General features: G+C 40.6%; 6 protein-coding genes, 1 long non-coding RNA gene and 1 other non-coding gene across 17 annotated transcripts; 4 read left to right on the top strand and 4 right to left on the bottom strand.

Annotated features, from left to right (window-relative positions):
- The first annotated feature begins 1842 nt into the window (after positions 1 to 1842).
- RXYLT1 (ribitol xylosyltransferase 1) lies at positions 1843 to 13250 on the top strand. Of its 2 annotated transcripts, XM_071549974.1 has the most exons (6): positions 1843 to 2005; positions 2493 to 2672; positions 3653 to 3755; positions 9012 to 9326; positions 10873 to 11043; positions 12107 to 13250. In XM_071549974.1, the coding sequence occupies exons 1-6, from the start codon at positions 1861 to 1863 to the stop codon at positions 12522 to 12524; spliced, it is 1332 nt and encodes a 443-aa protein (XP_071406075.1). In that variant the 5' UTR covers positions 1843 to 1860; the 3' UTR covers positions 12525 to 13250. The 2 variants fall into 2 exon arrangements, with proteins under 2 accessions (XP_071406075.1, XP_071406076.1); XM_071549975.1 differs by lacking the exons at positions 1843 to 2005; positions 2493 to 2672; positions 3653 to 3755 and adding an exon at positions 7280 to 7440 and having other exon boundaries at positions 12107 to 13247.
- A 34424-nt stretch (positions 13251 to 47674) lies between these two features.
- SRGAP1 (SLIT-ROBO Rho GTPase activating protein 1) lies at positions 47675 to 184012 on the top strand. 4 transcript variants are annotated; one of them, XM_071552311.1, is made up of 22 exons: positions 47675 to 48312; positions 116005 to 116200; positions 118705 to 118867; positions 124932 to 124994; positions 134500 to 134682; positions 135060 to 135188; positions 142262 to 142483; positions 143267 to 143368; positions 144842 to 145039; positions 145159 to 145243; positions 149454 to 149481; positions 152337 to 152370; positions 155462 to 155522; positions 155683 to 155760; positions 157178 to 157312; positions 166808 to 166913; positions 170269 to 170493; positions 171621 to 171700; positions 177843 to 178023; positions 178582 to 178716; positions 178842 to 179187; positions 180926 to 184012. In XM_071552311.1, exons 1-22 carry the CDS (start codon positions 48246 to 48248, stop codon positions 181301 to 181303), a joined length of 3195 nt encoding a protein of 1064 aa, XP_071408412.1. In that variant the 5' UTR covers positions 47675 to 48245; the 3' UTR covers positions 181304 to 184012. The 4 variants fall into 4 exon arrangements, with proteins under 4 accessions (XP_071408412.1, XP_071408410.1, XP_071408413.1 ...); XM_071552309.1 differs by lacking the exon at positions 152337 to 152370 and adding an exon at positions 151714 to 151816; XM_071552312.1 differs by lacking the exons at positions 152337 to 152370; positions 166808 to 166913; positions 170269 to 170493; ... (3 more) ...; positions 178842 to 179187; positions 180926 to 184012 and adding exons at positions 151714 to 151816; positions 158443 to 158561.
- LOC139670501 (uncharacterized) lies at positions 107004 to 117060 on the bottom strand. The gene is made up of 3 exons (XR_011697488.1): positions 117003 to 117060; positions 115977 to 116144; positions 107004 to 107236 (listed from the first exon to the last, which is right to left on the bottom strand). It is a non-coding gene; the product is annotated as an uncharacterized lncRNA (long non-coding RNA).
- A 21136-nt stretch (positions 184013 to 205148) lies between the features above and the next one.
- On the bottom strand, positions 205149 to 217050 carry KICS2 (KICSTOR subunit 2). Of its 2 annotated transcripts, XM_071552308.1 has the most exons (4): positions 216737 to 217050; positions 214695 to 214768; positions 214480 to 214616; positions 205149 to 209488 (listed from the first exon to the last, which is right to left on the bottom strand). In XM_071552308.1, exons 1-4 carry the CDS (start codon positions 216969 to 216971, stop codon positions 208672 to 208674), a joined length of 1263 nt encoding a protein of 420 aa, XP_071408409.1. In that variant the 5' UTR covers positions 216972 to 217050; the 3' UTR covers positions 205149 to 208671. The 2 variants fall into 2 exon arrangements, with proteins under 2 accessions (XP_071408409.1, XP_071408408.1); XM_071552307.1 differs by having other exon boundaries at positions 214480 to 214768.
- Positions 217051 to 218508: 1458 nt separating this feature from the next.
- Positions 218509 to 222095, bottom strand: RPL18A (ribosomal protein L18a). Its single transcript, XM_071552306.1, has 5 exons — positions 221986 to 222095; positions 221417 to 221596; positions 220682 to 220811; positions 219071 to 219180; positions 218509 to 218651 (listed from the first exon to the last, which is right to left on the bottom strand). Exons 1-5 carry the CDS (start codon positions 222001 to 222003, stop codon positions 218559 to 218561), a joined length of 531 nt encoding a protein of 176 aa, XP_071408407.1. The 5' UTR covers positions 222004 to 222095; the 3' UTR covers positions 218509 to 218558.
- On the bottom strand, positions 219968 to 220099 carry LOC139670773 (small nucleolar RNA SNORA68). Its single transcript, XR_011697548.1, has one exon. It is a non-coding gene; the product is annotated as a small nucleolar RNA SNORA68 (small nucleolar RNA).
- A 1062-nt stretch (positions 222096 to 223157) lies between the features above and the next one.
- On the top strand, positions 223158 to 250603 carry XPOT (exportin for tRNA). Of its 4 annotated transcripts, XM_071552302.1 has the most exons (26): positions 223171 to 223342; positions 225618 to 225719; positions 226682 to 226815; positions 228609 to 228691; positions 229814 to 229870; positions 231917 to 231986; positions 233063 to 233281; positions 233856 to 234040; positions 234385 to 234553; positions 235847 to 236083; positions 236544 to 236582; positions 238586 to 238648; positions 239626 to 239750; positions 240579 to 240723; positions 240873 to 240992; positions 241168 to 241262; positions 242023 to 242092; positions 242394 to 242632; positions 243131 to 243416; positions 244912 to 245101; positions 246165 to 246281; positions 246369 to 246484; positions 247060 to 247107; positions 248855 to 248926; positions 249441 to 249497; positions 249979 to 250603. In XM_071552302.1, the coding sequence occupies exons 3-26, from the start codon at positions 226756 to 226758 to the stop codon at positions 250003 to 250005; spliced, it is 2889 nt and encodes a 962-aa protein (XP_071408403.1). In that variant the 5' UTR covers positions 223171 to 223342; positions 225618 to 225719; positions 226682 to 226755; the 3' UTR covers positions 250006 to 250603. The 4 variants fall into 4 exon arrangements, with proteins under 4 accessions (XP_071408405.1, XP_071408403.1, XP_071408404.1 ...); XM_071552303.1 differs by lacking the exon at positions 225618 to 225719 and having other exon boundaries at positions 223171 to 223338; XM_071552301.1 differs by lacking the exon at positions 225618 to 225719 and having other exon boundaries at positions 223172 to 223342.
- A 5373-nt stretch (positions 250604 to 255976) lies between these two features.
- TBK1 (TANK binding kinase 1) lies at positions 255977 to 285909 on the top strand. 2 transcript variants are annotated; one of them, XM_071552299.1, is made up of 21 exons: positions 255977 to 256023; positions 259973 to 260093; positions 262208 to 262348; positions 263120 to 263249; positions 264375 to 264556; positions 265350 to 265510; positions 267386 to 267496; positions 269248 to 269427; positions 270749 to 270945; positions 272132 to 272190; positions 273352 to 273443; positions 273874 to 273975; positions 276580 to 276658; positions 277541 to 277662; positions 277790 to 277866; positions 278210 to 278249; positions 280533 to 280634; positions 280724 to 280820; positions 281845 to 281951; positions 282267 to 282338; positions 283103 to 285909. In XM_071552299.1, the coding sequence occupies exons 2-21, from the start codon at positions 260007 to 260009 to the stop codon at positions 283134 to 283136; spliced, it is 2172 nt and encodes a 723-aa protein (XP_071408400.1). In that variant the 5' UTR covers positions 255977 to 256023; positions 259973 to 260006; the 3' UTR covers positions 283137 to 285909. The 2 variants fall into 2 exon arrangements, with proteins under 2 accessions (XP_071408400.1, XP_071408401.1); XM_071552300.1 differs by lacking the exon at positions 255977 to 256023 and adding an exon at positions 256120 to 256407.
- Positions 285910 to 288358: the final 2449 nt, after the last annotated feature.

Raw genomic sequence — 288358 nt, 5'->3', positions numbered from 1 at the left:
TGCCAACTACTACAGTTGTTCTAAGACTTTAGTTGATATTGCCTGTGTACCTCACTTTGGCTGCTATACCTTCCCTCTCTGCTATAAGTAAGACTACAGTATCATCACTATTGTGAAAGACCTGCTGAGCAATGATCACTATTCCAAATCACATTCACTTTCCCATTTCTTATTGACATTCACACATTCCAATGCAGACTTTCAAGACACTATTTTTGAAATGGTCTATAATGCAAACTCTTCTCAGATTAATCCCTGTTGACTTTCCAAGTCCCTTCTGTCATTTTTATAAGAAATTTACTGCATCTGTGTGGGGAGAAGAGAGAACTTTCTAATTATCCTCCAGAGCAGTGAAGCTGTGGAATAGGAAACCTGTGTTCCCAAATGACTTACCATTTTACATTCTTCTTTGCCCTTTGTAATTAATTATTGTTATCCTCTTTCCCCATGGTTCTATGTTTATCATACTTTCATTATATTCTGTTTTAAAGTATTTTTACAAAGGTTTTGTATGAATTTGAGCAACTCAGCACACAGATCCAGTTACTGATACAGTCTAGAAAAGAGATTCAAAGCTGAAATTTTCTTTTAAATCAACTACTGTAGACATCATATCACTTGTCTTCCCAAAGTCTGTGACTGTACCACTTCACTGTGCATTCACACAGATGCACTAAGCTAGAAAGGCAAGAGAGAAGCTTGGTCTTCATTTTGAAAGCATTTATGTGGTGCACTTTTTCCATAAAATTATAAATCACCATAACCAAAGCAAAGACGCCATGATGCCTAACAGGAACAAGAGTATTGACCTGCAATTCTGCAACAGATTACTGGTAATATTTACAAGAGTTATATGCATTACATGCAGGTACTTTATGGGTAGAGTTTCAATATATAAAGAGAGCTTAAAAGAAAGACAGTGAGAAGCTTTTTACCAGGGCCAGTAACATGACACAGGGCAATGGTTTCAAACTGGAACACAATGGACATGAGGGAATTTTCTGTGATGAAGGTGATAAGACACTGGAACAGGTTGTCCAGAGAAATTGTAGATGTCCCATTCTTAGAAGTGACTGAGGCCAGTTGAGATGGGGCTTTGAGCAACATGGACTGCTAGAAGGTGTCACTACCCAGAGGAGAGGGGCTGGAACTAGATGATCTAGAAGGTCCCTTCCAACCCCAACCATTCTGTGATTCTGTGATTGCTGCCACTGTGGGTCATCCAGGCTAGACTTCTAATTCAATGAGTGTGTAAGTAATTAAATTAAGAATTTGTCAATATAATGACCATAAGTCTATTTCAGAAGGTTTCCTGAGGCAAGTAGTTACATTTTAGTTGAGAACAAGCAGAGGTCCATTGAATGAATTTGAGGTCAGGGCCAGAACACCAAACTTTAGTGCTTAGGGTGAAAAACTGATCAAGAAAAAACCCTCAGATCCAGAGCAGGCTGCAGGGCTGTGCAGTGCATTGTAATCTATATTGCTCTAGACTCTCGCATTCAAGCAGGTGAAGGTGTGCTTTTGGCTACCATTATGCTCGTGGTGTTTGCCAACAGGCTGGCAGAGGCTTTGCAGAGGCTCTAACACCTAGCCCTGGGAAGAACTCGTGGATAGCCTAAAAAGCTTCAGCTTTCTCTTCCCACGCAACACGACTGGGTCTGATCGGCCTTCAGCTCTCCCCATTACATAATACTCCTGTGACCCTACTGTGCTGCTCACCTACCCATGTACAACCCGGTTCCCCACCACCACCACATGGCTGTGCCGGGGCAGCTCCTGCCCCGCGGGCTCCGGGCCCAGCCCCGGTCTGCCGGCGGAGGCTCCTCCCGCCGCCGCCTCCCTGCGGCCCGGCCGGGCGGGATGCGGGGCGCTCGCAGGCGGCTCTGCTCCGCCCTCCTCCTCGCCTACGTGCTCTTCTCGCTCTACGCGGCCTACACCGTGTTCCTGCGGCCGCGTCGCTCGGCCGCCCCCCGCCCGCCCCACCGGGACCGCCGCGGCCCGCCAGGTGAGCGCGGAGGTGCCGCCCCGAACCCCCGGCCCTGCCCTGCCCTGCCCGGCCCTGCCTGGCCTGGCCTGGCTGCGCCCGCCGGCGCCGCTGCAGGGCCCGGGGCGGAGGGTTTGGTGCGGGGCCGGGGCGGCTCCGGAGAGACGGCCGGGGCCGCACAGCCCCTCGCGGGGCCTGTCCAGGCTGCGGCCATTGCCCAGCGCCCCGGGAGGCGGCGGCGCGGCGGGCAGGGGGCAGCCGGTGGCGGGGCGGGGGGAGGCGGTGGCGGGGCGGGGCAGGCGGCGGCGGGGCGGGGGGAAGCGGTGGCGGGGCGGGGCAGGCGGCGGCGGGGCGGGGGGAAGCGGTGGCGGGGCGGGGGCACGCGGTGGCGGTGCCGGGCCCGGTCGGGGAGGGCTGTCAGGTGATGCTTGATATTATGAATGCCAGAAAATTCTTCAGTTTTCCTAAGCTCGTGAATCTGATCGTTTTATGTAAATTACGCTTTTAGGCTTCCCAGATCATGTTGCCTTGGGAAAGGAGGAATGGAATCCGTGGGAAGGGGACGAGAAAAACGAGCTGGCTGCTTCTCAGCAGAGATACGAAGCTAATCTTAAGATGATAAAATATGCGAAATCTCATCTAGGACAGACCAGTCTTAGAGTACAGATTTGGGGGAAAGCAGCAATTGGTAAGCAGATGTAACCAATGTCTGTTAATCATGTAACCTTTCCGAAATAGCACTTTTCTCTGCTTTTTAATGACTACAGTTCATGGATATGATTCAATAGTATGTATATCTGTGGTAGCTGTTCCTCAAATTTATACCAAAATAAGTGTAGTGAGACTTCAATTTTTTTGTATCAGTTCCTTTCAAGACTGTCCTTTGCATCCGGCAAAGAAAATGTCTCAAATAGCAGAGAAGCACAGTTACTTTTTAAATCCAGTCTAGTTTACAGTACAACACAAGTACAGGCCTCTTATTTGGCTAAATCAGTCTGTTTATTTTTGCCACATTTACACTTGCAATAAAGCATCACACAGAAATAAACCATTTTCTGTACTGCAGTACCACTGTCAGTGATGAACTTGGAAATTCTTCTGTTTTAGAAGACCCTGAGTTTCCTTTCAGCATAAACTGGGAGCCAGGGTCTTCTCAAGATCTTTAACTACTGCTGAAGACATAAATTTTTCGTATTTTAGTTTTTTGAACATGCCAAGTTTCCAGCTTCAGATAAACTTGCATATAGCATTGTAGAATGTATTGGTAAATTGCCTGATGGCACATTCCATCACAAAGTAATTAGTGTGTTTCACAAAAGCTTAAGAGAAGTATGCTTGTCCTTAAAATGCTGATGGAATATTTTCTCATTTTTAAGTGATATGTGTAAGAGAAGTAGTAGTGTGGTATATCTTTGGCTGCTAGTATTTTGTCAGTCTGAGAACCTTTTAAAATGCCCCAATATGGGAAAATTTAATCTGAACTAATTCAAAGTCATACAGAAATTGAGAAGCACTGTCCCCATTATATAAGAAGCTCTGACACTTCTTTCCCATGTTCTTATGTTGCAATGCTTTTTTGTTTCCCAGAAATTATTTTATTTGCTAGGAGTGTAGAGTAGGTAAATTCAGTGCATTCATACTGTCTCCATCATGTCTTCATTTATGTAGGTCTTTACCTTTGGCAGCATATTTTTGGAGGGCACCTTGAGCCAGCTGATGGGACTGCACAGTGGAGAGAAGGAAGCCAAAAAACAGGAAAAACGTATTTCAGGTGTTGTTCATGATGTTGATTTCAATTGTGTAAACTTTAACAAATAATGCATTTTAAAGTTAAAGTATGTCATAAGATGCACAGCTACATTGTTTTGCCTGTCTCAGAGTTGCAGTTATTTTAGTATCAGTTGGAAATATTTTATTTTTTTCATGTTTTGGTAACTGTGGAACATATACACAACTTCTCAGTCATTCAGTCATACTGTTTATTCATGGAAACACACACTTGATAAACCCAGCTAATTCTGGCCCATACAAGTCACTGTTAAAACCCAGAAAACTAGGGAGCAATTACATCTGTTTTTTGAAGGTTTGTGTTATTTGGAAAAAATATGGAAAGACTTAGAAATGCTGAGAATAAGGACAGCCAGGAGACCTCCGTGGCAGTGGGGGGCATACAATCCTCAGGAAGGTCTTAAGAGCAGGGATTTGAGGGCTCCTAGTTGACAAAAACAAGCATGGACTTGTGACGCACGGAGCTGTCTCCTGCTATTTGGTTTCTAGTGTATGCTGAAAAGGGACTTGGGTCATTTGGTCATAAATAGGATTGCATCCAAACCTTAATTTGTTTCTGGTTATAAGAAAAACAATCTGTGAGGACCAGCATCTGGTTAGCTACTTGATTTGCAAAACAAAATTTTGTATGTAAAGAGAGATTACACCTAAAGCACTGTTTGCTTTAGAAATGGTGCATGATCTGTGATCATGCATGTTCTAAGGCTGTAGTCAAATGTTTTATATTACACAGTGAAGGATACAGAACTTTTCTTAGAAGTCTTATTTAATACCATTTTAAGGCTTTCTTTAAAGATAGAGGGAAGCTGAAGGATTTTTTTATCTGTTTGGCCTGTTAGCCAGCATGCAGCAGTAGGTCTCCTGCAACGTTAAGTCACTGTCACTAAGATCCAACTGTTAAAAAAGTTCTTAGTATGTAAATTACACACTTAAGTGAGTGTAACTGCTGAGAAATGTGTTGTTTCAGAAGGGTGCTTTTTCCTTGCACAATAAGATGTGGTTCTCGTTGATATCAAGGTATTGTTTGACATAAATATGTGGTTGTGAATTGAAAGGGATTTTTAAGTGATCATGAAAGTTTTTTACCATTTTGAATTTTTTATCAATGTATCTAACAGTGAACCTGGTACAGGCCATAGAATATTTACAGTAATGCCTACATCACATTCATAAGAGATTAAAACTCTTTTCTAGAAAGACACATGGGTTTGATTTATGCATAGCAGTTATTAAAGAGTCTGTTGTACATCTAAGGAAATTGATGAAATTATGTACTCTTTAAAAAAAATAGCTGTATTCCTTGTCTGGAAATAAAAGATGATCCAACAAGATTTGAGAATCAACTATGAACGATGCTACTGCATCTTGGTCATCTCCTTGACAGAGCAGTAGAACTTTCCATTCACAGTTTTAGAGAAAGAATACAATGTTTTCTTTGAATAGGGACCAGTGCCTGTAGTGTTCTCTTGGTGGGAAGAGACTTTGTTGTTCCCATTTCAGAAGCTACAGAAATCCAAGGCATTCTACCAGGCAGATTATCTCCTTGGTATTCACCAGAAATTGGAATTTCTTTCAAGCCCTTGCTTTTCATGTTAATAACATGGAAATAATTTGCTGCACTTAATGAATCTGTCACTTGGCTAATTATTGTTACTTTTTTTCTGGTGTGCCTGTTTCAAAGGGTTAATACCTTCACATGGTTCCTTAGGGTACGCATCTCTCGAAGAAAGACTTCTCTACTTGCATTCATCTTTTTGTTATGTTCACATGAAGCAGGGATAATCAAGTCCTTATTTTAATTTCAACTTGGATCTTATAAAAATACAAGGCTTAAGTTTGGCACCAACATAACAAAGGTTAACTTTTGAAAGGCTGGTAGGAACATGTGCAAAGTATAGAAAATATGCAAATATAACTGTTAGCTTAACAACTAGGATTCTGAAATGGAAAGATTTTGTATTTTTGTTGTGCAGAAGAATCAGTGTGTGATTTTGGCTGCTCATTGGTCATAAGATTTTCTAGAATTGTTGAATTTACTGCCTGACTGAGGTAAATTATCTCCATTTGATTACTAGATGAGGCTAGAGGGAACTAGCTGAGGTGACATATTTGCAGAATGTGTGTTGCTCTGCAGTTTTCTGTGGTAAGTCTAATGATTGTTAAAAAATAGAGCTCTCATGAATGTTTTTAAAGCATATCAAAACTAAAGTCACAAAAATGCTGAAATATCACTTGCATATAGTTGCATGAATAAGCCCATTTTATATATTTATGATGGAAATAAAGATATTTAATATAGATTTTACTGACTTCAAGTGTTCACCAAAGAAGCTGCTAAAGAATATTGAAGGTGTCAGCTTCCCCATGAAATGCAGGGATGTTTATTTGAAAACATGAGTGGAGAAGGAACTGCATAGCTGTGGATTTTAGTGACATGTTGGCACATTGATAAAGAGACAGAAGAGCAGGATTTAGCACTTTTTTTGGCCTGAAGCGATTCACATCCTTCTCTGCTGTCCTCTCAGAAGACATTGTAGAACAGGGAGTGCCAAACTACTTACCTCCTACTATTAATAAGAGCATACTGAAATTTCTGTTCTGCTGAGTAACACCCTCTCTATTTTATAAACATTCTGTGCTGTCTTGTCTCAGGCCATGCTAACCCCAGGTATTCAGCAATGAAGCCCCATTCTCCCAGCCTCTGTACACAAATTGCAACCATCTTGATTCATGCCAGCATAAAAGCATATTGGTCAGCAAAGGTTTTTATCTGTCAAAGGATTTCACCAGGGATAGCTTGTGGCAATTTAATTTTAATAAAAACATTCAGTGAAGCTTTTTGAAAATCCAACTGCAATATGTCTACAGGATCCTCTTTATCTGTGTTCTTATTGACACAGTCATAGATCTTCATCAGATCAGTAAAACAGAATAATTCATTTCCTCAGTGCTTACCCATGTATGTCATCAGTGATCTTACCTTTTGATAAGATCCAGTGATTTTACTATTAACTACAGACTCCTCCAGAGAGGGAAAAGTCACACTGGTGTCATCTGGGGGTCCTCTCAAGTTGTTTCTGTACATAGAAGTTGTTTCTGTTGATGGGTGGACCCCTTATAAAGCATAGTGTCTCTCTCTTAGTAATGACAGCTGCACCCCTTTGCCAGCAGTTCTGCAATTTCGTGTTCCTTCAAAACTCTGAAGTGCCATCCAGGTCCAGATCCTCCATTTCATACAATATTTGCAGTGTTTAAACTTGTATTTCTTTCTGAAGAGAATGTGTTAACATGCAGGAGTCTTAATTTTCTGTTAAGTCATATGGGTTTGAAGTGTCTGTGTTGTTTACTTTTTGGATTAAAGCACACAGCATGCCTGGGCTTCTTACACAGTGTTCTTGAACAGTCTTCAAACTCCTTGAAAACTTCTTGTGATTTGGACTGCTCCTTTCAAAGTTCTTTTTTTGATTTTCTCATTTTTTTATAATTCCTTTGTTGCCTATGCCGTAGGTATTTGGTATGATCTCTCCTGCTGCAAGTGTTAGTCTTAATCATATTCCTGCTACAGAATTGCTGGGTGACTAACAAGGACTTTGGAGAAAGCAAGTCATGTATTTAGTCCAAAAAATATCATCTCCCCATACCATCTTTGATCTGCCTTCATGTGAGTGGTTAGTACTGTTAGTCCGACTTCCTTCATTTTGCCGCTTCTGTAATCTCTGTTTTCCAGTCCCGATTGTGTTCTGACTGGGAGTTAATGGTACGACCCCAGTACTGTGTTTTTATTATTAAAGTATGGGATTTATGAAACTTCTATATTTCTTTTTTTCCCACTGTAATTTTATGCATTTAAACTTCATATTTTCCTACACACAGGTCATTGCTTCTTGACTTGTACATTGTGTTATTCCCATAAAGTTGATAGCCTCAAAGTGCTGTGTCATAGATAAAACCCTTTCCCCCAGGTCACTTTTTGCAAGGGGATTGCTGAACCATCTACATATCCTAGTCACTGTTTTAGGCATTCCAAAGCTCAAGGTATTCTCTCTTAGGAATCCCAGTGATTCTGTTCTCATAGTCTGTTAGACTTTGGATTTAAATCTTTGTGTGACTTATATTTAATGTACTAGAAGTCTTGATTCCAAGTCATGAGTCTCATGAATCTTGGCTCCAAAATATGCCACTCCCACCAAGCCAGCAGCATGTTGGCTTAACTCAGGTTTAAAATATGCTTAAGGTCAGTCTGCTTCAGGTAACCCCACTGGAGTAGCTTTTACAGCTATTGGTGTGAATTGTTTTTCCTCACTCAGCACTTCATGAGTTAAAACACATGCTCATTATAAATTAAGTTTTGCTTGTAGCTGAAAAAACAGTAGTGCAGCAGACATAGAAAACTTTGAGACTTAATTGACTCTTGAAAAAAAAGAGAAATTAGTATTTTCTCCCCTCCACTCTTTCCCAAGCAGTGTAACCACTATTCCTTTGCCTTTTGTCAATAACATGTTAACACATCAGTGAACTGAGGAGCAGGAGCTGGCAAACTCTGGTTTCTTTCATTGAAGTTCATAAATGGCTTTTGTCAGATACTTGTAAATTATTACAGATGTAATGATTTTGCAACATGACTGAAATTTCTCTGTTAAATACATTGTGCAAGATCTAGAAATGCCATTTTCTGCCTAAAATGTTTGTGCTTAGTAGCACGTAAAACCAACCCAGGTTTACATTTAGATAGATACTTCTTGTGTTACTGATTCTGCTCTGTAGTAACTTAACCAAAATTACTGAGAAAATTAGTGTGCCAGAGCAGCTCACTGTCCCTCTTGGCAATACCTGGTTCAGTATACCCACCAGGTTTCTTGGGGGCTTTTCTCTCATTCTAATACAGCATTCATTGGTTATTACTGGGAAGAAGAAAACATTTGACCTTTAGTGAACATCAAAGTGCACCCCTTTTTAAAAGGTGATTGATTTACATTTGTTTTTGAGTGTGGTACTAGTTCTGATTTATTGACACCTTATTTAAGTCTAAATCTCATTTATCCCAAATAAAGATGAAGGCAGCCTTACTCTAAGGAGTAGATACTACCATCAGGAGTGGTTACAGTTTGCTGTATATTGCGTCTACTTTATTGATGAAAAATAGTTTTAGGAGTACAGACGGTGTAGTAAGAATGTTTAGAGGATTAAGGTCAACAATTTGCCTTACAGATGTTTGCTGTTTGCATTTTGTTTTTCTCAGCTTCCTCACGGGCCCGTCCGTAGTTCCCGGCTCCTTCCCGGTGGAAGCGGAGCACGTCGTGCTGGTGTTGAACGGGAGGGAAGAGGCGAAGGTCGCGTTCGCCACCCAGTGGCTGCGCTACACACAAACGCTGGTTCAGACCCGCAAAATCCAGCACGTGGCGGTCGTGCTGCTGGGAAGCGAGCAGTGCAACAACGGGTGGATTCAGCCATACCTGAGAAGAAACGGAGGTTTTGTAAATCTGCTCTTCGTTACCTATGACTATGCATTTGTAAATGAAGAAGATGTTTTCCAGTGGCCTTTGGGAGTAGCCACGTAAGTGCTGCAGGCAATTGTTATGCATGAGGTATAGAAAATATGACTCAGTGTTACTTATGGTGCCCAAAGGAATTATAGTAAGTAAATCATGGAATGCAATCCTATTTATTATTTCATAAATTTAACATTGGAACATTTGGAAATTGCATTTAGAAATAAAAATGGTAATAGGAAAAGAGTGCTATTGTTTAGGGAGCTTGAAAAGTTTTCTGTTTATTTTTTCTTTAGTAGATTTGCTCTTGAGATTTATCATAACTGCAGATGTAATACCTGCTAGTGACATGGGAATTTAAAAGATATTTATGTAATTAAGCTTCAGGTACTGCTTGTTCAGGAAAGGAAAGATCATACTGGTGGCACTTTTTTAACCCCTCTTATGGCTCTCAAAAGGCAATAGTGTGCTTCCCATTTTCAGTTATTATACTCCAGTATCACAGCAGTGTAACATGGCTTAACTGTTTGCTTACAAAAACATTTTTGTTATACTTGACTGCTCAGACTACTTATGTGGAGTAAATCAAGGTTCAGTTCAGTTAGATGCACTTTTACTTCTTATTAAGAGAGAGTTAATAGTGGCTTAGCTACTTATCGTGGTAATATAAACTGAAAGGAGTACAGGATTATTTTCATATCTTGTGTTGAATTTCAGTTCAATTTCCTGTATTGATCCTGTTGGCTCGATATGGAAAACTCTATGGAGTTCTTTAGAGACAGCTTGAACTCGCTCACAGTGTCTCTGAAATACGATTAATTTGGATTCCTGATGGTGTCGGAGAATCATTGGCATTGGAGGTTCCTAAGCAAAAAGAAGTTGAGTTTTGAGATGCAGAGATTAGAGTGAGAGTTAACAGAAAGCAACAACATTTACAACAATAAACTAGGGTGTAAAGCTGGGTAGAGAAAGATAAATTTGGTATCAAAACAGGGGGTTACAACCCTTGCACACTGAGTGTAAAAATGTGGTTAAAGGTGGGAAAATGTGCCAGATATTCAAAGTGAAGAGAGAAGATGTAGAATACTGCAAAAATACTTGTCATGAAGGAAAAAGTGGTTCTCAGAAAGTAAGTGAATAAACGTTCATCACAAAGAAGAATTAGGAAAGGACTGTTCCATCAAATAATGTATTACAAGCTGTTTAGTAGCCAAAAGATTAGATTATTGAAGTCCACTCAGATCAAAGTGAGATTTTGCTTTGAGAGGTTGAGTCAAAACTGGTGGTTGCATTAAGAACAGTTGCTTTGGAAAAGCATGTTACTCAAGGAAATTTTTTAACATGCACACATATTATTTCTGATGTTGAAAAAGATAAAAATATTTTAGAAAGTCTCTGAAGAGAGTGATGGGGCAAAGAGAATAAAGACCTACTTCTAGGACAGGACTTGAGGTGTTTTACTTGTGGGTCTGTGTGTGTTTATAGATGAGGACTGGCAACAAATAGGTGCTTTTGGTCTTAAAATCTGATGCAGTAAAGATGAAAAGGTGCAAAATGTTTTTCCTTTGACATAAAACATACAGTTGTCTAATTTATGCATTGTTTTTACAGCTACAGAAATTTTCCAGTTGTAGAACCCAGCTGGTCAATGCTACATGATCCAAGATCATATCTATGCAATTTCTTAGGAACAGTTTATAAGAACTCTTCTAGAGAAACTCTGATGAAAATTCTGAAGCAGGATGGGCTTGACAAACTTTGCTGGATTGCAGCCAGAGAACAGTAAGACTTTAATTTACTTCATGAAAGTATTCAGACTTTTTGCCTGGTTCATTATTACTAATCTTTTCTTGAGTGTTAAAAATAGTACAAATAAAAGTAATCTGTCATAATTAAATCAGAGAACATTGCTGAGACTCTTTGTGTAGGTCTTCATAACATAATAGCCTTTTTGTTGCAATATTTTACATAGAGCATATTTTTAAATGCCTAGAAAAATCTACATATATATACAACCATCAAAGATTTTTTTCTTGAATACATTTGATTTTGGTAGAAGAAGAAATATTTGTCTTGCATTTTGTGTGGTTTAGTGTCTTAAGTAGAACAAAGAAGATAGACATATTTTGTTGTCTTCCATGTAAGAGAGTGGATTTAATCTGTACAGCACGGTTGTTTTTCATTTGAAGTAGGTGGAACAGATCTTCTGACTAACAAGAGTAGGGCTCTGATTGTATTGCTTAATTTTGAAAAGCAACACTTGCAAAATGTTTGATAGCCAGCACAGGAGTGCTTAGGAAGACCTCAGCTACCCTGATGAAGAATCTCAGGTGGATTGTATCTGTAACATAAACTCTTACCTCACAGACATTTTGGGGCAATTCAGCAGACAGATTCAGTTTAAACAGGTTCCTTTACGTCCTAACTTTTGAAGAGCAAACCTCTACTGATTTAAAGAGTTGAGGCCAAGCAAAGTCATTTAAAAGTCCATTGAGTGTCTCCCTGTTCATCTATTTCTGAACTGTGCTGTGAAGTAAATTGACATATGCATCATCCAAGTCAGACAGATGATTTAAAATGGCATTTCAGTTTGTTTCTTACACTTCTAAGTATTAATAATTTCCTAAAAGGACCACATCTAACATGGTTACAACCTATTTTTAACAATGACATTTTCAATAAATTCTTTTGAAGACTCTTTTAAGAGCAGTTAAGACTAAAAGCCCATTGATTACATTGACAGCATTTTCATCTTTAACAGATAATTGAAATCAAAGCATATGACTTACTTCTCACTGCAGTGCCTGTGGAAAAATAGTAATATTTTCACCCTTTACTTTCCTAGGTGGCAGCCTCAAGAAACAAATGAAAGTTTCAAAAACTATCAAGATGCCTTGCTGCACAGTGATTTGACATTGTGCCCAGTGGGAATAAATACAGAATGTTACAGAATTTATGAAGCTTGTTCCTATGGATCTCTGCCTGTTATAGAAGATGTAATGACACCGGGTGATTGCGGAAATTCATCAATGTACCACAGTGCTCCATTACAATTATTAAAAACCATGGGAGCTCCATTTATCTTTATTAAAAACTGGAATGAGCTTCCTGCTGTTCTAGAGAAAGAAAAAAAAATGAGCTTACAAGAAAAGATTCAAAGGAGAAAAAAGCTTTTAGAATGGTATCAAAACTTCAAAGTATGGATGAGACAGAAATTCATTAATACTTTGGAAAATTCATTTTTGCCCAGTGATAAAGGATAAATTGTTCCTTTTGAAAATCTAGAATAGTTTGCCAGGTTAATTTCCATTAACCTTCCGAGGCAAATTTTACAGAAAAGTAATCTCAGAGGGAGGATGCATTCCTTTTAAAGTCAGCAGAATTGCTTTAGCTGGGCCAAGAGCTTGTTTTGTCCCTCCATCCTTAATGATTTTCAGAGAGGTTGTCAACTTGGTAGGATGGTACTCTGCAAGGATGCCAACAATTTTATTACTATTTCCACAATTTCCATGTTGCTATGTGACCTGAGAGAATTCTCTTTGGAGAGTATCTTCAAGCATGTGAACTTTTTAAAATCCAACATAAAAACTGATATCAGTTGTGTAGGAAGAAAAGAAGAGAATGAAAGCTGTATGGCACAAGGTAAGGTAATTTGTTCTGTAGACTGAAGGAGGAAAGTATTACAGCAAAATTGGCAGGTTGAACAAATGCTGGTAAGTGCTTGTTTTGAAAATGGGAACTGTTTACTTGATTGATCTTTCATTTCCAAGTGGCTATAAAGCTAATTAAAGACACTGGAATAAAAGTGTATATTTCAAGATAAAAATAGAGAACTCTTTCTTACATATATTTCATAGCAATATATTTCCCCTTTAAGTTCAGATTTCAGAATGGCTTTCTTTCATTTCTGTTCAGTCTTGGGGCATATCTTTCTGCTCTTCTGCTTCAGGAACATTCATTACCTGCAGTTACAGCAGTACATTCTGAACACCAGACCCTAAACATGAACCTGCTTGTAGTTTATCTGATTTCTCAAGATCTGCTGAAACTTGTCAACTCCAAAAGAAGTGTAATATTGCACCTTTATGAAACTACATGTACCACAAACAGTTTCAGTGTTTTTCTTAAACATAGCCAAAGGGATCCATTACTATTCTTGCCCATCAGAAATGAGTCTGTGCTGTTACCTGTGTGTTTGTCTGAGCAGTATGTCCGCATACACACCACTGGCACATCAAAGGAGGTGTAATGGATAGTTTTCCATCCTACAGCAGTGTGACATACGGGTTTGTTCTCACACAGAATTCAAAGGCCAGTGCACCTCTACAGCTAAGTACTACTCGTTTGTCTAACGTCTAGTTCTGCAATAGGCAGTTAAATGCCTCACTGACACCCGACCCCGTCAGATCCCGGAAGCTCAGCAGGGTCAGCCCCAGTTAGTGCTTGGATAGGAGACCTCCTGGGAATGCCGGGGGCTGTGAGTTCTAGTCCTGAGGACTTCACTGGCACTATCCAAGCTCGTTTGGCCATGGCAGATGAATCTCAGGAGTTAAAGGGTGGGGCCAGTTCTGCACACGCTGTGCCTCACCTAAAACATGCACTGCGCAGGCTGGAAGGGCACACCCACGTGGGGAGAGCCCTTCCCAAATCCTTGTTCGCGAAGCCAAGCCGTGATGATGATGAGTTTTGGAACATGTGTCATAAGAGCACTTTTTTGGTTTTGTTTCAGTTTTCTTGCATCCTTTCTGTTTAACACATACACACACAAAAATCAAAACCCCAAACATGAAAACACTGGGTTTTTGTTTACCAACAGTGGGTCATACAGTGGCTGCTCTATGTCAGGAATAAGGTATGTTTCAGAACACCTGCATTTTTAGGAGATTGCATTTTCCATATTCTTAGAAGATGCTCTCAGAAGACAAATAGTCTAAATCCAAATAATCTGAATGGTATGTTTAATGTGAATGTCCTGTGATAAAATGCACCCATTTTATCCGAAGCATCGTGTAGCTGCAATACCATTCAGTGGAGACTGCAAGTACAGCTGTCACAGCTCAGCTGCTATTCATGCATTAATTTCTAAGTAAATGTGAAAGTTTTTCCAAACTCGTGGGAATTGTATCTTAAGGGAGGCCAAGACAAGAATCAAAGTTTTCACAGAATTTCACATTGCAGTCGCTTGCCTACTTTGGGAGTTCAAAGGGAAGTAATTGGCACTTTATCTGTTTATGCAGTTCTTGCCTCTTTAAATTCACCACCTTCAATGCAACAGGAGCACCAGAAGTTTTTTGGGTTCTATTGCTGACGCTACTGGAGCAAAGAGAGCAAAACATCTTGAAGCCAAGAGAGGGTTCCTAATACATTAGCCATGTTGCTAGTATTTTGTTTGCTTATTCCACTGTCCAATTTGTGGGAGAGATTGTAGTTTTCCAGTTTTTACTCCCTGATACTTATTCATTTGGGAAAACTGCCTACTTCATGCTCTGTTTGGATCCAGAGATGAGCAAGTCAGCAAAAGGAACCCTGGCAAAGAAAGGGTGAGACTGAGGGAGGAAAGACAGGAGTGCAAGAAATCAGAGAGCATGTCTTATCAGTGATAAAGGAAACTGAAAAGAAGGGAAGTGGTTAAGCCACTGGCAAAAAAAGATGGCACAACACGTTCATGTAGGAGTAAAGAGTATCTACTGTCAGAAGACAGTCAGTTCAGTTGTTCAGTACTGAGAGGAGAATGTATGCTTTTGCAGTTAGCCCCCTCTGGTTTGAGACTTGGATGGTGAAGCACAGCTTTCCAAAGCACAAAGCGATGCCTATCATAACCATGTCTCTTGGTCAGGGACTTCTACAAGAACCGAGCCTGCCTGAAGTCACGAATGCCAATTGTAGCATCAAATGTTACACAGATGCTAATTACGCAGTGTTTAGTGTCATGTGGAGTATGTCACTCTACCAGTTTTATTAGTCAAAGTATTTCCTGTTGATGAAGACTTTACAAATTAAGCTGGATTGCCTCGCTATAAGAAGAAACAGATCAAGCTTGCCCCAACTTAGTGTAACTCTCCTACATTATTCTGAACCTATCAAGAGTGGCTGTAAACATTTGGTGTAAACAGTTTAAAAAATCAGCTTCTAGAGAGCAATGTGTTTCCAAAGAAACTTAACCAGTCTTCATAACTGTTTGTAATCCTGTAGATAAGGAACTGGCTTGAAAAGGGATCCAGCTGCCATTTGCTTACCATTCTTGGATATTTAAATTGGGATTGTGTATTTCAGTAGTTAGGTTTTCTGGTATTTTTAGATACCATCTTTCTATGACCAAAACTTATACAAGGAGTGATTCAACTAAGAGTTTTCTTGATGCCTTTCTCACAGCAGTTATTAAGTATGAATTAGGATTACTGTGTGCTGGAATCACCAGTTTCTCTCTTGGTTTACTGCCCTCACCAAAACACTTGCAAAACCACAGAAATAAAATCCTGTTACTTCTTGGCAAACCCTGCATGTTAGTAATAACCACTAAGAGATGGGAAAACTCAGGAGCATGTTCCATGCTAGTGAGTTCTAAAATATTTCCAGGAATTCTTCCTACTGTGATCAGAAAAATGGAGGATGATGGAACAAGGTTATGACTATTTTGGAGTGGTCATAAAGACTGATGTTGGGAGAGGCAAAAATACTTCAAATGCAGTTCCAGCAGTGCAATAAGAAACTGGTTTTTTGCTCTCTGAATCCACAAAGTTAAATAGTTTGTATAATAAGCCCTTCTGGGATCACTCCAAAGTGATACTATAAAACCATGCTGTGCAGCAAAAGTGACAGTGCTTCTAAACTCCTCTCATTCCAGCAGCTTATGCATTACAAAGAATTACATGTATTTCTTACTCCTAATCAGTCTATAAATCATTGACTAATAATTCTCTGATAAAGAACTAACTGCAAAACGTTGTGTTACTGATTGATATTTAAACTCTTTGGGTGGCTCAAATTTCAGGATTTCTTCAGTGTTTCCTGAACAATAAAAACTAGTAAATGGTTATCAATATATCTCACAAATATAAATTTATTTCAAATCTTTCCTACTGATCTGAGAATGGAGGACTGCTGTTATTTTTTTATAATGTAAAAGCTGAAAAGGCACTAGATGTAAAATCCGAGGGTCAAGAAGAACACTAAAGAGAAAAAGGTTAATGCCCACATACATTTTGGTTTTATTTAATGCAAAGGATTTAAGAGAAAATCCATTTTAGAACTGGAACTACATGGCAATAAAATGGCAAAGCAAAGAGTTTCAAAACAGGGTATGTAATGTTGTTCCCCTAGGGTCTGGTGGCTCAGCTTGGCTAGTATTTTAAGTGTCTCTGATTCAAGGTCCCATAAAAAGGCCTTGGCCATCAAAGGAAACTGCTACACATGTGGAGCATCAAGAACCTGTTAAGATTGCTGTAGTTCAGTACCCAAAGGCCAATGCATGGTGTTGAGAAGCTGGCCAAACAACAAAGTATTTGTACTGTACCATCCCTTGCTTCCTAATTGTGTTGAATGCCCTTTTGAATGCTATTCACATTTTCTTCTCTGAACACCCCTGGGACCTGAGTGCAACTAAGTGAGTGCTGCTATCATAGAATGCCAGATATCTCTGATCTATATTCCCACAACACAGCTGTGTTTTGTCAAGAACACCATGAAATAGCATGGTTGGTTCTCTTAGCCAGTGTTACACCAGCTTAATCACACAAGGATAGCTTTGGGTAACTATCCTGAAATTGCTTCCTATATTCAGCACAGTCCCATCTGACAGTGCAAAATTTCTGGATTTCACATGACATCATTCGCTACCATGGTCTTCAGGCATATCTAATTTGTAGCTTGGGCTGCATTTTTAAAACAAACAGAGCTGAAGTACTATACACAGTTTCCATTAAATACACGTTTTCAGAAGATATGAAACGCAAAATGAATGCATCAAGCAGACGTGACTCATTCACCAAGATCCAGATGAAGACACAACCTATTGAAAGACAGGAAGTTGTGCAGGTGGCCACAAAAAAAGAAAAATAGATCTCTGAATTACTGAAATTAGCCTGATTCTTTTAGATGAAGTTATTCAAACAGCATCAATCTGTTAGTCATATTTTGAAGTTTGCTGTATTAAAGGTGGTTTTTTTCAGGCCCCAAAATGCAGTTTCTGCATAAGTGATTTCTTTCTTTTCATGTTTTCCCCTCTGCAATGGAGTTCTTTTCTGAATAATAAAGGTAGCCCATGGCCATGAGTAGAGATCCACTTCAATGTTTTCATGGGAGATGCTGAAACATCTTCCTCTGTGGCTGCATATTTAATACGTTTTACTATTTGTGACAACCTTTGTCAGCAATGGTACTATATCTTAATGCACAAACTACTCTGGGATGTGGCATACCCAGGTTCAGGCCTTTGGTCCAGCTGGGACACTGCCACTGCCCACCTGCCATCTCAGAAACACAACCACAGGGAACTTGAGTGTTGAATCTCTTTGCTCCGGCTTTTGACAGAGAGCAGGGAAGGGTGAGGGAGGGGAATGATAGGCTCCTGAGGTATAGTCATTCTCTCTGAATATGGAAAAGGAGAGTTAAAGGACAGCTCTGTCTCCCACAAAGGGAAGTGGAGTGTACTGATTAATTGTTGTAGGAATTTAAAGGGTGCTTTACACTTCCTCAAATGCTAGCATAGCTTTAAGACAACCAGTGATGTGTGTTCTCTGGTATGCAGTCTTTAATTGCATATCCCTTATTTGCTGGAGGGTTCAATTTATTAATTTAATAGTGTTTTATCCATCTCTGTCAATGCAACCCTTTGGTGGCGATTGTGGAGTATCATGATGGTTTTACAGTGAAAACTAAACAGTCTTACTAATGCTGAAATTAAAGCCTATTCCAGGTGATGCGTACACAAGCAGGGATCTGCACATTATGCCATGTTGTACCAATTTTTCTTCCTTCTCCTGTCTAATCAGACTCTGATTGATTCTTCTCCTGGATCTTTTTTCTTTGCTGACCCTCTTTTCACGTTGTTATTTTCAGATTATAGCAAATTACTTTCTGTCAGGTAGGGAGATAATTTCCTTGCCCCCATGGAGAATTTCCACTGGGTACCCAATCTCAGTATAGATGTAATTAGGCTTTTGCTGAATTTCTACTATAGCAAAACTCGTGCAGTTCCCAGCATGCTGCCAAAACATCTCTAGGATGTAGGATATTATGTCATCTGAGTGCTTGTTTCTTAAACATTTGGTCTGTTGTTTAATATTTTTGATTATCTGTATTAAGAGTTTGATGAAAAGGATTATGTATGTAGGAGAGAATAGAGGACTAACTTCAAACATCATTTTGCTTTCCATTTTGCAGCCAGGAATGCTCCCCATTCCCTGAATGAAACTTCCCATGCAATTACAGATACGTGGTCACAGCTTATGGTGTTTTGACACTGAAGTCTTAGACATTGGCTCATGACTTTTGGAATCTGAATTCAGTTCCACTCAACCTAAGCTACCAAGGGTGAAATCCACCAGAGGATATTCACATCCAGTGTAAAGCCTAGATCAGTTCTGCTTAGATTCACTGTCCAAAGGACCAGTCATTTCAACTACAGCTAGACAGCCCGTGGTGCTTGGCCTGCTGGTGAGCTGTGAAACACCACAAGGTTGTCCTTAAAACTGTTGCTTTTTTTGTTTCTCAATTGCAAATACACATTCCTCACAGGCAGATAAACAAGAAGTTCCCCTGCTGTCAGTGTTTGTGGTGAAACAAGATTGCTTCCTTTGATATTGCTTTTCAGTGAAGAATTTACAAACATGTCATAGAACTTTACAACAAAATTATCTATCTGCAAAGTATTTTACTATTATTTCCTTCATCATCCAAGAGCAGCATGATGTAATGTGGAGGACAGGCTCTTCCTCTGCCTCACACCTGATGTGTGCTCCTTTGGTTTAAAACCTACTGGTTATTCCAGAGCTCCCAGCTCTCACCAATGGAAACTCTCTTCATGTGCCTCCATATGCCCTGAGTCCCCTGGTCTGGTCAGGGCTGAACAACTACATGCTTTTCTCCAGCCAAATGTCACTCGTCACACTATGCATTCTCAAGTTAATTTTGCTCAAGGGTCCATTACACATGCCACAGCATGCCTAATATACACCTCTTAAATTGGATTCTGCAAAAAGGAAAGGCAATCACTTTGGTTCAAAAAGCAGCAGCTCTTCAAAGGAGGGGATTGGGATTATGCCTGTTCTTTCATGTCACTGTTCAGGCATGAAAGCACTTTCCCAAGACATTTAAGAATTGGGCTCACTTCCCTTCACCTCTGAAAACTTGAACCCACATGTTCCAGCTCCCAGAATGAAAAATGCACCAAATGTCAGCCTACTCTGGAGTTGGCCTTTCTCCATTTAAAGTCATTCCACTCTTCAGAAAAACTTCCAGTACTCACTGGAATAGAAAATATTCATATATTGGTTACGGTATCCACCTAGTGGGCAGGCATCCTGAGTTCCCATCTCTGATCCAGATAGGATATTAGATAACACCAGTTTCCCATCACTGGTTGCACACCCTGTACCTTGTATGGCAACTCAGTTCCACAGAGACACATCACTCGGTACTGGGGACTCTGCTGCAGAAATCATACACCTAAACTGAACCCCCAATACTGAGTGTGACACCACTGCAATGTCCTGGCCAAACCCAGCCCAGCACACCTCTGTGCCTCTGCACCAGTGTGAGTGAGGGACCCTACACCTATACAGCATAAACCAGGACAGGTTTATAAGCTTAGATCTGAACGCTGTAATGCTACATCATTTCGTGCATCCAAATGTGGCATGTGCACAAGCCTGTCTGCTTCACAAGGAACAGCACAAGGAACTGGCTCTCATTCTTGCAAAATGCCCACAATGGCAATGTAAATGGGGAGTCAACTTATAGAATGTTAATAAAAATTGGCTTATAAATATTTTAGAAAGAAACAAAGCAGCAGGAGGACTGTATCTAAATAGCAACTTATAAACATCTGGGTTTAGCCCTTGCCCCCCAACCCCCTCTGCCAGTTTTGTAGAAAATCTCCCCCACTTCCCATGGATGCAACTGCTGGGAAGCTGTACTTATCTGCTGGTGTTTGGTCCCTAGCAGAATTATTGTGTTGTACAAATCTGTACCTGCAATCCTTGTGTTTGACAACTATACATTTTGAAACTTGGGGAGTTTGAGTACGACATTCTATCACTATCCTAGCAATTTCTACATTTGGTTAGTATTTTCTGATTGTGATTTTATATAGGGTTTACAAATGCCTGTAAAATAAACAGAGCTGACAACTGGATATAGTATTTTTCTATTTAACACTTAAATCAAGCACTTCAACTTGCTTCTGGGTCTATAATCAACAAACATTTCTACTGTATATAGCAAGTACCAATCTCTCCCTTTTCCTCTGTTGACTTTAATTAGAGTATTCCAGTTATTGACTGAATCTCCTTCACACAACATTAAATTGTTTTATCAAAGAAACACAGCTTTTCCCTATTGAATTGACAACATACCAGTAACACCCTGTCCCTCCAACAGCTTGATTGCTCTGATCTTTTATTAGAGGTGGCTTTTCTCCTTTGGGCCTTTAACTAATTTTAGTTCCTCAGACTGCAAAGTCATACTGCAAGACTACTCATGATTATGGCTGTCTGCTACCTTCTGCTACAAATAGAGGTAGCAGATAATACTGAAGAGCGACATGATTTTATTATGATACAAAGTCTTGGAACGACCACTTTGATATACCTAATCTCGGTATGAGAAGTAAAAGTCTTTCAAAAACTTTGTTAATGATTTGTCAGCTGCTTGATGTAGCAAGTATAACGTAATGTTCACATGAAGCGTGTGTTAGAAGTCTGACTTAAAATTGTTCAGGAGACAGAAAAAAGACATGCTCTCACTGTATATTTTATGAGCTTGCAGCAATACTTGAAAAAGAAACATTTAAGTTGGTAAGAAATAAATACTACTGTGGCAAAATAAATATGAAGTTTTCACCCTCATGTTTTCTAATCACCAATAATCAAATATCAGTCTGAGTTTTGGTGACCCTGTTGACAGTGTTTTGTAGCTTGCATTTCACATGGATGGGATTAGAGGGCAAGATGAAGGAACAAACAGAAGGACAGAAACCTGAGCCTGCAGCAACATGGGGACAGTAGTAGCAAGCTCTGCTTCGAATATCTTCAAACACTGCCCAAGACAGTAGCTTCACTTCCAGTCTAAGAAATTTGGCAGTATGGTATTTTTACTACCCCAATTAAGTGTGTATCCTAGAGACCACTATTTCAATAGTAACTGGTGAAGTGACTCGATTAAATGGTGTAAATGCACTCTTGTTGGAGACAAAAGACTGCCACAATTTGAGTAGATTTTACTTGGGTTTATCCCAGACATGCTTGACCTCCTGTGTTGGCCTGTCTGAAAGGTAGGTACATAGGCTCTGAAGGGGGAGGCAAGCACTCATCGGCACTCCCTGATACCTCTGCATAAAGAGAACCACAGACATGGACAGTGTTTGTGGGTTGACCACGGCCAGCAGCTAAGCACCCACACAACCTCAGGAGGACCAGGGAGAGAAAAGAAGGAGTGACAGCAAGAGCACTCATAGGTTGAGATGAGAACAGCTTAAAAAGTGAAGGAAAGAGAAAGAAAAACAAGTAATCCAACAGCATTCATTCACTGCCGCCTACAAGCCAACCAATGCCAAGGCAGTCTCAGAGCAACAGCTGCTTTGGAAGAGAAATGCCCCATTTTTCAGCACTGAGCATGGCATCATCTCACAGGAAATACCCTTATGGCTAGTTTGGGTCAGATATAGGACCAGATTTCTTACCCATTTCCATCTTACTCACTGCAGGGGAGGGGGCAGAGTGAGAGACAGCATCAGCACTGTGCAAACACTTCCCAGTAACACACATTGGTTGTGTCAGCTCTGTTTTACTTGCAAACCCAAACCACAGCACCACAGGGGCCACTGTGTGAAACATTAACTTACCCCAGCCAGAGTCAGTATGACATCTTCTGCTGTCTACCTCCCCTGAGCATTCTCCTTTCCTCAAATGGTCACTGGTGGCTTTTCATGGCTGACTGCTATTCATATAATATCAGGTGGAGGAAGTCAAAGACCTTTTGCTTCAATGCAGTTATCATATGAATTTCACCTCTGCCAGATGTGATTTCCAAGAAACTTTGGAGAGAAGCCATACTGGAATCATTCCAAAAGTGTCTCTCTTCATTGCACTAGCAAAAGACTAGTTTTGCTAAGTCATCCCTTGGTGTTCACTAAAAACTGAGTCCACTCAGGCTGCAGTGAACAAAATGGTATTTATAAAAGGCCAGTGATCCAGAACAGACACTACTCATCTATCGTAATAGCCCATGTGCCAATGCTTTTGACTCGTCTTCTCAAGAAGTGCTTCTGCACCACAGGTCCAGTAGTAAGTCTGTAACAGTTTAAATATCCCTGGCAACCACAAGAAGGACAAACAACATTTGAAACAGCAAAGCAAAAGTTAGAGATTTCACAGCATGAGATCTTTGTGGACTTTGTGGATTTAAATTAATCAGTCCAGATTATCAGTAGGTACATTGAACAAATGGACAGTTTGTCACAAAGGCAGCACTGCAGACACCACATCCTTGTATGTCCTTCACAGCAAGTATCTGAGGGAGCAGTGTGAACTCAAAGAAGATACCAACTGTGCTCCTACATCCATTCCATGTTTATCATCCAAGTTTGTTGTTCCTATTGTACTTATGGCTGGTAATTCTGGTTCATGCTTCTTCTGATAAAAGCTGAATCAGGAATAAGGAAAAAATTCTCAGAGGTTTCTTGTTCAAAGTCACATTTAATTTCTATAATTAAAGGTAAATGAACTCTTGCTTACCTTTTTCTCCCCCACAGACTTTTTACAGAAAGAACTGCTTTGCTTGAGAAACTGAATAAAAACAAACTGCAGAGAGCAAAGCTTTTCTTTAAGCAATTAAAAAAGCAATAATGCAATACTTAATTAAAGTAAGTTTGAGACAACTGTGTGGTTTAATGGTCTGGTAGAACCCTCTTTATTCGAAGAAGAGCTACATTTGTCAGGAAAGGAACAATGAGGTAAATATATCTAGTTTATCTCATGGAACTACTATTATCTCCTGAAAATAGCAGAGTTCACCATTTTAGGAAGTGCATTTAGGGCTGGCTTTCCCAGTCCCCTTTTTGTGCCCCTGAGAAATGTATATGGGGACTTTTATACAAGAAGACATGGAGCTGGCATCACCTGCTTGGTAGCATCTATTCTCCTTCATCACCTCATCCTATTAAGTTAGCCATGCCAGATAATAAATCACAGCACTGTAGAAGGGTATTGCAAAGAGCACTTGGCAATTCTGAACTACTATTCTGTGTAGTTACAGACCTGTTTCTCAAACCCTCTTTGCTCAGCTCTCTCCAGCTCCTAATCCCCCAGGGCATGCATGAAGAGCTGCTTACACAGCTAGGTGTCCTCTGTCTTCACACTGGTAACATACTCTCTATCTCAGGTCCATGATCTTTCCTCAACAGCCACTTGCCTGTGAATTGGAATGGAAAGGGACATGCAGAAAAGCACTTGTATCCTGCTTTGGAGATGTTCTTCTGCTATGCCCAGAGCAGCTATGACTAGCCAGAGCAATATTATGCTCCATTAAGATCATGCACAGGCATGTGGCGACTGCAGCAACACCTTGGGTATCTAAAGGGTATTTTGTCCTAAAAGAGGATTGAATTTGTCTCTTTCTCAAAGCAGCAGGTGCCTGGAACCATTTAGTTAGGTTTGTAATTTTCCTCTGAAGATTGCATTTACTAATGTTTAACTCCTGGGAACCTAATGAGACACATGTCTATGGTATCAACGGCACTCCACAAAACATTGGGAGATACATTCTCTGCCTTCATTTTTTTAAGGAACAGAAACATATGGCAACCCTGCCAATCGAGTCAGATAGATAAGGAGTTTATTGCTGGAACCACTCTAGTTCAAAAAGAGTATTTTCAGAACTGTTTTATGAATAAGATCTATAAAGCTCATGAAATACACATCAGGAGGATTTTTTTACTATCCTTGTCTTTTTGGGAATCCCCATAACTGCTAGAATATTGGACTACAGGTTTTTCCATGTTGTATGAGTAGAAAAGACGTATATTCAGTGGTTACAGAAAAAAAGACTGGTATCGTTGAGGAATATTGTAATTAAGTTGCTCTGTGTTTCTTTTTACCCCCAAATTTGCAAATAGAGCATTTCCATGATGACTATGTAAGAAAATGGTGTGTAGCTAGACCAGTTTTCATACAACACCTTTTCACCAGAGGGAAATAGCACTTTATGTTATGGTGCTTTTCAAAGGAAATTTTATCTTTTTCTGGAAATGCCCTCTCCATGCATATTTTGGTGTAAACTGCATTTATCTAATACTTATTTACATAATAAATTCAAGCTGGTTATTTCAGCTAATAAATAGCTGAATAAATAGCTGAAGGCTCTCACAGATATTGACTCATCTGTATAGTGGAATAAAAAGAACTGAGCAGACCAAGTATAGCAGATCTCATGGGTGTCTCAATAAAGCCTGAGATTAACCTTCTTACCTGAAAACCAAGCAGTTAGATTAAGTCAAACAACAGACAACAGTAAAGGTAGAGACTGGTTGTCCTGTTGACCAGGCACACTCATGAGGTGGGACATAACCAGCCATGGTGAGAGGGGAGCAGAGGATCTGCCTTGCCAGATGCATACAGGATCCCCAGCATGGATAGTGGAGCTGGGTACCCTGTGTGGGACTTGACTGAGGGCAGCTGCCAGTCAAGTAGGAGAGCTCTCCTGGGGTACGTGTTTTGCTACAAAGAGCAAAACAGATCATCCCATATGGGATGAGCAGATAGCAGGAGTGTGCTGAGGGGTTTCCAGGGCTGGCTGAGGAAGGACTGAATGCATTTTGAGGTGAGAAAGTGAGGCTGCACTGGTGGCTATGTGCCATAACCCCTCTGCATGGCCCATGCTCTCAGAGGGGCATGGAAAGCAGAGGAATACTGAGACCACTTTGAAGCTTCCTCTGTGCCTCTGCAGTGAGAAGATTAAATTCTTTCATAGTCAGTCCCTGTGGGGTGGAAATTGTTGGTGCAAGCCAGTGCCAGGGACGCTACTGAGTGCTCTGCCCCAGTTCCCATTGCTCCTGGCAAAAAGGTAAAAATGAGCACCCATTTCACCTGAACTCAGGATGATAAGAACAAGAACTGATCTACATACCAAAGAACATAAAGGAGAAAGAAATTGCAAGAGGATTTAAAGCTGTTCCTTTAATAACATAAATTTTGGCTCCTTGGTGTTTTTCAGACCTGTAGGATGATTCAAATGATTAAACTATTAAAACAACCTCTCACAGCCTGATGAAGAAATACAGTGAAGGTAAAAAGGAAAATTGAGTAGGTCTCTGTGTCAAACATAGAATCACAGGATATGCTGAGTTGGAAGGTACCCATGAGGACCATCAGTCCAACTCTTAGCCTTGCACAGGACATCCCCAAGAGTCACACGATGTGCCTGAGAGCATGTCACCATTTCTCTTGAAGTCACAAACAGATCGAAAATAAATTGCTGTGGTTACACTGGATTGGTGTTCTGTGAAGGCAGAAGGAGCCTTGCATGTCGGCATTTGCCACAGACCATCATATCACTTTGGTAAGCACAACCGCTAGCACATAAACAGCTGTAACATGCAGGGAGAAAAACCAGCATTACTGTGAGGTATTTCAGTGTGAGTAATTTAAACAAAAGACTCATAAAACCAGAATTTGAAATTCTTCAGTGTAGTAAATGATTATTTGCTAACTAGCAAAATATTGCATCCAGTATCAGGGGATTCTAGTCTTGTAAAAACTTCATCTTGCAAAGGAGAGGAGAAAAGACTGTACAACAAAAAAGAGTAGTTGTTTAGGTTACACTGACAGTGTTTTGGCCATAAACAGATTGTTTGCTGTGGAGCAGAATCCCAGACAGCTCAGCAGACTTTGGTGATTGCCCTCCAGACTCTGTCTGGATTTCGGGGGGTTTCAGCACTGCAAATATTTAAACCAAGAATGGACCTTTTTCTGAAAACCATATTCTCTTTCAGTCTGAATTACTATACCTGAAGCAGCCATTCCTGAAATCTCATGCTCTGTAAAAAGCAGCAGATCACCCTTGGAGATCCACAGTGACTTCTAAGTAACTCAGACAATAACTATGAGCATTAATGTAGGCAAGTGTCATAATTTAGGGGTGATGCCATGTGCCCAAGCATTTTATATTCTCGGTGGAAACGCTATAAACTAAACTTTAGAAATGCAGTTTAATTGTAATGTTTGACATTCTTTATACACATTTTCCTTTAATAGGAGACAGTTTACATTTGGGTGTATATGCTATATTTTACTTAGACAGAGATCAGCAGTCTTTTCTAATACCCAGAGGATGTGAAGTAGTGTGGCAAATATAATGAGAATTGCTTTCATATATGACTAAAGAAGGGAATTATCCAGGAGTCAATACTCTATTGACAAGTAATCCCCAGGGTACCACGAGCCAGCATGTTTACAAAAGTAAAGGAGGAACTGGCATGGTGTCAAGCTGCTCTAGAATCTGTCACATGCTTTTCATTGTCTTCTTTTGATGGCTTTAATTTTCTTAGTCCTGGTCAAGACAGAATGTCAGGTCCCCAGGCATCAACCAAATATTTAAAAACTATGCACTTCGTTAAAAAAAAATCAAACAACTGTAGTCTGACATTGTAGGTTCAGCATTGTGAGGATGAACTAGTTATCATTCTGGTTTAGCACTGAGGCACTTAGATTTTATAGAATAAAATTAAAGCAACAACATGTGAGCTTTACTGTTACAGATGAATACTAAAAGGAGCTTGAAAGATTGGTAGAGCTTGTGATTTTATTCTGGCAGCTAGCAGAATCCTTTGTCTATCAATCAACCAGATCAGCTAGTTAGAACTATAAATGGTCTGTTATTTGTCTGTACCTTTTGAACTTCTCTTTCAGAAGATGCTGTTACACTACTCAGTGCCATCAGAAATACTGCCTCAACTCTTGTAAAAACAACATATTCTGTATTTCTCATCAGTTGTACTTCCTGATGCATTTTTATTTTAATCCAGTAACAGGAACAAATTAAAGTAAAATTTTCTAGAAAACACCCAATTTGAGCCATTTTGAAATAAGAAGGACCATGTTGATAATGGTAGAGAAAAAGTGATATTTAAGCAAGCACCGAAGTGTACTCCTACTCAATTCTTGCTCAGCAGGGTCACTTAAATGACATTCATGGGAGGAAAAGTCAAGTCACTCTAAAGTGGATGAGAAAAAATTATGTCCTTTCTGAGAGAAACACCCTTCAGAAGCATTTCTTGTATCTTAGCAATAGTATATTTAACAATGCACTGTTTTTTGAATTTATTTTATTTTTAATTTATTTTTATTTTCAGTCTTTTTTCTCTGCTGGTTACTTACTGAACTTAAGAGATAACAGCAAGCTGTGCATAGGCAGCTGGAGGGAAAGGATGCTTCCCTTAGCATCTCTGGCCCAGCCGCAGTGCTCACAGTGCATTGCTCTCAGCCACTGAGGAACCACTGCAGTACCTTGATGTTATATCTCTAGAGAAAAAAGCTGGCTGAAAAGCCAGCTTATCATTACTATTTTTCAGCTGTATGGGGTGATTTAAAAAAAATTATCTGATATAAACTGAGAAATTTAGTAGGTTTCCTCATGTGTGTTCTTTAGAGATTAATACTCTAACCCCACTGTAAATTATAACAGGATATGTGTAACCTACCAGTGACACATCTCAATGCTTAAAAGTCTTTGGACTCCAGCCTTGGGCCAAGAACCAAGTATGTTTTTTCTAGATCATCCTGTTCACTCCCTCACAACTTAGTGCTTGAAGGCCCAAATCTGCCCACACTGAAGAAGGCAAAGCTCCAGCCTTAATTGGTGTTTGCAGAAGTTTAAGCCTTTTTGTTTCACAAACACAACATTATATTAAGCATAGGGAAGGGTCTTACAGGTGTTTGTGAAGAAGGTTGAGATGGTGGAGAGAGACCCAGATCTGATGGCAGTTTGTGGTTCTGCCAGAGGGTCTCCATAACATACACATACCAAGTACAGCTACAGTGTTAATTCAAGCCCAGGCTGGCTTGCTGTAGCTGTTCAGTTGTGTCTGCTCTCTCTCAGCTTCTGTTTTCAAGACAGCTAAATTTGCATTTATACTATAGATGTTGTTTCTCAGCACAACTTTCCACATGGCAGGTGGTTTTCTAGTAAGATGACATTTTGTTCTAGTGAGATGACATTTTGTTCCTAATTAACATACGCAGTTTTTGCTCAGGCTAGGTGATCAAACAAAGTCCTGCCAAGAAGAAAGGAAAAAAAGAATTCACAGCTTGAACACTGGGGCCAGCTTTCCTAACCATTTCAGACAATCAGTTCTGAAGCTGATGTAAAATGTACCCTCCCTTCCTCTTCCTCTTATATCTGTTAGAATATGATTATATTGCCTTCCTCAACGTCATGGATGAGGCTGAGGCAATAGGAGAGCAATCTGCTCTGGGAGATCTAAAAGAAGAGAAAGCTGTCCTTCCTCTTCCTCCTCAATGAATTTTCACTCTTGTATAATGAAAATGAATTCTGAGTTGCTGTGTATCATCAGAGATTTTATAAGTCCATCCATGGAAAGGACATCGTGAAAGAGAATAACCTTTCCAAGTGCATGATCCCTTTTAGATGATGGAAACCAGAAGACAGTAAGTGGCAATAGATGTCAGCTAAATCAGTGGGGCTCTAGAAGACCCCTGGAAACAAGATCCACATAATTTAGAAGCTGGGAAAGGAGAATTAGTGGAACATTTTGTTTACTAAATCCTGGCTTCCAACTTTGACTTTTAGATGACCACTGTGTGGTTGAGAGAGCTCCTGCTTAGCACTACACCCATGCAGACCAGTACAGGCTGCTCATCATGAGCAATAGGGTAATTTTCTTGCCAGAAGCTCAAGTTCCAGAAATCAAGCTAAAAATGACTATATACAGACATGTGTTATGGTATATTTTGAAACTGAAGTGTAAATTAAACTGTGTGTGGAGACAAAGCCATTATTCACATGTGAGTGTGCAACGGGACTGATTCAGCCTCTCTCTAAGCTTGTCATGAAGGAAAAGCCAAACATCAGCACAGTATGAAGGTATCCTCACGCAGCATGAATGCAGCCAGCCCCAGCTGTGCCAGGTGCAGTACAGACTAGTAAATCATTTGACCCACATTCAGTTTTGAGTACAGCAAAGATGTTACAGACAGGCTGAGAGGCCATCAGTGTAGGCAGAAAGCAGAGTGACAGCTTGGTGTCCTCCTGAGGCGAAAGCTGAAGACATGACTTCTGTGTCTCTGATCACTGTTCCTAAATGGAGCATGGCAGAACATGTCTCTCCTCACCAGGCCTTGGCAAGGACCACCACTGAGCGAGCTTCAGATGCGGTGGTAAGGACCAGTAAGGACCATAGACACAAAATACCTCCATTGCTGCTGTCGTAGTTAGAGCGTCCAGGACCAGAATATTACTGTGTGGGTGTAACCAAAACTGTGTATTCTACACCCTCTACATAATTTCTAACAAACCGTGTCTTGGTTTGAGATAAGCAACTGCCAACCCCCCCAAGCACAGAGAGAAAAGCCTCCCTCCTAACACCAGGGAAAGGGAGGAAAAGAGAGGGGAAAGAAAAAAACACTTCAAACCACGTTTATACTAAAATTACATATATTTTTACAGAAAGGAAGAGACAATTAGAAGAGAGTACAAATATACACTCACACAAGTCTGCAACACCAAGTTCCCCACTTCTTAACGAACACACAAATTCTACTGTCTTAACCACACATTACTTAAGAAGAAGCTTATTCCCCAGGGAGACAAACCCAAGCAGAAAGGAGAGACCCAGAACAATACATTTTACTTTCCTGAGGTATCCTGTGAGCCAGTGGTGGGCCTGGTCCTCTCCATCCCCCCTGGGACAGCATCGTGCGTCCCCCCAAGAGGAGGGCTGAGAAGCGACTGTCTTAACCACTCCCACACTGGTTCCTACTTCCCTGGAGATGATGTCATAATGTGGTATGGAATACAAAATTACTGGCTAGAAGAAGTCAGCTGTTAGCTCAGCCCAGCTCAAGTCAGCTGACAGCTTTGGCCTAGTCCAAACTTCAGAGCCCATATTTAGGCCCACCTAGGTGAACCCATAACAAACCGTTAATAAAGAATCATTTGAAGCAGCTGCCCAGGGCACACCTGACCCCTCGAGCTACAAGCTCGGTGTTAGAGATCCTGTGAGACAGGGTCTTCACACTAATGATTCAGGTGTGATAACTCCCCTCTGGGGAGGCATCAGCACCTTCACACCCAGTCTGAGGGGTCGTTTCTGCTAATAGGTCATCAAGGATTCCAGGAATACCCCATGACTCACAGGGTAAATCACTCATTGTGGAACTCCCGGCCCTGGGGGAGGTACTCGGCATTCCCACCTGAACCAGAGGGCATATAACCTTGTGGTTTCGGGTCTTCTGGTACCACTCAGTGGATCCAGAGGAGGACCAGAACCTCAACAGGACTGCAACTGCCACTCTTGACCAGACTACAACCATCATCCTCACCAACAGGTTTTCCTTCCCTTTTACTTTGGACTGAGGGGGACCACTTGGGGCTCAGCACAAGGTCTAACAAACACCATTCTGTTTGTGCCCCAGGGTGCTTGGTTATACATCTGGGCTTTGTGGGTTTCTCTTTGTATTATTGCATTTATTGTAATACTTTTATTAAATTGTAACTCTGATTTTTAATCTCTTTTGAGTTGGGTCCTGCCAGTGTACCTTTAAACCAGCACAGTTTCTTATGCTCAATACTTGTTTCTTCCTCTGAACTGTTTCTCAAATGTGGAGTTTGCTTTAGTCACCGCTTAGTGCCATCATTCCTCAGTAAAGAGGGATGGCCATGTGCTCCCTGCCCTGCCCTCTGATGAGCAAAGCCTGTCACTGTGCCCCAAGGCTTGTAATTCCTAGCCAGACACTCGGAGGATGGTTTGCATACATTTGCACTGTCATCTGAACTCAAAGCATCAACCTACAACCAGCCAAAACACCCTGCTCCCTACCATGCTCTGCTTCACTCTGTGCTGAGGCAGGAATGGCAGCATTGCAGTGATGGATACACCTTGGTGCAGTCAGCAGGAAACCTCATTTGCCCCTAGAAACTGGAACATACTTTCTTCTCCCCCAGCGGACCATGGTCCTTTTTAATACCCAGTGAATGAAGAGGACAGGGTAGGTGTATGGTGGGTCAGATATGGACCAGAAAGGGTCAGAAGAGGGATTGAACCAACTTTACAGACCTGCTGACTTTGGCTTATCACATATCAGGAGACGTCCAATGGCAGGTGTGTGCCCATGGAGGCACAAATACCCATCGAAAGGGAAAATACACAGATGGGAGGGCAGCATAGGAGAAAAGTGAAATGGATTGTTGGGATGAAGGGGAATTACTAGTCATCTAACATTAGAGCCTCTCCTCAAAGGGATTTTTCTTTAATTTCTCCTACTAGAAAAGGAAGATATTAAAATATGAAAAGATGCTGAGATAAAGCACATACATAACTGTGTGCTCAATTTAAAAAATCTACACCAATACCCTAATCAACTTTTAGCTAAGGCACAGCAGTCTCTTCTTCTTACCTGGTACTGTGAGGGAAATTATCTTATTTGTCCTTGCAGAATGATTCATCTACAAAAAAGGAGATTATTGGGTGTTTGCCATAATTAATGGCACCCACATAGAGTGAGACTTTTGCCCCCTCTGGGAGCTAAAGCTTAACTTGCAGAAGGATCCTTTTGAACACAGTGGCACTAAACTTACTGGTGGCTGAGTACAAAGCATTTTCATATTGCTTTGAAGCCATTTATAAGGATCTTGCTGTAAGATAGAATAACGTTACCTTTCTCTCCTATGTGCTCCTTCATTACAAGTTCCCCAAGGATCATGGAGAAGCAAGGAAAATAATGAATATTAATTTCAAAAAGTTCAGTTAACACTTGTGCATGAAGATTTTCAGTGGGTTTATGCGAAAGCACATTAGAGACTTTGCTGTGTGTCTGTACGTAAAGCCCAGAATATCAACAACTCAGTCATGGCTCTCTCTTTCTCTAAATTGTGATGCAAGACCTTCTTCCTCATCTACTTCATCTTTTTATCATCAGACAGCTTTCATCTTGAGAAGATTACAGGGTACAGTGGACTAAATACGGCATGCAATAATCCTTCAAAACATTGTCATAGGATTGAGTAAAACTGCCTCTATTTTTAAACCTTGAGAAGTTCCTTCTTTAAAGCATATGTGTTGTCTTTTTCATTAAAGTTAGTAGCCATGCTGAATCATGTTTTTTGTTTTTTCATATATTATGCAGAATAGATTTTTTAAAATGTGACTTCCCATTTGACACCTCACTTGCCTGGGTTCAGCCCAAGAGCCTGAGCAGCACAACCTTTACTCTTTGCTTTCTTCTCAAAGTCAACTCTAGTTTACTCTTCTTGAGGACTAAAAAAAAAAGGAGCAAAATTAGAGGATCTGATATTTTTAACTTTTTTTTTATTACTTTCATTAATAAAGGACTTTCAATTTTCATCATCTAAGCCACTTTTCATGGCACTGCAAAATTTCAGACAGAGCAGCATTTTGACCTGGGCTTCCATGACATGCCTACTCCCACCACCACCACCCCCTTCCTTATCAGTGAGGTGGTTGTGCAGGCAATGGAGCTTCCTGATGTTTCCAGATGGAATCTGGACATTTGGCATCCAGTCCTTTGGTTGTCCAGCTCCAAAGCATGCAGGAGCCCTGTCCCTGGGAATGATTGAGGGAATGGTAGGATCTGTAAATATGGGGTGTTTATGTGACAGGTCATGGTACAGGAAGGAATCCAGAGGGGTAGAAAGATTAACTCTGGCTTGGTGATGGGCTAGTTTCTTGGGAGCACAGTGCAACAGGAAGTTTTAAATGCAATGTTACATTTGGAAAAGTCCTAGAAGTGCAGCAAAGTGAGGATGGAACACTCTCCCTCACTGAGGCAGAATGCTAGTGCAAAGAATGGTAGAAATCCTGCTTATGGGCACCTCAACAGGCTAGTGTTTTGGGAAAGAAGGGAGATGGATTAGAGTTATGAGAGCTACCTCCTGCCTTCTCTCCCTGGTCACCCCAGAAGCCACCTCCAGCAAGGAAGAGCAGTGCTGGAAAGACAGGAAGCTATGTCTCACGTCTCATTTGTCTTGCTCACCAGGAATTCATCTTTGGAAACAAGAATTAATAAGGTTTACTACTTCATCTGGTATAAAATGAATGAAAAGATACTTTCTGACTGGCATGTAAGAGTTGGACTTTGAAAAGATTTGAACAATTGTGAAGAGCAATGTGTAAGTGGTAGTGTTGTGGCAGGACACTGCGACTCAGAATGAGATGAGGTCTCAGGTAACTGAACTGAAGCTAAATGGAACAAGGACCCTAACCCAGCAAAGCCACCTCACACAGGCACTGCAGTTCCCATGCTCTGTTCTGGCAGTGAGGTTTGACTGGGATGTTGTGATTACCATTTAATATCTGATTTAATATGTTAGTGCATGAGCTACTGACAGCATAGCTGAAGAGGGAAATATGCTTTTCCCAGCAAAGAGAATAGAGAACATTGACAAGTAGAGAACTGCTTTCAGCAGAGCGTAATTTTCTCTTCATCTTTGAGCCTCCTTTCTGTAAAGGGCATTAGCTTCATACTCCCTTGGCAAAAGTCAACCACAACAAACATCCCCAGTTTGAGTTGTGCAAGATAGGAACTCTGAAACGTTCATTTTCAGAAAAGTTACTTCACACTCACATTATAATTTCAGTTGCCATGTTTAAAAAAGTTAATGGGATTTCTGGCAGTGAAAGAAGCATCTCAGATAAAATGCTTTCTAGACATTAGACACAGACTTATTGTAGTCCTTTCTAAAAAGGCATATCAAACCTTTTCTTCCCAGTTCAAGATAAGTTGTAGCTACACCTTCAGAGAGTTTTTGGGTTGACTCAAGATAGCTTAAGTTAACATAGAAACTGATAAAAAGAGAAGTGACAGAGGGTTTTCTCACTACCTCTGTTTTTTAAAAAGAGCTAATGGAAAACAAGCTGGTGGAAATTCTGTTTGCCTGATGTGTGAGTAAGGTATTACTGGGGTTTTTTCATCATAGTAAACAAAGAGCAAATAGGACTATGTGCCTAAGCTTGTAAATCTTCATGACAGCTTTGCATACTGAAATGATTCATGTAATGAAATAATGCTGAAAGTTTAGAAATGAAATGCATCTTCTCTTGTCATCCAGATAGTCACCAAGATACAGAATCCTACAGCATCTTGAAGTCAGTAAAATTATAATAAATGAGTTTTGCACCCCAAACATCTCAAGGCCAGTACATTCTCTGACTCAGCAGCACACAAGTCCTCTCTTGAATCCAGCCCAAGGAAGTAGTAGTTTAAATCCATCAAACAGAAAATCGGACCTGAGAAGAAAAGGAAAATTTTAACTGCATGGATAAATGTCAATATGCTGTGGGGCCTTTGGGGAAGGTGCAGCTGCAGTTGCTGCTGTTCTTGAGGAGTCAGCAAAAGCTACAGCTCTTGCAAAGTGAACCTGATTTAACTTTTCCCCAGTGGCTCCCAGCACTGAGTCATACTGTTCAGTATGTCCAGCTGTGGTACAAAACCTGTTCATTACATCACCTCCAGCTCAACTATGCAAGTAAAATGGATCTGACACACATTTTTAACTTGCAATGATTGTTTTTGCCAACTTTTCCTAATTAGTGCAGATTCTCACTGTGCCCTATTTTCAGGAACTGAGAAGTTCAGTCAGGCCGGGATGATAAGAGCCTGTATTTTTACTTCTACAAAATAATAAAAGGCTCATCAAGTTTCCCTTCAGCTACTGCTGCAAAACCCCAAAAGTTACAGGTACAGGATACTTATTTTCAAGGTTAAACCTTCAAAGTCCTCAGCACTGCAGACATTTCTAATCAGATAATCTCTTTTCTACTTTGTCTCCACATTATATCTATATAGAGAAGATACGGCTCCCTCACCTCAATTTCTCATCAGACTTGCTGCAGAGTAAGGCTTGCTCTCATTTTCTTTCTCTTGTGGTCCTGACAGTTTCTTCTTCAGTGAATCTTATTATTGTGTCTGAGCAGCCAGACAAGTTTAACAGGTGCAGCAGAGACTACTTCCCTAGATACAATTGCCTACAATCTGGTGTTTCTAGTTATTTTCTTGGGCAGTAAGAGATGTGGCTGTGAATCATCCAGGTTATGGCAGGTATGCTTTCTAAGGGAGTATTCCCACTCCCATGATGGAGAGCTGAGGAGGGATTCTAGGTTTACTTCCATGCCTATGTTTTCTGGCTCACACAAGGCAGCTTCCACACAGCACAGAGGATTTTCTGGGCAGTTGCTTCTCCCCATACACTACGAAAGGAAAGTGAACAGCTAAGACTATATTTGGCATTAGGCACTGAGGTGCTTGAGTTGTAGGGACTAAAATCTTACACTGGGCCAATTTGATGTACAGGAAAGACAACTTGTGAAGTGTGCTGATAATCTTGTATCTCTCCTTCACAGTTCTCTTTATGAAAAGAGATATGAAGCCCTCCCTAACACAATTTCAAACCAAAGCAAGAACTTCTCCAACAACAACAAAAATATCTCTTGTGCTAGATGGTTTTATCTTGCTCTGTCCTGACTATCAGCTGTGGGTTCCTCAGCTCAGGGTGACTGCTGGGGATCTAACCATAAGGCCTTGGATTTAAGAACCGACTTTTTGCTCTACTCTACAGGCTGAATTTGCCAACTTCTCAGTCATGTCAGAGTCATGGGCTTGGGTTTTGAGATTGATTTTTTTTCTCTGTACATACTTTCAAGTTAGCTGAGAGGGTTTGGGAGGAAGAGAGAGGAAGAGACAGATAGTAATGGGGTCTTCTGATCAGATTCCCTTCACTATATGCTTCACACAATCAGAATGGTTGAAGTTGTAAGGGACCTCGGGAAGTCTTCTGCTCAAGCAGGGCCACCTACAGCTGCTCAGAACCATGTCCAAACATCTGGGGATGGAGACTCCACAACCTCCCTGGGCAACCTGTGCCTGTGCTGAGTTTAATAAAGTGTATGTTCATATTTATGCTAAGTTCAGTGCATTTCTTACATTTTATAAAATTAGGAGAGGATTCCATGCACATAGAAGAAAAAAACCCAAAAAGTGTAATATGAAATTACAGTTCAATATTCTAAGTATGCAGTAATAGCGTCTCACAAAATCTGGTCTTTGTTCTCATGTAACCATACAGTGACAAAGCTGAGTATGATATGAGGAAGTACTCTTAATGCCATCCTCTCTTAGATGATCTCCCAGGGCTATTTTCTTAGAAAGAATGATCTACTACTCAGTTATTACTTGAAGGTTTCATAGTAGACAATTATGTGTAAAAACACCCAAGGAGCACTATCTCAAGAGGGACTTGGGCCCATATAAAAATAAATTAATTTTAAAAAAGGGTTTTGATAAAATATAGAAATAAGGTAGAACTGAATATCTATGTCCAAGCATTCAATTCAAAGAACACTGCAGTAGCTGGTTAGTAATGCTGAAGGCATGTTGCCTCACTAGAAACTTGCCCATGCAACTTGAAATTTTTTGTTTGGTGTAGCACAATTTTCCCATGCATCTGGGATATCTTGCCTATGAGCAATTAAGCATCTCTTCAAGCCTCTTAAGAGGTCCAGTCGAAATGGCTGTCTCAGTGTTTACTTAAGGCTCTCAAATAAGCAGGACTTCACAGAACAGAGATGTGAAATTGTGACACCTTTTCTATGGCCCACGTTCTGGTTAGAGTATTCACCTCTATAACAGAAGAGCTATTCCTAATTCACTCCATCAAAATGGGTTTGAACAGAGAGGTGAGTCCCATGTTGCAGGGTGTCACAGTGTGCTTCAGAGAATTGTTGAGTTCTTTCCTGCTGCAGCTTGATCTGCAACGATTGATGATATTGCACAGTTTTTTCTCTAGGTATGTTTTACACAGAGACTAGTGCACTGAAGACTGTGGATTAGATCGTGCATGAGCTCCATTATTTTGCAGACTGCTTTACTAATGTGTTCCACTCTCAGTCTTTTTAAGATATAGTGCAGGAGTTACAGTCTACAGAGACCTGGAAATATAATTTATATGGGATCTAATTTTTATGTGTACTAAGCTTAGCTAAATCTAGCTGAAGGATGTTGTAAACTGCTGATATGTGCCAAGATAGTCTGCATATTAGTGGCTTTCCTTACACAAGGTAAAGTCCAAGCCTTAGGACAACAAAACAGCTCCAATTTCTTTTCTCTGTGAGCAGAGGGATGTAAGCATATACTGATAGAAAAAAAAAAGAAGGAAAGATGCTTTATAAAATCTATAAATCCCGAGATATTCAGGAAAAAAGAAAACAGCTTCTGCATAATTATCCTTGAACTGCAATACTGTAATGTGTATTTAGAAACAACATCAGAAGCACAGAATGCTTGACTGAGGCAAGACATATTGATGATTGGGAAAAAGAGCTTTATTTTTTAATAAATGTCTTTTTAAAAACAATCAGGCAGAGCTAGTGTTCTTAATTCTGTGGTCATACAGTATCATAGGGTCATAATTAAAAACAGTTACTTTGCCAAGCTGAGAGACAAGTAGTTGCCAGGCAACATATTATATATCTTGAGAACATATAACACTGCACATGATTTATGAAGTGCTGCTGTTGTGCCTCCAGATGCTGATACCATTGTATTTAATGTAGATTCTCACAGGCTCAGCCACCACCTATCTATAACCATCATGCTGAATCTATTCCTTGATTTCCAAACACCATCCATTAGCTACAAGCCCATTTGTAAACCTACAGCTTGAATCACTACTGAACATAGTAATGTGAACAGAGGTTGATTGGAAAGGTGTAGTAATAAACTGCATTAAATTCTTTTCATTACTCTTAGTATCAAATTATCAATCTAAAAATTATTAATATAGGTGGTGGGTTTTACTGCATTTGTGAAAATGAAAATATTTATAAAATGCACAAGACATCAATTCCCCATAAGCCAGAGAGATTCATGTGATGTAAAAATCACACAAAAAAATGACACCCAGAATTAGAATATTGGGAATCTCCTGTCAAGGTTCAAATATACCAGTAATCTATGTTATGAAAGCAAATCTACATTGAGTCACATACGTTCAAATGAATGGCATGTCATTTGTGTTGGATTTGTTGCCATTAATTGATGTTGGAGAATGATACCTGCAGGATGTTAATATAGGCAACATTCCTTATCCTAGTACATCTCAGACACTGTGGTTTCATAGGCCCTGCCACCCTACTCCATGCAAACAACTGTATTTACATGTCAGTCAATAGGAAATAATTTGTTTGAGTCTACATGAAAATCTAGTCCATGTACATTAGTTTTCTCAGATTTTATAGACATCTTAGCTTCAGATGTTATTACATTATAAGGAGAGAAGACAGAACCAGATGCTGCATCCGGAGGGAAAAAATAAAATAATTTTTTTAAGTGGTTTGAATATTTTCTTTTCGAGGTTTGAAAGCTTTGGGCTGGTGTCAGTAATGGCAGTAGTCTACTGGCCGCCTCTTCCCGCTGGAGGGAGCTGTGACATCTGAAATACTTCGACAGCCTTGGCAGGAAACTGCCCCGGAGGCCCTCAGGAAGGATTTTCGACACATCTTTGTCTTATGCACTTTTGAAAACTATAAATCATCTTCAACTAATATTGTCTTTGGTTAAAATGAATTTTTGAAGCAGTCAGTGTTGACAGGACAGACTATAAGAATAATTATTCGTTTGGAGACAAACACCTGTGTGTAGTTTATGATATTTGCACACCCAATTATTGTGACATTGGGCTGCTGAACAGAAATAACAAAGGAAGGTATGACTAAGAAATATCAATCACATGCCTGCCAAAAATTAAAGGAAAAATTGCTCTTGAACTCCTTATTGATTTTCTTCTGTGTGGGATGCATCTTCTTGGACACTGGAAGAAAAGCTTAAAAGCTTTACTTTGCAGCCACAGTTGTAAGGCTAATACCTTGTATTTCACCGTTGAACTACTGCATGTCTCCTGTTGATGAGCCAGCAGCCCAGGTGTGCAGAGCAGGTCTGCTGCAACCTGAGGATATGACAGAAACCTGGATTTAACAATGGATACAGATACCCACAGCTTTGTCTGCCACCCAGCCCCCAGCAGCTTCATGCTTCTGCAGCGGGGACTTGGGCATTGCCTGAGGAATCATTGGCACCTCAAGATTCACCCGGAGAGGCAGACTCCACCAAGGAGTGCCTTCCCTGTACAGAGTCACACTAGTACCAAACCTTTAAAGGAACAGCTTTCATGTTCATCCTTATTTTTTAAAATCCAGTGGCAGGAGAAGGACATTGGGATGCCTTTTAATACAGGGGGACAGCAGCCCGAGGAGCAAGCCTGTATTCATTCTTTCTGCAGCCTGAAACCATTCCAGCTGACACAACCTAGCTCACCCCAGAGTGCTCTAGGACCATGCTAAAGGATGGGATTTTGAGTGAAGTTATTAAGCAAAATGTAGAAACACTGAGCCTCCCCAGGACCAGCCTGGGGCCTGTATCCCTTCCTACCTCTATTTGCCCAGGGATCACCACCTTTAGCTGTTTAACACCCCTTCTGCTAAGTCTAGTTTGTCTTTTTGCAACTGTGAAGGTAAAAATAGCAGAGAGAAAAAAAGAACTCAGGAAAGCAGCATCGTGTTGCTATCAGTAATAAAAACATGAGATGCTGCAGAAATAGCCTTTCTTTTTCCATTCTTGCTCTTCTCCACATACTCCTTTCTCTCTGGCCAGGGATCAGCCAGAGGATAGACCAAGGGACTGAATTAGAGAAATAGCAGTGTGCTGCATAGACCATTAATAGCCAGGCACTTTTTTATCTGGATAGGCTGCAGCTGTTCCCACCCCTCTGGCCACATTAACAAATAAGCAAACTATCTGGATGCTTCTGAGAAAAAGAACAAGGCTGACATTTGAAGTGTCACTACTGGGCTTCAAAATTAATGCCTTTTTGAGATAAATGAGGGCGATTTGCAACCTCTAAACTACTGGCACAGACTGAAAGCAGCCCAGAAAGTTGAGATTCCTGGATGGGAAATTGGGATGGCCCCTGAATGCCATATAAGGATAGCAAGACCAGGAGTTGTGTTCCACTATCTAAGTCCTAAGGGTAAAATCCAGCAGCCTTATTCATAGAAGCTCTCCAATTAAAATCAGATAACAGCAGCACAATGAAGAACATAGGACTGATTTTTAAAATGTGATGTTCTTAATTATCTGATGCTGCTTCAAGCGATTTCTTCTCCTTTTAAACTCAACCCAACTTCTAATGCTCGCCATTCAAAGCCATTAGCATGAGAAGGTCAGGAGTAATGAAGTAGCAGAAGTATTTTATCTTTAGATGAGGAAGGATGGAACAAACACAAATAATGCAAGTGGAAAATCTGAAACCAAAAGCTGTTTATCAGAGCTGCAATTATCTGCTCATCAAACACTTTAAATACCACTAACATAACCCCTTAGGCTCATTTGGAAAAGTTCTCTCAAAACACACTGGTGTTCCCTCACCAAGCTTGGAAAGAAAACCCAAACCAAAACCAATCTTAGTGCTTCTCTGGACAACACAATTCTTAAATTTAAGAATTAAGATAAAGATCCAGAATCATGCTAGTGCATGTAAACTGGCAGGTATAAGACACACGCCATTGCCTAAATGTAGGTGAGTGAAGTTTACAAATTAGGCATTCAGCATATTATGTTCAGAAGTAGAATACCAGAGTCTAAAGGCTACCAACAAAACAAAAGTAGTCCTGCAGAGAACACAAATCCTGCAGTGAGGATGCAATTACTTTTATATTTCTCCTTCAAAATGGCAAGACTGCCTTGGTCTCTGCTCATTAAATAAGAAAGTTATTACTCAGAGTTCATTCTGCTTTGTAATTACTAACAGGGAAGTGAATAGCAACACCATATAAAAAAAGGATAATATTCTTAGCAATAGTAGAGGGCATAAATTAGCCTCATCACTTTTTTTTTAAGTTATGTCATTAGTCCTACTAACACTGCTAAAAATGAACAAGTTAACAAGGAAACAGTAAAATGCACTTCACAACTGTAAAGCCAAAGGATTAAATATTGACATACTAATTAATGCTTTAAGTCCCATTAACTTCTTCAAACAAAATTGTAATGAAATGTATGTGGGGAGGTTTGGGTTTGGTGCTTTTCTTTTTGCTTTAGAAGAAACACAATGCTTGTTCATGGCCCAGAATCTCTCAGTCCTCCAGGGCTGAAATCTTACCTTATTGAGCCAGAAAGATCTCTTAATTTCAAGTCAGTGATTTCACTTGGAAGATTCTTTTTTTTCTGTGATGAGAACAATTCACTGGATTCACATGTCTTTCATGTTGAGAGAGCTATTGTATGCATTTGAGCTCTGATATTATCTCAGTTGGTTAGAGCATGGTGCTAATAACACCACAGTTGTGAGTTCAATTTCTATAGGGGCCAGTCACTTAAGAGATGCACTTTGATGATCCTTGTGGATCCAACTCAGAATATTCTGTGAACATGGCAAATTGGCTGTATATACATATGCATTTGCGCTCATACATAGAAAATTTACCTAGTGGTTGTTTTCCTGAATCCTCCTTTAGATCACAGGCTGACAGGATTACTTTCCTACGTGACTGCAATTATTAAATGAACAAATGCAGTCTGCATACCCTTAGCCATGCATTTTATTAAGAAGCAAAGGACTATAAATATTCCTAATAGACTGTTGTTAACATTCAGCATATTACATTCAGGTTTTCTGAAGAGGATATCGTTCCTGTCTTATATGATCCCTGGTTATGATAGTAAGGAAAATGGGAACAAAACCCATTCTAAATGAAGTGTCTAAAATTTCAGATGCCCATTTCTCTTGATTGACTTTTGAAAGAGGTTAAATTACTCAGATGAATCACAGAATCACAGGATGGGTAAGATTGGAAGAGACCACTGGAAGGAATCTAATCCAACCTCCATGTTCAAGCAGTGTTCCCTAGAACATGTTACCGAGAATTGTGTCCAGACAGCTTTTGAATATCTCCAGAGAAGGAGACTGCACAACTTCTCTGGGCAACCTGTTCGATGGCTCAGTCACCCTCATAGTATAGATGTTCTTCCTCATCCTCGGGTGGAACTTTCTGTGCATCAGTTTCTGCCTGTTAACTTGTCCTATTTCTGGGCACCACCAAGAAGAGTCTGGGTCCATCCTCTTGGCATCCTCCCTTTAGATACTTATATACATTGAGAGGTCTCCCCTCAGTCATGTCTCCTTGAGGCTGAACAGGTCCAACTCTCTCAGCCTGCCATTGTAAGGGAGATGCTTCAGTACCCTAATCATCTTTTCAGCCCTCCACTGGACTCACTCCATGTCTCTCTTTTACTGAGGAGCCTTCATTTGGATTGGGCATGTGACTTCAGTTGCCTACATTAAGGTGTGTGAAGCTCACAAAACGGGCACTCAGATAATTATGTCCAAAAGAAACTCAGCTCAATAGACCAAAAAAGTAACCTGATGGGGTACACAGTAAATCCTAGGGCTTGAAAACGGTCATGGACCCTGGTATAGCATGAATTTAAAGCATGTTATCAATTCTGCATACTCCACCTGTAGACACTGTGAAATAAGAATGCCTTCTCTTCCTTTACTCTGCTTCTGGAAGAAATTGTGTCCACATGCCCTAACAATCAATACATCTGTGCCAGTGGTCAGAGTACTGTTCCTGGAAATGAAAGGTGAGCGATGGCTTAGGCTCACAGAGAAACTCAGATGAGGGAAACATCTCTCCTGAACTACTGAAGTTTGTGCAGTTTGCAATCCTCATTTCATTACTGTGAAGGTCCATCTGAATGCTTTAGAGCCACTCACTTTCAGGTCAGCCAGGGTAAAGTCCCAGCTCTTCTGCAGTCTGTGACAAACCCCATAAGCCCAGATTTCATCTCCATGTTTCAGGAGTTTATAAGCATGGAGCAGCATTAAGTGCTGCACTGGTTGGGGGTAGGGGAGAGAAAAAAAACCTTGTTGGGTTTACATCTTAGATAAGCCACTGTATTTGCTAAAATAATCTCATTCCAAAGCAAATAGATTCGACTCTACAGTAATGTGCATCTTATCAGTGACAAACATTTGAACAAGCTCTTTGAATGATGCCTCTTACTGATTTTTCAATAACAATTAAATGTTTCATTGTTTCAATTAAAGCTTGGTCTTTCACTTAAAGACTTACTACCCAATTTTAAAGTGACTGACTGCAATTATGTAGCAAGATGAATTATTTTTGTCTTTTTTCAGGCTATAGAAAATTAGCGTAGGATTTTACTGCTCAAGGGGGTTGATGTGTTTCATTATATGCTTACAGAAAACAGCTCAGTGATATTCCAGCAACCAGTTATTGGACTGTTTTTATTAGCCACACAAGAAAGCAAATCCTGCACAGCTCATCAGGCTGTGTAAATGAAATGCAATAGTGAAGTTCTCAAGCAAGCAGAATGCCCACATTATTCCCTTTTTGCACTAAGTGCACGAAGTATTGCAGGAACTGCTCTCTGTATAAATACATCTCTGTTCTACCATACATAATTCAGGTTTTCCGATTCCCCAATGGAGCAGATCATCTAACTCCATACACTGAGGCACGATCCACAAACCCTGCAGCAGTACTGTACCGCAGCAGTACTGTACTACACTGCATTATTGATACAACTCTGTCTCCTGCAAGAACACATGTGCTCTCAATCAGCTTTACCCTAACGCTATTTAAATGTCTATAGCATCCTCCCTGCCAAGACCTGGATATGCTCTACAAGAAATGAGATAGAGTTCACAGAATGACACTGGATAAACATGACTTCTCAAGCATCATCCACGGGTGCACAGGAGTTCACATAACAAGACTGTTCCACAGCTCTAGCACTCACTGCTCTCGAAATTGATGGGAACTCTGTGGGGATCTCTTTGGGAACAGGCATTTTTTGCAATAACCTCCTGTGTCCTGTAAGTCACCTCTAATGTGGCATTGCCAAGCCCAGGCAGGGTTTGTTCCCATGCAATCACCATACTCACAATGGGATTGCAGGCTGTGTAAATCAGCACAGAATTGAGTCCGGAGACTTGAGCTGCCATGAACTTCTTAAAAGAAGATTACACCCATGTAATAATGCACAATCCTTTGCCAATCCCTAAAGAAGGATGGGAGGGGGCAAGGGGGAGTGGGGGGAGGACAAGAACAGGGGGCCAGAATCAGATTTCTCAGCCAGCTCAATCCTGGTTGTCCTAGAGTCCAATCCTAACTCAGGGATCCAGAATCTGTGCAGCTCTGAGCCTTGCACATGCAAGCCTCTTGCATCACTGGCCCATCCTTGCTCGATGGTCCTACCATGGACACACAGACCTGAACCAAACAGCAGAATTTAGGGAGATCAATCTCCAGAGCCAAAAGACGGTTTCTGCATCTTCACCGGCAATTGCCTTTGCAGATTAACAGAACTGCTACACCCACAGCCTCTGATTTGGATCTGTGGAGCCACACTCATCCTCTGGCTACAGGACCTTGTGCAGAGGGAAGGGATAGTGTAGACATTGGTGTTCAGTCTCCCTCTGCACCCTTCTCCTGGGCAGTCTTTCCCAGCATAGGCTCAGTGGCAAGAGAGGGCTGTGTCCTTCAGCCCAAAGGAGAGGAGGAGGAAGGTCCACACTTCCAGCCACATCTTGAGCATGGTTTGCCTGCCCAGGTCCTAAGGAAGGGAGAAAGGGACTGGTCTGGCCTCAAATGACAGCCTGCACAATCTCATGAAGGGCACAAGAGAATATGACCACTGTTCCCTGTCCTCATTGTTTGTAAAATGCTGTGCTCTGAAAGATCAGGTAAGACTTACAGCTAACCTCCAGCTAGTGCCCTCTGTCCCCAGGGAACATGTCCCACTGTCTTGCAAATAAGCCAGTTCCCAGCCAGATGGACTGGAACAGCCAAGAGGCAAGATGTTGGCATCAATGATTGAGACAAAAATCAGAGTGCTTGGGACTACAGAGATGACTGCTCTTTTGAGGCTGGGCTTTTTTATTCAAGGGATGTAATTTGACCATCCAACTTGGAGTTAAATTGGTTTCAGACAATAACCTCCTGTATTAAGATTGGTTAAGGTGATCTGAATTGGGATCAGCACTGGAAGAAGATTTTGCTGGGAGGGCAAGAGAAAGAAATGTAATAAAACTACAGAGAACAACACATGAAGAGGGAAAGTGGAACAGAATCCCACTACCCTGATTCTGTAGCAGGGAGAGCATGGTACCTAATGAAACTGAAAGATGAACCACAAAGGGTAGAGGTACAATTACTGTTGAAATGCAGCGGTGGAAGTGAGTGACCAAGACAATTGTTTATTACAATTAAATATAAGCACAAGCAGAAATGTCTGCACGAGTACAGTTAACTGTGCCATTGCCCTCCGAGCACCAGGTCCCCATAGCACTCAAACTCAAATCCAGCCAAATTACTGGGTAGCCAGCTTGAACTTTCCCAGTAGCAGAGGATCCCACTATTCACTCTTATGTGTCTTGAGGAGTCAGGTTCTGGCAGTGCCAGGACTAGCTGTCCAAGATAGAATCTCTGGGTACTTTCACCTCACAAGTCACACAGAATCTACCTTTAGAAAGTCCTTGTGAATAGTGTGCAACTTTGCTTAATCATTTCTGGACATACCAGTGCAGCCCTCTGTGCCTCAGAAAATCCCCTGCCTGCCTTTAATGTCCTCAGAGCTGATCTCCCTGCAGCCCAAAGTCTGCAGCTGTGGCCCTGAGGCTTGATTTTTTGGCTTTGACCTATGAATGACAGCCACATTCTTTGCCTATCACAAGCCAGCAGTGTCCATCACTCTGACTTTTCAATGTTTATTTTAGAAAACTCTTCTCTGGCAAAGGCTTGTGTAACCTGAGTTCTCTCTGATCCCTTTTGCATGTGATATCCAAGGGCCAGGGCCCTTGGAGAAGTGTGGCTACCAGCCTTGTGAACCACTGTGCTTGACTCCTGGCAGGCACGGCCTCAGCTGCACCTGCAGAGCTGGCAGCCAGCTCTCATCCTCTGCAGCTTCCAAGGGCTGAGCTAGTTTGCAGCTCTGCAGGCAGAGAAGGAGGCTATCCCTATCTGTTCTACTGCTGGAGGCACTCAGGATCTGTCTGACCCTGGCGTGCCTGGGTCACCTATGTCTTTTGGCCACTCCCCCCATTTTCAGCTATTCCTGCTCTTTCGGACCACCTTCTTCCTTTTTCACAGCCCCAGCTTCGTTGGGAGGGCTGCACACCATCGCTTGCTGAGCTGGAATGTGTCTTTCTAATGCCCCATCAGACAGAGCCAGCCCCGATGCGAGCAATGCACAACAGCTCACGGGAGCAGCATTTTGGGTGGCCTCCCACCTTGCTTTGCTCGTTTCCCCCAGGAGCTCTGGGGAGTGCTCCACATAGACATGCTGGCACTCCTGCTCTGCAGAGCAAGCAGCATGCGAAGGGCAGCTCCAGGCGGGCAAGGACGGTGGAAACAGGACTTGCTGTGCCGAGGGAACAGCTCTTCCCCTCGGTGCTTGCTATGCCCTGGTCCCGCTGCAGCCGCGGTCCCGCCCGCCCAGCACAGCCTCCGGCGGCACTGGGGAAGCACATGGGGCCCCAAAGGACACACGTCCCCTCCGGCTTCCCCCCTCCCCAAACGGCTTGGCGCTGAGAGCAGCGCGGGACTTCAACTTTCCACGCCGGGTCAGGGGCCTTCTGTCACCGCACAGCGGCCTTACAGCCCCGTCCCGAGGGGACCCGGCAAACATATGCTCAATGCGGGCAGTGGGGCGGGGATCTCCCTCCTGCCGCCCCGCCGCAGCCCGAACCCCCGGTCCCGCCGGGCGCTGTGCCCGCGGTCCAGCCCCCCCTCGGCTGCTGCCAGCCGACGGGAGGCGCGGCAGGGCGGGCGGACAGGCCAGCGGGTAGCGGAGGCGGGCGGGCAGGCAGGAAGGGAGGAGACAGCGGCGGGAGGGCGGGGAGAAGTTTATTCCCGGAGACACCTCTCCAGGGCGCGGCGGGGGAGTCGCCCCGAGCCGGCGGCTGCTGGGTGCGCGGGGCTGGGACATGCGCCGCTGCTCTGTCGTCCGGGGTTAGTCACGGCGGGGCGCCGACCCGAACTCCCACCCAACCCAGGGCGGCGGCGGCAGTAACAACTAGTGCTTCTGGAGTGCAGACCGAGCACGGTCGCCTCTCACCCACCGACCTCTCCGTGCTTTCCCCTCTCCTGGGCGCAAGGAGAGCTAACAATGGTGGGGCGCAGCCGCCGCGCCCCCGCCCTCGCCTAGTGGCGGCGGTGCCCCGCGGCAGCTGCTCCGCGCCCCGCCCTGCGGCAGCTCCGGGCCGCGCTCCGCGTTCTGCCGGCGGCGGTGCCGGGAGGCGATGGTGCCCGCGCCGGGGCTAGTCTGATCGCCGCTCCCCGCCTCGCCGCTCCGGTGCCGGCGGCGCTCCCACGGGGCCAGCGCCCGCCGCCGCCCCGGCAGCCTCACACAACTTGAGAGCCTCTCCAGAAAAACAGGAGTAATTAGAGATAATAATATTTTAAAACAAGGGGAAGAAGCAGAAGAAACGAGTGGATAATGTCAACCCCGAGCAGATTCAAAAAGGACAAAGAGATTATAGCGGAGTATGAAAGTCAAGTGAAAGGTAAGAAAGGGGCGGCGGCGGGACAGCCCCGCGGGGTTGGCGGTCCTGCTGGCCGAGCCCCCTCCGCGGCCGCCGGCCGGTCCCAGCTGCCCGAACTTGGTGGCGGCGGGAAGCGGGGAGGGGGCGGCGGGAAGCGGGGAGGGGGCGGCGGCGCTGCCCCCGTGCTCCGAGCGGCGCCGGGGGGTGCGAGGGGCTGGTGGGGCCGGGCAGCGGACGAGCCGCTGCCTCCCGGCCCCAGCCGAGCACCTTCCCTTCCTCCACCACTTGGGTAACACGGGGTGGGGGAAGGGGGGGGGGGAAGGGGGGAGGACAATTAAAAGAAAAGGCATGGCAATTACTGAAGCGAGAGACAATAGTAAGCCATAGCCCTTTCTCGAGGCACATGGCTGGTGTCTCCCACCCTCCCTTCAGGCCTGTGGTTTCTGTGCTGAGAAGATGGCTAATAGAGAATTATCCTTGATTACTGAATGAGCCCATTCAGCCATCCCAGGAAGTATTTCAGCCTCGCATCTCCCGGCTGTATCGCATCCAACTATTGTGCCAAGGACAGCGCCGGTCGATCCTGGCTTCTGCCACCGGCGCTTCCAGACCCTCGAGTTTCCTCGCCTGGCGTTTTCCCTCTGCCGGTGCCTTGGGTGAAACAGACGGGAAGTAAGGACATAGACAGTGGGGTGTGGGTCTCTGGGTTCGTGTCCTTTTCTTCTGGGTGCTCTCGGGGAAAATATTGCACAATACACAAATTGCAGTAAATCCAAGGATGGATGCAAACCTGAAACGCAGTATTTAAAAAGCTACGCTACACTTGAACTCTCTTAATTAAAATGATGCGAGTGTGCTCTTCACATAGGGTGTTCCCTCCTTGATGGTGCCCACGGTCTGCGATGGGCAGAGGTAGGTGTGCCCTCATGCAGGTCCATGGGCTTGAGGAACAGCCTCCCTGCCCCATGCAGTCAGGGGCTGGGGACCTTCTAAATGAGGCATCTGAAACAGGATGGAAGGGACCACTCCTTAGCTATTCAGAGATTTACTGACTGTAATTACACAATATTTTTTCCTATTACTTGATTCTGCAACATCAAGTTTTCAAGACAATTCTTGGAGTTCTGTTGGGGTTTTTCCCTCATAAAAGGAAAGTAGTTTTTGAGGTTTTTTTTCTTTCTAAGCTTAACTTTTTATGAAAAATGCTTATCACTAATGAAAGACTTTTTGGGTCCAGGAAAGAATCTAGGCTTAAAATAAGAGACCTGCCAGACAGGTGGGCAGTGAGGAGTCTTCTCTGAGCTTGGTAGGTAGGCCATGCTTCAGGTGTGTCTGTCTGACATGGGCAGGACACCTCTCGCAAAGCTGGTGGATTCACTGCCATTGAGCCCTTGGAGGATTGATGCTTTTGCCTCTCTGTGGAGGTGGTGCAGATTTGTCTTGATCACTGAGCAGAAAAAATGTTCAAGATCTTAAGCTCATTGCAAAGTGTGCGGGCTGTTCTTTGCTTTCCCCCCTAACCTGATTGTTCCAGGCTCAGCTTTTATTTTCTGCAGCCAGTTACTACATAAATCATTCTTCTCTTTTGAATAATGAAGAAAAAATACCATGCCCTTCAGCTACATAGATCGTTTCAAAAGACACCAAAGATTAAGGTATAAAGTACCTTTGATAACTTCGCTCTCCTTTGATGTCATAGTCCGCCATCATAATTGCAGAGGGAGGTGGCATTTGTAAATGTAGCTTAGTAGAAACTTTAACTTGCTTTGCTCCTTTGTGGTGGTCTGGTGTGTGTTCAGTCTGGTCCCAACGTCTCACCTGAATTGTTGATTAGCAGTTGTTTGAAAAAGTACGCTGGGCTAGCAATTGTAACCAGAGATGATTTTTCTTTAACAAGCATTGCAACAATTGTACTTCAGGTGGCACAACCTGGAGACATTTCTGTTTGACACCAGCTCAGTGATAGTATAAAAAAGTAGTGATACAACTGTTGAAACTCTTTTTGATATTGAGGGGTTCAAGGGCTGAGGAGTCAGCCCTAAGTAGCCAACAAGGTAACTTTAAGGGAATGTAAATGCAGGCAAGTCAGATCCATGTGTACTGCTTGGAATTTCATCTATTAGGATAGGAGAAAGGGTGTGGCCAAACAGCTTTTGCTGCTGCTGATTTCTGGTGCTTACGGTGGCTAGCTGATTTCTCACTGCTGATGTGTTTAGTTGCCTGAAGGATGTGGACAACTGGGCAGCAAACTGGCCATTTGAGGTCCTCTGGACAGGCGTGCACAAAGGAGTGTAACACCAGATATATCCCTTACCTTGTAGTGAGAGTGCACTGAGCCCAGCTTGCTGAACATTGGCGTTAGTGATTCAGAAACCGTGACTCTGATGTGTGCATTTCTAAATCCTGTCCTAAGATGTCTGAATATTGATACTGGAGGAAGAGGGGCCTGTAACATGCAGGGCCTGTAGAGCATGTATAAGGTGCCATATTTGAAAATGAGGATTTAACATTGCCATTCTTCACATGGCTTTTTTCTGCTCTTAACTCCTCAAATCATCATGGCTAGTCTTCAGGAACCAAGATTTGGGAAGGGCTCTCCCCACGTGGGTGTGCCCTTCAAGCCTGCTCAGTGGATTTTTTAGGTGAGGCACAGAGTGCGTGGAAGTGGCCCCGCCCTTTGACTCCTCAGGTTCATCTGCCACGGCTCAGCGAGCTTGGACAGTGCCAGTGAAGTCCTCAGGACTAGAACTTACAGCCCCCGGTATTCCCAGGAGGTCTCCCATCCATGTACTAACTGGGCCTAACCCTGCTAGGCTTCGGAGATCTGGGATCAGGCGTCAGGATGGCATTTAACTGCCTTAACTCCTCTGGGTGTTGTAAACTGACATCTTCTCATTGGGTTTTTAGCAGTATCACTAGATTGGCCCTTGCTTTAGTGGAGATCATACAGGAACAGTAGAAAACGTGCAAATGTTACCTGTTTGTCAAGATGAAGTGGAGGAGATACTTCTGACCTGCTGGACAGAACTTTTAATTACATATTTTTTTGCCACATCCCTATTCTTAAGTCTAACTCCTGTCAAGAACTATCCCAGTTGTAGCAGTAAGGTAATTGTGTTCACGTCCTTGCCTATCTTATAGAAAGGAGAATATTTCTTAAGGATGTCCTAATACTGAACTTAGATCTATCTAACTGAATACCTATACCCATTGTTTAGGGGGAATATTATGATGGCATAGGTACCTTTGTACATACATTTGACATAAAGGTGCCTAGGAAGTAAAATAATTAATAAAATATCCCATATCATCCAGAGATATCAGTTCTATCTGTTTTTATCTGAAGGATGTGATAATTTTATTGGTCCTCTAAAGGCGTAGGGGATACAGGTACAGCTAGAAAGTGGACAAATACTTTTCAGATGAGCAGCAAACTGGTGGTATAGTTACAAGCTAAGTATTAACTTTCTGCTATATGGCCCTACTTAGATGAATACACAGCATTCCTTAACTCAAAGCTCAGTTGACTACAGTAGTCTATTATCTTACCTTTTGTATACTGAGGACCAGCTGCTCCTTCATACTGCTGATAATGTCAAGTAGTGTCTGTTGATAAGGTTATGAGCAGTTGTTGATAAGGTTACTGAGCAGTCCACAGCGGTGAAGAAATACTAGAATATCCTCTGATGCCTGTGTGAGCGTTTTGAGTACGGTAAAGGGTGTGCTAGTGAAATCTTGAATACCTGGCTCCCTTCAGAAATTTATCCCTCTGAGGAAGAAATCTGTTGTAGTAGTGGAGGATTGGGGATATACTGCTCCATAACTTTCTGATCGCTCAAGTGTTAAACTGGTATGTTTATCTTCTTAAGACTTGAAACTGGCCTTCCACGTAGTGGAGAAATGTTCCTTGAATAGGTAAACATTGTACTGACTAATTATCTGGGCTTGTCTGTTCAGTGAGATCCTCTGTATGGTTTGAACTGTTGAGAATCTTTGGAATTTAACAGTCTTTTGGCCTTCTTATGCAAATGCACCTCCAACTGAAATGGGCTGAGGGAAGAGCTACTTAGACGCTTCCTTTTTTCTTGTCTGTGTTTTTCAGTTGGAAATGACTGAGTGGAAATAAAAGCCCAAAAGCGGGTTGTGAAGGAAGATGCTTCCCTAAGATCATTATTTTTGTGGTCTTCTTCAGAACAAAATACTCCTGTTTTTCCACCAGAAACAACTTGATAGCAATCTGTATTACATTGCCTAATTAATTTTTATGGAAAATGAAAATTCCTAATTGCAAACAGAATTTCAACTTCACCTTAAAACAATAGTAGAAGCTTCTCTGAGAAAATGATGAGTTCTGAAGGACAAATTGGGTTGTCAAGTTAGTAAACTGATACCTATTTTGAAACAAATCTTTGTAATGAAACATTTGGTACCCTGGATGATGCCAGAATTCTTGAGGTTTATTTAAAAAAAATCTGATGAATAGATGCCAGTTTCCAAAGTTCAAGTTTATCATGTGGTTTAGCAAAAATTTTTCTAGTCCAAGAACTTGACCACACACAGAACTTTGTCTGATACAGAAAAGATATTGTTTTCTGTTTTTCAATTGGAGTTACATGTTGTGTACTGAAGGACAGTTCTTTGCCTTTTTCTGCCACCATTTTCTCCTTGCTCTCTTATCCTTCCTTTCTGAGTACAAACTTGCCTTCTCCAGGTGAAAGTTCATGAGTTTGTAGTTGACTATGTAGCTGAAAGGGGTATCTGCAAGATTAGATAGTTCAATCATAAACCAAACGGCAGGATTTTTTTCGGCTGGTTTTGGTGTTTGGGTTTTGTTTGTTTTTCTTTAACCAACACATTCAGTACTCTTACTCTTCTTACAGCTTTCTTGGAATGAAAACTAAGGAACTTGGTTTAGTACAATACTGTGCACCAAATTATTTGGAGCATGAGGGAGCCCTACAAAAAGCCTGTTTCCCAAAGGTCATACTTGAAGAACTTCAGAGATTTTGGTTTCTTAATCTTCCTATATAATTAAAGAAAAAAAAGCATTGTTTTGTGTATTTTTGAAGATACAGCCAAGAGTCATGGAAGTACACTTTCTTTATCCTCATTTGACCACGCTGCAGCTGTTGTGTCCCTGCACTAAGTGAAGCTACATGTATTATTTTACTTGAATTTAAAGATTAATAAAGTCTTCATTGCTATAGCACACGTGAAAAGGTAAGCAGTGAATGGATTGTCTGACCAGTGTTTCTTTCTGGCTGTATGGCAACCACAGTGCATACTTAATGTGTATGTTTCGTGTATATTGCACATTTTTGTTAGTCTCAAAGTTTTAATTTGCCTCTGACTCTGAAGCAGTTTGGAAACTTTTTATGATCACTTCTCTGGGGCTTTTTTTTCCCTTTCCAAATGTACTTTCTGTGCAGTTTTGCTGTTGCAGAGCAATCCTCTAAATCATGCCAAGGTTCATTGAATTTCCTGTCATTATCTTTTATTGGTCACTTTTTTATGAACTGAAGTTCTAGTCGCTAATAAAATTAAACTTACAGCTTTGAAATGGTGCAGTAAGGCCTGATGGGATCCGAGTTTCTTCCCATTCTCTGCCTCAGACTTCACTTGGGTTAAGTTTTGCCTTTTGTGAAAACTGGTCTCCTTGTCAGTCAGAGGTGATGGATGGTAGTGCTGGAAAAAAGTGGGTCAGTGCTGTTGAGACTGGATAAGAAATCCCCTGCTGACCATTACACAGCCTGTTAGAAATCACTGAGCAAGACTTGACAGTGCAGCTCGTTTAATCTCTGTTTTGGACGGGGATGAACGTGAGGGAGAGCACAAATGGAGCCAGGCAGGTGTCAGTGGAAGATCCTGTGGTGCTTGTTCTTCCCTTTACCCTTTTTTTTCAAGCCTTTGCTACATCTACCTGTCATGCTATCCCGCGTCTAACATTTCTAGTCTCCCTAGTGGAAATCGCTGCTACCTTAGCTTATATTAATCCCTATTAGAGTCTAATCTACTCTTACTGCTCGGCTTTCAGAGAGTAAAATAGGCTTTGGAATGTGGAGGTTGGTTTTTGTGTGTGAGCGATTAGGCTAAATGTGTACCAGGGCTTCCTGTGCCCTGGGTGCTGCCCCCTCTGCTTCCTGCAGGTTTGAGTCTCATGGCAGCATTTCCTCTGTGACTGGCTCCTCCCACCTGGCCACGTACTGTCCCGACCCTTTCCAGGGATCTGCCCTGTGCTTTCTGCTCTGAGCTGTCTGGGCTGATGCAAACAAGTGCTCACCATCTCTGAGGCAAGTCTGGCTGACCTTGCTTTGTGCTGGTCAGTCTGGGAGCTGTGAGTCACGAGTGGCCTGTTGTGCCTGAAATTAGTTTGTCTTTTGCGTCCCCACTTTTTGTTCCTCAGGCACCATGCCACACACACGGAGGTTCAAGAGACTGGAGGGGTCTGTGTGTCTGTACATACGTACACATGTGGAAGAAGAGCAGCAGCTGAAAACTGGGGTCAGTGTTTGAATGGCAATGACTGGCATCACTGCTTGTGCACCACTAACAGAGATGAGGCTGGTGGGCTGTGCAGTGCCACATACATGGGATGAAGCACGGAGGGCCATAGCTGAGAGCGTGGGACCATCTCTTGGGTAAAGGCAGAGCTGTCTGCACAGGAAGATGCTGCGTGTCTTTTACATTACCAAGGCTATATCTGGCTCCAAAACCAAAGGAGTTGGTTATCGCTGTTTTTCCTTTGTTTCCAAGACTTAAACAACTGCAGGCTGTTGTGGCAGTCTGTGTGGTGGCTTGGTCCTGTGGGAGTGCTCTAAGACAAACAATTCACTTTGATCTGTTGTAATGGAGCCATAATCCTGAGGCTCCACTTCCTCTGAAATCTACTGTTTTCTGCAGCTTGTGGAGTTATCTTTTAGTAGACATTGAAGTGTGTCACAAGCCAGTTACAGCCACCTGGTAGGCTAAAGGTAGTGTATTACATTTTGCCTGTGCTCTACCTGCTAATCTATCTTGTCCAGGCAAAGCACTCCTATTCTCAAGCCATTTTCTGTTAAGGATTAAGGAAAACCTCTTCAGGAACTCCTCCCCTCCCCTCTGTTCATGTCACTATTTCTCAGGCATGTATCTTGTATGAATTTCAAGATGCAGTATTCAGTCTTGCATCATACAACTTACTGGACCTGGATTTTTCCTGGAGCTGACTGATAAATCTTTAGATTGAGATGCAGTCTCATTATGTAAAATGAAGAGTGTTTTGACAATAACCCCAAGCAAATCTAATGTTCTGTTTCTAAAAACCAGCTTGTATATTGGCATGGCCATGACTTCATATTACTCTCTGCTAGTCAGCGAATGCAAACGTTATCATGAACAGTTTGTCTTCTCTAGAAGGATTGAATGCTAGTTTCAGTTCATTGTTGGCACAATAAAATAATCCTGGCTTTAGGTGCATGTTAATGAGGCAGGTATTGCAGGTGTAGGAAGGGAAAAACCGTTAAATGCTGTCAGAAAATGTTGTGGACAAAGTGTGTTTTATGATCAGAGTCTGTAATAATCATATCTGTGAAATGAGTTAAAGATGACCTGTGTCTTTTACTTCAGACTCTATCCAGTGCAGGACAGTGCAGTTGATCTGATTCTAATGAAGTCCCTCCTAAGGTGTGTGGGTTCTTTATCTGCAGTTACCATGAACATAGCTGGGGGGTTGATTTTAATTAGTGGTGAGAAGGGGGGGAAAAACCCTTTTCTCTGTTTTTCTAGAGAGGATTTCAGTAGAACTTGCTTAGAAATGTTATCGTGGATTCATCAGTTAGAATACTCCTGTTAACTTTATCTATTATTGACCAATAGAAAACCTGTTTGAGTTTCTCTTGCAACCTCCTTCTTCCCATTACAGATGTGGAACTGCCAACAAGCAGGCAGTCAGAAGCAGATGCAGCTGGCTTACAGGATGATGACTTCCAGGAAGTAATGATTGTAACCCTTTACATAATTAGCTGTTGTGGGAAACGTAACTGACAACTCCAGATTCATGTAAACTATCCAGACTCCTTAACTTACTCACTGCTTACTCACCTGAATTATGCTGCATGTAGGTTCTACTAGCAGTTTGTTGGTGCTGTCTTGTGTGGAGGCTTCACAATGCTGCTTGTTTCTTTCAGGGTGAAAGGAGTGGAGTGCAGCACACCTTTGGCTTTTGTCTGTGTTTAAATAAGGAGACATGCTGATCCCCTTTCACTTTCCAGTGTATATTCTTTCATATGGTAAAAGAAACCAGTCTCTGCTCTTCTAGGCAGTTCCAGAGTATCTGCTTTCTGAAAATCAGAGGAATTTGCTCATGTTTACAAACTACAGAGTACAGCAGAAGTCTAATAGGATTCAGTGATAGCTCTTGTATGGCTCTGTTCTTTCAACAACCTGTCTTCTTTCAAGCCTTTGCTGTTCTCTGCTTTTGCCCTCTGATTCTTTTTTTAAGAGAGGAGAGGATAAACAATCTAAAGTGTGAGGTCAGAGGCAAGATAAAGTAAGTGTTCATTCAGTACCAAAATCAGCATGCATCTGAACTGAAACTTTCTAACTCAGCAATTAAGTTACTGTTTTACACAATTATAGAGAAATTGAAGTTATTACCAGTCACCTAATAGAAATTTTTATGTTATAGAACAAGATTATGTGCTAGTCTACTTGTTCTACTAAAAAAATACCCCACACTTAAGCTTTCATCATACTCTTCAATACAGGCCTCTGTACCAAAACAGGCTGTGACTGAGTTGCTAGGCATAGTTACTCTTACTCATTTGACAGTATTTATGAAGGCGTTCAAAAGGTATACTAAAGAGAAAAAAGTTCTTACATTTATTATAGGATACTTAACACACCAAGGTTGTTGCAAGTGTTTAGACGGCACAACAACCTCTACCTCTTGCAAATCACTAATTTGATGATGAGTAGAAGTAACAGTGTATAAACTCTTGTTCATAGGTGCGTTGTGTATATGGCAAATTGCTGTCTGCATTCTTGGCATTAATAATACTAGTTCTATGAGGAACCAGCTGTGTAACAGAATGCTGGCTTTTAAAGTGTGTGTTATGTTGCAAATGGATGACTGGGATGTGTAGGAACTTGATTTAAGAACTTGATGACTATGCTGTTTTTGCTGCCCAACACACTCTTTGAGGTTAAGACCAATGTAATAGGATTGTGTGCATTATGTACCTTTTTTAAAGGCTGCCTTCATGTATTTGTGCTTTCCTAATTTCCAAGTAACAGTGCATAAAATTAGTGAGATTCTTAATGTCATGACAGAAAATAGAACCTAAGTGTTAATCTCCTCAGATACCTTTGCATTGAAGTCACAACCACGTGCAGAGTGGGGGAAGGTTACCTTGTGCAGAAGAGTTGAGGGAGCCCAGTGAAGGTTCTAGGTCCCGGCATACTACTAGGGGCTTCTCTCCTCCCAGGGTGGCATGGAGGAGCCTGGTGGCTGTGAGTGCTACTGTGCATGCCCCTGGCATCGCTTCTTCCCTGGCGGCCTGCAACGAGCAGTCTATGGGCATCTGCAGCTGAGCTCATCGGATTATCGTCGACTGTATTGTAATCCTTTAATTGCCAGCCACTTCTGTTGACATGATATTGTAGTTGTGGGTCAAATCCCCTGCTTCTTAAGCAGTATTCCCACTGCTATCTTTAACTTTACCTGTGGGATGCTGAAATACACTACACCTCGTGAACCGGATCATGTGACCTTGATGAGAGAAAAAGCAGCCAGAAACATGCTGTTTCTTGTAGCTAATTGGAATCTAGACTGATAGCTATCAACAAACTTGTTTAAGCTAGAATGTATAAATTGGGAATATGGAATAAAATGGACAATGTTACTTGTCCAAGTTTTTTTGGATCTGAGAGGTTATGGGGTGTGATAGTTGGGGGGTTTACTGTTTTTCTTCCAGCCTTCCTGTGAGACTTTTTCCTGCTTCACGTGTCTTCTGCTAAGGTTTTAATGCATTATCATCATAATCATTGTGAATAAAGTCACTTGAGGAAGGTATGATATCTGGCCTTTTGCAGATGTCTCTGGTACTTTAGGTAAAGAAAAATATGAAAATGGTAATGGAAAAACTGTGGAGAAAAAAAAATAGTCTGTATTTGAGCAGGACTCGTGCTGCTTCTACCTGCTAACATAGCAGAACAAGGGAAGGTAAATAGTGAATATGTGTGGCTTTGGCTGACTGTACGAACATACAGCAAATTGGAGTGCATTTTCCTTATGAAACTGCTTATATGTCTAAAAATACCTGGTGAAATATATGTATATTGCACTGGGCTGCAATGAGGCATGCAGTACTGAGAGGCTGGTGGAAGAGCAAAGATAACTCTTAACTACCAATGACCAAGTAGCTAATGTGAATAAAATTTGCTTTGCAGCTTTTGCCTGTCTTTCAGAACACAGAATGTTTTGAGTTGGAGGGGACCTTAAATAATCATCTAGTTCCAATCCCAGCCATGAGCAGTGACATCTTCCACTACACAAGGTTGCTTAAAGCCCTATCCAACATGGCCTGGAACACTTCCAAGGATGGGGCATTCACAACTTTTCTGGGCAACCTGTTCCTGTGCTTCAGCATCCTCAGAGTGAAGAATTTCTTCCTTATGTCTACTCTAAACCTATTCTCTTTCAGTTTGGAGCCATTACCCCTTCTCCTGTGATGGCATACTTTTGTAAAAATTCCCTCTCAAGCTCTCCAGTAGTCTGTCTTCAGGTACTGGAAGTCTTCTCTGAGGTCTCCCTGGAGCTTTCTCCAGGCTGAACAGCCCCAACTCTCAGCCTGTCTTCATAGGAGAGGTGCTCCAACCCTGTGATCATCTTTGTGGCTGTGCTTTGGACTTGCTCTAGCAGGTCCACATGCCCACATTCTTCTTATGTTGGGGGCCCCAGAGCTGTGATGCAGCATTCCTGGTGGAGTCTCACCAGAGTGGAGTAGAGGGGCAGAATCCCCTCCCTCGACCTTCTGACCACACTGCTTTTGATACAGACCAGAATGTGGTTGGCTTTTGTGCTGCAAACATGCGTTGCTGGGCCATGTTGAGCTTCTTGTTAAGCAATACCACCAAGTACTTCTCAGGGTTGCCCTCAATATGTTCTCTGCCCAGCCTGTATTTGTGCTTGGAATTATCCTGACCCACATACAGGACCTTATATTTAGCCGTGTTGAACTTCATGAGTTTTGCACAGGCCCATCTCTTCAAGCCTGTCCAGGCCCCTCGGGATGCCATCCATTCCAGCCTGTGGTTACACAGCTTGGTGTCATTTGCAATCTCACTGAGGGCGCACTCAATCCTACTGTCTATGTCGCAAACAAGATGTAAGAAAGCTGTGGTCCCAATACTGACCCCTGAGGAATACCACTTGTCACTGGTTTCCATTTGGATGTCAAGCTGTTGACCACAACTCTTTGAGTGAGACCATCCAGCCAATTACTTATCCACCAAGTAGTCCATCTGTCAAATCCATATGTCTCTAGTTTGTCACGTAAGACAGTGTCAAATGCTTTGCACATGTCAAGGTAGGTGACATCAATTGCTCTACCCTTTTCCACTAGTGCTGTGTAACCCCATCAGAGAAGACCACCAAATTTCTCAGGCACAGTTGACCCTTATTAAAGTTGTGTTGGCTGTCACCAATCACAGTATTTTCTGTGCTTTAGCATAGATTCTTGGAGGATCTACTCTATGGTTTTGCCATGCACCAAGGTGAGACTCACATCTCTGGGATGTGAGCTTATTGAACTCTGTCAGGCTTGGTGCTGTGACCACTTCCTTGAGGAGCCTGTTCCAGAACCCAGCTACCCTCTGGGTGAAGAAACATTTTCTAATATCCAGCCTAAACCTCCCCTGACACAACTTCAGGCTGTTCCCTTGGGTCCTGTCCCTGGTCACCACAAAGAAGACATAAGTGCCTGCCCCTCCTCTTTCCCTCACAAGGAAATTGCAGACTGCAGTGAGGTCTCCCCTCAGTCTCCTTTTCTCCAGGCTGAACAGACCAAGGGACCTCAGCTGCTGTCATACGGCTTCCCCTCAAGGCCCTTCACCATCCTTGTGGCCCTCCTTTGGACACTCTCTAAGAGCTTAATGTCTTTCTTACATTGTGGTGCCCAAAACTGCACACCATATCCAAGGTGAGGGTGCCTCAGTGCAGAGCAGAGCGGGACAATCCCCTCCCTGGACCAGCTGGCGATGCTTTGCCTGATGCCCCCCAGGCCATGGCTGGTCCTTCTGGCTGCCAGGGCACTGCTGACTGATATTCAACTTGCCATGGACCAGGACCCCCAGACACCTTTCCATGGCACTGCTTTCCAGGATCTGATTCCCCAGTCTTAATGTACATCCAGAATTGCCCCATCCCAGGTGCAGAATCCGGCACTTCCCCTTGATGAACTTCATATGGTTGGTGATTGTCCACTGCTCTGGTTTGTCCAGGTCTCTCTGCAAGGCCTCCCTGCCTTGGAGAGAGTCAACATCTCCCAGTTTTGTGTCATCTGCAAACTTGCTCAGTATCCTTTCCAGTCCTGCATCCAAGTAATTTATGAAGATGTTGAAGAGCACAAGGCCCAGGATGAAGGCCTGTGGAACCCCACCAGTGACAGGTCACCAGTCTGATGTTTTCCCATTCACTGTTACCCTCTGTGCTTACCCTGTGAGCCAATTGCTCACCCACCACATGATGCAGCTGGACATTTTGCAAGAAGGATCTTGCAAGAGACAGTACTGAAAGCTTTACTGAAATCCAAAAAGGTTACATCAGCTGGCTTCCCTTGATCAGCTAGGTAGGTTACCTTGGCATAAAAGGAAATCAGATTAGATAAGCGGACTTTGCTCTAATGAAACTGTACTGGCTGTGACCAACAACTGTGGTGTCTTTCAGGTGTTTTTCAATACCTCCCAGAAAATCTCTATAACCTTACCAGGTACTGAAACTGAAGTGATACTGACGTGTGTGGTTTCCAGGGTCCTTCTTCTTGCCCTTCCTGAAACTTGGGGCAGCATTTGCCAGCTTCCAGTCAGCTGGGACCTCTCCAGATTCCCAAGACCACTCAAAAATCATCAAGAGAGGTTTTGCAATAACATCAGCTAGTTCTTTGAGGATTCTGTGATGAACCCTATCAGGCCCCGTAGATTTGTAGGGATTTGCACAGTTTGAGGTTGACTAGGAGCTGATCATTCTCACAGTCATGGTCCTCCAGCTCAGGCCAACGAGACCCCCTTAGTTTGTCATCTATGTTGAAGACAGAGGCAAAGAAAATGTTAAGCACCTCTGCCTTGTCTCTGTCCCTGTTTGTGAGGTGACCATCTCAGGCTACAGCAGGTCAGTGATATTTCTGTATTGCCTATTGCCATTAATATATTTGAAAAAATTCTTTTTTTGTCCCTGACATTTCTGGCCAGCTTCAACTCCAGCTGAGCTTTGGCCACATAGATTTTCTCCCTACAGTGGCAAGCAGCATCTCTGAATTCTTCCCATGTTCTTAACCTTTCTTCCACTGGGCATACACCTTCTTTTTTTGCCTTCTTTCCAAGAGAAGATCCCTGCTCAGCCACGGCCAGCTTTCTGCCACGCCTGCGTGACTTCTGACTCTTGGGAATTGCCTGCTCCTGTGCCCATAGGAGGGATGTTTGTAAAGTGACCAGCACTGATGGACCCCAGCACCTAGAAAAAACATTTTTCTTGACCAAAAAATACCCTATTTTTCATATCAAAAAGGCAAAAGCAATAAAAATAAGAGCCAAAGTGTAATCCCCCCAGTATGTATACCACGCTGACTAGCAAAGTAGTTGGTTACAGGTGAGAGGAGATGGGTTGTTGTACAGTTGGCTCAAGGAGATTGCAAGCACAAGATTTGCTAGTGGCCTGCCAGACAGTTCAGTATAGCTCTGTGTTGTTCCCTTGTGGTTCCAAATTGGACTGTACACCAGAGAGGTCTCTGCTTATGTTTAGGAGGACAGACTTTCAGGCTGCAATAGCACTTTTCAGTCTTCTATGAGGCCTCAAAGAGCCTAGGGTGGAAAATACCCCATGGGATTAAATGCATAAAAGAACTCTAGCTACTGTTTTTGCCATACAGATGCCACATTCATTTCCCCTTTGGCTGCTGCCTCACTTCGGAGGTGTCTGTGGATATGTGTATGCGACTGCATATACTGGCCTACATGTTTATTCTGCAGTATAATTTGAAACACAACAGCTCTAACATCGTTCCCTTATTTGTAGACCAGAAACTGCCTTGCCTTCAACTGGCAGAGACAAAAGTGCCAGCCTCATCCATGCTGATGTCATCTGAGTTGCCACCAGAGCAGACCTAAAAATGTTAGCTTCTTCTGCTGAACTATGTGACAATTTGTATGAAATTGTGACATCAGGAGTGAATCTGATAAGTGCATCCTTCCTAGTGATCGGGGTATTTGCATGAGGAGTTTGGTTTCACATCTTGTACACCTTTATCTTACTCAAAATTGAGTCTTGAATACAGCTCACTAACCTTGCAAATGATTGGTCTGAGAACTAAGGAACTGAGAATTCTGGTACATGGTTCCCTGATTTCTTGATTGTTGAAGCTCTCCTGCTTTTCCCTAGACTTAATGAATATTTAATTATTTACAGAGTGATTATGAATCCATTGCCTGGTAGTTAAAGCAGTCACCTGAGAGACAGAGGTCTTGCTATGTATTCCAGCCAGAGTATGTTCCTGGTCTACTTTTTTTAAAGAAATGGAGAAGGAGGACTGTAGAATTGAAATATTTGTGTGACCATTCAAAATTAAGAATACTGTATTAATCTGGAGGGGATGTATTCAGAGGATACCTTATTTATTCATCGCATGGGGTATACAGTATACAGAAAAACCCTAACTGTTTCCTTAATGATTTTTATTCTCAGCGCCCTATGAGCATTCATGGCCGTGTTTGGCAGATTGTCTCTAGTTTTGCAGATGATCTATGAACAAAATGTTTGCTCAGAGTTGTTTGAAAGGTTCACAAATGAATGTCTGTTTGCTTGAACCTTTGCTTCAATGGCTCTTCCTGCAACACTCCCTCCGTACAGCATAGTCAGTCCTCTATCCCATGGCAATTCTGGTCCCCAGGTGCCTGAGCTGCAGATTCAGAAATAGCTTATTCTGCAAATATTCCTGACTCATTTCATATCTGTAAAGCACAGCGTTTGTTTGGGGTCTTTTTGAGGGCAGAAAAATTGCCACAACTGATGTTTAAGGAGGAAGCAAGGGCAGTGGGTCTGCAAATATATTACTGAGGCAAGTCTGCAGTTGTTAGTCAAATAACAGTGAATGTTTTGGGAGTTAGTAACTAGAGGTGAATGTTTACAATGCATTAATACAATTGTAAGGAGGAAAAACGAAGAACATTTTACCAGTCATGGCAGTTGATCAGGTTAGTTCCTTCGCTGAACTGTTTTGTAGGGCAGCAGACAGTGCTTCAAGAAGCCAAGGTAGTTGTTATTGATTTAGGGCTTTACTTGAGTGCATTAACGTGCCTGTTCTTTACTTGTACTGCTGCAGCTGTATGTGGTAAAGTCAGGTTGTTTGAACAGCTGTATGCAAAGCACTATAGCTGAGAATCAGGCTAGAAGATGGAAATGATGGAAATGTCCAAATTCTTTTCAACTTAATTTAAAAGGGGATTTAAGACAGGTGTGCTTCTGAACTTGTGCACTGGCATGTTTTCCCAGGCAATTTGTTCTTAGTTCTGTTCTACACCACACTCAGTTATCCAATGATTTATCTGACTGTTCATTTGATGATTTTTTTAAAAAATTGTAATCAACTGTTAGATTAAATGAATAGCTGACTCATCCTGAATCAGAAGCAGTTCCTACTGGGTAAGAGTATGCTTATAAGCTTCAGAAATACCATAAATAAGGAGATAGCATACATGTGAAGATTTAATAGAAATTTCAGTTCTCCAAGTATGTATTTATATGTAAACTGTTGGTTTTTCAGTTGTAATATCTGGCTTGCAGAGCACGTGCTGTTTACATTATATGGCTTTGGTTTTGCTTAGCATTGCTTATGTTAGGATATTTGGAAGTTAATTTAAATATTTTTTTTATTATGTCCTGCAAGTACTTTTCTTCTTAGTTTGTAAGATACCAGTAGTATGTGATATCATGGGATTAGTTATGATCACTGAAACCTCCACCTTGCCTGTAGGTCTGTTTGCAAGATACTCTGAAGAAGAGCTTTTTAGGTTACAACTTGAATTATTTTATTGTGCAATGGAAATTCAGACCTGTTACTAGGATCATATGAGCCATATTCCTATTACAGTGTGTTTATAACCTTGGAATTACCCCTCTGAATCTTATCTCAAGAGTCTGTGATTTAGGGAAATACATACCTCTTCTGTAGTTCTTGAACAAACAGACCTGACTTAGTGAAAAAAACATTTTTGGTCTCTTCTGAGTCAGGCTCTGCTCAAAGAGACATCATAATTTCAGGTGACTGAATGGACTGACAAGAGTTTGCTTAAGCTGGCTGAGGGTAGCTGTACTTCCATCAAAAAACTAATACCAAGTTCCTTGTAATTTGATGCAGACTTCACAACATTAACAAGTGTTGATGAAACTAGTGTTTTTCTTTGTGAATTTTATTTTTCCCGGGATGGCTAATATTTTTGCCAGCATCTGGTATTTAGGTGGTTTCCCAAGTGCTGAGGTGGGCCTTGCTGAAGGAGGGCCCCATATGGCTGAGGTGGAGCCGGAGCCAGTAAGTTCTGAGGAAGCTTCGCAGTTGTATATAGACATGTAACCAATGTTCTCTAATGAGCCTGGGCTACAGAAAAAGCTTAAGACACACTGCAGTAAAATTTCAGTCAATTAAAGCATTAGGTTTGGAATGCATTCAGTGCTCTGAATAGTCACTCACTAACACAGGACTGGAGGGATGAATGAAGCGGTACTGCTTTTACAAGCAGAATAGTAGCTGCTGTGTGTCCTGTTATGCACAGGCTTGTTTACTTCACACACATGAATTCATTGACCTCACCAGAGCTTTTAACCTTCCTAGGGCTACTAATCTCCATCATGTCTGCAGGATTGGGCTTATTTTTGGCATGGGAATATGTAAAAACAAATGAATCAAACTATGAGTCATCAGTTTTTACAGTAGAACATTTAGACCTAGTCCCACGGTCAATGTGCCTGCCTGATACTTTCCTGAGAGCTTATAGGATCTGACCCATGCTTTGGGAATCCTGACTTCTTAAGTGTAGGAGAGACTATTCTGAAACAAAGGAAATGCAATGCAGAATATGCTGGAGCAAAGCAAGAACTGTCACTTGACTCAGATGAAACTCACAAGATAAAATGAGTGTGGGTTGTGGACAGGATTATGCAGACATTATGGAATGTTTCAGTAGTACTCAATATGCCTTGTGAAAACTGTAGTGGTGATGTTTTCAGTTTAGTGACTGTTACTTCCTTTTTTGCATATAACTTAACTAAAGCATTCTCCAATAAAATAAACTCACTTTTAAAATTTATTGGAGGAACTGAATTATGAGGTAATGGAGAGATGTGAATGTCACTTTCATGTCTGGGCTATAAAATGCAAAAGCACAAATGTAGTAACCACAAGACCCTTTTGGATGTTTTAATCTTTTAAACCTTTGAATGTTGGTGTGCTTGAAAGGGCTTCTAAATCCATTGGTTAGTCTGCTCTGTCTCGTATTGTGTTCAAAATCGTAGCAGATAAAGGAGGAGTGATCCGAAAGCTTAATGCAGTCAGAGCGTCACGACCTGTTATGTAAAGCAACATTTGGCAGGGCCTTCCCAGCTGCTGTAAATGAATGTTAACAGCATTTTATCATCTGCTTTCACTGCCTTTATTACATAATCTGAATATTTATGACCCTATTAATATGTTTAGCTGTGAAATGGCAATATTGATGGAATGTAGGTTCCATAGATTATTGAACAATAAGAATGATTTTTGCCTCCTGAATAAAAGTTGTGTTAATATTAAAAAGCTTTGAATTTGTATTTCAAGCAAGTTTGCTGATCTGCTTTACAGGTGTATTATTTATTCCCTAAGTTGTTTATTTCCCTGAACATTGTCATAGGAAAAGTGTTTTGGTGACAGGATCATGTTGCTGAACATCTGTGTCTCTGTGTGTGTAAAATACATAGCACTAACCAAAAAGAGACAATGTTTTTTACTTGTAATGCAAGGCCTTGAATCCATAGTGATGATATGCTTTAGCCTTGACCAAACATAGCCAACCTAGAGCACGTTCAGGCTATCGGAGTCACCTCTATCCAGACACTTGCTCCAGGTAGGATTCTGGGGCAAGCTGTGGGCGAAGTTCTTATTCCAGTGATTTTTGTGTTTTTGTTTTGGGGGCTTGTTTTGTTGTTTTGTTTTTTTTTGTAACAAAACTATTATTCTCTCTGCCGCAGTCCCTCACAAACCTGCATGTCTTCCTTCTGTTGTGACTACCTATGCTGTTGTCTTGTGATCTGAATTGCATATCTGGGATATGTGTGCACCACATGATATGGTTGGGGACTGGTTGCAGATGCTGTCCCACTACTGAATGCACACTTACCTGTATCATGATCTAACTTGAAATTATGCATAGGAAGGTAATATGCTTCGTCAGGAGATGAATGAGGAGCTGTAAGCCTTGGAGCCTCTTAGATTATATTATGTCCCCAAACAGAGCTGCACACCACCATTTCAGTAGTCATCTGCAAACGTCTAATAAAAAGATGTGCTGAGTGGGTTGATACTGTTGTGTTCAGTGGCTCTCACCAATGGAATTTATGAATAATGTTGATACTGTTGTTCTTTATCATCCTGCAGGCTAAACAGCTCCCTTAGCTGCAGGCTCATGTTTGCAGGTTGCCTACGAAAAGCAAAGCTGGGAAAGTAAGTTTTGCCTTTCTTTTGAGTGGGATGAACTTATTGGTCACTTTTGTCTCTGAGTGAAAAATCTATAGTCTGAAAGCTGCTGTCCAAAATGTCTTGGTTCTGATTGCCAGGGCTAGAGTTTGAGATATGCAGCTGTTTGTGGAGGTCCCTTTTGCTTCCAGACGGCTCATGGGTGGTAGTGCAAATCCTGTGGTATGTTCTGACACTGGCCTGTGTCTAATTCTGAGTAACTCAGCCTTGTAATGGTCTATACTTCCACCCTCTCCACAGTTCAAACCTCGCAAGCTTGTACAGGAGGCAGCAGCACATGACTGTAAGTGTACAAAATCTTAGAACTACAAAGATCAGTAGGTATGGAGTGTTAGTGAGGAAGAAAGTTTAGATTAACGTATTTTTAGTAGTATTTTGTCCCCAAGCAAGGTTGTTACAGTTACTGCAGAACTCCAAATGTACTGGCTCTCTTCCCTTGTGGGGATTAGCGATTTAAATATGTATTGTTCTTCTGTGCAATAGCATTGAGCAGTCAAGTAAGGTACATAATAGAACAAGGAAAACTTTAATTAGGACAGGAGTTTAAATTGCATTCTTTTTTCCTTTGTGTAAGAGAAACTTGTATTAAATCAGATAAATGAAACAATGGATGGGATAAAGGAGGTTAGGAAGAAGCACGTCTGTTTACAAAGTTAAATGCTGAGTTTCCAAAAATCCCAGTAGTTTTTACTCGGGAAGCTCTTAAAATAAGATTTGCCTTCTCCCCATCTTGGAGCATCTGAGTTAAGATATTTTAAGATGTTTTTCAACTCACTCAGTGGTTTGGCTTGGGGTTTTCTTATTCACTTCTAATTTTTCATACAGGAAATATCTTTATTGCAATGTAAAATTATTAGGAGTGTTTACACTCTAAAATATTTTGGGGTTAGGTTAGTACATGCATTGTATTTGCATTCTTCACTTACTCATCTTTATACTTAGTTTGTGTGATCTAAATACAATGCAGTATTTCCTGTAAACTGAAGAATGACAATAAATCTTATCTGGTATGTTCTGGGGTGTACATTGCTCTGTGTGGTTGAGGTCTTGAATTCAATAACCTTCTGTACAGCCTCAGCAAGTTGCCAGTGTGCAATAAATTATAAAACTGGCACCTTTAAGGACTAATATATAATAGCTTCAAGGGATTCTTAATTTGTCTGTGAAATTACCTTTGGCAAAAAACCCCGAGCTGTGGTCTCTGCTTCCCAACAGATACGGATAAGAGGAAGCCTAGCAAATTTGAAACTGGTTTTCTTTTGCACTGGCTTATCTAATGTTTACTGGCTTATTATATGCAATCTTACATGAGTTTTTTAAAGGAACACCGCAGCAAGATGGTTGTGCTGAAGCTTGTGCCATCTGTCCTATGCCTGTCCTCTTCAGTTTAAAGACCAAATCCAACAATGACAGAAGACTGCAGTTGTCTGGGAAATGATTGATTCTACTCCTTGTTTGGGTAGAAGAGGTCTCAGATGTGGCTTGAGATATGGACTATCTCTTTGGGTATTCTACAGCCTTCTGCTCTTTCCTATCAAGACAGCACATTCCAGAGTAAAATCCATGTCCCTTTAAAGGACCTAACCAAACTTGCTATAAATTCAGAAGAAAACAGCTATTGACTTCATTGGACTTCTGGCCAGGCTTTTGGAAAGAAAGGGCATAGCCCTTTATGTTAAATAACTGATGGGATCTTCATTGTTCAAAACTTTATTTTGTGGACTGTTCTAGAAAGAAAACATTCTAGTTATTCTGAGTGAGCAGTAAACTCCATTTAAGTGCCAAACACACTGCATCTTAGTTTCAGAGGTGTAAAGGATGCTTCATAATAGCACTGTACTTGAAACTTATTTAAATCTCCTGCTCTGACCCATATCTTGCATTGCCTGTACTGCATCCCATATGAGCGATGTATTTGCTGAATAAAGCTATTGTCCTCCTTCCCCTTGGAATAACCTCAGCTGGCATGTGGGATTCTTTACCAGGAAGGAGAGGCAGGGACATTGTGTTGCATTTATAGAATATGCTGCTAAATTGCTCTTCCTGTTGCCTGACTTGATCATGGCTGGTTCTTGTTTGTCACAAGGATCGTGTTTCATCAAACATCTCTGCATTTTCTCTTTCCTTTGTCACCATGTTCACTGCTCCACTGAACAGTGGCCTCCCATTTCTCCCTCATCTTCCTTTTGTTCATACACTTGCAGAAGGCCTTCTTTTTGTCCTTCATGTTTCTAGCCAGATTCAACACCAGGCAGGTATTTGGCTTTCCTGACTTCCTCCTTGCATGCTTGGATAGCGTCTTTGTATTTTTCCTGGATCACCTGTCCCTGTTGCCTCCTCTCATATGCCTCCTAACGTTTGAGTTTGACAAGAGCTCCTTGTTTATCTATTTAGGCCTCCTGCCGCTTCTGCTTGAATTCTGCTCATCAGGGCAGACCATTCTTGAACTTGGAGGAGATGATCCTTGAAAACTAAGCAGCTTGCCCTTCCAGCTGCTTGTACCAGCACCACAGCATCAGTCCAGCACTGACTCTCCAGCTGTTCCTGCCAGGTTTTCTGGGCATGGGGGAGGCAAACCACATGAAAGGATGGCCATCTTGTCTCTGTCCTGTGGCCATGTGTGTTTTTTCCAGGTGGGGGAGACTGGGCTGCCACCTCAAACTGGTCTGGGTTGGTGGGTCTTGGAAAGTTTCTTCTCATCAGTTGGTTTAACCCAGTTTTATCAGAATTGTTATCAGCGCTTTTTCTTGGTAAAGAGATATTTTTTCACTTGCATCTGGACATAGTTGGCCTCTCACTCTATTGGAGAAACCAGGGGTATTGAATCCAAGGAAGGACACTTCTCTGTGAGGTCTCAGCCCCTCCAGATTGTCCCAAAGCTAGCCACTGACCCTGAAGACTGCTAGGGATGGGGCTGCCACAACTTCTCTGGTCAACCTGTTCCTGCACCTCACTACCCTCACAGTGTAAAGAATTTCTTCCTTGTATCTACTCTAAACCTTCAGCCTGAAGCCATTGCCCCTTGTCCTGTCACTACAGGCCCTTGTAACAAGTCTCTCTCCATTTTGCTTGTAGCCTCCCTTCAGGTAGTGGAAAGTTGCAATTAGGTCGTCCCAAAGCTTTTTCTTCGTGAGGATGAACAATCCCAAAAATCTTAGCCTTCCTTCATAAGAGAGGTGCTCCATCCCTCTAATCAACTTGGTGGCCATCGCTCCAACAGGTCGATGTCCTTCCTATGCTGGGGACCCCAGAGCTGGATGCAGCACTCCAGGTGGGATCTCACCAGAGTGGAGTAGAGGCACAGAATCCCCTTCCTCGACCTGCTGGCCATGCTGCTTTTCGTGCAGCCCAGGATACAACTGGCTTTCTGGTCTGCAAGTGCACTTTGTCAGTCCATGTCCAGCCTCTCATTCACCAGCACCCACAAGTTATTTTCGGCAGGACTGCTCTTGATCTGTTCATCCCCCAGCCTGTATGGATATCAGGGGTTGCCCTGACCCAGGTGGGTCTTGTGACTGCTCTTCAAGTAATATGTGTAGATTAGGAGATTTTGCTTGTTTGCTTGTTTTTCCCCTGCTCCAATATAAATCAATTTCTCACCTTGATCCAAACAGGACAGATCACACGGTGAGGATGTACTGGTAGTAAATGTGTGCTTATGATGGATGGATTTATGGAGATAATTAACAAAATCTCATATAATTTAGATTATATAATTAAATCAAGCAGGAAAATACTACTATATATTAAAGCTGTATACTGCACTGATACTAAAGATTTTGTGAGTTAACCTTTTTGTTTAAGCATTAATATTCCTCTCTAAACTTTTTAAACCAGCCTCACACTGAGTAATTTTAGAATAAGAACTTCAGGGTGCATTTAGTGTAAGAATGTCCCTAGGTCAGTGACATGTGCTGACTGTAGTTCTTGGCAAGAATTTTCTCTGTGAACAACCAAAAAAAGAAAAACGTGCATCTTCCATCTTAATTGAACCCTTGAAATTCATGCCTACAAACCAAATGAAAATGGAAACTAGACGTCTTGTCAGCAAATTGCAAGCTATCAGTCACAGCTACGGATGAAAGCTAACACGACCTACATCTGTCGTGTTGCTACAATGGTGCTGGCATTACAGTTCCATTGTTTGGGTTTAGGGTCAAGCCTGTTGAGACCTCTTTTTATTCAGCTTTGAATGTATCCATTTTCATTAAGTTTTTCAAAGCCATATGAAAGACTCAGCAGGACTAGATGTGGCAATGCCGAACTTAAGTTAGTCTTGCTGCTATCGAACTGTCTCATAGTCACAGATGGTCACTGCGATTGTCCACACCAATCTACCACCGGAGCTGCTACTGAAAGGGCACAAAACTGATGGTACAAAGGGACGCCTTTTTTCCTGCCAGTAAATGAAGCTAGTGTTGCTCTGAGCTGGCATTGTTAGAGGTTTTGTGCAGGAGAAGAATGGTTGTTGACGCACCAATTTCCATGCTGAAAAATGCTACTCTTATGCCTAAACTTAGAGATCTTGGCTGAATGACTAATATCAGACTGGCATTTTGCAAACTATTTTTATTGATTATTTGTATGATGGCTGTACTGGGAGGTCTGATACTGACAGCAATAAATGCCAGCTTGTTAAGATGCTAAAGAAGACACACTTCTGTTTCGTAATTCCATTAGACAAAAATCTCTTCAACTGTACACTATTAAAAACATTAGAGGCCTTAATTGCCACATTTCTGTGTTTAATCCTCAAATGTTAAGTGTCCTTACATAGATTAAATCAGCTTGGATAGTTGTTGCTCTGAGTTATGTAACTTGGTTAACTAAATGGTTTGGGGTTTATGCTATAAAAATGTAAAGTTCTAGAGCTGGTAAGTGAATCTTCCAAGTCTTTCTCATTGGCAATGTGAATGTGCTTTTCCTTTTGTTTGTCTTTAAACAAAACTGTGTTTTCCATTTTCCTATTGCCATTTTCTAAGTATCATTTTCTTCCTTTTCTGGTGCAATAGGGCAAAAGCCTTTGCACAAATGACCCATCTGCTTGTTAACAGCCTGGAAAAAGTTCTGGTGAGATTAAAATAGTTCTTCCCTGAAAGACTAATGAAAAGCAGTAAAGCTGATTCCTATTTTATGGTATCCTTTTACCACTGGCAAAGGAACCCTTAAAATTCCAGGGACCACAGTGATGAAATGGATGCTTGTTCCTGAATGGGAAATATCAAGCCTCTGTGGAGACCAATTGAATGATTCACCCCATAACGTTTAGAAATTGTACTTTAATTATTAGGGTGCAGGGGTTTGGAGTGTGTTTGTTTGTTTGTTTGTGGGTTTTTCCCACATTCCACATTCCACTGAAGCTGCCCATTGATTAGCCTCCTGTGCTGCAGTGGAGTTTTTCAGCCCCTCAAGGCCCTCTGTATGTCTGAGTGGCCTGTTGCCCCAGGAATTTCATAGCTCTCTGAGTACATGAATGTTTGTTTTGTTCCTTCCTCTAGCCTGGAAGTCTGTTGCTACGTGAAATGTCTTAGCCAGACAGGTATAAGTTACAGAGGAGTGTATTTCTGCATGTGAGAGGTAATGAACCTGGTAATGTACTTCAGTTTGCAGTCAGTAGAATGAAACACTTCTGTGCTGAAGATGGAACTGGAAACGAGGAATAATTTTCCCGTAAGATGAAAATCACCTGCATAGGAATTGATTTGATGGTTTCAGAAGGAAACTTCCAACTTTAGAATGAGATGTTTTGCCAGGAAAGGGATGAATACTGGTGATTTTCAGGTTTTGTAAGAACTGAAAGGAATTTAACACTGACCCTAAGCCAAGTCACTTGTGTAACTAGTCCTTTTTAATGACTTTGGTCAATGTGTCCTTGAATCTCTGATCATGCTTTCTGCTGTCTTGCTTGCTCTCAGCTCTGGTATTATTTTCCCATTTCTGCCTTACAGTATACTGCATGCAAATAATTCTGTAAACAAACATGATGTAAATTATTAGAATTGCTCAATAGTGACTTCCTGGAAGCTGCCCTGTTTGAGGGGCCATTTCTAGCCTTGTGGTTTCCTTTCTCATAGCTAGTGTATTTAGTATGATGCCGGTGTAGCTTATGCTGTCTTTTTTTTTCAGGCAGAAGCTTTTTCCTGTTGTTTCTTCCATAACAGGTAGAATAAGCAGTAAATGTGCTTGAGCCAAGCAGTACAGATTTCACAGGTTGAAAGCCTTGTGCAGAAACAGTCAGCCTCTGCAGGCCTTGGGCTGTGGAGCATTGAGGATGGGAGCAGGGAGTGCGGTGTGTGACACTGGGGTGATGTGATCCCAGAACCTGGCCCTTTCAAAGCCAGGTGGAACCTGCTGTAGCTGCTTCAGCAGCCTCTGTGCCAGGCAGTCCTGGCCCTGCCTGCAACTGCCTGCAACTGCCTGGTATGTGAAAGGGCTTTTCTGACTCCAGTTGGTTCTGTGTTCTGGGACCCTACCAACTACAGATAAACAACCCACCAGTGAACTGGTCAGGTTTAATTACTATTTTGAGTAATACTGAAAAAGAACTATTTGGGATTTTCCATAGTTGCTGTCAGAACAGAAATAGCACTTCAGCCTCCCTTTTCAGCTTCAGTTTAACTTCATATCCATAAAGAAATCAATGATTTGCCCTGTCAAATGCACCGGAGTCAAGCAGAGGATCTTAACAACATATCTGTGAGTTGCACCAACAGAAGTACTTACTGCATTTCATTTCAAGATGTTGTTTTCTGGCTTTGCACACACAGTCAGATTTCTAAGAATAAAGGAAAAACTGCTGAGGGAGAAGTTCCTGCTACGTATGGACCTGTTGGACCTTCTTTAACTGGTTTCTAATACAGCTTTAAGTTAGATGGAACAGCAAATCCAAATAAAGTGTTAAAATATATAAGGGGTCAGGTATGGTTTGGGTCGTGGTATTTTCTTTCTAGCCTTACATTGAAATTTAAGGAAAATCTATCCTATTAGTTATCTCATGGGTGTTAAGGTGTTAAATAAATTGTACTGGCTGCATAAATTCTATTGAGGTTTACAGTAACAGCAGTATCTTGAAAAAAAAGAACAGAGAGTCTAAAGGTTTGAATGCCTGAAGAGAGAACTCTTCCTCCTTTGTGAGGAGTTACTTCTCTGCTCTTCAGGGAAAAGCCCATGTGTTGGCAAAATTAGCCACATCGTCCCAGTGTTATAGGACTATTCTACCAATTAGCTTCTTAAATGCTCAAAGAGGCTATGTTTGCACTTCCTTACTGTTCTAGTGTTTTTATTAAAATATTACTTTCTTATCCTTTGCCATTTCTTTTAGAAGTTACTTGCAAAATCAAGTTTGTAATTCAACACGCAGCAGACTCTATAGTAACTTTTTTTGTAGATTGTAAAATGGCTTCTGTATGTTCACAAACTCAAGAATAGCATAGAATTTTTTACCTTATCTGATGACATAGCTGAAAGCACCTGCATCACCTTTAGAGAGGTATCACATTCTACAACAGATTTAAAATGTTTGGAAAGTGTTCATTCTGCTGATTATTACCATTGTCATTTCCTTCAAGACACAAATTTCCAATAACCTATCCTGCATTATGACTTTTCTTCAGGAGAAAAGGAGAGATTGTACCTCAGGTGATTGTATTCACCCAGACCATTTTCATACTGTCTAGGAGCCTGAGGAATGTTTTAGCATTCCAGCCTAGCAGGAACATACAAGATCCTAGATTTCACCAGCTTGGGGCTGGTTTTCAGTGGGAGGACATTTGGGATTTTGTGAACTACTTCTAAGGGGATCTGCAGTCCAAAAATTAGGAAGACAAACCTGTTGAGAACCGGTTTTGTATTTGCTGTTTTTATGTACCTCTTCTGAAAAATCCTTGTGGAGTTGCTCAGTTCAAAATGGGACTGAAATGTGGTGTGGCCAGGGTCCTGCATATTGCTGTATGACTCAGCCTACAATGTATTTTAACTGCTAGGACTATTTGTCACTGCTCTGTGATGCTTTCCTTCTTTTATGTTCATTGCTTTTGCATGCTGTGTCTCAAAAGGTGGCTGTTGCTACGCTTTTGCCTGAGGAATGCTGGCAGAGTCTCACCTCTGAGCTCTTCCATTTAGATGCTGAATCAAAGAGTCTACAGTGGGAGACCAAGCATGTTGTCTCTGCGTCTCCTCTGCCAAGAGCACTCAGTTGATGTGGTGGTTGGGCCATGCCTCTTCCGTCTCTCTGGACATGGCAGGGTTAAGTGTCTTAGTTTTAAATGTCTTGAGGTGTCTGCTGTTGGTTACCACTAGTTAGATAGTTCTGTTTGACAAACTGTGACTACTTTTAAACCTACTTTCCTTCCATCCCTTGACTTCCTTTCAAAAATATGCAAAAAATAAATGCAAATACTTCAGGTACTGTTGTTGTTATCAATGCAAACCTCTCAAGGCGTTCTCTTGAGGGAAATTAGCAGCACCTTATTCATCAGTGTACTTGACAGTAGTTTTGCTAGCATGGGGGAAAACTGTGTTTTATGAGTGGTTTATATCAGGAAAAATTGGAATTTGCTTTCATTCTTTAGGCATATAATTCCTGAATAAATTGCTTATTAAGTAATTAATTACAGCTGGAGCTTTAAATAAAACTGAGGAATTGCAGAGAGTAATAAACTTACAGTAATGCCTTGAAAGCAATACATTCCACTTTGAAAGTGGTAAATTGCAACGGCAGCTGGAAGCGAACCCCACGTTTCCCAAAGAGGTGGCCAAACCTCTGTGCTTTAATTTTGTCAGCCTTGCTGTGTGGTGCTGTTTGGAAGTAGCTGGAGGTTTGATTTTTTTTAATTTATTTTTTTTAAATGAGGTTTAACCTTAAAGTTGCTCAGTAGATTCTTTAAAAATATTCTTTTTGAAAATGTGTGATATAAAAATCTAAAAATGAAAAAGCACAAAGGAACTTCTAACTGCTTGAGCTGCATATGCTTAAAGTTTATGAAAAGAGGTATTCAGGGACAGGGTGCAGTGTTGTGTCTCGCATCCTCAACGCAGCTGCTTAGTAGTGATAAGGAAGCAATGCTCTATTCATGCTGACCTTGTTTCCAAAGAAACCTTGTCCTGCGAACTACTGAAAATAAGAAAGAATTTCCTGTGACATGCTGCTCATGTTGGTGTTTTAAAGGGGAGTAGAATGAAATCTCTGAGCACGACACATACTGTATCTAACCACACAGGATTTCCTGTGCTGGAATGGAAGCTTAGTGGAAGCCACGTTTTTCTCTTCCTCTTAATTCATTCAGAAAAACACAGGTCAGCATCATGAATTGATATGGCTATAGTCACTGTTAAAACCTAAAATCAACAATTGCTACTGGATACATTGTGATGCCAAGATGACTGCGAGGCAAATTTTTTCCCCTTTAACACAATAAGGCCTGTACATACTCTGATTACACTTTAAAACTCTCATAAAAGAAGTCGTGCAATTAACAATTCCATCTCGCTGAAGGTGAGAAAAATAATACATATATTGCAACAGACTTCAGAGACTTCTGGTAGTAGGCTTTTTGCTCTACTCAGAATGAATAGATGGCGAGTTGGGAAAGACACAGAACAACACTTGGACTTTGCCTCTGAAAACATGGCTGAATCTGAAGAGGATTGAAAATATTTGTTTTTCTTTGAATTTAACTTAATTTTATAATACTTCAGTTAAATAAAATTTCCAGTGTTTTTCCTGTCTGCTTCTTACTTGCAGCATTATGTTCTGGTAGTGTTTCATTGGGTTAAACTGGTAAAATTAGGGCTTCCTGCCCTCCTACAGTGAAGGCTGGAATTTTGCAATGGATTTTGTTAGGATAGAGCACATATATTTTTACTCCTAGTTAAAATACAATCACCCTGTTTACAGTAGATCTTTGGAGACTGAGCTAACAGCCTGCCCCTTTCCTTCATGTCCTGCCTGCGCTTAATGGCAAGTCATCCAGATGTGCTCACCCTGTGCCGTGGCACCGTGCAGGATCACTGCTCCAGAGCCAAGCTGACCAAGCAGCCTCCTGACTATGCTTAGTGGTGAATCCCAGGCCTCCTTAGTCCTTCTTGGCTTGGGTTCAGTGCTTTTAAGTTGTTAACATATTTTTATTCTTCCGTTAGTCCAAATTCTGATCTGTGTCAACATGGAATATGGGTAAGAGTATGTTTACTGAGTCATGTTGCTAGTGTAAAGTCTTCTGCCCAACTACATATTCACAGTGTAGAGCAATTAGTTTTTACTTTTACTCTAGTGATACTATTTGTATTGCTTTAATGCCACCTGGATTTACTTGGGTTCATGCCCATGCACTTTTTTTTGGTCTAAGAAGCAAAAGTTTTTTACACCTGGAATGTTCTGCTTCTCTCTAGCAATTCTGAGATTTCTTAGCTTAAAGAGCTCTTTTTCAAAGGGGAAGGAGTCATCTCATGGCACATCTACAGCACTTCTGCTTGACAGAGGTTCTATGCTTCATTTTCTTCCAGAGTAGAGTATTCATAGCCTTGTACTGCAGGCCCCCCGTGTCATGAGAGCCAGCAAACAGTATATGTGAAAGCCCTGTGTGGGTGGGCTCAACCTGCTCCTTAGCACAGTCCCATTTGCCATGTTTTCATGTTACACGTACCAGTCTGGCACATCAGCTGGTTTTGTATGATGTCTCTGCAGATCAGTTTTTACTTGAGGTGTAACATTTGTATGGTTACTCGGAGGGTCCTTGGATCTTGTATGTCTCATTTAATTGATTGAATACTTTAATATCAAAGCAAAATCATAAGCGACAAACCATTAAGGAATTTTTGTATATGTTTTACGTGAGGACTTTCTGGTGTACCACTTTGCATATTTTTCATTTGTGTATGTATCTTGAAAGAATATAACAGTATTCTGGAGTCACTACAGACAGATGGCCCTGAAAACAGTTTGCAGCAGCAAATACAACTTGTAGATCAGAACATTTCTGCTCAATTGGGTTAATTAGGCAGAATGTGAAGGTACCTCTAAACAAGATGTGATGCTGTTTTTCCTCTCCCTCTCTTTCCACATCCCCAGATTCTCTCTGGATAATTGTTTGAACAAGCGTTCTACTTATTACTGGAGTTGGGTAGTTGAACAGGGAATTTGATCCTTTTTATTTTGAGTTCATCATACCATAGATATATACATATATGTACATGTATGCCACTGTTTGAAGTTTCATAGAGAAAGGTAGTGTGGATTTTTAAAATATGTTTTGCTTGGAACATAAGGTATCACTTTTAAAGTGACAACAACTTAAAAATATGATATATCCCACAGCACATTTGAGAATTCAAATAATGTCTTTCAACTTTTCCTCAAAAGGATTTTTCACCTTTGTTTTTCATATCGTGCTGCATGTTGTACTCTGGGTGAGGATAGTAGCACACACAATTCAGAAAGACTGTAGGTGTGTTGGCCCAGCAGGAACAGTTTGGCAACTTAGGGTGAGTCCTAGAAGTACTTCATTGAGAGGAATAAAGTTTTCTCAACTTTTCCAAGAGTTTTACACTAGCTTGGGCACCATTTCCATGCTTCCTGCTTCTTTGGTCTCCAGAGGAATCACATGTCCATTCACCAGGTGAATATCATTTTCTGAACAATATTTATGGATTTGCACAGCACAATGGAAGCAAAAATCCAGTGTTCATGGGTCTGCCATACACTGCTTATTTCAGGCTACTATTTCTTTTACTTGCCAGTCACCTGTAATAATGCAGCTAAATTTCAGCAACAGGTTTTGCCTTGTCTGTAAGAAAGCACCTAGTGCATGTATGCTGTATTTTTTGAACTTTTCCATTTAACTAAAACTTAGCTGTGCTAACAAGACACGAATAGCCTGCATTTTCATTTACAGCTCCTGGGTTTCTGACTGACAGTTCTTTTGAAATTCTGCAAGCAATAGGCAGAGCTTGGCATACTCTTACCTGAATTACAATTTGACTTTAGGTGTGAAGTTTTGCAACTGTGTACTGAGATAGTTTGATAATTATGCTCTGTACCTGTCTTTAAGGAGTTAAAAGTAGTTTTAAAGTGACAATTTGCCATTAGGAACAACAAGATAAGGTCACAGAGTTGATAAAACCTGAAGTGAGATATCTTAAACTACACAGATATCTTGAAGTACTACACTATTACTCTGGTTGTGAGCTTTTCTTTCAGTGGTGCTTAATGAATGAGTGGGGAAGAATGGCTTTGCATCTGCAGGTTGTGAATGAAACATTAGATTCTGTATTACCATGGTGGCCTTCCTGTGTGGCCTTTGGTTGCCCAGAGACAGTAACCACAATTTCCGGTGATACTTAATTTAAATGCATGCACTCCTTTGTGTGTGATTTTATATATATATTTATATATATATATATGCGCATATATATATATGTATGAGATTTATAGTATGAGGATGGCATTTTAAGCATATGGTTGTCTTTAATATGTTTGTGGTAACCCCGAAAACCAGTTAAAAAATAATCTAGTGTACTTGGTATTCATATGGCAAGCCTGCTGTATCAGCATTTTCTTTACATTTGTGTGGTGCCTGCTGAAGGCTGTGAAGGGGAAGGTGGGGCATGTGCTGACCTTTCTGAATATAAGACCGACTGCTACTGGGAAATTATGTTTAATGCTTGCTGTGAAGATGCTGAAGGGCAGCTGCTGAATATTATTCCAGCTCACCTTTCTTTGTATTTTTTCTCACTTGTTTGAAGACAAAAGAAATTTTAGTAGAACCCCAGGAAGCCTGTCTGACAGTGACTTGTCTGCTTGATTGTTAAACTGTTTATCGCTCTTGCCCATCTAGGAAAGGTACACTAGTAGTTATTTGCAAAGGAAAGAGCCACTTATCAACACTGTAGACATAGTGGAAAGAAGATAGTAAATATTTTAAATTTAATTTCAAGCCTTTTCAGTTTGAAAATATAAAATCATTGTTTTTACTTTGTAGCAGCAATGATTGTTTCATGTTGCTTGTAAACAGAAAAATTTATCAATAAACATATCAGTCTACTAGCCGACTGCATTTGTGTTTTTTGCAGGTACTTATATATGATAAATGGAAGACAAGAAAATATCCCTGAATTGGCATATACGGATTAGTAAGGACGTACTGCCAGAATTAAAACTGGAGAATATTTTGTTGAATAATAGATGAAGTGAGGAAAGAAGAAGCTTTTTGTGTATTCACCATGATGTGTGTGTTGTGCACATGCATATTAGGAAAGGTTATAATACTGAACAGGAAATCTTTGATATGGGAGCACCTGATAAACATTTCATTACTTCTTTGGGCTAACACTTTGTATTTTCTCTGCATTTTTATTGAGTTGTTAATTGCTACTGTCAATGAAAAAAATGCTAATCAGCCTAGAGAGCCACTACTTTGGGGTTTTTTTAAGTAGACCAGGATCATCATCTTATACCCATTTCCAGTTTCACCTTCGGGTGCCCCAGTAAATTCTGCACGATCCTACACACACCCACATACACATATACGCTTTGATAAATATCAAATGGCAGGTGCAGCTGGTCACAGATGTTGCCAGATTTGTCTGTTTGGTCAGATTGATGATGTTATGCTGAAGCCATGGCATGGAGTGAAGTGTTCCCTGTGCCTCTCCAGGGAGCTGGTGCCTGTCAGGTGCCAAAACATCTTTGACAAACTGGAGTCACAAAGTAAGTACATGTGGACTCCTTGGAGAAGAGAAGGTTTTAATTACATTCAGAGAGTACAGCATCTTCTGGTCCATTGCTTATTTAAAAGATATGCAAAACTTTCTTCTAGCAACACTCTGGTTTAGGAGTCATCATTTTACCAAAACAATTCCCAGAGCCTGCTGCTTGCATCTTTCACCTTCCCTGGTGACCAGGTGGGAGGGTAGGCTGCAGGCCACAGTTGGTCATCACAGATCACACTGTCATTCCTTCTGTCCAGGGGACCTGTTTCCCTTCTGCTGCCACCAGAGTGCTAGAATTCTGCCATCACATGCTGAACACACCTCTTACCACAGAGGCGGATACACATGTGAGACACCTGCATTTGGGCAGGTGGTAATTACAATCAGTATCCAGTTGTATGCCCGACTGCACCTCCTGCTGTGGCTGCTGTGTATCTGGATACAGGAATGCCTGCAAGCTATGAAACTTAACACTTCTTTAGAAGGTTTTCTCTGCTGGAGAAATATCTAGAACACCACTACTGTAGGCAAAAAGTTGGAGGTATCCTGGACACATACCAGAAATAGTGTAGCCAGCAGGACTAGGGCAGTGATTGTCCCCGCTGGTGAGGCTGCACCTTGAATCCTGTGTCCGGTGCTGGGCCCTTTGCTACAAGAAGGACACTGAGGTGGTGGAGCATGTCCAGAGAATGGCAATGAAGCTGGTGAAGGGTCTGGAGCACAAGTTGTATGAAGAGTAGCTGGGGGAGCTTGAGTTGTTTAGCCTGGATAAAAGGAGGCTCAGAGGGGACCTCCCTGCGATTACCTGACAGAGGTCAGTCTCTTCTCCCAAGTAACAAGCAATATGACTAGAGGAAACGGCTTCAGGTTGTGCCAGGGGAGGTCACTGATGGCCTTTTTCTCCTGATCTCTTGAGACAGTGAATCTCTGAACTCAGGCAGCATGAATTAAGGCTTTTCTGCATAGTTTTTGGGACAAACTGACTCATTTCTTTCAGAAAGAATTTCAACTTAGGCTGTGTCACACTTGGTGATCAGTTTTCCCAACAGGCTTTTCAATACCATCTTGTTTTTTCTGCTTCTCTTTCAAGGAAGAGTTAGAAGTTTGAATCCTCTTTTAAAGTGAACACCTGCAATGTGTATCTCAGTGCAGGAAGCTGTTTCTGAGCCTCAGGTACAGCCTGACAAGTCCTTTCTGTACCACAGTGGAAGACAAGTGTCTTCATTGTGGAGTCTGGAAGCAACATGATAGCATTTGCATGATGCTCTGTTGGAGCAAGTAACTCTTACTTCTCTACCCAGTCCTCTCACAACCTAGAGACTTGAAAAAAAAAAATCACTGTAAATTACTGTGTTCTTTTGGATGACGTCTCTTTTATGGTAGAAAATGAAAAAAGTTCTCTGGGAAGAACTGGTAGAAGTGTTAGCAGGTACTGACAGTCTTATTTAAACAGGACAGAAAAACAGGTAATCAAACCAAGACTGAGTCTGCAAGTGCTTCTCTACAAACCCTTAGAAGCTTCTGTCAAACCCTTACTAGCTAATACAAATGGATTGGAGTGTCTGAATTTCAGTTAGGATACTTTCACAATGAATATTCCAAAGTTGTAATATTTGTTTGTATGTCAGAGTAGGCACAGGTTACAACATTAGAATTACAGCTTTGCGCTTTAAGGGCAGTCAAACTGGATAGCATCAATAGGCCAAATGTCACCAACAGGTGATTCAGTCCATGTGGATAGAAATTGAATATTCCAGCAATTACCCTGGAAATATACCAGCAGTTAACACAGAGGGGTGATAATGATGCAGAATATGGAGGAAGATGAGGAATGTTTTCTTGTTAGAAAACAATAATGTCCAGAGAATTCAGTTATTTCTCCATGTACTAGGAAGAAGTCACAAAAAATATGATGTGGAAAAGACACTCAAGTATGAATGACTTTGTTGAAGAACCCACAAGAAAAATTCTGATTTTGTTGTGAGGCTTCATTTGCAATTTAAAAAGAGTTGTAATAGATGTTGTCATGTACTTTAATTCAGTTTTCTTACTAAAAATGAAAAGGCCTCCCAAAAAAGCCCTCAATTCCCATTATAATATTTCAGAAAGGAAGTAGATAAACATGAGGAAACAATTGAAGGCATATTAAAAGGAGAAGCAGAAAGGGTAAAATGCATAATAGACTATGGATTAAACCATGGATTAAGCTATTAAACTATGGCTCTGGTTTAATGTGTTTCCTGTAAGTGTTCTAGGTTTAATAGAATGAGGCATATCAGAAAGTTTGCTACATAAATGCATGGTGCAGAACTTCTTGAGCACTGTATATGATTATAATGTCTCTATGATTATAGTGTCTCTATCTCATAATGAAGGTACCATAACTAAAAATGTACAGAAGACATGGAACCACTTTGGTGCAAAGGTAATTCCAGGTGACCTGGGGACAAATGGCTTGATAGGGAAATGGGAAATTTTCTGCAGCTGAAGTCAGCAAAATAATTAAGATTATGGAGAAGATAACTAGGAATGACTAAAGGTACATTCTTCCTGGGCATTGTAATTGTAGAACGTGCACAGGATTGGGAGGGAACTAGACAATTACTAGCCCTTGTTAGAAGTGTCCAGTATGAACGGTGGTGTTCTGTAACCCAGGAAGCATCTGCCAACTTGCAAGTTCTTCAGCCACCAGCTGAAAAAAATGTGTGTGTCCTCTGTGTATTCTATAGTTCTGACTTGTGTTTCATTCCTTACTAAGAAGAGAATATTCAGTTCAAGGATGAAAACAGGTATTTGACATGCTGGAAAGCTTTGTACTGTGAAAAATGTCACCAATTCAAAAGCTAATTTTTTTTGCAAGAGAGCATGCTTTCTTTCTGTCTTTCTGTGCTTTGGTAAGGTCACTTGCTTGTCATGTATCTTAAAGTAACTTTTCTTGGTAGTTGCTAAGCATTTCACCAAATTGCTCAAAAATACTGCTTTTATAATAGAAATAGGAAGGAGCTGGTTCTGAACCTCTTTGGATAGATCTTCAGGGAGCAGTTGGGCTTTCCTTTTAACTATTTTTATTCCTTACATTGGCCTCTATTAAGTAATTTTGCTGTTATTTGCAGTATGTTGATTACATACTGGAATAGTAAAACTTAGAATACATGTTACTTAAACATGAATACATTAATATTTTTATTCCAGAAGAATTTTCTTCCTAAATCCTGAAACTATCCTACATTTCCTGCACAAACAGTTTTACATGAACAGAGGTGAAGATTTTTACCCTCAGTTTTTTTAGGGTCAGATGGTGCTTTTGTTTTTGGATAACACTTCCAAAAGCTAATACACATAGCAGCATGAGTCAGTGGCTATTGACATTGTCACATTAAACATGTTTGAAAGAGTTGAAAGAAATGCCCAAGTGTGTTTCAAGTAACCATAGTTAGCAGTCACTGGCTTTACAGAACTCTTTGTATTCTCTCAAGGGAGGTCTAAGATGTCCTTCTAATACAAGCAAATTATGTGCACAACAATATTGAGCATTGTTATTTCAAGAATTATTTTTCTTGTTTCCAAATGAGTTTAGCATATGATTTTGTTCATTTGAAGAAAATTCTTACGTGTTCAGGGGACTGTCTATAATCCAAGGAAAAGTTCAGTTAAGTTTGCTTTGACTGTGATTGTGTAGCAAAATAATTTATTGAGAAGTAGGTGTATGTGAAGAAGTTGTGCCTTCACTTTGCTTGTGAGCATGCACTTTATCTCTTCAATCCCTGTAAGAATTGTGGTATAATTTAGTTTGGGAGATGTCTGAAGGCTATCTAGTCCAGTATGTTCTGAGCAGCCCCTTAGAAGAGGTTGCTCAAGGCTGTTCACACTTGAGCTTTGCATATGTGCAAAAACGGAGATTTCACTGTCTCGCTAAGCAACCTGTTCCCTTGTTTGACTCCCATCACAGAGAAAACCTTTTCCTTGCAGCTAATCTGAATATTCTGTCATCCAGTTTCTGTCTATTGGCTCTCCCTATGTCACTGAGAACCTCTGAGAATACCAGGGCCTGTCTTCTGTATGGATTCATTCCCATTAGATAGCTGAGGATAACACTAATGTCTTCCTCTGTGTTCTAGTCCACAGTGTGAAAGGGAAAAAATACTCAATTTGCCATTTTGTTTTTCTGTGGGAATTGTAATATGGAAGTCTTTTGCCTCAGAAGTCCTCTGTTGGCTGAATTTTCTAATTATAGGAATTTTTTCCTCCCCTTTTTAAGGAAGTGTAGCCCAACTGAAGTTGTCCATTAGAAAGTGGTAGAAAGCATAGAGCACTTGAATTACAATTCTCTGAGAATTACAGTTCCATTTTGAATCCAGATATTTTCAGCTTGAAGTGTGAGGGTTTTTTCAGGCTCTGTTACAACAAAGTATCAGAATCTCATGTGTATAAAGCAGTCTTTTATAGGAAAAACTTGAGCTTTGCCATTCAATATAAAATTTACGTTTTACTTAAGTTTGCCAGAAAGCTTTTAAGCAGATGTCTAATGCATCTTAATACAGCTGAATGCATTTTTGCTGCTGCCAGAAGAACTGTACCCTAGTGTTTTTTGAACATTGTGATCTTAATCATTTTTCTCAAGCCCTCTGAAAGTTCATCTTTTGTGTATTTGTCTCAGTTTCTGATGTTCCAACCAATTTTGATTACATTGCAGTTGTTGACTCTTTTTAATAACCAGCTATTTTTTCTTTACTACTACACCAAGAAGCATAAATGAGTGTAGGTTTTGTGTGCTTTTCAAGTATTAAACTTGAACTTTCTTTGGAATATCCAGGAGACAAGGTAAAACAAAAAGGCAGGGGAAGTTGTTATATTGAACTGTGGTGTTTGGTTTTGTCAAATGGACAGGTTTAACTGCTCAAAACATACCACGTGTAAGTATGCACAGTGCAGTACTTTGACAGACAGAACCTTACAGCCTTGGTATTACAGAACAAACATCAAACAAGATGGTTTTATCTTCCAAGGTTTATAAAGAAGCATTTTGGATTTTGACTGGAGGAATATATGACTTAAAATGTAGAAAACGCTGGTATTTCAAATGAGTAAAAAGAACAGAGAATCAAATATGATTTATTGTGGCCCCTCACACAGTGAAATTCAACTTGTTCATGTTTATAAAGTACAAAGAGATCTTAGGGCTCCGTGCATGAGGCTGGTGAACGTGGTTCTGAGGCTTTAGTTTACTTTGCATCACACCTAGATGTGTTTTACCTGGTTTGAGCCTTTTAAAAGGACAAGACACCTTCATCTTCTCAAGCTCATTCTCTGGAGGGAAAGTTTTGAAAAAGTCTTTTCATCTCAAAAGGTTTTAAAATGGCCCATTGTGGCAGGAGGAGGCAAACCCTGTCCAGTGCTTGGATTTCCAAAGGAATGAGAGGAAAAATTAGAAGAATTTTACAACTAATTTTTTATGAGTAACAGCACTGATAAAAGTAAATGCAGCTAAGGTTAGAAGGACTATGTGAAAGCAGTGAAAATTTCTTTTGAAGTATTTCTCATGACAAACACTGAAAGTGCTCATAGCAACTATCACCAGGGAGACGAGTGAAATCCTGAAAAACCCGAAGGTCAGATGTGAGCACCAGGAGACATTCCATCTCGATTAACTAGGCTTTGGGCCAAGCAATCCCTTTCCCCCCCATTTCAATGTTTTTTTAAAGTGGTTGAAGAACACTCTTCCTTAGAATAAAGTATCTCTTCATTGCTGAAAAAGTTACAAAGATACAGACAGTATTACGTAAGCCTGGAATGGGGCTGGCATCGTAATGATCTCAAACCTTAGAATAAGCTGTCAGGATACCAAATGGCTGTGAAAATTAGCTGTAATGGACATAGTTAATGCACAGTCTAACAGGTTACAGCTTCTTTACTTTTTTAACATATAATGGCCACCTCCTGCAGGCACAGACTTTTTTTTTTTTTTTTACTTAATGGGAAGTTTTAAGTAACATCGTCCAATTTCTGTTTTAGGTCAAATATTAGACTCAATGATCTCAGAGGTATTTCCAAACCTAGTTGATTCTGTGATTCTGTTGACACAGTTGTTAAATGCAAAGCCTGGAGATACACTGAAGAATGTGTTGCTTGTGTTTGTTTTATTCTTTGCTTGTAAATGAGGAGGAAGTATTTCACAATACTCTCATGAATATTAAGTAAAAAATTATGTTAGAAATTCAAAACATGTAATTGCAAAATCCTGGGACCATTTTTCCGTGTTTTTTGAAAGGGTGACTGCTGGAGCCAAGTGCCTTATTTTTCTATGAACAGTTAAACAATGAGTATGACATTCTCGGTGGTACTGTCAGATTTTTATTTGCTTGCAGTGCTTTCTTGAAAGAGAATCTCTTTGCATCTTTTTCTTCATACTTCTGCCTTTGTTTTTACAAGTTTATTTTGCTTTGTCTAGGGCTTCATTCTATTTCATTGCAAAAAGTTTTAATGTATATTGCTGACTTGAGGTTTATCTGTAAGATTTGCCAGTTTTATACTTGGGTTCTGGGAAATGCACAGTGGTGGACGTCATGCCCTGGCTTGCTCTCCAGCCAGTCACCATCCTCCACTGATCTGACACATCTTCTGTTTTGTGGCCTTTTTATTGCTGGGTTTTAAATAAATAGGCCAGCTGGCATAAAAAGTGGGGATAGCTGTTTACTGCTATTGATTAACTTACGCACGACCACACTTTTCAATTCGTGTGGATAAACAAAAACGAAGCACCCAGGCCAGCAGCTCATTTCTTACGTAACCTTGCCAAATGAGTCTCTTTGGGCTGCAGCCTGGATCAGTTGGGCTGGCCTGCACTGATGAAACTTAGCAGCAGTGGGAAGACGTGGCAGCTGTCAGTGTTGTCACTGCCTTCATGGATCTGTGGCCTGATGAGCTCTGTGTAAAACAAATGGATAGAGAAGTCATTGGGGTTTGCTCTGTGGTGGGGGTATCCCTTACATTCAGGGATAAATCAGATCTCACTGTAGTGACTGCTATATTTAAGTTTTTGCTAAGAGCATCTTCAAAATGACCTATGCTGCTGTTGGAATGCCAATGCACTTCTCCTGCTGCCTTCCTCATGCCCCCATAAATGCCCCAACAGGCTGACAGGGTGTTGCAGTTTCTGGGGAGCAGCCACTGAGCAGCTCTGCTGGCTGCAGCCCAGCTGAACCCACGGCAGACATGGAGAGCAGGGCCATGGTGGGGATGTGGTGCTTTTCGCAGGGTCACCTGTGCAGGTGAGGCTAACTCAGGCAGGAACAGTGGTGAAGTTGCCAAAAAGAAGGCAAAGCAGGTGAAAGTGATATGTAGGAACTACCTGTGCTGTGTTCCTAGAGGACTGGCACAGATCTGCTTTCCTTGGGATGACAGTTGTAAGAAGAAAACATGAAAGCAGAATGCATACCTATAGAATTGACCAGATCTAATGTCTGAGTATTATATCACTTCCCCAGTGTCAAGATGAGGTGTAACACTGGAGAGATTTTTATGCCTATGGTTGCAGAGTAAATACCAAAGTATTTCTGGCATTTTCCACTAGATTTCATGCTTATGCTTCTAAATTATTCAACTTTGGTATACAAAATGCTCAGTATAGTCCAGAGCTGTTAATGTCTACAAGAGATGTCTTAGTTTTAAATTAGCAAACTATCCCTAATATTTTAAATTTTGCTTTTAAACTAATATTTAGATGCTTTTCAGATGCTACTGGCACCCATTATAATTGTGTTATATGATATCCCCACCTGCCTTGGTGCTGATCTTAGTTTTAGCTTAGAACAAGGCTGAAACTTCTCACTGAAGTTAGTGATGCTCTTACATCTACATCACCGTAATTCAAGCCTAATGAAGTATTGGAAAGTTTTCAAGGAAAGAATTGATTTTGTTGTGAAAATGGAAATGTTTTTAATACTGATCTTTCCTGCTATATGAAAGAACAAACGATGTGACCTTAATTTTTTATTTATGTAAAACAAAAAAATAGGAATTTTCAATACCTTTTAGGCATTTGCAAAACTTTGGGGTTTGGCTGAGACAGATGGATTGTTTGGTTCGCCTTCGGTATTCATAGTAGAAGTCCAAAACCCCAGAGTAGGAAATGGCTTTTTATAAGACTCCCATAAATGCCTATAGTGTGCCTTTTATAATGGTATACCTGTCCATTCTAAGCATGTAAATATCATGACATTTGCTGAGAAATACATCTTGTACCATTTAATATTTTACCTTTTTAACAAAATGCTCATGAAAAGAATACAAAGTTGCATAAGAATATGTTGTTTGCTCTCAATAATAGGAGGAAGTGACTGTGACTTAAAAGACATGTTTTTATTTTACTGATGGTGGTGGTGGAAGTAGGTTCTGTGAGATAGATGACAGTCTTCTCATAGAACACAGGACAGTAAATCTTTCATTTCACTAACTTGCTCATAAGCCATCATCAGTTTGCTTGTCAGGGTTATAAGATTCAGGAAGTCTCAAGATGGAAAGAATCTTTGCCTTTTAAGTATTTGATTATTTTCTGCCTTGATTCTTAATGAGGAGAAGATGATAATTCTGCTATTAAAAAGGACTGGGCTGGCAATATCATATTATTGGTTAATTTATAATCATTATAAATTAATGAATTCATTGCATAGAAGATTTTTATGTTCCCAGTTCTGATGACAGCAGGAATGGTTGTGACTTTGGAGGATTGCTTTTGTTTGGATGTATAAGCTCTCTCTGAAGCTTTCTGCTTCACATGGGTTTACACTGAAATCTTGCTAGTGAGTTCACCTCCACACATATTTATATCAGGCTTCATTGCTGTTGTATGCTCATTTTGCTTGCCTCAAATGATGTTGTATGGTGCAGTGACTACCGCTAAACACACAGCCCAAAAAATCGTGATTGCTGGGTGTGCAGCAGCCTGCCTGTGATTTCCTGGCATCTCCAGCTGTGCCCTGTCTGAGCACGAGACCTGGAACTCTGCTCATCTCCGGGAGGAAGCCTGCAACTCTCCCACTCTTAGGCGGCACCCCGAGTTTCAGTCTTCCAATGATAGAGTGTGGTTTCCTCACTCAGCTAATTTATCCCCCAGACTGTGTAATTTTGTTCTTTTTGGAGCAAGGACACTCTGGATTTAGAACAAAATCTGTACAAAATAAGCCTTGGCTTCGAAAACACTGAAATTGTCTAAATGCAGGGCATGTTTGCTAAGTGTTTGGCCAGCGCTGGATGAGCTGGATGTCCTTTGGAGCTCCCCAGCGCTGACACCTTTGGGAACCCCTGGTAACTCAGGCTTTGCGGCAAAGGTGCTGTTTATCCTGTAGGTTAAGCCTTTGGTCTGCTTGTGCCAGCTCTTCCAAAGCAACATTTGCACCTAACTGGAGACAGAGTAAATTAATTCCTTAAAGCAGCTTGGCCCATTGTATTTCAGGAGTACGGTTGAATGTTCTTATCTCGAACCCATTGTGTTTCTTCCGTGTTTGCTCTTCCCACAGCCCCAATGAATTGCAGCATTAAGACATACAATAACTACTCTATTAGACGATGCTGAGTTAGGGAGTCTCAACAACTGACTTATGGTGCAGTGCCTTAACTATTTTTTTGCCTAGCAGCTTTCTTAGTATTCATAGCTTTATTGTGTATTCATAGCTTTAATGTGTATCATTTCTGTTTCACAGCTTATGTCATTCCTCTTCTGAATCATGGCCGCTAAAATGGTATGTTTCTTACTTCAGGGGCACAATATGGTTCTGTCATGACATTTCTAATAAATGTGCTGTACTCAAACAACTCAATGTGGAGGTTTTTACAACTACTTTGCAAATTTTGTGGTATTTCTGTCTTTGTAAAAGCAAAGACATCTCTGTGTCTACTGGAAGTTTTTGATACCTACCTCTGCTGGTAAACTGCTTGCATCATCTCCAGTAAAATGAGTGTTAGTAGTCATTAAAAGAAATCACTCAGAACAAAAGCTTAAACAGTTGCAACTGGAACAGAACATGACAAAATCACAGTGAAATGTGTGATATGTTAATGGTAAGTATGGGAGGGTGGTGGAAGAGGAAAGGGGACTGGTGAGCTGGCCATACAAGGCAAAAAAGGGGCAAAGGAGAGTTCATACCTTGTGAATGCTGCTAGAGCACTCTCTGAGGGAACACCTCAGTTTCGTCCTGACCGTAGCTGGAGTTGTGCTTAAATCTGTTGTGTCAGATCTCTCTAGATGTCTTTCTCAGCTTACCTGAGTGGCTTGAACAATATAAAGTAGGGATGGTGCTTTCTTTGGCTTCTTGCTGATGGTAAACACTGGGAATGTCGTGTGTTACTCTGCACATTGTTTAGCACAGTGGTCTTTCTTCTCAGCTGGAGTTTCTGGGAGCTTTTATGCCAAAGGAATAGAATAATTTTATCCACTTCAATTATTAAGCCATGCTCATCTTCAAAAAAATGAAGATGACAGCTAACTTTTCTTGTGCCATGGAAAAAAACTTAATAGACTTAGCTTATTTAAATATACACTAGATATCAAAGAACATTATCCTTGAATGGAAATATCCCACCAAATCTTTTACACTCAAAACCTGCTTTGAAAGAAAAAGAGTTTGTAGTCCTCTAATGTGAGAAGCTACAAAATTATATTCATGAATCTCATTAAAAAAATGACATCAAGATGCTGTCAGTATCGGTGCAGTCCCAGAGTATTCACACTGAAGATGTTTGCAGAGGGCACTGCCTAATCAGGTGAGCTATAGTTTTTTCCAATTGACAGAACTAATTACAGAGCACAGTAGAAATCTTCCAGTGGACTGGAGTGAAATCAGGCTTCTCATGTAAGTATCAACATTGTCTAGCAAAAGCCTCTTGCTGATTTGCATCAATAAACCCCTGTCTGGTGTGTTCACATCTATGATTCTGGATCTCCTTTCTTGTTACTTTTTGTCTAGGAAAAAAAAGTTAAGTACTTATTTCTGTGTTGATGGCCAGAGGCAAGACCTAGTTCTGGGTGTTACTAGACTTTAAACTTGTGTCTTTACAAGGTGTGAAGATTAAGAACCACAAGTGGGGACCTGATGCCTCCTTCAGCAGAGGCAGCAGTAGAACTTGCTTTGGTTTCATTGATGCACAACTGAATCTTACTTGCTCTCTTCATTCTCACATGTTTGTCTTGGCTTTAGTTTTCACTGTTTTCTGAACTTAAAATTTTTAATCTAACAATTCATAGAGCTGTTGTTTAAAAAAGCATCAAAACACAGTGAGAACTGTAACCATCCATGAAATATTGAAGGAACTGTGCACTGGATTTGTACTGAACTGTCAGTGGTGCCTCTTGCAAGACTGTGTTGTGTCTCTGAATTGCTTGTCTTGGATCTCAAATGTGTTTCTGCATACATGAAAACTGAAATACTCAGGTGATCTATGTGAGTAACTAAATCCCAATGCATGGGGAAAATTTCCTCTTCCTAAAGGTAAATTTTCAACAAAAGAAACTGTAATAATTTTATTGTTCTTGTTTTATTTTCTCATTTTTTAATATAAGAATGTAAACACAGTGCTGCCTGGGGCACTTGGAAGTCTGGCCCTTTCTGCTCTCATTGCATCATACTGACACATGGCTCAAATATTACCATTCACAGTCTGGAGCACCCACTTCTTGCACTGGATTTGAGGAGCATGGTCTTCTCCTTTTTGTGGGGGTCAGGCCTTCTTGAGTCATTGACCAGCTGAACAGTGAGCATATGTTTCACTGCAAGTGCCTGTAGCCCCACTGGTGCCAGCATAGTTGTGTTATTCATGCTGGAAATGTGTGGCTCTTCACAGGGTCATGGCAGCATAAGAAATTTTTATATTATATGTGAAAGTTTTTGTTGTGGTAACTGCCAGTGGATTTTGATGACACCACTGCTGTGAGCATCAGAGCATCATTTAGAAAATGTTCATCCTTTTAGAGTTTAAGTTCATGCTTGTTTTTCTGACTTCCTCAATATGCTGGCATTCTGAGAAGCTGTCATAAAATTTCCAGTTTTTAAATATGCAAAGCTATCCTTTAGCATTCCAGTTTACCTCTCTTCAAGCCAGTTACCATTTTCCTCTTAAAAACTTCAGGTGATGATTTGTTTTCTGTCAGGATAAGAAAAACTTGCCTGTTTATATTCCTTTATACTTTGGATTTTTTACCTGTTTTCCCAAAAAAATATGTACCATGAGATCCTGCTGTGTCCATCCGTCTGGCTGCTGGCCTTCTCCTTCCAGCACCTTTTCAACTTGTGGGCACATCTCAGTCACATGGGTCACAGGGTCAGCAGTCTGAGAGACAGGATGCTCCTGAGAGCTTTTGCAATATGCATAACTGTAGGAGGGAGGTTTTATTCCTGTTCCAGCTGAGGTGTGTGCTAATTAGCTCATCTTTCATTAGCTATCAGGAGACAGAAGCAAACAGGTTACATCACTTCTGCTTTTATTTTCCTCTTTCCTCTGCCCTTGCCTATACTGTTTGCCATTTGTTTCCCCTCTTGAACAATGTCACTCTCTTGGGAGATCCTGTTGTTTGTCATCCTGTTATTTTGACCAGCACTCTTGTCTTTGCTCCACAGCTGCTTATCTTTTGAACTTTGCTTGCCTAAAAATTGTTGAAGATGCTGCAGGGAAACCAGCTGGGAGTCAGAAAAGCCATCAGAGCTGTGAGGTCTGTCAGGAAACAGGAAACCCAAGTTGTGAGGGTACTCTGCTGCAAGGCTGCAATCAGTGGAAAGTCTAATCCTTCCATCCTTTAGTGACTAATCCTAGTTTGTGTGTTCAGGCTCTGGGAAGTCAGCAGAAGCTATCTGTGTTTGTAAAGAGTTGCTGGACCAAGTCTTTATTTTGAAAGGCAGATAAATGGTTTCTTGCCTTTGAAACTGGTGCCAGCAGGAACAGTCTGAGCACGCTGAGAAAAAAGATGTACTTCGGTGAGCTAATCGCTTGAATGTTCAACAATTGGCTAAGTGGTAAACTTTAAGCAGATTATGTTACACTGATTGCTCTTCCTGTTTGTTTTTTTTTTTAATGTCAAATATATCACAATTTAATGTACGAAGACATGCCTCCAAGTAGAACCACAAACACTTATAGGGATACTTGCTTCAGACAACATATGGCACATCCCATGAATTATGGACAGCCAACATACGGAGAATGGAGACAGCCTAAGGAATGATTAGACCTGTTATCGTAGCAGTGACTGTACATTATTTTCACTTGACTGGGAAAAAGGAAATTTTACTCTTGATTGGGGCCAAGATTGTTGCTTCCAGGTGCAATAATATTAACAATGCATATGAATATTTAATGGTTTCTAGGAAATGTGGTTTAGTTTTGGCTACAACTTTAGTTCATTGAAAAACTAATTTTATTCTGTGCTGAACTCTGTGTTTTTGATGTAGCTGTTAACAGTCTTGTTGCAAGACCAGCAGCATAAAAATAGAACTCAATTTTTGTAATTGTATTATTGTAAAACATTGTTACCCACTGGCAAATATGCTACTCCAGATGTGGGTGACTTTCAGCAGGTTTGTATTTACTGATTCCTGCTGTTCTTGTTCTGAAAAGTAGATTTTATGTTTTTACACTCAGGTTAATTGCATTGTTCCACTAACAGGATTTGTTCATCTTCCAGCGGAAATCTTATTAGTAAAATGCTGATAATGCAGAGTTTGGGCTCTTTTTAGGGTGAAAGACCCAAAGGTTTTTAATTTAAATCCTGGCTCTGCTTCTGAGGGTTGTCAGATGTCTTCCATAGCATCTACTTCCTGAAAAAACCACCTAAAACTGGCCAGCCCACAGCACGTCCCTGCAACCGTAACAGTGCCCACGTGTGACTGGGCACCCTGGACATTTGGGCCAGCTGCAGAAGTCAGTACTGGGTGGCCGTGCTGCTTCCAAAATTTCTACCACAGCTAAAATAGAAATCCAGAGATGACTTTTTAAGTTTAGATATTCCAGTTTGCATTGCAGAAGTGAAAACTTTCTGAAACTTTATCCTTGTGATTCAAGTGTTGCAAAACCAAAGAAACAGAAGTCATAGAAAAGAATGACCTTTTGCACCTCAGGGTTACCAGCCAGACCTGCTGCTCACTGGAACGTGACAGAAGTTTAAGCACCAGACTGCTGCTCTCAACTCTATCAGAAAACCACTTGTGCCAGCCATTATCGCCTCTTTTCTGATAGCATTAGCAATTTAATGCTTCCCAGCTGACTGATAGTTAAATAGGTGTTCTTCAGCCTCTTACTTAGGTATGTTTCCCATCACACTTTCTCCTAGCCAGCCTGCTAGGAAGTGCTACGGGCTGATAATGAGCTAAATCAGAATCCTTACTCCATCTTAACCATCTTAGTTCTGCCGCTGTTGTTTTCAGCACTCTCTGTATTAGGTATGTGAACATCAGTTTACCAAAGATAATAAAGCTTCTAGTTTTTGCACACTGTAAATCAAAAAAACTCATGTGATTCCAAAACATTTATGCTTTCTGGCTTTACTGTTCCTGAAGACAGCTGTCAGAGCATGATGTAATAGCCTTCACTATGGATAATTCACAGGTGCTTCACAACATTTATATGCAAAAACTTCATGGAAAAGCTTTTACCTCTTCTGTGGAGGAAGAAGAGTAAAGGACAGGCAGTGTCTCAGTCAAATGATGAACAACATTACTAGTTTTGGAAGGGAAAATTTATAGGTAAATCTTCATGTCCTTGTGTCTTTGTATTTTGTATTTGTTGTATTGATTCTCTTTCTGAAAATTCAGGGCACCTTCCTTTTTTAGGGAAGTTGGAGTGAACATGACTCTTCTTTTGAAATTATCAAGATTTAGAGCCATGCTGCCTTGCTCTGCATAGGTGCATATTAAGGCACGTGTGTTGTGCAAGACTGATAGATCTGAATGTCACATATGCAGCCATAGATGATATAACCCTTAAAAGATGTTGAATTTATTCAGTGTGATACCTCTAAAAATTGAGATCCCAGTTTTACTACAAGTCTGGATGTTTTCAGAGTTTTACTACAAATCCAGAGTCTGGGATCCTCAAAGTTTTCTCTTTCCTTTTCGTCATATCAGCATCTGTAGAAATGAATATGCACACTGCAGGAAGATCAGGAAATTCTGCCTTGTAGTGTATTGAACAAGACTCATCATAACATTTAAAAGATTTAAAATCAGAACAGAATATTTTGATAATGTCTTTTAAAAGAAGTTCTGACTCAATTAGCCTTCTCCTGTGTTATGTTTAATGAGGTCAAGATTTTCTAAGTGGAAATTTATTCCAATATCTTTATGATCACTTCAGCTTTTGTCTGTTGCTCTGACAGTCCTGCTGAACTTGAACTAGCCTTAAGTTCTGGATCTCTTGATAAAAGTTTCTAATATGGGGTTGTGCTTTTATGGTAATATTTGTTATTGAATATCTTGATCATTGAAAAATATATAGGAGTTTAGGATGTACGGATGCAATGGACTTGAAAGTAAGTGAACAAGGTTTTTTTGTTGGATGGCACTCTTACTAAGAGGCTCAGTGATGCAGGAGTTAACCCTGCAGCTCTGCTGCCTGCTACAGTGTGAGTCAACAGGCAGGCTTGTAATCAGAAAAACATCCTTCTACCTTTGAAGCAAATATGCTTTTTTCTCTATGGGAGACAATATCACCATCCAACTTAGAAGTGCTTTGTAATTCAGAGTCACAGAAGGCTTAATTTCTATGAGTCTAAGGATTTGAACGTTTAGGGATTTTTCACAATACTTTCTCCACTCTGAAAAAGCAGTCACTTTGCTGAGTTTCTCCAAAAATTTGAAAAGTTCAGGCAGACAGTTTAATAATAAATTTTAATTGTAAATCAGAATTGCCTTTAACTGCTGCTTTTCATCTCACTAATGTATGCATCAACTCTTTCCCAAATCAGATAGTATCTTTCAGACAGGAAGCAGAAAATGGTAAGTCAACTTACTATTCAAAAACATCATTTAAATTTCTAGTTAGAATTTTAGGCTTGCAACCAAGATAATACAGAAAAACTACAACTTCATTTTGGAGCCTTCAAAGATGAGTAAAATTACAAGTGATGAGCAAATCATATTGTAAGTGCGGATTGGTTGAAATGTTGCCTCACAATTTACAATTTACTTAGGATATTTTTACATGACTGTTGTCTAGTTGTGGTATAGTTCCTCCCCCCCCCCCCTTTTCTTTATTTCTTTTGTGTTTTCAGGCTCTTTGCCATTTGTACTGGAACCTCTTGCACTCTCCTCAACGGTAGCACTTACTTCCCCTTGTAGCCCCAGCTGCTGGAAGTAGATGCAGAGACCTGTAGGGTTCTTCTGCCTTTGAACTTGGACAATAAACTGCTTGTGACTACGCAGATTTTTTTTTTTTTGTGTGCTAAAGGCAGCATTTCACACCATTTCCTCTCTTCATCCTACAGATGTCTACATACTTGAGTTGTAGAACTGGGCTTCTTGACACCCAGAACAAAATGTTTTTCTTAAGAAGCAGGAGGGAGTTACTAGTACTCAAACCCGCAGCATAGCTGTCCAGTGAGATGTTTCAAAAGTACTGGTATGCAGGTAACCGTGCCTTGTATTCTCTCTCTAACCAAATTGTTTACTTCTCCTGCATTTCTTTTGCCATTAATGCCAGGCATTATGTCTGTGAGTGTGCTGTGGGGAGGAGGTGGTTTTGGTGTTAGAACTGCTCTCAGATCTCCTTGTGCTGCTACTCAGCTGTTTCTTCAGTGCTGTGCCCTTGATTCCTCTGGTGGGACATCAGACAAGTTCTCTTGCTCATGCTTGCCTTGCTTCCCCAGCACTGCACCAGCATACCAATAGCTGCCTCACTTACACAGGGCTTTGTTAAAGATGGTGTAGAAGTTTACTGTGATATTAATTGCATGCTGTTTTAATAAGGACCACCTCTGTGAGTCACAGCAGATGAGGACCTGTAGCTTGGAGGCTCGTGTTAACCTCAGGAGAGTAGAAGAGAGTCATGGTGACGGGGAGCAGCAGATTGATTGCCAACTCTGACAGTGAGATGCACCATAATCTCTGTAGCTCTTAGGTCCTTTGTGCCCAACTTTATTAACGTCAGGACAAGGAATGAAGATACTGTGATCATCTCAACACCTTTTCTCCCCTACTGCAGTGTGTATGGAGTGACAAAAACATTCTTTCTTTCTCAGTATATGATAGCAAGAGGAGAGAGACTGTGTCATCTCTTTTTTACTCCTGGCAGCAGGCAGGCAGGAAGAGATGAGATGTATAGGCCTTCTCCCACACTCTCCAATGCTCAGTAGCATAAGAAAAGCCAAGTTAGAAAAAATTAATAGGAAGCATAAGGAACTGAAAAGGGGCTTTCAAGATAGACAACTGTGTCTTTGGAACACAAAAGTAGAGGACATGAGAGATAGGAAGAGTAACAGTGAGATGGGACAGGTGTGTACCACTGCCTGGCACTGGACTGTGTAGAATATGGTAGCTCTGAGACAGGAGTCCTGTCATGTGCTCCGCTTTGATGACCAGCAGCTGGTGCAAGGTCATGGCACACTCCTGGAAACAGAAGTGGTGAATCCTTGAGGGAAACGCTTACCCCAAAAGGTTAGAGGGTGAAATGCTTTTCAGTGTCTTGACTTTTGATCCCTGTGCATTTCACACCTAGTTACTTTTCTTCTTTCATTTATAGCATCGATTCCCCGGGAGCTTTTTAATTTTTTGTTGGGGAGTGTGTTTTTAACATGTCAGCAAAAACCCCCAAAAACCATAACGTTCAAGTCAGATCTTAGCCTGGATGACTCCCTCCAATGGCTTGGAGATTGACTGAGTTGAAGTTGGTAGTGTTCCTTTAAGATTGCAAATGATAAAGAAAATAAAGCCAGGCCAACTGAGCACTGCAGCAAGGCAATTCTGGGAAGATTACCACCCCATTAGTGCTCCTCATTCTGCCATAGTTGTGATCTTATCAGTACTGTGGTTTTCTAGATATCATCTTACACCTGGAAAGCATTAACACAGGATTCAGTTCCATGTTGAATTCCTTCAAATGCATTTGTTTGTGGAAGTAAGTTATCTGTTGCATTTGACGTGGCATAATTATAATTCCTTTCTCCTGAGACAACTCTTTGTTTTGTTCTTGTGAATGGTTTTTTGCCACAGCATTTCCTTTCTGATTTATTTGTTTTATCATTTTAAACCCCTTTGAACAAAGAGATACTTGATTTTGTTCCTTATTTAATTGCCATAGTTATACTCTTTCCTGACTAGTATGTTTGTAAGCATTCATAACTTCTTTTATGTTAGTATTCCAACATCTGGACTTAAGAGTCCTTGATAAGTGCCTCTGATCCATAGTAAGTGCTGGCTGTCATCTTCCATGAAGCTCTTACTTAAGCAGTTGCCTTAGGACATCAAATATGTATTGCCTTCTATCTTCCTAACAGAGGGGAAAAAAGGAGTTGGAAAGACTAGTAGCAATAAGGGAAGTGTTCTGTAGTTAAAAAGAGTTATCCCACTGGTGCAGGAGAGGTTGTCTCAAGTCAGTCTGCTTTGGTGCATAGCAAAGAGGCATGTTTCTACTTCTTCAGAAAAGGTCAGTACGGGTCCCTGTCTAACATTTCTGTTATCTGGCTGGTGACCTGGCCAAGCTCCTGCTTGACAAATCTTTCCCTTTCACACATTGATGCATGGGCTAATCTTGTATCCAGCCCTTCACTAGATGGAGAAGCCCTGAGCAATGCCATAAATCGATGTCCTACCTCTCTGGGACTGTTTCAGAGAGCCAACTCATGTCATGGGAGTCTTTTCTCCCTCTCCAATAAAAATAACCGGATATACAGGATAAGGTTATTTCCTTTTCCTGACACTGAATAGCATCCTGACACCTCCATGCCTCAGACTTAATGTACACATGAAGAAGCAATTACATGACATACCATTTCCTCCCCTTCTTCTGCCATGATTCAGTTGCTTCATGTTCCCATGTCCTCTCAGCATGGGTTGACCTGTCCCTTGTCACAGGTGTCCCAGGACCCTCAGGACAGGCAACCTGCACAAAGGTGGTGGAGGAGGTGTTCACTCTGGGCATTGTACCTGCTCCAAATTCCCTGCAGGAGGATTTCTTTTGTAGTTGACTGAATGAGGAATAATTAGGTTCCTGAACTAGGTACTGCTGTAGATATCATAGATATCTAATATGGGTGCTTGCCTTTCTGAGGCACGGCATCCTGTGGATTGTTGCTTTGCACCACTGCAAACCCAATAGCAAGGTAGATGTGTTAAATGCTGGTCTGATCCGCAAAACCAAAAGGAAATTCTTCTGCAGGAAAGTGCAGGTGAAATACGTGGTTGTGCATGCTGCAGGCTCTAGGCAAGATAGTCATTTATCAAGGAGGAAGCTGTATCATCCTTTTTGTTAATGCTGTACATGTGCATTTTTACTCAAATGCTTGACAATATCTATTTTACTTTATGACTGGCAGTAAAAAAGTCACCCCTATGCTGTAGGATTTGGACTGGAAGACAGTGAGCCTTTGGCATTAGTGCTGTTACTCTTGCCAAGGCATGGCAGTGTCACTTGGAGGGGAATGTATCCTTGTAAGTACCTTGTTGGGGTGCCTAATGTACAGCTGAGAGGTAGACAGTGCCTGTGCCAGGCACTGTGAGAAACGGCAGAGCACATCATCAGATGACAGTGTGTCATACAGGGCAGAGAGGACTTTTCTTGACCCTTTTTTTCTGACGCGTGCAACTGCATGTCTGAATGATTTAAGTGACATTTTATCTATATGCTGCTATGCCTGTGTTCATTTGTTCTTGCTGCCCCATCCTGACTTGCTGGCACAGGGGGCTGCCACTTGCTATTTCAGGTCCTGTTTCCCAGTGCAAAAAAAAGGACTATATGGAGACTAGTGGTTTATAGTCATGAAATCTGTTGGGAGAGAGGCTGGTTTCTCTGGGTTCCCTGTGTCTGCAATGGAGAGAGGAGCAGCTCTCTCAGGGAGCAGACAAGAGCACAGGACACTTGGCTACTGCTCTGAATCAGTGGCTGAAAGAGAAGCAGGGTGGAAGATGAACTCTTCTAGGCCATAGTGTAATAAAACCCTATTACGAGGGAACCTGCATGGATGGAAAACAAACCTTACCTTCAGTTCCCTCACCCGATTCTTTTTTCTGGTTGCATGCAGGCCTTGGTCTGACAGGTCATGGGGACCACGTGTGTCTTATCTCTGGAGGGTCTAGAAGGAAAGAGAAGGGGGTGAGCAACCAGGGACAGGAGGGAAGGTGGGCCCATGTATTTCCTTCACAGCCCACATTTAATCAGCTAACAGAGATCAGCCAAAGCTTCACTCCATCTGCACCTTCGGTCCCTGACTGATCTGGTTTGCAGTAGCCTCCTTAGCCCTTGTCATATGTTCTTGCCTTCTCCTTCATCTCACAGCGGCAGTGAGAGCTGATATGAAGGATAATCTTTTTTACCTTGTTAATTTTTAGCAAGATCAACACCCTAAGCAGGCATAACACATGTTAACACAGATGTGCTCCTCTAGATCCAGCTTAGGTCAGCTTAAGTTGCACCACTGCAGTGTGCAAAGGGCAGTCAGATGCAGATTGTCATTTAACAGCAAGTGCAAAGATAAGCAATAAGGTTTCACCTCTCTTGTAGCACCAAATTTGCTGTAATATTACTAAGTTCTGCTTTTGATAGTGCCTGTGGTAAACAGGATGGCTGCTGGGTTTTTGTTCTGCTGGATTTCCTTTCTCCTCAAAAATTGTGTAGGTCTTGCTTCCAGAACACAAAGGTGAACTCATCCTTCCCCTTCATTATTTTCTCTGAATGTCAGAGCTTGGGTTTGCCTCCCTGCTGCTGTCTTGAGGTCAGCTGGATTTTAAGCATTGATAAGTGGCCCATGGTAGAGAAAGCATGGCCAGATACAGTCCTGTCAACCTGAAGGGTTTTGGGTTTTTTTCCCAATGATCACTCTGAGATGCCCTCATCTCAAACTAATACTCCATTTAAAACTGCTTTTTAAAAAAAGTACTATAGGTTCTTTGTAATAGTCAAACTTTGTACTGAAATGCCCTTTCTCCTACTTAAAAACACCAAACCACCCACTCCTTTGCTTTTTTTCCTCTCTTTTTTTAAAAGAAGTTTAAAAATTGAGGGTACAAAAAATTTTGAAAAGGAGGAATAAGTTACAGGGCCACTGTAAATTCAGTCATGGAATAACGTAAAGCACCTTCTCCTTAGATCACACAATAATTTAGTGAAAGCTGAGAATAAAATTTCCATTTCCCAGGTGTTGTGTGTTTACTGTCTTCACCTTCATCCAGGCAGCTTCTGTCTTTTGTGTGTGGGTTCTGGCATGGGATACTTAATGCCACATGAAAAATACATCGTTCCTGTATATGCCGCATTTTCAAACTGGTTTGAGATTTAGATGGACATGGTTGATAGGAAGGTCACCATTCTGTACTGCCACAAGAATGAACTGGTCTGTGCATCCATTCATTTGATGAATACAGCTGCTGTTGACAGCTATAAATGGCTTCCTAGAGCAGCCCTTAACAATAGATGTCTCGTATTAAAGAGGGTGCAATATTCTGTATTTTTATGCTTGTCTCGGTTTGAGGGGCAAAAACCAAAATGTTTACCCACAAGCGGAGGAGGGGGTTTCCTCCACAATAATCACGCCACTCTTTATCAAATTTAAGAAAAGGAACTTTAATCAGACAATGGACACAAGAAGGATAACTGTTCTTAACTGATACATATATATATATATGTAGGTATAGGTATAACTATAAACAGACCAGAGCAAAACCACTTCCCCAACGCCACAGGAAAAAAAAAACAAACAAAAGAACCCCCCACAACAACAACCCCCACACCGGCAAGTTTTCTCCGGGAGAAGAGTTATACTTATGAGGCAGTATCAGTGTCACAGCCTGGCTGGCTGCAGGGTGACTTCCCAGTTGAATTCTGTCTCTCTCTCTGTGTCTCCTGCGTTCCAAATGAAGAAGGAAAACTGAAAACGACGAACCGCCGCGTGTCCTGGAAAGCAGCTGCAAGTTCTCTTTCCCGGGTCGCTGCCCCAGCCGGGGCGGGCAGGCCGTGATGCTGCAAGCAGCGATGAGACTGGAGCAGAGGCCGGGACCCCAGATGCAGGAACCAGGAGAACAGCCGTGGCGAGGAGAAAAGAAGCGGTTCAGAAAGAAACCACAGCAAGTAGCCAGCAGCAGGAGCAGGAGAAAAAGAGGACAGCTTCCCTCCTCGGCAGCACACCCCTCTGCTCCTATGTCCTCAGTTCCGCCGAGCTAAGAATGGAAAAAATGTCCTCAAAACCAAAAGAGACAACCTGCCCCCACCCAAGCGATCAGCAGTTAACTACTTCTTTTTGTTAACCACTGGCATGGGCAGTTAGTGGCGGGGGAGAGAATTTACATAATAATTCCAAACTACAACAGTGCTGAAAAGGTAGTTTTCTGAACTGACCTGACCTTTATTTTAAGTATTAAGCATCTCTGTATTCAGTAGTTTATGTTTACAGTCTTTAATAAGAAATGTAGTTATTGCCACAAAACTTTGTTCTGTGTTTTTGCAGGAGTTTGTCAGTCTTTCAGCTCAAAATCTCATGTATTCATCACGTAGATTCTTCTATCCTCTTCTGCTTATCCAAATGTTTCCTATTTAAGATGCCTGCAATGGAGCAAATTATTCTGTTCTTCCAAATTTATTTTTTACCCCATACCCCTAAACATATGGGGAATAGAGAAGGAACATATGGCTACTAAGTAAAACATCTTGGTAAACAGAGAGGAGCATCCTGCAAAACAGGGTGTTGTATATGGCTGTCTAGCACCTATGTAAAAAGGTGATCAAAGTATTTCATTTTGCTCTCAAACAATTAAGGTTCTTGCTATTCCTCCCTTCCCACATTCAGAGAGCATCAACAGAGGCACTTGAGCAATGGCAGAAGGTATTGGGATACCTGTATAGGGCAGGGGGAATAGTGAAGGCATCCAAAAAGCCATTTTCAAAAGGAGTCCTGAAACTGCTATCAAGGTAGTTTTGGATTCATTGCTTGGCAACACCATCCTGAAGTCACCCATGCACAGAGGAGTTCCGAAGAAGGATGCAGGTGGTGTGAATCCAGCCCAGATCAGAGGCAGATGTATTTGGCATTACACAAGCAGTGACTGGCCAGACAGTGTGTTCTCTTGCATAGCGAATGAGTGCAGGTTCCTGTAAGACCAAGTGCCTGAGACAGGCACCGCACTGAGCTGATGGGGTGTGCACTGCATGGCAGGAACAAGGACAGTACCTTTTCCTATTACATTTCAGTGAACAAATGCAGAGATCTGAAGGTGCAAATTGGAAAAAGTCTGGCACTCGTGAGAATGCTGGCAGTCTTGTCAAGTATTCCCCTGCCAGATGCAGCCTCTGCAAGGCTCCTTCTTCTGGATCCGCTATTGGCTACATCATTGAAAGCTTTTACTTCTTGCCTTAAATTTCCTTTGGCAGCAATTGTTTAGGTCTTTTTCCTTGGAGATTTAAATATTAAAATTTCTGTCTAAATCATACTGACATATTAAAAAAAATATTTCTCTCCCACAGGAATGGGAATGTTTGGAACTTTACATCTTAACATTACAAGGTTGTAATGAAGCAAAAGACTGAAACTTTGCAGAGGAGGGAAGTTTTAATTAAAATCATTAGGCACTTTAGAACTTAAATATGTTTGTTCTCCTTTGTTAAATAGGAATGCTGAAGGGCTTTCCTCATTTGTTTAGATTTATTTATTTTTAAATCACCTCTGTCTGCACTGTCCATTCATCCTCATGGGCTGAGATACGCTTTGAAAGTATCTTTCCTGTTGTACCACAACTCTGGTGGATCTTCAGTGCTTGTTCAGCTCGGGTATGAACTGCTTGTAGGTCTGCTGGAAAATTTTTTCCTGGCAAGCTGGCTTACAACCAGCTTTTTCTCTTCAGGCTACTGGCTCTTCTGATCTGAATCTCTCCTTCAAGAGTGCTGTATACCTGTGTGGTTAGAGGACTCTTTCTGTGGAAGGTGGACGATGCTGTATTTTTGTGCTCTTTAAGGTTTGCTGTTAGATTTGAAATGGAACAGGAACAGAGTAACTTGAGGCAAATGACTGCAGGTAACTTGAAGCTGAAGGTCAGCTGTGTTTAAGTTACTATCTGTTGATAAGCTCAAATAACTCTAATGGCTTTTCACTATACAGTTTTCTTTTCCAGGAGCTGCCCTGGCTTCTCCTTATCTCTCTACCTGGTTTTGTTTTATAAATACTTCTGATAGGAGCTTCAGGAACTTACTTGATGCAGAAGTAGCAATTTGCTTGCCTAGATAGCACTGGCATCTCTCTCTACTCCCCTCTCCCTTTCCAGGAGGTGCTGTCCAGTCCTTTGATCACAGCAGCCACTTTCAGGGAAAGGGGATACATTCTTGTCAGCAGTTTGGCCACTGCACCCCTGGGTTCATCCAGGCTGAGTAGATGAGCACTGCCCGCGCTTCATGACCTATTGGTCCTTAGTTAATCTTTTTGTTTCAACTCTTTCCCAGTACTCTAGACTAGCTCTAACTGATCTTTGTTTTAAAAGAAAAGAGCACCTCTAAAGTAAATATTTGGAAATTCAGTACCATATTGGGAGTACTTAGAGTATTCCTGGTTAAGGAAACCTAACTGAGGATAAAGCCTCCTTTAGCAAATTGTCAGAAGCCTGTGAGACTCATATTGTTTGCCAACATGTCTGGTTTGCCCTTCCAACTACCCTTACTTTTTTCCCCGGTTGGTATCTGTGCTTACTGCATTAATTCCTTCCAGAAAGTTTCCCTAGTATTTTGCTTATGTCTGGAGCATGGTCTGCTTACAGGATAAAGAATACTCCATCATAGATGTCACATCTTTAATTTCTTCACTGAGTTGCGCACCATTTTCTGTGTATTACCCATGTTTTTCCCCAGAATAATGAATAACTATTTTTGCAGGTTACCACTTTGCCATCTAGCTACTATGGCTGCTGATGTGCTTCTCAGAGCTAGCACTTTATACTTAATGAAAATCAAGATTCAATTTCAGTTTAGCCCTGGAAGGGGCCTGGACGCTACAGATCCTGCCCTGGCCATTGCAACTCTTCTCCTCACTCGCTCCTGCAGGGCTTTTGCTACCACAATGTCTACTTCTAAGTGGAGCTAGGCTAAAAACATAAGCAATACTAGGATTTTTATAGCCTTTTTTAAATAAAGGAATCCTTAACTAAGTAGCATGTGAAACATTTGTCCCTTGGCCATTCGCTGAAGGTGCCCTAAGTGGCACATCTGTTTCCTACAGCTGTTCTTGGTGTTTCTGCTTCTGTAGAGCAGTCATCAGAGCCCTGCTGGAAATCCTAACCACCCGTGTGTCTGTTGGAGAGAAATATTTGCAGAATAGACAAACCAGGTAATTAATGCAGGAAGATGATGCAGATACTGGGTTCTACATATCATTAACTTTAAATATTTTTGTTCTGATATTTCATCGCATTTTAAAAATGTGATTTTTTTTTAAACTTCTAACAAGTTGAAGGCTGTTTCCAGGAGACCTGATACTATTCTTCATCTTACTGTTGAGTGAGTGAGCGAGCAAGAGTTACTTACAGTCTCACAGGAGATATTTTTTTCTATTCCCATTAGCAGGAACCTCAGGTGGTGGGGGCTTTCTTCTCCTCCTACTGTAAAAACTGAAGATAAATTTAGTAAAATGTGGTCCACAATCCAGTTTATACTTCCTTGAAGCAGGAAGAATCTGCTCTGTGACACTGAAGGATTCGTTTTTTTTCCCAGCTGCTGTTAGTGGAATTTGAGGCTCTGAGTAACTGGTTTCAAATTTGGGAGTAAACCTTCCTTTGAGGTAGGCATTTTATTTTCTCACTCAGAAATTACACGCTTTACCAAAACAGAGCAGTGCATAGACAAATGTATTTGAAGCATGGCATAGTTTATATCATCTTATTAAATAGGTGATGCATAAGAACACCTGTGTGTTACTACTACTTTTTTGATAGTTACAATTAGCCAGAGTGGTGATTATCTTTTTTACATTTATTCGGACTCCTACAAACAGAAAAAGTTACTCCATCATTACAGGGATTATTCTGTAAAGTTTTAAAACTGGTGTTGAAGGCATCTCGGTGACATAGCTGTTTGTCTCAGTGAAGAAAAGGAGCATCATGGATCTGTTGTAGCAACACAAAAAATATTTTAGAGGAAAAACACAAAGGTGCTCTATAAAGTTTGTGGGGTTTAGGAGTTAAATGTGTCAAAGCTAAATGAGCGATAGTGCAAGTATTTCACTGTATGTTAGACACGTTTGACTGAAAAGGGAAGTGGGTAAAATCCTAGCACACTGCACAGATTACAGTTTCCTTTTTGTCCTTAACTGGACTGTCCTTGGGACTTAAAAGAGCTGTCACTGAAAGTCATGTCTTGGTCAAATGCATGCTCTTATTTATGGCATGCAGCAGGTTGTGTGTGTCCTAAAAATGTTTTATTGACCTCTTAAAGATGTGCCATGCATGGAGAGTCATTTCCACAGAATGTAGGGAGGGCATTTTCTCTTGTTATTAATTCCTGCGTCTTACCATAGTGATAGTCATCAATGTACAGGAGATGTTGTATCTGACTGATATGCAGATTTCATGGCTTTCTTGCTTGTGCTGCAGTTCAGGAGTTCCTGTCCTGCACTGCTACTAGCATAACTCTCAAGAGCTATGTCACCTGCCAGAGGTTCAGAATAATTTTTTTTTTTGTCAAGAAAAGACACATCTCTCAACATTTAATTTCTAGAAAAAGCCTTCAGACATTTTCACTTGTCAGCTGTCCACCTGAGATATTAAGAAGGAAGGATGGGTTTTACTGTGACGGAGCTTAACAAGATGAAATGGTGCTGCTTGGACGCAATCGTGCTCTAGGATGACCCTACTTGAGCAGGGAGGTTGGACCACATGGTGAGCTACTGTGGTCCCTTCCAGCCTTCCCCATCCTGTGATTCTGTGCTCACATCTGTATGGTAGGGAGGTTTCTGCTTCTCTGGAGATAAAGAATGTGTACTAGTACTAAGCCTGCAATCATTTCAGGGTAGTGTTGGTGGACGGGTGGTGCCGTGTCTGTTGCAGAGTGGATACTGCTGCACTATCCAGAGGCAGCTCCATCCTCAGCCTTGTGACAGCCAAGGCAGGAACTTAACCTGATTTCACCCAGTTTACAAGTAAGGGAGCTAATTAAGCATATTAGATTTTTGTTACTGTTAAGATTGTGACAAACTGGGTTTCCTTTCCTACTGGACACCCTGGTTGGATTTTCAGTTTTCTCATGGAGTGTTCATGTCAATCCAGCATTCCTGACATTGTGCAAAGAATGATTCAAAGGAGAACTATGAGTCACTTTTCTGTTCTACTGGCAGATACCTCATTGGTGAGAAGATAAGAAAGATTGGGGAATACTGAGTTTCCTTTTGATTTTCCCACGTGCCCAAAATTTAAGTCTGCAAGAAAAGGCTCATGGTGTCTTTAACAAGCATACCAAAAAAAGGGGAATGATCAAAGCTCTTCAGAAGCTTCAGAGTATGTTTTCACATCTAAACTTGACCATTCAGGTGCCCTAACTGGGTTTTTAGACACCCACTTCATGATCACTTGTCTGTTTGGCAGACAGAGATGGATGGACTCCCTTCTCTCTCTCTCTCTCCCTCTCTCTTTTTCTCTCTCTCTCTTGCTCTTGTTCCCTCCCCCTCTCTGTCTCCCTCTCCTTTTATTTCCTATCCCAGGTTACAGAGCTTTGCCATGAACACCACAGTTGGGGTAGTTTCTGCTTTCTTTTGTTCTTACATGTGTTCTGGAGCTTGTTTGTTGTGTCCTGGTGGTTTACTGAGCTGATTTGCTCATCTAGAGGTGGGGGAGTTGCATCTGCTCCTGCAGCAGGACATGAGGGCTGGGTCACACTGGTGAAAGACTGCATCAGACTGTTGAGGCAGAGGAAGCGTCTTGCCCTTTGTTCTCTGCTCTTCTGGTTGGCGTTGTTTTGAGATGAGCTGGGGTTTTAGAGTTGAGCAAAACAAAGTTCTGTCTTCTCTGAGGGACAGAAGTTTTTGTCCTCAGAGTCCCAGCTCCTGTCACCCCAGGGACAAAGTATGCAGTGCTCAAGGTTTGGTAGGACATATTGCCAGCACTTAGTTATGCATGCAAAGGAGCAGTTGCCACAAAAGCAGTGGCACTCAAAATGTGGTGCGGGCTGACTGCCTGCTTAAATCCATGGTCGCTTGGCAGTAGCACTGTGGCAAAAGTGTCCTGCCAAGTCATGAGCTGGCGCACTGCCACCCATTTAGTTTGGACTGTAGGCAGCCAAGTGACCAGCAGCTGTGGCTGTGAATAGCAGGAGGGTGTTAGTCCAAGAACAAGAAGAAAAGCTTCTTCAGCTACATCTAAAGGTTTTTTTGGCTCTTCCAGACATGTCTTCCTACTTCAAAGGGAGCTGGAAGGTGGAAGGTGCCTTAATGCAGCTGCGCCTTTTGAATCTTGTCCATAGGGATCTCCCAGTTACAGGTTCTGGTTTGGGGACATGTTGTTGCTCAGTCTGTGGCTGCAGCAGATAGGAGTGTGTTTGCTTGAAGGTATAGAATGAAATTTGCAGCTGCAAGGAGAGAACCTGTTGTTTCTCTGCTCTCTATTTCAGCAGACAACTGAAGTGACCTGTAAACAATTGTCTGCATCCTGCAAATGGCTTCTACAGCAGATTTCCTGCTAATGGCTGCATGAGGACTGTTTTTATCTTTAAACATGCCAAAGTGCTTGTATGAACATGGTTTACAGTTTTTAAAGGGGTTGGCAGATTTCAACAGGGGCTTCAGATTCCTGACTCTTTGTACAGCCCTTCAAATACTGGGCATGATTTTCACCCCCCATCCATTTCTATACTACAGCCTGAAGACATGTTCTGTCATAGATAGCCTCAACCATACTCTCTAAAACCCCCAAACAAACAAAAAATCTGAAATTCATTCTTTGGAAAACAGCACAAAGTCAAACATTAAGTTTGGTGCTGGGATGTGCATTGCAGAGGTCACACTTAAAGTGGAAACATGTATAAAGCTGTATGCTCAGTGTACTGAGTGAAATTGGCAGGGGTCAGGGTAGAACAAAGTCCACAAAAGCCCTGCCTTTGGAAGCTGAAGGGCATCACTGTCTCTGCAGCCACACTTCTTGCATGCTGAACACAGGGAAGTGATTTCCACTTGTCTGTCACAGAAGGTTAATGTTGTGGTACATGCTCATGATCTATTTAAAGGCATTTCTGCAGCAGCCTGCGAGATCCTCACCCCAGCATCTCTCATCAGCTGTCAGACTGGTGGAATTTCCTGGCTTTTGAAGTGGATTTTCCTGCTTGTGGTCAAGGAAAATGGCAGCAAGGACCTGGGAGAGAGTGTGAGCCAGACTCCCTGCTGACCACAGAGCTTCTCTTGCCATTTGTCATAGAAATACTTAAATAGCTTTCTAGCTGTGGCTCTGAGAACTACAGACTTGCTCAGCACTAGTACCTTTAGGTTGTGTATCTCAGAGATGAGTATCGGCAGCTGGGTCAGAACACCCACCACAGGTCTGATAACCTCTCATCATCTTTATCTTCATGTCTGTTGAGAAAAAGGCTCGTGTCCCTGGGTGGTGTGGGAGCACTGGTCCTGGGGGTGACATGGCATTAAGGACTACTAGTGGTGCACAGGAACACCTCCATTCCTGATGCGGTTTCTCTGCTGGCAGCATCTTTAGTGGGCTAAAGATAAGTGCTTTCCTGAAACAAAATCTGAACTGCAGATGTGGGCCAGCTGCATGCAGCTGGACCAAAGCTCTGCTCATCTTGGCAGAGAAGCTAAAACCAAGTTCTTACAAAGGCAGTGGCCTGGATGAAACAGGAATGATCAGTCCCCCCATGCAGCACCCCAGCGTCTAGCAGCAGGCACAGGCATGAGCAATTCTTACTGCTAAATAACTGAAGTGCAATGAGAGGCATGTAAGACTCAAGTGTCTTTAAGAAGGAACTGCAAGATGATTAATGCTCCAATAGCTGCTTAATTACAAATGCATGTCGGTGACCAGATGATATCTAGGCTGAATTTAAAGTCTGAATCTTTTCCTATGAACTATGATCTGAATATCATAAGCATGACAATGAGGGATATGTGTGTTGATAGCTCACTGAGGTAAAAAAACCACTCAGTCTAATGGTTCAGAAATACAAAGTCTAAGATACCATGTATTTTTTTTTGTGCATTTGATGAGACGTTTCTGAATGTTTTACAGCTTTTTTTTTCTTCTTTTTTTATGAAGGAGGCATTTGTGAAAAGATGGGAGGTGATATGGCTTTGTTTGGTAACCTGAGCAGACAAAACCTGCAAATATAACTGTGCCTTCTAAGAGCCTCATTATACTCTCAGATAGTTCTGACAGTTACTTGCTTTTGTAGTCTTTTGCAGGGTGAGGCCCTGAGGTTGTTTGTATAATTATAGTAATACTACTGGATTAATGTGTCTACATATTTGGTATATTGTAATCATGACTTAAACATAGCTCCTTGCCAGGCAGGGTGAGGCAGCAGGTGGGAGGCTTGCAGTGCAGCTGAGGGGGTGACAGGGAGACATGTCCGGTTCTGTGGCACCTTCCAGAGCTTTCAGCAAACACCAAACCCCATGCCAGGGCTGCTCTGCAAGCACGAAAGTTAGTTCCCTTTAAATGGGAGCTAAAGGTGACAGGGCTGCAATTGCTCTTGTTGGGGCTCTGGCAGGAAGCATCTTGCAGCAGGTGTGATGGTGTGCACCATGAAGCGTTCATCAGAGTTGAGTTGCTCAAGAGTTGGTAATGAGAGGTCGTGGTGGTTTGAAAGGTCTCCAGCATCTGAAAGACTAGGCATACCTGGTGCAGCATGGCCAGAGCACTGCAGTACTGCAGGGCAGGGATGCGGGTGGGCCTTGCAGTGGTGAGTTCTGCAGCAGGATGGCAGTCTGCATGCAAAGTGTTGGTCTCTCAATGGGTTAATTTGCTTAATACTGTGTATTTATGAGTTGTGCAGCTGCTGAGGTCTGGAGGGGTTTTCTTGTGGCTTCTTGGGGTTCTTGATGGAGCTCAGTGCGTTTGTATGTGTGGAAGTGAAGGTGAAGAACTTTGTTCCATGCTGGTGTGCAGCCAGCATCATCGTTGTGTGTCACTTGGTAAAGCATCTCCCCACAGGTTCCTTCAGGTGAGGCACTAGCCTCTAAGTGGTTACATGTATCTTCTCCAGGGTAATGCGGTGCGTTACTGCAGTGCTGTGTAAGTCATTATTTGTGATACTGTACTGTGTGCAAAGAGGTAACCTTGTGGAGTTATTTCTGATTATGGTTTGGGTGATGTCAGTAGTTCAGTTTCATCTGCTCTGACTTAACTTTCAAAATAGCTATAATCTTGTCTCCTTTTGCTTTCTTTGGTGCATGAATTTAACCTCTTGTCAGAAGAAAATAAAGGTTTATTGAAAGGTTAGAGTTACGTCTTCAAGACTGGCACAAACAAAACCTATTTCTATACTTGAGGATGGTGTTAGTGAGGGCATAACTGAAATAATTTTTACCATTAAAATCTTCAGAAATAAAATTTTAGTCGGACTTTATTAATTTAGTTGCAGTCACATTCACTGCTTTCTTACTTTGGTTATGCGCAAATCTTGGACAAAGGGTAGAGGGGGATTTTTTCCTCTTGGTGTTACTTCAGACTGTTCAAGGTGCAGTATAAATGGATAGCATTCCTTTTGAGCCAGCCCCTGGCCAGAAAACCAGTGAGTATGACTCAAAGCTGCTAAGAGGATGAAGGAGAAGGTGTTAACTGGTTCAGGATTTAAATGGGCCTGTTCCTGACACAGAATAGGCTGGCAATTTGACATCAGCCACCCCACAGAGTAGAATAGGACAATGTCATTGTCCATTACAGCCGATACCAATTCAATTTTGAATTTAAATGTGCCAGCAAATTAGAATAAAGACAGGCACCCTTCTGTTGCCAGCTGCACCTATCTCTGTATCTATGGAGTTCAGACTCTACTTGATACCTTCTTGTGTTGGGTATTTGTTTCTTTGAATAAAGGGCAGCAATTTTCCATGCCACTCTTTGTAGCCCTAGGGAAATCACACGTGTGAAATGGTTAAGGAAGATAGCATTGCCTTGGTGCATTTTTCCAGAGCAGTGGGTAGTGGGTAAGTCTGTGCTAGTTAATAGTGCTTGGACAGTTCTGATTTTGTCATACACAGCCACTCAGGCTGCCTGGCTGTTATGCCACTGTTTGTTGGGGAGGTTTGATAATTGTTGGGGGTTTTTTAAATCCACAGCTCTCCGTTATCAGAAAATGGATATCACAACATTTGCTGATCTAATTTCTTATTCATTGCCATCTCCTCAGCCTGCCAATATGGCATTACACACATTATTAGTAAAAGAAGAATTAAAAAGTGCAGGAGCAGAATGACCTGAAAGACTGGAAGAACAGCTATTGAAATAATTTCTGGAATGACTGTGGTCAGCTGGCATGAGTGGGACAGGCATCTCCCCTTTTTCTCCTCCAGCAGGAGGCCAGAGGCTGAGCCTTTGGAGTCAACATGTTCCTTGTCTTTGCTGAGATTCAGATAGCCAGAAATTATTAATCTTCTTTCATAAAGCTGCAGTCCCCCAAAACCCCAATTTACCACCTTACTCAGAGCTTGTACATTTCCATCAGATTTCAGATATTATGCTTCAATTTTGTTTTCTAATATAAAAGTTTGAAGGAAGCCACTACTGTCCACTGGAAATCCAGACAGCATTAAAAAGCTAATGCAGTTTCTCATATTTTATCTGTTGTCCCTCATTCATTGTTTCTTATATTTCTATTCATATATTCCTGTTTGTAAAATCTTTCTCATTCCTGTTGCTATGGTAAAAGCCTGTCTAAAAAAGAAGAATTATAGCAGCAAGATACACTGACCTACAAAATAATCAGAACATAGTTGTTCCATACAGAATGCTGCTTTTGAAGTAACTGCTAGAAAATCTGTAGTGCGAAAGGGAGATGGCCACAGTGTAGGGACCATGTACATGGATCTGAATTTAGTACAAACTCCCGCTTATGTACAAAGTTGCTGCTTCTGATCAGTGAATCTGTACAACTGGCTTCCCATATGCAGGAATTTTCCATGTTTGCAGTATTAACAGTAGTGGACACCCAAAAAAGTGGTCTTGGGTTTTTGTTGTTAACCTTCCAGCTCCAATGTGATTTTCTCCTCTGTGTGCATGAATGCCGTTGATACAGTGTTGTATTACATTGGCTCACCCTTGCTGGAGGCCTGGTTTCTTTTCCAGCAAACTGATTTGAAATGAAGTGAAAACCAAACTATGAATTTTTTGGTTCACCTCTCAGACTATAAAAATGGATGGTCTCATTAATGATTAACACAGCAGCTGGTAGCTTGAAGGAGATCTGCAAGAAAATACTGCAGTGTCTCCCTCCTCCAATAAATATATTGTCTGAACAGCTTTCTGCACTCATACTATCTTATTTCAGTGTACACATTTGCATCCCAGCAGGGTGGATCTCTGTCTTCACACCTGCTTTTAAGATCAGTAAGGATGCACTAGGTCCTCGTTGCCTCAGATAATTTTTGGCAATGTTAATACTACTTACTGTTTTGCAGTTCCATGTGATGTTAGCATGGTTTTTAGAATGCTCTTCTATTTCCAACTGTGCTGTAGGCATCTAAGATTTCCAACATCTTCTTGCCCACAGCATGATTACATCATTAAGAGTCAAGTAAGAGTTCACAACAATTTTGCATTTGCAGGGACATCACTTCGGGCTGTTTTGCTATTAAAAATCCTTGTTACAGCATTAAATTGTTTAAAATATATGCATACATTATGGCCACAAAATGTTTACTCCTATGTTTACTCCACAGTATTGGATTCCACTGTTCCTGGGCAGCTGACAAAACTGTAATGAACCCTAAAGAACTGGAGGGATGTTTTTAGACTAAGTGTTCTCATAATGGGATTAACTGCTTAACACTCAGGAAATAAAAGTGCTAAAATAATAACAACCAAAATAAAAAATGACAACACCAAACCCTAAAATAAAACCCCAACCACATAGTAATTGTGTATTTGACAAATGGTGGTAAGAAATCTGGAGGCCTGTTACTCCAAAAGTGTGAGTGTATATTCTCATCTAAATTACCTGATTTTTTTATGTTAAAAATATACCACAGTGTCTGTGACCTTGCAAATTTTCAAAGGTCCTAGAGACCTTATATTGCCAAATATAAGTACACTTTTTCCTCTCTATTCACTGTAAAATATTGGTGAATGCATGTCTAGTATACCGGTTCTCTCTCTGGCAGAGATGGGGCAGATACAGAAGCTCACCTGTGCAGAGTTACAGTGGATAATGCCTCCAGAGTTTATCACGAAGTTGTTTTCATGGTGTACATGATGATACCAAAGAGCATGGTCCACCTAGCAGCCAGCAGGCTGATCCTTGCCCAGAGGGTGCATGTTTGTCCTGCCACTTATCAAGGCAGTGGAAGGAGCTGCTTCTGAAGTGGTTGGACACCATCCCCTGCAAGGGGATCACTCCCAGCTAAACGCTGTGCTAATAATGCCAGAGGCCAGGAAGAGGATGGGAGGTGGAGCAAATCTGCTGCTCACTTGAGCCCAGCAGAGTCCTGAGCCCCTGCCACAGCCATTTGTGAGACAGACAGCAGGTGGGAGGATGCTGGGTATAAGTGCATGGTGGCAAAAGTGAGAGCTGCCACTGCTGTGTCCCACCACAGGACCTGAAATCCAGATCCAACTGGTATAGCTGTGAGGCTGAAGTATGCTGGTGTTTGTAATTTTGGTTGGTATCTCCCCATTCCCATTTGCTTTCACTGACCTGAGTGGTTATGTGTTTCTTTCATTAGAGATCCGAGCTCAACTTGTTGAGCAGCAGAAATGCCTGGAGCAGCAGACTGAAATGAGAGTGCAACTTCTTCAGGATCTGCAGGATTTCTTCCGTAAGAAGTCGGAAATAGAGATGGAGTATTCCCGAAACCTAGAAAAACTGGCAGAGAGGTTTATGGCAAAAACAAGAAGTACAAAGGATCATCAGCAGTACAAGTAAGAGAGAGTTGCTTCCCTGTCACCCCCATATTAGCTGTTGCTGGAGTGCTGTGCCACTGTTTGCTTCTGCTGGTTTTGAGTTACTTGAGGTGGAGCCCAGGTTCAAAGGCCTATTTAAAATCCCCACTGCTGTTTAGCAGTGTAGCAGTTCCCACTGCAGCTCAAGGTAGATTAGTGCCTAAATGCTGTTGTTGATTTGGCCCTCTGAAGTTAATTCATGTAAGTGGTTTCAGTTTCTTGTAAGGTACATTGCACAAATATGATCCCTAACCTGCCATATGGATTTTAAACCACCCAAAATACAGCCAATATATAAAAGAGATGCAGAGCACAGAAGTGCTTGAAAGCTGTATGCTGCTCTGTACTGGAGTTGACAAGATTTTAAAGTGTCTAAATGAAGGTCAATCAGTGTTACAGCAAAAGAAGACAATTTTGACTGAAAAAGACAATTAAGAAAGAAATCTATTTTGATTTGTTGTTGCATATGAACTCTGCTGCCTCTTGACCCCTCCGATTTCTGGAAATTAATATAATGTGAACTTTATGCCTTGCTTAGAATTTAATGTATCCCCTTTTATGGCTAAATATCTTTTGTGCAGAACAAAAGTGGTGAGGTAGTATCTGGCAAAAGCTGTGTATGGTATGTTTTCTAAAGTGTTTCAAGTGCATCACTTGCTGATACAGTATTATCTGGTTATTTTTCTGACTTGAGCTAATTATTGAATGCATTTGTCTGTCCCTATTACACTTAGAGGTACAAAACAATGTTTTATTGTTTATAAAATTGAAAAATAAGTACCTTTTTCCACTGTTCACTCAGTCCTGTGCTAGAGGTACAGCTGTTGTTTCAGGATAAAAATATTTTCCGAATACATGTGGAAGAGCAAAGGTTAATCCAGACACCACTTGCACAGTTCAAAGAGCATTAATATGTATTTCTTAAAATTCATTTAAGTGACTCAATTCCTCTCTGCAATAACCAATGTGTCCATATGCCACCACTTCAGAGAAAGCCCTGGTTTTTATTCTGCGTGTGGCAAAATGTTTTTATCTTGTGCATACAAACATCTTTCCTTGTTCTTAAACATGTTACATCTGGACTGACAGATGTGCGTGAGGGTTATGACTTGAGTTCTGCCTTTGGCTTTGTTCTGCAATTCGCTCCTTTGAGAAGAGGTTACAGCAAAAATCAGTTTAGCTGTTGGTCCCCTGAGCTGTTCCCACCATTCCCCCTTCAAGAATCAGGTCTGTGGGATTGGCTTTGGGACATGCAGATGCAATAAGGACCAACCAATATCAGCACAGTCCTTCAGGAGTGCTCATGTTAGCTGACCTGGCTGATAAAATGCTGAAGCTCTTTGCTGTGAGTCATTGTTAAGATGTCCATCTCAAATTGAGGACGTTTCTTTAACTCACTTCTGATTCATAAAAAGTAAAGCACTAATGATTAAGAAAATACTTTTATCTGTTAATCATTGTTGCTTTGATTCTGAGGGTGAGAGCTAAAAATAGACAATTAGATGAGAATTAAAGGACATATTCTAACATTTCTTTCAAACCATTTACCAAGAGTGGAAGGAGTTTCAGTTCATCACCAGCTCTGCCTGTTTTATCTTCACGTGCTTGATCCTTTTAACTATAGCAGAATGCCTGCATAAGAATAATAAAAAAGAGCAGCAAGTTTCTAGGGCATTTAGTTGAAAGGCAAACTTGGTATTAAAATTTCAATAAAATTGGAAGACATTCTATAAATAGTTTTTGTTGTCTGTGAAACAGTCGTTGAACTACCTGTATTTCTATTTTGCTTTGTGTAAAAGAAATGAGAAGTCATCTGTGATTTCATTTTTCGATATATGAAAGCTTGGAGTGGGCCTACATTGCAAAAAGTCTGTCACAGAAGTTCAGAACTGAATCACTGTGGAAAAAGTCCACTCCTGCTGTTTGTCTTGTAATTGACCCATCTAGGGCTAGCAATAGCAGTGTATTTAGGAATGCTGATCACAGAACATGAATGCTTGGGACATTTTCTTCTACTTTCACAGCAGTTACACAGATCCAGTGCAGGGAAACAGCTACACCTGTAATTTTGCTAGTGAAGGATTTGGGATGTGCTTCCAGTGCTTGTTTATTTCTAATGTCAAAAATTAATTACTCCGTCAGCAGTGACCTTTATTGATTTTGAATATTTACAAGTAGTCCATCTGTAAGCAACTGCAGCTTCATGACGATGTTTTTCTACTCTCAGGTGGCAGTCAATGTTCTAACTTCATATGTTTTTTTTATATTTTTGTATCTATGCCTCATGAGACTTGTAGAATGTGTCTTCAAAGTGATCTGAGGCTTGCCTAACCCAGGTTATTTCAAGAATAGATTGACTGACTGTTCAGAAGCAGCCATTTTTACATAACAAGTTATAACTGTAAATGTCAGTGAGATGTTTGTGTTTATAATGTAGCTTTCTCATTTCTATGCATAATACATGTGTTTATCTCCTTCTTTAGGAAAGACCAGAACCTCTTGTCACCGGTGAATTGCTGGTACTTACTCCTGAACCAAGTGAGAAGAGAAAGTAAAGACCATGCAACGCTGAGCGATATCTACCTGAACAACGTGATCATGCGGTTCATGCAGATAAGCGAAGACTCCACCAGAATGTTCAAGAAGGTAATGCCTCTCCCTTGGTCTTCCATCTGGGCTTGTAAGATGCATGAGAGAGACACAAGTGTCCTAATAGGTAGCATTTGAGGAGAAGATTCAGCACACATAGCATAAAATTTGTTTTAGCATACATATAAATTCTTCATGACTGTTCTCACGCAGCAAATCCTTAGTGCTAAAATGCCTGGGATCCTGCTGTATTTGCTGGTGACCTTAAGAGCTGAATCACAAATATCCAAAAGGCAGGGAAAAAAGCCTGTCCTTCTCTCAAAAGCACACTTGTCTACCCATGCAGAAAGAAAACAGTTTTCACTTAGGACTCCCAAAATAGTATTGCTATATTAATGAATTATTTGTAAAAACAGTATTTCATTGTGAATGAAACAGATTGAAGCCAAAGCAAGAGTTTGCCTTTTAGTGCCTTGACATAAAGATGGTAGTATATGCTGCAATTCTCCTGAAAGTGTTCCCTTTCCTTCCTAGTATTAAATATGAACATACACTTTTGATAACTATTTATATTAGTTTATTAAAGGATTATCTCTGTCTATGTTTGTTCTTGTCCATGACTGTTAGGTATTTTTGTAACACATACAATATGTAAATTCCTTATGTGCTAAGCAAGCACTCTAGGCAACCTTAGTCGAGATCTACATAATGTGTTTGCAGTCATTGTTACAATATTCAGAAAGAAAAATGGATTATAATTGCATATCCATCAGTCACAGTGAGATGCTGGTAGGCAAGTGTCCTAGGAAAGAGTTCAAAAAGAATAAAGGTTACAAAACATGAAGTGTCTGACTAAATGATAGAAGAAATACCAAGTTAATGTTTTAAAAATAGGGAATTGATCAAAGTTTATGGTTTCTCTTCTCAATGAGTAGTGGTCTGTTCATATAATACTTTTGATATGTAAAACTGTAATTCACTAACCACTGAACTTAGTCACATGGAAGATTACTATGGAACTTGAACAGGTAATGGGAAAAGTGATTTGAATGTACTGTAGTACTGTCTATGTGGAGGTATCTCAGAGTTGCAAACCAGTACAATTTTTTTTAATATTGAATCTGTAGTAGTTTTTCAGTTGCTTATGTCCTATCTTAGAAGTATCTTCTTCACTAGATGTGCATTATTAGACTAGCCTGTTTGCTTTCAGCATAGAAAATCCAAGAGGATGAGACTTTCATTCTGCTTCTCAGCAATAGCTGTTACTGGCTTTTTCCATTTTGCTGGTGGGCATGTTTGTTCTCAAATGAAACCTTTCCATGAAGTGAGCCCAATATTTTCTAGAGGGATGTGGTTTGAATTCTATCTTGAGATTCGCTCCAGCTTGAATTGTAGTAGGGAAAAAATCAAACTATTTCCGAATTTACCACTGGAGTATTGGTTTGTTCCCTCTATGTGGGATATAGTATAAGTCATAAATCTGTAGGAACCCCTTTCTCTACTCCTCTGTAAAAGGTGTGTGCAGATGGTCTATATGAAATGTAGTGGCGAGAGTGTCTGTGTCCCTTAGTCTTTATACCTTTTCCTTGTCTCAGTCTCTGATCTTCCTCATTCTGGTTCTCCTTTTGTGTGCAGGTATACCTTGGTCTCGACACTTGGCTTGCTTTGGGGAAGTGATCCCTATAGGTTCTGCCTTACATGTTCTGATGGGACAGAATATGTTCCAATCAGGTACCTGATTGAACAAGGTTTTGCTCTCTAGTCTGGCCCACTTAACATGTAGATAGTCATTATTTTTATTCTCCCAGGAGCTGTTTGTCATTCCTTTTTTTCCAGGGGTCAGGAATTGGCATCTGTTTAAATGTAGTAAATGTAGGACAAAGACCAGATCTAGTTCAGAGATTTTGTAGCATTCATATGAAGACATTATATGAGGCCTCAGACTTTCAGATAGCCACTTAAGCTCTCCGTTTTAGGTGCTGGCATATAGAAGCAGTACATACTGCTGTTCATGCCTGACCTTCATGCTGCACATAAAATTACAAAAATAAAGTAGCGGAGTTCAAACCTTGCATGCTTGAGCATTTCTTCAGGCAGATGGGGTAGCTGGCCTCATGGGGACAATTAAAGAATAAAGTAATAAGGAAAAATGTCAAGCAGAAGGGAAAAGTATTATGCAGAACAAGTCATGCAGTGATTCTGGCTACACCAGCATTAATAATGAACTCTATAAACACATACCCACAAAATGTTTAAGCAGATTTGTATATTTATAATTTATAAACATGTATTTTCTTTGGACAGAAGTCTAAATGAGCCAGGCTGAACACATTTTCCAATGTTTACAGTAAAAGATACTGGAGAAGCCAAGCACAATAAATATTTTAGTTCTATAATCTGGCTATTAACAAGGAATATGACTACCTGCTGAATCTATTTGATGTTATAAAGATTGTGGCATATAGAGAGATTTTTTGCATCATTTTCTTTAACTTATAAATGCTTAAAAGGATAGCAAAGGTGTTTGTTGCTATAGATTGACAAATCTGGGACAAAATTTTGCCATGAGTTGGTTATGTCAGTGTCAACACAGCTCATGAGTACTCCTTAAAAAAAGGGTTTGCACTCCACTTTCCCCAGGGACAAGTAGCAGACTCATTTAAAAGCAATAATCACAGAATATTTTCGCTAAATGATATAACTGAGAGTAGCATTGTGCATGCTAAATACAGACACTAAAGAATTCCAGGAAGAACTGAACTGACTCTTAAATTTCAGTTAAAATAAACAAAGGAGTAAAGTTCAAGTGCCAAATTATTCTCTAACTGAAATGAATGGAAAAATTCTAACAGACTTCAATGAAAATGTATTAATGTGGAATAAAATTTTAATTTTCTCAGATATTGTTCCATAAATATAAATCTCAGTAACATCAGTAGGACCACTCATGTTGAAAGTTGAGCACATACTGAAAGCAGGATTTAGGTATACTTCCTTGTCTGTGCACAGCTGTGATCCAGGAGGAAAATACACTACTGTCTGTTAATGCCTTGGACCAGATTAGTAGCACATACAGTATGTTCTTTGTTCTTTTGGTCAACAGGTGCTAGTACATTTCTCTGGGATGTAGTGAATAAAGAAGCACCTCTCTGATTGTTTGTCAGGTTTTAATAGCCTGATTAGAGGTATCAACTCAGCTCCAAGAAAATGTGTGCTGCATCTTACATTCTGTTCTTTGGCCACTCTGAATACAGGCTCCTGGAGGAGCACACCACTCAGACATGCTGAACTACTGCAGGGAATAGGTAGCATAAAAAAGAAATAGGAGAGCCATTAACCACTGAATATAATTGCGCTTCTTAGCTGATGCTCTAACACACTATGTATTATACACTAAAAGCTGTATCGCTTGCCACTCAAGTCAGTATTTCTTGATCTTAAATGCTAATATAAAATGTGTTGGTTCTTGAAAATTATTCCCTTCTATATTGCTAAGGTTAACCAAATTTCCTGGAGCTTTTTGACAATTCCTACAAAAGCTTTCATCAGAAAGATACATTAGCTGACATGTTATCTATCACTGCAGGCACCCTCTGCAGCTTGGAGTCCATAGATGAATTGATGAAAGCATGACTCCTCTGTGATTGAGTTTGTGGCATTGCTAGGCTGTCTCTTCCCAATTTTTACTCTTTTTGCTGATCACCTGCTTCCTTCTCTTTTTGCTTCCCATTTTAAAGCCTATTGTCTATTTCTAAAAGCATCTCTCTCTCCACTGTGATCTACTCCATTCACTTTCAAATTTTCCACTGATCACTGTGTTGCCCTGGAAAAGATCATGTGTGCATGTTGGCCAGTAAATCCTAAGGCCTGGACCTCCTGTGTTTTGGTGCCGGTCAAAACTCTAAAGGAGCAAAGAGAAGAAATGGGCCCTAATAAATAGTGGTCATTCGCCAAATCCTCAACTCATCTGGTGTCTATTTGCATTAAGGCGTAACTACATTAAGAGCAGAAAACTAAGGTCCATCCTTCAATGATCTGCTGTGTGCTTTACTTGCAACAGAATCTGCAAGAGGTAAAGAGAAAATTGGTTTGGGGTTTTCTGTCTCACCTTATCAAATTTTTGCACTACCAGGGTAAGGCATCCTGTCTTAAAATTGCTCTTGCTGTATGTAGGGCTTGGCTTCTCACCAGCCTGGAGATGGCTGTGACCAACAGTTGAAAGGGATAAATTGCTTGAAGCTGAAGTTCATCTAGAGTTTCCTCCCATCCGTGTATGCTTTCATCTTAATGTCAAACATCTTATTTGTATGTTTTGCCCTTCTTTCTGCTTAAGTAATTTAAGAAACAGACCACTCACATTCAGCACTGTAGAAGCAGCTATCCAAGAAAAAACAGGTGGCCTCCACTTGGAGCTTTGAAGAGATGTGTAAACTGTTAGAGCTGCACTGCTGACTTTTAAAGGCAGGGTGCCAAAGTAAAGCAATGAAAAGCAATTCAGATTTTTTGCTAAAGCTTTTACTGCATTTCCCTACCACAGCTTGCAAATCTGCAGTTGTTTTCCAATTCTTCACAAGCACTCTGTGTTCTGTTACTTATATAAGTTTTGTCCTTAATATTAAATGAAAATAATCTTATATGCAAAGAAATGGAAGGAGTAAGCCTTTTGATCTTGATACTTCAGTAGTAATGTATACCTCATGAAAAATACCAGACTTCGAAAAGTACAAGCAGTGAGGAAGGGTTCATAGTAATTCTGTGTAACTCAGCTTCAGAGCAGCTGTCTTACTGTGCCTTAGGTACTACAGCAAGTGCCCTTGGAAATACAAGAATTTCGTTGTACTGTTTCCTAGATTGTATTCCTAGCTTCTTGTCAGTGACAAATCATCTTGCATATAAGGATTGAAGTGAATACTGCTAAGAGATATGACATGTGCCTTAAATTACTGCCCAGTGTATGACAGTAAGAATAGGAGGAAAAAAACCCCCACAAAATTTTCTGTTCGAGCTACTGTATGTGTCTGTTCCATCCTTCCGGAGGACACCATGGGTGGGATGTGTGGCATAGTTCCTCCTCATATGTGGGTGTTGTGCTGGAAATTCTGCTTCAGCAACCATTATTCCTGCAGGTGCTTTAGTGATGGCCAAGTATGTTAGCAGCTTTGGAGATGAGTTGTCCCTGAGGATTTTCCTTTGGCTTCTATACAAAGTATTTCTCATAGCTAAGGCGATTATCTATCATGAAGTTGGAGTTTTTAGAAGCCAGACTAATTATCAATTTATTCACAGAGAAAAATGATTGATGTTTCCAGCATGGATGTTGCAATGCTGAGCATCACAGAAGTATAGTCAGGCTGTTTGTCAAGTGCCGTAGCTCTGTTCTGTAGCTGTTTTCCAAAGGCTATGATACAAATGTCTTCAACTCTTACACAGTTCCCACAATTTTCATCAGATTGAACTGCTGTGGACAACTAACAAAGAAGTATGTTTGAATAAGACTCCAATTAAATACTCTTGTTTTGACATGTTTGCTTTGATAATAACTATGGCCAAGCATTTCTTTTTTTTCTAGATCAGAATGAAAATAGAGACACAGTCCAGAAAAGCTAAACAAAGCTGGTTTAGCAACCCACTCTGTGGAATATTGTGCAGTTGGGTATCTGTTTCAAAGAGGAGCCACAATTATTTCTTGCATAAATATTTAGATAGTTACATGTGCTGAGAAACAAAGACTATCCTAAAACTGGACAGGATGTCCCGCTAGAGTATCACATTCTGCATGGTATAGGTTTTGTATATATCATAGCAGTTATAAAGCAGTACACAGTTTGTTCCATTAAAAACATTTATTTTTAACTTCCCCTTTTCTGTTGGCACCTAATTTCCTGATGCTTTATGGGAAAAATTACTTCTGGGTGTCCTTTTAGCCCCTGTCCAGATATTATCTGTCTACCTCTGCATCCCTGAATCACTCTTTCTAGTGCACTGTAATTCTGTCAGAATGGTCTTTGTGAGCAACATTGCATTCACTGTCCAGGATGAACAATGAGTACGAATATCAAGAATCAAATGTGTGCTGCAGTTTTTACATGCATTTTTCTGATTTATTTTTCTTTAATTACAGAGCAAAGAGATTTCATTTCAGCTTCACGAAGATTTAATGAAAGTACTTAACGAGTTATACACAGTAAGTACAGTTACTTACTTAGCTTATCCTATACAAATTCCATATCAGACTACTTCTATAAGCTTAGTGGCCTTTTATCAAGTAAGTTACCCCCAATGGACATGTTTATTTTTGTCTTTTACACAAGTCTAAACTGCATTTTTGGAAAGACTACTCACTTGTTTAGACTAAATACATATACTAATGCTTCTAGGATTACTCTTTACTTTCAACCCTTTTTCCCCCCAGACTCTGCTAAGCTAAGTGTATTGTAAGTTTTGTTGATTATTAATTAGACATTTCTACTCAGAGCTTATCAGAGCAAAGCTTCTCTCTTTTCTGCCATGTTTTTGTCCATTTTGGCATCTGCTTGCTATGACTCATGGACTACACTCAGTAAAAAATCATAGGTGTTTGCAGATCCAGTGCTGTGCTGTTTAAATGTTACTTACGTGCCCTTCCCCATCCCTGACTGGGATAAGTAAATAATGAAAACCGAGGGATTTGTAGGCTTTCTGTACCATTTAGAGAGGTCGAGAAAAAAACTCTGAACGTTCTGGCAAACTGCTGTTAACCCGCAGGAAAATCTGAGAGAACTTAGGTCTGAACCTCTTTTCTTATTTGAAACACATCTACACAACTTGTTACTGCGAAATGTTTTGTCTACCTTGATAACTGTTTCCCCACCCTTTTTTGAGGGGGATATGTTCCGAGAAAGAAAAAAAGCAAGAGAAAAACGTTTTAAATATAGCTAAAGAGTGAAGAGAAACTGATGATATCCACGTCTTATAAAAGCATGTTGATTTTTGCTGGTTGAGGAAATTGTGCATCTAAATTCTCTTTTGGAAGAACTTGAAACATACATGCTCTAGTACCCTGCATAACAATCTCTAGAATGCTCCCTTCCCCATGCTCAATATTTAGAGGACCATAAAAAAACTTCACAATATTTATATCAAGGAGCAGTTTATGACCTTAGGGAAGCTTAGGAAGTTATCAGTGATCACCTCTCCAGAGGCAGAGCTCAAACATTACTTCTATACATCTTGACAGTTTTTCTTCTGACCTAGGAAAGATTTTCCACCCATCGGTGGATAGGTTGAAGAACATTTGAACTCAGGAACAACTTCAGTGGCAAAAAGGAGATCCAAATTAGTCTTGTCCTACTGTCTTGAGTTCTTCTGAATTGTAGTTATGGACACAGATTCCTAAAGCCTACCTAAACCTCCACTTTGTTGTTTTTCTGAGAGGTTTTCTTTGAGGCTTTTTTTTGTGTGAAACCACCACTGATTTTGTAGGGTGCAATACTGCAAACCTTGGCTCAGGCCTGTAGTCAGTGAAGTATGCTGGGATTCAGCTTCTGCAAAGTAGCGATCTCCGCAGACAAATTCACACAGCTGCAGGGGATCAGCGACCGGAGCCATTGCACAAGTGGCACTGCAGTGGTGAATAAGCCCTGCAGATACAGTCTTGTTTCAATTAAACAGTTGCATAACTCCAGTGCCTGGCGAGGCTTGGGATTAGTGCCTGTGCTCCCAGGATAGGGAAACAGTGAAGCATGTGCTGAAATAGTTTTCTGAATCACCAGTGAAAATCTGCAGGACTGGACTTTGGTATTTTCACTGTTTTTCTTCACACTAGTGCTACATCTTCCTGCTGATGGTTTGAGATTTATTCAGGTATTAACTTCCATGTTACGGCTTCCAGTGAATGCTAATTCCTTTCTCAGAATTTAAGAATTTTTTTTAATGGGAATATTTTTGATGTTAATAAAAATTCTGAACTTGTGCACAATCTGAGTCAGGCTACTGCTGCAAGATGGTTTCTTGAGATGGAATTTACTTCACCTGGTTTTCAGACATCTCTAGTGTAGATGCAAATATCTTAGCTTACTATCTGGGTTCCAGTTATAGTCACTGGAACTAGTATGAGAAGACGAGACCCCTTTAATCAGATGCAAGAATCTGCTTTAGATTAAATTATCCATACTGTTAATTCAATTGTCTAGCTTCTCATTGATTGCAAAGGACCTGGTCAGCTGTACATGTCCACATTTAGCTAGATACAACCCACACATACTGAAGTGACAATATGGTGCAGAGTAGCATCTGTTTCACTGCTTGCATGTTTAAAATGTTCATCAGCATATCTGTGTATTATATCTGCTTATGTACATAAAGATAGAACAGTATCTAGACAGATGCACAGCTTTTCAACTCTGTATGCCATTAACTGTGTACAGGACAAGATCAGAGTGACCTTACCAAAACAAGTATCTGCAATTCTAATCTTCAGCCAGTACATTTCTCAATCACTTAAAAAAAGGAGACATGATCTTGGTTTGCCCTGATTTATAGAGGGAAAAAATTAAAAGAAAAACAATGCAGTGTTGCTATTATGAGATAAATCATTGTGTCAAAAAAAAAATCAAGCCTGTGAGTAATATGCTAGTAGTGAAAGCTCTCCCTACTATTTGGCTTTGATTTTTTAGTAGGGAATGGTGCCTTCATTGCCTTCATGAAGTATAACTTAAAATGTGAAGCCTGATTGGAATCTAAATACCTCTAAAGCCTTTGAGTGAGGGGGATGTAGCAGGCTTTTAGTGTATATGAAGAGGGTTTTATAACCTGGTTTTTCTTATCATCATTCCTTATCTCTCAAAAAAGGTCTGTAAATTAAAAACCAAGAATTAAAAACCAAGCGTTTGTGCACAAAAGTGCATTGAAGAGAATGAGAGAATAGAAGGAAAATCACTAAAAGTTAAAGTACTTGTTCTGAGGCACAGGTGTATGGTCAGTGTAAAGAAATTACATGTTTTATTTGTCACTCCTTGAATATTTCAGTTAAAGACTGCACTCATTAGGCACACAATTCAGAGGGTACATGCCTTGATTTCTCTGATGCTGTGGGACCAAGGACTGAATTAAATGCTTGTTTCAAACCCAAATGATGAAAAGTTCTACCTTCCACCTCTAACATGCCTCCCATCTCTAGCATGCCAGTCAGACCTGAGGCTCACCAAACTTGCAGACTTCTCAAGCACCATATCGCAAAACCAGTCTATCTAGAAGGATCAGGAATAAACAGGATGTTTAAAGTATTTGCCACTGATTTGGTCTGGATATTTTTAATGGATAAGTTCAAACGTAAAGTATCAGTAGTAACTGACTTTTCTTCTGGTGAAAATCTTCTATCAAATGTCTTAATCTTCTGTGTCATAGAAAATGCCAGAAAAAAACAGGTGACTTCAGGACCCATCTTTGAATATCTAGCATTGTACTTTTGCCTCAGAAAATCCTTTTTAACTTGTTCATAGGGCCACATCTACACCCTGCTCTATGAGGCCATTATGTCCATTGGTTTTGACAGGGTTTAAATCAAAGAAGTCAATAAAATGTCCTGTAGATTTTGCAAAGAAGAAACTGCTCTAAGAGAAGAAAATAAGAAATCACTGAGAAATTTAAGTGACATGCCACCTTCCACTAAGAGTGCGTTATGAAGATTTTCAATTAAAAAAGTTGCTGCTCAAAGATGTATTTTCACTTGTGAAAGTTTGACCTTCTGCCTTTTGAGAAAGAGACTAGAAAGCACAGGCTCCGAACTGCAGTGAAGTGTCAAAAAAAGAGATCTTTCTCCTTGCTTATATTTTATGTAGTTAGGTTTTTTCTCCATTTCTGCTACTAGGAATTATCAGGGAAATAGGACATTTGTACCATAGGTCGTCATTTACTCCCTGGAATAACTTAGCTTTTGTTGACTTTGGCTTGTGCCATCCTCACTAAAACTACACATCATATACAGGACTGTTGAAAAAAAAAGAAACAGAAGCAGGTGAACCCTGACTTGAGATGATATTCTTAGAACCTGTGAGCAAAGCAGGCTTACTTTGCTTTAATATTCAGAATGTTGTAAGGGAAACCTTACCTTTTCATTTTCCATCTCTGGAAATGTCACATTACATATTGGTAATGTTATGTTGCGTTAAATATTTGTATGTTTTCTGACTAGTGAAAATGCATTTTAAGACTCTGTATTTTCAATTCTGACTATTTGATGCACTGATTTTAAAATTATGACTGAAAACATCATGCTAAAAACAATTGAATAACTAAGCTTCATTCTGTATCTGCAAGTTCAGTAAACTATGAGTGGCAAGTACATTTCATTGTGCATGGCTTCTCCCTGGCTGTGCCACCACTTAATATTTTCATGTCTGCAACATTCCCAGTTCCCAGCAGTTGCATTCCTCACTTACTTCTCTCACTGCTGCGCTATCAGCCAGTGTAGGCTAGTAAATAGTCCTGTGCTTTATGTAAAGATAGAAGCTGTTGAAATTGCAGTGAGGTGTATTTTTGAGTGAGGGCAGATGGGGAAAGAGGAGCCCAGTTAGTTCTGTGCGGCCAAAGACTGGAGTTTTTCCTGGCAATTCCAGGAAGAAAAGCTGGTCAAACTGAAATCTGTAGGATTGACTTGGTGGTTTTTGTGAACTGACTGATTGACTTGAAGAGACAACAGATTATTGATTTTACAGTAGATTAGCTATGCAACAGAGAAGGCTCTCCAGGCACACTCCCTTTCCATTTCTCTGGGAAGCTAAAACACCCTTGCACTATCAGATAAGGCACTGGAATATAGCACTGGCATCTGAGTGATTTGGAATGGTAGGAAACAGAAGGTCGGCAGACTCTTTTCTTGTATTGGAGGGGGGTCTCCACTGGATTTATTTAGGGGTCAGGATATATTCATAAATGTCCTCTAAAGGAATCCAGGAGGTCACAAGTTTGCTAAAAGTACAGAGCTGTTCCAGTAATAAGGCTGAGGGCAAATGTTAAAGAAAAGTAATGTATTTCATAAAAATACATCTTCATGTCTCTCATTTGGCTTTCCAAATTAATCCTCATGGCATCATGCTTTTCACAAGCAACACAAATGTAAAGCTCTCAGAAAAATGAAAAGCAAGTGGCACAGCAGCCCTTCATTTTCCATTGCTTTATCTTACTCTTTAAAAATCTTGGTTGTTTTATTTCTCAAGGTAGTTGCTGCCTGATTTTTTTTACTTTGTAGAAATAACAGAGAATTCTCTGTAGAAAGCTAAAGTTCAATTTACTGTAGCACATCAGAGATCTGAGAAGGTGAAATCAGTAATTGTGTATTGTTAGCAATATATCAGTGACAATTCCTAAAACCACATCAGTGTTTGGCTTGGAAGTGAACAGGATGCTGACAGCAGCTAATACTGAGCCTACCCAACTGCTAGAGGCCACTGATGTGGTAAAATTGGCGTAAGATTTTACTTATTTCTTGTGTCGAGTACTAACTAACCCAATTTAGTGAAACCCTTGTGACTTCACCTTCTGATAAGAACTCACAACTTAGCAGAGACAATTCTGAAACAATTAAAACATGGTAATTGCACCAGGGATGAGCTACTGTTCCACAAAATGCCTATTTCCTGAGAAACACCATGGAAAAGCTCCTAGTTATGCAGTTTCATTATAAAAATAAAGCACCTGGGAGCACATGGTAATTTCAGTATATTTTAATTTTGTAGCATTCAGTCTTACATTGAGTTAAGATGTTTTCCAGGAAAAAAGTATGAAGGTAGAAAAGGAAAGCCAGTGCCTTGCTATGAGAACAATCCTCTCTTGTAGTCCACAGAAGTACAGCACTAATTACTGACTTGTTGATGGATTTGTGCAGATAACAATCATTGGTTTAAGTAAAATAATTATCTAGGGTCTACTCTAATGTGCCCTTCCCTGTGATAAGTGCTATCTTCTACCCTAAGCCTACTTACTGAGCTCTTACGAAAGATGCTGAAATTTTGGCACACTAAATGAGATGTTTATACCACTAAGTGAACAGTCTGTCACCTACAAGTGTGAGTGCATAGTCAGGGTACTGTAATCTTTTTCATTGGCTTAAAGTCTGATGCAGTTATCTGACAGAAATCTTAGGTTTTGCATCACTGACTCTGCAGAATAAACCTGCTAAATTAATAGGAGAAACCTTGACGTGTAATTTTAGAAAGGTATTAGTATGCATTTAACAATGCTTGTTCACTACAGTAGAGAAGTGCACCATATGTTGTAATGACAGTTCCTCTGCAAAAGTACAATCTTGCTCTCTCTTTTCAATGCATACTTGACGACTGATCAATAAGCACTTTGGGGACTAACCAAAGTCAGTTCAGTGATGGATACTCTCACAGGATAGTCTATCAGTTCAACAGTTTGGTGGACATTTGAGAAGCATTATTGCTTATTTCATCAGATTATTTGTAGTTTGAATAGCAGATCTATGAATCTCTTACATATTCACAGATCGGAGATCTACAGATGCCAGCACTCTTCATACAATAAGTCTATTTACAAGAAGTAGGCTAGCCTCTTACTGTGTTTAACAGTATCTACCAGTCTTAAAAACTCCAAGGTGAAAAGATGGTTAAGAGAAAGAATCATATAGGCAACTTAGCATGCAAATTCTAAACAAATTTGTTGAGGAAGTATGCACTGAAATACTTGGAGGCCAACTCCTTAGCTTACTGCTATTTGTTTTTCCATATGTGTCTCTCTAATGCTTTCTTAAGTTAAGTTTAGCTGCTGCCATATCAGGTTTTAAAAAACATTGACAAATCATGAAAAAGCTTTCCCCAGAGGCTTGAAAAATAATGACGTCACTAATGCATGAGATAAGCAGTGCTATCAACATAACAAACTGGACAGGAGTCAGAAGCAGATTACTGCTCTGTACAGTCTATTGATTTCTAAGCCAGTGTGGCTTGGGTAGGACAGACTTTGACTGTGAATGCTGCCAAAGAGAGGACTTCCTTTTCAATTTTAGTTATCTAGTGAATCATTTGTACTAATAACTTGTGTAGAGTTTGTTGTGAGAACATGGATGTGAGTGCCATGTAGTTCTCCCACAAAACTTGCCTTTCAATCAGTGTGTAGAGTGAGATACCTGGATTCAGTAGCACATGCTGTAAGCAAGCAGTGAGAGGAAGAAACAGTTTTCAGTGATGTGAAGTTAAAGAAGTCAGCATGGAGACATTGGTGAGAACAGGTAGTGATGCACTTGTACCCTCCCAAGGAATATTTTCTCCAACAAGGAGGCAAGCTGAAATGCCACAGCCACTGCAGGAGGATGGTTAGGCCTAGTCCCCCAGGCACTTAGAAAAGTGTTTAGAAAACTTCAGTGCTTACTCTTTTGGCAAGCAGAACAAACCCTTGATTCACCACTTAGTCAGGTGCTTTGAGATGCAGTTAGAAAACTCAGATATTATTGTTCCCTCTGCAGGCAGAGTATAAAAGAAAATAACTTTTCTAGGTGTAAGATACATGTTAACCTTGTCCTACCAACTAAAAAGTATCTAGAGCTGACACAGAGCAAAAGATAAAAAATAAAAGCAAGTGTCTACAGCTTTATGTAAAGAAACCAAAATTTAATGGAAAGACCAAAAGAGAAGGACACAACCTTGCTTTCAATTTCCTTTCCCCATAATTTTTAGTAAGAACCATATCATTTTCTGTGCTTCTCTGTTTTATTTTATAAACTGTTTCTTTAAGAAGTGCATTTCCTTTCTTTTTTAGTGTAATTCCTTTGTTTCCTTGTGGCCATATGAGTTGGACTCCCTGGGCATTGACTATTGACAGCTTTAGGAGTCAGTGTCTTTGGAACAGTGAAGGGTATAGGAGACTGAATGTGCTGTTTGGTTAAGATGGGAACCTTGCAGACCTTGTCTCTGTGGGCTTGCATTCTCTTCCTAGCCCAGCTTTGTCTATCTTCAGGTTTTTGCCTCCTCCATGCAGACTGTGAGCTGCTGGGACAGCAGCTGTTCCCAGCGGGTATGGGCAGTGTTCAGGCAGGGAGCTCTGCGCTCTGGTTGGACCTTTGAGCACAGCTGTGCTGTAAAGCAGCACCAGCAATAACACTAAGTACTGCTCCAGGCAGTTTGGATTTTTTCACCACAGAGCTGTAAACATATGTTTCTAAAAATAAAAACAGGGCCACTTTTTAATGGCCGTCTCCAACTGTTTTACCTTACTACAGGAAGTTAGTGAAGAGTTGCCTGTTTCAATTTTAATATCAATGCTATTTCATCAGCAAGATAGCATCAGTCTTAAGCAGTGGCATACACAGTTATGGTGCATAACATACATGGGTTATGCAATATTGCAGCTGTCCAAAAGCGTCTTGTCTTTCTGTTGCACAAGACTTGAAACGCGCATCAGTTCAGCCACCCACTGACACAGTGTGTAGTTGGTTTGTGTCGACTCATGCTAAGACGTGCTGCAGTGAATTTGCTGTAGCTAGCTGTAGTGTTCCCTGTGTGGATGCTCTTTAGACTGGTCTAACTACTCAGTTACAAAAAGTACACCTCTCCCAAGGGAATATTTCAGGGCAGCTTCCCAAACCAGTCTGTCTCCTCCGTGGGTCATGCAAACAGTGCCTTTGATTCCTCCCTGGCTGTGTCCTTTGGAGGAGATGTGAGTAGTTTGCATGGCCTCCACCCAAAGATAACATCTGCTGGGGAGCTCTGGCACCCTTCAAAGAAGAGTGGAGGCCTTCCTGCTTTGTTCAATGCTTGAAACTTAAGAAGACAAAACCACAAACAAACAACAACAAAACAGAGCTAGGAAAGGTGGAAAGAAGCTTTTTTTGCTGGAAGTGGGCAGAGACAGCCTCCCCCAGCAGAAGTGGGGGAGTTATGGTTGCTTACTGCCCACTACAGAACATTCGAGCTGAGGTTTTTCTTGCTTGAAGAAGAAAGGGAGGACTGGGTTAAACCAGCCCCTGTCCCTCTTTGTGGTCTGTGTAAGCATGTATTTGCATGCTGGCCACCCAAGCTCTCTCATCTGCAGAGCCAGCATGTGTGTAGAGGGAAGATAGTGGTATTAACTGTCGGGCTATGATGAAAACATCTTCACAAATTATTTATCAGGCAGCTTCTTCTTCAGCTTTCAGCTGGCTTTATGTCGCGTCTAATCTGCTGGCTGTGCAGCTGGCATGCACTTCTCTCCAGGCCATGGAACTAGCCATGGATGTGCCATCCAGCTAGCTGTGGCTGTGCTCCCAGACCAAAGCTTCCCATTTCCTCTAATTTCTTCCCCTTTCCTCAGTACTGAAGGGATCCTTCTCCTTTCAAACATTTGATGTCCACAGCCAAGCTGTTAACTTACCCCTGAAGCTAGTAATATATGAGCTAGATATGGCACTGATATAGATTTAGTTTTGTCGTTCTCTTTTTTCAGATTTTCATTCAAAGACAAGAACCCTAAAGTTTAATAAGAATGACTTTTAGTCTTTCCTATCAGCAGTGAAAGAAAAAATCCCTGTTGGGATACTATTAAATAAATCAGGAAAGAAAAATGCAACCAGAAGTCCTCAGTCTCTGTTGACAAAGAAATTTACTCAAGGTCCATGTTTATAAGAGAACTTTTTGCTCAAAGACCCTGTGATTTTTCTGTAGATACCTTTGTGTTTTCATTTTCTCCAACTCTCCTTTGACTCTTGTCTTTTGCAGGTCATGAAAACGTACCACATGTATCATGCGGAGAGCATCAGTGCAGAAAGCAAACTGAAGGAGGCAGAGAAGCAGGAAGAAAAACAGATTGGGAGGTCAGGAGATCCTGTTTTTCATATTCGACTGGAAGAAAGGCACCAGAGGCGGAGCTCTGTGAAAAAGATTGAAAAAATGAAGGAAAAAGTAAATAGTCCTTTTTTTTAGCTTCATTTAAAGTAAATTCAGTGTGGTTTTGACATTTTTTGGCATAATATTAGACAGAGAAGTCCAGCTGGGAAATAAAATTAAATAAGCTGCACATAATAAACAATCAGTGGGTTATAGATAACTTGACATAATTGCAGTTCATAGAGGGAATAGTTTATTCCCAGGGTAATTCTTACTATGTGGTTTGTCACATTTGAAACAAAATACTAAGTTTTCTCTTTGTATTACATTTGTTGTATGTGCAAGAGGCTTGCAATTAAGGTTCTTTCTTGTAAGGAGGAATATTGCCTGAATTTCTCTTGCATACCAAAATGAAGTAATTAAAATACATTAATATGCAACATCTTTCCTAGCGTCAAGCAAAATATTCTGAAAACAAGCTGAAATCTATTAAGGCCCGTAATGAATACCTGCTCACCCTTGAAGCAACTAATGCTTCTGTTTTCAAGTATTACATTCACGACCTTTCGGATTTAATTGATGTAAGTATTGTCGCATTTGTTTTTATGTTTATTCTGTTCAGGGATAATACTTTTTTATTTTTAAAGAGAATACAACCCATATAATATTGCAACCCATATAAGCAATATGGTTTGCCTATAGTGCAGTTATTATTTATAACGTTGTGTGATATAATCAGCAGATTTTCCCTTTATATTTCACAAAGTAAAGTGCCAATAAGATGCTGAACCCATTCCTTTGAAATTAGAACATTGTGTTTTCTCCCCATGTGTCAATAGAAAATGTCAGGAACAACACAAAAAAACCTAGAAATTTCCATTTTGTACTATTAAAGAATTTCCGGGCTGTAAATATTTTTACAAGATAAGCTTCTTAAATGGGCATCTAATGGTACTTAAGTCAGAAGAACCATTTCTTCCATGTTTTCAAAATTGTTAGTTTCATTTATTTAGCCACTGTATCAGCCCCATTGTTTGTACTCTCAACAGACTTGTTACTGAATTTCAGTAAGTTAATCCTGTGAGAACATCCTAGAAGGATGTTGCTATACACTGATGCTGGCTTGTGCCAGCATTTGGTCTGCAGAACCTGTACTGTTGATATTTTTACATGATGCAGTGGGAGCATCTTGCACTCTGCCATGCCCCACACTCTTCATAAGCTGACTATGTATGTGATAGAGAAAATATGGAGACAACAAGCACGAGCTCAAGAATATTCATTCACTAGCAATGTAGGGTTATGTTAGCGGGTACGCCCCTGTGGCTCATATGAAATCCTAGATATTTGAATGTGCTTCCTACTGCAACAGTAACAGATGTTATTTACAATAGTAAACAACAGTCTCATGCAGCTCTGGATTCTGATATAGCATAAATTAATGCAGGATTTGACAAGGTTTCTCATTTTTACTGACTGGAGAAGCAAAGCTTCATAAAGGGAGTAATGCCTTCTTAAGATGAATAGACTGAAATAGATGCATGCATGTGTTTTGTTATATGTCATCTAAATACTGTCAGTTTTCTTTGTCATTTCTGTTTTTTCTGTTATTTTATAAAATCTTGCCTGATTTTTTTAGTACTTTTTTGTTTTCCATTTGAACTTTTTTCCTGATTTTGCTTCATTTCTTTCTTGCTTTCCTGTAAAAGATGACAATGAATATTTTTTGTGTTTTCAGCATTTTTTTCCATCTCTATTTTAGCATCTCTTTTATTCCTTTCCTACTCACTACTGCACATTTTATCTCTTCCGATCTCTTCTGGTTTATTCTGCTGTGTCCTGTCCCTGTCTTATCTGCACCTGTGCACTTGCACAACCTGCTCCACCCATCTTGCCTGCCCGGGCAATGAAAATGTTTACCAGGATCCTGATGATCAGGGCAGAAAACTAAGGACAAGCAGTGTACCTGCTAGGGTACCACCCAAGTGAGAAGCTGACTCTACCTAATGGATGATTTTCCTGCTACTGCTAAAAGGGTGATGGATTTTTGGCCTCTTGCTAGGGCATGTCTGATACATGTGAACTTTATGAGTTCTTGTCTGCTGGAAGGAAGGGTCCCTTTCATTTTGTTCTCAGCACCCTCCCCCCTTCAGAAGATGGAAAGATGCTCATTTTGTCTTACCTCCTGCCTTCCCTTTTGGAGCTCACATTTCTCAGCGAATGTCTCCAGTGTGTGTTTTTACTTGGTCAGAATTTTATCAGGTTGAAAAACTCATCTGATTCTTAACCATTTCATTGATATCTGCAGGGTTTTCTGTAGCAGTGAAAGCTGAGAGGAGGAACCATGGGCCTGGAGCTTTACAAAGAATTATGAGGGCAGGAGTAGTGTAGCTCTCTGTGCACACACATGCAGAGACAGCACTCTTTGGAGTTAGTGTATGTAAAGGTATTTACACAACCATGAAGGCTAGAGCTTCCTAACTGTTAGTCTTTAATAAAAATATATATTCTACAATATTTAATAATGCAGGAAAATTATAACTACTTTGTGTGGCTTTTTCAAAGTCATGGACCAATGTACACAATAACATTCTTTTTGCAAAATGGCTTTAGAAATTACTCTTTCCCATGGAATTCAAACAGAAAGTCTAGCTGCCCTTTGCGTCACTGTTTTGTAAGAGTAGACTGTAAACATGTGCAACCAGAATTTGCTTCAGAGCAAACTGAATCCAGTTGTGAGGTTATTTAAATGAAGTGTCTTTCAGACATTTGTGTTTAATCAGAATATGCTGTGAAAGTGTCAGTATTTAGGCAGCATGTTTGCCACTTGACAATGGAAACTTTTTGTAAATGCAAGATCCTTGGCAAGATTTTGGAGTTGTATCATTGGAATGTGAGACATGCTTTCCAGTGGCCATATGTTCCAACAGTCCAGACTATCTCATTCTGTAATTTGTTAATGTCATGGTACAATTTGAAGTTTTCAGAGCAGTGGTGGCAATTTCAATTTTTGCCCTCTATTTTGTCATTTATCTGCCTGGTTTTCCGTGCTTTCCTGCCTGTACAGAAGAGGATTACCTCTCCTCTGTGTCTGAGTTCCAGTTAACATGGAAAGAATTTTGCCTTCCCCAAGCTGTTGGTGTTGCCCATAAATGAAACTGAATGTTTTCCTAGGTTATTGAAAAATACATCTGCTAAAAATGGGATAAATATGTGAAGGAATGCAGTAAATTGTTCAATAAATTTTTTTGTAACAGTGTGGGGGAGGTTTGTGGAACTACTCCTTTTTACCAAAAAAATACAAATTTTTCATTTGTATTCCACTGCATTTTCCATTTATGAGGGTTATATGAAAAATCCTAAATTGCAGTTCCTCATATGAACTCGATCTGAACTGTTCAACTCCTTCATTTCATCAACAGAGCTCAGGGCTTCTGACTTAAATTGATGATGCATTGCTCATCTTAAGCTCTTGTGATAAAAGCAATATAAAAATATTGCTGGAGCCTTAACTGGATGATTTAATGCATTTAGTGAGTTGAGGGATGAGATCAGCTTTTGGGAAGAAGTAGAGAGATAAACAGGATTTGATATGCACAGTGTATTTCTGTCCTCTGCATGTTGTACTACAGGAATTTGAATTTTCTGTTGAATATTTCTTCTCTGCTGACTAGATTGTTATTTGGTTCAAGTGGAGGACTGAATTAGTTGTTTCTCTTTTTTTATCTTGTGAAAAGCAGTAAAGATTGCTTTTTAACTAAACTAAGTATTCTTTATCTAGTATGTAGCATTTTTGTTTCAGATTTTGAGTTTCAGAGATGTGACAGAGTACACACTGCTGCTAATCTGACTGTTACTACCAGCGTTTGTCCATATGGCACATACTTTTTCTCATTTACTTGGAGATTTCCATGTGATTGAGGTCATTAAATTTATCTCAGTATAAGGCAGGAAAGTAGGGACCTTTCCTCAGATTTACCTTGCACTCATATGATCTGGAGAGAAATGCTGGGAAATAGTGATCAAAACAGTTTGAGTGTAGTTCAGCTGCTGGAATAAATAAAATATTCATGTGTTGGTGTTTCTTAAAACAGAGTTTCTGAATCTCTAATTGCAGTCTGCATGCTTTGGATAGTGAAGAAGTTAGGGAACATTTAGCTATTGTGAACTTAGTTTATTCTGTAAAGGTTCTTTATTAATCATTCATAGAACCAAGTTTAAAACTAGGGTAGGGTGTGTGCAGCTCACAATCTTAATTACATAAGTCCTCATAAATATGATATGTACAGCCAGATCCCTTTGATTTGAATGTGGATATCTGAGTAACAGGATGCTTAGAAGTGACTTATTCAGGGGTTAAGACTTTTTTTTAATTCCTCTCTCCATTGGCATTAGAATTTTATTACTATTCCTGAAATGAAATTAAATGAAATGAAGAGCCGCTTGGTTTGGTTGAAGCTCTGTGCTAAGCACTGCAGTTTGTTTTGCTCAAGCCTAAATATACTCTGGAGTGCAATAAAGGCAGTAAATTCTCTTGAGAATGCTTCCAATTTAATTCTAAATAAGAATAAAATTCAAATTCCAAAATTAATTTTGCATACATATCCCAAATGTATCACTGATCTCCCTCCACTTTGCTCAACCAAAAGTCTTAATGAATCCATAAATGCAATCAAACTCATAGTGTATGACTTCATTCTCTTATTTTTCATCTTCCTGTCTTACTGCCCCAACTGACATCTCATCTCTCTGCCCCCTAGAGAGAGGGCAGATCTCATCAGCCATCCAGCCTGTATACTTGGGGTGCAGAGTAGTGAACCTCTAAGACTCAGATTTATTTTGGCTACCAGTGTGGTTACTCACTTAAACTTTACAAGTCTTTGTACAAATCTACAGATTTTTCCTGAAAATCATGTAAATTTCCATGCACATGTGTGTGTGTATCTGCATACATAGGTACTTTTTTGCAACACCAGAAATGTTGGTGATTAATTTTTCTAAGCATGATCAGAGAGGATGTGGTGAGGGTAGCAGTTCAGAGGCTAAGTTTTTAGCCTCAGTAAGGAACAGACATGTAAAGTGCTGTCTCCATTATAGACAACTCTCTTTCTAACCTGTCACTAGCACTGGTAGTTTAAAACAGTACATATCTTTCTGTGTAGCTGTGAATTGGTACTGTGGTAGAGCCATTCCCCAGGTAATACGATCGTCTCCAAATTTTGTAGGAAGTGGACTATGGTCTGGCAGAAGAGTTGTGATGTCTGAGTGTTTAGTTTTGCTTTTAAAAATAACTTTACTTTTACAAATTTGATTTTGACCTAAATCATTGAAGCAAAATTCCAAATTCAGGCATGTTTAATTCTTTTTTGTTCTGCTGGCATTGGCATTGCAAGAAAATGCCTTAGTCTGGCAGGATACTACACTTCACTTGAAGAATCCTACTTCTTGTTTGAGAGGCTGTATTTGTTACCCTGTTCACCTGTCATCACTTGCCAAAGATGATCATGGGGATAGTGACTGAGTAGATTAAGGGTTAAACAATGAAGTTAATGTCACAGCATGAAGGCTGCAGTATTATATTCCAGCTTGAAAAAAGCTGCATCAGAAACCCACACTGTCACAATGTGCAACACCACACAACTCTCACTGTAAATCAATAAGCTTTCTAGTAATACTCAGATTAATCCACTAGAGCCAAAATTCAGGCTGTAGTTTTGTAACACATGGATAGTTGGCAATGCTAAACCTGGCATTGCCCTCTTTTTCCAATTTCCTTTCAGTTTAATCTTCCATGAGGTCTCTCTGAAACTAATGCACATGAAATAAAACATCTGTCCCAATTCACTTTCTTATCAGCACTTTTAGTCTGTCTTTTGCATTCAAGACAGTGAATTAAATATGAGATCTGATTTGACATAGAACAAGAGAAAAACACCAAGAGACTTTTCCTTTTAGAAACAATATTTTTTAGGCTGGAGGTCTTTGAAATATGGATGCACTTTAGTATAAAAGTTGAGTGACTGTTCCAGTAAGTGTAACACAAATTTCCAGTCTATAAATGCAAACGAGAGAGGTTAACATATGTTTGATTGAACATGACGTCTGTTGTTCATTTTCAGCAACTGTTTTTCAGGATAGCCACTGTTGCATCTGCAGTCACTACCTTGAGTGTTTGCTAGGACTGAAAGCTTAGTCTTTCTGTAAGCTTTGTTGTGAATAAAACAGCTTTCTGTTATTAGATTTCAGAGAGCAGTTTGATCATTAATCATTATGGCACCTAAGGCAAGGTGTGAAGGGTTTCTTTCCCTTCTACACATGGGTTTTAGTATGATAAATAGGTTGAAAGCTCCTTCCCAGGCAGTGGGTGCTTCTGTCTGTCTGTCTGTCTGTCTCCCTGTCTTATCTTGTCTCCATTGTTAAATAAATAAGAGGAAAGAGGGGGGAGATGATCCCAGGAGTTCTAAGGCTTTCTAATAGCTGTGAGAGAGGTACTTACGTAAACAGTGCATATTTGCATGTAGTCTGCGGTGAACTGAATTCAAATTGCTTCTTTACCCAACTCCATGCAGGGGCAGATGATTTCAGTCTACAGGTGGGTACCCAGGATGAGTGGCTGGGGGCTGAGGGATGCTCTAAAGCAGAGTGCTCTCTGGCTGACCTGACCAACACTGACCTCTGACTGGGACGAATCTTCCCTGTTCAGATAAAGAGCGTTGCTTTGTATGCAACTGCAAGCTGCCTGATGTGGCCACTACTGAAGGACAGAGAGGTTGGAGGTACATCTCCCCTTACCTGGAGGCTCACTGAGAAGAAACTGAGGATATTTACTGTGTGATGTTGGGGAAGAAAGTACAGAAACAATCAGTTGATGTGCTACTGATGTGACATTTTTAAAATATATTCAAGTGTTCTCTAAAATATTAACCAAACATGAATAATGCAAACTGAGGATGCTTAAGATTCAAGAAAAAACACAACATTTTGTTTTACGAGTTAGGTTTCAATTACATTCCATTTTGTAGGAAAAAACCCCACATAAATTATGACTTCCTCTATTTAGTAACATGATACACAACATTGTACATTGCTGCCTCTGTATAAGCATTGGAAATAAAGTGTTTACATTAAATACATTTTCACTATCAGGGGAAAGGCTGTCAGACCATTCTTGTTGCATCAAAACATTTTAGATGGATTGCCTATCCTCAAGGCATTTGTTTGGGCACAGACATGTGAAGCAGGAATTACTTCATGTTCAGTTTGGTGCTGGCATTAACTTACATGACAGAGTTATGTCAGGGTGGATTTAAATATGTGATTTGAGGTTTACAAATTATACTGAAAGGCCCACTTGAGTGTGGAGTTCCAGACCTTTTCTATGTAAATACAATACATGCACATCTCTATCTGATAACCAAACTGTCATATGTGTACACTTGATCTCTTTTCTCTGTCCTTAAATCTTTGCATCAGAATGAGGATACTAAATACTTACTGTCTTTACCCCCTGTAGTGTATTTTAATTTAGAAGGTATTTTGTTAAATACTTCAAAGACAGAAAATTTTCAGGACAGAAAATTTTAGTTATAATTGGATTGGGATATTAGAATGATGTTCCTCCTTTTAAATTCGTTTTCCTTTTATTGTTTTTTAGTGTTGCGATCTTGGATACCATGCTAGTCTGAACAGAGCCCTAAGAACATACCTTTCTGCAGAATATAACCTTGAAACTTCCAGGCATGAGGGATTAGACATCATTGAAAATGCAGTTGACAGCTTGGAGCCACGAAGTGACAAGCAGAGATTCATGGAAATGTACCCCACTGCTTTTTGCCCACCAATGAAATTTGAGTTCCAGTCTCATATGGGTGATGAGGTCTGTGCACTGACAAGTATTCCCACAGTGATTGTTTCTGTATACCAGGATACAGAATTTATTTCCTTTTCCAAAATGTTTGGTAAAATCTGATATTGCTGCCCAAGAGCCAGGGGATCAGCAGTAACATTTTGCAAAAGTGGTAGCACTGTCTTGTTTCTTCAAACTTCTTATGTAAAAACCACTTATATTGTGTATTACTCATAATGACATTGCTGCAAATTTGGTGGCCAACCTGTTCTCAGCCCAGCACCTGTCTAAGTAGTGACTGTATGCCTTTACTACCTGCCTCACTCATAAGAGTTTGTGAGTGCTATTTGAGAGCAGTTGCAGAGCCGCTCCAAATTATTCATGCTAAAATGCAGCCTTTTCCCCTTGTTCCTCCCCCATTTTATCATCTGGAGATTTCAAACATACAGGATACTCCAGTTGTGCCCTGTTCTGCTACACCAAAGGCCAGTAGCAGAGCAGAATGCAGAATCACCCATGTATGTTCATTTTTTCTGAAGATAACTCCAGGGTTTGCATTTCTGTGTGATAGAGAAGCAACACAGAGCAGCTGCACAACAAGGCTGTGCTTTGTAGTCATAAGATGTGGTATGCAGTTCCACACTGTTTAACACATAAATACTTTAAATTCAGATGGACACATTTTATTGTCTGTTTTGTTAGGTTTTAATAGTTTTGGTAGGAATTCACCTGGTTTTAAGGAGAGCAGCCAAAGACTATTGACTGGTTCTTTTAATTACTTGCATCTTACAGCTCTTTCTGATTTTTTGTTAGGTGTGCCAGGTCACTGCCCAGCAGCCTGTGCAAGCAGAGCTTATGCTTAGGTATCAACAACTACAGTCACGATTGGCTACACTCAAAATTGAAAATGAGGAGGTAAGACTTATGTCTGTAAGGGCTAAGCACTGAACACCATTTGAAGGAAGGTGCAGTGTTTTCTACGTTGTCAAATTATGCAAATGACCCTGAAATGTCACAAATCTTTATAAGCAGTTTTAATTTCAAAAAACAAATACTGGCAAATATGCTAAAGAAGATCCTCAGCTGCTTTACAGAGGTTTGGAAACTTCATTTTTAACCTGTCCATACATTCACTTTACTGAGTTCTGTGTTTTGGAGATGTTTCAGTGTAAACTAGTTAGAGCACATATTTTTAAATTCTTGTGGCAGAAAGCCCCTGAGAACAGTTACTGTCTTCTGGGACCACCCTCTGTCCTGTCCTCAAATTGCCAGTTCGATAGTACAAAGGAATTTGAATGGTCTTTTGTGGTGGCTGAGTCAAGATCTCGTAGGCTCTCAGCTATATCTATTCATAAACACGAGTAATGAATGCCTGTGATGGGAAGTGCTCACCTAGCAAAATAAGATGCATTTTTTGGTAAAAAATGGAAAAACTATTCTATTCTCTTTCCCCTGCTCTGGCAGCTAAGAAAGGCCTCCCAATGGGAAAAAATTGCACTTCTATCAGAGTTAAGGCAATGTTAAAGTCCTTCAGTTTAAATGAGAATCTGTTCCTAAATTAAAACATTCATTTCTTCATGTACTTTACCAGTAAATTTTCAGGATTCCAGTTTTTCTCATTCTAGATTATATGTTGAATGTCTATAACAAAGTATACAAGTCCATGAGACATGTTCAGTAGTCTTCAAAAAAAACCCGACGTGCATTCAGAATATACCTCAAGGTAACAAAGACAAAAGGAAGGAGAAAGATTCTTTCTGTCAGTGAAGTGAGGTGTGAGGGCATAGGGGTGCTCCATAGGTCATGTGAAGTGCTATAAGGCTGGTATAAATTGTTTTTTCTTCAGCACTCTTTCAGCTATGAATTCCTCTTCTGCAGTCTGAACATTGCTGTGCTCTTCATGATAACAAGCACTTCACAGGACTGGGTCACAGATTACTTTTTGTCTTGGAAGAACATGTTGTTCTGGCAGCCAGATCCCTCGATATACACTTTCAGTATAACTCATTCACCACATTTAGGAGAGATGACCCTCCAGGGTTGTGTATCATCTCTACTGCCTCCCAGATTAGGGATCATAATCAAATCATTTCATTTCTAATTTCAGGAAACAAATGTTTGAGTGTGGTACAAAGCCATCACAAGAGTACATCTGTGTTTGTGGGTTGGACCATGGTAAAGCATACAACTAGATGGGATACCTAATCATGTCATTCTGTTACATAGATGTCTGTTATAGTAACTTTTCTCCTTTACACATCAGTTTGCTGGGGGAATGGGCCAGGGAATTACTATGAGTAATGAGCTTCTCTTCTAAGCTATTCAATATATATTTATCTTCTACACTGTTCCTATATATATTTGGCAATTTGTGCTTTTTAATATCAGGTTAAGAAAACAACAGAGGCTACCCTGCAGACCATACAAGATATGGTCACCATTGAAGATTATGATGTGTCTGAGTGTTTCCAGCACAGTCGCTCTACAGAGTCTGTGAAGTCAACAGTCTCTGAGACATACCTGAGTAAGCCTAGCATTGCAAAAAGGAGAGCTAACCAGCAGGAAACAGAGCAATTCTATTTCATGGTATGTTGGTTGCTTCCTCATTCATGTGATACAGACCAAACACCTGAAGTAAACACTATGCAGAAGTTCCTGAAATTTATGTATCATACATAGTAATAGATTCATCTGCATCTCTACAGAAATTCAGAGAATATCTTGAAGGTAGTAATCTCATCACAAAACTCCAAGCAAAACATGACTTGCTGCAGAGGACACTCGGAGAAGGTAAATATCACACAAACTGAAAAGTGATTCCAGACTGTACAATGAACTATTTGAAATGCCAAAGGTATGCAAAGGAAAAAAATTCAAAACTTAAAGCTTAACTGTCTGGTAAACTTAGATTTAATTTTTACTAGTCATCATTTTGGTGCAGTGCTAAGAGTACACACAATAAATCAATTTTATTTCTTCAACAGATACTTATTTCCACTGCACAGATGTTTAGGCAAGTGACTATATTTGGAATGGAACTGTTGAATGAAAAATCTGGTGTCTGAATGGGAGAGCTGACACAGTCAGTGCAGGCTGATTTAAGAGCTGTGTAAAATGTACTTTTTCTATGTTACATCTTCACGATTTCTGTTAAGTTGAGGGTTTTTTAAGAGTTAAGGGACAGTGATATTTTTTAAGCATATAGAATTATCCAGGATGCATCTCTTACAATGGACTCACTGGGGCACCATTTGTAACACATGGTCATGAATGTTATTCTTGCAGCCTAAGAACTCAGTGAAGCATTTATGAAAGGTAAAAGATGAAATCCTGATCTCATTGAGGTCAGAAGGGAGATTCTTACAGGCTTAATGTTGGTTTTCTACGAAGTATTTGGGTATTGTAAATGAAAATTAATGAAAACTTAATCAATAGCTGTATACCTGTAGATTATTGCATATAAAATTATTGTATTACAAATTATGATAGCAGGGAATCATCTGTTGTCTTGAACACTCTCCACAGTATTTAAAAATAGATCTTAAAATCTAAACCAAGTCAGCAGACATCCATCATCAAATGAAGTAAAGCTGAATTAGGGCAGTAATTACTCAGGCACTATGCACAGCTCCAGCCTGCCTCTTACCAGCCCACCCAATAGGCACTTCCTCATGGACCAAAGGGAGAAGGGGAATTTCAGTACAAGCTTTGAGGGCTAGTGACACAGAGTGTTACAGACTTGAGAGGAAGTGAGATTACACCGCAAAGAGTAAGAGTCCTCTCCTGAAGGTTAAAGACTGTAATTTAAAGTTTAGACTTTAAAAGGAGACCTGTTCTCTAAATAGTGACTCTAAAAAACGTGTCAATTTATTTTCTTTTTATTGCCAAGTGTGTGTTGTTAATCACATCTCATCTTACTGGTAATACAAAAGCCTAGGTCCACAAATCCAGCTGTGGAGGTGCCTAAAGAGCTGTTAGCAGTTCAGTGGCTAAACCCTTGTTCAGGGGAAGTGACTGAGGCTGGGGGTGGGAAATAAGCATAATTTTCTTGCAAGGCTGGACTGTAGGAGATGGTAGCTGTTTTTAGACAGCTAATTACATTATCTTTCTCATGGAAGCTTTCGTTTAATAGGATTTTTATTTTGAACATGTGCATTGAGCAGTTTATTCATACAAAATACTGTGCAGCCAACAATAGTCAAAAAAGGGGAAATTTTTCCTCAGAAAGCTCACAGAAAATGTATTTGGATAAAGTGATTGAAAGGGAGAAGGATAAAAGACAACAGATTCTGTTGCCTAATACGTGCTGAGAAAAAAATAAGAAAAGAATTGTTTGAAAGGAAACCTAAAGAAAAACTTCTCAGCAGGGTGACTTAAGTGATAAATTGCCATTAGGCTCTGGGCCATTCTGCCATGCTCAGGCATGCCTGAACTGTTCTGTTTGAAGACTTCCCTCCTACCCACCAGCTGTAAGCACCAAGTAAGTTAATCTGTGTTGCCCACAGTGTTTTGGTACATATTGTTGTTCTGTCATCATAGCATAGCACATACAAGTAGTACACCAAACACACACATTTACATTCAAAGCTGATACTCAGACCAAAAGCCATCATTTTTACAGGTTAAGTTCAAGTACCTCTTCAACTGAGGCATGTCCTGCATTAAAATGCACATTCCTGGGAAGGAGGACCTGGATTCTGAAAATTCCTTGAATGGGGGTGACTGAAAGGATCAAATTGCAGTGGAATTATGAATGTTATTGCTGTAGCTAGTATAGAAATGAATTTGTAGGATGTGAACTGCTCCCCTGCTCCCCTAAAACTGCCTTTTCTGGGAGCTTTCATGTCAGCAAGATTGCATACCAATAACACATTGTGCTGTGTTAAATAACGCAGGGAAGAATGTGAGGAGAAGGAGAGGATTGTCTGAACTCTTAAGTTTTCCTTTGGCACCTATCTTGCTTTTATTCAAACCCATACAGTGTAAGTATGTAGGCTGAATAAATCCAGATTCTCATCTGGTGTCCGCAACGTTGACAGCATTTGGCTTCTGTTCCAGTTCATCACTTGCCTGCTACAGTTTACTGCTGTTTATGGACACAGCAGATATATATTCATGATCTGCACAACGGAGATGGAGTGCTCTGTGCTGAATCTGCATCTACAATTTCTGAAACTAAATCAGAAATATTGAAATGAAATTGATACTAAACATAGGAAGCACTGATATTCATACTAATCCAAAGCTCATCTGTTGAAAGAACAAATTAACAAAGCAAAGGGAAATGCAAGAAAGAAAACAAGGAGTTGTAAAAGTAATTGCCTCTGTGACAGAGATACTTTTTGCCCTAAACTATTAAATATCAAAGATGTGTTTAAAATCCCCCAGACTCAGGATTTGTAACATTTTCATTTTTTTTTAGCATTTATTATTGGGGAATCTTAGTCTCTACGAATTTCCTGTGGTAACCTGAGTAGAGAATAGTCCCTGTCTTACTCTTTTTCTGTCATAGGTTATTTTTCATACTCTTCTTTCATCTCTTTTTCACCTATCTAAAATCAATGGCAACAAGACTTACACGTCTTAATGTCAGAGATTTTTCCCAGAGCTTATTCTTTTTGCCACCTTCAGGGTATCCGCACTTGTCAGATACTGCAAAGTATATTTTCAGATTAGAGTTTTTAGTACTGTGCAGCACTTTGAGTGCATCTGGACATTGGCACATAATATTACGTTTTTCATATCACTGTTTTTCATTCTTTCTGGAGTCTGACAAGTTTTTTTGGTGTCACTTTCAAATTGATCTGTGTACTTAGACCTAACCCAAGTGATGTTCAGCATGATTTTCTAGTTCTGTTCACTGCATAGGTGTTTAACTCTTTTGTAATACCTTACTTGAACCTGCTAATAGTGAATTTCATTTGCCACTATGTATTTGTTAAACCCTTTGAAGGGCTTCACAGTTTGTCAGGACTTGATACAGAAGTATTTCAGTCATCTGCACAATGTTCCGCCTCCTTGGCTGCTGTGATCTCTTCAAGACATTAATAAATGCCTTATGAATTGCATAAATGATCCTAATAGGAAGGCTTGAGTAAGTGGCTGTTACATTTTTTGCCATGATGAAGTGACTATTTAAGTCCACTCAGATTCCCATTTCTTCACTAGTTTTTGATCAGTCAGAATATTCTGTCGCTTGATACATGATTGTTTAGTTGCTTTAGTCACCTCTTGTGAAGAAAGTGATCCAGGTACCTTTCGAAGTCTAAGTAAATTAATTGAACTGTTTCTCCTTTATCCAGTATTTTATTGTCATGTTCAAAGATTTCTAATAAATTAATAGGGCACCATCTCCCTTTGTCAAAACTGAGCTCACTGGAACCTACCATACCATGACCTTTGTCCTGTTTCATTATTGTGCTTTTCATTACAATGAGTTGATCTCAAAGGTTACGCAGGAACCTTTCCGGAATATGGTGTTTGCTTCTTTACAATTCCCTGCAGTTCTCTATGTTGTTTCTCATTGTACTTTTTTCTTGGAATACACAGACAAAAGAGAGGAGGGAGTCTTTCAATAGCTACTGGCGTCTAGAGCCCTGTATTTTCAGCACTGACGAGGATTAGGCACAAGGCATAGGGGGAGATGCTATCTAATCTTGGCACAGCTCTGTTTCCATACTGCTTTAGCCACTAAAACACATGAGCACAAACAGCAGACATCGTTTGGAATTTTACTTGACATTATTTACAGTATCAAGTGACTCTTTAATCTGTGGGCAGGCTTCTTAAAAGTTGTTCCTTAAGATGGGTTGTATTTGTATTTTAAATGGAGCTGTGGAGATACTAGATAACTGCACTGCCCTGTTTGTTGTATAATTCTGTATCTTTTGCTGATAACATAAAAGTTAGGGTTAAAAATAATTCATTAAGTGTAATGTAGATACAAAAATTTCCCCAAAAATGTACAAGTGATTATTTCTTGTTTATTGAACTTTTCTAGGTCACAGGGCTGAATACATGACAACAAGGTAAGATACTTTTATCTGACTTGGTTTAGAGTTAAAAATCAGATAAAATTTTAGAAATTACAAATTTTAGACTTTGTAAGGATTTGTAACATTGTTGTTACATAAATTATGTACAGACCTTATGTGTTTAAACTTTCAGCATTCCTTTTTCAGCATCCTGATGGTAAAGGATCACACTGTTCATCTTCCTCATTCTTGTGAGCTGCTTAGGCCAATGTCAAGGGTGGGACAAGCTGGGAGATCCTTAAAAATATCTGTGAATCACATATCAAATTTGGAAGTTGAAGGGGGCACTTTAGAGCTAGAAAAGAAATATTTTTCAGTTTTCAGAGATACTATGCTTCTCACAGTTTGTAATTCACTTGGTCAGGAAACACAGTTCAGAAGAATCTGGTAGAAAGATCAGTTTAGGCAATAAGTTGTGTCTTTGATAACCTAGCTCTGGTCATGAATACCTACCTTCCCCAGCACCCATGGGTTTGATACTTAAATGGGTCTATATATTCACAGAAGAGAAGGGGTAAAGTGTTAGATCTTCTTACTTTGTGCTGCACATACTTCTTAGGTTGTGTAATGCCACACCTTTGAAGCTGCCTCCAGATATAAACCCAGACGAGCGCTGCAGCCCCTAGGATATGAGACTGTGGGGGCTGTGGCACCTGCTTGGATTTGCAGCTGCCACTTGTATGTATCACTGCTACAGGCAGTGTGTTCTGGTCCAAGCAGGAACATCCTGCTTTCGTGGTCTTTCTGTTCTCTGGCCTTTCCATGTAATACATCCTTGCTCAATGCATTCCCTTTTTCCTATTTGCTTCCTGGATAAGAACCATTTTGCCTGGTCCCCATGTTCCTGAGGAAATCTCTACAGACTTTATACAAGATTTTCTCCCATCACTCCATGGTCTTTTCTAGCTCTGTATAGTTGGACTTGCTCACCTACTTGCCTTACATGATGTCACTTGAAAAGTGATAACAAATCAGAGCGTTCTTCACAATTGCTTTCATTAATTCTGACAACTCTACCCTTAACAGTGCCCCTAAATGTTACAATTCCAGGAGTGCATGGAAATCAAAAATTTTATGTCTAAGGAGAAAAACTTCCTTTCTTGACTGCAAAACAGGCAACTCATCAGGTGAACCCATAACAGCTGGTCACTTAGAGAAATAAATTCTGAGGAGTAGGGACTGCCAATCCATTCCTCAGCACCAACTCCTGACCTCTAGCTGGGACCTGCCTATTGCCCCAAGGTTCAGTTAAGTTTCCAGATTGTGAGACATGAAAACAGAAATGTTCTTCAAGGTCAAAGTTAAGTTGTGGAAGGGAAGAGGATATCTTTAAAGATAAGTTTAAAATAGCAGGTAGTACTCAAACAGACCAAATCCACCACTGAATGCTCTGTGCCTTACTGTTCCTCACTGCTTCCCCATAAACATTTGATGTTTTGATAATTCCCAAAAAGAGGAAGCTGTTGGCATATAGCTGTTGGCATGACATTCATTAAATAGTTTGTGACCTAGAGAACAATATTTCCTGTAATCTCTCTCAGTTGTAGTCATCACATGTGTAACACAGTAGGTAAATGTTTTGCAGACCAAGGTTTTGTGTGTTCTCCCTTTTCTTTCTTTTTTTGTGTTATGCTACTTTATTTTTTTCAAGTTGATATTCTTGTAATTCCTTTAGCTAATTAGCAATGTTTCTTTTCATGCGTGAAGTTTTTGATGGTTGGGTGTGGAAGGCTCTAGTTGAAAATGCAAACAGTTTGGGTTTGAAGCATCTTAAGAGTGTACTGTGCAGCTTTAATTTGCATTTGAAGTTTCTCCAGCATGAAGCAACTTCTCAGCTTGGTAAGAGGTGCTTCACGTGGCCTATGTTCTGCCACAGCTGGCAGGGTGAATGCCAGTGGTTGCTGCACATTTCGTGCGTGACCACAACAAAAACAGGCCATTCCGATTGTGCAGTGTTGGGAAAAAATGTATGTGCTAAGAACTGCAAAACAGGGATTCATAAAGAACGTCATTATTTATCCATAAGTAATTAGTTTTTGATGGAGAAGTTCTCCACTCTTTAATCTCTGTTACACTTAAATTTGATGGAAGTCTTTATTTTATGAGTGCCATGTTTATTTCTCCCTTATATAGAGATTCTGTTGTTTTGCCATGAGCTTACAGACATTTCATTTTATTGTGTGGCTTAATTCTACCTTGCTCAGTAATGATATTCCCTTCCCTTAGGCCTCCAAATCTGCCCCCTAAGCCCCAGAAACACAGGAAGCCCAGACCCCGATCACAGTATAGTGCTAAGTTGTTTAATGGTGATTTGGAGTCGTTCATCAAGGTACTGGCACCAGCCACCCGAGTGGCTGATCTCAACACTTCTTGCTGTAATGGTCACCACCTCACAAAAGCTGAGGCAGATCATTATGTTTAAGTCTGTCCTGGGGCTCTTTTCTTTCCCGGTTGATCAATATAATACTTCCTGAAGTCAAAGGGAAAGAGAGGGATTCGTTTCTCATGTTAGCCTTCCTACAGTTTTGTTAATCAAGTAGGAATAGTATTGGCAGCCTACTTGTATTAGGAAACTTAGCATTATGTAGAAGATAGGATGTAGTGGTGCATCCCACAACCTGGCACCATTTCCTGCTTGCCGTTTTTGTGGCATTCAGTGTTGGAAGTCGGCGGAGAAGCGAGAAGCAGCAGTATTGCCCTGGATTTGATATCCAGCTTTTGGTTTCCTATGACTTTAGGAATTTATTATATTGTGTGAAATTGTGATCACCGCTATTCTGGATCTTGTATCTTTGCTGTATTTACTATCTTCTTCTTTCTCATACTTTTATTTCTAATAATGCTTCTAGCCGAGGCCGAAGGAACTCTCACACGAGACATCAGGTATAGTTCTGGTGACAAGAGAACCAGCTCTGCCTCGCTCTCGGGTTGCATTCATGCCTGGCTCTAAATTAGTTCTTTCAAAGACCTGGAAGGAGAAGTTTGCATTAAGAAAAGAGTGGACAAGTACAGCAGACAAAACTAAACCAGAGCACAGCTCTGGAGGGATTGTAGTCTTAAATGATGGATATTTCCTTATTCATTTTCAAGTACCTACCCACCACAGTTAGTGCCTCTGGACAGTAACTGACACAGCTAAGGGAAAGAAATCTTTTAAAAAATTGTAAAAATACATTTAGAAATGCAGTGAACAAAATTCCTATCTGCAAGCTCTGTGAATTGCATTTGAATGTTACAGGGATTTTTTTTCTTCTTGTGTAATGCAGCTAGTGGTAAACATTTTGCAGAACCAATTCTGTGCTCAGTGGCACCATACCAGTTTAGCCGTCTTTAAATCAAGCTTTCAGCCATACTCAGTACAACTATAGGGAAAACTATTATTATTGTTATGCAGGAGGTGCTGTGAAGTACAAAGACTTTGAGGAATCATCACATGATGAAAGAGATGAGCATCATGTACAGTTTCTTGCTCAAGGATGAAAGTAAGCAAAGAAGCAGAAATTCTCACAACGGAAGTCCCTGCATTAGAGAAGCACAGAGCAAATCAGGAGAAATAGTACCCCATCATTTTGTCTCAGAGAAAGGGGTTATTACATGGCAGTGTGGGTGACAGGGCTTATTTGCAATAGGGGTGTCATACATAATTAGTCTTTCAAATGGAAGGAGCTCAAGAAAGCTGGTGGCCTTATGACAGATTTGCCAGTGTGAGAGCTACCCTCAGACAGCATGTCTGCCCAAAGACTATGTCATTCCTGATAGGGATGAGTCATTTTGACAGGCACAAAAGGATTATAGCTAGTGAAATACAATATCTCACCAAATTGCTTTTTTTTTTTAGAGTTTTGCATCATAAGAAATTGTAATTAGTGCCAAACATACATTCACTGACTACACACATCAGATTAAATTCAGAGCAGCAGCATGGTCACTGATCTTGACATTCACCAACACAGATTGTTACTTCAAACTATTTTCCTTTCATTAGATCCAAAAGGCAAAGCTGTTAGTTTAGATTATTTCAGGAAATTACTTACGTATAAAGTTCAGTGTGGTTCTGAACAGATTCTCCAAAACCAGGTATGAAAGTACTTTGTTGGTTGGGGTTTTTTTGTAATTTCTTACTGCAAACACTATCTTTTCCTAGGCTTTACATTCTTTGCATGAACCAGTGTACTAACAGGAGATACGGGTGCATGTTGTGCATGTTTGCTAATACTCTGCTTTTTTGGAGAGCTAGGCTGCTCCATGTTGGTGAAGATGACAGTATTCCTGGGTTTAGTAGCTGACCTGTTCCATGGGCTTTTTTATTTAGCAGTTACTGAACACAAGTCAAAGAGAAAATGCTCATCCAAACATTACTGGTTCTTGGCTAGCCAGTCTTTGCTAGGTTTTAACTTAAACAAGGCACAAATTTCAATAGACACACTAAAAGAGCATGGAGTACACAAAGATCAGGGGGTTAGGCTACCTTAGAAGTGCAGTGTTTCGTTGCTTCATTGTGTATTACTTTTCAAACTTTTGCAGTAGTTGGCTTTGATTCTACTTGAGCTCAACTCATAAACATCCCATTAGTGTAATTTAGCATGAAAATGAAGGACTAGTTTGTGAGAGGAAATGTGTATTCTGAGATACAGGGTCCTTTTGAATTCAGTTTATAATACAGATTGAATTTATACTAAACTTTCAGATAAATTAGTCAATTCTGTGAGCCTTTATGTATTTGAAATGCATTTGGAAAGAAAAGTTATAGCTTCAAAGACAAGAAATCCTAAGATTACTTATGAAGCAGTAATTCTTCCACCACAATCACCAACTTTTCTAAATAAATATGATTTGTGTCCTTAATAGAATTTGATGACTTGTAGTCACTAACATGCTTGGGTTAAAATATCCATTTTTTAAATGTCAAAACAAAAGGACTCCAATGGTTCTTTTGAGAAAAGTCAGTTTAAAAGAAAAAGACAAGTAGCTCACTGAAAATTAGTGTATAGTCATCTTCTTCCCCTCACATCACATATGTTTTTTATCTTTTATTAAAACACTTTTGTATAACTGAAAATGTAGCTACAAACCTGCTGCTGTATCACTGCTGAGAGGAGGAGCTACAATTCCTGAACTCTGCCAGTGACAGGTGGGGAGGTATAGGCTGTGACCTCCCTTTCCCAATAACTTTGTCTCTATAGAAGAGGCAGCTGAACCACATGCTCAGCCCTAAATAGCTGCAATTCACCACCTAGTGCTTACCAGCCATGTAGAGCAGCCAGAAACAGCATGCCAAGCCATCATTTGCCCTGTGTTAGGACTTGCAAATCAGCAGAGTACAGGAATGCTCTCAGGTCAGGATAGAGACATGCTGGTACCCTGTGAAGTGTCATTTGGTGGCTCTTCTCCAAGAATTCTGCTACCTGGCAGGTTAAGAAAAACCTTTTGTTTGCAGTAAACTTTTTTTTACAAAACAAAACAAAACTGTTCAAACAGCAAAACCAAAACACCTTGAGGAATTAGGTCATGTATAATTAGGTCCATGTAGCATTTTCTCCACCAGGTAAAGAAAGATAAGTTAAATGGATGTAGAGGGATCATCTTCATCATGAATTATTGTTCTTAATAATAAGCTTTTTAAAGGGCAAATTCACTGCTTTAACTCATTTTGCTTTGAAAATCAAAAACGCATGCATGAGCTTAGATGTCACATACAGTGTTAGCCAGATATGGTGGCAGAGGTAGAGAATGAAGGCTGAATTTCCCAATTGAATTATTTGAACCATAATCCTTCTTCTTCACCACCTGTTCCTTTCCCTCCCTCCCTAAATGGGAATTCTTAGAGAAGTGTTATTTTTCCATAGGTGTTTTTTTGCCAGCACTGTATGTCCATCTGGATTGACCAAGAAAGTGCATTTTCACAGTCAGACCATAGTAGAGAGGCTTCCTCTTTCCGATCTGCCATTCACTCTTTCTGCTCTTGTTTTTCCAGGATTCAGGGCAAGTCATTCCTCTTATTGTGGAAAGCTGTATCAGATTTATAAATTTATACGGTAAGCTCTGACAAAAACTATGTCATTTCATTATTGCCCTGACTTTTTTGTATGTCTTTTACATTATGCATTTAGCACCACAGCTTTGATTTTGAAATAGAGATTAAAGTATTTTTAAAAATAGATAATTTTTCACCACTGTCTCCCGTCTTTGCTGCAGGTCTTCAGCATCAGGGAATTTTTAGAGTATCTGGTTCCCAGGTGGAAGTCAATGATATTAAAAATTCATTTGAGAGAGGTAATTGCATTTTAATTTACTTGAGCACCTTAATATCTGAGATTTAATAATCTTTTAAATTCTAATTATTTTCTGGGCTGTTTAAGTTTGTATGTACTTTGTGTACTGCACCTAAAACTTTGCACCATCGTATGCTTAAACATGAAGTACAATGATGACCTGCACAGGTTTTCGCCCCATTATGTCCAAGGAGCTTAGGGATTTCTTTCATTTTGTTTAGACAAGGCACGTGACTCTTCGACCAACTGGAAACATTAGTCTTTTCTTAATGATGAACTGCAAATAATAGTCTCTATTTTATTTTAAAGATCTTCAGAAAAGAAAGATAGTGAGTTTAATTTGGTTTGAGACTACTTAATGCAATTTGAGAATCCTGTTACTTGATCTTCTGGAATACAAGCGCTTAACTTTCTGGTCCCTCTGTCAAAGTAGTATCATGATCAATGAAAACAGGGGCTATGAAAGGGTCATTCCATTTTCAGCCACTGTTTCACTCTCAAAGGAAACTTCAGTCCCAGAGGAGGAATTACGTGGAAGATACCAGGAAGTAAAATCAGCTTTTTAAACATGAATGGCTTGCAACACCCAGCCTAGGATTGCTCTGCTAGGGGAACCAGGATTCAGCAGTCCCCTGTGTTAAAGCAATACTTGTTACAATTTTTTTAAATCTTACATTCTTTTTTCCTGATCTTAAAAGTTTTTTTTTAATTTCCAGGTTAAAAAAACCCACTTTTGCAGATCATCTGCTAGTGAGAAAACCCTTGGAGCAAAAAGTCTTGTGACTAAAAGCATGAAAAAATACTCAGAGTGTTTTTCTCCCCAGGATTTGTTATATATCTTGTTAAACCTGATCTTTTCTTTGAGAGGATATGTCAAGCAGCTATTGTTATCCTGGAAGATACATGCATTTTAAAGTGTTTCAGAATAAAGATTAAGTCTTTAAAATTGCACAAATAACATAGTTCAGTCATGGCTGAGGTTTTGGCAAAATACATGCACATATTCCTGAATGTTTTAATTTTTCAGAATGAAGACACATTTCCAGTTCAAAGAGTGATCTAACTCCATATCCTTTATGTAAGGTCCCAAAGAAAAGTCTGAGAAATCCTACTCAATTAAGAGCATTTGGGTTTTTTATTTTACTAAGTGTAAATCACATAAATACATAGCTGGAAGTTCAGGACATAAGAGATCACTAGGTTATGTAATTATAAGGAAGCTTTATTTAGGCTGCCATTTTTAGTTTAATCATAGCCTAGGATTTCTAAATCAGTGTTTATTATCTTTCTTGAATGCTTGCATTGCCACCTCCCACATACTCAAAACAAAATCTCCCAAAATGTCACTCAGTTATAAAAATGTTCTGTGCAAGAATGCTGCTGCATGTGTGTTTCATTCACTTTATTTACTTTTTAAGGTGAAAATCCTTTGGCAGATGACCAAAGTAACCATGACATTAACTCAGTTGCTGGAGTACTGAAGCTCTATTTCCGAGGGCTGGAAAATCCTGTCTTTCCTAAGGAAAGATTTAATGATCTTATTTCTTGTATCAGTAAGTAGAAATTTCTATTTCTTTCTCAATAGATTTTACTTTCAGATTCACAGTAGGAGCCTGAAAAAAGAGCTAACTTCACACATTTTCCTGAGACAATTTGTTTGCCATTTGCAGCAGTCTGGGTCACTTATTAGTCATACTCACAGCTGTGGTTGTTCCTTTTTCCACTGGGATTAATGTACAGTACAACTCTTTGTTTAGTAGGGCAGGAAGAATATCTTTTGGTATACAAGGGATAGTTAAATTTAAATGCATTATTGTTTTCCTTTGTGCACTGGGGCAGACAGAAGGAAATGAAGCCATGACTGTGCAAAGAATGTGTTACTTTCCACAAAAGTTTTCATTCCCCACAATTTGGAGTCAGAACTGGTGAATAAGTAACTAACTGCTCAACATTGTGTGGTTCTGGACCTTTATTGTGCTCAGCTTAAAACCCTCAATCCAACCAGGAAAATCCTTCAGCACAGGGATAGAGGGGAGCAGCTGAGTTGTCTGTGGGAGAGCCTGGTCTGCCTTCCCACACACAGATTGTAAGGGGATGCTTTGGGGGAGTGTTGCATGGGTCTGTGCACTGCTGGTATTCTTAGCCAGGCATAGAGAGGTTGTGGTAACTGAGGAAGTTCTCAGTGGATGAGTGAATTGCTCTGATATGTACAAAACCTCTTCCAGTTCATAGATCACTGAAGGTGTTGAGGAGGGGTAAGGCCAAGCTATCAGGCTTGCTGTTCCTTGTGGGTGCACTGGAAGTGATCAGAGGTACTAGCTTGGAGGAAGAATTTCCTCCTTTTCTACCATCCTTGATAACTTCCTGCTTCAACTGAATGGAGAAAGAGGTAGTTTCACAAGTAATAAGAGCCAGTCCTTTGGGATATTAGTTAGATCAGGCTGTCTCCAAACTGTCACTTTGGCAGAGATCTCAGCCCAGCAGGCAGGATCACTGACTGATGTGTGCACAGTGTCCTGGTCTGGTGATTGGGTGTGGTTTCAGCTCCCTACTTGGTGATCACAACATGTGTGTTCTGCTTCCCACATAGGGAGAATTGCAGTAATTCCTCCTGGAGGTTAAAAATACACAAATCCTGGTAACCAGGTCTGTGTGTGATATTTTGTGTTTCTTTTTTTTCCAGGGTTTTCTGCAGCTGTTGCATTTTACAGACTTGGTGGTACTGAGGAGTCCTAAAGGACCTTAAAACTGCAGTTTAGGAGTCTGATCCCTGATGGCTGAGGGGGTCACTGTCTCTTTAGGAAGCATAATCTTGGTTCTGCCTGAGTTCAGCTTTAGCTAATTGTGGTGCCACAGTCCAGAAAATGTCTGTGAGTCATAGAAATTGGAATCTAAAAAAGGATCATTTTGACTTAGTGATTTTCTGCATGACAGGGATGATTGATCTTTACCTAATAATCCTGTGCCCATTTCCATAACTTCTGAATGAACTAAAGCACGTCTGCTGAAAATATTTATTGATTTAATGGCTTCAGTTTACAGAAAACCTACCACATTCTTGGATAAGCTGTTCAAATGATTAATCCTTTCATTGTTAAACATTTGTACCAGATTTCTTTTTCAAAGTTTCTGCTGTCAGATTCCGCCCATTAGATCTCTTTATGTCTTCATTATTTTGACTAAGCATTAAGAAAATATTAATGGTGGTTCTTATATGTGGAGATGGTATTGTACTGTGTTGTGTTGAAGAGCTTTAGATTCAACTGTAAAATAAATTGCAAAATACCAAGAGTGAGTGTTCAGTTTACAGAGATTATACAAGTGAATGCTCAGGAGATGCAAAGATACTTGCCCAAAAGAGCCTGTTAAATGCGTTCCAAGAAGATGAACCTGGATGATTTCAGAGAGTTTCCATTCACCATTGAAGGTTTTGAAAAGAGGATGGGGTATTTGGAAAGAGGGATAGAAGTTCAGTGGACTGAGCAGATAGACATACATGGCACCTGCACAGGCAAGAGAGATGTACCAACCTCTAGAGCATCACTGCCGGAGAGGGTTCCAGTTCAGTTATCCCAAAAAGGTATTTATTTTGTTACTAAGAACTGCAAGAAGAATGGCCATGAACACTAGATCCCTAGTGTTAGGTCTTGTTTTCCGTAGAGAATGTCCAACTGTTGCATGTTCCAAGTAGGCAATGAATTATTTTTGTGTGAAAGAATTGACAACCTTTTATTTAAATAATAGTATCACCCAGCAGAGCTGAAATCAGTAACAACCAATAGCCTGGAACAAAGTCACTGCTTTTCACAGCAACATTTTAAAATGTTTATTGAGAAAGAGGTGTTGCCCTCTGATCCCAGTTTAGACTGAATATTCTCTGAGGGTGTCATAGATCTGGATTATGATCTCTATGACAGTTCATCAAAATGAGGTGTAATGGCAGAGTAGTTCTGCTAGGTTTGACTTTTGCTATTGCTATTATAGAAGAAAACAGAGGATCTTCTTACTGATAATGTATTGTAAGAGTCCAAGGTCTGTTTTCTGTCATGTTTTAGAGGAAGCATGAGGAGGATGATTTTGTTTTTTGGTTTTTACAAGGTTATCATTAGGGGCACTCAGAAATGGCATATCTATGCCTTCAGCACAGGAAGGAGGGGTAAGTGTGGACCATGGTAGGACAAAGTGGGGTTGCTCTGAGCACACTGGAGTAAGTTTACCTTGTGCTTTCACAGTGGGGGAAATCTGAATGTGCTTTCACAGTGAATGTGATATAATGAAAGAAAGAAGCTGCTTTTGTGCCTTGCACCCACAGTCAGCCCCAGAACCATATGCTGGGAACAGGGGTCTGTGTGTCTGCATCTTCTGATTATCTGGGAAGCCTGAGATGGTGGAGTGTTTTTACAGCTGTCTAACTATACTGTGCACTTTATTGGGTGCTGCACCACTTCCAAGGAATAAGAAGCTTTTTTTTTTTTGAAAAAGAAAAAAAATAGCAAGCATTTCAAAATATACTGCCTCTCACAGTTTAGTTTACATAGCACCTACATGGCACATACTGTCATAAACTGTCAAGTCTAAAAGACCATTTCCATTTCCATTGCTGTATTTTTAACCTTAATGCTTTGGATATCTTGAAAAAAGGAAACCAGTTTAGGCAGGATTTTTCTTCCATTTCAGACTTTGAACCAGTCATAGTTGCATTGGTTTCTCTTTTCTGTGCTTATGTGGCCTCACATATTATGTACCTTGGTTTTCCTGTTCGTGGGAGCAAGGCCAGACTCCATTTCCTTTGTGAGAACACAGGTTGCTGTAACATGTTTAGATCACAATTGATACATAAGGCCCAGAAAACTTAGACATTTTAATTGGAAGGGTTTAAATACTCTTAATTCGTATTGCATTCACTGTCTAAGGAAAGGAATAAACATTATGTTGCTTTCAAGGAGTTTTTGAAGATGCATGTCAGTGGGGTTTCCTAATCGTTGGCAGAAATGGTTACAAAAGGGGAGAGGGAGAAAGCAAATTTGTAAAGTTAATGTTCACATAAAACTGTAAAAGGGCAGAATGTCACACATTTTATATGGAAATGTAATGTTGCCAGTGAAAAAACCCTTGAAACTGAAGTACTTAGTTATGGATGTCAAGCATAATTGAGGCTACAGCTGCAGAATGAACCTTTCCTCAGTACGGCCACTGAGGAATTCCTTTGCATTTATGCATATATTTCCAAATGAAATAGGGCATTGTGAGTTAATGCTTTCCATTTTGTAAATACAGTGGAAACAGTGCAAAATTACTGTGACTTTCATGGTAATTTGTATTAATTAGACTCATGAGAACAATGGTATTCTGTTTGGGTTTATGATCTGATTTAGATAAATTTTGGGCCAAATTATATGCTTTGGGCCAGAGCAAGCATGAAACATAAAACAATGTAAAAGAATCCATCTGATTATGGGCCATAATCCTACACTCTCAGCATAAGGAGTGGCTACTATTGGTCCCAGCAGCATTCTGGAATCAAGAGGGCACTCCAGAGTTGAAGTGCAAAGGAGGAGAGTTGCACTGCACTTCTTTTCTGCCCCTTTGTAGAAACAGGTTGAGCCAAAGACAAGCAAAGTATTTGTAACAGGAGTTATATGGAGGCAGAGGGTGCTGAAGCTGTGCTTAGGGGTGGTTATAATTCACCTTCACTTCTGGGGGACTGCAGTTCCTCTCGTGGTGTGAGCTCTTATACACGTGACTTACAGCCTCCCTTTTACATACAGAGCTGTGCCCTGCAGCTGCAGACACACCTGAGCTATGCAGACTGCTTAGCTCCTGCACAAAGCATTATAATTCTTCATGGTTTCATTTCCCTTGCCTTAAATTTCACATATGAAGATGGCAGGATAGATGAAAACTTACATCCTTTTTCCTCCTGATTTTTGTCATTTGAGTCCCTTGCTGCCAGCAGTGCCCATTTACCTAAAGGCATAAATGTTATGAAGGGAAATTATTTTACTGCTTTTCGAGACTATTGCCCATTACTTTAAAAGTGAAAAACTATTCTAAATTTTCAACTATTCCTGAAAAGGTTTCAACAAAATGGCAAGTGTTTCCTTACCTAAGTAACAGTGAAGACCACTGGATTTGTCCTCCTGTAATGACTTCTTAAATAGATCTGAAAGAGCTGTAAGTGGCATTGCTGAGTTAATATATACATATCTTTGAGCTGGATTGGACTCATCTACCAAAGTGAAAAGAGGCACAAATTGTTACTTCAGCATGAATACATATTCATGTAGATAACTTGTCGGCTGCAAATTGACCATAAAAATTACATCTGCAAGTGTAACTCAGTCCCATTTGACATTCACAGGGTGTGTAAAATATGCATTAGGCATTCACGCTGTTCCTAGTAGGCACCACACCAAGGGGAAGTAGCAAGTAACCCCCACACAGAGACACCACATTGGATTTTATCCTTCAAAGCAGTGGTCCTAAAGGAGTGAGGCATCTTACATTACCATTGTTCCCTTTCTTCTTCCTCCTTTTTGCTACCCTTGCCTGTGAAATATGCTTACATTGCACAGCACTGGGTGTTTGTTGTAGCACAACTCATTAGCTGCTGACAGCAGGTTTCTTCTTCCAAGCATTCTGATCAATAATATCTTCCCCTTCGCCAAATTTTTGCAATCCTGTTGTTCCTTTTGTTGAGCCCAGGAGGGTGACAGAACATGCACAATCCAGAATTCATGTTTCTGAGCTCTGCTCCAAGCTGAACCTTCTCATTTGAATAACCATGTCTCACTTGCAGTGCAGGAGGGGCTATGTGTAGGACCAAGACCAGGAAAAATACAGTGCTTCTTTAGCATTTTTAACTAAACCAGAGTAGCATGGAGCTGTGCAGTTGGCCCCAAATACTTCAAAACCACCAACTGCTCTCTTGCAAAAGTCTTTTGTTCTCTACCACTGCATCTATATATTTGAATATTTACTGTCTCTTACATACTCCACTTCTTCAGGATTATTGCTCAATTCAACTTTAATTTACATTTTCTTAATGTTATTTAGAATTAATGTATCCCTGTCTTAATTTCTAATTTAGTTTTTGTTTATTTGTGTTTGGGGGCTTCTGTTAGTAATTGTGTTTTCTTCTCTCTCAGGTTTTCTTTACTCTTCTGAAGCAGATTGTTCAGTTCTGATCTGTTTCATTTTAGAGTCTACCTTTGCAAAAACCTCATCATGACTGACCAGGTGGTTAAAATGCATTATTGCTCTCTCCAGAAGAGGTTCCCATGATCTTGAAGATCGCACCTTTGAAGGCTTGAGTACCTAGGATTTATGTCTATCTCATGCTGTTGAGAACTGGTCCTTGGTGCATGGCTGCCAAAGAGCCAGCTAGCTGATAAGTAATTCTCTCATTTATGCAATGACATTAATCTCATCTGGATTCATTCATCCAGTTCAAGGACATAGATTGTTTGCAGAGGAGGTCTATGGGAGATCACTAAATAAAATCTTTTCCAGGAGCAATACAGGATTGCAGCTCAACAGTTTTTCTCATGGAGCTTGTGATCTGCCTCTTTGGAAGATTTTATGAGCAAGTTGGACAGACAACTCTCAGAGGTGATTAAAGTGAATTCAGAGGCTGAGATTGTAGACTTAAAATTATCTATGATGAGTCCTCCGAACTCTCTGATTTTCATTTTTTTAATGTCTGGTGGAGGTTCTTTAGATCCCAAACACCTCTGATGCTTGGATGCCTAGCTAATTTTATGAATACACAGAAAACAAAGTTCCTTATATTATTAGAGTACTTTGTTCCACTATTGCTTGATGACAATACATTCAAAGTTCTGGGCACAGGTGCCCAGCTCTTCCACAAAGTACTGTAACCATGAAACCCCAGAACTTGGCTTCTTCTCATTTCACCCCACAAATGTCTCCTGTGCTTTGAGCTGCACTGTAGCTCTGCTTTAACTGAAACACAGTGTTCCCACACCAAGTAGTTTCTCATCAGTAGTTTTCCTGCTTGTGGGTTTGACCCCCATGTCTGAGAGAGGTCTGAAAGGCAGGTGTGGCAGACCAGAGCTCCAAAAGTTTTGTTCTGCTCTGAGAACTAGAAAATAATAACCATTTCACTGTGTGATGTTTAGCTGACATTAGTCTTGATTTGCAGTTGATAATCCTGTGTCCTTCACAGAGATCTCTCTTTTCTTCCTCTCTTCACAGTCAGAAAAATCATGTTAGTTCTCATTGTGCTTGGCCTTGCCACAGGCTTGTCCTCTTGCTTGAGTTTGGGAATATGAGTCTCATCATTAGAGTAATGAACCAGTTTTCAAATCCCCTGATTTCTCTTCCAGCTTAGCAGCTAATTGCCTTATTAGAACAAGCCATGTAATATCAGCTCTTCTGTTTTCTTAGCTCAAAAATGGGTAATACCTCACTAGGCACTCAGGTGGGGCTAATTACATTTCTTGAAAATCAGAGTAATGAAAAGAGGATCTCCAAAGGGGAGACATGGCCAGCTTTCTACAGTGTTGGGGTTGCCAGGGATTTCTTGCAGCAACCAGCTTGTGCATTGGATGGCCTTTCTGCCCCAAGGCTCTCTTTAACAAAGCCAGTGGAGGCAAAGCAATGCTCTCTCTTTCCTCTGTATGGGAGGCAGCAGAGCTGCACATTCTTTCTGCCTGGATGCTGAAAGATTGCTCTGTTTTCTTTCCATCTTTCCTACATGCCCAAACACTCCTATACTGCGTACACGCAAGCAACGATGAAATTCACTCCTCATTTAAAAGCAGCATGCCAATATATAACATCATTACCTAGCTCCTTTAAGCCAAATCAGTACTGGGAAATAAAAGCCTTTCAAAACAGTGTGGAAAGCACATGAATTTGCCAGTTGGCAGTAGTTTGGATTTTCAATAAAGCAGCTTTCATGGAAACAGGGTCTGGGTTACCAGAAGGATATTGGAAATACACACACCTCATTCAAGCATGTATAGCTTGTAACTGCTTCAGTATAGAGATGACTTGCTTAGTACTGATCATGCTCCTGGTAGGACATCTGGGATAGCTCAACCCATGGCTCTAGAGCTTAAAACCACCCAGACCCCTTACTCTGTGTAGGGAACTTCAGAGACAGGCTTGTCAGGAGGAAAGTCAGCTGAACTGGAGACTCACAAGGCAGCCTAGTTGTAACACCAGCTGCTTTTGTTCAAAGAACAGGAACTGAAGATATGGGCAGGCTTCTTTCACTGGGGATGGCTTGGATGATGCAGGTGGAGAAAGGCCTTACACTAAAACTGGTGTCTGTGGGCTGTGGAGAACAGCAGTGTGGCACTATATTGCAGATGTGAGGGTGTACAGCATTGACATCTCCAAGATGTGGTCTGCACTGGAATGGGAAAGGAGAATTGTAGTTGCTCTGTGGATCCTCACTGTGCAGGCAGCTCGGGGACTTAGTACATCCCAGCCATGGACTCCAGTTTCTTAATTCTTAACCTAATTCTTAATTCTTAATTCTTGATTCATGCAGTCCACATTTAATGGAAACATAAAAATAAATTCCAAGTCCCATGCTCCACTTGAGAAAGTGTAATGGCTTGAACTGATTTTCATTTAGCATTTAGGTCCAGAGTGACTCATTAGGTTATAAATTATACAGCTTGTCAGCAGTCCTTTTCCCTACCAGTTCTGTGGCAGCTCACCAGAGACACTGTTCCAGCCTTCAGGGGCTCTGCTGGGAAGCAGGTTTTTGCTTCATGCAAGTAGTGGGAAACTGTTCTGCAGAAACTCTTGGAGCCCAGTTTCACCCCATCTTCTGCTCCAAGCACACTAGTGGTGCTGATCCAGTGGAATCTCCTGGAAATGGTGATGTGGGAGCAGGTGTCACACCCATCCACTACACTGACACTTCCTAATGAACTGTAGAACTTCTGTGTGGTAAACAGAAGTCTTGCTGCCAGTGTGCTCTGCTTGTGCTTAGTTCTTGATACCAAAATACTAATAAACTAGACACCATTTGTTCTTCTAAGAATCGTAAGTCAACACACATTTTGCATCTACAAATGAATGCTAATTGGTAAAAACAGCTGTACCAAAAAGGACATAAGTAACATACACAAGTAACTTTGCTTGCATTTTTGTGTAAGTGGTTATTTCAATTGTGCACTCCTAAGTACAATATTTTGTAGTACAATTGGCTTTTCAGCTATTGGAATCAGCTCCTGATTTCCAAATTTTTGAATATCCATTTCAGTGCCACTAGGCAGTACTCAGCTAAGATTTCCCCTAGGTGTCATTAATTCCATCACTCTTTCTTGGCTGACACAAAAAAGAGTTTTGAAATTTTAGATTGTTTCTAGCAGTGTCATTTACACAAAAAACACATTGAATTAAAATTGAGATATTAGATGTTGAAAAACAGTTCAAGTTTTCATCTCATCATTGCCCCACTTGAAGACACATAATCCTTCTGACCAACACAAGATAGTGCATCCATGGTACAAGACATTAGGAGCTGATGCTTTTAATAGCTGACCTTGTTTTTCCTGCTTCAGAAGGATTTTGTTGGACTGTTATAAAATCGTTCAGGAAAAACGTCATCTTTGTGTTTCTTGCCTACGCACCAAAAAACAGGAGGCCTTTCTCCCACTTTGCCAGTAACAGAGTTGTAGCTGGACATTTGATTAAGGAAACTTAATAGAGAAGTGCAGTGATTACAATATTATGTACCTGATGTAAACATTCAAATAGAGAGAATGCATCTGTATTTGAAAAAGATGGCCAACATTTCTCCTTGGCTCCCTCAGGTGATTTATTTACTGATTTTGTGGTTTTGTCAGCTGTAAAGCTCAGCAAGTGGCCATTGTTTGACTTAGGCAGACTTTAAATGTGCAGTTTTAGTGAGAGCGGGAAGAACTTCTAGATCTTGTTTTTCTAACAGGCCAAAATTAGACAATACTGACTAGGGGCATGTGATGATAAAGAGTCAAAGTAAATTGAGTAAATTGACTGAATGCCATTTTAGACAATCATGAAGTATTTTCTTCTGTTTGCAGGAATAGACAATCTCTATGAGAGGGCTCTTCACATCCGCAAACTCCTCCTTACTTTGCCCAGGTCGGTCCTTATAGTGATGAGATACCTCTTTGCCTTCCTCAATCAGTAAGTGCTTGATAAATACCCAAGGTATTGTATTTTTATTTAACTTCCTTTGCTGGTATTAATGGGGTTTACTCATACTCTGCATAGAATTAACATTTAAGCTCCATTTAACACAAAATTCTTCTAATTGGCAATGAAAACAGAATGAAAACACTGGTTTTCATTCAAATTAAAGTTCTGTTTGTCCAAAAGTGAACAAGGTTGTACTAAGATAGATTAAAGTGTTGTCTGAAATGGGAGGTGCAGATTACAGCATTAAAGCTGACAACAAAATAAGCTGATAAGAAAAATGGCAAATGCAAACTGTAACTACATTAAAAATAGTTTATGCAATTTTAAAATATTTTTTTCCTTATCTCAAGCTGATTTTCATCTACTGATGGGAAAAAAACCCACAGTATATTCAAGCAAAACAGTCACTACAAGCTACCTGTTTGATGCTAAGCACAGCCAGGGTGAGATTTCATGTGGCTGCTTCTGTTTTTGGATAACAGGGATGTAAGTACAGAGAATCTACATCCCCTGAGTATGCTTCAGTATAAAGTAGCTTTGTTCTCACATGCAAAACACAGACTGGACTGAGAGTTGTGTGAGGAAGGAAAATGGTGTTCATGTCTTCATCGTCCCCTAGAAAATTCTTCATTCTGTAAGAGAAAACAAAAGACATGTTGGGCAATTACACCCAGTTTCTCCCTCGACTCCTGCACTGCCCTCTCTGGTTTTGCTGACCCCCAGTGTCAAAAAGATGTGCTTATGTGCACTTTGCCCTGATTCTAGCTTTTCTCTTTTTGCTGCCATATTGTCTGTTTCCTGTTAGATCTGCATTTGTATCACCTTTTTCCTCTTTTTTTCCTAATTTTGCCCTTTGCTGATTCATTCTGTCTTGGTGACCTTCCCCATTTCAATCCAGCCTGTCTGTTCCTATAGAAACAGGGTCTTTGCAGCTGGGTTATTTGTTCGTGCCTGTATTCACAGCTGTTCCCGTTTGCTTTCTTCTAGCAATTTCTGAGCCACTTTCAAGCAATATTTAGGAGAGGGGCAGAGATCTAAAGTTTCATGAAAATAACTATTCATTTGCAACAGAATTCATTCCCCAAAAGTGACGCCACGTAAATGTCTTAAGGGCTTAAATCACAGCTTCTGCTCTGCTTAGACATACAGATTGACCAGCACTGTATGGGGTTGTACTTGCTACATGGTCATGTTTGCTATATCTGCGCTCTCTGCAGGAATGCAATTTGGAAAGCAGACTGAATACCTTACTGCCTCCAAATTGCTCCTCATGCATCCAGGGGAAGAACATTCACATGATCTGCCTTCCTGCAAATCTCACTCTGCTTTTTGTATATGCAGTTATGCCTGCTTGGCTACAGGAAGTCATCAGGTCTCATGGCAGACCTCACTTGGTGTAGCCTCCTGCTTAAAGCTTCTGAAGTTACATCAAGTTGCTCAAGACTGTCCAGTCAAGAACCTCAACAGGCAGCAACTCCAGCCTTTCTAGGCAGTCAGTCCCAGTGCTTGGTCTCTCTTATAGTAAAGAAATTTTTTCCTGCTTTCCATTGAAATATCCCTTGCTGTGTCTTGTTGCCTTTCATCCTTTTGTACATGTGTCTGTCTTGTTCTTGTTTATAATCTTATATATAGTATGAGATTGCAGCTAAATTCTCCAGTAGCAGTCTCTTCCAAAGGCTGAACAAATCCAGTTCTCTCCACTTTAGTTTATAACCCATATGCTCCGGCTCCCCAGCCATCTCAGTAGTCCTTTGCTGTACTTGTACCAGTTTGTCAGTCTCTCAAAACTAGACACAGAACTTCATGTGCAGCTTCACAAGCACCAGGTGGAAGAGAAATAATCAGTTCCCTTGACCTGTTGTCTTTTCTCTTCCTGATATAGCCAAAAATGCAACTAGCCTTCTTTGCAGGAAGACGCATTGCTCAATCACATCCAGCTTCTTGTCCAAGAAGGGCCTTTCCCAATGCTTTTCCTTGAGAGCTGCTAACCAACAGTCAGCTCCAGACTGTAATAATATGTGAAATTACTCCATCCCACAGGCAGGACTTTGCATTCATCCTTATTGATGAAATCTCCATTTGTCCATTCCTCCATCTTGTCAAAGTCCTTCTAAATGTTTACCCTCATGTTTAGAATATTTACTGCCCCCTCTCCCCCATGGCATCATCTGTAAGCTGGTTGAGTGTGCACTCCATCCCCTCCTCTAGGTCAGTCCTGAGGGTGTTAAATAGTGTCAGCCCCAGTACTGAGCCCTGATGGTCACTGCATATTGCCAGCCATCAGCAGAACCTCACATTTCATGATGATAGCTCCATTCTTTTTTACAGTTTTGCTTGCATATAAAGGCTGAACCACCTTATAAATCAATATAACAGAATGTCTCAAATTAACACACAGGACAGGATAATAAATAATGGCATAAGAAAGGGGAGAACATGATTAATTTTCCAAGGTGGTTATGAGGGGAGTCATTTAGAAGGTTTACCTCATGCATTTGTATTGTTTGTATGTAGAAAACAGTCTCAAAAATTCCCTTTCTGGAGGGAATATGATGCCATATTTGAACACAACCAAACACTGGAATTCCTATGCTGCTTCAGAGTGTAGTGTATCCCAGCACTTCAGGTTCTGTTTGACTGGCCCTGCACAGGGCCACTCAAAAGCCAGCATTTCCACTAGAAATGCCAGTGCTTTTAGAAAAGGGAAAACATAGCAACTCTTTGTTCAAAATCAAAAACTAGTAATGTTGTATTTTTTGGAAGAAAGAAGATCTTGCAAAAATTGATTAATAAGAACAATCAAAGCCTTTTGTTTGCATACTTCCAGAATAAAATTATTGTGGGAGTTTATGGGCAGAATGGAAGGTTCTTAGGAATTTTAGGCTGTATGGTAGAAACAGAAACTAGTAGTCACAAGAGCCTTTGCAAGATCCAGGAAATTAGTTGCCTCCAGAAGGCAATTCAGTCTGCCTAAGTTACGTGGCCAGCTTAAGGGAGAGATGCATCAAGGCCTGATGAAATATGTGCACCCACTTTGCATCCAGTTCACTTGGAGCTTCAAGGATAAGCACTATGAGATAGAAGCAGCAGCAGTTGATGCATTTTCTGTTAGCCCATTAAGTCAGTATACACCAAACATGGTAGTATGGGAACACAAACATAATAATAATGTACATAGCCTATGTAAGAAATCTTCTTTTTTAATTTTGGTACTTTGTGTGGGATTATCAATGAGAACAGGAAATCTCTAAGTTGTGATGGAAAATAAAGTTTCCTACAGTTTTCAGAATAACATTAGTCTCAGTGGAAAAGTCAATTTTTCTTGATTTTTCTGTTATAACAGCCTTTCACAGTACAGTGATGAAAACATGATGGATCCATACAACCTGGCCATTTGTTTTGGGCCAACCCTTATGCCTGTTCCAGACATACAGGACCAAGTGTCTTGTCAGGCACATGTGAATGAGATAATCAAAACTATCATCATCCATCATGAGGCTATTTTTCCGGATGTGAAAGAACTTGATGGACCAGTGTATGAAAAATGCATGGCTGGAGATGACTACTGGTAAGGCAGAATTTTATCCTTCTGTCATCTTGACAAAATCATTAGGCTGGTTGTCTGGTAACTCCTGTGATTCAGAATTACTTTTGCATACAATAGAAGTATGAGGATGCATGAAAAGAGCATTTAGGTTCACGTAGTAAAGTGTTAGCTATAAAAAAATGAAGCAAAGGCAATTATGATGATGTTCCCTACATTTTGTGGAGGAAGCCAGACACAGTCAGAATTCCAGGTGTACTGCACAGAGCACACAGACAGATAGGAAATTGTTACTCTGGCTATGAACCACCTTATCAAACTTCAGCTTATGATCCCTGCTCCTTTTCTCTGTCATGGTTTAACTGGGCAGGTAGCTAAACACCACACAGCCACTCACTCCCCCCACGGCGGGATGGGGAAGGGAATTGGGGATAAAATGGTAAAATGTGTGGGTTGAAATGAAGACACTTTACTAGAACAGAAAAGAAAGGGGAAATAACAATAATAATTAGAATATACAAAACAAGTGATGCACAGTGCAGTTGCTTACCATCCATTGGCTGATGCCCTGTCAGTCACTGAGCAGTGGCCTCTGACCAGCTTTGTCCCAAGTTTATATACTGAGCAAGACACCACATGGTCTGGAATATCTCTTTGGTCATTTGGGGTCAGCTGTCCTGGCTGTGTCTCCTCACAGCTTCTTGTGCCCCCCGGCCCATCACTGATGGAGTGGGGTGAGAAGCTGGAAAGTCCTTGTCTCAGTGTAAGCACTGCTCAGCAACAGCTAAAACATCAGTGTGTTGCTGACATTAGTCTCATCCTAAATGCAAAACACAGCACTATACCAGCTACTAGGCAGAAAATTAGTTCTATCCTACCCAAAATCAGGACACTCCTTTGACAGCACACACACACACATTTTATAAATAAAGGGTTCAAATGTTCTGAGGACTTCTTAATAACTGAAGATGTTGTTTCAAGGAAAAGTGTGCAGGCTTCTTCAGTATTGTGCATTCATGGCACATTGGGACATAATTACGTTACACATAACTTGGTAACACTATAAGAATAATTTTAAATAATCTAATGAGGGTGGCATATTTTTAATGTGTGTGGTTTCAATCTCCACTTGACCTTTTGTTTCCCTTCAGTGACAGCCCATACAGTGAACATGGTACACTGGAGGAAGTGGACCAGGATGCCAGTACAGAGCCCCACACCAGTGAAGATGGTACGTCTGTTATGTTGCTGTGCTTTTGATAGGAGTAAGTTTTACAGGTGTTCTATGCAGGAGACCTTCTTCCTTTCTTGATTGTGTCTTATTTGAAAGAAGGAAATTTCAGTCCTGGTGTTATGTAGTAAATCTTTAGTCTCTGTGTGCTTTTGCACTGTTGATTCATCTGTGTTTGATCAGCTGTTTCCTTGTTCTCTCCTGATTTACCCAGTCACAGGAAGGGCAAGAGAGAAACTATTTCAGACAGTACATATAATTTTCTGACATAATGTTGCATTTTTGGTGACTCTTTTGTGTACAAAAATTAAACTTTTCAAAAGTGTGCCTTTAAATATTTCAGCTAAGGAATATTTGCCATTCAGACTATTTGTATATGAATTTAAAAGCTGCTCTATCTAAAGGATTTATAACAACTGAAAAACCTGTGTGTACCCCCCACAGTGAAACTTCTGAACAATAGTAATTTTCTGTAAACATCAGTCACATACACTGTGACAGTTCTGGGTACCACAGATATCCATGAAAAGAATTATGCATCTCTATTATAGTAATTCTTTTTAGCTACATGTCATAAAGGTGTATTTGACTGTGAGATTTGATTGTCCTTCAGATGTCCTTCACAGCAACTTCTGCCTATCGTCAAGCAAATTGAACAGACAGAAAGAAATATCAAAATTCTTAATTAACTTTTTGTAAGAATTAGTAGCCCATTAGAGGTGAGGGATTCAGAATAAGACTCCCTGTAGAGAAGAGCAGCAGTGTGAGCTAACTGCATGTCAGGCCAGCAGGCAACCCAGACAAAGCAACCAGCACACGTGCACTGGGCAACAGCAGAAACAAAAGCTTCTCCTTGTCCACCTCAGAGGATGTATGGAAGAAGGAAAAGGAAAAGACAGAGGGGAGCAAAGGGGCGGAAAAGGGCTACTGCAGAGAAGGAATTTTTTTCTCTTTTTTAAAAGAATGTCGTAAGAGATAGTGTTTAGGAGCTGGATAATTGCCATAGGGAAGGGGAACCGGAAGGTGTGTCTATAGGAAACCTGGCTACACTGGTCCCACTGCACACAGAACAATGTAAACTGTAGCTCCACTCTGGCTGTACCCATCTGCTTTGTCACGTACACAAGCTGTCAGTGACAGATTGTCTGTCCCTTCCCCTTTGCTGAGGTGAGAAGAGGCAAGCAGAGTTTGTCAATGCAGCTGTTTGGAGAGGAGGGACAGCTGGATGGACAGGCATCACAGAAGGGGGAAAAGCTGAGGATTAGGAGAGAAATCAATGCTAATCTTCTGCCTGGGCTGCGTAGCCATGCTGTGCCCACAGTTGGGAATACTAACAGCTCTACAGGACAGCCTGTGCAGAGGTTCCTCTTCATCAGCTCTGCAGGACTAAACCCACCATCTTCTAGAACACATCTCTGCTAAATATTGTGGACAAACTCATAATTGCACTTTTCCAAGGCAGTATAGCTTTAATTTAGAAGAGTTCTTTCTTCCACTGGAGGTACAAAGCAAGAGTGGAAGCTGGGGAAATCTGTCTGTCTTTCATTTAGAGAACAAGTGAAGCAGTGAAATGCAGGTACACAACAGATTAATATATTGAGGCCAACTTCAGGGTCCCATGACCAAACTGAGAGATGAAGGTGCAAGTGGGCATAGAGAACAAGTACACCTTTTCAGCAGCAATCAAAAGCCATGCTTAGGAAAGATGAAAACATCAGCAGGATCCAGAGGAGCAGGACTGTGACATCGCATGGTGCATCGCCTGTGTCTCCATCATCATGGTCTCTACCCCACCCCTGTGTTGTTACAATACCAGTTTTACATTCCTGGCATTAGTTGTGTTATGACTGTGTCACTGGTGGAGACAAACTCTGAAGAGAATGGCTGGTAATGCCAGAGTTCTGTTAAAATATTTAACTGCACAAGACATGGGTTTTTGTTCACCAGATCAGCCAGCAGTTTAATTCTTGCTGCCTCATCACACCTTTTTAATTAATTCAGTGCTGAAAGGAAGCGGACATTTGTGTTTACAGAGAAATAATTGTTAGCACAAAAATATTTGTAAGCTAGGGGAACACTGCTGCAAAGATGAAGATTAGCAAGCCTGGATTGCATGCAAAACAGTGTTTGTCTTCAATTCCCAGCCTGCAAGCTCTAACCCATTTTTCTTCCATAGATATGGCTTTCCATTGTAATAGCATACTTTTCTAATGTAGGTTGCACCCTTCAAATTAAATGCACTCACTCTGTCTCTTTGCACATAAATTCATGTGTTTGTGCTTTGGACAATTCCTTTTAAAAGATATTATTGACACCAGATAGGAACACAGGTGAGAATTTTTCAGTTTGTATATTGAACTTCATGATAGTCACTGACTGATATGTTGTCAATTTAAAAAAAGAAGTTTCTGCTAAAAGGTCTGGAGTATTTTGGGGGTTTAATGTGATTGATTCATTGATCACAAACTGGATGCATCTCTGCCAGCTCTGTATGGAGAGAGAGAAAGGAAGGTGCAGCACTGCTACTGTATTGATCAGACACATGTTTCCCTCTGTTAGGACATGGAAGAAGCAGATTCAATGAATGCAAAGGATTTTTTTTGATGTTGAAAATCTGATTAGTTTATGCTAAAATGTTGTATACATACACATACAAGCAGCTAATCCCATAGGAATTACAGGGTTATTGAAACATAATCCACGGGCTGTGATCAAAAGTGAAAGGATTTATTTTACTTATTGTTTTTTCAAAGTTAAATAACTACAAGTGAATCTCTATGTGCCTACTAGAATAATCTGTAGGGGCTCTGTCAGTAATGCTAGAAATGCTTAATTACAGTTTAGAAAACTACAGGACTTTTTAAAAATTGAAAATTGAATTATGTCTGCAGAGATAAAATATGGTAAATTGGGGAAAAGAGAGCTGGAACTTATAACTGAGCATATAAATACTTCATAACTGCTTTATTTTAAGCATATAAATTACCTTTTTGTTTTCTAAGGTTACTGATGTTCATGTATTTCAGCTGATCACTGAAAAGGGAAGAGGGAAGAAGTTGCATTTTACTGGACTGTTCTCAGTCTTTTTTAATGTGCAGAAAATATCCTTAGAAGGAAAACACATAAGTTTTTTCTTTCTTCTAAATCTGGAAGTGAAATTTAATTTGTGAAGTTCAGCACATTTTTACTCAAGCTAAGACACAAAAAAAAATCTAGCAGTAATTTTGCTGCAGATGAACCTTCACCTAAAAGTGCTTCTGCAGTAAAGATTCAAAGGACATTGTTCATGTTTTGCTAAATCAGTTTTTAGCATATTTCCTTTACCTTCAAATTGCTGGAGATTTTTTATTCTTGTTGGAGTCACTTGGAAAAGGCTGACTAGATTTGCTTTCAAAGGAAGTAAGCATTTCCTGAGGAAGTTAAACAGATGGATTTCTCCTAGGAAAACATACATGCAATTAATATCATACTCTTCACAGATATCTCATATACATAGAGGAAAAATTTAGATGGTAGTTTTGCTGAAAACAAAAATTACAGGCACATGTCAGGCTCTTAAATTCTGTGTCCCCAACACATAGTCATTTTCTTGCCTTTCAGTAGTGCATGTGGTGATCAATATTATGCCCAGTTCTGCTTTGTCAACACCTTGCAATGTTTCTTTGCTTTGTTGTTCCCAATCAGAGAACTGCTGTCCTGAGGACAGGACTTTGAAATGGCAAAGCTGCTCTGTTCTCTGATGGGATGCAGAAGAGGATAAAGACATTAGGAAATAGCATCTTCCCAGGGAGTTCATGGACATCCTTCATCCCTGACACACAGGGTACACTTGGGAAAACTTGAGGAAGCACAAAGCAGAGCAATAGCAACCCCCCCAGAAAAAAGTGCAGAAGATGGTGTCCCCTCCTTTCCTTAGCTCCTTGTGCCCTGAGGTGTAGAGGGGAGTGCAGTGCCACTTCAGTGTTATCACCTCTGTAGGGGTATTAGTACTACATCTGGCACTCCAATCCCAAAATCAAAATTAACACCTCTGCCTTCCCACAACAAACTTCAAAACAGAGTATGGGGTAAAGTATTATAGCCATGCTTTGCCCAGGCAAAGCAAGGGAAGAAAACAAAGAATATCACCAGCCCTTAGATCCTGTGTTGGTGCTGCCATGTGGATGGTCCAGAGCTGGAGTTGCGAGGAAAGAAAACAGAGAGGAGAAAGAGAGACAGAATAAAAAGAGACAAAAGAGAGAGCAAGGGGGCCCAACCTGCTACCTTTTATAGTTCACCTGGTGCAGCCTATTTTATGAATTGGACTTTTGGTTCATTTTGTTCATGTGTGCACAGCCAGCCCTTCTCCAGGAGGTGAACTGGGTGAGGAGTGCTGAGCACAAGTCTCAGGGTGGATCAGGGAGTTTGCTCAGCATGGTGCTGCCCCACCTCTGCAGGACCCTCTCCTCCTGTCACACCTCTTCTGTAGTAGTACTTAAAATGTTTGAGTCAAAACATGCTTAGGTCTGGTCCTCCACAGGCATCCAATAGGGATGCATTTCCAGGAATTAATGCTGTTAGTGCTAGGTTCTTATTGTATTTATGTAAGTGAAGTAATTTCTGCCACCGTGCATTACTTTTGCGTTTGTAACAGAGAATTCCCCATGTCACTCTGTTCTGTCTCTGGAAAGTTTCTGAGTTGGTAACTTCTAAGCACCCCGCAGTTTGTCACTGACAGGAGCTCCTAACGTGACTGCAGAAGCAGCAAACCACAAGACAGCCTTCTGCAAGCTGGACAAGTTATTAAAAAATGAGCTGCAAACTATAACCTCAGTAAAGGTGCTATCATTATGTTTTCATGCTGCAGGATGAAGTTAATTTTAAAAAGGCATTCCTGTGCAAAATGTTGTCATAAAGGGACAGTGACTTTCATTACCAGCCTGGTTCTTTGGGGAATTAAAACCTCAGCAATTTTAATTTGCACCAGACATAAAGTTGCTATGCTAGTCATTAGCCCAGATGTTAATTTCCATCAAAATATTGCTCTAATTATGTAAATAAATCAGTCATTTTGGGCACTCTTGAGTTACTGGAATCATCAAAGTATGTGATTTTTAGAACTGTATTTTACAGGTTCTTTATGTTTTGAGACTGTGATGACAAATTTTAATCTGTTTGAGCTCAGGTGCTTTTGGTTTTGTGCAGAAGAAACTAAAGGTTGTTAAAATCACAGCTGTTTCCTTGACATCCATACAGAGCTCTGATGATACCCACAGGGGTTCTTTGCTGACATCAGTAGGTTTCCATCCCAGGTGTAGGTTACAGGATGGAGTCCAGGACCAGTGTAAGGCTGAATTTACCAGCATTCTGACAGAAGATTAGCCAGGGCTGCTGTAGCCAATGATTGGCTTCAGAAAACACCAGCCTCCCCTGCGGAAACCAGGGCAGCTCAGGATTTTGGAGCACGCACAGCTGCTTTAAGCAACTTGAGGCCACACAGGGACTGCCCCTGTGGAGGGGTCATCCTTAGACAGTCTGGAGCCGTCTGCCTCACTCCCAGAAAGGGTGTTAAGGAAGCACATTAAAGCACTAGGCTTCAGCGTTGTGTAAAATACTAGGTTTTCACTAGGTCTGCATACTTGTCACATGAAAGAAACCCCAGAGCCCAATTAGGCTGAGTATGCCTACTCATTCACAGGGTAATCTTGGCTTCCTTCCTTTGCCACTGCAGATGTTAAAGGTACTACTGTTTACTTTTCCTTTATCTCACTGGTTCCTCGGGCCTTTGATTATTCATCTGAGCTTGTTCATTTTATTTTCGGGGTCTTCATTGCCTAGCCTCCATCCCACTCCCCAGCAATGCAGGAGCCCTTACAGCAAGAGGCAGAGGTCCCTCTCCCAGCAGCAGTTCTTGTAACATTAGAGTATGCTGGTATGTTTTCTGAAGCTTACAACCTTGATGTTTCACATTTGGGACACAGTTTATTGTTTCTTTGTAAGGGACATGTAACTACTGCCTGAAATCTGCCTTAGTTCAGCTGATCTCTGTCAGCTCTGCTCAGAATGAGCATGGAGAAAATGCAAAAAATAGGGTTTATGAAACCAAAATGACACGTAAGGCAGTGTGAAATCTGATATCTGTTCTTCTTCCCTCCCCACCCAGAGTGTGAGCCCATAGAAGCTATTGCCAAGTTCGACTACGTGGGAAGATCTGCACGAGAACTCTCTTTCAAGAAGGGAGCTTCCCTTCTGCTCTATCACCGAGCTTCTGAAGACTGGTGGGAAGGAAGGCACAATGGAATTGATGGTCTTGTCCCTCACCAGTACATAGTGGTGCAGGATATGTAAGCAATGCCTGGTGTGACTAGGTTCTTGGTGACGTGTAAAATCTGAAGCACTTAGCAGTGTTTTACAAATGGGTCAATGACTAGAAGGCTCAGATAGATAAAACATTTGCTTTCTGTGCAGGATACCTCTGTCTTTATTGCTCTGTATTGACAGCTCAATCAAAAACTACTTCTAGGCTAAGCTACTTGTATGGGCATGTTCCCAGTATATTAAGAGACAGATGCTGCTTCACCTGTTTTAATTTTATTATCTCTTTGTAGCAATTGCTGACTTTTAACTTAAGAACAGCAAGACCTGGAGAAATGCAGCCCTGAACTCTTGTTTTATGGTATTAAGCTTTGCCAAGGATGACAAAGTTCTTTACAGAAAGACTATACTCAAAGTGTAAGGAGCTCAGTAAACAGAAGGATTATAGGCAATTTTGGGAGACATGCAAGGGCTGCAGTGCATTGTAACATGTGTGGCTTTCCTAAGGGAATTAAAATCTGGGAGTACCAAGGTGTTCTGTCACACTTCACTCACTGATTTCTCATCTCTCTGTGTGTTCTATTCAGGGATGATACTTTCTCAGATACACTGAGCCAAAAAGCAGACAGTGAGGCCAGCAGTGGACCCATAACTGAGGATAAGTCATCGTCAAAGGACATGAACTCTCCTACTGACCGTCACTCTGATGGGTATTTAGGAAGGTAAGCTTCAGCATAACAAGTATCAGTAGTATTGCTCACACCTAAGTTAACACAATAATTGCTCCTCCACATGCCTATGGTGGGTCACTACAACTTGTTCTATAACCCCTTCTTCATTGGTTCAGGCAAAGAAAGAGATCAGAACCTCCACCTCCTCTAAGACGCCCTGGCAGGAGCAGTGACGGCCACTGCCCAGTGCACCCACCTCACCCTCTCTCCAACTCAGCCATGGAGCTGGGTTCTCCCAACCTGGCAACTCACTGCAGTTCCAGAGCCCTCCTGCAAAATCGCAATCTCAACGCCGACAGCCCTGAAAGGCGCCGTAGGCCTGGACATGGCAGTCTCACCAACATCAGCAGGCATGATTCCCTGAAGAAGATTGATAGCCCTCCAATTAGAAGGTCTACATCATCTGGTCAGTACACAGGCTTCAATGACCATAAACCACTGGACCCAGAGTCAATAGCTCAGGTTTGTGTCCTTTTTGTTGATGTCACTGTCTGATTTTCTGAGGAGCAAATCTCGTGGAATAGCAGAGAGCACGTGCACTGGTAGAAAGGAGTGTGCAGAGGAATATCCTACTTGGCTTCCAAAAGGGAGTGTATGTGAAAAAGATGAGTTAAGTGATCCTGAATAGAAGAAGCACAATGGGGAGTAAAGATTGCAGAGGCAATAAAAAGCAATTGTTTCCCATTATACTGTAATGAAATTGCCTCTGCCACACAAAACACTGGGACAGCATATGATTACAACAGCTATGTAGATTGCTGTGCTTTTTTAAAGGCTGGCCTATTCTGACTTGCATGTAATTAGTGTTCAATTATTTCTCAGTATTGTGAGAATACTGGCTAGTAGTGACTATTGCTATTCAAAGCATAAATTTACAGGCCAGGATCTTGTGGATTTTATGTAGTTTTCATATAGTTCATATATAGTTCATACTGTATCTTGATTTGATGCTTGTAGTAGAACATAATGTGTGAGATGTGGCACCTGTAGAGATCGGGGGCCATGTTATCACTGTGTGAACACTCACTGGTCTCATTCCTGGCAGTGGAGAGGTGAGAAGGATGGAATAGGGAGCACGCTGATCATCACATTGGTCTGTTGTACTGAGCTGGTAACAGCTCTTGAGCAAATAAGATACCTCTGTCTTCAGAACTCAAGTTTGTCTAGGCAGGATAACATGATTACCAGGAGCGCCCTGAGGGTGCAGTATGATTGCAAACACATTTTACAATAATGATGACATTCATGTTTTAAAATTTAATGTACTGGTAATGCTTGTTTTCAAACTCTGCTTCCAGCAAGAAACAGAAGGGACTGTCATGCTTAGGTCAGAAAGCTGAACCATATATTAGGGTTAGAAGGTGTTGCTGTTTTATTTTATTCTAAGTTATTTATTTACTTTCCTAGAATTACATACAAAGCTGTTTGACTTAAGGGTTTTTTTGTGCCTAGACTATTGATTATTTGGCAGTGAGAGAACCCAAACTTTGATTAAACTAAGTGAAAGACACTGTAAGCAGGCAGGGAACACCGGATATTTTAACCTTAGTTGTATCTCAATACCACTGAAAACTAGTAAACTAGAGTCTTGGTGCATTCTTTTAGCATTCATGCCAGAAATCCTGAGGAAAAAAGTATTTTTTCTTAGCTTTGTGTACTGAACAATATCCTGCAGTTTTTTCTGTTTAAGATTTAACTTGGTGAAAGTATAGGAGACAAGAGCTGATAGGCAGATAAGCTTTATTTCCTTAGAAAACCAGTTTTTATAATCCATGTGAGACAGTACAGATCCTGAACATCTGAGGCATGAGATGAGAGAAACTTAGAGTAAGCAAATGGACTACAATTTTTAGTTGTCAGTACCCAAGAGATGACAGAAATCTTTACCACTTAAACACTGCTAAGCAATTATCTGTTGCCCTGACAGTCAATTAAACGGCTTGCAGATTTTAATACATTTTTTTGATTCTCTCATGTAAACAGGTTAAATATTTACAATGTCCAGCCAAAGTTGCCATCTTGTCAATTGTAGTGTCTTTCAAAGAAGTCTGGTGGAAATTTGTTTTAGCACTATAGTACTTGTTACAGGATGGCTGGCCAGTTAATTCATGCATTTTCCGCCTCTTCCCCTTGCTCCTCTGGTGCTTTGCATTCAGTAGCAATTGGAATGACGTGCTACTCTCTCTGTGCTCTGACCCAGGACATCGAGGAGACGATGAACACAGCACTGAATGAGCTCCGTGAGCTGGAGCGGCAGAGCTCAGCAAAACACGCCCCTGATGTTGTGTTGGACACCTTGGAACAGATGAAGAACACCCCCATCCCTGCCACCTCCACAGAGTCGCTCAGCCCTCTCCACAGTGTTGTTCTAAGGAGCTCCGAGCCTCAGATCCGCCGTAGCACTAGTTCTTCCAGTGACACCATGAGTACTTTCAAGCCCATGGTGGCCCCTAGAATGGGAGTGCAGCTAAAACCTCCTGCTCTTAGGCCAAAACCAATTGTTCTTCCAAAAACAAATCCTAGCATAGGACCTTCCCCTCCTTCCCAGGGTCCAGCCGACAAATCTTGCACAATGTAGACAGCTCAGCCACCCACAGTGCCCAGCTGGAGTATACTAGGGAAAGGGATGGATTAACAATAGAAGTCAGGGCTCCGTAACATCATTTGTTCATGTTTGTAACTGGAGAGGCTTTGTTTTTCAGTGTTTTTGAATGTATTGTATGAAAGTAGCTGCATTAACATGGGCATTTGTATTTTGTATGGTTTCAATTAAATGAAAAACTGGACAATTGTGCATAGTTTTAAAAACAAACATAGACTTACTTGAAAACTTGATGCTGCACCATTTGTAATAAAAGAAACACAGATCACAAACAGCTTGCCACGTTGTACCATACTTCACAGTCTGACTGTAGCTGTAAAATAACAGATCCTGCACAAAACTAAGGGGCGGGTCAAGTTCAGGGGAGGTGGGGCCTCTCACTTCTGGGTCACCAAATCTCAAGCAAGTTAGTAAGAACTGAAATCTAGCACGTGAGGATTAAGTGTCACTATGGAATGTCTAAGTCATCTCAGGCCACATTTCTTATTTAAGACACACCAAAAGAAAAATATCACGAAACCCTCACAACTCGTAATTGGCACCGAGTTTTATCTCTCTTGTTGGCAGTCTCACTTAGAGGCAAGCGCTGGATGGAGCTGGAGATCACGTTGCTCTCACTGATACAAAGCAGCATTCCAGGACACAGCTGAAGTACATCCCCAGAACAGTATCTAGAAACTCCTTTTGCTGCCCTCTGTAATGGTGTACCTTTTCCCATGAAGGCAGTCCTTCATTCCCTGATACCTCATTTTTCACAAAAACTAAATTCGTTTGATGTTCATAGTTAAGTGAGCCATTGGCCCACTGTTGGTGGATTAGGCAGGCTGATAGGCAACTTAAAGGATCAACTACACAGTAATTCCAAAAAGTATCCCATTGACTTTATTGCTCAGTGTCCAATTAAAGATGTGATTTGAGTTCTAACAGTCAGAGTTTTGAGCTGACCCAGCTGTGCTGGTTGCCTTGCACAGCACGCTCGGTTGTGCTGATGGCAGCAACACAGGGACCCTGAAGAGGGACTGCCTCCTGCCAGTGGTGCAGGGGCCTCTCATAGGACAGGCAGCTGAGTTACTACTGCCTAGATTCAAGCTGACTAAAGGTTTCCATAACCTCTTTCCTCTCCCTTCCCCTTTTTCTTAAATGACAGAAATCAGTACCTTTCTTATGTCTGTATGAGTGACAACTGTCAACTTTGCATAGCGCTCTGTTGTTAAACTTTGTTAATTGTGAACTAAACATACAGCTGTTTTGCACATTGCGACAGTAAGCCATAATATTATTTCTGTGAATATATTTTCAAATATCCAATCCATAAATAAGCTTCAATGAAGAAAATGGAGGGAAAATCACTTGTGGTCCACCTACAGGAGTACAACTGGCTGTAATTTAAGATCTGTGTTTCCACATATTCTGTGGAACCTCACTATTGGAAAGCTTGAAGTTGTACCACTCACTGTACATAAACAATTGAGTCTGAGGGGAGAAGAGTAGTGACAAAATCTAGTAGACATAATTGCTGAGGTGACAGGAGTAATTTCCTGTTGTTATTTAGGAGCAGCTTATTCCTGCTCTGATTTACACCCTCTAGACAGGTGATGAAATGTGAAGCCCCAGGTGTGAAAAGTACCCTATGAATGGCCTCTGAGTCTCAAACTACTGCTGGTATTTGCAAACCCTTTTCAATCCAGCCACAGACTTTACACACATCTGGGTTAGAAGCAAAGTCAAGCCACCACAGTGGGCTGTGCAGCATCAGCCAGCAAACCCCCATCCTTCTCAACTGTACTGCCTAGTCCTAACACCAGGGCCAGACCCTAAGCCAGGCCAGCCCCAGCTGCAGACCAGCTCTAGTCTGTAGGGTCTACTCACTGGGTTGGGACCAGAGATATTTTCAACTAGTTCCCCAGTTTACTAGACTCAGTGGAACAAAAGTGGAATTTCAGCTTTCATTTACATGCAGTTTTAGTCTAGCGTTTTTAAATTAACCCACCTGGCACAATTGAGATGGATACCTGTATTAAATTGCATAGGGAATTTTGTATGTTTAAATAACTATACCGGACTCCATAATGCTTATATTAGAAATTGTTTAGCAAAAGAAAATATTAGAAACAGTGCATTTAGTGAGTGCATCCACTTAGTGCATTCACACAGTTAAATGTGTAGTTTGATGGTTATTATAGATACTTTAAAGTATAGTAAGTGGATATGTAACAGGAAAGACTGCTACAACTACAGGCGTACTAAAGGGTAACTCCTGCACACCTAATCCAATCAGTATTGTCCTTTACTGTCAAGTTTGATGAATTGCAGTACTGGTAGCTTCCTGCTTGTTGACTGTTACCTACTTGTGTCAATGTACATCTGTAGTATGTACATGTGAAAGTGCCTTTAAATTTTAGAGGAGCTTTAGCTTTGCTCTTGTACTGTTGCATTTCCATGGCATCCTTTCCTGTTCGTGTATGGCTGCATTCCCATTGCATTCCTTCCACTCTTGAAGAACAAATAAAAACATGAAAAATTCACGGTTCTGGAAGAGAAATGTACTGTTAATCTGTTGTGACAATGCACTTTTATGTATAGTACTGTACATTTTTGGCATGTACCATTACAAGCTTCAGTATACATTCAAGTTTGTTCCTCATAGTGTATCTTTATAATAAAGAAGATAGTTCTGTCTGTGTAGTTTTACTGGGTAAACTGCCATATCTTCCAGCGTGGATTGCCAATCTATCTTTACCTCCTACATAAGGGGACAAAAGCAACCCCCAGCCACCCACACCCCACACTGCATCAAGTCTCATCACTCTCATGACTGAAGAAGCACTTGTTCCCAGACAGGCTCTTACCTAACGTACTTTAAGTTGCCACTGCTTTAAGTTCACTCAAGTCCCTCTGTACCTGAAGACCCCACACAAAGACCCATCAACCTCACACAGTTCTGCCTGAACACACATCAAGAGTGGCCAATCCCACTCCCACTGTGTGGGAACCCCCTGCCACCCACTTGGCCAGCACCCTGCCACTCCTCCTCCTGCTCCCTGCAGGAAAAATGGAGTGCAAAAACTCCAGTTTGCATATTTTAAAAACGAAGTGAAAATAATTTTAAAAGTCTACCTGGGGACATTTCTTATGGCAGCAGAAGAGATGCTACACTGGAGTCAGGGTGGAGTGCCACAGGTCAAGGTTATCTTCAGCAACCTTATGTCCGAGAAACGGTGGCAATACACACACAACCTCCCAGCTGGCTTCAGTAACCAGGGGGTCTGTGAGTGTCAGGCTGATGGCTGCATGAGAAGTGTTCAGCCATACATGGGTCAGATTGCTGTCCAGGATGATTCCTGGGCTTTGACTAAAGCTGCCGAGACAGGCCCACCATGCTGCCCAACATACATGTGTTTAGAGGGAGAAGAGCTATTTGGAAATGCATTTCCAATCCTTGCTTTAAAAAAACCCCATCATCCTTGGTTGTTGTTGAGGGCCACCATCTATCTACCTGAAGGAAAAGGAGACACATGGAACTGGCCGAGATCAGGCTGGATGGAGCTTTGAGCAGCCTGGTATAATGGAAAAGGTGTCCCTGCCTATGGCAAAGGTGTTGGAGCTGGATAATATTGAGGGTCTCTTCCCACCCAAACCATTCTACAATTCCATGTCAGGCCACGGGGGGTGGCATGGGGGAAGGGGTACAGCAGCCACCTCCAGCCAGGGCAGGGCTTTCATTCTGAGGATGCCATAATGAGACTCCTCATCGATCAGCCTGTGGTGGCAGCCTTTGTGTCACTGTGTCCTGTGACCTACTTCGAGTATTTCTTCTTGTCCCCTACTGCACAAAAGCTGACTAAGGCATGCAGGAAGGGACAGCAAAGGTCATTCCTTATTCAAGATCCTGCACAGCCCAGAGAATGCATAACCAAATTTCCTCAGTCAGATTATACACCTGTGAAGAGAGGGCCTTACGTGACAGGTTTAAATATGTTTTAAAATAAATAACAAAACAAGAAGAGGGGTCTCCTCCTGTTCCATAACGTGATGTTTTGTTGTTACACTGTGCTGGCTTTTTAACTTCCTTCCAGGTTTTGTAGTGAGAAGAAGCCCAGCTCTCACAGAGACAGCCAAAGCTTTTGGCAGGTAGTAGGGAAACTACTCGTGCTCAAAAAGCAAAGGGGTGGTGAGCTGTTCTGCTGAGAAAAGTGTATCAGTTGGATAGAAAATGAGCAGCAGTGGCAGGGGGGTGTTCAGCTCTCAGGACACTGCTGCAAATCATTGTTTCCCTCAGCCAGCATAAAGAGATCATGGAGGATCTACCCAGTTTTCAGTTCTTCTTGGTAGGGACACATGGTTTGTTACTTTGTGGCTCAGGTTGGACTTACCCTGACCAGAAGGATCCACTGTTGCTCTGTTCAATCACTGCCGCTCTATGGCACAAGCTTTGAAGTTGGTCTGGATGGAACTGACACATAGGGAGCAACTGAAACCAGAAAAGTATTCACTAGTGATAGTAATTGATGAACGTACCATTCTTGTAGGTAGGAATATTTTTTCCATGAACTTGGCTCTTGAAGATAAAAAACTCCCACTATAATATATGGAAGTCCAAACAGATCAACAACTTAGCATCTTAAAATCCAGTTAGCTAAAACAGCTCAATTACTGTTTAAAAAACCAAACAAACCAGCCATTAGTTCAGATATGTCACTGTAACTGCAGCTACTCCCTATTTGGTGTTTTACCCAGGGGCATTTGCAGATCACGCAGCTGCCAGCACCAATCTCCAGCTGACCCAGGATGAGCAAGTTTTCCTGCCAGGCAGCTACGAGACAGCAGTGCCCTTATGACTCAGAGGTGCCCTTCACTGTCACAGCCCCAGTGTCATTGCAGCAGCCTTGGCTCAGCCCTGGCTGCCACCACCCCTCAGCCCTCTCCTGGCAGACAGTCCCACTGGATACCCACCTCCCTGCTGCCCCCAGCACAGTGGTTTGGTTCCTCTCATCCAGCCATCCCACTGAGCAACAAGGCCAAAACCAGTGGAAAGGAGAACAGAAAATGGCAGGTCTCAGAGCAGCCCACCTGATACACTGTCCCCACCAGGTGGGAGAACAAAGCTTGTGTAGTGGCACTAAGCTGGACCCAAGGGAGAGAAGAGCTCTGTATTCCCTCATCTTCTCACTCACTCGGCAGATACAGCAAGAGTCCATGGGCTGGAAGGTGGCACACAGAATTTGATGCTCACTGAGGGATTAAATAGCATTAAATAACATAAACAGGGTCCAGCTGAACTGGACAGGTCGGCGAGTTTTATCTCACCTTTCTCAATATATATATGCAAATTAAAAATGCAGGAATACAGTTTTTACTGTAACTCTGCAGTCAGCTGGGCCTCTGCCCCATGGCTGCACAGGAATGGTGCATCCCATGTTAGTGTCTTCTCCCATGTGACAAGTTGTTCCAGGGGAGACTTAGACTGGATGTTAGGAAAAGTTTCTTCATCAAAAAGGTTGTCAAGCACTGGAACAGGCTGCTCAGGGAAGTGGTTGAGTCATCATCCCTGGAGATATTTAAAAGCCACATAGATGTGGCATTTGGGGACACAGTTTAGTGGTGGGCATGGCAGGGCTGGGTTAATGGTTGTACTCTGTGATCTGAAAGGTCTTGTCCAACCTAAAGGGTTCCATGACTCTGATCCCCAGCTCTGTCACTGCCATCTTCCAGCAGGGTCAGGCCACACTGGTCACTGCAGACACCCGAGAGCAGCTTTCTGGTCCAGGGAAGGAGGTTGTGGGTTTCCATTTTTTTAATTAACAAATTGCATTGATTTTTTCTTTTTTTTTTTAACAAGTAGCACTGTAATGGAATAAGAATACGAAGTACAAGGCAAAACAAATTCAGTTGTAAAATATAGACAAGCTGTGCTGTACAAAAGAGGTCAAACGATTTGGGGATCGAAATCAATAGAGCTGCACTCAGTGCAGTAGTGTGGATAAACCAAAACCAAACACTGCCTGTTCTTTTTTCCATGGAACACATCGATTCCTCCCCTAATATCTGCCATGTGCCTTTTAAATAGTGTACAATGACATCTGTAAACACTGACCAAACAGCATAAAACAGTGATTTACATTTATTTGAATGAATTATGCTCCAGAAGGGACAAATCACTGAGTCCAGCACTGCTCTGAAGACACATTGAAATGGTGAGGCTTTTGGCAGTGACTTTTGGATTGTAATGAAATGGTATTAATGTGTAGGTTGTTACTGGAGTCATGAATAAGGAATTTAAAGCTGCTAAAAATGGAAAATGCCTAAAATCCTTCACAGCTTTGACCTAGAACGGCTGAGTACCTTACAGCAATTCACTGCCATACATATTTAATTGCATTTTTTCCTGCCTACAATGTTTTCAGAGATAGGCCTTACAGTAGCACAAGGGCACCCATGGTAGCCAGCACAGAGGTGAATATGACAGAGCTATCCATCAATAATCACAAGTTTAAGCTGAATTTCACTTGGACATTTTCCTCAGCTCTTTGGGGTTTTTTCCCCTGCATGCTACAACAAGAATGTGCCAAAAATTAATTTCAGACCACTTTTTAATTTGTCATACACATCACAAGGCTTATTTTATGGCTAAGTCAAAGTTATTCTGAGTAAAACTGATTTGTATACAAGGTTACAATCAAGAATATAAACATGACTAATCTGGGGCTGCCAAATCGTGTAGCTAATTCTGAACTCTCTTCCATTCCCTTTTCAAAATTACAAATTAAAACCAAATAAATACATATGTATGTACATATTTCTTGAAAGCACTAAGGCAGGTACATTGCAAAATTCCTGTTACATGTTTTCATTCTGGTTAAGAAAGCACAGTATTGTAGTCTGGTTTGGAGAGGGATGCTCTCCCTCCCTGCACAGTGACAGGCAGCAGCAGGGGGTAAAACACATGCCCCATTGAGGGACCCCCATTTTCACACACCTACAGAACCAACCTCCTGCACCCTCAGGCTGGCAGGTCCTGCCCAGCTTTCTCCAGCCAGACCCTGTATGCAGTGTGCCTTGGTGTGTCTGGACATCATGACAGCTGTCAGTCTTTCAAAATGCTCCCAGTACTAAAAATTAACTTTGTCAAACACTGGAAGCTTAGGAATAGTATAATTTCTTCTTTACTGTAAGCTGAAATGCCATTTGTATCTGTGTACATCCATGAGTTGTGCACATGAAGATGTGCATGCTCAGTGAAGCAGCAGCTGATTTACAAGTTTTTATGTAAAAATTTCAGTATCTTCTGTGCCTACATTGTAATATTGGGTCTCTGGTTCGGCCTCTATAGAAATAACTTGATTTTCTGTTTACATGCCATCAGTTTGGGTAGTTTCTGTTTCACTGTTTACTTTTTCATACTTCAGAGGCACACCAGCAGGCTCCAGTATCTCAATGCAATTTTTGTGTGCACTACAGTTCCATCTCCACTACCAGGTACATTTATTGTTACCCTATGGTAAACTCAATTTTTCCCGAGATCTATTAGCAACGCTAGTCATAGAATAGTTCAGCTATGCTTAATGTGCTTTTCATTCTTAGTTCAATAAAATCCATGTGAAGACAATTCCTGCATGTAATTTAACTTTCCCCCAGTATTTCTGTTTCTTGGTGGAAAAAGAAAGAGGTCTGCTCAGGTCTTACACATTTCCCAGCAGTTGCTGACTGGTCCCGATGTCAGCTGAGGCAGGAGCCCTGTTGAGGGTGCCCGTGCTGGGTGGCAGCACTACCCTGGCTCCTGCATTGCGACCTCCAGGGCTCACCCCAGGTCATCACATCAGCAGGACATTTTGCCCTCTGTCAGCTTGAATGAGACTGTGCATGAGAGTGTCAAAATATATACATGTCCCCTACTATACTCTGAATCCCCTGTGTCATAATCAAAGTAAAACAGCATTCAAACACTGTAGGACACAGTCCACACCTTGCTCCCTTGGAGGAGGACTGGAGACAAATGTGCCTCCTCTACCAGCTACTGAGAGTCAGGAATCACCCCTGAGGCTCTTTGTCCTCTTTGCTAAAGCCAACACAAGCATCTGCAGTGCCCATGGTGGTTCGTTTTTTCCGATGCACACAGAGTACCTGCTTTTTCAAAGCACTGGGTACAGTCATATCTCATCTGAAGAAAGGAAGCATCCCTGTATCAAATAGAACACATAAGGCAGGAAGAACACATTTGTGTGCTGCAGAAATGCTCCCAGAATTAGGTGCTGCAGTTCTGCAGAAGAAAATACAAATCACTTTGGGGTTATTCTTACATGCAGGAATAATATTCAGTGTTGCTTGCAGTACCCTGAGTAAAAGTCAGGGATAGTGAAGTTTGTTCATAACTTCTGTCAAGATAGGGCTGACGTGAGATCTGTGCACTTCTCTCCCCAGGCATTTGTAGTTCAGTCCTGATGGCTTGGAAATGTTGCTCGGTATGAGGCATTGGGGATGTAGGAGAGGTTCCCACAGGTCCCTCCGAGCCGAGGAGTGAGAGAAAACCTGTTCACTCAGAGAGGCTGGAGGAGAAAACACATTTATTGCGCAACCACAAGGGTTTTATAGGATTCTGGGGGGAAGGTGCTGGAACTTGGACAGGATTGGATAAGGGCTCAGGGGAAGGGAGTGACTTGGGTACTTGGCTAGCCAATACGGGAAACAGAAGGATCAAACCCAATAGGAACCAAGGGACTGGGGATGAACGGGCGAGATAATCAGTGAGGCTAGGACAGAGGCAGGAATCGATAGGAGGGGTCGGCGCAGCAGCACCAGCAGCTGCATCGGCAGCTCAAGGCAGAGCAATCTCGATGTTGTGCCACCCTGGCCCGGCCTGGTGGCATCACTCCGGCAGGTCTCAGTGGCAGCTGCAGCAGCAGCAGCAGTGGCAGCTGCAGCAGCAGCATGAGGGGGACGCCCCACGGGCAGGGCAGTCTCTGCCCAGGAGACAATCCCTGCACCTGATCAGCGCGATGGCTCATCAGGAAGGAAGCCTCGTTGGGGAGCACACAGGAGAGGTGGCAACCATGCAGTGGGGGGTGACAATAAAATCTTTGGAACTAAAACCCGTATAGTAAAACGTGTAACTTTCAAACTCCCATCACCAAAGTCTTTCATGTATGCAGTTAATACGGTCCAGGCTGTGTGCCAGCACCGTTCTCCGTGTGGGTCTGTATCAGAACTTCTTCTTTCAATATTTCATAGTCTTGTATGTTTCCCACAGCTCAGAACATCTGCTGGCTGTGCAGCCATGAGCCCTGGCAAGGACATGGTGGCTCCATCCCAGACACTGTGCTCACAGGGTCAGGTGTCCCACTCCACTGGAGGCAAAGGTTAGCAGGGAAAGGACTTTCGTGCAGGATGCTCTAACTAGTAAGAAGACAATTCTGCATTAGACTGGCAAAAATATGGAGCAAAAGATTCAACCAAAGATGCAATGAACCAACTGACTGTCATGTACCCAAGTGCTAGGAGATATTTTGCTGCAGGGTATCCTCGCTGTCAGGAGGGGGTGTCAGGTGGGAAGGTAGCAGCAGAGCCTGGCGGAAATTACAGGACACTTCAAGCACCGTTTTCTCAGACATTTCAACTATTACAAGGGCAGGGAAGGAAAAAAATGTCACTGTAATTCAGGTGAAAAATGATGCTTGAATTCCTATCAAGCTGCCTATCCAACACAAGAGGTTTTGTCTGCTATGTTGCTGAAGGCAGGAGCGGCAGCCCACACTGCAACAGGCCACCGAGGCTGTGCATGGAGTCTGGATCAAGCAGGAGGGGAGACACCAGACATGGACAGGCAATGAAAGGCACCACCAGATTTTCTTCCCACACAGTTGTGATAGTTCTTTTTCCAGGATGATCGTTTGTAATACTGTCCTATTTAACTCAAAGCAGAGAGTTCTTTGGAAACTTTGTTTCCTTTCGTGTATCATTATATCCGCTACTCAGAGTATGAAATACAAAGCAATTTATTTTAAGCTCTAGCTTGTACCTTAGGGTAACTGAATATTAAATATTCATGGTTCAGTTCACAACAGTTTCTCATCATTTTTGTGGGTTTTCCATGGGGTTTACATTTTAAGGGAAGTTGAATGCACATTTCATGGTGGGAGCACTAGCATTTGGCCCAAGGCTCTTGAGCTAGAGCCCAATCACCAACAAGTAAATCTAAATGGAAACACAGGATTTGTTCTATTGCCTTGTGCTACAAAATACACCGTTTGAATTTTTTAAAAGAAAAATCCTCCAAAAGGCCTAAACAAAACTGTCCAACAGCCCCTGAGTAGTTTCTGCTTAAATCTATTTTACAAGTGACATGTGCTCTTCCAGACTTAAACACCAAGCCAGCAAGTTCCACAATCTTACAAGAGACTCAAGAGTTAAAGCCAATTTCACCTTTCATTCTATATATGGGATATTAACTCTACATTGCATGTTTATGAAGTAATGTATACCTAAGTTATAAATTGGAGAAGGCTGGGCTGTAAAGATACCACACACAAATAAGTTCAAGCAGTCAAAAAGTCAACCACAAAGAGAAAACATTATTTCTTACACAGCCGAACACCTCATTAATACAAGACATAAAGAGAAGCACCACAGAGACAGAAAACAAAGCTGGCTTGTAATAGGATTTCCCCTTTCACAGCAAATTCTTCAAGCTTAAATACATTTTCCATAATAAAAATGGACAAAGGAATCTCTGTAACTTGTTTCAAAATGAACATTTTATTGAAATGCTTTGCTGCATTTTTCATCCTTATAGGATAAATACATTTCATTGTAACCTCTTATATAAACCAGTTCTGCTTTAACCTAAGTAAATACTTTTTGGTTGATCGTTTGTTTGTTTTGCTCTTTCTAGAACAAAATATTGCTCAGAAGTATGTCTTTGGGAAATACCCTGAGTTTCACAAAGCAATATTTTCTGATGGGACAACAACTTCCAGGAAAATTGCAGGTCAGTTTTGCCAAACAGCTTTGGGATGTCTCAGCTCCCTCATGCAGAGAAAGCCCCCATGGCACAGAGAGAAACCCAAGCTCCAAGTCAGGGCACTGGGGAGCAAATATTACCATTAAAATAGTAATACTTAAGAATGCAAAGGAAAAGCTGTCAGACTAAGAACTTCTATTTGAGAAAGACAGATAAAAAATTCAGCAGCCTTGTGTTTTATTTAGGGAGTTCAGCTCAGCGATCTGAGGACACCGAAGCCTGACTGCTCTCCCTCACTCCAGCAGCACACGCTGCCCATGGCTCAGCAGGACCCCAAGGAGAAGACCACATATATTTATAAGACATAAAAATTGAGGTTTTCCTAACACTCTGATCAGCAGCAAGTCTTTCCTCAAACTCGAGAGTCTCAGCTCTTACCTACCTAAAACTCCTTCCTGCCTGTTTCCTTCACCTGTGAGCACCATTGGAAGAGATGGAAACTTGTGGCCTTTTAAGTACCAGTTGTTAATCATTTATGATTTGCAAGTGTCCTGCAGCCGCTGACTTTTCAGAAACATTATTTTTTGACACTACTTTCTTTAAGTTTATCTGTTAACTCTGAGTGACCCTTGGTGAGATTTTAGAGTGTTTTATAGAGAAATAATTTTTAAATTTTTTTTAGTAGCCACTTGATTAAACTGCTGCAACATCATTTTTCACTTCTCCCATTTATTGTGCAATCAGTTACTTTTGCATCCTTGCAAGGACAAGATCAGTATATCTTGGTTTCTCTTTTGAGCCTCAACTATACACACACACAAACAGGCTTCATGCTCCTATCCCAAATCTGGAAAACAGGCATTTCCTACTCCCAAGTCTTTGGCAAGGTTCCCTGACATCTTTCCTCAGCAAACAGACGCATCAAACAGGGATAATGTTCCTCAGGTGTTTTATGTGTATATATATATATATATATATATATATATAATTACATATTTGGGAAGTTCAAAGGGGACCATGTCACATCTTGGAGGCAGTCTATGTGTTTTCCACCATCCAAACTAGTTCATGAGCAGCCCACTTACTTTCACATGGCTGTGAACTTCTCCCTCTTGGACTTTGCATTTTAACAACCAAGGTTCTGCAGTCCATTCATGGCAGAGCACCAAGGGCCTGTCATCTGTTGCTTGACTTTGTTCACAGAAGGCAAAAGATTGGGCCACATTGGACCAGTTTCTTTTGGTAACTCTTTTTAGAATGCTGCAACTTCTTATTAACACTCCTTGACATGTAAAGAAACAGTGATGTACATATCAAGTGGGTTTCACTGCTGTTTAAAACTGTCTCCACACATCTACTAACTGTAACTGTTGAACATCTAGGAAAAATCTCTAGGACAAACATTCCCTCATCAGGGCTTCCTATTAAAATATTTGCAGAAATGTCATAAACTTTCCTTCTAGCAAGAGAACAAATTTCTGAACTGATGCTGTCCCTGTACGTAAACACTTTCCCCAAAGATGAGAGGTTTGACTATATCTAGTGCAATTATTTTAACACCATTGAAAAGTTCCCAAATGTACTCACTAACATACTTTCATATCCTCTAATCTTGTGAGCAGCCTCTGCTGGAAGAAGTCACTAGTGTGACTTCAAAGAGTATCCTTCATTTCATCAACCTTCAAAGTTTTTCAGCAGCTGAACACAGTTAAATCCACCTCTCTCAAGATATAGTGACAGAAACTCTGTCTTTCATTTGGGAGGGAGAGGGGTGGGAGCACTCAACAAGTCTGGGCATAAGTCTCCTAATCTGTACCAGTGTAATGCCAGAGTTATTAATGATTTCAAAACCCAGTTTTCTTTTATCATCAGAAAGACTGATAAGGTAGGGAAAAAAATCACCGTGGTATGATATTTCTTGAGGTCACTTTCCAAAAACCTCACACAATAATATACCTGCAGAACAATGGCACAGTTTACTAATCTTTATCCACTGCCATTATCTGATCTGGGCCCCAGCTGCATTCACATCACAGTTTATGCCTGAATAAATATCCAAATAAAGATCCTATGAAGTCTTTCATACTTCATTTATTTGTAATTGCCCCATTACTGCAGACTTGTATTAACCCAAACAAAAGCAGACTGAGCAGATCCTAGTGGAGAACAGGGACATTCTGAGGAGGTTTTGAATGGCTTCCAGGGCTGATGCAACACCTGGAGAATAAGATGGGCACTGCACAGGCCTCCCACTTTGCAATTATTTTTATGAGTCAATGGGACAACCCAAGGGGACAACCCACTCTGAATTTAAGTCCAGCACTTGAAAGAATCAAGTGAGCAGAAGCTTCAGAGTATTTTGTATGAAAAGCAGCAAAAGGTAGGATAATGAGAGGATCCAACACAGATGTCACACTTGCTGTATTTTTAATGAGATGGAACAATGTTTTCCCAATATTTTACACAGATCTTGTAAAACTAATGGCTCTGAGAAGCCTGTGTAAAGAATTCAGCTGAGGAGGCCTGCACCAGGTCTGACCTCAGGTCCACATAGCTCTGTGCTTAATTTGTAATAGGGACCGGTAGACACAGTCAGAAGAATTTGGAAAACCAGAACCAGCACACAGTGGTAGCTCAGCAACCTGCAGCTGAGAGTTTATTCATCCAGAGACCTCACCTTTTCTTTTTCTTCTTTTTATTTTTATTTAGCAAATGAAAACCACCTAGCTCAGTGGACTTCTGAAAACTTAGTTTCTTAGGTTAATGAGTTTAACACCATTTATTGGAGTAATGTAAAGCTCCAAAACAAGGGAAAAAGAAAAGAAAAACAACTCCTAACTTTTGTAGATATCAAGAGTGATGCTGTAAGAGCTGGGATTGGCTTAGAGGAAATAGAACAAGCACTCCAGGGCATGTAGCCTGCAAGAGCTCCTCATATTAGTCATATGTTGAAGCATGCAGCAATCAGAGCTTTTTAAAACAAAAAGGACTTAAAACATACCACTGTGATTACTTCCCTAAATCCAAAGCGATGCAGCCTCAAGCATAACCCAGATTCACACCCAGCACTATATAGTTCCAAATCCCAAGATGTTTCTGAGCCAATATTGTTCCTATGCTCCCTGGCAATTAATACAGTTCTGCTGCACACCCAAAACTTACCTGCTAAAAAGCACAGGATAAAAAATGAAATTGAAGACACTTATGAATTATCAGTGCTATTAAGTTGTACACTCCAAATTCAGATTTTCCCTTTATTGGACTTCTGTTGCCTGGAAATGAGTGTTTATGAAAGCAGCATGTAAGCCCTGTTGTGAAACACCATTACTGCCATGTATCAGGCTTTGTTTTGAGGTGTATGGTTTAGCACAGAAATTTACATGTAGTGAAGGCTTTAGGGATTTTTAAAAGCAGCTGATGAGCAGAAGATTATGTTCATTTTAAATAGCCATCATCTTGAGTCAAGTTGAAAACATTTTATGCTTACAAAACCAAATTGCCTAATGTGCTCTGCAGTGTAGGATCTTTCACAACTGAAAAAACCATAGTGGATAGGTATGCTCTTGGTTTCTATAGGAGTAAAATAGGCATTACACCTGCTCTTCAAAGGACAGAACTATTGAAAGCAATATCTCTCACATGCAGTGCACTGGTCCTGTTGATCACCTATATTAAAAAAGCCCTGACAAGGAGGAACTGATGTATAGCTTGTAAGTAAGGGAAAAAGATGGTGTATGGCTCTTAAAGCTCAAGAAGGAAGACAAAGCAAAGGCGATTTAAATAAAACTGCAAAAAAAAAGATGCATTTCCAAGGCAGCAAATGCACCACCAACCATATGAAGTTCAACAAGGGAAGGTACTGGATCCTGCATCTGGGATGGGGTAACCTTAGATGTTTGTACAGACTGGGAAATGAGATTCCAGAAAGCAGTGCCAGGGAAAGGGTCCTGGGGGTCCTGGTGAGTGACCAATTGAATATGAGTCAGCAGTGCCCTGGCAGCCAGGAGGGCCAACTGTGTCCTGGGGGGCATCAAGCAAAGCATTCCCAGCCAGTCGAGGGAGGGGATTGTCCTGCTCTGCTCTGCACTGGGGTAGCCTCACCTTGGATATTGTGTGCAGTTTGGGGCACTGCAATATAAGAAAGACATTAACCTCTTAGAGAGTGTCCAAAGGAGGACAACAAGGATAGTGAGGGGCCTTGAGGGGAAGCCATATGAGAAGTGGCCAAGGGCTAAGGGTTGGACTTGATGATCCTTGTGGAACCCTTCCAGGTCGGCATATTGTGTGATTATTTGGTGCTAAATGGCATTTTTTGAAGCAAATTTACTTTAAATGAGCTTAAAATTAATTTTTTCAAATGGGTGCCTAACGTGTTATTGAGTTGTATCACAGGCAGATACAGAGGTGAAGAGCATGCACAATATTCAGTGTCTAGAAGCAGCCTCAGTACCAGAGGTATGTTTTATTAACATACTTCATGTAATAATAGTGCACATAATTAGGTTAGGCTTAGCAATTTATGGCTGATCAGGGTGTTCTTAACTTTATAAATGTGAAAGAAAAATTTAGCATCAGGACATGGAAAACCAGGTGATGGTACTGGGGGGACATGTTCACTGACTGCAGCAGATTCGAGTGTTTCTACCAAGGAAAAAGATACAAGGTGAATGAATGGTCCAGTTCAGAGCCCCCCAAAAGGCATCCATCACTCTCCTGCAGGAATGTGACGAAAAATTCTGCTCCATCACCATGACAACTCATGCCATACTATTGCTATAGTAACTGACTGAACATCATTAGTTTTTAGCCATACACACAGTGGCCAACAAGCAAATGAGGAGGAGACACCAGGGCACTGGACTCTGCCCTGCAGCTGCTCCCACCCCAACCTGTCTTTGCAGTTTAATCCCACCTTCCATGTTCCCCCAGCTACACACTGTCAGCCAAGCTCCCCACCATTCCCAGCTCTCATCCCAAGTCTGTCTCATCATCAGAGCGCTAATTTAATGCATTTTACTGTTGGTTTTAGGGTTTTTAATCCCTGAGTGATTTATCAGGCTAAGATTAAATGCAAGTAGAAAATTTCATCTTCCCAATGAGTCATTGAAAATCTGTTCTATTAATTCAGCACACCACGGGGTGGCTTTACATGGTGCATTTGCATCCTACTCGCACAGACACAATATCAGTTCAAAGGCACTGTCCTGTCCCCTGAAGAGCCATGATTTCAACATCATCATGGTGCAAGAATGCGTTTACTGTGCACCACCAAAACCCATGTAATCATCGTTTTAACACCCCAGCTCAGGCCAGGATGCTGCCTCCCTTGCAGCATAGTGAGCATGTGCAGTGATGGAAAACAGCAGCAGGGAAACACACAGTAATGCTTTTCAGATCACATTAAAACCCAAAGTTTGCACTTAGACAATGTCTTTCATCCAGCTAGCTTCTAACATGAAAGAACAAAAATAAATACAATTATTGCTGGGGTTTTACCCAGCCTGAGGGCAGAGGAGAAGCACAAGCTTGGCTGCCATCACAAAAGGACGCAACAGGTTTGGAGCAGCTTGGTGTGGTCTTGGGGCACCGTCCCCGACTGACTTCCTGGCACAGCGAGCCCATGGCCCCACCAAATGCTGCAAGTACACCCTGTGTGTATAAATCATGTTGAAAGTGCCATGAAATCACCTTGTTCTACTCTTGCAGGACAGGTGGAAGAAGACAAGGTCCCTGTTGGCTGCTCCTCCTTTAACCCTTGTGACCCTTCCACTTTACCTCCATTTCTCACACCTCTCCTCTGCCTCCTGCAGGTTCTCCTTGGGGTTGATGCAGGCTGCAGCACTGGCAAAACTCCTCATATCCATGCCAAAAGGAAGTAGTGGAGTGCCACAAGCACCTGCCCCCAGCCCTCGTTCCCAAACACATTCAGCAGCATCTTGTGGGGCTTGTGAAAGGTGGAAGATGTCTCTGCCCATGGCAGGGGGCTGGAATTAGATGATCTTTAAAGGCCCTTCCAGCCTTCCTATGATTCTGTGATGATCCAAAGCAGCACAACTTCAGCCCCAGGGTCTGAGCCACCCAGCCCTTGCACTGCCCCATCCCTGCACCTTGGCCTACAGTGTTTAGGGTTTGGCGTGGCATAACCATACTTTGGCTGGCACAGTATAACAATATGTCACACATATATGGTGATACCATATACATACATATATGGTTTTACCATATTCCATACATATATATATCCACACACTGTTATACCATATGTGTATATATATATATATAGTTATATACCACAGAAGCTCTGCCCACATTAGACTATAAAAATCCTATTACTTTGCATTAGGCTTAAACCCTAGCCTGATGCTCCCTACATGGCCTTTAACAGGTCATACTGCACTGCCTTAGTAAACAAAATATTTTTAGTTCTCCCACTGTTTAGGAAGAAAAAAGAAAGGAAGAAAAAAACCACTCCATCTTTTCTAAAATGAAATTCTATTTTAAGTGAATGGGTAGTTTTCAAGAGAAAAAGAATCATAAAAGCACTGCTACAGCTTTTTTCTTGCAATTCAATAAAAAAGTTTTTTGCAAAGAAGATAAAACAACACCATTTTAGTATTCAGATATACATTACGGTATGAAATGAGATACCTGCTATTGCTGTTTACAGCTGAAACAGAACTACATAAATCACTCTATGGGGAAAAAAGCCAACAAGACTTAAATCTGACTAGAGCAGTAAAATCTATCCCATGTTTATAAATGTGCAGGAGAGTACAAATTATTTTATTCTGGAAAGAGATTCAAATTATTTTTTTCCTTTTTGTATTAATACCACCCTCTAGTGGCAGTTGTTCTTTAAAAATAAGTGCTTAAGAAAATGCTACCACAAAAAGCATAAAATAATGCACAGTTGCAGAATAACCATCCAGGTAGATGAGTCCCTCAGTGCTTGGTGAGCAAATGACACTCTGAAGCACAGTCTTACGTGTTCAATATATTAACATCTGATCAGCCCCCTGAAGATATTTTGGTTGACAGCTTTAAAGGTAGATACAGCAAGACCTTGTGACTATTCTGTGTCTGGACTTGCACCTCTTTCTTGGTTGTATCATAAACTCAACAATAAGGTGGTTGTGGGATATTTTTACCATTCCCTTATAGTTTCCATCAGAAACAACTGGAACAAACCATTCCTAACTGAGCAGCCATTGTTTTAACAAATCATTCCTAAGTACAGATGAGCCTGAGGCATCCACATCATATGTAGACCCAGAGCCTCATGTCTAAGGATCTGGCATATCATTTCACTCTACAGGGTTAGCAAGAAAAATTAGATAGTGCCACAGATCCCACTAGGCCGGACTGAGATTTATACCCATCTATTTTTACACTTGAAAGAGAATGAGTAATGCACAACCTCAGAAATTTGCCTCCTGCTTTTCTTGCTGCAAGGTACAGTCAGCAGGTCAGCCAGTTTGAGGCAACAGCAGTGCTGGGAAAACTCAGTGCACAAAATTTTGGAGTCCTCCAAGCAGAGCCAGCCTGAGTGCAGTGTGTAACTTCATTGTGAAGATGGCTCATCAGCTACACCCAACCGTACTGAATTTGCAGGCAAAATCATAGATAAATTGCTTAGGAGGATGGGGTGGAGACTTGATTCACTGCAGTAATTCCTTACTTCTATAACGATAAATGAGGATCAGGTTTTCCCCCAAAAGCTATTATCCAGTAACAGTTAAAAGTAATTTGCTCTTTCTCTCTCTCTGGATGGGGATGCATGAGGAAAAGGGAAAGAGCTTTTATGCGGCTTATACATCTTGCCTTCAGCAGAGCTCCAGGCACTTCACTCAGAGGCAAGCTCTACACCTAGAATGGGAATTAATCCACCAACTTTTTAAAATAATTTAACAGATTTGCATCATCAGATTAAAAGGCTAAACCTGTTAGTGCTCCCAAGCCCTCACCCCATCCCCCTGACAAGACCTGGCATCTTTCAGAGTGGGGGCACAAGCCAGCTGTATTGCTGAAGGCAAAATCAGCCTCAGCTCTCCCACTACAAGCCCAGTGTAGACACTCCACATAAGAGGCATGGTATCATAACCCCAGTTTTCACTCTTTAAATCTTATATACTCCTGGAGTTTTACCTCTAGGTGGTATGGAGGTCTCAAGCAGCCACAGGCAGTTCTTGGTGAAGCATCGCTCCCAGTCCCTGAAGAATCAGACCCAAGTGCACTGGGGGAGGATGTGTAACCCCAGGCTTCAGTCACTACCCCCGATCCTGCCAAAAGGAAGGTGGTCCTTTTGCTACCCTTCACTGTTGACACAGTGGTGACTGCACCCACTTGGAAAGCAGACAAGTTTCTCCTCTTCAGGCAATTTAACTCTCAATCCCCCATTTACCAAGAGAATGATCCAGGGCCAGGGAGAGGAAGTTTGCTCTCACCTGAGAAAGCAGGGGAAATACTTGGAGGCTCTGCTGAACATCCACATAACCACAGAGAAGAGTGAGAGGTTGACTCTGGGCAAAGACAATGCTGAACTTGGGCATAACAGTTTCCTAAGTAAATGCTTAAGAGACCACCAGGCTATTCTGTACTACAGGAGAAAATTTCCTGTGCTTGTGTTCCCAGAGAGAACTAGATGATGCCAAATCAAAGGCTGGGAATTAGACACCTCCAGTCTCCTTAAGCATCTCTCATTGGCCTTCATTTTGCTGAGGATCACATCACTCTTCCCACAATTCTTGGTTCCGGGTTGTGCATCCCAATAGAGGCTTATGGTGATGCTGGCTCCTTATGGGTCTGATCTGAGGGATCCAACTTGCACACACTAAAAAACCTCTCAGTACCCTTTGGAGCAAATGATGCATACCCCACAGAGCCAAAAGTTCAGTGCCACTAAATATTTTATCAGCAGTGAGCTGCACAAATAAAGCACAACATTGCACTGCTCTGAAGCTCCACATGTTAGCTCACAGCTTTGTAGCAGCAGATCTCATCTAACAACAGGATACCACAAAACTTGTCTTAATCATCTGCCCAAACCCAGCCATTTTGCCAAGATTGTTGGTACTTAAAAACTGAACACTGCTATCCTGGAAACAGTACAGGCTTTTTTAAAGCAGTCATATAAAACAAGAAGCTGCAACTGCAGGCCAGGTCTAGCATAGCTTTTTCAGAACATAAAATTTATAGATTCCTGTGAAATTAGGCGAGCAACACAGAGGGGCCAATGAGAACCTGCTCAGAAGCCATCTGCAATGCAGTCCCTCTGCATTCATTTTCTCCCTGCCTGTCTGTCCCAGCGCTGTCACTCGCTCCAGCCCATCTTGTAGTGACTTGTCTCCTTTGCATGGCTTATACCTTTGAGAGCCTGAAAACAGGATTTATGGAGAATACAGGACACAAACACCAAACCTTACAGCCAACTAAGCTTAGTGCCAGCACTTCTGGAAGCAACTACAGAGCTTAACCACAAGCCCAGCATCAGCCACTCTGTGTGATGCTCTGCTTACTGCAAGAGGAGGGGTTGTAGGTACTGGGCCAAAAAACCTGGGGACTCGAGGAATGAAGTATACCACATTGCTGACTTTCTTAAGCAAAGCTTTGTTATAAGGTTGGGACCCAGTGTGGTAAGAGGCAGCAGCAGATTGACATGGCATGTACATAAGGAATCCTCAGACAAATGGTATTAAAAAAAGAACTACCACTAGAATGATCACAAGTGCTTCAAAAGGCTTGTATATGAAGAACAGATGTTATGGGTTCACCTAGGTGGGCCTAGATTTGGGCTCTGGAGTTTGGACTGGGCCGAAGCTGTCAGCTGACTTGAGCTGGGCTGAGCTGACAGTTGACCTCTTGTAGCCAGTAATTTTGTATTCCATACCACATTATGACATCATCTCCAGGAAAGTAGGAACCAGTGTGGGAGTGGTTAAGGCAGTCGCTTCTCAGCCCTCCTCTTGGGGGGACGCACGATGCTGTCCCAGGGGGGATGGAGAGGACCAGGCCCACCACTGGCTCACAGGGTACCTCAGGAAAGTAAAATGTGTTGTTCTGGGTCTCTCCTTTCTGCTTGGGTTTGTCTCCCTGGGGAATAAGCTTCTTCTTAAGTAATGTGTAGTTAGGACAGTAGAATTTGTGTGTTCGTTAAGAAGTTGAGGTGGGGAACTTGTTGTTGCAGACTTGTGTAAGTGTATATTTGTACTCTCTTCTAATTGTCTCTTTCTTTCTGTGAAAAATATATGTAGATTTAGTATAAATGCAGTTTGAAGTGTTTTTTTCCTCTCCCCTCTCTTTTCCTCCCTTTCCCTGGTGTTAGGAGGGAGGCTTTTCTCTCTGTGCTTGGGGGGTTGGCAGTTGCTTATCTCAAACTCAGACAGTTAATGGTGCCGAAACCCGGGAGCAACAGAGGACCTTGGCGGGTGTCCCAGAATCTTGGCAGGCTTCCCGGGAGGATTGTTGTAGAAACATAAGAGTGATAACTGCCTTGTTTAGGTACATCCAGAACAGAAAATGTAAACAACTCTCCCTTACTGTTGAATGCTCGTTTTCACTGTTTCACTGTCTTTGTGAGTTCAAACAGCTCGACTGGCGCCTGCTGTGAATGCAGCCACTGCAGAAAAGAGAGGCCCATGTAAGCTGTTCGTGTGTGGCAAGACACGGCTGTTTGAGTTGAATCCCTGAGGACTCATCATGTGAATGCTGATGTGCCCAGGAGCTGATGAGGAGCATCTCACCTGGACTGGCATGGGGAGGAGGTGTTCCTGGCTCGATGGGCCCATGGTGCCTCAGGCCACCTGTAGGTGGATAAAGTCGAGGGGTGGATTTAACCGTGAACACTGTTCCTAAGGTTATCCACAGTTGTGAAGCGTGTTTGCCATTGTGAGACCAGAGTGAACAAGGAAAAGAGGAGCTGCGGAACCCCCTGCAGAGAATCCTACAGATGCGGCGCCCGGAACCAGCGCCCGCAGTGCTGAGCGACCCGCAGGAGCCAGAGCTGTCACTGGCGGGGCTGCCGCCAGGGCTGCGAGCGAGCCGGGGGAGGCTGCGAGCCGTGAGAGGCTGTGAGCCGTGAGAGGCTGTGAGCCGTGAGAGGCTGCAAGCCATGAGAGGCCGTGAGCCGTGAGAGGCTGTGAGCCGTGAGAGGCTGTGAGCCATGAGAGGCCACGAGCTGTGAGAGGCCGCGAGCCGTGAGAGGCCGCGAGCCGAGCCAGGGCTGCAAGCAAGCCAGGGCTGGCAGGCCGCCAGGGCTGCTCCTGCCTCTGTTGCTTGCTTGTGCTGCTGTCGGGGCTGCTTCTGAGGCTGCCAAAGCTGTTAGGACTGCTGCTAAGGGGGATGGCTCACATGGTGAACTGTAGTACTTCTGTGTGACCGAGGAAAAAGACATGAAGAGAAGCCTGCGTAAGCTGTTGATGTGTGGTGGGACACTGCCATTTGAGTTGAATCTTTGAAAACCCGTCGTGTGAGTGTTGATGTGCCCAAGAGCCGAGCCGATGAAGAACATCACACCCTGGACTGGCTGGGGGAGCGTTGTTCCTGGCTCGATGGGCTTATGATGCCTCAGACCACCTGTAGGTGGATGAGGCCAAGGGGTGGATCTGACTGTGAACACTATTTTAACCCCAGTGGGAAACTAGAGACTCCTAAAGAGAGGATGGTAACCCTACTGAAAGACATGAACCATCAGATAAGATAACCTGAGTTGACCTGCTTTGTTCCCATCAGAAATATCTACCCCATCCTAATGGACTCTTAGCCACATTATGGAGGGGTGGGAAACAGCCCTGGAAAAATAAAGAGTGTTTAAGCATGAGAACCTAAGATATGAGTGACATAATATGGTATGGAATAAGGGGTGGAGAATGTTATGGGTTCACCTAGGTGGGCCTAGATTTGGGCTCTGGAGTTTGGACTGGGCCGAAGCTGTCAGCTGACTTGAGCTGGGCTGAGCTGACAGCTGACCTCTTGTAGCCAGTAATTTTGTATTCCATACCACATTATGACATCATCTCCAGGGAAGGAGGAACCAGTGTGGGAGTGGTTAAGGCAGTCACTTCTCAGCCCTCCTCTTGGGAGGACTCACGATGCTGTCCCAGGGGGGATGGAGAGGACCAGGCCCACCACTGGCTCACAGGGTACCTCAGGAAAGTAAAATGTGTTGTTCTGGGTCTCTCCTTTCTGCTTGGGTTTGTCTCCCTGGGGAATAAGCTTCTTCTTAAGTAATGTGTAGTTAGGACAGTAGAATTTGTGTGTTCGTTAAGAAGTTGAGGTGGGGAACTTGTTGTTGCAGATTTGTGTGAGTGTGTATTTGTACTCTCTTCTAATTGTCTCTTTCTTTCTGTGAAAAATATATGTAGATTTAGTATAAATGCAGTTTGAAGTGGTTTTTTTTTCTTTCCCCTCTCTTTTCCTCCCTTTCCCTGGTGTTAGGAGGGAGGCTTTTCTCTCTGTGCTTGGGGGGGTTGGCAGTTGCTTATCTCAAACCAAGACAACAGACCAGAGCAATAATTGAGTGCCATAAAATTACCTCCAGTTATAGTGCAGATCTTTTTTTTTTAAGTGAATTAAATAAACAGTAGGTGTTGGTATTCAGACAGGTACCAGGAACTTACGTTATGTTTAGATCATTAAAACCTAAATATTATGTGCATTATGTATATGTTGTGGTCCTTTGCAGCACAATACAAAATATATTAATAGTTTCCATCCCCCACACTGTCTTCATGCAAAGGCAGGAGAAAAGGAGATGTTTTATTCAAGAAAAATCTTGAACACCACATATTAAAGAAAACAGCTTACAACACATAAATATAAAACATCTAAGAGTTCTTAGAATACATTTGCTGTCAAAAATCACACTGCAGGCAAAGGATACAAAATTTAATTTTCTGCAAAATTCTCAAGGACTCAAGTAAGTGATGAGGTACATGAAATTTGCTACAAGATAAGCTTCCACACTGCTATTCTAAGCAATCTGAGTGGCACTAGGAATATCGAATATCAGTACCTGTTTAAAATATGTGTAAATATGTCTGGAAGCAATGGCTTTCAGTACACAATCATAAATATCTTTACATCTTGCATTTAAAACAGTAATTTATAGAAGACTTAAAGCACATTAGTACATTTAATCTTGCTCAGCTACATTGGTGCAGAGAAAAATATGACAGACAGGATATCACCCAGCTCAGCAAAAGTGTGTTTATTTTCCAGTTCTTACAGTAAAGCAACTGATCAATCTTTCCAGTACTGAAGTTAGCAACAAGTATACTTCCTTCGGTTACTGAGTTTCTGGCCACCTTTACTTACTCCACAGATATGTTCTCCCACTCAATTATGCAGGTTTTTATTACTGATCTAGCCAGTTTTACATCACTGATACAGAATCATAAAAAGGTTTGGATTACAAGGGATTTTAAAGACCATCTGGTTCCAACCTCCTTGCCATGGGCAGGGACACCTTGAACTAGACCAGGTTGTTCAAACCTCCATCCAACCTGGCCTCGGACACTTTCAAGTATGGGGCATCCACAACTTCTCTGGGCAACTTGTTCCGGAGCTTCACGACCCTCACCAAAATTTCCCCTCTTTCAGTTTGAACCCAACCAAAACTCCCCATTACCACATTTGTAATTTAAAACATAAACTTCTCAAAGCAACAAATAAGAAATTGTGCCGTAAGTTTTCATGGGTCTGACAAATCTATAAATATTCACTGATAACACACACTCACACCCCACACCCAGTTTTTGGTATAGCACACCTCAATTCAGCCAAACTACTTGATACGGGGTCTAGTGCCACTTCTCTTCAAGATCACCTGCTTTTATCCAAGCTACTTCTACAGTCTCAATTTTCTTCTTTCCACTTTGTATTAATTTAAGACTGATATCTTACAAGGAGGCCCTCAGAGTTCGGACTCTGAAACCAAGACAGCCACACAAAAGTTTCTTCAGCACTCAATTCTCTCCACTGTTTGCCTGCACATCTCTCCCATTCCCTCCCTTCCCACACCATGAGGTTATGGCTCCTTTTGGTTCTTCATCAACCAAAATATTCAGAAATTTTTACTCATGAGTCAAAATGCTCCACTGGCCATCCTCCAAGATTCTGTGGAGAAAACTGCAGCAAGCCACCTTAGCACTGAAAAAAGGCAAAACAAGTCTCACCTCCTCCCACACAGAAACATTCCCGAGTATCCCTTTCCTGTCCTGAGATAACAACAAACAGTGGCAGGAGCACGAAGTGAGCTACCAGCTCTGCTGAACAGTCACCTCCTTTTCCTCTCCCCAAAAAACCCACTGTGAACAGCCTCTAGCCATTTCAGCAACCAGTAAAAGCTGCTCCCAGGTGCAGCAGATTTCTCTTTCACTTCTTCCAACTCATCCCCTGCAACTGAGAAATGAGCAAGAAGGTGTCTGTACCACACACAGTCTCTTTCCCATTTCCTCTCCACTTTTCCACAGGTGTGACAGGGAAATACTGTACAGGCAGACAGACTTTGTACAACACTTTATTACACTGCCGAAGACTGTGAATCGGTTGTGGCAACAGTCTCTTTTCCATTACTCAGGCTGAGGAAGTCAAAATTACAATGTTATTACAAGGTCACTGTCCCACAGAGGGAAGCATACAAACTCTCTCAATATTGTCATTGCAACTTTGTCCTGTCAAAAGCAATTAAAGCTGCAAAGCGTAACACTGTGACAAACGGGCACCCTCCAGTTGCTGGTGTTATTTGCAAGTCCTGCTATTTTCCAATGGCAAAGAGCAGACTGAACTTTTGAGACTGATGCTGCAGTCAGACCAAGACTTCAGGTGAAAGACAATAGCACAAACATTCACGACAGATTAACACAGTTATAGCCAAGCATGGAAGGCTCTGTTTGGTACAAAGTGGCAAGTCAAAGCTTGTATTTCAAGAACAGAACGTACTTCTATGATGGTAAAAAAATCAGCACTTGCAGCCAGGCAAGACAAGTTACTATAACCTTTAGTGGGAGAGAAAGGGAATCATTAAAAGACACATTTGCAATAGTATCTTTTATATTTCAGTCTTAACAGAAACCAGCATTATGACCTAAACTCCCTTTTAAATTAAATGTGCTGTTACACCCTACACCATGTCAACTAATGACTTAATTTTACTACGTATATATGTGTGTGTGTGTGTGTGCACAACTGCATAGCTAACAGTCAGAAGCATCCTGCAATGTAAGGCTATAGGTACAGCCAAATTGACCCTTTTATTGTATTTGGAAATACTGGTTTCCAAATTAAAGCACTTTCAGGGTAATTAGAAAACATACTTTTTCCAAACCTGCAGCCTAGAAGTGGTGAAAGAGACATTTTAGAATGAGGTAAACATACTGCATAGGCTATCTATTTAAATCCAAATCCCCACTGTTTTGGCTTAATTATCATTTAAAACTGAATAGATTGAAAAAACGATATAAAAATCTGAAAACAAATCCAGGTTGAGATGAACAGCAAACTAGAAAATAAATCATTCACAAAGGGCATTTCCTACTGTCTTTTTTTGTTTATCTTTTAAGTTAGCCAGACAAAAGCACAATTTGAAAACAGCTTTGCTGCTTTTTCCATGAAGCTGTTCATTCCAGGACACCTGCTCAACTTCAGCTTGTCTCCTTCACTTAGTCTGAGCCAAGATTAGCCCTGGGCCCACACTGTCACACACTCCAGTGAACACTGCCCTTCCACTCCATGCTGCAGCTCTTCTTGGCCCAGCTCAAGTTCTGGAGCAATGACCAAGCTTTATGACACAGGGCATTTAGAATAGAGACTGGTGCTTAACAGAGAGTGTCAGACACCTCACTTATCATTTTAAACCCTTCGAAAACTAAATTACACTTAGCAATAGTGCTTTTTCTGATTCTCATATTTTTATTTAAAATGTATCCTTGCAGGTTTACTTTTTCTAATATTCCCTTGCATTACCATTTGGTTCCCAGAAATCATTCCTGTCAGGCAATGCAGTTTTCTGAAAAGATAGTATCTTCCATTCTTAACACATTTTCAATAAACTCTGTAGAGGACAGTCAATGATCAGAACAAGATAAAGTGCATATACTCCTTTCTAATACAGGCAACAAAATTGTGGACTGAAAAAATAAATCATACTGAATATTGAAAACCACACCAAAAAAATCCCACAGTGGCCCTTTAGCAACCCACAATTAAATTGCCCCACTGAGTACTGCCCAAAAATACTTTTCTTCAAGTGTCTGTTAGCTTAAAAAAAAGGAACATATAACATTAAAAAAAAGGCTCTTTTTCAATTAGACTCTGAGAATTTATGTAACTCTTGAAAGCTACAGCTCCCTCAAGGCTGACATATTGCCTTGACAACTCGTAAACAGTCTGTGTTTCACCCTTTGGATCCAGGCTTCAAGCTTGCAAAAGCTTTGGAGTTCTTAAGGGAATGTGAAATTTCATTGAGAAAAGAAATAAAATGATAGTCCCTTTCTGACTTCTTGGACTCAAAAATAACTACAATGGTAAAATGAGGTTCAGGGCGAGTCAGAAAGTATGTGCTTTGGACTTTGTCATCATAGAAGTGAACAACTTTCTCCAAACTGTTGAGGTCAGAGGTTCTATCAGTCATAATCATGATCACATTGGGCCAGTGCATGACAGGCCTGTCACTGGGCAGAGACACCACTGCAGGGTACTGATCCACTCCTTTGGGGGCTTCCCTGTATGAATGGGGATGATGATAACCATGTCCCTGGAAACTCTCTGATCCGCGATTGTCAAAAATTAAGGAAACGTTGACGGCATCGTACTTCCGGATGAAGCTGGAAATTTTCCCAAAGTAATCAGGATTTGTTTTGGCAGTCAGAGTTTTCATTTCAGAAGCTGTTGTCTGTCGACTAAGGGCCTCATGAAAGTAAAAGCTAAACTTGGCAAGGAGAATGTTTTTGAGCTTCATTAGCCAGAGGAAGAGATGTGGCGGCTGTACAGCCTTCTGAGACTGCCCTCCAAACAGATGCTTCTTGGTCTCTCGCTGTTTCTCAAAAATCTGACCCCAAGTCTGTAGTTTTGTGTGAGCACTGTGCAAGTTGACCAGGGATGGAAGGAACTTCCACTCTGAGATCTGAGCCTGAGCCTTTAAGAGATGTGCAAGCACATCGACTTCCAGCTGGAAACTGCTTTCAAGAGGACTGAGGATTGGATGGTGAAATCTAGAAAACATAATTTTAGTCAAGACATGAGAACTGCTGTACAACAGTGAAATAATCAGAGAGCATTTGCCAGTTGACAGACAGAAGATCAAACCTCAAAGCAAAGTGTAAACTAAAAAATAACAGTTAATTTAAAAAACAGTTCTTTTTACATAATTAGAGTTATTATTTTCATGAACAAACAGCACTTCACATTTGACACAAAGCACCCATCAGACATTTCTCTATCACAGTAAGTGAGTTATATTTCATCAGTTCAAGAACAATCACTGTTTATTTTGATCCATGAGTTACTATAACACCATTGCTCTTTAAAACCAGGTGATCTTGTTCCAAATTAAAATCCCTTCTGGCAATAAAATATGCCTTGATCGTTCCGAAATACCAGTAAGATGCTGGGTTAAATCAAAGGAATTATGTTATAAATCTGTTGTTTGTACAAGGAAGCCATGAGGAAGTCAAGTGAAGCTTTTTTTTGGTTGAAGTTACAATAAAATTGCCATGGAAAATTAGTCAACAGAATCATAATTAACTGTATTTACCAATTAACTAAGTCTCAAACTTCAAATGTTGGTGTACTAAAAGCAATGACTGTAAAAAAATTGGGCAGGATTTCATCATATCACAATGAAGACACTATAACAACCAATTTATCTTACTGAAAACTCAGGTCAAGATCAGCTCTCAACTGAAAAGATGTTTAAAAAAACCCAGAAAAAAACAATACTTTATTAGGAGGCAAAAGTGTCACTACATATCTTATTCACAAGAGTGATGCAGCTATTTAGAACAACTCCTGATGAAATGGAATTTTAAAAATCCATTATATAGCTTTCTCACTTTATTTTTTCTAAATGTCAGGGAAAAAAAAGACAGATTCACCCTATTTCTCTTTCCATGCTACTCAAAATATTTGTAAATTTATAACATCATCAATAATAACATAATTGAAACTAAAAAACTGTAATCTGAAATATGTAACTTTAGTAAGGACAGAAATGGCCTTTCTAGTAAATGTCTTCCCTTAGTGGCATGTAGGACTCTTAAAGAGGTCTCCAACAGAGAACCAACAGCTCAAAGACATGACTTGATGAGGTTTCCATTTCAGTAGAGACAGATTTATCTCCTCACTTCAGAAAAATATTTTGGGTCTTGTTATTCGTTTAAGACAAATAAATTGACACTGATTTTTTTCTAACTTTTAACAGTTCATCTTCAGACACAGCTACAGTAATGCCAATATTCCCCTCAGGACACAGTATATACAACCCATTTTGAAAATAGTTGCTAAAACCAAACACCACTTCATTTTACTGTGGACCAGAAGAAAGAATGAAAACTTTATGCCTTTCATCCCTTCTCTCTTTACTATTTTTTCTTTGACTTTCCATCAAGTTCTTATCAAAACAGAAATTCTTAAGGTTGTGAAAACTGCCTTTTATCACTATTTTTAAGCAGTTTTTTTTGGAAGTCAGATTCTGAGCCTTGAAAGGATTTATTATTAAGATGCAAGTCCAGATTTATTTGAAAAAAAAAAAAGAACTATGAGTATCATAAACCTGCTTATGGACCACGTTGTGCAAACAGGCCAGGCTGGGTGAGAGCAACGTTGTGTACAGAGCACACACCAGCAACCAGACCGACCTGCTGCAGCAGGGAGCAGAGTGCACTGGCCACTCTGGAGGGCTAAGAGGTCCAGAGCATATTTACACTTCTTTGAACAAACAAGAGTCAATCAAAAATAATATTCTGCTAACAGTCAACATTAAAGATCTCCAATGGTTTTGATATTCACCAGAAAAGCAATTTCATTGCTGCATATTGTATGTATGGCCAGACTTCACAAACAAAGATTTGGGCAGGGCTCTCCCCACGTGGGTGTGCCCTTCCAGCCTGCACAGTGGATGTTTTAGGTGGGGCACAGTGTGCGCAGAACTGGCCCCACCGTTTCAGTTCTATGGTCCATTTGCCACGGCCGAGCGAGCTTGGACAGTGACAGTGAAGTCCTCGGGACTGTCACAGCACCCGATACTAACCGGGGCTGACCCTGCTGAGCATCCGAGATGTGACAGGATGGGATGGCAGGGAGGCATTGAACTGCCAGGGGACGGTCCCCACTGAGACTCGAACTCAGGACCTTGGGATTCAAAGTCCAGAGTGCTCTCCTGTACACCACGGGACCGCCCCTGCTGCTTCTTAGGAGAGGGTAGAAAAAGCATTATACAAGATTATTTGTTCTAGACAGTCCCATCACAAAGTGGTTTCAACACACTTGCAGTCAGAGCAAGAAGGTTATTCTTCAATCTTAAAAGCAATTTAAAAACCTGTACTAAGGCAGCACTGCTAAAGTCCCCTGAATTAACATTATGATGAACACCTTCCCACTTCTACTTTGCTTCCTGGCTTTCCTAACATTTCACTGCACAGCAGGATTTGCTAAACTGCTTTAAGCCAAAAATACACATCTCAGCCACAGCTGAGAAGCTTGACATGGTTGCAGAGTAAACTAACAAGTTATGTGCTAAGTATATCTGCTGATATATAATTGAGTTTTATAACACAGAAGCATCTGAGCTCAGTATCACACAAAACAGACAGAGGTTTATAATATTTTAATAAGCCAGAATGCTAAAAACTTTAAAAAAAATTGGAACCCCCCCCAATCATTCTTGAGAGTGGAGGGGTGGTAGAGTTTTGTTTTGCAGACTATGAAGAAGTCACATTTTATTTTCTACTTCTGTCCATATATCACACATTCATGGATATATTTACAAAATCCTGACTGCATAAAAAATTACAACACTTAAAATAATTACATCAAAATACATTTTCTGGTTACTTATTCATTTTATACTAAGCTTTTAAAGAAACCTGCCTCTGATGCTCCTTTTATTATTTCAGCTAAGATCCCACCCAAACCAACAGTTAAATATTTCAGGAAAAGTTACTTCTCCATCTGTATTTTAAATTAAAAAAGGAGAGGAAAATGTCTTGTGTTGGTTGTGTACAAGTCAGCAATAAGTAGTAACAAAAAACCCAGTAAGAAAATAGCTTTAAACTACTCAGTAAAGATTTTTCACATCCAGACAATATGACTTGTTAACAATCCATTAATTCCACGATTCCTTTACCAGCAAGCAGATACTTCCTCCACACTATCTGAACAGCTATTTTCACATGTAAAAGAAACCAAGGCCAGAACTTATCTAGAAAACACATATCCTGTCTGGCCTTAGCACAGCTATCTGAAGTAATGGCACATCCTCAGTGACAAGAGAGGAATATACTGACAGAGGAAAGCAACTCGGTAAGGATGAGTTTGTTTGACCCCTTTCACTATGAGGGTCAAAAGACTGTAAAGCAGAAATGCCTTCCAGCCAGTACACATCAACTAAACAGCCCCCAGAAACTGATCTGAGATATGAAGAAACTGGAAGGAACGACTTAAGGAAGATATGGCTATGCCCACTTTTTTCAGATTCATGAATTATGTGACTGGGGAGGACCACCCTGCACCTACTGAATGAGCTCTAACTGCATCTTAGGCTGTCTCCATCTTAGAGACTGCTCATTAAACCAAAGCAAAATGACCAGTGTTTTTCCCACTACTCACTTTTTAAAAGATGTTATTATATATATAATTATATAATGTATGTTACATAAACACATTATATAATAATGCTTTAGAAGTACAGAGGTGTCACCAAAATTTATTTAAACAGGACAGTGAAACATTTCATATGCAACAATCTCCAAACAATTCATCATAGTACAAGTTTTGGTTTTCAGATTTTAAACAGTGCTATTGATTCAGCACATGCTCAAAACAGATGGTGATGGTTTGTGTACAGCATAAACCAACTTTTCAAAAAAGACCCCCCAAATGCACTTCCCTTTCCTCTTTAAAGTTCATCACACCAAGGAAAATATACGAAAGTTTCAGTTTTTTAGTGGACTAACAGTCCTGACCTCTTGTAAGAGTTCACAAGCCAAGAACTGCAAGACATCACTAGCAAGATCATACTAGACTAGTTTTGATTTTCAAATTGCAAAATTACATAGCAATTTGCTGAAGTTTTTCCTAAAAAAATAAGGAAGTTATCTGCAGTGTTTCAATCTGGAATATCAGAAAGTAGTACTGAATTATACTAGGTGAACACTTTAAAAATCATAACTGAAAAAAGTAAGATCTAAGAATATTCTCCTCAAACATCTTCTTAGACACTACTTCACTAGCCAAGATTTGGTTTGGTTCAAAATGAAGAGGTAGAACTTGAGTATGTTGACAAGCATACAAAAATTCTCTCTTTTTTAAACTGCCACCACTTTCAAAACTCACGTATGTCAGATGTGCAAAACCCACCCAGCATAATTTAGAAACATCCTAGTGTACTTGTAAGAGGAACTATTAGATCTTCAACACACCACAGTGGCAGGGACTGAAGGCTCAGAGGTGCTGCTTCTACTGGCTGCAAGACCTCTCAAGAGAAGGGAGCAGAGCACCATAAAACCCTTCCGGGCAGGCCAGATAGCTACAGCGTAGCATTTACGATTAAGCAGACACGCATTCTTGCCTCAAAAATAAAACTGTCACAGGAGTACCTGTCTTATTTTTATGTCACTTTTACTGAAGTCCATATGGATTAAGAATTGTTTCCTTTCTCCTCCCAGAGAAAAAACAGAAGAAGCCTTGCACCTTATATATAAAGAAAATAACTCTTCCTCTCTGCTGAAAACGAATACACTGAGTATTAATTAAGGAATAGAGAGGAAGGTTCCCAGAACACCATGAGCAGAAACACTCTCCTTTTGTTATTTTTCTTCTTTGGACACTTCATGCATCTGGTGCTGCTGGCCAACACAGACTTCACTCATGCACTCATGAAGGGGCTGTCAAAGGACAGCAAAGTGTTTGGGCTTGCTTTGAACTTCAACATCAGTTATTACAGATCACGTGCCTGAGTACACACTGCCAGCAAACAAGCACTGACCTTGAGCTGTATTTCTTTAAGATGGATTCCAAAATGTTTACCAGTTCCTCAGAGTTAATGAACTTTTGGGTGCTGAGCGTGTACATTTTTTCATAGAAGTCAGCAATTTCCATCCGAGCCTGAACAAAAAAACAGAGCTGTTCAGACAGGTGAGAAAGCAGCTCTTCCAAGTGAGGAGCTGTTCCTCCTAGTGCATTGTGACCCGTCGCCACCACCTTCTTCAGCTCATTATGCAGAGATGTGTAGATGGTTCGGATGGAGTCCTTTCGGCTGAAGAATGACTGACCACCTGTTCAGATAAATATGGAGGTATTACCAAAATCCAAGGACAGCAAACACAGACAGCAATACTGGAAAATTCTACATAACCATGCTTGTGCTCCTCTAGTTCCTAAATGTTGTTTGATCACAGTATTTCTTTCAACCAAACCCCAAAATTCAGTATGTTATTTTGTAACAATTACACAGAGCATATGCTCAGATGCATTTCATGTAATTTCATGCAAGTTACTCTCATGCCAGTTTGTATCTCAGCAGCCAGTGATGGCTGCAAAACTTCAGCTCCCTCAGTTATGGTGTGACTTCCCAGAAAATAAGGGTTCAGTTAAATTTGCTACAGTGATACATGACCTGGAAATTCTGTTATCTGTGGGATTCAGAGGAATCAAGTCATCAGGATGTGACTGATCTCTAGATCTTTTCAGGAGAATTCCCCCAGCAATCCCTCTTCAATCATGATGCACTCAAATTTGCAAAGCAACCTTTAAGCCAGAACCATGTGGCATCTGTGTGTACAAATCAAACATTTCTAGTCCCTACACAATCTTAATATAAAACAGAATCCAAAGGGAAAACAATCACACTTTTATCTCAGTGAGACCACAGTGCAGGTTAATCCACAATTAAAACTTGAGGGGAAGGGGGAAGAAGTTGTCTGTACTTCTTTCTACCCACTCAACACTATGAGGAATTAAAACAAAAGACCGAAGTGGAGGTCAAAGTAAAGGATATTTAACTTTGACACAACTAAAAGACTGTACAAATGCAGTGACCTTATTTCATATTTTCTGTTTACAGAAGGCCTTACTGTGGATTTCAACAGCTGCAGCAGAGCAAGGATCACAGGGATTGAGTTGGTGGAACTTTTAAAAAAAGATTCCAGGTTTAGGTTCCACTTTGAAACTGCTTATAAATTTTGTAAGGGTGGATTTGTTTCATATATATAATGTTCAAATGTGACCTTAGCAATTAGAGGCAGAAAGGCAGAGAATTGGTTGTGACTGTGAAACAGCTCCCTTCCTAAGCCATGAATAACCCTCAGGTCATGGGCAGGATGAAGAACCATCTATTGCAGTCATTCATGAAGTATATAAACAAACAAAACTCCTTCCCTTTTCTTATAAATTTTAACCTTTCTGCAAGCATCAAATGCACTTTTTAAAGTCAGCCTTATAGACAGAGCTTTGTCTGTAAAGACGTTCATATAAAATAGCTCCAAGCCACCACTTAAAACACCAAAGCAAAATTTTTGTGATGCTTTACCATGTTACACATCAGACTCATATCCCTTGATCCATTTTCCATGCCTGTCTGCAGTTCAAATTAAAAATAAGCAGCCTTGCCCAGAGGGTAACAGGATGACAGGTTGGGGTTTTTCTAGTTGTGCACTGAGAAGGTGAGAAGCAGCCAAGATTGTGGCCAAAGCTTCTTGAGATCTTGCAGAGTCTGCCCGGGTAACAATTTTTAGGATGCTATCTCCAGCCCCAGGTAGTTGCACATATGCAGATATAAGGTGAAAAAGCTTTAACCCTTTGGCCACCCCACTGAGCTCACGTTTGTCCCGATCTCGGCCAGAGTATCTCAGCACAGAATACCTCTGGCTAAATCTTGGGAAAGGCAAGTAGGTAGTCTGCCGGGCAATGAAGAGCGGCAATGCTTGGCACAGCAGCCACTGGGACACCTGCACTCTTGTTTATTCTTTAGGCGCAGCACCAATGGCACAGCCGATTTCCGACTGGGCCCAGGGACAGCTGCTGACCCAGCACGTGCCTCGCAGATGCCCAGGCACGCCCCCCGCCGAGGCAGAGCCCTCAGGTACCCAGCGCTGTGCACAGCGGGCTGACGGACGGCCTCGCGCCCGCTCCCCACCCGCGGGGCCGAACCCGGGGCAGGCCCGCGCCTCGGACAGGCCCGGAACGGGCGAGACAGCCGGGGCTCGAGGCGGCGGGGCCGGTCCCTGCCTCCCCCGGAGAGGTACCTAGCTTCTGTCCCAGGAAGGTCATGCTGTGATAGGCCTTCTCGGCCGCCGCCAGGTGCGCCAGCCCGGCCAGCAGCGCCAGCCAGCTGGACCCCGCGCTCTTGTTGGCCTCCCGCTCCTTTTCCACGTTGTCCTTGGCTTTATCGTAGGAGAAGATGCCCAGGTGGGAGAAGAAGGTCTCCAGCACGGCCTGCTCCACCGGCACCGGCGCTCCCAGCGGGATCGACTCCCCCATCCCGCCCGGCGCCTCCGCACCGGCCGCGACTTCCGGGTCCGGCGCCCGCCCGCGTGAGGGAACGGGCGCGTGGCTTCCCCTCGTCACGTGACAGACCGAAGGGGCGGTACTGACGCGCGTCACGTGCGGGGCGGGGATCGCGCATGCGCGGAGCGATGGGAGCGCACCGCCCAGCGGGATTCCAGCCGCGTTCGCGCGCGGAGAGCCCGGGAGCGCCGGCGGTCCGCCAGTCCATGCTGCCCGTTGATGTTTTCGGGCTGGACACAGCGGCGCTGTTCCTCCTCTGAGCTGTCCTCCATCCGCCGTGCTACATTTTGTGCTTTAGACTTACCTCTGAGGCTGGTTTTCAGGTTAAATCGTTCTTTCATTCGAAACGGTCTAAACCTCCAGGTATTTCTGATGCCCTCATTCCCACTCTGACTCCCACAGGACCCTCCAGCTACTTTGGGTTTATAGTTCCCCCCTCCCTCACGAATGGGAGGTAGTGGGTTACCCAAATTAATGCCGTTTTTCAGTTTATGTTTTGGACAGGTGAGGTCCCTGGAATGATCACTGTGGAGGTGATGAGAAGCACCAAGCTGAGCCCCAGGGCCGTGAGGCTGTGAGGGGAGCTGCTGTGGCCACACCGACAGGTCCCAGTTGCACAGAACCACCACCCATCCTTACCCTGACGGTTCCAGTTCGAGTTGCAGCCCTCCAGCCAGCACAGGTGCCTCCCTGCACTGGACTTCCCTGCACTCTGATTGGCACCGGCACTCATTTTTAAGCTGACATCTAGACAAAACACGGCATTAGTTCTTTAACAATGGGAAGATCCATGCACTAATTTAAAGAACTGACTGCCTCTTGTTCAAGAAACACTACAAACACACTGAAAACAGGCACCAGATGCAAACATCGGCTTTAGGAGCAAAACAGCCTTTTTAATTAATCTCAACTACCTGCAAATCTTCTACTGTGGCTTCATACTGCAAGCAGAGTAGCCAAAGATTGGGTGTAAAAATTAATTTTTATTCATCCATCTAATAATGAAGATAAGTCTGCCTAGCCCTTCATCAGTTTTAATTTCCAGGCACCTCTATGTGCATCCTCGAGTTAATTCAGAGCAGTGTGTAACACCCTTGAAAAGTTCAGGCTACAAGTAATTTTGGCTTTACATGCTTAAAATCTGAAGCAGATAAACTGAAGCTGAGGTCTTCATTTGTACAGCTGACAAGTCTGAGTTCTGTGTGCACCAAAAGCTGCCTTCTTCCTGAATTCAACTATTTACTTAGTGTGCTGAAAAGACAAAATGCATGTAGGATTTTGCAGCTGTTCAGTAACAGACTTCTTTGATCTGTAAAAGTTGATTGTTACAATTTGGTTTATTGATGAAATATTCTGGAAATTGAAATCAGCATGTGAAATATTCACCTGCTCAAGGCAATCATAGCTGTAAATAGGAGGCTGCCAACAGATTACAGAAAAAAAAGAGCAGGAAGGGGGAACTCTTAGATAGCCAGGACACTGTTTCCAAAAGACAACTGTGAGTCAAAGGTTCAAATAAGACCTTTATTGCAACACGGAGTTGACTGCATGTTTTTGTATTTAATAGAAAGTATTTGGTCTCTTGGTGGTGAAACGTGGTTTGTGCTGGCGACGCAGAACTCTGTGTGGCAGAGGGAACTTGATTTTAGAATCCTGCAAGAAAAATGTTTCTATGTTAGTTGAGGTATTAGATGAACAATAGGAAAGATTACAACAGATAGCCAAGCAGTATTCAACGACTAAGTTACAAATAGAGAAGTAATGCATCCACAAATTAGATACACTTCATAGGATGTAACATATACCTTAATTTTGCACTTTTTAAAAGATACTTGTTAGAGGCACGTTTTCTGCACCATAAGACATATTTACTTTACTGTGACTTTCTTCCAAACACTTCTACCTTTCGAAGCCTTGATTATAATATACTGTAACTATAAACCTATGCATACAAGTTTGGTTCCCTTCGTGTTTTTGGCACAAAGCAAGTCAGTAGCAGATGAGGTATCTCCCCTCTTCCAGTCCAGCACTGGACCAGGACCCCCCAGCCACTGCCGTGCTGGTTCACTTACATGGAACTGCTTGACAGCTGGTCTGCGGCACTTGCTGGCAGCGATTTCCTCAACTTTCATGATCTGAATAGAGTGAGCACGGGCACGGTGACGGGCTCCCATGTCACGGTCTGGAACAGGAACACTCATTAGAAAATGAATCTTAAAGACATTTTTAGCTCAAAAACCTTACAACCACCTTTGCAGGAAACTTTCATAGTGCCATCTCCAAATTTCTAAATTTCTGATCAACTCTAGTTAAAAACCCACCAGGTGATGCAAAGTGATGGCACAAGTATCACAGAACCAACCACCAGCACTAAATTCTTCCAGTAACTCATTACCAAACTCCTCCAAGCAAGTACCATCTTATTATTCTTGCCCAATTTCAAGAAGACACACACAAACAGAAATAATATATGTGGGACTATTTTGGTTTTGCACCAAAAAACCCCCTGTGATACAGAATCAACACTGAAATACTCCTACTGAAAAGACACATGAACTTAAAAACAATTTCCCTTCCAAAAGGAAGGTGCAAGGAAAGGTAGGACCTGAGAATATCTTTACTTTTCTTGAAGCTGACCAGGATAGAAACTGATATTCATTCCATATCCTTAGGCTTTCAAAACAGGAGGAAGCCATCTGTACATTGGCTACCTGAAAATTCCTCCTTGCAGCAGTGCAAATCACTGCCTTCAAATCACAATGTCCCACAGCTAGTTCTACATGACTTGCCTGCTGAAATACTATTCTGCTTATAATGCTTTCTATGAAGACCTAACACACCTATTAAAAACTTACCTGTCACAAGTATTCTTAAACATAGAAGTATCAGTCATTGTAACATGGTAAATAAGGTTCTTGGTCCCTTTAAGCAATCATTCAGTATGTTAATTAACAGGGATAATTTTAAGGTAATGTAGAATCTTAAATTTCACTTTCAAAAGCACTTCAGCTTTTGAAAGGCGACAAGATACATTTAATATTTGCACACATGACAAGAATATCATTATTCAGAACAATATTCTTTGGGTTTTTATGTGCATTCTGTAGGGTTTACAACACTGTGGAGTCAAGTATCAACAGCATCACCTAAACAAATGGTCCATCCCTCAAGTACTTCACAAAACAGATTGAAATTCTCCCTGAAAAAAGGCAATGAGATCTTGGAATGACAGATTATAGATTTTTTTCCTTGTGTTTTTTTTTTCACTTGCTCTCCACAGTACAGATGCTAGTACGTTCCACATGATACCTGAAATACTCTCTCTATAAGACTTGGGAAGACATATACAACTATCTTAAAACAAATATAGTGCAAGAAATACAAATAACATCTAAAAGGCCATTATACACTCAGGTTCTAAAGCAAAACTCATTACCAGAATTGTAGCAAGTCACACCAAAATGCACTGGAAATATTTTCAGTCAGAGAAGGGTGGCAACAAATAAGATACTACATATACATACATAAATACCTATGGAATTACTTGGCAACCCCCTACCTTATTTTTCCAGTGTTTCAGTTATCTTACCATGGATTAAGTCAGCATGCTTTATGTTCAGTTTGAGACTTAATCTTCTTACAGACCAACCTTACCATTTTATACCTCATTTCCATACACTTACAGCACTGAGTGACAGCTCCAGCTGTGGTCAAATCTCTGTACTCCCTGTACATGTTGTGGGTTCCACTACGAGAATCGTAGCGCAACCAGATACCAAAATTCTTTACCCGCAGAGGGGATTTCTCATACACCTGAAATGATGAAAGAGCATGAAAGTGGTTAGAGACAGTGCATTACCACCATTTTACAGTTTTAAGAATAAGTATTTTACAGCTCTAATGAAATCACTGTTGTAAGTTTTATTGTCTAAACCAACTCTTTGCTCTCCCTCCCTTTACCAGCATAGTTGGATTTAATTCTTGGTAATTCAGAGCGAAGAGCTGTAGCAATTCAGCACAGAAAGAAAAAAACTGTATTTCAGCTCTAAAAAATATTCTTGGAGCAAGAACAAAGTAGAGAATAAGCATAGAAACATCCATTTTCCCAAGATTATGAATGTCCATTTGACTCTTAAATTGTATTAAGTGCATATTGCCCAATGAAGCAAGTCCAAGAACAAGACAGCAGCACTTAGTGACATAGTTCATACTTCTTAAGTGCTGAGAAGTAAGTTTTTGTTCAGTTTACAGGACATATACCATCACTTTCAAAAAACATTTGTCACTTTCACAGCAACTGCAAGATGAAAGAATTTCAATCTCACCCCCAGTAACAGCAAATCCTATAAATTCCTTTTACATACACCAGCTGGAATTCCTTAACAACCTCCCATGTTTTTAGATTTTTAATCCCACACCTGGCCACAGTACACAATCTCTCCAGAAGACTTTTTCATCTTCTTCAGCTGAGAGACGAAGTACCAGAACCGGGACTTGGCGACGACGTGGTTCGGAGCAAAGATCCGCATGCGGTACAGAGGAGGGGTCGTGCATTTCGGCGTGGGCAGGCACCGCCCGACCACCTTGTACTCCCGCAGCTGGGGGAACACGAAACACATGCGGGCCGCAGCGTGAGCCGCGATGCCACCGCCGCGCCCGCCGGACCGTGCCCCGCCGCGAGATCCGCAGGCTTCAGGACGGCACAGCGCGGCGGGGCAGCCCAATCCAGGGGCACAGACAGAGTTCCCGCCGCGCCGGGCGGGTCCATCTGCCCGCGGAGCCGCGCGCCGCCCCGGCCGGGAGCGGAGCCGCCGCCATGTTGGGCGCGCGCCGTCTCACGGGCCGTGCCGGGCCGCGCTGCTCGGGCAAGCTCGGGCCGCCTTCGAGCGCCGCAACCCACCGCCACCCTCCCTGCGGCCGCCTCCGAGCCGGCCCCGGCCGCAACCCCAGCGCCAGCCGTGCCTGCCGCGCCCCGGCCCGCACTCACGGTGCCCGACGCCTTCATGGCGCTCCTCCTCCGCGGCCCGCAGGAAAGGAAAGGGACGGCCGCGTGCGCCGCCGCCGGACGTCACCTTCCGGCCCCGCCCCAGCAGCCCGCGCTGCCCATGGGCGGGAGCAGAGTGCCATTGGACAGCGCAACCGTCACTCTCCGGCACTAGCCCCACCTCTTAGCGAGAACAGAGCGCCATTGGAGGGCACAGCCGTCACTCTCCGCCGGGGTTTCCGGGGTTCCGGGGGCTGGGGCCGCGTGGCCCGGCCCGGCCCGGCCCGGCCGACGCTGTCCTGTCCCGCCCCGCCCCGTACCCCGCGTGGAGCCGATGTGAGGAGGCTTAGCTGTGCGTGACTCCTTCTTCCGCCGGCCCTGCTCGCGTTGCCCTGGAGTGCGTGGCAGGGAGGCTCCATCCGGAGCCACGGCGCTCCCCCCGGGGCGGTAGCCGGCCGCGTAGGGCTGTCCCCCGGGCATCCGTGATCCCCCCACGCACTCAGTTCCAGGGGATGTTTCGCGGCCGGTCACGCCGGCGCTCGCTCCCCAGCGCAGCGTGCGCGGGCAGCGGCTCTGCTGGGGGAATAAGCGAGAGTCTCTCGAGGGTTGTGCAGCTCACGCCCTTGAGAGCAGCTCAGCCGTAGCCACGGGACGGGCCTGAGGTACCGTAAGAGCAGCGCTTCAAGGACGGGCTGTCAGTGGCTGCAGCGTACTTGCTGCGGAACGTTGTTCACGATTAAGTGGGTTTCAGTCTGGCCCTACTGACACGCTGGTGCCTGATCTCGCCAAGCCCCGCACACGCCGCTGCGTTGCGGAGTCTTTGCGCAGGATCCCAGTGCCACATGTGCAGAGAGCAGCTGGATCGCTCCTCACGGACAAGCCCACACCAGCCCGGCCCTGCCCGGGAGCAGGTCTCTCTGGTCGCGACTGCGGAGCTTGTACCGGCGGCCCCGCCCGGCCTCTCTGCAGCAGCAGCAGCACCTGTTGGCACAGCACGCACAGCACGCCCTGCGGATGGCGGGCCGGGCCGGGCCGGGCCGCGGCAGCCCCGGTTTGTGCCGTGGGTGCGGCCGGTCGGGTTTAGGGCAGTGCGCCTGCCGAGGGGAGGGCGGGACTACGGCTCCCAGGGTGCCGCGGGGCGGGCGCGGGGGCGCATCCCGGCGTGCGCCGCGCCCGGCCGGTTTGTGAGAGGGGAGGTCCAGGTCCTCCTCCTCCTCCTCCTCCTCCTCCTCCTCCTCCTCCTCCTCCTCCTCCTCCTCCTCTTGCCGCCGCCAGCCGAGCCGGCCCGGCCCGCTCCCTGAGCTCGTGGCGGCCGCGGGGGTGGGCGGGAGCCGGCGGCGATGGAACGCTGACCAGGAAGGTACCGGCGGGGGGCGCGGGCAGGACGCGACACGCGGCGCGGGTGACTCAGCCCGGCGGGGAGGGGGCGGTGTGGGCTGAGCTGGCGGCGCCCGCGGCTCCGGCGAGTCCCCCGGCCGGTGCCCTCAGCTCCCCGCGGCCCAGAGGCTCCGTTGGGAGGGGGGAGGCACCGCCGCCCCCGTGCTCGCCCGGCCTCGCTGCTGTGGGGCGATGGGGGTGCAGCCGGCCCGGCCCACCCGCCGGGAGCCTCCGACGAGATCGGGATTTTTCTCTACTAATACACGCAGTAGCCTGCGGTGTGGTTCGGTTTACGGGAGCTGCCTCCTCCGGGGCCGTCCATCCGCTGTAGCTCTGGTGGTGAAAGGAAGAAACCGGAGGACTGCAGTGAGGGGAGAGAGGGACCTCCCCGCACCTCCATATTCCGCCGGTCCCGGCGTGGTCGGAGTGGGGGTTCCCCGCGGGACAGCCGAGTGCTGGGTCCCTCCCAGCGGCCCCGGGCCAGGGCAGTGCAGCCCCACGTCGCGGAGCTGCGGCCGCGATGGCGCTTCCCGTGGGGGCTGCCCGGCCGCCCCACACCGGGTCCGCACCGGGGCGGAGGCCAGGCCCTGCTGCTCACGGGGAATTCCTGCCAGTAAGAGTGTGCCTGAAATGAATCCCTAATAATGTCACTTCCAGAAAGAAAACCTTTCTAGTCCAGTCGAAAAGTTCTCGAAGTAGCAATAGCTACACAGCTGTTCGCTCTAGCCACGTGTTAGGTCAGCGAAAAGACTCAAGAGCCCGAAGAGTCTGTGAATATGCTCAAGGTTTGCAGCAAGCGAAGCACAGTGGAAAAAAAATTAATTTTGTTATCTCTGTTTTATTAGAGAGAAGACTTGAGGAAATTCAAATGAGGCACATCGTAGCCTCCCCTTGTGCTCATCACAATCTTATAAATACCTAAACCGAGTGTTGCAAATGATGTATTCTTAAATTACTAATTGTTCCCATGGTTAGCATCTGTAGTTTAAGTGCTCGAAATGCTTTTATTATTGGGCCATATCTGGACCGAAGTTACCCACCTTGACCACGTTTGCGTTATTTAGCTGGGCAGTGTTCTCCAACTGAAGTGGGGTGACCTTTTTTTTCTCCTGCTTTTTCCGTATGGAAACAGGCTCCTCTATCAAATACATTTTAAAGTATTTAATACATGAAAGGAAATAAACTGTCTTCATGAGACACACCTGTCTGACTTCCTTCCCTGTTTAGGAACTGCACCCTAATTGTAGTAAGATGGGTTTGCCACCCAACATGGTGTACTGCTTAACAAAAATAATCACCTCTGAGTAAATAAGACAGTACTTTCTACACAGCTGCATATTAACTATTATTGTTTTTATGAATAAAACTTGCTTTAATGGCATACTGGAAGTTACAGCTGAGTGCATTTCGCAGTCCGTTTTGTGAATTGTTAATACTGTTAAAATCGCAGTTCAGTTCTGCTTTCGAAGTGTAACCACTGATGAAATAGATTTGTGTTGGGAAAACCATGAGGCGTGAAAAGTTATTTTATTAGGTTTCTCAAAAGGCTCATTCAAATAGTTTATCTCATTAATTATTTTTCAGAGGTGGTTAGTCAAGATGAAATTCTTGAGAAAAGTCTGTGTGGTGGAAGTTGAAATTATAAATATGCTCATGTTGCATATATAAGATTAGTAGAACTGATTGGTATTGCTGTTAGCAATAACAACTGAAGAGAATATATGTTTGAGTTTATTTTTAATAGCAAAATTTGTCACCTAGTTATAAAACATCTGCCCCAAAAGTAGTAATGTAGTGATATTCGCAGGTAAATGTGCGAAAAAGTGCCTTTGTATGTATGTTAAATAGTTCTGTAACTGTGGACGAGATCCTAATCAAAAGATGTTGTAAAAAAAAATCATTTTCCCCCCAGCATTTTACCTTTGTTGGTTGGTCTGGATGTTGATTATAGGGGAAACAGATAAGGGGGCTGGTCACGCAGAGGGAGAAGACTCGGCAAAGTAACTTTAATCCCTAAAGATTCTGCCTGAGGGGAATCGCTATGTAAGGCAGTGTGTGAGGTTTCTTTTGCCACCAGTCATCGCTTTGTTCCAGGCTTTCTGGTTTTCTATACTGCAGAAACCTGCCCTTTTTTTTTTGTATGAGCTCAATTTTATTTATTAAATTGCTTTTCATTATGCACTTTGGTATAGTATATTCTGTCTTGAGTTTTATAGAAAAGTCTGTCACCACATTAAATTTGAGGCTCTCCTTTTCAGCCCTGTTTGCTGTCAGTTGTCACTGTGCTACCTCTTCCCGTGGGGGAGGGTGAACAGCACAGTGTGCCAGAGACCCGCAATACTAAGAAACTCTACCTATGGGTATGTAGGCAGCTTCAAACCACAGCGCTTTTGTATTTCGTGTCTTCCTCTTGTCTCTTCCTTTCCCCTGCCTCCTACGTACTTACGTAACAAGGCCCGATTTCAGGCCTAATTGACTGTGTTACCGTGGGGGGAGGCAGGGCAGGGAGTTGAAGGATAGGTGGATTTTTGTCCTCTCTTGTCTAACAGTATCCTAGTATTTGACAAAGCTTATTGTAATTTTTTCTTAATTCTCTATGTTTCACCCGAGAGCATTGCAGAACAGCCTGCAAGAGGCATGTCATCCTTAGAAAATTTGTCTGGCTCACTTGTTAATTTTACACTGAGTTTTCTAAATAAAAACCATTGCTAGTAAATCAGCACGCAACAGAAAACTTTGTTAACAACTCCTTATGGTGTATCTTGTGGTTAATTTCGAAGACACTTCTGTTGTGTGTGCTTGCTTTAGAAGACAGACCTCCTAATGGCTTTACGTCTCTAGGGTGAAAGCTTCCTAAGTGGGATTATGAAACATTTTAACAATATTAGAGATGAGTAGCGATTTTTTTTTTTGCAGTTAAGTTTGTGGTGTGGAAAAAAATAAAGCAGTCTATCAAGTACCAGATTTGTGTTTATGTCATATCTTGCTGAAACCTCTGCATGCTTGAAATTTGAGTTTAAACCGTTCAATTGAATAGTACACATCATGCCATTGCTCTGTTAATTCAGGTCATGCAAACTCTTTTCAAGAGAATTGAAATATAAGGACATTTAAAAACTTCCTCATTCAGTAAGAAATACTGTACTGTGAAAAGTTGATTAAAGGACTTAAAATTCTGGTATCTGTATCAGAAATGTGTGCATTCATGTTTGGTTGGAGTACATACTGTCTGAGGTTTGTGGGAAAACGTGGTTGTTGCTGTCCTGCTTTTGATTGTTCTTGTTCTGCTGAGCAAGTAAAATTTCTCTTTCTCTAATTGCAGATGATCGTAGTTTCCCCTTTACAAGAAGTGGGCAAACCAGTTAGGAGCAGGAAACAAAGAGTATAGCAGCAGAAATGGATGAACAAGCCCTTTTAGGGCTAAACCCAAATGCTGATGCAGACTTCAGACAAAGAGTATGTAATTACGTCCTTTTCTCTCTAGTTACTGGAGGTGTTGTTGCAGTGCAAAATTCTCATGTTTTCTTGGTTTGGGGGGGGTCTTTGTTAACTAGAACACAGAGTTTGTGGTGCAAGTACAATACAAAGTCACATCACAAACATGCAAGCTGAGGGTCGTGTATTGTCAGTTAAGTGGAGTTGCACTTAACATGCATAGAATTTATTTTTCTGGGCTCTGACTTTTAAAGTCTTTTCAATTCTTTGTACTTGTTGCTCAGCCCCTTCTGTAGGTTCTTGTAGAACAAAAAGCAGCTACAGGAAACAGGTTGCTTAAAATTGCCCTTTTGATTCTTAATGTGTTTTTTAATTATTATTTCAATGTATTACCTAGCTTTAGTGTCTTTTTAGTGGAATGTGTGGTTTCAGCTGTAGTGGAGCTTGTATTATTGTCAGGTGGGTTAACAAAGTAATTGTGATATGTGGGTAACAGTTTCTTACTTTGTAGAGGTGCTCCTATGAAAGATGTTACTATTTATATAACTACCTGTTGGGTAGTTACTTCTACTGATTACCAAATTGATTTAACTGTCTACAAGATAACCTCCAGTAAAATCTTTCAGAAATGTGGATGTTGATACCATGGTTTTCAGTTCATAAAACAAATCCTGGAGTGTATAAGAAAGTTACAAATGTGGTTTGATGCAGTCTGTTAAATATGTTGGTTCTGGGTATTTGTCCATTTTGAGAGGATGGATATAGGTAATCTTTAGTGTTCTGTTGGTAGAGTATCACTAAAATTTGGAACTTTTAGATTTATTGACCTTTTAACTATGCAGTCTGCCCAGTTGTGAGATATTCCATAGCAGAAAGGGACTTATCTTTTCACTCATCATATAAGATGTAACGAAGTATCAAACCATTTCTAGTAAAACTGCTCCGTTTAAGAAAATCCCTAGTACTAACTACAGAAAGTTAGTTCTTATTTTAGAACTTACTTCTGAATGATTATTTTGGGAGGGTGGTTTTTTTGTGAATGAAAGCCATTCTGAACTGATGCAAAAAGCTACACCCAAAAATACCCAACAGCCAAAACTCTCCCTTGAAGTACATGCGTTCATAGAGTTGAAATAATATTGTTTATCTAAACTCTGTTTCAAAATTTACTTTACTGTTTTGTATTACAGGCCACACTGAATCTTAAAGCAATTAAATAAAATTAACTGTTGTCAAAAGCCGTTTGGAAGTTCTGATAAGCAGCTTGCATTATCTAAAATTTGGTAGAAGTTTTTTCCAATTTGTGTAGTAGATTCATAAACTGACAGTTGTTTAGGTGGGCAGTGTTTGAATGTTTCTTAAGGTTGGGGTGTTGGACAGAGGCAAAGTGGTGTAACAAAAATAGTTGTCTTCAATGAAATATCTAAATCTTCATCTCTTGAGCATTTGTGGAAGGAATTTTAACTTGAATGTGAACTTCCATCTACATGGAAAGGCCCTGAGCAAGTTCCTCTAGTCAACTCTGTTTCTGGAGGTTCCATCTGACCTCAACATTTCTGATTCTATGACTTCTATATTTAAGTAACAAAAATCTTTGTATTGAATGAGAAGTGGAAATGGGTACCTGTGATATGAGGTGAAAAAAACAGTCTTGTATTGAAGTAATTAGGGAGCCATATAAATACTTGAATGTATCCCAATACTGTTGGTTTTTTGAAAGAGAGCCGTTTAAATATGAGGCCAAGTGTGAATGGGATGTCTTGCTGTGTGCTTTGTTCTTTTTTTAAATGAAACTTTAAATGATTTTTTTTCAGGCACTAGCCTACTTTGAGCAGCTTAAGATCTCTCAGGATGCTTGGCAAGTCTGCGCAGAAGCATTAGCTCAGAGTATATACAGGTAATGTAGTTAATCATTTCTTATTTTCATTAGTAATGTGTGTGGGTCAGATTTAGCTGTGCAGCATAATAGGCAAACTGTAAGTTGTTGAAAGTTAATATGGTTTTCATACTATTTTTAGTTTCGTAGTTGATCTGTGGCCTCTGTATAATGCCTTTCAAGGAAGAACAATGTATAAGTTAAACTCCATATTAATCTACTAGCCTAAAGACTGCTGCTTTATGAAATCCGGGAGAAACGAGTATGCTATTTGATGGGGAAAAGAAGTGCTGGAAATGGCCCACCGGGAGACTATAGGTTTTATATTCAGTAATCCTGCAAGTAGTTCTTGCCCTTGTTCTATGGAGTAGACCATGCCATTTTTTAAGATGCAGAAGAGTGTGTAGTCCCAGCTATTTTTTCCCAAAGCTGTGTATTTAGGTCAAAAATACTTGGTTGTCACTGTATTGCAGAATAATTCAGGTTGGAAGGAAATTGAGGGGTGCATATCTCCTGAATAACAGCAGTAATTTATAGTGAATACTTTTTTGTTAATGATGTATCAAAACTTCTGACTCCAACAGTGTATAGTAATTAACAAAACCACACAAGATTAGAAAACACATTTTATAATCTTTAAAAAATATATAATGGTTGTTACAATTTTTAGATAATAATAAAAAGTTACACAGATTATATTGCATGCCTAACATCCCTTTGTAATCTGTAGTTTATCTTTACCTTTGACTTTTAAGATGCAGTGTACAATTTGAACTTAATGTACTAGTGGACCTCAAACATACTGTTGAGGCCTGACAGAGTTTTATAAAGGCAGGATACAATTGGTATTGTAGTTTTGTACGTTCGTTACTGAAAGCAAAGTAACAAATAGGTAGCTGTAGAATAAAAAGACTACAATATCAAACATAAATATTAGTTTAACAGTTAGTCATTTTTACCGGTTTAACTGCTCAAGTATTTGTCATTTTTGCTTTGAAGTAACCGCAGCAGCCTTTTTTATTTTCTGATGCACAGTTATTCTTAATTTGCCAAACGGGCAATCTTACTGTAGTATTTGAGAATTTTTTTTCTTCCCAGAAAACTGTACCATATTGCTGCCAGTAACAGAATTTTCTTTTCTAGTGATGATCACATCAAGTTCTTCTGCTTTCAAGTCCTAGAACATCAAGTTAAGTTCAAGTGAGTAATCTTTCCTGACACACTCACATACATCCATTTAATTTTTCCTTTTTATTATTGCAAATAAACTTCAAGTGGTATCTGTTGCCTCGTTGTGGTTGATGAAGTGTCTGCAGTACAGTGAACTTTCTTATAATTCTTCACCTTCTCCTGGGAGAGGTTTTGAGCAGGACACTCTGCTCTTAGCTAGTCTAACATCTGTGTTTGACCCAGTTATCAACGATTGCTTGAAACTTAGTCATTCCTTTCTGGAATTTCAAGCCTTATTCTGTACTCTCACTGATTTTTGCAGGAGAGAGTCCTGCAAGCAGCAGCCTTGCTCAGTAGAAAGTATTGGACTTAAGACAAAGCCTTATTCATTTAATAACCATGGCAGAGATGTTAAGAGAAAGTTGTCTTTTCACTAAGTGGTGCTTTCACTGAATTGTAATTTGAGGGAAAAATACTTTGAAATAATAATGGTATCATTGCATGGAATTATACATTTTCTTTTCCTTTTTGGATTCCTTTGGTCTGAACTTGAGCATCATGGCATCTTGGAATATCATCATGACTATTTGCAATGCACCAAACACATGGCTCAGGTTTAGACAGGAATAAGATGTATTTTGTGACTAAAGACTTGGATTTCTGTCATTTTATTTACCTGATTTTGCCTCATTGTCTACCTTCCTCTGCTTGTTTCATTCTCCTCATATGCCTCCTGCAGTATATGTTCTCTTGTTTTCTTGCTGCTTGTCTTCTTTGAGCATTTTCAGTGGGGTTGCTTTTTTCTGCTTTTTAATGAATAGTTAGCTGTGACAGGAGCAATGGAGTCCCATTCAGCAGTCATTCCTGTTAAGGGCTTGCAGACCTATAGCCAGCTCTGTTGCAAAGAGAGTGTTCCCAACTTCACTTGTCTGGGGAAAGTGTTGTATGGGTAGTATTTGAGGTGGGCTGGATATAATGTCAGAATTTCCCAGGACTATATGTATGACACACAGCAGAATTACTTGTTAGCTTGGGTTTTTTGACATGTCTGATAATAAACGTACTGTAGGTCAGATCAGTGAAGGGCTTCCTTCTTCTCACTGTTGACAGTCTTCAATGTGTAGTGAACAAGTTTGAGCATGTACAGATACCTCTTCCTTCTCCCCATGGTGTGTTGCCAGATGTTTATTTCTGTCAGGCTCATAAATCCTGCTTGAACCTGTGCCTTGGGTTGAGCTGGCAAAATGCCAACTGCCCAATACAGAGTCAGGTCTTCCCTCCCCACACTGAGAAAAGGGAGAAGGAAAAAAAACCTCCAAGATTTAAACTTAAACTAGTTATATATATTTATACAGAAAAGAGAAAATGAAATGAAAACTACGGTATAACATGCACCTACACAAGTTAGGAATAACAAACAATAACTCCCCATGGAACACAAATCCCACCATTCTAGCTACAAATCACCCAAGAGACCTCAGTCCCCCAAGGGACAGTCCCAAGAAGGAAGAAAATTAAGAACCAACATTTTACTCTCCTAAGATGCCATAGCAGCAAGTGATGGTAGGGCCTGGTCCAGGAAAACAGCAAAGTACGTCTTTCCCAGACAAGCAGCCATGAATAATTGAGAGAACTCTTCTACTCTATTGTATTTATATCTCAGTTTGTGTCATCTGGTATGAAATATTTCTTTGGTTGCTTAAGTCAGGTGACACCTGTCTCTCCTAATCTATGTAAGATTATGTGCTAGACTGAGGCCTACCAAAAGGCCTAACTAAAACTGCCACAACCTGATAGAACACCCTTCCTGTGAAGTTTCGAGCTGCTACTCCAGTAGATGAGGCAATAGTACCTCAAAATGTAATCCATTATTATGGGCAAAATTTTTTTCCTTATTTTTGTCTTTGATTGAAAATTTTAACATGCAAGTGGCTTTGTAACTTCCTTTTCTAGGAACCTTCCATTTATGTTAATATGTAGCATGATGTGCCTTATTAAGAGTTTTTGCCTTACTGAGTGTTGGCACTTGTCATGAAGCAGTTAATTGTATTTTGATCTCAATAAATTTTGTTTCAGATACTCTGAACTTACAGAAGTCCAGCAGCAGCTAATTAGAGAAACACTCATAACGTGGCTGCAAGCACAGGTAAGTGTGTCACACAGCATAAGGCATTGAGTGTGGGCTAAATCTTTAGTCTGCTATTTGAGTTTAACGATGGGTTCCTGAAGATATTCAGTATCTGGTGGTTGGAGGTTTGTGAGAAATTCTTCAAATAAAATGTTGTAAAGAAGCCTGTGCTTAAAACTTGTCACTAAATGTAAAACTTCTGCATCAGATAATAATTGTGGTCTAATCAGTTGTATGCAAAATAAAAGGAGTATTAAAAGTTTCCCTTCAGACAGATTCCTGATGTTCCTGAGTGTCTGGAGGAGGTACAGTTACTCTGTTTTTAAGATCCTTCTGAGCAAACACCTGTCTACCTAGGATGATGGCAGATGTTTATGAATCAACAGCACCGCTCCTCTGTTACTACTGTGCCAGAGTATGGGCTACTCTCTTGTGGAATTAGTTGATGCATCTGAACACGTAGTATCAGTTTAACCCAGGAGTTTGCAATCAGCAGAACCATCAAGTGGCCTTATACAAGTCCTTGCCGGTACCTGCCATTATCTTGTTGTCCTTCCACTTCTATGCTGATGATTAACATGGTTGGTGTGTAGACTACTTAACAGTAGGAAATGGAATACAGTACAACTTTAAAAAACAGATCATTGTGAAGTGGATTAAATTGCTTTTCTCTTAGTGACAGCTTTTTTCTTTTGCCTTATGATCTTGTATTTGGGAACTTCCTTTACTGTTCTTAAAGCTAACATCTAATACAGGCACGAGCTCGCTACAAGAGGACTGTAACTTGTTTTCTCAGAGTTCTTGTTTGCTCCTTTCATCAAACTGACAAATGGCCTTTTAGTCTTTGAATAGTACACTTAATGTCTTTGTACTGAATGAAAGGCTTAGGACTATCACACAGAGAATGTTTTCCTTGTTGTATGGCGTTTTAGCCAAATGGTCTTCAAAATCCTTGGAAAAATGGAATTTTTTGTTGAACTCAGCCAGGAGGAGACATTGTACATTAATCACTATAGTGAGATCAACAAACATATAAGACTCTTCTCTAACACAGTAAGATTTAATATACAAATAAAATGTCTTGTTTCTGCCAGATGCTGAATCCTCAGCCTGAGAAGACCTTTATTCGCAACAAAGCAGCACAAGTCTTTGCATTGCTTTTTGTTACTGAGTATCTCACAAAATGGCCCAAGTTTTTTTTTGACATTTTATCAGTAGTTGACCTTAATCCACGAGGCGTGGATATGTACCTCAGAATCCTGATGGCTGTTGATGCTGAGCTGGTGGACCGGGATGTTGTTCATACATCAGAGGCAAGTTATTATTTTGCATTAACATTTGTTTTACATTTCAATAAAATCCCTGTTTTATTACAGTAGATGATTTGCAGGTATGATCTTTTTCTGTGGCAGTTCTTCCTTTTAGAGACATTGGGTATCTTAAAAGCCATTATGTTGTTTAATGACTTTTGATTTCATACTTTTCAGCTGAAGTATTTTCTTGCTTGAAAAGCTAGCTAACAAAAAATAATGTACTGAGTTAGCCAATTTAATACTAGATTAACTCATTTTAAAATGTTAATTTCTTCTAGTGTGTGTTTTAAGAACTCCTAACATCAGAAGTCCATTTAATGATTGAGAGGATGTCTCCCCTTTTTCTGCCCTTTTTTTTTCAGTGTTTAGGCATTGTGGTAAAAAAACCCCAAACAACCTAGGGTATTTTTGTTTTATTTCTTGGAAAAGAAAAAAGCATTCCCTTTGGGTTTGTAATTCAGCTTGTATGTCTTGCTAGGACAGATGGTGTCTGGTAGTGGATGCAGAAATGCTACTAATTTAACAAGATGTTAATCCATGACAAGACTGATTTATCCTTTTTCTCTATTGATAGGAGGCTCGTAGGAACACTTTATTAAAAGATACTATGAGGGAACAGTGCATTCCAAGTTTGGTGGAATCATGGTACCAAATCTTACAAAACTATCAATATAATAACTCAGAGCTGACATGCCAGTGCCTTGAAGTAGTTGGAGCTTATGTGTCCTGGATAGATTTGAGCCTGATAGCAAATGAAAGGTAAGGTGGTTTTGATGGAAAATGTTTGGGAAAATATGATAGTGTGCTGACTGTATTTCTGTGAAGCAGAATCAAAACTCGTCTTTGAAGAAGGACTTTGTATATAAAATATATAAAATCTTTAGAGTTGTGGAAATTTTCATAGAATGATTGTCTTTGCAAGCCAAGCTGATATATTCGCCAAACTAAACACTGGAGTTTGGTGTGTTCTCCTTAAAATGTGTAAAATGCTGGGTTTAGTCAGTACAATCGACTTCAAAACTGTGTATAAAGAGAACCATAATATAAAGCTTTTATAAAATGCTACTTTGTATATATAAAAATAAACTTTTTTTTCTCTAAAGGTTTATAAATATGCTGCTAGGTCACATGTCTGTGGAAGTTCTCCGGGAAGAAGCTTGTGATTGTTTGTTTGAAATTGTAAATAAGGGAATGGACCCAATTGATAAAACAAAATTGGTTGAGTCTTTATGTCAAGTATTACAGTCTGCTGGCCTCTTCAGTATTGATCAGGTTTGTGTGTTGATTTTTTACAATAGGAATGGGTCACGGGTTTTCAACAGTTCTTAAATAACCAAATGCACAGAAAACTATGAAACAGTCCAAGGATTAGGGAGAAGTACTTATGCTTCTGCATCAGAGCTAAATGCTTCTTAGAGTTGTCTCATGCTTCAACTAACCTTGTTACTAATGTTCATTATTAATATAAACACACTGCTTTTTGTTTTAGAGGCAAGGTATTATGTAACTCCTCCGTTCCTATCCTGAAGCATCTTGTGCTTAATGTTAATGCTGCTTCTGTTTCCCTGTCTCAAATCTTCTCTCCTGAATGATTCTGTAATAGGTATTGTAGCCAAGGTAGAGTTTTTTTTGGTGAGACATTAGATCAGCTATGCATAATTATGTAGGGGAAAGAGCTTTCTTAAGGACACGTATGCTGTTTTGCATGTCTGCACTATCAAATGTGAGGCTTGAAATGCTTATCTGTAAGATGGAAAAATATACCTACCAACTAAACAGACATTCCCTGGCAGATGCAGTGTTTAAGGAACAGCATTTGCTACCTGCTATGGAGAAAGAACAACCAATTCTTATGAAACTGTAGTCCTTAGATTGCAAGGCAGTTACCTCTTTATTTTGAAGCCTTTGTCAAATTTGTATTCCTACTAAAATGCAGAGCATGTGCATTCATCAATTCAGAAGAAGTTCCTCTAAAAAAATCTTACCTTCATCTTTCTGAGGCAGACTAGGTATTCTTTGGTTTTTGTACAGTTGGGGCAGGGAGTTAATCATCTGTTTGGGGGGACTGGTCTAGGGATATTTCTCAATTCTGATTAATGTATTTCTGCAAAAGCAAGTCATAAATACTTAATACTAACACTCTTACAGGCAGTACTGAAAAGTTACTTGTTATCAGTATTTCTGAAGAGAGCTACAGGTGTTAATTCTTTGAAGTATTCCCATAAAAATATCTTCCTCTTACACAGCCTAAAATTTATTTTAGGTATGTACTGCCACTTTTATTTTCAACCTGCTTCTTGCTGTAAAACAAAAAGAGAAACAAACTCATCTGACAAGATGAAGCAAGCTATTGTTGTGTAATGGAGGACAGCCAAATCTGACATTGCTTTGGTTTTTTATCTCTCCATTCCTGGGAGAAAAGGAACCAGGCAATTGTACTTTCCATCTAGGAGACAAATGTTGGTTTTCTTTCTACATATTAGACGTGGGTAGTACAGTCTTTGAACTCATGCCATTTAAACATAAGCTCTGCTAGTGTTTTTAATTGGGTGTCTTTTCTTGCAGGAGGATGATGTGGATTTTCTGGCCAGATTTTCTAAGCTGGTCAATGGGATGGGGCAAGCATTAATAGCTAGCTGGACTAAACTGATTAAAAACGGTGACATGAAGAGTGCTCAAGACACTCTGCAAGGTATTGAGGCAAAAGTGGCCCTAATGTTGCAACTACTAATTCATGAAGATGATGACATCTCCTCTAACATCATTGGCTTCTGTTACGACTACCTTCACATCCTGAAACAAGTAAGTATGTCTGACTTCACTTTGACATCAATTATAACTCATGACTTCATTTAGGTTTTGTGTGAATATATAGATCACAGAATCACAGACTATTCTCAGTTCGAAGGGACCCACAAGGATCATTGAGTTCAGCTCTTAAGTCAAGGGCCCACATGGGGGATTGAACCCATGACCTTGGCATTATTGCAACCAAGTTTTAACCAACTGAGCTAATCTCAGGGTCCTACTATGCAAGCTGACTTGCAAAATAGGTTTTTTGACTAATAGTGTCTTTAATGCCTCTATGGTCATGCTATTTCTCTAGTGTTGTTTAGTGATCTGAAGGAGTTTGGTAAAATCTTGTGTTAAGTGGAAAGAAGGCTTGCAAATCATATGGCTGTTAAAAAGCAAGCCTATCTTTTCCTTTTAGTAATAAAGAAGTTAATATACAAAAAAGTAACACTTCAGTTTTATTTTACAGCTTTCTGCACTTTCAGACCAACAAAAAGCTAATGTAGAGGTAAGAATTTTCTTTTTACTACAGATGCCATTCTTTAAGAACACATTGAATCAGAATATTTCACTTTACTGAAACAAAATATGTTTCTTTTATGTGCTTCAAAATATGTGTGTGACAATAATCAAAAGGGAAGACTTAAAAGTAAGGACAATGTGTTCCATTTTCTGCTAAGTGACTACAGTTGTTTCTTTAATTAGTAAACCTATATTGCATTGTTAAATTACACCATTAAATATACACAGAGGTCAAGTTTATATGCTGTAGTTTAAATAAACGTAAGTTTATATATAAAACATTATATTTCATAAACTTATGTCCAGTCTTAGAAGTAGTAAACTCACTCAAATTGTTCAGCCCAGTTCTTTAATTTTTTTTTTTCTCTGACTGTTCTACACCAGTGTGGATGTGCTAGTTTGGATGTAGAACTGGTTAGATTGGTGTAGGTCTTTTGTAAGTTCATACATCTGACAGGTATGATTCCTTTTCCTTTACATAGAAAACTGAATTCTGTACCTGGTCTATCATGGAAAGTTGAATTTGGATAACTGTTGTAGATTATCTTGATCTCCTTTATTTTAATGTCTGTTTAAATTCGATTAGGTAACACAATAAGAAAACTTCAGTACTATCACTGATTCTTTTTACTGTTATTACTCTCTTGTAATAAATATGAAATATGTTATTTCGCTAAAATTGCTTTCATATTGGAGATTCTTGTGTTGCAATTTTAGTGAGAACTTAGTGAGAATTTTTGTTAAACTGAGAAGCATTCATACCAATTTTTTTTCTTTCACCCATCTCATAATGAGAAACTAATGCAAAATAGTCTAAAACTTATTGTTGTCTATCTTAAGCTTTAAATTCTGTGCTTAGCAGCACTCCTTTAAAGTTTTGCACCTAAGTTGTCACTTCTAACCTATTCATTTTTTGAACAGGAAAAAAAGGGGTCTTGTTTATTGTCTTTGAAGATCCAAAGTTTTTTCTCATCAGGAGAATCACATTTTAAGTCTTAAAATGACAGGTCCTTCTAAATATCTTTGGCTACCAACGTTTATTGCATTAATATTTTGCAATTATTTCAGTTCTTTAATATTGCTTCTTATGCAGAAGCAGAGACTACTCAAAGGCGATGCTGACACTGGTCAAAGTTTCTATTTCTGCATAATCACTAAGAATTTCACCTCAGTAACCTAAGTTTAATTCATTAGTCCCTTTAGTGCGAAGGAGTTTCAGGTTTTGCAGTTAATGAAAAGTAGTAATTGTGATTCATTTGTCAAAAGAGGGTTTTTTTGTTTCATTGGGACAGGTTTTTTTGTTGTTCGTTGTTGATTTTTTGTTTGTGGGGCTTTTGTTTGGTTGATATTTTTGTTCAGTTTGGTTTTCTTGGGGTTTTTTTTATGTGCTTTATTCCCTTATTATTTATCTGAAATTCACGGCCATCCACATTCAGGAACCTTTTGTATTCAAAGAGAACCACAAAATGCTAATCATGTTCTTGCTGATATGATCAGGGTTTTTATTTGCTAGAATTACAATAAAAGATGTTGGCTATTATATTTAACCAATATGAAGGGAAAAAAGTGACTGTGAGCTATTAGAGAAGTTGATAAACAGCTAAGCTGACCTGTCCCTTTAAAATAGTATCTTGGACAACCTGTTTAGCTTCTTCTGCCTAGTTCAGTCATCTTGATTGTTTTAAGTGTGAACTGAACAGCACAGATTACAAGCAGGAAATAAAGCCAGAAAATACTGTTAAGAGACTGAGAGCTCCAAATCATCTATGCTGTGTATCTGGAATAGCATCTGTCTATTGCTTGGATATAATCCATCTGTTTTGATTTGGTCTGTTAACTTCTGCTAAACCTCTGAAAACAATAGTTCAAATGGGATTAAAAATGTTTGTAAACACGTAAACACTTGCTTTCATGTTTACTGTAGTAATTTTAACTGTTGGTTCTTATAAGTTGTCTGCTTTTGTGCTTACAGTTCTCTTTTTGTCTTAGGCAATCATGTTGGCTGTTATGAAGAAGTTGACATATGATGAAGAATATAATTTTGAAAATGAGGTATTGTGTTATAGGAATCAACAGGCAAATGCAATTTAATTATATGTAGTAAAATTTGCTCACATTTTTAAAATGCGTATTTTTCATAGACTGAAGATGTAAAGGTAGGAAGCAAAGGTCTGTAGGCTGAATTTTTTTCCTATATGGAAAGCTCTTTTAACATATGGGTATGTCTTCATAGGACAAAACAACACAGTAAAGGGATATCCAAGCCAGTTCAGTTAACAGTATTTCTGGCTGTGTTTGTGCAGAGATATTCATAGGCAAACTCAGCTGTGCTGATAACTAAACACAGCTGTTGAGGTATCTTGTTCAGTGCAAATTTGTGTATTTCTGCACATCACTTCTATCTTTCAAAAAGATTTGAGGAATGTTGTGTAATGAAAGTCTTTAAGAAATACTGCTTCAGCTATTAGAGATGGTCAAACTGCTGCAAAAACAAGATAAAGGTGGGATAAGTTCTCTCCTTTCATGCTTACATCATCTCTGTCAGCCAGCAGGAATGATTGAGTTTGTTGGACAGACTTCCTTTTCCTCTAGGCTGTTTGGAGAGTTGTAGTCTTCAAAAGGTTAACTGAGACTTCAGGCAGTCCATCATAAATGTTGCTGTCAGTCCACTTTTAAGACTAACATGCTGAGAAAGAACATTTTTGAGGAGTGAGTCAATTTTCAAGAATTGGGTCAATAAGGCTTTGCCAAGAGCATTTTCTTTCTTGTACTTTTGGCTAGTTTTCAGTTTGGAAAGACTTTTAATATGCTTTTGGACTGAATGCAATTTATCTCAACGTATTACAACCAGCCATAGAAGGAACCTGCAAGATGTTGCAAGAGGATAGAGTGAGCATTAAGGAATTCTCTGAGCATGCTAGACTGGTTTTGTATGTACATGTTTTTTGTTTTATGTGTAATTGTCTAAAATGGTTGTAGAAGAAATTAAACATGAAAATATATACTTTACTGACATGAATGTTTCGTAGGGTGAAGATGAAGCAATGTTTGTGGAGTACAGAAAACAGTTAAAACTGTTGCTGGACAGACTTGCTCAGGTTTCACCAGAATTGCTGTTGGCATCTGTCCGCAGAGTTTTTAACACTACGCTTCAGTAAGTTGGGGATTTTACCTTGTTTTGCACAATGCCTTTGGGTTTTTTTCCCTTTGTAAACTGTCAGAGTTAGTAATGAACTTAGGTATGGTGCGGCAATGTGAAGCCAATTGATAGACTGAACTTAATGATAAATATGACTTTTACTCCACTCCTTGGAAAGAAAAAGCCTTTTTTGTAGCCTTAAATGATAGCTTTTCTTTCCTAGAGATGTTTCTTGATCTTTGTCACTTACCTGTACAGCAACAGCCATTTGGACAGGTGTTCACTTTGCCACATCTCATAAGAGTTTCCTTGAGGTATAAATATTACTTTTATCAGAAAAAGAAGGATTGGATAGGGTTAAAAATGTAAGTGAAGTATTTTTGTTAAAAGGAATAGATCCAATCCTTGAAACTGCATGTAATTAAAGAAACATGATTACTAATTGCCTGACTGTGAAGACAGTTATGTGTATACAAATCAGAATCTAGTATTGTTGGGGGCTTCCTTGTGCCTTGCTCTTTAGTGAGTCCTTTTTATGTGAGACTGAATAGCTTATCCACATGTCATAGTAGGTGTTTTTTTGCTTAAATAAGCACTTTAAGAAATCTGTTGTTTTCAAGCTGAAACTAGTAAAAGAAAATTGGTAGTGCTCCAATGAAGAAATGTCTTAGTGGATAAAGTCTTTCAGAAGTATCCAGAAATACTGCTTGGGCCCTACCATGTTTTTCTTAGTTTAAATATGTTCTTTTTGTGCTGTGCACTTAAAGAAGGCTGAAAAGAAAAGAACTGCAATTATTTTGTAAGGTTCTAAAGACTAACATGATCTTCACGTTTTTTCTGTAGGAACTGGCAGACTACTCGATTTATGGAAGTAGAAGTAGCAATAAGGCTGCTGTATATGTTGGCTGAAGCTCTTCCTGTATCTCATGGTGCTCACTTCTCTGGTGATGTTACTAAAGCTACAGCTTTACAAGACATGATGAGAACGGTAAGTGTGTGTTGAGAGCTATTTAAAAATGACAATGACTGGAACGTTTCAGTTCAAATGGCTCATCTTAACTCTTAGCATGTCACTTACATTGCAGTTAAGTTTTATAAACTGCTAAAATGCTGACTTGCTAATGCTTTTATTTGTAGCTGGTGACTTCTGGTGTTAGTGCCTATCAACATACATCAGTGACCCTGGAATTCTTTGAAACAGTGGTTAGATATGAAAAATTCTTTGCTGTTGAACCTCAGCACATTCCAACTGTTCTTGTAAGTTTCATCTCATTTACATTTTGGACTTGATAAGTTTTTTAGACTGAGGAAATTTTCCTATTTTCTGAAGGTCACTAAAGAAGCTGGGTTTCTTAAATTGTTGGATTAAATTTCCCCTCTCCCCTCGCTTTGATTAGGAAATCTAATACTGAGATGCCTTTCTTGATTGCAGATGGCATTTTTAGATCACCGTGGTCTTCGCCATACAAGTCCCAAAGTACGAAGTCGAACAGCTTACCTCTTCTCCAGATTTGTCAAGTCTCTCAAGTAAGTAAACAAATGTATCCAAATGGCACTGAATTTACCATACACAGCCCTTCTGTAGTCACAATTGTCATTGAAACAGGCTGGACTGCAGCAATGTAATATATCAAAACAGTGCTCTAGCAGGATTGTCCTATTGTGTAATACTAAGTAGCAGTGGGAAAATTTGTTACAGAAGAAGTGAAATACATATGCTTATTTTTATTAGATGTTAAAGCTTATCAACAATGTAAATGTCTGTTCTGCTTTTCCTTAGTGAGCAGAGCTGAGTGAGTGGATCTGGAGATTCACAAGAAGTAACTCTTCCCTGTCCCTAACCAAATATTGAGTATTTATGGTATTTATGCTGATGAAGTTTACTCATCATATTAGAGTGCTTTGAACAGTCCTGTCCTGTCCTGTTCATCTTATTTCACAGGCTTGTATTTAATGTAGAGATAGAAGAAGCTCAGAGAGGGCTCAGATTTCCCCATGATCCTATTTTTCAACTGTTATTAAAAATATTTCACTTAGGTGATGCATGTGTTCAAAAAATTATGGAAAGAAATGTTATTTCCTTCTCTGCCATGTATCTATTTGGCCTACCACTAACAACATATTTCTAAGCCAGATTTTTCTGTAGCAGTGCTTTGATATTTAAAAGGGATTTCTGTATTGAGAAGGTAGTTTAGTGTCTAGCTTTACAGCCTAAATAAAAGATCAGGAAACCTGTAAAAATGCTTGTGTTTCTAAGTGGTATTACGTACTTTGTGTTTTACTTCAGTAAGCAAATGAATCCCTTTATTGAAGATGTTCTGAATAGAATACAAGACCTGATGGAACTTTCTCCTCCTGTGAGTATTTGCAGCATGTTTTAGTAATGAGCAAGGCTTGCACTTACTCATCTGTGTGTCTGAGTACTTGCTGAATTGTAAGCTTAACATACGATCATTTAAACACAAATAATTATCCTGATCTTTTGTTATGTGATCACTTGCATGTACCTTACTTTTATATTTAATTTTAATAACCTTGCTTCTGTGGGTTTCTGGGAGTATAGGATAGAGATGGGTATATATAGAAGGCTATAAACTTTGAGAAGACCACCTTGATAAAGGACACCTAGTGAATTATGCCTGTTATCTTCCATTTTAGGAAAATGGTTACCAGGCACTGTTAAGCAGTGATGATCAACTTTTCATTTATGAAACAGCTGGAGTGTTAATAGTTAACAGCGAATACTCTGCAGAAAGAAAACAGGTTCTAATGAGGAATTTGTTGACTCCACTGATGGAGAAGTTCAAAGTATTGTTAGAAAAACTGATGATGGCACAAGATGAGGACAGACAGATGGCACTGGCTGACTGCCTCAATCATGCTGTTGGGTTTGCTAGGTAGGTACAGCACAGTGACTCTGTATGTTTCTGGTTTGAGTAAAAGGGAAATACAAAGGATTTTTTGGGAGGAGGTGCTGAGTTTCCTACCTGTCCTTTATTGTCCTAGAAAATTATTCATGATTGTAAAATTTCTTATGGTAGCCCAGAAAATGAGTTGAGTTCCCAGAACACTACTGTGGATGTATAAACAGAAAATATTGAGCAAATTTATAATCAATCAGCATCTATTCCTTAGCTCAAAGAATCGTATGGAGCTATTCTAATCATATGTTCTTTGTAAATTGTTAAAATTTAATTCTCAAAAACTTCCAAAGCAATGCTACTTCATATCAAATAATTCTATTCATTAGTTCCACTGTTTGGCACCCATTTCAAGAAATGGAATATTCTAATTTTAGTGCATACATTTCAAAGTATTTGTTGTTCTCAGTGTTGCTGCTTCTTCATTATATTGGAACATGAGCTTATATAAAACCTGATGTATTGATTTTACAGCCGAACCAGCAAGGCTTTCAGCAATAAGCAAACTGTAAAACAATGTGGGTGCTCAGAGGTTTATCTGGACTGCCTACAAACATTTCTGCCTGCTCTCAGCTGTCCATTACAAAAGGAAGTTCTGAGAAGTGGTGTCCGCACTTTCCTTCACCGCATGATTATTTGCCTGGAGGAAGAAGTTCTTCCGTTCATTCCTTCTGCCTCTGAACACATGCTTAAAGATTGCGAAGCAAAAGATCTTCAAGAATTCATTCCTCTTATAAACCAAATAACAGCTAAGTTTAAGGTATGATATTGCACAAGCTTTTCAGGGTCAAAGTGTTGCTGATACCTTCTCTTTTCTCATTCCAGAAAAAGGTATGTGTTCGAACCTTACCTAAGAATTTATAAGTAAGTGTATTTTGAAGTCTGCTACTGGAAAACATTACCTTCCATCACAGTCATTAGTTGCTGGACGCTCAGTGATTAAATGAGTACTTTTTCTTGGATTAGTCTTAGAATTTTATGTGTTTAATTTTTGTGTTTAATATTTTAAAATAGTACTTGCAGCACAAATTTATTTTTTTATTGATACAATTAACCTCATGCCCTCCACTGAAGTGTTACACAATGTTACAAACTATGCAAGCTCTGAAGTGAATTTTCTCATTTCTTATAACGAGATTTCCAGAAGACAGAGATACAGAAATACTAGACGTGTGTATAGGGGAATATTAATTTACAAGATCTCTATGCAGGGGTGTTGCACAAAAATTTACACCAAGGCTTAATGCATGGCTATTAAAAATACATTGACAAATACGGAGTTTTGGAAACAGCGCACATGAGATAGGTGTTAAATAGGAGTAGGACTGTCAACTGATAATCTGACAAAGGCTCTTGAAGTGTAACCTTTGAGAGCTTCCTAGTTTCAAACAGTTCACATGTGAAGTCAGTGAAATAGATGAAGTTATGACCTGTTACCTGTGGTTCATTCCCTGGAGCTGCCACAGGAATATTGCATTGTTGAGAATGATGTGGGACATTCATTGCTCTGTGAGAAGGTTAAGAAGTCCTTTAAATAGCCTTAAATAACTTTTCCAGCTGAATGCAAAACAAAAATTAAAGTTACCGCAAGTGAAGAGAGATGCATTTTGTGAGCAATAATATGTGTGTGTGAATCTGGCATGTGGATGTCTGTTTGGAGTATTCATTCTTCAGAGCAGAGAGGGAATTTTGAAAAATTAAGTATTAAAGAGATTAGGGAGAAAGACTCTCAGTACTTTAGTCCTCTTAGCAAGATCTGCTAAAAGCAATCCAAGGTAACAGTAGATAATTACAAATAGTCAGTGAAAGGTGAGGAAAGTGGAAGAAAAAAGTCACAGGAGCAAGATTGGACAAATACCATATTTGAGTGTGAAGTTTAACTTTGTATGGTACAGTACTATTATTATAACATGGTAAAATAAAGATTCTAGCCTCTTATACTCTCACCTTGAATACTTTAAAGGTATAATAAAGAGAAGATGAAAGATAAAATCTTGCTTCAGCATTAAGAACTAAACGTCTGAGTTGCCTCTTTGTGACTGTATAGCACATGCCTTCAGTTTTTCAGTTCATACATGTTCAATTAATTTAGTGCCTTTACATATATTTCTCAGTGTCACTTGTAAGTAGTTGCTGCATGAAAGTACTATTTTAAAAGTGAATCCAAGCTGAGAATTATAGCAAGCCCTAAAGTTTTAACTTTCAAATGTTTGATTTCTTTACCTGTTTGAATTGACACCCTCTCTTATCTCCAGACACAGGTTTCACCTTTTCTGCAACAGATGTTTATGCCACTCCTTCATGCTATTTTTGAGGTGTTGCTCCTTCCAGCAGAAGAAAATGACCAGTCTGCTGCTTTAGAAAAACAAATGCTTCGAAGGAGTTACTTTGCTTTTCTGCAGACAGTAACTGGTAGTGGAATGAGTGAAGTCATAGCTAATCAAGGTAAGGAGTTTGGTTTCTCAAAGGATAGCACTATAGTTATTCTCATCTAGGCCTCATCTAGTAAAATCATTAGCCTAGCCTGTCAAGTATTATTAACTATGATAAGGTAGAATGGATTAATGTAAATACTGTATTCAACTTGCCTGATTCAAATTACCTGTTGGACAGGAAGTTTGGTTTGTGAAATCTGGCTATATATAGTAGGCATATGCTCCCTATTGATCTTTTAATGGGATCACTGTGCCTGTAAGGACAAGAATGGTGTATCCATCCTCATGCATCATTGTGTGTTTGTTTTCTGAAGCACACAGCAGTAACTTCTGTTAACTTTTATTGCTATCACCTGAGCTTGTTACCGGTGGTAGAAGGCATCATGTAACTTACTATATATGTAGTTAGGAGGCTTTCCTCCCCTTTGGTGGCCTGATGCAAATGACTTCTTTTCATGGCAGGAATTTGAAGTCAGATATGTAGTTGCTTGATTCTTTCAAGTGACTCAGCTGGTAGGTGGAGCTCAGAATTCCTTTCCCTTGTCCTAAAATGGTGGTAATACCAGTGGGAAATGAAAGCATCAAGTAATGAAAGCTTTCTTCAAAGAGTCACTTGATTGTTATGATGGGCCAAGAAATTTTTTAAGGCATCAAACAAATAAGCATGGATGCAGCACAGAAATTTTAAATGTGTGAAAAATATCTTGCCATATGTTGCCAGGTAAGCTAACTACTTCAGTGCTGCTGAGTTTTAATTAACTCTAGGAAGTTTAGGTAGAGAGAAGAAAATTTGTATTTATAAGCAGGTCAAAGTACCCCCCTAATCTTTGTGTGTATTAAAGGCCAGAAGAGCAATTTAAATCTCCAAACTTAAAAAAAAAATTATATCCTAAATAAGAGTTGTCTTGCATCGTAGGGGAAACTTCCCAAAAATATATGAGATTTGTGCAAAAAAGAGCTATTTTGAAGTTGAAGCATGTCTTCCAGGTCAGTATTTATATAAAATAGTGTAAGAGTACCAAAACATTTTAGGCTGCAAATTGAAATGACAAGCTCATTTTACTGTGTTTAAGGTGCAGAGAATGTGGAGCGTGTGTTGTTCACTGTCATTCAGGGAGCAGTGGATTACCCAGATCCTATTGCACAGAAGACTTGTTTTATTATTCTTTCTAAGTTGGTGGAGCTTTGGGGTAAGTCTGTCTTTCCAGAATTCCTTTCCAGTTGCTATATTACCTGTGAAGCAGTAATAGAACTTGAAATGCTATTTTTCTTTTCAGGAGGTAAAGATGGACCAGTAGGTTTTGCAGACTTTGTCTACAAGCACATTGTTCCTGCATGTTTCTTAGCACCTTTGAAACAAACATTTGACTTAGCAGATGCCCAGACAGTACTGGTGTGTATTATGGACTTCATTTCTTTTTTCTTTCATTATTTTGAAGCAGATTCAAGCTAAGAAATATACAATGACCATGTGGTATTAAAGACTATCATCTCACCCTTAGTTGTTTTTTCTCTTAAATTTAGGTACCTATATGATTAATTATTGAATATCATGGTTGTGTATTCTGTAATTTACCTCTGCTCAAAATTGGAGTTCGAGTTGGACCAAGGGTTGGACTTGATGATCTCGGAGGTCTTTTCCAACCCAATCGATTCTATGATTCTGTGAAAATCAATTGCAGATCTGAGTATTTAACATTGACCTATATTACTTTTTAACTAATGTTCAGTGAAAGCAAACATACACAGTTGACTGTTCTTTAGTTCATTCTGGATTCGGCTGTGCCGAAATTTTTCCGATTAGAGTGGAACAAAACCTGGAAGGTTGAGACCTGGAATTGTGTGACAGGAAAATGAGGGAATAATAGTATGAACTAGCCCTCATTTTGATCCTGATTAGGTTCTTAAGCTTTGAATACTTAACCAGTAGACCAATGTAACAGTCTAACGTTATATATTACATTTCAGGCTTTATCAGAGTGTGCAGTGACGTTAAAAACAATTCATCTCAAAAGGGTAAGCCTCATCATACTTTACGGGAATAACAGTTGCAGGTTTCTTTCTAGTGCTTTTATCAATTTCTAGAAGTTAAGTACTTACTAAGGTGAATTTCTGCTGTACTGTTATATAAAATAACAGGATAACCATAATGCTGTGCAGGGATACAGGACCCAATACTTCCACCTCTTGATAAATTACAGCAAAATATTGACTCTTCAAGAATAAAAATCTGCTCACTTGATTGGTACTGTATAGAATGGATCAATTGGCATTCTTTCACTTTTCAGTGTCATAATTAAACTGACATAAAAGAACATTAGTGATGTATTGTAGAGCACTTCTTCATGAAAAATAAATACATACTTTGATGTGTAGGAGATGAGATTGAAATCATTTATGGAAAAAAATTACTTTTGCATTTTCTGATGTCTGAAATAGTGTAGTTCCCATTTTTAATGGGAAGTTAAACAGTTTCTATGTTTATGTTAGTTCAGTGCTGCAGCATTTAACTTACAGGCTAACTTTGGTCAAATGCAAGTAAAAGTCACAACTACAGAAAAATTGTAAGAAGTTACAAACTGGCAGAAGAAAGATTGTGTTTTAATTAAGAAAATCACCTGAGTTTGTTCCTTTTTTCCCCAAATGAAGAGAGAAATCCATAGGAAATCAAGCTTTGGTAAAGGAAATAACTTGATATTATGAATACTGTTTCTTTTAACATTGTTGTGGTTTAGGAATGGTGTTCCCCAATTCAGTGTTTCCACTGAAACACTCCAAACCATGTCCTGCTCACTGACTCCAGCCTCTCCCTCCTCTGTGGGTGGCCAGAGAGGAGAATTGGAGACACAGAAAGTAAAGATCACGGTTTGACATAAGAACAATTTACTGGAAACAGCAATGAAATAAGAAATGAACAGTAACAGCAAGAATATTAATAAAAGGGTGTACAAGAAAAGTGAATTACTTACATGTGAAAAGAAAAGCTAACCACACAGAAACCTGTACTGCTCAAACAGCCGTGGAACCCAGTGGCTACCGAGAGGTGGTATGGAATAACCTCCCCTGTTGTCAGCTGTATACCATGCTCTGGTTCTAGGGGAACTTTTAACAAAGTTGATTCACTTTCCCTTGGGAGATGTATTGGGTCATGTTTGTATTCTGCCAGTGTACAGTAATGCCCTCTGTGATGTGTTATTTGGTGAATACAGGTGTAAAGAAAACAAAAACTGAAGAGTTAATAAAAATGTTTCCTTGCTCAAAGATTTGGAAGTTCCATTTTATTACTCCTTAGTCCACTGCAGATTATATAGTCAATGTTACAGGAAGAGAAATGCTGTGATCAGCTGCACTTGGCTACTAAATTTTGCAGTAGGAGTAGTATGGTAAAGCAGCAGGCAGATACTGATACCCTTTTGGTGTTTTTTTTATTTCTTCTGTATGTCAGATAGTGAAATTAGGGATACCTTCATACAACTGACTTACACAGTTGACATGTAACAAACTGATTTGCACTATTGTAATTCTTTTCAGTGCATTGTTCTGCTGTGTAACAAGATATAAAATTGCAGTAGAATTCTTAATGCAAGGTTGAGAAATCTTATTATTTGCTAACAGCTGAGAATGACATAAGCGTTTGATATGCTATTATTTCTCTGTTAAATAATCATGTAAACCACCTGTTTTGAGTTTTCTGTACTGTACAGTATAAGTCTGTGATTTTCCATTTGTAAAAATGTATGTTTTGTATGCTGATTTTCTTTAGGGTCCTGAGTGCATTCAGTATCTTCAGCAAGAGTATTTGCCTTCTTTGCAAGTAGCTCCTGAGATAATCCAGGTAAGAACTCCTAAAAGAACATTTGGAAAACTCGTTAAATGGGGAAAAAATGGATCGTTACAAAGTTTACCTCCTATCATCCTGCAGTAAAATTTCCTCAGTTATTGCCTTTCTGAATAAGATTAATTTAGCATAAGGAGTAAAATTACTGCAAGTGTACCTTGTTAAAAAAAAAGAGTGTATGGTGTATGTGACTGTGTAAGCCATCTTCCTACTTGAATTCAACTTTTAGCTTGAAAATATCATTGTAGATAGTCCTGTTTCTGTCTGCTCAGCTAAAAGTGAATCTGATATCCTGTATTTGAAATAAGTTTTTCACCCCTGAATGCACTTGAACTTGTCATAGCCTTTTACTAGTTTTTATCCATAACATGTTTTTCTTTGGTTGTGCTTTAGGGAAAATACAAACTGGTATCAATGGCTTTACATAAGTGGTATTTAAATGCTCCTAATTTATCTCAGGTTGTCTTGTTGCTTCTTTAGTTACTTAGTATTTCTTCATTCTCTCTTACAGGAATTCTGTCAAGCACTTCAGCAACCTGATGCTAAAGTTTTTAAAAATTACTTAAAGGTATAAAGATTTTTTTTCTTTAAATAGCTTTAGTTCCACATGAACTTTGTCATACAATTCAGTCATAGGAATGACTTGAAGTAAAATCAGAATATAAAATTATTTAGTAGTTTTTAACTATAGGCAATCTCCAAGTAGTAAAAGCAGTTATTTGGAAAGGTGGAGTAAATGAAAACAAACCTACATCTATAGAATTGTCACTTACTCTTAGCACCTTGCCATCTCCTCAATAGCTTGATATTCATGTGGCTTTGGTTTAATAGTTGAAATAGCAAAAAGGTGATGCTATAATTTTAGAGAATGTCAGAATGCATAATTTTTTATGCTGAGTAATCAAATAGCACGTCACATCCTTGAATCTAATGTGTTAACCAGTATGTTAACATGAAAATGAGCTCTGTCAAACTGATTACCTTATACATCAGTCATTCCGTGTATAAATTTCTTTTGTTCTAATTTTTTTAAAAATAATTTTTAACAGGTATTTTTCCAGAGAGCCAAGCCCTAAGGGAAGTACTGGAATCTCATGTACCTGTTTCCATAATCCAGAACTCTGGTTGTTAATTTATAAAAACGCTAACTCTTGTGCCATTCAAACTGGTTTTGTTTTTAAGAAATGTTGCTTTGTGCTCACATCAGTACGTACGTTAACCTTTTGCAAAACAGAAAGGCAATATCCCCACCTGTGTCTCAAACATGAAGGTATGTGACAACATGAAAAATTACCTACACAAACTTTTATTATGTATAGGATGATTTAAGCTTACACTGTAACACATACAGCAATGAAATGACACTTATTTTTAAATTAAATGAATTAAATGTAAAAATCCCTTCAGACCATAGCAATGGTTATTAAAATGTGTACATTTTTGATACGGGGAAAAATGTTTTAATAAGACATAAAATTCATTTGTTCATGTATGGTGACATGAAAATAAAACAATCAAAGTCATTCTTGTAGATAGTCACTTTATTGAAGTTGTCTTAATGATAAAATATATATATACCTCCTATAAAACAGATTGGTGTAATAAATGATTTCACTTAAAGTAGCACCTGGTTCTATCGTTTTTTATAAAAAAATAAAATTTTATCCAGTGAAACCTTAAGTCTCCCTGAATCATTTCAGCTGAATCTTTCAAAGCTGCAGCATTCTTGAACCTTCTGGCTGTTACGTGTGAGTAGAACCTGGCAATTTTTCTTATGCTTAGATAATAAACTGTATTGCACCCTTGCATGTGGAAGATGCTGGCAGACAGAATTGCATTCACTGCAATATTTCAGTAATGTTAATGGTCTATAGAGGGTGCTACTTTTTTTTTTTAGTTCTATACCATTACAGTTTTTTAGCTATTTCACAGGGGCAAGGCAAAGCTCAAGTCTTGCTGAGCGTGGGATTTAATACTTTCTTTGAGAACTGATGCCCACAGTAAGAAGCTGACTTACCTTTAGCATAAGCAGATGGGCATTTTTTCTAGACTTTCTGGTCCCAAGTTCTTCATCCAATTTCAATGGAAAAGAAATCATTTTTAGCAGATCAGAAACAGCAGCCAGGATTGGAGCGTGGTAATGTTTTGAGGATTCTCACTGCCATTCCCTTCCTTTACACTGAGGACAGAAAGTGGAGGACAATTACCTTCATTACCCTTCAGTAGGACAGTATCACTTCTGTAAGATTTTGTTCCTAGTTTAATCAAAAGTTTCTTGCTACTTGATTTGTTTTATCACAGAGTAAGTGCTTGTGGTGCTTTTCATATTTCCTGATCTCACAGTCCCATTTCCTTCCCTTGGCTGCCATACCAATGCTGGAGGTCTCCTGAGTCCAACCTCCGTTTTTTTCTCCCATAACAGCAGAAGCTTTACCTCTCTGACTTGGTGCTTTGCAGGTGTTGCCATTCTCCTGCCCCTCCCCATCACGGGGCTGCACCGCTGGCACTGCAGCCATCACTGAGTGTTTGCTGTCCCATTTCCTATGTCTGGCTTGGCCTTCCTCCCCTGCAGTTATGGACCCTTTACCACACAGAGGAAAGAGCTTTCACTAGGCAGATTACAAAGTGAACAATAAAGCTTCCCTCTTCAGCAAAGTTTTTTTGGTTTAAGTCACAGTGTAATGGAAGTCACTCTTAGTTTTCATATATGATTTAGACTTTCACCTTCTGAAATAAGGGCAGTTACTGCTGCCTTTAGTTCTGCATCCAGGCAGGGAAAAAGCCTGCACTCACTATTTCAATGACTCTCTGATTGGTCTAAGAGCATGATTTAACTATTATCAAATGACATGAGAAAAACTGGCCACTCCCGAAAGAGACTGTTCTATTTCCATGTCCTCACTATCCTCTAACCCTCCCACAAGTCCCTCGGTGCCAAATCCGGAGCTTGTCTAGCCCCATAATTGAACCTATCCTTGAAGCTGAAGCGGCAGAAACACTTCCTCTTCACAGCACATTGCCTGCTCTGGTGGTGTCAGGGGAGAATGGATATAGAGCAGGGAATGCCAAGTGTAGGGGTGAGTAGTGTGTGGCACCCATCAGCTTACCTGTATTAGAAATTTGTACCCTGCCCTCCCATCCATAACTGAAAGAGTGTCCTGTAGGATGAGTAGGCTGGATCTTCAGGGAGTGTAATTTGGTTTAGCCCAGAGAATTCAGAAAGGATTGACTTATGTATGTTTTGACCTTGTTCAATGTCCTGTCAGGGCTTATGCAAGGTGCGAGCTGTAGAGCAGCGTCTGTGGGTTGGTTTCTGTATCTTTAGCTAAACCTGTAAACAGGTTTAGATTCTGGCTATTAGCAGGTTATTTTTTCTGTAATTTCCTTCAGTGGTGCAAAGGCTGCAGGTCTGCAGCTGGGTTATGCAGTGCCTAGTAACCATCTTTGCTAAGAAACAAGGTTTAGAAAGGCAATTGCTGGCTATCTATATCTTTCAAAAAAGTGGATTCCTGCTTTGCATTTGTTTTGAGATTTTTAATCTGGGTGAAAAAGAAGTTCACTGCTTATCTCCAAAGAGAAATCTAGAGATGCAACATTTATTCAGTGTGATCTAGATTCTTCAGGCAGGGTTCAGATACCGTGAACATAATACGAAAGCTACTTCTTGTGGGGTAGAAGAGGAAGAAGATAGAAATTCATAATACTCAACTGAGAGATTAGATTGACAATCAAAATTTGTCCTTTTCCAAATGATGATGACGTGATTTAAAGGCTGTACCAAATACAACAATTAACATTGCTGTGCGGGGGTTGAAATGCCCCTGTCTAGACTGAAGATGCACAGAATTACCTCATGGTGGTAACTCCTTTCCTGCACAACAGAATTTCCTCTTGTAAAGTCTGTTTAAGGAGGAAACAGCTTCAAGACTTAATTAAAAATATGAGAGACCTTTTGCAGAGAGAGAGTACCTTTTATTTACAAGCTGGTGTAATTGCCAAATACAGATCAGCTTTCAGGCCTGCCAGGACTTTTCCTGGTGGAGAGACAATGAGTTTCACACAAGCTGGCTGGAGACAGTTTTGGTGGGCATACCTTAACAACACAGCTAAGACATTTTAGCAACTAATTGCTGTCCAGAGAGTTAATCTGCCCTTTCCCCCTCTCATCAGCATGGAATACAGCCATTAACACAGCACTGCCAAGTCCACTACTACAGCATGTCTCCAAAAGCCAGATCCACATGTCTGTTAAATACTTCCAGAGACGGTGACTCAACCACATACCTGGGCAGCCAGTTCCAAAGCTTGATAACCCATTTAGTGAAGAAATTTTTCCTCATATCCCCATCTAAATCTCCCTTGGGGCAACTTGAGGCCATTTCCTCTTACCCTGAGGATTGAGAAGATTGTTTGGCCAGATAGGTTTTTGCATTTGTTACTGTAGCCTGAAGGCTTTTACCTTTCACTTTCCATTTCTCTGTTCTGCCTTCATATGTTAGTTGTTTATGTACGTGTGCATGTGTGCCTGTGATATAGGAAAACCAAGGTTTATCTTGCTTATGAGTTTCTAGAGTTACTGTTCTCATCCACTTTCTGGTAAAGTTAGCGGTTGTCTTTTTGGTAAGGTTGGTAAGATGCAATTTCTCACTCAAAATTTTTAGAAGTCAAATAATTCAATCAGATATTTGTTCTTTCTCAGCAAATATCTACTGTGATCTCTACTCTCCTTGGTTCTTACCTTGTCATTGCTAGGTTGCTGAGAGAGTCCCACAAAAAAGAAGAACAAACTGTATTTTGCCTGTTTAGTGCCCTCAGCTCTGATTGACTACGTTCAGTGTAACTTTTTCTCTGGCATATTTTTCTTTTTTGAGTTCTGGCATTCACAGCTACATGTGTGAGAAGACCATATGTAACATGCCAGCTTCAGCTGCAATTCCTATAGCCATATTGTTCAGTTGCAATAGCATGCAGCTGAAGACTCTTGAATTTGTGAACATGAATGAGAATCCAAATACAAGAGAGGTGAGGGAGGAATACCAAATGTTTTACTAATACATTGAAAAGAAATGGAAGCAAGCAAAGTAAAAAATTCTAGAGTGAATCTGCAATGCCACTTTCCTTTTTAGTGTCTGGTTTTTCCTATTCTTAATTACAACATGCAATTTTCCTCTGATTCACAGTGTGAAACATTTAGAGAAGATCTTCCGTGCATAAGGTTCACTGGTTATGTTACAGACATACCCTAAAAAATGAACCATTTGAATCACCAAACTGTATGAATCATTTTCATTGCTTCAAGAAGTGTGGAAAGCAGACAGGATGGTAACTGCAGTGAGAGCAGTCAGTGGCCAAACCCAGCAGCTGGGTGATGCTGCAGCTGAGATACTCTGGGTCTTAAGTAAATGAAGTCCTGGGGACCCTGGTCTGAAGTCAGTGCTGACCCTGCTTTGAGCAGCTGGCTGGACCAGAGACCTCATGAAATCCTCTTCATCCTGAATGAGACTGGTTTAAAGTGTCCAGTTCTAAAAAGCAGCACCATATTGAGCCAGCAGTTTAGTTTTATTCAAAAGTGGTTACAAAAACATATGCAAATTTCACAGGTATTTTCCTGATTTTGTGAGGGCTTTTGCCAAAGTCTCTAAGAACAATCTGATCAATACTTCTGAAGAAGACAAAGCTGACTCATGGGTATTTAGATACCTGTTAAAAAATTGGCTTGCAAAGCTGGATACGGAAGAAGGAGTAACAGAAATAAACCACATACCTTCAGAGGAGCACTGCAGTGTTTTGAAAGATGCAAGGACAGAAGATGAACGTGGTGGTGAACTATTCACTCTACAACATAGAAGCATTATAAAGCAAAGCCCAGATGCCCATAAATGGAGAATATAAATTAAGCATTTATATTAACAGCATATGATGTATGAATTTATCAGTTTCACTAAGGAGAATGTTGGAAAAAGCTTAGTGCCACGTAACAAGTGAACCACAGAAAGTTCAGACTTACTATAAAAGCTAAGAAAAGTAAGAAAATAACAATAAGCAGACCCTGTGAGCAAATGGTTGCTGTATTTTATGTGTCATTTCCTAATAAGAACAGGCTTCTAAGATTCGGGAAGATGGCAATTCCAAACAGGAAATGCAGAGGATCAAAAAAACGATAGTTTGGGGGAGTGGGGAGGAAAGACCTCAGCTTTTTACTGTTTTCCCACTAATATTCAGATTACATTATGCATAAATTATAAAGTTATCGATATTTTTCTTTATAGAAGCTATATAGATTATTTATTGGAACAGCAACATTGCTGGTCAGATAGAAAAAAAAATACATAGCAAGGGATAAATCAGCAGGGAACTTTGCTTTAAAACATCAGTAAAACTATGCGGGAGCGGCCATGTGTGAAAACCACCGAGATTTTGTGAGGCGAAACTGCGATAAATCTCACTGGGAGAGGAGACGTTTCCCGCGGGTGCCGCGGCTCCGGTGCGGAGCTCTGCGCTGCTCTGCTCTAACCCTGCTCTGCTCTGCTCTGCCCTGCCCTGCTCTAACCCTGCCGTGCCCTGCTCTGCCCTAACCCTGCTGTCCTCTGCCCTGCTCTACTCTAACCCTGCTGTCCTCTGCCCTGCCCTGCCCTGCTCTGCTCTGCTCTGCTCTCCCCTCCCCTCCTCTGCCCGGCTCTGCCCCGGGGCCGCCGAGGCAGCGAACCCCTCGCCGGGGCGATTGCGCAGCAGAAAGATCCCCACTGGAACCCGGATCGGCACCGCTGCGAGCCCGCTGGGAGCACCGCGCCAGCGGCAAAACCCGGGCTGGCCGCTTTTATAGAACATCCCCCTGCCGCTTCCCCCATGTTTCCCTGCCTCGCGCTGCGCTCGCCGCGGGGGCGGGCGCCGCTGCCTCCCCCAGGGCGCGGAGTGATGCCCGCCGAGCCAGGCCCGCCGGGCCATCCCCACCAGCCCCGCTGAGTGATCCCCGCCAGCCCCTCCCCGCCAGCCCCCTCGGGCCTGCGGGCGGGGCCGGGGACGCCCGGGCGGTGCCTCCGCCGCTCCGCCTCCCACGCCGGCAGGAAGCCGGAAGCGGCCGGGACGCTGGGCAGGTCGGTGGGAGGCGGCTGGTGGGCAGGGCAGGGCAGGGCAGGGCAGGGTCAGGTGAGGTGAGGTGAGGTGAGGTGAGGTGGGGTGCTTTGGGGTGTCCGTGTCCGTGTCCGTGTCCGTGTCCGTGTCCGTGTCCGTGTCCGTGTCGAGCCGTACCGGGTTTCAGTTTCCCGGGGCGGCGGCGGGGCCTTCCCGGGCGCTCTCCGTGCAGCCCGGCCGGGGTGAGGCGCGGCCGCCCGTGGCGCCTCTGCGCTGTGCCCGGCTCTCGGCCCTTGCCCCTCTCCCGGTGATTTCCAACGCCGTGAATGTGCCTCAGGAAGTAGCGTCGTCTTCGTGGCTGTAGGAGTTATTGAAGTTTTACCGCGGGAAGGACATCCTGCCGTGGGGTGAGCCCCGGGGCTGTGCCCGTCGCAGCCCACGCCCCTGGGGCAGTGGATGGGGGGGGACGCTCGGGCGAGCCCCGGGCCCTGCGTGGTTTTCCAGAAGCTGCAGTCCCAGACAGGTCGGGCCCTCTTCCCCCATGACGGGACTGGAAATGCCGAGAGCAGCGATGAGCAGCGCTGGAGCCAGGCTTGCCGTTTGTTTTGCGTGCCTTTGGAAGAATGTGTTGCTCTGTATGGGTTCAAGCAGCACCTTGTGTGGCCCAGGGCAGGGTATTTCCATGATTTTGATAACCAGGTGTTGGACTGGAAACTGCCATAAGGAGGTTGTACCTGAAGAAAGCAGGAGTAGCAAGCAGGAGCTTCAGGGGGAGAAGCTTCTTTTCTAGGCCTTAAGAGAGGCTGTACAGGAAGCATGAAACCTTCATAGTTACCAGACTGTAAATGATAATGTACCATTTATTTGGGATCTCGGCACCTTATCTCTTGGCTTGCTGGCGTATAAAATCCTGTCTGTAAACAGGAAGTTTCACTTTCACTTAATAATGTCTCTGCTTGCTGGCGAACTTCTGCATTGCATGCAGCTGTTCACAGGGGAGCCATACCTGCTTTGTGTGTTTACCCTGCGTGCCTGAGGTACAGCCAACTTCTTTTTATTCATTGAATGAAGTCAGTATTCCTTCTTCAAGGCATTGCACTTCAAAAAACCTCACACTGGCAATGTAGTTTTTTACTATTACAATCCCCTCTGCTGATAAGTTTAAAAGTAGTAGCATGACCAGAAGCAGAAAAATATTCAATAAAAAATATCCCCAAAACACCCCCAAGACCGTGAAATGCTAATGAGTCATGGGGGACTTTCTTTAGATATATGTGAGGAACTTTTGACTCATCTAATACCAGACTTAATGACCATAAGTGAGATGTGAAGAAAGTTCAGCATTAGGTCTCGTGATCAGACCAGTCATACAGTTAGAACGATGTGTTTTTTTTAAAGAAGCTCTTAGTGACTTGATTGAGGAAGATATGAAAAGAAAACTTGACATGCTAAGTGTTTAGCAAGGATCAGTTCTGAATCGCTCAGAGAATAGCAAACTATTAAAGGAGATCTAATGTTATGAAAGTTATTCAATCCAATTTTTATAATTTGAAGATTAAATCTGACTGACACTTTATGCCTTAAAAGTGAAGACTGCCAAAAGGAGTGTAGACTTTGTCATTATTATACAAATACTCTTTTGACAAAAAAGTGTCATAGTACAGCACTGATTCTCTTTTGCTACTGAATATGTACCCTGAGATTAATATTGGCATATTTATATCTGTAGTTTTAAGAGTGAAAAAACTCAGACCTTGAGAATCCATCAGGAACGTGCTGGTTTGGGGTTTTTCTTAATATCCACTGAAAGTTATTGAGGCTCATCTGTTGCAGACTTGTCTTTTTGTTTTGTTTTCACACATTGACCTTCATGCAAGTTTAATCAGAAAGTAAAAAGATAAAGAGCTGATGTCATGCATAAGCTACCTCATCATTATTGCTTTGGGAAACATAGTAATTCAGTCTCTTAATAGGCTGCTAAATTTTTTTTTGTATTTTAATAGCCATTGGTGAAGAAATTGTCCACACTTTGCTTAGAAATGATGTTATGTTTGTTTGTCTTGGTATGAGTCTAATGAATGTTACTTTGAAGTAAATGACAAAATACAGGTTTACTGGTAATGTGCTAATTGGCTTGTTACAGGCAGGCTTTTAATTATGAGGAATTTTTTAATTTTAAGATTTTATAAATTATTTACAGAGCAAGCTATGCATTATTTCTTTGCATCTCCTCTTCCTTACCTTTTGTGTCTGCATCACAGGTAGTTCTTTAGCATCTACAGTAACTGCCAGCTGGGAGAAGTTACCTTATTCTACTCTTACAAATTGTCCTGTCAGAGTTAACCAAGAAGTGCAAGGGTTTGGGGTGTGGTGGTGGGGTGGGGTTTTTCTGGTTCAAATTTGTCATAAAACTTTCCGTCCCTTCTAGAGGCATTGAGAACTTTATGTAGATTTTACAAATGGCGTTGCTGCAGGACTCTGAATTTCTTAATGTCCTGGCTTTGCGTTGTGTCATTGCATTCTGTGTGGTAGATGGCATGGCCTGGATGCTCTGGGACAGTTTTGCAAGAAGCTTCACATCTCACATGAGGGAGTAGTTAAATGGGAGTATGAACTCTGCAGTCACCATGCATAGAGAAACATGTTCGAAGGCAGGAGAATGTGTGTGTGTCCACAGTGTAGCACGGGTGGGGTCAGGAGCAGTGCGAGGTGGGCGCTCCGAGCTGGCTGCTGGAGCAGGATGGCCCAGTGGCGCTGAGGTGGTTGTTGTGTGGCTTTCTCCTCTCTGCTGCAGTGCCCACCGTGAGGCCTCTGGTGCTGTCGCTTTGTGCACCAGGCAGCTCTCAGAAAGTGCCAGCCAACTTCTGGGAAAATGTGCGCAGGAAATCCTGCCATACCTCTTCCTGAGTAGTTACAGGAAAGGCTTCTTTGTTTCAGTATCAGTTAGCGGCTTCCTGTCTATTAACACAGGCACATGCAGTGTCTCTGCCAAGCTGAGTAAAAGGCTGCTGCTCTAGGGCCTTCCCCTGGTCCTGTTGACATTTTGGCACCTTGAGATTCTTTAGATTTGAGAAGCTGCATCTTTCATTTTAGAGCCTTTTGCTAGATTTAGTAGTAAAATCAGTGCTTTAATTAAAACACAAAGGTAAGGGTATTTACCTGCAGCTCCTGCTGTTTTGGCAAGCGGGAAAATCTGGCAGTCTTAATGTTTTGTTTTAATACTTTTAATGTAGTCATTTTTTTTTCTCTCTTTCTTTTGAATGTGTGAAGACCTGAGTGTCTGTCAGTTCACAGTTCAGAAAGGGTGGGGAAGCCAAGCTGTCTCTCTAGAAATTATGTGATTTACCCAGTGTGAAATTTTAGAAATGAGAGAAATGTCCCTTAATTTCTTGCAGTGGTGATTTGTGGTTCTAGCTAATAGCTGAAAGTACTTCCATCAATTGTGACTTTTATCTAAATCATATAAAAACAGCTATTTGTGACTAGTTAGTCCAGTTCATTTACAGTTGTACTAAAATGCAACTTCCAGAGCCAAAGGGATTTAAAGGATCTCTATATTTATCTGCCATGTCTGTTCTTTGGCATATGTACAGAAAAATGCTTAGAAGATCTTGTGCACATTTTTTGACTCTCTTCTATAGTTTTTATTGATTTATCATTTAAACTTACTGTGTACAACAGTAAAGGGATTGTGAAACTTTCACTTTTCCAGTTGATTTTTCAAACAAAGTTTGGGGAGTACAGACTGTAAATGCAGAGAAATGTCGTGTCTATGACATTAGTTTTGATTGTTTGGCTTGGTTTTGTTCCCGTGTTTCACCTCTTATTCCTCTACGTGGTTGTTCTTAATTCTTCATGTCTTTGTAGTTATGGCTGGGGTTTCGGTTTTCCCTTTTCCTTCTAATTAAAGTAAGTCCCTTTCATATATTTTACTACATTATAATTCAGTGTATTGAACATTTTGTTTTTAAGGTGAAAAAGAAAACTGTCTAATCAAAGAGCAGAGATGCAGAGCACTTCGAATTACCTCTGGCTGTTGTCTGACATTCTAGGACAGGGAGCCACAGCAAATGTTTTCCGAGGGCGACAGAAGGTTTGTGAGGAATTACTAATCTGAGTTACATGTGAACTTTGATTGCTTTTTTGTTTGTGAGTGTTTTCATGAAATCAACAAAAGAAGTTGAAGATTTAGGACTAAAGCAGGTGTAGCTGTGTAATTATTCATACTTTATTTTTAATATTTGTCCACTGAATTAGAGTTCTGTAGTTATTTCTGAGGATTTGTTTTTAATATTGAATTATTTGTCCTTGTACAATATTGTTATCAATTCTTCATTTCTTTATTCTTCATTTTTATGCAAAAAACCCCCAGTACTTGCTTAAGAATTTGAATGGGAATAAAAGACCTACCAGTTTTTATGACATGATTCTATGATTTGTATCTTTGTTAAATTGTCTTTTCCTGTTCTTTTAAAAACTATTTTGGTGAATTTTATGATTTTGTACCACAAGTAAAATAATATCACGGTGTTGGGTGAAGGTCTTAGTCGTTGTCTGTAAGTCGGTGATTTGATGTCTAAGGCACCATCTTCTTGGTGACATGCCTTAAGCAATCAGTACAAGACAGTACATTTTTTTACCATGTAAATCATATGCTGACGTGTGTGTTGCAAACTTACTGAAGAGCTAAAATGACCTTGGTTGTGTAGGTCATTCTGTTCCTGTGCATTTCATGGTATGTCTCACAAAGTGAAGGAAGATCAGTTGTGAAAGTGTATTTCCTGACAGTAGTGATAGTCTGTGTGAAGTCAGTGTGAAGTGATTTATAAGCTCTAGAATCATAGAATAGAACCATAGAATTGATTGGGTTGGAAAAGACCTCCAAGATCATCAAGTCCAACCCTTGGTCCAACTCTAGTCCATTTATGAGATCATGGCACTTAGTGCCACATCCAGTCTCAGTTTAAAAACATTCAGGGATGGTGAATCCACCACCTCTCTGGGCAGGCCATTCCAATGCCTGATTACTCTCTCTGTAAAGAATTTTTTTCTGATATCCAACTTAAATTTCCCCTGGCAGAGCTTAAGCCCGTGCCCCCTTGTCCTATTGCTGAGTGCCTGGGAGAAGAGACCAGCCCCCACCTGGCTAGAACTTGCCTTTGGGTAGTTACAGACAGTGATGAGGTGACGTCTAAGCCTCCTCTTCTCCAGGCTAAACAACCCCAGCTCCCTCAGCCTCTCCCCATATAGTGTTTCTGTGTTCCACATTTAAGTGTGAAGCAACACTGAGCACTAAATTAGCAGTTAAAGTGCTTTCCTGGGTGTGTGAGTTTCAAGACAGAATGATTCCCCTGTAAAACTTATGTTTCATGGCACTAGTCTGAGCCTCTGACCTGCAGCTCATTGTCAGCAGGAGAAAGCTTTTACCTGGTCACCAGTGGTGCACCTGAGTGTGCTGTACAACTTTGTCCTTAGCAAGAATCTGTAGCACCAGACTGCTATAGTAGGGTTATTGCTAGAGGTGGCACAGGGAGGTACTTTGTCCTAAGAGGGACAGGAGTTGCATCTTCAGCTGATGCTGTGGGTGCCTGAGCATGTTGTGGCTTAGTCCCACTTGAGACTGATGAAGCTCAAGACTGTCCTTCTGACTCTAATTATATGGGTTTGAAATGCTTCAGGATTTTGCATGAGTGGTACATAGTGCTCAAAACTGTCTTCTTTGAAGAAACAGAATACTAGATTATCAGTGTAAATGTAACAGGAAAGAACAACATTCAGCTACTGGAAACTGGCTCTTCAGCAAGCCAAGGTCCTCAACTGTAGTACGTGCATGCCTCTTGTTGATTTGTGCAAGTGACTTATCTTGATGAAAAAATATTTTTCAGCGAAGTTTATGGGTAATTCTTAAATGCATAGCCTTTCTTATGCTAATTGTTCTTTTTTTTAAAAGTACTTACACTTTTTGAGCTAATGAGTTTCCATTCTGCTAGTCGATTTGCTTCTAGTCTGTGTTAAACTAAACCAACATATGTATAATTTTTTTAGTAGAATCTCAATTTCCACCTTAAAACAAAATATTTTGAAATATTTGTAGTCTGGTTATGCTCATATGCAAAACAGAAGATCTCAAAGTGCTTGGATAATGTCTTTGTGTACATTTACAATCTTTTGCTTCTGTTTGATTAGTAATTTGTTTGTTTTGAACAGAAAACTGGGGATTTATATGCTGTTAAGGTATTTAACAGTATAAGTTTTCTTCGTCCTGTGGATGTTCAGATGCGAGAGTTTGAAGTATTGAAGAAACTAAATCATAAGAACATTGTCAAATTATTTGCCATCGAAGAAGAGGTAATGAATTGTAGTTGTGATATGAGATGCATGGAAGTAACTGCAGGAGCTGTTTGTTTTATCATTAACTGCAGTAAAATTTTCAAAGAATGCTAACATATAAGATGATGCAAATACTCTGACACAGTCACCACTAGGTTTTTGTTTTCTTTCTTTTTTGTTGTTAGTGCTGTTGAAAAAATACGCTTGCTTTCAGTAGGTGAACACCTTCAGTGTTTAGGCACAGGTTATGATTCTTCATTTTGAGAAGCCACAGTCCTAAGCTATATCTTGAATTAGGATTTTTAAGCTATATACACATAAGAATATTTAATACATAGTGGTAGTTTAAGGTGTTGCAATAATCCTGACAATTTTATGCTTTTTCTTTGCCACTAACTACAATAAAGACATAGGACATGTAAAACTGTATAATAATATAAATTGCAGTAGTTGAGCTGAAAGTGAGATGCTGAGTTGAGTAAACAGTATAGAAGGACAGTTGGTTCTCTCAGCTTTTCTAGTGTGTAGTTTCTCATTTGTCCACCTATCAATACTGCTTCAACCTGCTAAGTGCCTAGAACTTGAGGCTTTCTTAGTGTATTTTTATCCTCTCCAAGTTGGAATACATGAAACAATATAAAAACCCACCTGCACTTCTTTTGAAGATAATCACCAAAATTAGATTTATGGTATAGCTACAGATTTTCTTTTATTTTTGAAAGTCAAATCTTGTGGTTATGTGTTATTTCTGACACTGGTGTCACAGTAATATTTTTAATTTTTTTCCAGACAACGACTAGACACAAAGTACTGGTTATGGAATTTTGTCCATGTGGAAGTTTATACACAGTATTGGAGGAGCCATCTAATGCCTTTGGATTGCCAGAGTCTGAGTTCCTAATTGTTTTGAGAGATGTGGGTATGTAGACTTTGCTCTCTAGTCTAATTTGTTGACTGAAACAAACTCATACTTGTTTTGTTTATCTTGAAACAGCAAGAGTTGAATTTACATGTGTCTTGGGTTGAGCTGGCAAAACGCCAACTACCCAAAGAACAGAGTTAACCTCCTGCTGAGAAGAGGGAGAGAGGAAAAAACCCTTCAAACTAGGTTTATGCTGAAACTAACTATATGTATTTATACAGAAAAGAGAAAATTAAGAGAAAACTGCAATATAACACACACTTACACAAGTTATATATATATAACAAGAAATAACCTCCCACTCCCCAATTAATACAAAGTGTATTACTCTAGATTCATAAGCACTCTAAAAGACACCTTGCAAGAAAGAGAAAGAGTAACAACAAAATGTTTCTACTTCCCTGAACTCAAACAAAAGGCAAGCAGCAGCAGCCGGAGCAGGGCCTAGCAGAGTAGAGGAGCTGCAAGATGTTGTCCTCTTAGTTCAGCCATGATGGAACTGACCTAACACCTTCCACTGCTGCACACATATCTTAAGTTTGCGTCTTCTGGTATGAAATACTTCCTTGGTTACCCAGTCAGGTGATAGCTGTCTCCCAATCCACATAGATTCTCTGAGCCTGCCAATTTGAGGTCTAGCTAAAACCACTACAACATGGCTGTCAACTAATTGAACAATAAGGAATCACATCTTATATGTGTGTCTGTGGTTGTACAGGGAGCTGCATTAGGAAGTCATTTCTGTTTAAAGCATTGATATAATTTTTTTCTTTGTTTGAAGATTATTTTTCACATGTTGGACTGAATTCTAGTGATAATTAATTTCAGGAGAGGAAATTAAAAAATAATATGGTATACCTGTGTTTACCTCTTAGAAAATTTTCCTCCATTACTTTATAGGAAAGATGTTACTGAGAGCAAGAAATACTGTAATTCAGCTGTTTGAAGTGGTGGGGGGAAAGCAATCTCTGGTCATGGTCTTTTTGTTAAATGAGTGTCCCTTCTTGTTCCCATTTCCCAATGACAATGTAAATGCATCTTCCTAGCATCAGTTACAATTCAGTGTTTGTGCAGTCAGGTTCAAAATGTATATGTGAATTCCATATTTTTTGTTAATTGAAGTGGCTGGGATGAATCATCTCCGTGAGAATGGAATAGTGCACCGTGACATCAAACCAGGCAACATCATGCGCGTTATAGGTGAAGATGGTCAGTCTGTTTACAAACTCACAGACTTTGGTGCTGCAAGAGAACTGGAAGATGATGAGCAATTTGTTTCTCTCTACGGCACAGAAGAGTATTTAGTAAGCCCATATGATTTCATTTTCTATTGAAGAAATGTTTGAAGTCTGAGGCACTTTGTGGTCACAGTTGAATAGCTGAAGGTCAGGCTGTTGGGAATTAGTATCATAATTGTTTTTATAACTTTCTGCTGGACTTTTTCGCCTTGCGTCATGCCATCTTCTGCTGATCTGAATACATTAGCCTTGAAATAATTTCCAGGTCCAACTTCAACTGTTGCCTTATGTGAAAGAAGGAACTACACTGTAGTTATGAATGTGTTTGCCTTTATCTCTGTAGTTATTTTTTAGTTTGTGGTTGAACTACATGAACGATGTTAGGTATAGTTAAGATTCACTTGACACCTTAGTTAACCAAAGAGACGCAGGCAGAGAAGCATCAAGACAAGCACTTTAGGCATTATTTTCTTCCTGCCATGTTTTCCCACATGTATGTTTTAACTGATATTCTTGTCTGCTATGGACCTTTTTCCAGTTTAGTTTCTGTTGTTTCAGTATCATCTGGAGGAATACTGACTTTGTCCTCTTCTTTAGTGGTGTTTTATACTCATAGTCACTGTTTAGCTGAATTTTACAATATTTTTTGCAAACTTCTCAGTAAAAGTGACTGTCATACCTAGAACACTCTGGCAATACTCTGTCAGAATGGCTTAAGCAAATTCTATGATACAAGCTAACTTTGATTAAAAAGCTGAAAGTTTAGAATGACAGATTATCTTGCCATGAAAGGACAGGTTGGTGTTTTGTTCTTTATATTGTTCATAAAGCAATTCTATCTTTTTTTTTCCTACTTCAGCATCCTGATATGTATGAGCGAGCAGTTTTGAGAAAAGAGCATCAGAAAAAGTACGGAGCCACAGTTGACCTGTGGAGCATAGGGGTGACCTTTTACCATGCTGCAACAGGGAGTTTGCCTTTTCGACCTTTTGAAGGACCTCGCAGAAACAAGGAAGTGATGTAGGTAATTTAGCAGGAGAATTTTATCCATTGGTACATTAAAACAGTCTGTGAAGCACTTTTTAGCAGGAAATCCTGCACACATCTTGTAATAATTAAAACAGTGAAAATATTTAAGGAAAAATGTTCTTTAAATTTGTTGTAGTATAGCCCCAGTTGGCAGCTGAGCACCACACAGCTGTTTGGTTACTTCTCCATAGTGGAATGGGGAAGAGAATTGGAAGGGTAAAAGAGTGAAAACTAGTGGTTTGAGTTAAAGACAGTTTAATAGGTAAAAAAAACACAACAAAAAGCAAATCTTGCCCCTTAAACCCAAAGGGAAACAACAAAGCCAAGAAAAACAAGTAATGCGAAAACCCTCAGTTGCTCACAATCAGCCAACTAATGCCCAGTCAGTCCCTGAACAAATGCCATCCTGGCAAATTCCACCCCCCTGTCCTGCCTCAGCTTCTGTTGCTGAGCAATATGGTATAGAATATTCCTTGGACTCAACTGTCCTCTTGTGTCCCCTTCCAGCTTCTTGCCTGCCCCCCAGCCTTCTCACTGGTGGGGCATTAGGAAATTAGACAAGGCCTTGACACTATGTAAGCAGTGCTCAGCAATGACTAAAAACCTGCCAGTGTTATTAACACTCTTTTGGTCATAAATCCAAAACACAGTACCCTACACTACTATGAAGAATGTGAACTCTATCCCAGCCAAAATCAGTACAAACTTTCTGCTTCAACTGGGATTTGACTGTGTGGCACCTTAAGACCTGAATTAAGCATCAGAGCTCACCCCAAAGACTGATGCTTTTCCACACATCTTGCCTTCAGCATGGTGTTAGGTTGGTGTGTTGCAGTGTGGTGTATATAACTTGGATATTTGGTCCAAATTATGGTATTTTGAAATTTGGACTTCCAGTGCTGCAAATTTTTTTGTCCTTTCAAAGATTGTCTTCCCAAGCAGTCTTGAAATGTGTGCATTACCCATGAGACTGACATTTAAGTAGTATGGTTGTGGATTGTGGCAGAAGATAACAGGGATAGCTCCAGAATGAAAACCAGAAATTGTATCTATTATGTGATGACTGATTTGATTCCTGTTTCATCTTAGTCTATTTCTGTTTTGTTGTTCTGTGTGTGACATTTAAAAAGTAAAGCAAGGTGGTAGGTGGGAGTTCTAACACACCAGTAACATCTCTGTTCTGGTACTGCTTGTAAAGGTGACTCCAGTTTTTTAGTTGAAGAAATTGCCCATCTTATCATTTTCCCACAGGAGTCCTTCTTCTTGTTGCTGCTTGAGAGATAAGCAGGGAACGTGTGTTTTGTATGTACCTTGTCCTCCAAAAAGAGAAAGCACAACTGAAATTTTCTATTGCAAAAAGCCTACTGCTCCTCATTCATTTCATGAGAAATTTGGGAAATACTGGCCTGTGCCGTACAAAGTTAGTCAATGCTGAATTGCATCCAGATTTCTAGATGTTACTTCTCTATCCCGAAGCCACTTTGTGGTGGCTCTATTTCATCTCTGGCGGTGGAACATGATAGAACTTAGTCTTGTTAAGGTCTAAATTGAACTAAATTGACTTTAATTAATTAACACTTGTGAAAAACTTTGATTTCCTTCAGTATGCTGGAAATCCCTCCTAAATTCTTCCACAACCATGAGATAGACAAAGTTGCTTCTCCAGCGTAACTTTTTGTTCCTTGGTCTTTTAGCATTGTCCTGTCAGATTGTAAATGAAGCTTCCTAATTACTGCACCATCTACAAATTTAGGCCAACCTGTTGTTTAGATTTGTATTGCTGCCCTTTGGAGGATTAATTACTAGACCTGTGTATGTGTAAGAGGTAGTAGTTGAAGTCTCTATTATTTTTTTAATGTACTGCAGGTATAAAATAATCACTGGAAAACCTTCAGGGGCTATTTCTGGAATACAGAAAGCAGAAAATGGACCAATTGAGTGGAGTCGGGAGATGCCTATTTCTTGTAGTCTTTCAAAGTAAGTTTGAACTGTTCACAGAATATTTCAATGCTGCTTGATTGGGCTTCTCGAGTTATTTCCTTGGGACCGTGTCTTTGGAACAGAGATCTGATGCACTTTTTCTTCTTTGAACTCTTCAGTACATCGGTACAGTCTGATACTAGGTTATCAAATGGTTTTTTTTCCCATCTGTTTAGGTAGTTTTATAATTGCCAATTTAAAAATGGGCATCTGAGAATCTGAAGTGGTATGAGTAGAAGGAAGATTATTACTGTATTTTCTCCACCCTCGGAAATGAGTATAAACAATCAATAAACTTGATGGCCCTCCTTTCTTGCAAGAATGTGACTTCAGACATGACAAAGATTGGACAGTAGGAAGGAAATGATAAGAAACGACAGTTCAGAGGCTTACTTTTTGGTAGGAAAAAAGCGCCAGTGTCACATTTTAACATTTGGTATCTTTTAAATTTTATCATTGTGGGTTTGATTCATATGTCTGTAATACTCAGTAGGAAGAGCCATGGAAGATCTAATCTCAGTATGACCTTGAAAACACATCGTATAACCCATTTACCTGTTTATCTTCCTGAGGTTTCTTCAGTATGTTAAAGTTTTTACTCTTTCATGGTGAAGGGGGAAATAAGTAGTTCTGTGAACAAACTCTAGGAAAAAAGCCTTTCTGAAAGGCACATATGTAGTTCCATGAGTGTAGAGTCCAGGTCTGGTCTGTATCATTTCATTAGTTCAGAGCATGGGGAACTTGCAATTCGTATGCATTTTTAATGATACTGCTCAGTTGTTTCCTCTCTTTAGTCCATGTAATTAAACTACTTGAAATAATAAAAGAAGGCAGATTTTTCATTGAACATCTGTTCACAGTAATATTTTTAAGTAGCATTTACACAGGATTTAGTTATAAGTTTAGTACTAAAATGGGTTTGAGCACAGCATCCACTGATCTCTAAAGGGGTCCAGTGTGCTTGCAAGCTATTGGAGCTTGCTCCAGAATGTTACCAGTTTTACCACTGGATGCAGGTTTGATGTGTACATAAAGTTAAAACTTGTGGGAAGTTATTCATGACAACACCTGAGTAGAATGCATAACGTTCCTTGCAATTCAGGTGCTCAAAGTAGAAATGCAAGAAATTTAAGCTGACCTTTCCATCAGAGTAGTAATGACTGTAAGGCAATAGTTGCACATTTTCCTTTGCAGCAGTTGAGTTGCATGTGCAGAGTACTTGTTTAGCCCCATCTCAATCAGGATGAATTCTTAGTGTTGACAATTTAAATAATGAGTCTTTGCTAACCCAGCTGATTTTGACTGAAAACAACACAGTGTGCTCACACAAGCAGCTCTGCCAGCAAACCATAAATGGCAGTAGCTTCCTTCAAAGTGATACACATGTAAGTGCACATGTGTGGTGAGCTGGGTGAAATGAAACTCTGCAGCAGTGGCAAAAGGTGACCTCAGGTCTGCAATGTATACTTTTTTAATTGCTTGGCATTTTTGCAGTTTCTGTGAAATTTCCCAAGTACCAAGAAAAAACGTGATAGTTGAGCCTGAAAAGGAAAGGGAGAAACAATGGAGATTACCACTGAACATTTTGATGCTCAGTAGAGGGGGGAAAAAAAAAGGCACTGGCCTAATCTTCAAGAGATAAGGGATTTGCATTCATGAGATAAGTCAAATGAAGCATTGCAATTGATTACAAGGTGAAAAGTGCCAAGTAGATCCAAATTGTCTTATCTCTTCCTGGTGTTCTCTAGGGGTCTGCAAGTACTCCTCACACCTGTCCTTGCGAATATTCTTGAAGCAGACAAGGAAAAATGCTGGGGATTTGACCAGTTTTTTGCAGAGACAAGTGACATACTGCACCGAATAATAATCCACATCTTTTCATTACAGCAGATGACCTTGCACAAAGTTTATATTCACAACTATAACACGTAAGTGTTTTCTCTTTCTGTTTTCATTACTTTGCTCTTATTCAGGCTAATGGCACTGTGATCTCAAATCACCAGTGTTACAAATTCAGTAGCCTTTCTTTGCCAGTTTATCTGAGGAAGTGAAAGGATACAATTCTTTGTAGTCACAGTGCATAGAAGCATGTTGTCCAAAAATAAAAATAAAGTCATTGAAGGTCAAATCGGGTGACCTTACACTTGGTCTTATTTAGTGACAGAACACAGACTTAGTCCTTGACCTGTTAGCAATGTCTGTTTTCACGACGTAGACCAACTCATCCCACATTTGTATGTTACTTACTTACAAAGTAGTTTTCTATGGACTGTGTTCAGTTCTCCCTTTTGTTATCTTGTCATCAAGAATACAAAATGCACCCATCATCTCTGTCTGACATAAAATGCTCAACGAGGTTCTGAAGTTCGTAGTTAGTACAGTTTAGGATCTTGAGTTATATGGGGCTCACTTTGTGGCCATTAAGTGCTGATGTTAAAAGATTCAAGGTACACAAATATAAATGCCTTTTCTCTGCCTTATTACAGATAATACAGGCCATGTGTTGCTCTCTTACATTTGATTATATATAACCTAGATGTAGAATTAAGAAGTGGTAGTATACTAGTGCTGCACAGGAGACAAATTGGTCCTTCCTGTTAGTGTTCTTAAGGTTTGTCTCCTTTGTGGAAGGCTTTGTTTGTTTGGTTGGGGTTTTTTGTTGTTGTTGTGGTGATGGTGGGTTTTCTTTGGGAGGGGTGGTGTGGTGTCATAAATTCTTATGCTTTGTATCCATTGATTGCTGAAAATAGAATTCCAAAGTGTCTTTGATCTTCCTTATCACTGTAGTTTTAGGAAATAATCTGGCTGGCTGTTAGCTTGCAGGATGAATTTTATTTTAAAAAATATTTTAACATGTAAAACCAGACTTTTGGAGAGACCATCCTTTGAAGAAAAGGATATGACTGAGAAAACCTGAGTATGCTTCCCTCCCCTCATCTGGTGTTGCCTGTTTTTACTGACCTTAAGACCAGAGAGTTTGTTTATACGGACGTGCTTTGGTGGAAAATCAGAGGTAGAAAGGAAGTTTGTTATTTTGCAGGAAATAGCATTTATTTTTGTAACAGAGCAACCTGGAGCCTTAAGGAGCATGCTGCTTTTTTTCTACTTATGAATCAAATGCTTTATGTGTAAAACCAGTTCTTAATTAATCAGAAGTAAAAGCAATTTTTATTTAAGTAATGCAAAATCTGAATTGTTGAACTATTGTAGTGAGTCTAACTACTACTGAATATATTGTTTGTGTTACAGAGCCACTATATTTCATGAGTTGGTCTACAAACAGACAAAAATACCATCTCAGAACCAAGAACTCATATATGAAGGTCGGCGTTTAATACTAGAGCCTGGCAGGTTGGCACAGCACTTCCCCAGAACAACTGAGGAGAATCCTATCTTTGTAGTGAGCAGGGAGGCTGTCAACATGGGTGGATTAATCTATGAAGATGGTATGTGACAGTAATTGCCCTTTTCTTATAACTATCTTTTGTAATAGTTTGGGTTATTTAATTTATTCAGTTTGTCTGTTATGTCTTAGAAATAGCACTGGAAATTTTTCTTTGTTGATACTTGAAGTTCTAAGAATACAGTCCAATGTTTTTCAAAACTTCTGAGTATCCAGAACATTTAAACAGCAACAGTAGGTGCTTGTAGTGTTCCAAGTCCTTTGAACCTGAACATTTGTGTGTTAAGGTGTAGTGGTGCGTATGGAGTTCTGAGGGGTTTTTTGAAGCATGACACACACTCCAGAAGGTAATTCAAAGATGGTTCTTTTGTTCCATTACTTGCTATGTGAAAAATGAAGTTTTATTTCTATTTGTTGTGACTGTGGTTAGACTTTCAGTTCCCAGATGAGGTTTTCACAACTCACATTTGCTCAGAAGATAAGGCAATGCCATAACTGGGAAAAAAAGGAAGAAATTTAGGCTTGAGATTTCCATTTAGCATTGAGAGGCTTATGGAGGGGGGCCTATGCCAGAGCCCTTTTTTATATATGATGAGCTGGAGGACATGACTTCAGTTGAGAGGTCAGTGTTGCTTTTGTCAGTCTGTCCTAAATACCGACTGCTCAGGCCAACTGGCACTCGTACAGAGGTCCTGAAGAGTGTGGGTAGGATCAACAGGGCCTTTATATTGTGTCAGAACCTTCTAAAGGAGTCAATGGGCATGAGAGCAAAGGAGATTCAGCTGGTAGAGACTACTGGAGGTTTAAAAAAGCTGCTGCCCTTAAGAATCTTAATGAAACTAAGCAGCCATGAGATATAAAGGGAATGGTTTCCCATGTGGACAGACATAGGGCTGAAGAACAGAACTAAGCAGCTGGCTTCTCAATGGAGAGAGATCGCTAGTGGAGGTCTGCATGAGATTTGGGCTGTGAAGCATGTCCAAAGGTGAGTCTGGAAAAGGAAGTGAAGGTCAGTTTGCCGAAGATACCAAGTTATTTAAAGCATTTAAGGCAAAGACTGGTTTTGAAGGTGTGCATAAGAACTATACAGTATTAAAAATAACAGATTAGATTAAAACCCATGTAGATACACATAAAAACAGGGTACAGAGTGGGGAGGGAAAACAACCTGAACTTTTGAAGTCTCTTGTGGAAAATAAGAAAATACAGATACTTGTTTTATGTTTCAGTTTTACTTCCAAAAGTGCACCAACGTTATGATTTGGATGGGGATGCCAGTATGGCTAAAGTGAGTAATTATGATTTTAGTTTATATACCTGTCTCAGATAATGATACTGAAATGAAAGCTATTTGATTTTCAGATTAATAATGTCAATAAAGCTATTTTTATATGCTAATTAGGATTCTGATTGACAGAAATATATTTGTTAACAAAGGATCTAAAAGTATATTGAAACCTTACTTTGTATAGAAAATATGTTTGTATAGTTAAAAAACCCCCAAAACTAAAGTCCAGTCATACAAATTTCACGTGCTCTAACTGCATAATTCAGTGTTAGGGGGAAAGGAGTCTAACACTGTGGAGTCCTGAATTTAGCTAGAAGGTTTATAGTATCACCTGTGATGATGTAAAATTTTACATTAGAAAAGTAACTTTCATCTTTCTCTCAATAGAGAAGAGACGGTAGGACTCTGCAGAAGGGTGGAATTTCTGTTGCCTTGTAAAAATTTTCAGAATCTGTGGGAGACAAATATAGGATATTTAATTCTTTTGGTCATTTTTGCAAAACCATTGAATGTATGCCCAGCCATGCTTGACTTTGTGACCATCATTTATACTATACATATGAAATTCTGCTGAGGAGCCTTGTATTCAGGCATCGTAGTCCTGAAAATGTATGTTCCTTTAAATACCAGTGTTGCCTAAAATTAATAAACAGAAAGCCAGCAGTTGAGACTAATTATTTAAAAACCTATAACTTATAATTTCTGAAACGTTGTTCACAATTCTAAATAATGCCGCAAGATTGTAAGTGGAATTAGGTAAATGGAGAGTCCCAAGCCTTAGAACTTAAAAATGTGTCAGATTCTACAGGTTTCTTTTAATATATGTGTTTAATTACTAAACTATTGAAGAAATGTACTTGTGACTTTCCAGAAAGTGAAGAAAATCTTGAGAGTAAGTGGTGTTATTTTTATTTGTGAGACTTGTTTCCATCCCTAACAGATATTTCAACAAAACTGGCAAAGCTGACTGCCATGTTTAGCTCTGCCACCATAATGACTGTTTGGTTGTCTTCTGGTTAAAGTTTAGGCCCAATTATGCATTTTAAATTGCCATCCTCATGTTGTTCTTTATTAATCTGTATTGCTTTGTTGTGATGTATGGACTTGAAGCAACTGGTAAGAGAATGCCAGATTAATTCTTCTGTTTATTTTTTCCTTCAGGCCGTGACAGGTATTGTATGTTATGCCTGTAGAGTTGCCAGTTCTTTGCTACTTTACCAGGAGCTGATGCGAAAAGGAATACGGTGGCTGATGTAAGCAATTGATTGCATTTCATTGTGCCTTTTTTTTTAATTGAGGTATGCCTTGATTATCAATACATAATTCTCTGATCTCTTGATATCTTAGGAGGTTTCCTTAACTCTTTGAATATGAATAGGCTTTCTGAATTTTTTCCTTCTTTCTGTCATTAGGAAAACAAAAATTTTTTTTTCTGACAACAAAGTTAAGGTATTTTCAAATTCACTTTCTTCTGTGGGTAATTAAAGTCTAGCCTCTGGTAACGTGCAGGGAAAATTGAACAGCTTGCACAAGGTATTTTTATATGAGGATTATCGTAATGCATTTCTAACTGAAAGCAATTCCTATTGGCAGTTATTACTGCAGGTCTATTATTGTGTTACTGATTCTTGGTAGGATGGCAGTTGAATACATTTGTTACAGACTAATGCTTGACTTTTTTAGTGAAATAATCAAGGATGATTACAATGAAATTGTTCATAAAAAGACGGAGGTTGTCATCAGGCTGGATTTCTGCATCAGAAACATTGAGAAAGCTGAGAAAATGTGAGTAGAAGCATTACACCAAATGCATTGATTTTTCATTATCATTTTTTGTGACAATAGTATTTCAAGGTATGGTTATTTACAGAGTTTTTGCATATAAAAATTAAATTTGAATTGACATGGATTTTCTGATGGCAGTGACTTAAGCAGATTTAGTTATATGCTTTTCCTCTGTTAATTTTGCTGCTTAACCTAGTGAGAACAAGTAATTATTATTAAGTAGTAATTGTGTGTGGTTTTTTTCTCCTTTCATCTCTGACTCAGCTCAGTTACTGTTGTTGACTCTAGAAGCAACAGTAGAGCTTGGACAAAGAAACAAGTAGCTTTCCTTTCACTGGTGCTTTTGTCGCAGAGTTCATTTGTGTATAACTTTAAATACTGCCTCCCTCTTTCATAACTTTAAATACTGCCCCTTTCACAGCTTTAAGACCATAGCATTTTCTGCGTGGACTGAGTTTTAATGTTGGAATATAACATAGAGCAGCTGTAAAAAAACTCAAAATCACCCCTCACCCAATTAAAAAAATAGGTAAACAGGCCCAAAAGTCAAAGCTGCATTAGGATATCACTAGATCACATGCATGCATGTTGGCATGTCAGAAATAAACTGCACACGAAATTCTACTTCTGTCATTTTTTTAAGTGCCCGACTATTACGTTAATTTTACCAATTTTGGTTAATTCAAATGGAGAGGTCTTTACCACAGAATCTCACTGTTGCCCATATGGACCCATTTAGATTTCTATAGCAGAAGAATTTTTAGAGCACTTTCTCTAAAACTGATGCAATTTATAGTTAGGCAATTAAACAATTGTCTTTTAGCATAAGAGACCTCCAGGTTTCAAAAGATCAGAGATGACACTTATTTCCCATATCTTTCATGCTGAGGAAGGAAATGTTTTCCAGTGGTCAGGTTCTTCTGCCCTACCTCTTTCAGTCAAGTCCTGGCTATGGGAGATGAGGTTGCACAATTCAGTTTTCTCCAAGTTTCATTTTTTCTCTCTCCCTGGCTTTGTTTCAAGTTCCACTCAATGTCCAATTCACATTCACATTCTTTTCTACTTCTAAAGAATCCTCACAGTGTTTTGTTCAGTATTTCTGCAAACTATCAGTTGCTCTGTCTTTAAGGTGTATGTTATTCTTATGCAATTTGATACGAACTTTAAACACCACCTCTTCTTAGGATTCTCCTGTGGGTGGTAGTTTTTCTATTCAACCTGCTGGCAGTCCTCCCCAAATGCTGTCTTGGTCTTAAGATTCTCTAAACTTTGTTCCAGGCTGCCCAGAAAATGCAGCACCTCAGATACCTGCAAGATGATTAGCACGCACATCTAGAGCCAGTGGGTTTTCAGAGCAGCCTTAAGAATAGACTTAAGCCTGTTGGAGCTGCTATGCATGTGCAAATTAAACACTTTGTAATTATGGATACCCAAGGATTTGACAGATTTGCTCTGTGTGTGCCAAACATACCTTAAAACCCAGCTGTGTCACTTTGTATTTGCTTTAAAAAACCCCCAAACAACAGTGAAACTAGTGAAGTTGGTGACTAGCAAGATAACAGTATACCTGTGTAACCTAGTTACAAATCATTAGGGTGGTAATCCAGACTCCTCTTCAAGCCAGTTTACACTAGTTAGCAGGACTGGTTCCTGCTGAACTCTGTTTGGTTCACATAGTCTCTTTCTGCATTCTGCCAGAAGAAAGCCCTTAGGGCTCCAAAGAAACAGCGTAGGTTCTGATTTGTGACTCTAGTGCATTCAACAGTATCTCAGAGCAGCAGTTTGAAAAAATTATGTTCATTTGTGAACTGGGATAGTTCTCACATTGAACAGAAATTTGGTATGTGTTTGCACATGGTCTTTTGGCCTCAGAAAAGGGCAGGATTTTCAGGGGCTTTCACTTCAGAAGACTTTTATGGAGTTAGCAAAGGACATGTCCTCTTGTTTGTTCTTTTTTTTTCCAAGGCTATGCTTTGAAGCATGACAATGCAAAGGTTTTGTTTGAAAAGGTAAACAAAGTTTTGAACTTGAATGAAGTATGCATTTTTGAAAGCAGTTGAGCTGGTTGTTACTAAAAACAAGTTTTTAGTGTGTTTTTAAAAGCAAAATGCACCTGAGACTCAAGAGGAAAAATATTGTCCTAAATAATTTATTTGTCACTTGAGCTATGGTCGTATGGAAAGTATCAACATGAACAGACAGTGCTACTATCACAGCCTTTTACACTTTTAGTAACACAGCCTTTCCAGTAAGTTTCCTCAGAAAAACATTTTGATGCACTGAAGTATTAGTTTGTTACATGTCTTTGACTATTTGATTAAAGGAATTAGTTCTTTGCTGCCTGTGAAGTGCCAATAATGAGACCAGAATAACGAATTCAGGAATGGAAGTTGAAAATTCCTTTTTGACAGTTCCAGCATTCAAATCTAAAATGTTTCCATTATTAATGGCCACATAAGGTTGTCAGTGTTTCATGGTTGTTGTTTGACAGAGACTATTTCATATACAAGAAAAGACAGGTATTGTTACAGCCTGGACTCAGAAAACGTTTTGAATGTATTCACTGCTGGTCTGTATTCTCTAACTGTGCTTTTTTGTGGTCAGATATGAGAATTTGATACAGATAAACTTGGAAGGATCAGAAGTGGATGAAATTTCAGAGATACACACAAAACTGTTGCGTGTAAGTATCTTATAAAAATTCTGTGTCATTCTTGAAATGGTGTTTATAAGGAACAAGCCAAATATATGATAACACGAGTTTCTGTGAATAACAGCTCTGAATTTTCAATGTAATTTTTAGATGCCCAATAATTGTTCAAATGTCCATAGTAATGTGAATATCTTTCTGAAAACAGGGCAAATCCTTTTCTATTAGTTTAGTATAATGAGACAAGTTCCTGAAAATAGTATCTCATCTTCTAAAATACTGAAGTAAAGAATTATAACCTGGAAATATATTTTACTTTGCAGTTATTTTCCCTTTCCTTAAGAATTTTTAAACTGCTTTGTTGGCTTTCTAAAATGCTCCATACACAAACACACTTCAGAGTGATCTGATTTGAAATGTGCATGATGTTTCCTGACAAGCAGGGAGAAATCTAAAATAATTTTACACACTGATGTCCTGGGAGCAGGTATAAAGTTCTCCATTGTATAAAGGAAAAGGTGATTAGTGCATTTTTATTTTGAAGATTGTATGAACTGTGGAGAAAGAAAGGTACGAATTATGTGGATAGTTAGTCACTATATGAATGCTTAACAAACCAAAAGAACAAGTGTAGAAGTAAATAAGGGATACACGAAAGGTTGAAACTTACTGTGGAAAGAAAATAATTTTTAACTACATTAACAGAAATGCCATCATCAAATACTATTCTTTCTTTAATAATATCATGCTTTCTTTGCTTTTAGTAAAGCCTAGGCAGATAATTGGATATATTTTTTTAATTGAGATCATTGAAATTAATGGGTCTAAAGTATTAACATGCTCAATCTCAAGTAATCCTCAAGTAATTTTTTACTTTGCCCAGTGGTAAGATTGAATTTTCTTGCTCTTGTGTAGCTTTCCAGCTCTCAGGGCACAATAGAAACTAGTCTTCAAGATATCAAAACCAAACTTTCTCCTGGTGGTTTACTGTCTGACACCTGGGCAAATCAGGAAGGCATGCATCCAAAAGACAGAAAGTGAGTAACTGTATTTATTGTTCTAATATGTGTTGAATTCTACAATGAGTTGTAGTTCATAAAACTCAATAGTAGGTACTTGAGTTTGTGTGTAAAATCTCTCTTTTTCTTCCTTTTGTCACTCTAGTCCAGAAAGGCTGCAGACGCTGCTATCTTCCATCACAGACATTTATTATCAGTTCAAAAAAGACAAAGCAGAACGAAGTAAGTAACTTATTTGATTTACTTGTAATGTAAAATGTAATGTAAAGGACAGGTCAGTCTTTGACTAGGAAATTTGTGGTAGGTATGGGGAGTTAGCCACAGGGAATCTGTCTATAGGTCTTTCTTTGTGTGATACCATCTTAAAGCCCGTATGAATGAAACACCACTATTAATATCACAAATTTGAATTGCAAGACTGGAGATGAGGGAAAAAATGTAAATGACCACTTTTACCTATCAAGAGAAGGAAACCATATAGGAGAGGGGTAAACTTGGTGGAGTTTTGCATAAATACAGCTAACAGAATTAAACTGGTAATGTGTGTCATCTGCTCTGATCCTAGGGCTTCCTTATAATGAAGAACAAATTCACAAGTTTGACAAGTAAGTTTTGAAGTTGTCTTTGGGAAATACCATGGTTGCTTTCAGGTCCTTCGGGTGCTCTTGCCAATAATCTGTTGATTATTATTGTAGATTATCTCCTCTTTAGGATTGCTCTGTAAAAAATTTCTTTTAAATATCTTAAATACATAGGGGTGCCATGAAAATGAGGTGCTTTCTGGCTGTGGAGTTTCTTCACTGATAGGCCTTCTAAATGTGAAATACCTATTCATTGTCTGGGCATAATGGTTTTATAGGAAGTACACTTTTTTCCTGGTTTTATTTTTCAGGGAGGAAACAGCCCTCAGTAAGACTGAAATGACTTTGTAACTAAGTTGGAGATAATTTTCTGCAGATAAATAAATATGGACTAGCTGAATGAAATTCTAGGATAATAGAATCTTCCAGGAAATACAGCTTCACAAAATAAATTTTAATGCAGTTCTCCGTATCCATTTAAAATTGTCACTTATGAGAACAGGCCACGTTAAGTGTCTGTGTGTAGCCTGGGTGTCCAGACTCCCATTAGGCTCCACAGACTCTACACTGCTGTAGAGTCTCAGGATTGATTTGGTTTCTTATAAACAGATACCTAGTGCCATTTAAGTTGCCCCGATGTATCTGAGACTGGGAGGTAGGACACAAGTCAAATGGGAAACCTAAACCTTTCTGGACAGATGGTGGGAAGCAGGACAGGGCATCCTTGTTGGAAAAGAGAGTGTTGCATGGAGACCTCATGGCAGCCTTGCAGTACCTGAAGGGAGGCCTGCAAGGAAGCCAGAAAGGGAGTTTTCATCAGGAGCTGAACTGATAAGACAAGGAATAATGGCTTCAGACTGGAAGAGAGAGAATTTAGGTTAGATATATTGAAGCAGTTCTTTACTGTGATGGTGGTGAGCCACTGGAACAGGTTGCCCAGAGTTGTGGCTGCCCTATCCCTGGCAGTGTTCCACAAGGAGGTTGGAACTAGGTGATCTTTTTTAGTCTCTTCCATTTCAAACCATTCTGTGATTCTATCTCAAGAGATGGTAGACATTTATGTTTAAGTAACTAAGTTATTCTCCTAGTGAGTGGTCAGTTGAGTGGTTCCCTAGACTTGCTGAGTGCTGTATGAATTTAGATATCACTTCTGTAATTCTCTAAAATCGCTTGCTCTTATTACCATGAGTGTGTCTTCACTGATGACTAAATAGAAAGCTGTCATGCAGAGGGTACTGGTTTCTTGCAAGTGTGCCACTTGGTTTTCCCACAGTGCAGGCTGAATTGGGTAACTGTAAGTGAAGGAGAGATTTTTCTACTACTCAAACCGTGTCCTTGCTATTACTATGTGAATAACTTCAGATAAATAGGCTTCTTTTTCGTGGGTTTGAATAATGGTTTATTTTCTACCACAACTGTCTTTTTGAAATTGTTAGATTCTTCAGGTTTGTTTGAGATCCTGAGTACATCTTATTTTACTTGATTCACCTCAGAGAGCAAAGGCAGTGGTCTTTGTTAAAGACTGTGCACTATTAGCAGCAGGGGCTGGCCTGTGTAATATTTACCTCTAGGCAGGAGTCAGTTTGGATTTTTTTTTTCCTGATTGAATGATAGGTATGCATACCTGATAACAGTCCAGCTGTGCTCTAGCCAGAATTTAATTAACCAATAGCTATCATGAAAGACTTAATGCAATACCAGAAGCAGGTGTTAGCCTGTAGTGTCCCAGTACCCCTTAGTTTTACTTACTGTGCAATGGCAAGTTACTCTGGGATTACTGGCTGCCACACTAACCAGAACTGGGGTTTGTTTTGCTTTGCTGTCCTTTTCCACTTGGTTGTTTTTTCCTCTTGTCATAAATTTAGACTGACACCAAACTCCTGTTCTTTTTCTTGCATGTATGTTACTCATTGCAAAGAATTATTCAAACGTGCTGGAAGTTCCAAGTATCTGCAGTAGCATATAAGAAATAATGAGGATTTCTGTCCTTTCTATTTCGAATCCATTTTTCTTAAATATACCAGCTTGGGTAAATACTGACTCAAGATATTTGACCATTTGTTCTTAACAAATAATTGCAACTAAATACTTCAAATATTTTTTTTTCTCTCTGGTAGGGAGTATTTTTGAGACATAAACTGTCAGTTCCTGTAAAATGTTGTGTTTTTACACATTACAACAGTATGAATAAACGTGGCTGTACAGATTTTTAGTTCACAAACCTCTTTTCCAAATTTCTGAAAGTAAGTTAGAGGAATGGGGTTTTGAAAGCAGTATGACACTATTTTGGTTGTTTCTGTGTTGCAGGCAGAAGTTGTATTTGCATGCTACAAAAGCCGTAGCTCTTTTCAAAGATGAATGTGTCAGCAAGTATGGTACATTTTTGGACAAAGCTAAGGACTGGACAAGGCAAGCTATTGATTTCTTTAATACTTGGTAATGTTCACTGTACCACTTTTATATAGGCCACTCTTAAAAGAAAACTTTTTTTCTTTTAGGAAAATGCTTCACACAAGGAAACAGTTAATGGCTCTCACCAATCAGTGTTTTGATATTGAAGAAGAGGTGTCCAAATACCAGCACTATATAAATGAGGTAGAATGCTTCAAAAATATGTGAAGTATTTGCACAGATAAAAGTTTGCACATATTTTAATGTCAATAGTGTTGTTTATAGTGAGTCTTACATTAATGCTGTTGTATTAAAATATAGGCCTTCATGGATACAGTATGTGGTCTGTAGTACCTTCATTGCTCATGCCAGAGCGGACTAGAGAATGGTGTTACTTTTTGAATCATGATTGATTTTGGAGTTAGTGGGGGTTTTTTGATTCAGATGAGGGGTTTTTGGTGGGATTTGTGTTTTTTTGGTTGGTTTGCTTTGGTTTTTTTTAACGTTAGCATTTCCCCCAAAATAATCTGTGTGGGTGGATGTGGGTTCATTGAGAAATGCTCTGTGCAGCTGTCACCATAACGTTATCTGAGGACCTAGGGGATTATCTTAGTACTTTTATGGAGCATAAAAATACTACTTACATTATCAAGGTTTAGGGGATACATTCTGAAGGATACACATTAAGCTAATGCTGCTGGTGACATGAAAGAAAATGCTATGTTAAAATTTGAACGTTGACTCTACAGGACGTGAGCTTAGCAGAATTACCTCAAAACTGAGAGAATAAGCATTTTTATGTGGTAAAATTATTTTTAGAAAGGAAAGATAAATGAAAGAAAAGCACTTGATAAGCATCAAATCAGTTAATTACTGGTGGAGAGCAGCATTTTACTTGTTATTTGTATTTTAGTGTCACCACCAAAGTCATTGTTTATGATCCTGTTGCCTTAGAATATCCACAAGCATAACAAATCTGCAAGACTTCCTTTTGAGAGTTTATTGTAAAAGTGTTAGACAAGAAGAAAAAAAATTCAGGGAACTCTTAAGTCGTGCAATACAAAACTTGCTGTGATCATCGCATCTTGGAGAGAATCAGCTGCCACAGGACTGTAATGATTTTAGGAGATATCATAGCAATGGAGAATTTGAAGAAGGATTTTAAGGTGGGCATCAAGATGTACGACAACCTATACTGTAACTTAAATTTCCTGTTTATATGTTACAGCTACAAGATGCTCTGCCACAGAAAATGTTTGCTGCTTCCAGTGGGATGAAACATACAGTGAATACAGTCTATCCAAGCTCAAACACATTAGTGGAAATGACTCTTGGGTAAGAATTTCTTAATGGGATTGATGTAATATTGTTACCTGCTATGCAGGGAAATTGAAAAAAAGTATTATTTGACTTAGGAATTGCTGTATTATTAAGGTCAAGAATTTTATATTGCTCAAGTGGTGGATTTGGAAGTGAGTAGGGGACAGCACCAGTGTATCACCCATCTCTTTTCATAAATAACCAGCTTGTTTTCTGTTCCTGTTTTGTATGTATTGGCAAGTTGCTGAAAGCTGTGAGGTGGTGAGTAGTCAGAGCAGGTAACTCTCCATATGAAAACTGTAATCTTTCTTTTGCTTCTGGTTACTACAGTATGAAGAAACTAAAGGAGGAAATGGAAGGTGTTGTTAAAGAGTTGGCTGAAAACAATCACATTTTGGAAAGGCAAGCAATTGTTTTCCTTTTTGGGGCTGATATTAGGAACAGGCTTAATTAGGTACATTTTGTAGATCCAGAATTTAAACTAAGGGACAAATTTATAATGTCTTTAACTGTAAATTTATTTTGAACTATTACAATGAGGTGTAACAAGAAAAGTATTCAAAACCTTGAAACGTTGCTGTAAAATCATTCTGACGTATCCATTTTTGTGGCATTTTTGGTTTGTGTTACTCAGGTTTAGCTAATAAAAATATCTGTTGCACAGACAGATCAATTCTGAATTTAAACACAATACTGTTGCAGCAGTCCAGTGATGTCTTTTAACTCCTGGGTTTTAGACATTATTTTTACAGCTGTGGATTTTTATCAATCTGAATGAATGATTTTACATTTTTCAGATTGCTTAAATAAAGTGAAGGGGCAAACATTTCTTATAATCCTGAGAGTCATTATCACATACAGATTGGTTTTACTTTTTTCTTATGACGATGGTAAAATATATAAAAATAACCATCTCCTGAAAGCTCCAGGGTAAATTGCTAGTAGAGCAGAGTTTAGCTTCAAGCTGAATCAGTTTTGTTTTGTTGCCCACCCCAGTCTCATACTTGGAGCAGAGCATCCTCTCTTCTCTCTTCTTTGCACATACAAAAGTTAGGTACAAATGCCTCTGTTTGTATGTGTCAAGGGAAAGGAAACCCTGTTAATTACTTAAAGATTGATTCAATAATTTAGTCAACCACCTGAAAAATACTCTTTTTTTGATTTAGATTTGGTGCTCTGACTGTGGATGGTGGCCTGTGAAACGTGGACTATGTCTGGCTTCCAGAGGACCGGAAGAGGACTTGTAAATTTTTTCAAAGGAAAAAAAGCACTGTTGGGACATTTAAAGGCAGATAATAAATCTGTATCCAGGGTTTTTTCCTTCAATAACTGTAATATTAGAAAAATGTAAATATGTACAATGTGTAAATATAAAAGAAATATATATCTTTTCTTGGTCACTTTTAGGATAGAATTGTTTCTGGCGGGGAAATGAGCCCTTTGGAGAAATTCTGAGGAAATCCTAAAGGGAAAGGTGTTTTGATGAAATTGACATTTGTTGGCTTTGAATATTGCCTTTTTTTTCAGAATGCAATTTAGTCTTCACAGCAAGAGGACTTGCAGAACTCCAAAACACCCTTATATAAAAGGTGTTTGGGATTTCGTTTAACTACTACTATTATTTAGGAGTGTAACTGAGTGACTTTGATCATGACAGAACATGACAAATGTTTTAAATGAGATGTTTTTAAGTGAATGTCTGTAGGGACTCAAAGTGCAGATAGGACAAGAGTGGAAGTGCATTTCTCTTTCCTTCACATCTGAACTCTTAGTTCACTTCTACTTAGGAAAGCAAATTCACAATATTTTTTTAAACTCTCTGTATTTGGTGCCATGTTGTCTGCAGTTATTTGACTGCTCTGTATATGGATGTTTTGCACTCCAGCATGTCAGATTGAATGTAAAAATTCCTTTTTTGGAGTACAGCATTTTCAGAATTTCCCTGAAATCTTGTTGCTCACCACAAGAGAAGAGGGTTCTTAAAATAGCTTTTTCAGGATCTTGTTTGCAGATATAATTCTTAAAAAACGTTAAAAATGGATGAGGAGAATTTATGGGTAGTCAGTAGACAGAGTAGCATCATGCTTCAGTAGGAACTGAATATTGGAAAAATACATTACGGGTCTAGATCTTGAAAAGGGACCACACCCGCTGCTGAGTTATGACTGAGATAACAAACTCAGATGGAAAATTTAGTAAGACTCTATATTTATTTTCCAGCATCAGGAATTATTGCTTTCAGTACTGGATTGGGTTACAGAGATGCAGAATGAAATATTCTACTTGCAAATACGTAGAAGAGGAAAACAAGCAAAATCTCAGAAAACATCCTGTTGTTTGGATACTACTGGTGTACTTGTTTGTTTCAGACGAAGAGCATGCAAATATTGCAGGACTCCTTCATTCCTTGTGAAAACCTGGCCATTAATGTTCAGTGGTGTCCAATAGCACTTCTTATTGGTATATTACATCTCTAAGTAGAGCTGGACCAAATACATTTAGAATTTTCTATAATTAATGGTGAAACATTGAGGTATGATCTAAACAGCATTGACCTGTGATAGCATCTGATAGTTTTGTGATGCTTATTCCCGGCTTGTCTGTCCAGCTCAGAATACCAAACATTTCCATTTAATTTTTTAAAAAATACTTTGATAGAAATGAAACAAAATTTATAATTGAGCATTTCACTGAATTCACTGCCTTGATGTCTTAAGACCTGCTTTCCAGTGTTCTTGGTGAGAATCAAATATTTAAAGGGAATTCAGACATTTTTACACCCATGTGAGTGGTTTCTTTCTTTGCAAGCTTTGTCTCCCAAAAAAATCTAGCTATGCAAAAGGAGTGCAACAGTTTGTCACTCATCTTTTCTTGGTTAGCCATGGCATTCTTAACTTTTTGTTCTAAAATACTGGAATCATGTCTAACTGGAATGTTTTAATTGTACATTTGTTCATTGACATTCACAGTCTCACTGAGTGCCAGTAAAACACATGAATAAGTATTAAAAGAATTGTTCTTTCTGACCATGCAGAAATTGTATTTTTCCAATATTATGTCTATAACACTTTGTTGTTTCAAAGTTCTTAATCGTGAAAGAAATCAAATGTTAGTTGGAATATATAATTTTGAACTTCTTTATACTGAAGCAGCCTGAAAAAGAAAGTTAATTGTAGTAACAATATAGTATGTATATTGAAATACATGCAGTATTCTTTTACGTGGTTGAAAATGTTTTATGTTTTATGTTCATTTTAAACATGGCTGGTTTTAGTGTCACTGAATATATCAGCAATCTTCATCCTGTTAAAATTTCTTTTTCTAAAGCAATTTTAATGAAGCAGTAGCTAAGGAACTTGAAGTAATCAGTTCATAATCTACTGATTACATGATTATGAAGCAAATAATTTTTCAAGTCAAAGCATAGTGTATAGTACCATCAACTTTTTGCTCAAACTAAGTGTCCTGATGCTATGAGTCAAGCTATGGATTTGCCAAAAAAGTAATAGAAAATAATATATGGTTCTTCCTTCTGAAGCTAGTTTCCTGGTTTGAGGGGGTTTAGCTGCATATATTATCTGTTACTTGAACAAACCTGTCTTCATATGAATTGTGAAAATGCATGAGCAAATGGTTTAATGGCATAAATACATCATCAGCCACTTATTGTGTGGTGTGTTCTGTGCTGTCATAATTTCACTTTCTGTCAATTTCAGTATTTCCATAGCAGTTGTAGTTCCTTGTGAGTACAATAAAAGCCTGAAATCTCAAGAGCAAATTGCAGCTCAGCTTGCGTTATCCAGCTGTCCAGAAAATGTGTCCTGCACAACAGAATCACTGGCACAGGCGATATGATAGAGCCATTAATAATTTTTATTTTAATTTTTTTTTAAAACTACTTTGTTGGTGTGTGTTCTGAACAATATTAGTTCTTTGTAATGGTGGCAGAAATCCTAATTTCTGCTCAGTGTGAAACAGTCCACTGGAGGAGCTCAATCAGTACCAATTTAGTTAGAAATAGTAATTGTCGAATAGTTTTGGTTCTAATACTGTGGCAAGGATTAAAAAGGCTGAATGGGAAAGATTACTTTTTGTGGGTTTTTAAGCTTGAAGACTGGAGGAGGAATAAGCTGCAGTTGCATGAACTTGTTTGGGTAAAACTAAAGTCAGAGCATTCTTAAGTTGTTGCATAGCCTGCTGATACTGTGAAATCCCTTCCAGGGAGGGCACAGTAACGGGTCTGAGTAGCCACATCTGTTTAGCTGTACCTGTGCTGCTTCCAGCTAGGGACCTGGAAATCGATGGTATGGATGTCCACCCCAGTTTGTGCAGAGGAAAAACTTGGTTGCCTTTGACCAGCCTGATGATGAGCACTTTTACACTTAGAAATTAACTTTTTAAAAACAATTTTATAATTAAAAGATGTACTGGCCACTCAAAGATAATTTAAGGGGAAAAGAAATTGCTAGGGTCTGGAAAACTGAACTGAGTGGGACTGGGAAAAAAATGGGAGTTACTTGCTGAAAGAAGGGATGATTGGAAGGGAGAAGAAAAAGTCTTTGGTAATCTAAAGACTGTTACAAAAGTCAACATTCACCATGTCTGCGGTGAAAGGATTACAGATTGTTAATATAAACTGTAATGCATGAAACAAAAAAATCCAGCCTACAAGTTTGGAAACATCTTTTTAATAGTAAAAGACAGACCCAGTGCCAGAACCGATAGCCCTGGGAACCAAGCAACATTGAAGAGGGTCTACAGAGGCAGGTTAACTGTTGGGAGCTCTTGTGGCGGGTTCTGCCAGTGTTAAGGAGGCTGCAATACCACCTAACTTTCTGTGCTCTAAACAGCTTTTTTTTGTTGTTATTTGCTCCATGGCTCATTTAAAAAAATGTGGTTGGGGTAGTATCCCTCAGCCGAGTTGTCAATTTTGAAACTGTTACCAGCTCAGTCAGTTGTACATCTTTGGGAGAACTTCGCTGCTTGTTGACAAGTAAGGTCAGCAACGGCAGGTTGTGCTGCGCTTGTTCAAAGTCGTGTTCCGCTCCTGGGAACTGATACCAGTGTTGAATGAGCGCTTTGACGACCCAGGTTTCCACAGCGTCCACATCCAGGTGTGGGTTAGGTCAGCGCTGCCCAGCCCTGGGAAACATTTCTCCCAATAGCTGCTTTAAGGCACTGAGGCAGATCACTTTGATGGGAATCTGCTGTAGCCTATCACCAGCTCTTGCCAGCTGCCCATGTGTCTGGGGCTGCTTCAGCATCCCCGAGTCCGCTCGTGCCGAATGATGCGGGTTTGTTGCTCCGGGGCCGGCGGACCGGCGAGAGCGCTGGGGACGCGCCGCGGCGGCCGCCAGGTCGGGGGAGGACACGGGCGCGGTGCCTCCTTCCCCCGCCGCGTCCCCGCTCCCCTCGCCGCGGGTGCCGTGCGTGCGGCGGCAGCGGCGTCTCCGCATGGCGGCGGCCCCGCGGCCCCGGCGGGAGAAGCGGCGGCGGGGCCGGGCGGTGCTCTCGCCGCTCCCGCCGTCCCCGTCGCCGGACGCACCCACCGGCGGCCCGGGCCCCGCACTCGGCGGCCGCCGCCGCCGCCCGACCCCGCCGCGGCCCCGCCACGTCCGCACCATCTTCGAGGCGCCGCCGCCACCGGAGCCCCCGCACCGCTTCGGGCCGGCGGCGGCGGGAACGTGGTGCGACCTGTGCTGCCGCTTCGTCCTCTCGCAGGGCCTGCGCTGCGCGGGTGAGCGGCTCGGGGGGAGCGGGGCAGGGAGCGGCGGGGCATCCCGGGGCGCCCGACACCGGGGCGCGGACCAGGTCGGGCATCTCCCGATGGGAGCCGGGCTGGACGGGAGCTGGGCTTTCCCCATGCCAAGCGCTGCGGCACGAGGATGGCCGGGACAGCTGTCTGGCATGCGGGGGATGCACCGTGATCCAGATAAAAGGGGTTCGTCTCCATCCGACAGGAAGGTAACGCGTGTTACATGGTGTGGGTAGCACTGCTCCGAAGGGTCAGCGTGCACTCCCACCACTGGGAAAACCCTTGCGGTCTGTTCCCTGTCCCTCAGGTAGGAGGAGGAGGCTGTGTCTCGTAGTGTCACAAGTCCCATGTACACGGCACGTACATGTCCTTTCAGTCACTGGACTCTGATTCATAGGGGACAAAGACAGGTTTTTCATTCCTATGTAAAAAGCAACTTTTCTCCTTTCCAGCCCTTTCATTACCACTGCTGTGCTCTAAAATGCAGTAATTTCATTCACCTCCTAGTTCCCGCCCTTTGCAGTAGTAAAACATACATAATCTAGTGCTGGTGAAAAGTCCTCTTTTGCCATCGTTAGACTTGAAAAGGCTTTGGGCACCCTGTCGGGTTTCATGGTGACACCGAGTTATTTCAGCATGGAAATCCATGCACGTGCTCCCTTCACTG

The sequence above is a fragment of the Pithys albifrons genome, chromosome 3, assembly GCF_047495875.1.
Source record: "Pithys albifrons albifrons isolate INPA30051 chromosome 3, PitAlb_v1, whole genome shotgun sequence".
Classification (NCBI taxonomy): Eukaryota; Metazoa; Chordata; class Aves; order Passeriformes; family Thamnophilidae; genus Pithys; species Pithys albifrons.
The sequence above is the reverse complement of the archived record's forward strand: the minus strand, read 5'-3'. Positions and strand labels throughout refer to the sequence as shown.

Bases quoted from the DNA above. Each gene is read 5' to 3' on its own strand.
- TBK1 (XM_071552299.1), top strand. From the start codon at position 260,007: ATGCAGAGCACTTCGAATTACCTCTGGCTGTTGTCTGACATTCTAGGA. The intron at 264,557-265,349 runs GTAAGCCCATAT...TTCCTACTTCAG, and splicing joins ACGGCACAGAAGAGTATTTA to CATCCTGATATGTATGAGCG. The intron at 281,952-282,266 runs GTAAGAATTTCT...TGGTTACTACAG, and splicing joins TTAGTGGAAATGACTCTTGG to TATGAAGAAACTAAAGGAGG.
- SRGAP1 (XM_071552309.1), top strand. From the start codon at position 48,246: ATGTCAACCCCGAGCAGATTCAAAAAGGACAAAGAGATTATAGCGGAG. The intron at 48,313-116,004 runs GTAAGAAAGGGG...TTCTTTCATTAG, and splicing joins GTATGAAAGTCAAGTGAAAG to AGATCCGAGCTCAACTTGTT. The intron at 170,494-171,620 runs GTAAGGCAGAAT...GTTTCCCTTCAG, and splicing joins ATGGCTGGAGATGACTACTG to TGACAGCCCATACAGTGAAC.
- XPOT (XM_071552303.1), top strand. From the start codon at position 226,756: ATGGATGAACAAGCCCTTTTAGGGCTAAACCCAAATGCTGATGCAGAC. The intron at 236,583-238,585 runs GTAAGAATTTTC...TTTTTGTCTTAG, and splicing joins AACAAAAAGCTAATGTAGAG to GCAATCATGTTGGCTGTTAT. The intron at 246,485-247,059 runs GTGTGTATTATG...ATTACATTTCAG, and splicing joins CAGATGCCCAGACAGTACTG to GCTTTATCAGAGTGTGCAGT.
- KICS2 (XM_071552307.1), bottom strand. From the start codon at position 216,971: ATGGGGGAGTCGATCCCGCTGGGAGCGCCGGTGCCGGTGGAGCAGGCC. The intron at 214,769-216,736 runs GTACCTCTCCGG...TTATCTGAACAG, and splicing joins CTTCCTGGGACAGAAGCTAG to GTGGTCAGTCATTCTTCAGC. The intron at 209,489-214,479 runs GTCAGTGCTTGT...TATGTTTTCTAG, and splicing joins TTAAAGAAATACAGCTCAAG to ATTTCACCATCCAATCCTCA.
- RPL18A (XM_071552306.1), bottom strand. The intron at 219,181-220,681 runs GTAAGTGTATGG...TTCCTGTTCCAG, and splicing joins TGGAGCTGTCACTCAGTGCT to ACCGTGACATGGGAGCCCGT. The intron at 218,652-219,070 runs GTAAGTGAACCA...TTTTTCTTGCAG, and splicing joins CAGCTGTCAAGCAGTTCCAT to GATTCTAAAATCAAGTTCCC.
- RXYLT1 (XM_071549974.1), top strand. From the start codon at position 1,861: ATGCGGGGCGCTCGCAGGCGGCTCTGCTCCGCCCTCCTCCTCGCCTAC. The intron at 2,673-3,652 runs GTAAGCAGATGT...TCATTTATGTAG, and splicing joins TTGGGGGAAAGCAGCAATTG to GTCTTTACCTTTGGCAGCAT. The intron at 11,044-12,106 runs GTAAGACTTTAA...TTACTTTCCTAG, and splicing joins TGGATTGCAGCCAGAGAACA to GTGGCAGCCTCAAGAAACAA.